Consider the following 288358-nt stretch of genomic DNA (forward strand, 5'->3'; position numbering starts at 1 on the left):
CATATACTTTGCCTACCCCTACCTCTTCTGTATTCCATGTGCTGCTCCCCAACTCCAAGCCCTCTTGAATATTCTTGCCCCTTCTAGCTACTCAGCCATACCCAAATTACTTATATTGGGAGGCAGTGCAGAGCACGAGACTGGGAGCTAGGGCAATCAGAGCAGTCATTGTTCTGAGCCTCAGTTTCCCAATTTAGAAAAATATGGCTGCTAGGTCCCTTACAACTCAAAAAGCTGATTATTCTGTCACCCTTTGAGATCTAATGTAAACCCTACATTCTCCAGCAAGCCATCTCTGATTATCTTGTCAACTCTCATCTTGTCTTCTCTATATTGTCCTTATTGTTGGGCCTACAGATTTAGACAATATTAAAGATGTTAAAAGTCTTGTCTCAAATATAATAAAAGATAGCTGGAGGAAGTAGTCTTCCTTACTCTGTGCCACCCCATCTTTCCTCCCCTCCTCCTGTGCCCAGCTAGGGCTGAATTGAGCTAAATAAGCATTTTAAAAATGGAGGGGGAGGGAATCCCACCAACTAAGGATGCTCTCTTTCTGGGGGACTGACTTAAATGGCTTCCTGAACTCTAGATTAGCAGTTTTCTGAGCAGACTGGTGGAGAGAGCATTGCAAGCAAAAGGAAAAGGGTGAAGTACAAGATAAATGCTTTGGATCAAGAGTTAGTGCATATAATGTGATGGGTAAGAGTATAGGCTTTGGAACCAAAACTTCTTTGGCTTCCAATCCTAGCTTTGCCACTTAAATAGCTTCCATCTCTTGTGCCTCGGTTTCCCTTTTTATAAACTGTTGGGGCTAGTAATAGTACTGACCTCACAGAGGGTTAGCAGTAAAGGAGTTAGTATATATAAAATAATTGGAAGAGTGCCTGAGACATTATAAATATCCAAAAAAGGTAAGCCATTATTATATCTGGATCATGAAGTCAGAGGTCAAGAATTAAGGAAATTGAAGCTGAGTGCACTGGCAGGGGCACAGTCATGAAGGACTTTGCATAATCTGTAAAGGCATTTAGTTTTTATCCACCACTATAAATGCAGAATTAAGAATTGAATGGAAAACTGAAGATCAGATTTGGGTCTAGAAGATCCCTCTAAGGCTTGTGGAAATAGATTGGAGAGAGGTGAGAGTGGAAGCAGAGACAAATGTTACAATGTGAAAATAATCCATGAGGGATATTTGCCAGCTTGGAACAAGGCTTCACATTTTCTCTCAGTGCTAGATGCCTTCAAGTGTTATCTCCAAGCCTGCCCTACGCCGAATATGGAAGGTGGGCCAGGTTCTCACAGAGTGACCACGGTACACCTTCTCTTCCAGCAACCTATCCTGTGTGCCCCCCATAGGTCGGGCCAGCCTCATCACATTTTTTATTTCTGCATGCTAGTCATTAACAAAATGCCTGTTCCTCAATGCCTTCTCAAGCTCTAGCTGCCCTGCCAGGCGACATGCAGCTCCATCTTACAGGGAGCCTCCCTGATTGCTCTGTCGTCCTTTCTTGGAGCTACTTAATCATAATGACCAATGCTTCAGGTAGCCCCCAAATTTATCCCTCAAGTCAGGGCACTTTTGAGAGTGAAGACGAATAGTATTAATAATTACGTAGAGTTGACAGACAAACAGTGAGATAGGCATGGTCACTGTACCCAGTGGTGTGGAGACAGTCGTTCTGTTTCTTCTATTTCCCTTCCACAGCACCGTACTCTCCAGTTTACAAAAAACTTCCCCCTCATTATGTCATTGATCTTAACAGGAGTGTGAGAACTAGGAGGGCAGGAAATATTTCTTTCACCAAAGTGCTTTCCTCAGGTCATCCAATTAGCCATTGGCTAGGGAAGGACAGAACCTTTAGCCCCACTCTGTCGCCTGCTTTAGCCCTTCACTATTTGGGGATTTTATGGGAATTGATTTCATTCATCCCTTCAGGTTGGCAGTGAAAGAAAGGATTGCAGCACAGATCCCCCAGTCCCCAATCTTTCCCCTATCTAAAGCTGAGGTAATGGCAGTAGATTAAGAAAGTTAAATTGAGTAGCTAATAAAGAAACTATCAGACTGTGGCAAAACAGCAATTAATAAATACGATCAACATTCAAGAGATCATTATGAATAGTTATCAGATGGTAGGATTTCAGGTGATTTTTAATTTTTTCCTTATCGTTTTCTGTGTTACCATGTAGTAGTTACATAATTTTATCAGATGCTATTTTCATTTATCTTTTCTTTATAAAGAAAGAAACAACTGAGAGTTCACAGTGAAAGGTCCAATCTCAGTGGAAAAACAAAACAAAACAAAACAAAACAAAGCATAGGCTTTTGAGCTAGACCTGACTTGCTATCTTGACTTTACTCTATGACCTTGAGCAAGTCACATATGCCTCTGAACCTCCGTTTCCTAATTGGTAGAATAGAAAGACCTCACAGGACTGTTGTGAAGATTGCATAGATTCAACAAGCGAAAACCCCAGGTAAGGGCCTGGCTTGTGGCAGGCTCTCAATAAATGTTCATTCTCTTCACAGGGATGTTATTGATGTAGCCTCCCAAGGCTTCTGACAAACCTTGCCACCTCCTCTGCTCACAGTTCTGGAGCCATCAGGGGATGCTGGTGACAGCTGCACCCCTCAGCATGAGGGCGGGGTTGTCCAGAGACTCTGGGTGCCTAACGTGGGGAGGCAGGCAGTCCTGTCAGAATCGCTGGGGGTTAGTCATCCTGTCTTCAGGGTTTCTGACAGGATGTTTTGATAAAATAAATCTATTTTAAGTGACTGTAATGAAATACTAACCAGTTTCTGAAGGGCTTTTAAGATGTTTTTAAGAAGTTTCAGATCAAAGGCCCTGGGAAGGCTGACTTCGTGCATTAAATATTTAGTACTGATTCAGTCACTTGAGAGCTCAGACATTTTGACATTGCAAGAGGGAGAAAGCACATTCCAGCGGGGGCCATATTCACATTAAAGACACAGGTGATGGACTCAGCACCAAGGGGCCTATCTTCTGACTCCTATTGGCTGAAAGGTTGGAGGAGGTGACCTCGAAGGCTGCCCACCTAAGGATTTGGGATCTGATAGAATTATTCATGTTTTATAGGGATTGGGCAAGCAGGACCCTCAGTAAGCCCTGGCAGCAGGGATCTGCCTCCCCAGCTGCTACCACCAGTCTCAGCACCGGTCACTCTGCCAAGTGCCTGATGCCTGCAACGTGCTTTGCAGTCCAGCTGGGAAACACTGTCCTCAAACCCACACGTGGCTCACAGAGTCCTGGCAGGTGAGGCTCAGTGCACAGAAGACACTTGCAGAAGGCCATACTGCAAGTTAGTGGCATATCTGGGGCTGGTGTCAAGAACTCCCGTGTGACAGTTCCAAGGTCTTTCCGATATATGACACTGGCTAGTCAACAACAAATAGCCACATGCAGCTGTACGTAAGAGAAAGAGAAAGAAGCCTAGAACGGAGTGTAAAGTTGTGGTTCTTGATCTGTACCAGGTCATAGCCACCTTTGGAAATCTGGTGGAAATTACAAACCCTCTTCCAGAAAAATGCACACATGTACACGAAAATATCACATTTAGCATCTAGCGTTGGCAGAATTCAAGCATCCCTTTAAACCCACCCTTGAACCTCAGGCTGCAAAACCTCCGTTTAGGGTCATAGTAGATCCAGTCAGCCCAGAGCTTATAACTTTGAGTTTCTTGGATGACTTTTAGAAGAGTGGTATGACACAGTGGGAACATCACTTGGCCTTGGACAAGCCTGAGTTATATCAGTGGTCAGCAGCTATGTAGTATTAGAAATTAGTATTTCTCGGAACCTCAGTTTCCTATTTTTAACACAGGATAACATTACGTCATGGAGCATTGGGAGTTTAAGTGGAATAATGCAGGAAAATCACTTAGAGCCCCTGGCTTACATCAGTCTTTCATGGGATGTGAAGTCCCTACCCATCTTTAACCTACCTTTATCTGCCTCCAGAAAAACCCTAATGGATCTCTCCTGCATCCAGTCATCCACTCTGGCCATCTACCATACAACTAAACTTTAGACTCCAGGAGGGCGCAGACCATATCTATTTTGCTCACAACTACTACCTCTGAGTATAGTGACTGGCATGATAGGTGCTTAATATCATATGGAGTGAATAAATTTAAAGAACAAATGGACGGACCAGATAGATACACAGCAACTTCTAGAGAAGAAGTGGGACAGCAAACAGAAATTGTCCTGGGGAAACCGCAAATAATGTTTTTAGTCACCACAGGCCACAGATGTTTAAGGGTCTCCCAAAAGTAAGGATTGAGGAACTGAGGATTCTGAGAAGACAATGTAGAGGAAGCTTTACTCATTCTTTCACTCTCCTCCACCAATATCATGTACCTTGTTTTTTCCCACATGGCAAGCTGAGGAGCAAACCAGGTAAGTAGAAAACCTGGGATGAAGTTACCAGGTAGGACAGTAGGAAGAAGCAAATCTATTAGCTCCTGCCTGACTCAGCTGCAGCTCTGATTCTGCAGGCAATGACTGCACTCTCCACCTGGAAGATTAGCCGTGCTCAGTTTCTGGACCAGCCCTGACAAGGCAGGGGATACAGAAACAGCTTTAACTTTTCCTCCATGTCGGATCTTGCTGCTATAGGCTAGAACACACACCTGAGGTGTGCCCCAGATCCCTACACACCAATGGAGTCAGAGCTGGCCACATGCCTTTCTTGGAATGCAAGGTCAGTTTCCACCTAACCTGGCAAGCCCCACCTCAGACTCTTACCCTCTCTTCTCCAGGAGACTGGAGCATGCTTCTAGGATCAAGATAGTGGTGATGGACTAAGGAGAGCACAAGCAATGGGTCATCATCCACTTAACTTCAGATACCAGCTACTTGCTTAGAAGTTCTTCTTGGCATGACTGAACCCCTTTAGAAATACCCACGAGTTTGCCAAACACCTGGCTACTGAGTTTCCTGGCTGAACTTAATATGTTCCTCAGGATCCCCTTCTTCCCCATTGCGGTGGCTCTACAATTCACCAGCTCAAAGAAGCCAGAAACCTAGGTGTAGTGCTTGCTTCCTCTCTCTCCCTCACCTATAACGTTCAATTTAGTCACAGGTTCTGTGATTTTAACTCCTAGATAGTTCTGGGATATATCAGCTTCTCTTCGTCTTTTTTACTTTTGTCTTACTTGTTATAAAACTCCCTAATAATGCTCTCTGCCTTCTAATCCATCCTCCACACAGCAGCCCAAGTGCACTTAATTTTACGTAAGTCTGACCTGTCACTTTCTTGCTTAAAATCCTACATTGACAATCTCACCACAACCATAAAGAAAACAAAACAAAGCCCTAGACTCTTCCTTCCATTCTAGTCTCTCTATGTGTCTCCTAGGCCTCTTCACTGTGTTCCTTCAAAACTACCAATGACTGCTTCACTGGCTCCATGGCAGAAGAATAAAAAAATATGAGCTGTCCCAGGTTGGAACAGGCTGCTATTGGAGGTAGTGAACTCCACATGCCTTAAGGGGTGCCTATAGATTCTGGATAGCCACTCCCTGGATATTGTAGAAAAGCTCTGCTCTTGGATGAAAGAGTAGTTCATATGCCACATGAGGGCAAATTCTGTCCTGAAGTGACTTCTAGGTGTTTCAGAATAGCACTTACCTTGGAGACAATAACATGTCATCCTTCTTACCCCCACTACCCTGCTACATTTGTGTGAGGAAGTCCCACTGCAAGGAAAGCTACTTGTCCTGTGAGACCAGCCTGACCCACAGTCAGCACAAGTGGGAAGCTGTGCTGACATTTTTCTCTCTGGTCAATGTAATCAGTGTAGACATTCCAAGTGAATAATTTAGGCCTCCTAAAAATGAACCAACTATAGCCAACATTGTCAAATGTGGTTGTCTACCTTGATCAAAGTAACCAGGTACACACCAAATCTCACTCCCTTCTCCTGTAGACATAGCTTTTTAGGCATTCCTTACTAAGTGTTGAGAAAGAGACAAGGTCTTAAAGATAATAAAAACAAACACTTTGCATTTGTGTACTTCTTTAGAAATGCAATATGCCGTTAAATTACAGTTACCAATTGAGAGACGAATCCGTGCCAGGCAATATGGAAACTGCTTTATAAACCTCATCTTTAAATAACAGGCTTTTGAGACAAATTGCTTAGGTTTAGATGCCAAGTCCTTACTTTACCACTTACTAGTTGTGTGATTTTAAGCAAGTTAATTAATCTCTCTGTACTTCAGTTTCCTAATCTGTAAAATGGACAGAGTAACAGGTCTCAAAAGGTATTGCGAGGGTTATACAAGATATTTACATACCAAGACCTTAGGTTGCACTGCACATGGCACATAAAAGTGCTCAATAAATGTTAGCTTTGGTTTACACTACTCCTGACAAATACCTTGACAACTAAGGGTTATTATTCCCAATGTTCAGATGAAGAAATGGGCAGAGTAATGTGAAATAATTTGCTTAATTTGATAATGAATTAGTGGTGAAACTGAAATACACACAATGATCTGACTCCAAAACCTCTACATTTTCTTTTCCATTTGAGAGAATAGCATACTTATTGTTACTACTGTGACTATTGTTATCACCATCACCATCATTAATACCATTGATAATAATATCCTCACATAGGCATAGCACTTCTGGACTTCAAAGCAAATATAGATACATTTACACAAAATTACCCACCATCAAGCCTATAAGTGACTTCATGGAACCTTAGGTACACTCTCCAACCCAGGACATCTCTGTGGCACCCTTGACATGTGATCATCTGTGCAGGTTGGACCTCAAGAGTTCTGAGGGGAAATATCCAGAAAGGGTTGTTCCTGGGTAGAGCAAGGCTGGACAGGGCAGAGTCCCAATTATATGGGAGGCCCCAGTATTGAGGAAGATCTCAGAGATGGAAACACATCTGTCATTCTTCTTGAACACATTTAAGCTCACAGACTGCAGAGGAAGTTTCCTGGAGGAGGAGGCCTTCCTAGACCTGAGGAAGGATGGTCCTGAAGGAAGGGCAGCCAGATGAGCTTCACCCACTCAGAGATAAGTGCGGAGGAAGAAGAGCCTAAAGCAAAAACTAACACCAAAGAAAAACCACCAAAGAAATCTGGAGAGCTGTTTCATCTTTGCTTGTACCTTCATCTGCTACCTTCTTCCCCAACTCTGTGCCTACAGGTGTAATAGAAAACCTTGAAATAGAAAAGGACATATGGCTTTTTTTTGTGGGGCAAAGATGTGGAGAAGCTTGAAGGACTGAATCAGCATCCCCAAGTAGGCTAAAGGCAGGAAGCCCAGGAGAACAGGGTAGGAACATAATCACGGAGGAGATGGAGGCTGGCTGGGCCATGAGGCAAGCCATGAAAGAGGCAAAATAGAGTCCTAAGGGGCAACTTTGTCCTGAGAAATAACCCCAGAGACTTGAGGATAAAGCCCTCTTCACTGCCATGTGAGCACTTCCATGATCCTATTAGGTCCTCACAGTAACAGTGTTCAGCAAAAGGATCTATGCAGAATAAGAGCATACGTTTTGAAGTCAGACAGACCTGGGTACAAATCCTGGTGCTACCACTTACTAGCTATGTGAGCTCAGGCGAGTAAGTTAACCTGCGCCCTGGTTTTTTCATAGGTAAGGTAATAATAACAGCAACCTATTATTATTCCTGAAGATGAAATGATTACATGAGATAAAAACAGAGCATGACACATGGTGTATGGGGAGAAAATGGTAAATAACATGACTGAAAGGGTTCCTCTTTGATGAAACACAAAGAACATGAAATTCCCAATCAGGAAACCTATGTCATACTCCTAGAGACTACGGATTTCTTCACTTCCTAGACCTCAGCTTCCTTAGCTGGACAAGGCAGGTGTTAGAAGACAAATCTTTAAAGGTCTTTTTAGGTCTAAACTTTCATGACTTCAGCTGCTTATAGTACAGGCATCATGAACAGGAAAAAGAGATGGAAACTCCCAGCTATCTGTCTCTCCCCTGCCCCCGCCCCCCAACTCCTGTAAAATGGCAGCTCAGACAAACAATATCAAGACTGGGTAATATTCTGCTGACCTAGTTACACAAAGTTAGGAAACTTTTAAATATGTATGAATATTATTGAATGGAAAAGAGGAGGCTGATTCAAGTAGCTGCAGTGCATATTAATATCTTATTATTAGCCACATTAATGTAGGTAATATCCTGGAAGCTGCCTTTCCTATGAAATACAATTTGGAGAAAGAATACCTCTATTCTCTTCTCAGGAAATAATTGTCTTTTAATGCCAAACTATGGTAAATAAGCCAGAGAAATCAAATGATATTGGAGGATGAAGTTAAATAATTTAGGAAAAGGGAGTACAACATTTACTAAATTAATCCAGTAGAGAAAAAACATGATGGGATTTTTATGCTCCCTTTTCGGAAAGATATCTCTTTAGGAAGGCAAACAAGGAATTTGAACATTTTCCAGTTTTTCCTTTTAAGAGATATATGAGCTAATATACGTATTCAACAAAAATTTCTTAAGAACTTACTGTGAACCAGCAACTGTACAGCCACAAGAAGAATACAATCCATGTCATAGCAGGCATCAGTACTTTACTTTTTATGGAATTTGTGTGAACTTGAATGTTTACCTGGGAGTGGAAATGCTGGGCCTTAGGGTAATTCTATGCTTAACATTTTGAGGAACTGCCAAATGTTTTCCAGAGCAGCTACGCCATTTTATATTCCCACCAGCAATGCATAAGGGTTTCAGTTTCTCGATATCCTCCCCAACACTTGCTATTTTTTTCTTTTTTAAGTTTATTTATTTTGAGAGAGAGCGAGCACTTGTGTGCAAGTAGGGAAGGGGCAGAGAGAGAGAGGGAGAGAGAATTCCAAGCAGCACGGAGCCCCAATGCAGGGTTTGATCTCACTGTGAGATCATGACCTGAGCTAAAAGCAAGAGTTGGACACTTAACCAACTGACCCACCCCAGCGTCTCTCTTCAACACTTGTTATTGTCTTTCTTTTATTATCCAGAGGTTGGGATGTGATACCTCACTGTGGTTTTCATTTGCATTTCCCTGGTGGTTAATGATCATCATCAAAAAATGAGTATCATTTTTTTTATATTGAGTATCCTTTTATGTGCATATTGGCTACTTGTATATCTTCTTTGGAGAAATGTTTTAGATCCAGTGCCCATTCCTAAATTGTGGGATTTTTTTTTTGTCATTTTACTGAGTTGTAGGTGCTCTTTCTATGTTCTTGATACAAGTTTATTTTCAGATACATGATTTGAAAATATTTTCTACCATTCTGTAGCTTGTCTTTCTGTTTTCTTGATGGTATCATTTGCAGTATAAAAGTTTTTAATTTTGACAAAGTCCAATTTGTCTTTTGCTGCTGGTGCTTTTGGTGTCATATCAAAGGAACCATTGCCTAACTCAAAATCACAAAGATACACTCCTATGTTTTCTCCTCCTCGTCGTCGTCGTCCTCCTCCTCCTCCTCCTCCTCCTTCTTCTTCTTCTTCTCCTCCTCCTCGTCCTTCTTCTCCTCCTCCTCCTCCTCCTCCTCCTCCTCCTCCTCCTCCTTCTTCTTTTACAGAGAGAGAGACTGAGAGAGAGTGTGCATGGGGGATACGGACATAGGGAGAGGGAGAGAGAGAATCTTAAGCAGGCTCCGTGCCCAGCATGGAGCCCAATGCGGGGCTCAGTCTCACAACTGTGAGATTGTTAACTGAGCTGAAATCAAGAGTTGGATGCTTAACTGACTGAACCACCCAGGTGCCCCACTCCTATGTTTTCTTCTAAGAAATTTAGTGTTAGCTTTTAAAGATAAATCCACATTTAAAGAATTTTTTTTCCCAATGAAACAGAATAAGGAAGCAAGAATACTGCAAGGAAGCAGTATTAGAGGAAAAGAAATGGCGGCAGCAGCCTCTCTGGGAGAATGGTGAAACACAGGGAGCACCTGACCCACTTTGTCCCTCCCTCCCTCATGTCTGGTAACAATTCTACAGAGACTAGCAGAGCCCTGAGAGTTTGCTGCAACCTTAGCAATGTTGCTGACTAAAAGATTCTCTGGGAAGTTCAACAGCTTACTCTGGAAAGCAGCCTAGGTTCTAGCCAGGGGCCACCAGTCAAATCCCCCCTGTATTTTCCAGTTCCAACTGCCATGGTGTGGGGTGACTTATAAATAACGCTCTCCTTTCCAGGCCCTGTGCTTTGTCCCTCCCGTGGCTTGTGAACACGTCCCATCATATTATTCCCAAGCCATTGCTGGTTAGCACAGTCACTAAAAATGACACCAAGTGAACTTGAAGGTAAGATTGCACAGTCTAAGTCAGTTCTGAGGCTAAAATCATATTGTAAATTGCTTTAAAATTCTACCTTTTTTGAGACCTTGTTTAAGCCAAATATATACAAGGTCAAAAGTTCTAGCCAGTGATATGGTTTTTTTGTTTTTTTTGCTTTGTTTTGTTTATTAACACTGAAACAGTCTCCTTGAATGCTAATAATAGGATTCTAGGAAAACATCCAGTTCATTTATCAAGTCTTCCTATAGTAGGAGATTTTGTTAGAAAATGGATAATAATGATTTGCAAGTGATTCTATTTTCTTTTCCCAAGAACCTTGAAAAAGTCAGCCCCCATGCCTGCCTTTCTCCCTTTCCAACCACTATCTTTGTGATACTTCTCCTTTTTAGGAATGGCCATGAGATAATGTTAGAACTAGTTGATAGATGAGTTTTATTCCTCCTTCCACCCCTTTTTCCTTTTTGTATATGTGAGGTAATATTTGAGGACTATTAAGTCCTATCTCGGGGGGTCTTAATGGGTGAAAGGAGCTCAAATATTACTCACCTATACAGTTCTTTCTGATTCACCAACATGACTTAGGAGCCTTTTCCATGTTCCTGTAGTTCCTTTCCTACACCCCACCAATAACCTATACCTTGGTTTCTTCTAAACAGATATTACCACTTATGAGTAGTATACTATTGAAAAAGTTACTTAACCTCTATATTCCTCAGTTTCCTCATCTGCAAAATTGGGATAATAGTAGTATCTGCTTCCTAAGATTGTTAAAGGTGATTAAATGATAATGAAGTAGATAGACTAGTATGTGGCATGGAGTAAGTACTCTAAATGTTAGTTGTTCTCATTTTTTTAAAATTAAGTTTATTTATTTTGAGAGAGAGAGGGAGAAAGAGAGAGATAGCAGGGGAGGGGCAGAGAGAGAAGGAGAGAGAGAGAATCCCGAGCAGGCTCTGCACTGTTAGCACAGAGCCTGACATGGGGCTTGAACTCACAAACTGAGAGATCATGACCTGAGCTGAAATCAAGAGTCAGATGCTTAACCAGCTGAGCCACCCAGGAACCCCTATTCTCATTTTTTTTAAGTGACAAATTGTATACTTTAGGGAGCTTAGGGTCTGTTAAGGGAAATCAGTACTGCAAATGCATTCTATCCAAATATTTACAAACAATTCAGAAGGTATTTTCACATCTGTTATCTAATATCTACTAGAAGCATCTTGTCATTACAATAACCTAAAGCTAAATCACAGTGCCTAGTTTTTAGATGAGGCTTAAAGAGGTTATTTGAAATGTCAAAAATATAAGTGGCAGAGCCAAAATAAAAATCCTAATATGGCTCTAGGCCTGATGATCTTCATACTTAAATTACAACCGAATAGGAAGTTTCTCTGGATATATATAATGAAGAGGGGGCACTAATCTGTGAGAAAAGAGAGGTTAAGTAATTGACCTAAGGTTACACAGTTAATGAGTGGCAGGGTCAGGGTTCTAAACTATGTAGCTCACCCTATTGACTTAGGCATCTAATTTTATTCCCACTGCCTTGTAAGTACTTAGTTAATATTTGCAGAAAGACTAGACAAAAAAGCAACCTTTGCAGACAGATCTGGGAATGAGAGGCAGTGAACTTCAGTGGACAATCTAGGTGTCAGAAACTGGGCTTCCAGCTAGTGCTGTTCAACTAACTCACTGGGTGACTCAGGAAAGTAACCTCCCTCTCTGGGCCCTAGTGTTTCCAGCTGCAGAAAGAGAGGAGATAAAAAGAAATAAAAAGTTTTCAAACACTGTTAACAGCTGAATCCTTTTTTCAAACTAAGTCTATGAGGAAGGCCAGTGAAGAGGGCCCGGCATGCATGGTGTATGTGGCAGGGAGGATGAGAGAGGCCTGAACCCTGATTTCATAGAAGTTCCTCTTTCTCCTTGCTCCTCAGTAGCATCTCAAGTACTGCTGAGAGCCTAGATCTCTAATTAGGGATACAGGTAACATGGGTTTAAACCTTAGAACTAGAAGAACCTAAGGTTCTTCTTGGCTTTGAAATTCTGTGAGTCACATAAAATAAATGATCTTGTATCCTAATGTTATATACCTTCTGATTTAACAAAGTGAAAATGTGGCTCCAGAGGAAGTGACAAAGTATGACCACACCAAAAGATACCAAGAAAGAATTTTCGCTGTAATAGCATGCTTCTCCACCTGCCTCCAGTCCTATACATACCCTAAATACAAAAATATTCCCTAAACATATGAACAGAGGAAACTAGATGAAGAATGAGTAATCAAAAGAGTGACAAGTGTTTTAAAGAGGAAACAGTATATTATAGACTCATGTAGCAGAGGATCTCAAACTAGTCTGGGGAACAGTATATTAGGGAAGCATTCCAGGAAGGAGTGGTGTTCAAATTGGATCCTGAAAGCAGAATAGGAAGTAGCAAGGCAAAGGGCCATTGAGAAAGAACATTCCAGGTAGATGGGCCAGTGTGTATACAAGTTAGTGGAAAAAATCCATGGCTGACAGAAAGAACTATAGGGAGGCCAATGTGGGTATAGCAGAGAGCAAAATGGCAGGGAAATGAGACAGGCTGAAAAAGCAGGCAGAGGCTAGATTATGCAGGATCTTACAGATTAAGTTAAGAATTTGTTATTTTATCTTAAACTGCTGAGAGGCCGGGGTGTTCAGTGGGTCATTTTCATGGATACTGAAATTATTCAATATGGTGGTAGCAGGGTAGTGGAAAAGACAAGTATGGACCAAAGCTCTCCATGACTGAGGGAACTGTCCAAGAAGTCAGCAGATGACAGCAATAAAGAATGGCAGTGGGTTTTATAGGCTTAAAACATGTCTTTTTATAAAAGAGAAGGGAAAGAATGGCCTAGAAATAGCAATCTATTAGCACAAAGGATGCCATCTGCCAAGCTAGCTAAGTAGCGTTCAGTGAAGAGTCTACTGTCTTTTGGTCAGGTAGGGACCACAGGACCAGTGAGGCAGTGAGGGGAGCATAAAGTTAGGAGGAAGGCTGGGACTTTCTGGAAGCCACTGTAACACTGACATAGCTAGGTGAGCAGAGTTGAGAGAGAGCCTGGAAGCCTGTTTACCTCACATCTTGTACCCCCTGGCTTAAGAAGTTGTTGTAATTCCCTGAGAGATGCTGATAGTTTGAACTAAGGCACTGGCAGCAGAGATAAGAAAGAGATAGATTCTAAAAATACCGAGTTATAGCTTTGATCATACTTGGTGACAGATAGTATGCAAGGAGTAGAATAAACAGGAGTTAAACAGGACAATTTCCTGGCATGGGCGACTGAAGTGATGGTGATACAATCATTGAACTAGGAAACCCGTATTTGGGGCAGGTGTAGAGTAGTCTGGGTCAATCTTTGCAGCATGAATAAATCAGACATGTGTCTCCTTGTTCTAGCAATGGAGAAGCAAGGGTCATAATTCCCAGCACCTCCTCTCCAGGCCCTCATTCACCCAGGGCTGAGGCTTGGAATGGATGAGCCACCTGCAGCAGTCAGGTCAGTTGGAAAGTCCCTCACCAGATGCTGGGAGGATATATCTGCCTCCAATTAATTGGAGACTCTTTTTGAAGGGAATAGCAAAAACTATGCCAAGAGAGTGGTGCTTGTGAAGTGGCCTGCTGGAAGGGAGCCAAAACTACTAAGCTTGTTTAATTTAGAGTGTCTGATCAGGACAAGGTTTGGTGCAGATGGGGGTCCATAGAACTCTCCTGAGAGGTGGGTAAGGGAATGATAATTGAGATTACTAACTTCCAACAATTACTCAATTTAAAACCCAGCCAAAAAGATGTAATTATTTTTCATACATTTGTTTGGTCATGTTGCCAGCTGCAACTCCATGATGTTTTACTTCAAAGGGGAAGAAAGAACAAAGGGAAAGGAACAGAATGGAAGGGAGCTACATTATTTTGTAGTCACCATGCTGATAAGAACAGTGCTGCCTCTCTCTAGCTTCTTTTACGCAGTACTGTCTTCTGTCCTTGGGCTTTTCTGTCCACAGGGTGATTAGTTCCCTCTAGCAGGTTTCTGAGATTCTAGCTTTTCCTCACAAGTCCACATAAGGACTATTGTAGAAGCTGCAAGGCTCCATATTTTAAATTCTTCTAATCTCCTCATATTTGCCTGCCCTGCTCCTAAACTAAATTGAATTTAATTGAGTTGACTTGGAGGCAGGTAAATTCTTCTTCGTTTAGATGACTTATGCTACTGGAGTTAGCAGCATAGTCAAACTCAGGGACTGATATCAAATTGATATAAAAAATGCCAATCTAGGTATTCCAGAGAAGCCTCTGATAATATGCATGGATCTCTGTCCTCGGTCTCAGGGCTCATCCTGCTAAACACTTGTATACTTGACTTAAATTAATACTTAAAAAGTATATACTTTAAAAATTCTGAGTGAAGACACTAATATTACAGATAAGAGAATCCAAGAATCAAAATAATCACAGCAAGCTAGAATAAAGGGCTAAAACCAATGATAGGACAAGTATAAAGGGTCACTATACTTGTAAAATCTACTATAGGCTAATGTATCCTGGATTGGATCCTGTGACAGAAAAAGAACATTGGTGGAAAAACTGATGAGATCTGAATATAGTTCTATAGTTTAGTTCATAGTAAAGTATCAGTGTTAATTTATTTGTTTTGACAAATGCTTCATGGTTGCATATGATTTTAACAGAGGAAACTGGGTGAAGGGTATGTGGGATCTCTCGATATTATCTAACTTTTTCCCCCATTTCCTTAAGAATAAATGATTATTTAAAAAGTGTGCCATACTGTATAGAAATCAACATTCTCTCCCATAATTCTGTGCATCTTGGACTACAGTCAAGATGTCACTGTTCCCTCCCTACATCTTCAAATTAGCTTTCTCAGGTCACAACAATAAGTCTTCCCAAAGGGGACCTTCTGGAAAAATAAGCTATTTCCTCAACTTATATTTCCCTCTTTTTATAGCATGCACCAGCAATCTATCCAATAAACATATGTTGGGGAGTGAGGAGGGGATCCACTTCAAGCCCACAATTGTTAAAAGTCATAAGATTGGAGAAAAGCACAAGGGGATAGGTCAACATACTGGCAAAAAATCCTGTGGCAGCTTGGAAATAACTCTTCATTTCATTCATGGTGGAAACCCCACTGTCCAGTGCATAGGCATGGTCGAGGAAGGCCAGTGAGTTTCAGAGCCACAAAGAAATTATGTCACATAGGAGGTGAGAGATAAGACCAACAAAAAGTTCTAGAATGCCCTCTTCCTGATAGATGGTTACTGTGGAGTCACAAAGTCCACAGAACAATGACTTGCACAATAGATCTCTGAATGATATATGGAAGGGATATGTGATAAGGGTAGCAGCAGAATGAGCCATCATCTCTCGAGTTGTCTCCTTGATAACTTGGTTAAAGGAGGATGTAACTTCTTTCTGTACATTTTCAGGTCCTACCTCATCAACCTTTTCACACTTCTGGTCATGCTGTAAAACTTTACCATGGACCACAGTTCCAAGGACTCCTGAAAACAGTCTTGGAGTTAAGTCTATGAAAAACCCATGCTTCCTATCGATGCTCACAATGAACTAGGATAACAAAACAGGCCAGGAAGCTGACATACTTGCCACCCCAAAATATTTCATCTTATTCTTGGAGGAAGAGGCTGGTATCCCACCTGGATGAGCACTTTCACGTACATGAGTGGCTGGGACATAATGGTGAGTCCAGGAGCACAGGAGCACTTTACTTGCTGTGTCAGCCATGATGGACCTGTGGACAGTCAACTTTTTTTTTTATAAATCTAAAATTATTTAAAAATAAAAGATTTATTTTTTTTTCAATATATGAAGTTTATTGTCAAATTGGTTTCCATACAACACCCAGTGCTCATCCCAAAAGGTGCCCTCCTCTATACCCATCACCCACCCTCCCCTCCCTCCCACCCCCCATCAACCCTCAGTTTGTTTTCAGTTTTTAAGAGTCTCTTATGCTTTGGCTCTCTCCCACTCTAACGTCTTTTTTTTTTCTTCCCCTCCCCCATGGGTTTCTGTTAAGTTTCTCAGGATCCACATAAGAGTGAAACCATATGGTATCTGTCTTTCTCTGTATGGCTTATTTCACTTAGCATAACACTCTCCAGTTCCATCCATGTTGCTACAAGGGCCATATTTCATTCTTTCTCATTGCCACGTAGTACTCCATTGTGTATATAAACCACAATTTCTTTATCCATTCATCAGTTGATGGACATTTAGGCTGTTTCCATAATTTGGCTATTGTTGAGAGTGCTGCTATAAACATTGGGGTACAAGTGCCCCTATGCATCAGTACTCCTGTATTCCTTGGGTAAATTCCTAGCAGTGCTATTGCTGGGTGATAGGGTAAAAGATTTATTTAAAACATATCAGAGGAATTAAAATAGGCTTATTCATGAACAACAACAAAAATCAACTACAGGGAGGCTTCACTCTAAAAGAAGCTAACGTAAACTCTGGTTACATTTCTAGAGATTTAGCATCCACAGCAAAACAGGAAATAGTCCTATTCTGCTGTAGGAGGCTTATATTGCCTATAAAGTTTTATATTCAGTTCTGATATTTTATAAAGGTAATCAACAACCTATATTATGTCCAGAGAACAACAAAGAAGGAACAAAGTTTAAAAACCATGGAATCTGCAGAAATATAGAATAATGGGGGGAGAGGAGAAAGGAAGGGACTAGTCTGGAAAGGACTCACGATGGGGATGTGGTCACTAGCTTGCTGTCTTTGCAGGCCTGTCCACGGGCTAAAGGAGCAAGTAATGTAGACCCAGAGGGTGGAGCTAGAATCAAGGAGAGAGGCTACAAGGAGATGGCTCTTTCTGGGAATGATGGGACTTTTTTCTCTTTGAAATGGGGCTCAGGCTGCCTCAAGAGATGTGTGAGCAAAGGCTGAAAACTCATATTTCAGGAATATTAAGAGAAGATGTTGGTCTATACAATTTGGGTCCTTGCCCATAGGAGATTCCTAATACATTTGCTAAATTTGAATGTGACCTCTACAGTCTTTATTAACTCGAGAAATTGTGTGAGGTGTTAAGTCAGAGAAACCAGCTTTTCTAGGCATTTCTATGTCATTCTCATTTAAAAAAAAATTTTTAATGTTTGCTTATTTATTTAATGTTTATTTATTTATTATAATTTATTGTCAAATTGGCTTACATACGATACTCATTGCTATTTTTGAGAGAGAGAGAGAAAGAGAGAGAGAGAGAGAGAGAGAGAGAACGAGTGGGGGGGGGGGAGAGAGAGAGAGAGAGAGAGGCATAGAATCCAAATCAGGCTCCAGGCTCTGAGCTGCCAGCACAGAGCCAACATGGGGCTTGAACCCATGGACCATGAGATAATGACCTGAGCTAAAGTCAGACGCTTAACTAACTGAGCCACCCAGGTGCCCCTTGGCATTCTTGGCAGTAATTTTCCTCCAGGTACTTTTGGCTAACAAATATCACTGTCCATGGGGGAAAAAGCCACCGAAAGACAGGCAATAGTTAACCTGACTTCTAGATCAACTGTCACCAGCGAGTGCAGCCTGGAGATGGAAGACTTAAGTGTCACAATGATCATGATCCTTCCTGGATGGTTCCTCACTGCATCAGATAAAGTCCAAATTCTTTAGGTTGGCATTCAAGGAACTCTTGGCCCAGCCTCCACTTACCTCTCCTCCTTTCCCCATTACTATCTTTCTTTTCTTCTTAGGTTGATCCTGTGCTCTTGTCTTTTGGAACCACATAAAACTATCAAGACTCAGTATTGTCTCAACTTCCATACCATATTTTTTTAAGAGAGGGGGGCATGCAGAGAGAGAGAGAGAGAGAGAGAAAATCTCAAGCAGGCTCCACACTAAGCATGGATCAATGTGGAGCTTGATCCCATGACCTGGGATCATGGTCTGAGCTGAAATCAAGAGTTGGAAGCTTGGGGTGCCTGGGTGTCTCTGTTGGTTGGGCATCCAACTTTGGCTCAGGTCACGATCACACGATTTGTGAGTTTGTGAATTCGAGCCCCATGTTAGGCTTTGTGCTGACAGCTCAGAGGCTTGAGCCTGCTTCGGATTCTGTGTCTCCTTCTCTCTCTGCCCCTCCCCAACTTGTGCTCTGTCTCTCTATGTCTCTCAAAAAATAAATGTAAAAAATAAAATAAAAAAAAAAAGAGTTGGAAGCTCAACCAAATGAGCCACCCAGGTGCCCCGTGTGTATCCATATTTCGATTTTCAACTCAAGATGCCTTCTTCATTAGGACTTTGTTTCCTCCCTTGTGCCCCTTCTCTGCCCACTACTTCTATTATATCAAGTCTCTTACCATTATTGCCATTATTAGTTTTTACATCTGTGTTGCCCACTACATTGAGTACTTCTCAGGGATAGGGTGTATTTTGTATTCATCTTTCTGTCTCCAGCACCCAATACAGAGCCTGGCAGGCAGAAGGTACTCATCAGATATTTGTCGTATTGAAGAATGGCTTTGCAAGAACTTAGTAAATGACTATATACGTGAATAGAATATTTCCCTATCCAGAACTGGTTTAGAGTCCATTTTTTGGAGTCTAAAAAGGCTTGGCTTCATGTCCCAACTGCATGATATAGACAAATTACTTCATCTCATTGTGCCTTAGTTTTTAAAAATGCAAATGGAAGGAGATAATACTAATATATCTCAGAGCTTAAATTCTTCTAAGTGAATCCTTCACCCCAAAACTCATCCTCTTTCCTGATTTAATTTATCCAATATTGTCTGTCTCTTCCTAGAATGTGAGCCCCATGAAGGCATGGATTTCTGCCTGTTTTTCACTGCTGTATCCCTAGAGCCTAGACCATGCTGGTTACATGTTAGGTATTCAAAAACAGTACAAATCACATAATAGGAGCATTGTGAGGACTGAGTGACACAATGTATAAGAAGATCATGGCATTGGGCCGACCACATGCTATGCACTCAATAACTACCATTATTATAAAATAAAAGGCAGATTAAGAGGCAACATTATGACAGACTGATGTGTGACTCAGAACATACAATCAGGATATTATAAATGTTTGAACCATAATTTATGTTGGAATTGGAAAAGATGCTTGAAAAATCTGGTCTGACCCAAAGAGGAAGAGTGCTTTTCTCAAAGTCACAGAGCTAGCCAGTGACAGAACCTAGACAATTACTCTCCTATAAATGATTTTCTAGTTATTCCATATAATACAGGATCAGATTCCTTTCTTTGTTAGACACTTCCTTTTGGCAAGTTTTGTTAAGTACAGGAATGGCTCTCTCCATCTAATCCTTTCAACACGCGCACACACACACAGAGTTAGGTGTTCATCTAATTAGTCCAATTATGTATAAAAATAATACCATATTTTACTGTGTCTGATGGTACAAGGTTATATGATTTAAAAACTAATGTTTGTGAATTAAAATCTACTTTTAGCTATGTTGGAAGGAGTGTATTGGTAAACTCTATCTCTGAAAAACAAACATAAAGCTGGACAAAACTGACGCAAACATTTCAGTGTTTTGGAAACTGACCAAAGGCATACAACAATCTCATGTTATGCTTAAAAAACCGCTAAACTTCAGTTAATAAGACGGGGAATCTGTGATGTGCTGTGGTTGCTCTACCTTCCTCCAAGCTTGGTGAAAGCAGGGTTCTGTTAGGGCAGGCCATGCTGTGAGGATTGTCAAAGGGAATCAATTTGGAAGAGAGGGCAGTGCTCACACCTAGCAGCATTTTCTGTAGAAACACTCACCACAGAGGTCGGCAAGTAAGGAGGGCCCGCAGTTCCATAGCTGGGACAAACATATTCCTGGCTGAGACTGGGTGCAAGCCAGAAGGCTCAAGCCAGTCACACACTCCTGAAAAGCCCTGAAGCTGCACAAATGCTCATGGTCAACACGACACAGAAGGGAAAGGAGAAGCCAGAGAAGACATGAAAATTGCCCAGACTTTGACTGTACTCCCCATATCTACATATAGATCCACTGACAGAGGACAGAAGCCTTATGTGCTTAGGGTGGGTAAGCACAAACCTAGCCCAATAATAGCTGACCGCTAAACTACAAAGACACAGGGTTGACTCTTTGAGAATCCAGTCTCATAAATAGGAAAGAAAAAAGAAAAATTGAGCTGAGGCATAAGAGAAAGATACCAAGATAATTCACTGGTAAAGGTTAGTCTTTTCAACAAGCAGTGCTAGAACAATTGGATATCCATATGCAAAAAAATATAAGCTTAAATGCTTACCTCATGCCATACATATAAAAATAATTCAAAATGGATCACAGACTGAGATGTAAGCAAAACCATAAAAATTTTAGAATAAAACATAGGAGAAAATCTTTGTGGTCTTCAGTTGGGCAAACAGTTCTTAGAAAAGAATCCAAAGCATGATCCATAAGAGAAAAAAAATTGATAAATTAGGCCTCAAAATTAATTCTGTTCTTCAAAAGATATGGTTAAGAGAATGAAAAGATAAGGCATAGATTAGAAAGAAATATTTGCAAAGCATGTATCGGACAAAAGACTTGCATTCAGAATAGATAAAGAAATCTCAAAACTCATTATAAGAATACAAATAACTCAAAATTTTTAAGTGGGCAAAATATTGAAACTGACACTTTATTAAAGAAAATACACAAATGGCAAATAAGCTCATGATAAGATAATCAACATAATTAGCTGTTAGGGCAATATAATTTAAAACCACAATGAGATATGCTAAATACCAACTAAAATAACTATAATTAAAAATATAGATAATTCCAAGTGTTAGCAAGAACATGGAGAACCTATAACCCTCTCTCCTACATTGCTGGTAGGAAGGTAAAAAGGCATTACTAACTTGGAACACAGTTTGACAGATTTTCTTCTTTTAATTTGAACATGAACTTACTATATGACCCAATGATTCCATTCTTAGAAATCTACCTGAAACAAAGTGGATCACATGTCCACTCAAAAGTATGCACATGAATGTACATAACATCATTATTCATAATAGCCCCAATATAGAAGCTTTCCAAATGTCCATAAACTAGAGAATAAACAAAACATGGTATATATCATTTTAATAGAATACTATTCAGCACTAAAAATGAATGAACTGCTGATACATGGTACAACACGGCTAAACCTGAAAAATATAATGCTAAAGGAAAGATGCTGGAAGCAAAAGACTACATAATGCATAATTCCATTTATATGAAATGTTCAGAAATGGCAAATTTATAGTGTCAGAGAAGGTCAGTAGTTGCTAGGATTGGGAGTGGAAGTGAGGAATAACAAAGGAACTTTTTGGGATGATGGAAATATTCTAAGACTAGATTGCGGTGATAGTGTAAAACTCTATAAATTTACTAAAAATCATAGAACCGGTCCTTTACAATGGGTGTATTTTATGGTATATAAATTATACCTCAATAAATATGGTCTTAAGATAACAAGAAAAAATAAGATCTTTCCCATGGTATTTTTATCTTAAATGTCAGATTGTGGCATTGATGCATGTTCAAAGGTGAGGTTAGAAGACACCACTAGAGAATAACAAAATAAGACACCATTTCAGATGGCATAATTAGTAGCAATGGTAGCTATGGACATGGTGATTAATCATTCCAGCACTAGAAATACAAAATCTTGCTTCCTGCTTACTCTCCCTAAGATCTGGATGTTGACATGTTTAGCCTTCCAACTTGTAATTATCCTCCCTCCAAATTGGAATAAGGATTAACTAATTATAGTGGTGTCTTCAGACATGAGCCATACCAAACACCCTGGTAATGAAGAACTATCCTGTCTGTAAAAGTATGCCAGAAAGCCTTAAAGTCTTTGGTACCTGCTTTGAGGTCCAACCCATAGAGTTTCTCCAAACTAGTTTAGCCAGCACAGGTACACCCTGCACTTTCACTAACTTTACTTTCTTTAAGATGCTGCTTTGGATAAGGTAATTTCTTTCCTAAAAATCCACTGTATCTCTCAGTTGGTCCAATGCAGAAAGCAGCAGTAGTCCATCAAAATGGCAGGATGTGGTGTTAGAAGTCATGGGTTTAAACCTTGGCCCTGACATGAACTAGCCATATGGCTTTAGCTAAGTAACTTAACCTTTTTAGCCTTATATTATTTACCCCCCAAATTGGGATAATTCTGCCTGCTCCATAAAACTACTATGAAAAATAAGCAAGATGGTATACATAAAGTAACTGACCCAGTATCTGTGTTAAATCTGAATGACAGTATGGCAATTAACTCTTTCTAGAGTTTGGCCCCAATATTCCTATTTATCCTAATCTTATAGTAAGAAGATTCCTTATTCCAATCAAACCAGACTTCTAACCAACTGCCACCATGCAATGACCCTGGCTAAATCTTGCTCTCTGGGCTGCCTCCTCCCCAACTCTGTATTTACTAATCCTACCCATCTTTCAAGAGTCAGCTTAAAGCTCATCTTCTCCATGATGTTTAATCTGACCAATAACTCTCTAGACAACTAGTGAGATCCTTAATTATATATTTTTAAAATTTTATTTCTGTTTGAACATATCCCATTTCCTCAGGTATAGGAGACATTTCTGAAGGATACCAAGGTTTGTTTTATATCCCCCAGTGCCCCTTGCAAGGTCTGAAGTAGGACAAGGTTCTCAACTTATTTTTTTTTCCTGAGGAGTTCCTTAAAGAATAACTTGAAAACACTATTCCAGTCCATCTTTTTCATTTTATAGATGAAAAACTTGTCCCCAGAAAGAGGAAGTAACATTCAAGTTTCACATGAGTAATTCGGTATTAGAGTTGAAAACAGAATTCAGGCTTCCTATGGCAGATACTTCAGGCTGCCCTTCAATATCAGTTCTCCTACACATCTATAGGACTACCAATTTTTAGCTGGAAACATGGTCACCCAGGATAAAGACTTCATGTCTCATCCTTACTTTAGGTAAGTGTGGATATGAGTTGTATGAAATGGGATAGAAGAGAAAGTGCTACATAACTTCATTTTCTCCTTTCTCCCGCTACTTTCTTCATCCTGCTGTCTGAAACACAGATGTGATGGTAAGAATTCCATTCTCGATCCACACTGGATCATGGGATTGAGGGGAATGCCCCAGGGATGGCAGGACAAAAAGCTGAAAAAAAACTGACTCCCTAAGGCTTCCAAGGAACAGACTACAATATCAGCTCTGGATTGCCTATAGGCTTTTATATGGAAGAGAAATAAACTTCTGTTTTGTTTAAAGTGCTGTTATTTTAGATACAGATTTGGATATTAGTTGTTGGCAGCATAACTGATCCTGTTACCCCTCCTATCAACTTTCTAATGCTCTTAGTTCTTCACATTGCCTCTAGACATATATATTAACTCATTCTTTCATTCATTAAATAATTTACTTAATAGCCATTCAGGATGCACTTACATTCTGCCTGGCATAAATCTAAGAGGAGGCTGGAGTGGACACAGGAATGAAATGTACAAATCCTGCCCTTAAAATTAAAAGTCACAAGTATTGAATGAACTCACTGTCTTAACTCATATCACAATTCATAGATTGGCAAACACTCATCTCAGAATTTCTCTGACAGTCTCATATCAATTTCATTGTTCCCAGTAATAAAATGCTGATCAAACTATATGTGCTTAATATCTTGTATTTGCCTCTCTACATCCACTCTTTGCCCTTCTCTATCATTTTCTTTGACGACTGTGGCTTACTTGTATGTACTGCATCAATGGGCTCTCTTGTCCTCTGACTTCTGGTTGGGTTGGTTAATAGGGACCCCTAGCAGGAAATCAGACGGAAGTAAGAGAATGAGTTCTACATATTTAGTTTTCTCAGCTCCCTCCCTGTGGGGTCATCTTAGGCTAACTTTTTCCTTAGCTGAAGGTCACTCACTGTTTCACTCAAGATGGCCCACAACATGACTCTACTATTGGGTTCTGATAACCATTCCTTCCCTTCATAGCCTTTGAGTTCTAGCCCCAGGGAAATGCCCCAGGGAAACCCCGAGGTTTCCCTACACACTGCCCACACCTTGTAAATAGCCCATTAATTAAACCCTGTTCAAATTATCCTAATGTGAGGCTGCCATCTGTTTCCTAGTAGCATGTTGACTGATATACCATGTACCCAATTCTAAGTTCAAAACATATAGGCATTAGATACACATGGCACCCACCAGAAGCACTGTTAGGGAGAGGGTTAGAGTAAAGGGAAGATATTTAGCAAAATCTTAGTGCATAGAGAATCTCAGACCATAAGAACATCATCATGACCACTAGCTTTTGAGATCAGATTTGACTCTCAGGTACCTGAGCCATATGCAAGCCCTCTTTATTTCTCTTTTTTTCTGGGGGGGGGGGGGGATCCTGGACTAGACTCTATGTCTTTTAAACAGTCTAGTCTTGAAAACTTTCAGTTAGAAGTGGGGTTCCCTTCTAGGTGGAACTCACAGTCACTGGGCAGAATCCATATTTCCACCAACATGTATCAGAACCTCCAGTATAGTACTTTCTGCTAATTCCACCAGTATCCTCTCGTAGGAGCTTTAAAGTACTCAGTATGCCTATTTTAGAGGCATAATCCACAATTCTTAAAGAATGAAACATAAAAGCAAATTATCACCTGTTTATTCATTACAAGTAACTGAAGTATCACTGACCACAGAGAACAATGGTAGGCAGAACAATGCACCCCCCTCCCAAAATGTCCAAGTCCTAATCCCAGAAACCTGTGAATATGTCACTTTACAAGACAAAAGGGGCTTTTACAGAGGTGATTAAATATCTTTAGATGGAGACATCATCCTGCATTATCTGGGTGAGCCCAACATAATCACAAGGATCCTTAAAAGTAAAAGAAGGAGGCAGGAGATTCACTGTCTGAGTGATTCAGCATTAGACTCAACCAGCCATTGTTGGCTTTGAAGATGGAAGGGAACTACAAGCTAAGAAATGCAAACAGCCTCTAGAAGCTGGAAAGGGCAGGGAAATAAATTCTCTCCTAGAACCCCCAAAAGGAATGCAGACCTGCTGATACCTCAATTTTAGCCAGAAAGACCAGTTTTGGACTTCTATTGAACGGTAGGATAATAAATTTGTGTTGTTTTAACCCACCAAGTTCGTGGTAATTTGCTACGCCAACAATAGGAAACTAATACAGAATGTAAGACCAAAATCTCCAGACCCAGGGAACTAAACCCAGGGTAAGGAAAGGCTGGGAACTGAGGGATGACAGAGACAAAACACAGTGGGCAGCACAACAAACCGCACGCCAGTTGCTAACCTGCACTGCAGGTAAGTTGCATTCGTTAAAAGACAAATGTATGTTTTATCTCAGAGACTCCCACTCATAAAATGCTTTCATGCCTTTTGTAACACCTAGTAGAAGCTTCCCTCTTTTTTCTCAGAGTTTTTGGGAGTCACTAAAATTTTTGTATTTTGTTAGCATTATCAGCTTCATTCAGAAGGACAAGCATTTGCCTCATATCTTATTCTGTGACTTCCTGTTAGCCACAGAGGCAAAGAATGGCACAATAAAAATAACTATTCATAGAAGTTCCAGAGCATATGCAAAGCATCAATATCTATTATTTGCATTCTATAAAAACCCATTGCTAAGCACTTCTCCCAAGGCTGCCTGTTTCAGACTAGGCCTTACCACGCTCTGACCCAGCTGCTCCCGAAAGAAGTAATCCATGTTTCTCTTTTGCAGGCTGTCAAGGTAATGCTGAAAGCGTGTGTATGTATATGGATAGCAGTAAGCAAATTGGTAAATATCTTCTTCTCGGTCAAAACAAAATGCAAAGGACATCACATAATTCTTCCTATGGTCCGGACACCGGTAGTAGTAAACATTTTTAGGTGGCAGCCTTTGCCTGAAAGATACAAAGAAAAAAAAAATTGGGCATATCAGATAATTCAAGCCTCAAAGGTAATAAACAGGAATAAATGCCCAAGAGAAAAAAACTGTAACATCAAGAAGTCTAGGTGGTGTCTGGGAACAACAACCATACCACCTATGGTCAAAAGGAGTCCAGGATTTGGCAGCACTTTATTCAAATTCCAGCTCTACCCTTTATCAAATGTTTGGACAATGCAAAGGTAAACAAAGATGAATAAGTTTTAATCATTGTTTACTATTATTTGGAGCGCTCATTACATGCCCAGGCAATGAGCTAGATTCTTTTTTTTTTAATGTTTATTTATTTATTTTGAGAGAGAAAGAATGCATGTGTGTAGGGAAGAGGGAGAGGAAGAGACAGAATCCCAAGTAAGTTCCGTACTCTCAGCACAGAGTCCCATGTGGGACTTGATCTCACAAATCATGAGATCATGACCTGAGTCAAAACCAAGAGTTGGGTGCTTAACTAAACTGAGTAACCCAGGCACCCCAGGGAAACTCAGATTCTTGATGTATAATGGTAAATAAGAGAGGCAACATGTTTATCCTCATGCAGTCTATATTCTGGTGGGGAAGCAGTCAATAAAATATTAAAAATAAATACATTAAACAGTTACAGACTCTTAAAGCACCTTGAGGGCAACTAAAGAGTATGATGTAAGGGGCATCTAGGTGGCTCAGTTAGCTGAGCATCCAACTCTTGATTTCACTTCAGGTCATGATCCCAGGGTCATGGGATTGAGCCCCACATTAGGATCTGTGTTGAGCGTGGAGCCTGCTTGGGATTCTCTCTCTCTCACTCTCTCTCTCTGCCCCTCTTCTACCTCCTGGCTTGCTCCTGTTCTCTCTCTCTAAAAAAAAAAAAAAGAAAAAAAAAAAGAAAAAAAAGTGTGATGTTATACTAAAAATAAATAGGGAGGTCTACTTTTCCTAGGGAAGCCAGGTTTTTGTATTGTAAGGCTAATTCAGACCTTTTTTTAAAATAAGCTAATGTGCACTGTAAATATTGAAGGGGGAGGAAAGAATATTCAACATTTCTTTAAATTATTACTATTGTTTTTCTACAGAGCATTACATGACACTAATTTTCCACAGAAGCACTTTGGGAAATACTGCTTCAAATATACTGTGTAAGCAGTTTTGCTAAGTCATCATGCTCATTCTCCAATAAGGAACTCTGAAACATATACATGAGAAAAGGCAAAATGTTCCAGTCATAATTCCCATAACTTTTTTACATTCATCCACATCCATAGGCTCACTGTACCCTATCATGCTGTGTGACATCCAAACTATTCACAGTTTTCCTGCAGTGAATGACTCTTATTACTGTCTCTTAAAAACCCCATTAATCCTACAAAACCCATCCCAAACTATACATTTTCCATGATCATCCACTGACAATTCTGGGCCAGTCCAGCTCCCACATTTCCCAGCAACTCTTGCTTCTTTATTGAAGTCTTATCCACTCAAATCAGTTTGGAAGCTCCTAAAAACACAAGTATATTTCTGGGGGCTACTGGCACATTGGGTAAAGGATGCCAGGCTCATCTGTAGGGGCTTGGCATTCAACTGAAAAGCCATAGGGCCCAGGAGCATGTGAAGGAAAGTGTGAGGAGGGTGTAGGTGATGAGGTTGAGGAAGATAACAATGGTGGTGGCTCCAGGTAGGGCAGCCTGAAGAAAATTGTTAAAAGCACCCAGAGCATTATAACATGCCAGTAGTTTGTTGCAGAATCTTGCTTCTACCTTGGTGTCCTTCTGAAGCTGCCTAAGTAGCTAGGGTGGAAATTAAGGCTGTGGGCTTCCTGTGGAAGAGCAGAGGTTACAAGACACTAATTCTGTACATACAGCAAGCTTCTATTGTTTGCCTGTAGCCCTGGGTCCCATGAACATCAGACATTAAGTGAAATGCAGAGAGGGGAAGAAGATGCAAATTAAGGAAGAAAAAAAGGAAAAGAAAGATTGAGAAAGGAATGAGGGAAGAGAGAAAGGAAGGAATGAACAGAATATGCATAGTATGGGTTGTTTATGGGGCTTATTCAGTACCTGATTTATTGTACTTTATTTTTTTAATGTTTATTTATATGAGAGAGAGAGAGAGAGAGAGAGAGAGAGAGAGAGAGACCATAAGTGTGAATGCGCAAGCAGGGAAGGGGTAGAAAATGAGGGAGAGAATCTGACAGTGCAGAACCTGATGTGGGGCTTGATCTCACGAACTGTGAGATCATGACCTGAACTGAAATCAAGAGTCAGATACTTAACCAACTGAGCCACCCAGTCACCCCATGTACCTGATTTAATTCGCATAAAATCATTTGGTCAAGGTGGGTATTATTCCACTTTGCCAATGTGGTCATGGAGGTTCATAAAAGTTAAGGAGCTCACTCATTACATCAAGTGAGTAAATGATAGAGCTGGGACTCCAATTTGTTTCTGTCTGATTCCAAGTCCAGTACCTAGAACACTCCTCCATAGTCCTTGATAAATTACGAACTTCTGCTATTCCAGATATGAATGTGTGCAAAAGCCAGGAGGCAAGAGAGAAAAAAGCAAATGTTGGAACTGAAAGGAATTCGTCATGGCTGAAGTACAAAGAGTGAGAAGGGAATTCATGAGTAATGTGTCTGAAGAGGAAGGCAGAAGCCAGACTAGAAAGGGACTATATGAACCATGTTAAAGAATTTAAAAATGATCCTGAAGTCACAGGGTACCTTTCAAGTGAGTGAAAGAAGTAAAGTACCATGACTGCCAGTCCAAGGGATCGATGATAGTGGTCAGAAGCACAGAAGGAGAGTAGCTGCACAGGTGTAGAAAACAAGACAGATTTGACTATTTTAGAAAAAAGTGGTTTAAGTGATGGGACATAAGGTCTAACTAATATGGATTAGAACCTGGTAGCACTGAGGAAGGCCGGATGGTAGAGAGACAAGCATAACCAATAAAGGAACAGGGATTTTCATATAAACATCAGTGGTAGTATCAAAGGCTGTCTAGGGATGTGTTTGGGCCCACAACAGAATCCATTTACCTCCTACTCCCAAAGCCACCACAGATAAATATACAGGTAACAATAGTCTTCTTGTAATGTAAATACAACTTTTAAGACAAGTGCTGCCCCCTCCCCCAGGCACTCTTCCTTTCCAGCCAGATTGCTACCCTAAACCTTCCTATATTGAAATTCTGGGGCTACCAGTGATGAGGCAGAAAAATAATGGCCTGGAAGGTGCATGGGGAGTCAAGAGGAAAGTCGTCCTCTCCTGATACTTCTGTCCATGGAGTATAAGTGAATCAACAGTTCCTGAGAGGGAAATGGGGGGAATAATGACCTCCAAGATATCAGGTCTTACTTCATTGTTTTATGTAGCAAATATTTGTTAAGTATCATGTATCAAGCATTGTTTGTTTAAGAGAAGATGTAAAGGAAGCAGTGGACTAAAAGACTGAGAACCCAAGTAAGATTAGTTACCATGAAGCTGAGTTTCAGAGGAAAAAGTGGAAAGTGGAAAGTTCTTGATAGAGAAGGGAACAGTGAAAACCAAGATAAGATCAGTGCAGAGGTGAGGGTATAGAAAGAACAGATGATAGTCTAAATTTGTGATGTGATCGAAACATGCAGAAATGTGAGGCTGATGGACTAACCTAGTTTCAGGGTTCCCAGTTTGCATTCAGGAAGAATGCCAGTTGAAAGTGGCCTTGAGGTCTCTGGTTAGTGACCTGTGACACTAGCTTCAGGCCCTGGCTCACAGATCTGAGAGCAAGGTAAGGGTAAGCATGTCTTCATATGTTAGTGATTCCTACAGTGACAGGCCCCTCAGGTTATGATGCTGATGTTCTCAACTCTTCATTTACTAGTATATCCAATCAGGGTCCATGCTTTAAATTCAATCACCCCAGTTTTCTCCTATTCTAGCCAAGTTTAGCAACTTGACTCTGAGAGCCTGCCATCTCCACCAAATTTGATTGTGTGCTATCAAGAGAATTCGTCTAATGCTTGCAGCTGTCCCAGCTCCTCTCCTGAGTGGGTCGGATGCCTAACCTGATTTGCAGACAGAGTGAAGGTAATGGGCCCTGGGGTAATCATTCAAGGAAGTCAAGATGCTGCTCAGGGCTTAGATTTTCTAGAATCTACTAAGAATACAAATAAAAATCCATTTGAGAAGGGCTCAGTAGGCCAAATTCATGAGGACTTTCAAGTAACACAAAGAGTAGAGGAAAATAAGACTGGGACTAAGTAGGAGGAAACATGTGTCTCTCATTTGTAATGCATTTCTGGTTTTTCTCTTATTTTGCTTATTATGTTTTTACTATGTCGCAGGCACCATGTTGAATGTTGTATATGCATTATCATTTAAACCTCACAATAATCCCATGAGCCAGGGGCTATTAACATCCCCTTTACATAGACAAGAAAATTGAAGCTCAGAGAGGTAAAAAATTCCCTGAAGTGACAGGGTTAGTAATACTCAGGGCTTATATTAGATGCAGACTAATGTGACTTTGAAGTCTGTGCTCATAATTCCTATGGTGCCTTGCTACCCTCCTTTCTCCCTTTGCCATCCAGTCATAGCCCTATTTCTGCTTCCAGAAAAATCTGCTCTCCCAGTACTCTCCTGTTAAAGACTCTTCAAACAACTCCCTATCTTCATATTCTGGCTTGGCCTACAAGGCTCCGTGAGATCTCCCTGTGATCCAGTATCACCAGCCATTTCTTCCTCCTTGAATCCTATGTTTTATTCATACTGAGCTACTTACAACTCCCTAACACAATTTTATGCTATTCCTCCCATACCTTTATGGGATCTCTTTGTATTTGATCTTTCTTTCACTTGGAGTGATTCCCCTGTCATCTTACCTACTTGGTGAACTGCTACTCATAGATGTGCATAAGGTAGACTGTCAATAAAGGCTAAAGTATTTTTTTTAAATGAACTAATTAATTAATGGACAAAAGAATGTATAAATAAATGTCTACCCTTTAACATACTTCCTCTCTGAATCCTTCTCTGACCATTCAGTCTTCATTAATTTATCTCGACTTTGACACATAATAGTAAAATAAGTTTTATAACTTGGTATGTCTGTTAATAATGAACACCAAAAGTAAATGGAGATTTCTTCAAAGAAAGGTAGGCTTCTTGAAGACAGGAAGAGTGTCACCTTTTCCCTCTCTTTCTCACTTTTCACTTTGTCACTTTCCTCTCTATCGTCTCTTCACAGAGAAGTTAACAATACTTGCTCATTTTAAAAAGCTGTGATAAAAGGAAAAGAAGACTCATCTCTGAAGATAAATGGTAGACATCATAGGGAGGTAGATTGTAGCTCGGTATAGAGACTCTTTAATATTCAGCTGAAGGGCAAGTAGAAAGGCCCATGTTATAGGGGAGTGCAAGCATGGGAAGCTTTATGGGATCCCATCAAGTAAGTTCCTATACTTGATGTTAGGTTAGACAAGGCTGCCTTCTGATTCTGTTTAATACAGATAGTGTGAGATATCACTGAAAACAATACAACAATAATGATAATAGCTATTATAATTTCTAATATGTATATATTATTGACCATGTGGTAGGCCATTGTAAATACATTATAATATATTAAGTTCTTTAATCCTCACAACCATCCTCTGAAGTTATTCCTGTCATCCCAATGATATGATGAAAATGAATATGGGGTCAAGAAAGCTTGTTTTTTTTTTTAAGTTTATTTATTTATTTTGAGAGAGACACAGCAGGGGAGGGGCAGAGAGAGGGAGAGGGAGAGAGAGAGAGAGAGAGAGAGAGAGAGGGAGAGAGAGAGAATCCCAAGCAGGCTCTGCCCTGCTAGCATGGAACCCGATGCAGGGCTTCAACTTAAGAACCACAACACCATGACCTGAGCTGAAATCAAGAGTTGGATGCTTAACCAACTGAACCACGCAAGTGCCTCAAGAATTCTTGTTCATAAGAGGAAACTTGTCCACGACTCCCCAGAAGACTTCATAAAGGAAAGAGTCCAACATCTGATCCTGCCAGAGATGCAGAGAGATTCAAGACCTGGAGCGTGTGCTCTCAGGACTCAGAAACTAAAGGCTGATCGAGCTGTTGGAATAAACCATCATCGTGGGTCCATCCTGATGACTAAAGAGGACATCCAAATGTGTGAGGGCACCCTGTAACTCACATCCTCAGATCCAGTCATGCATGAACATGTGAGTGAGCAAAGCATACACATTCACACACATGTTCAGTAAATACTGAACACATTCCAATCATACTATATATACCTCTCTACTATAGCCTCTATCTAATTATATCAATTTGAATATATACCTTTCTCCATCATTACGCTGAGCCTCTCCCAAGGGCGGGGACAATGTATTGTTTACCTCTGGTTCTGCAGGACCTATACAGAGCTTTGCATATAGAGGTTCTCAAAAATGCTTATGAATTGGGTAAATGAATATATTTGTGAGTGAACTTTAAGGGATTAAAAATTAGAATAAATAATTTCAGCCATACCAATCTATGTATAGTGTGCTCTCTCCATGTGAAACTCGGAGTCATGCCCTGAATACATTATGTTCTCAAAAACCTTCATGCCTTTTAAAATGCTGTTCCTTCTCTCTGCAATTGCCTTTCCCCTACTTTTCTACGTAGTACATCCTTATGTAGAGAAGTGAGACCCAGCTCAAATGACATTTCCTCTTTGAAAGCTGTGTCAGCAAATCCATGAATTAATTGCTCTAAATGTTAATTGCAGACACTTGTATATTTCTAATTCATCTCAAAATCCATAGCACTTAGCATAGTGCTTGGCCCTGAAGAGGAGCTCAGAGCATGTTTGTTGAATTAATGAGTGAGTGAATTTATGACTTAATGAATGACTAAAATGGTTCCTTTCCATTTACCATACTCTCTGCCTTCTCTCCCAACTATCAGTCAAATTCCAGTACATCATTTTGGAGGTTACTAGAACACAGAAGAAGAGAAGAAGCCCAGGACCTAATGGAATACACAGGGCTCTCTAAAACAACAGCATTCCTTGCCCTCCTCAATAACCCTGAAAGACAGGAGCCCTAATTTTCTCTTTAATCTAACAGAAGATATGGACATGGACAGATGAGTTCCAATCCCACATTCTTCCTAGACAGTAAACACAATTTTTTTTCTTCATATAAATTCTAAAGGAGATAGGGTGCCTGGGTAGCTCAATTGGTTGAGTGTCTGACTTACGGCTCAGGTCATGATTTCACAGTTCATGGGTTCAAGCACCATGTCGGGCTCTGTGCTGACAGCTCAGAGCTTGGAGCTGCTTCAGATTCTGTGTCTTCCTCTCTCTCTGCCCCTCCCCTGATCACACTCTGTCTCTATCTCTCTCCAAAATAAATAAACACTAAATTTTTTTTTTTTAATTCTAAAGGAGGAATCAAAACAAGGCCACTCAAATATAATATAAACACTTCCTGTATGCCTATAATATGCTACCTGTTTGATGCACACTATTATCTGACTGATAAACACATTTCTTCCCATCACACCAAGGCTGTGCTCACTGAAATTCAGCCAACAATTGCAATTGTAGAAACAGTCTCTTCATTTCCCATCTTTATCAACCCAGGGTAGGGAGAAGCAACCTGGCATCCAGTTTTCCAGGTATTTTTGAAATTAAGGTAAGACTTCATCCCTCTTCCTTTCATAAGGGCAGCCAAATCTCTGGTTTGTCATTCATGTCAACATGTGGCCTTTAGCCTACGTTTAGTTGGAACAACCTAGACTACCACCTGGCTGGAGTCAGTTGGCCTCCTCCTTTTCTTCTCCATTGTCTGGCACAGCCAGGCAGCGGGCATGGATGCCCACATTATAAATCCACCTTCCCTTTCCATAGGCAAACAGGAGCTATCCTATCATCTCCCAAATAATTATAATGGTGCTCCTGTCACCAGCATATCTATTCTTATCTTTCACCACACTTTGTCACAGCTAATCTCTTGATGACTCACAGGGAGGGGGAGAAAGAGAGAGTGAGGGAGTGCTCAGATACAGGCAACACATTTTTACACCCGATGTCTAATCTGATTATCATCTTATCAGAGGCTGATGGGCACTAGTTGTGGGAGGAGAGAGACAGAGCTACATACTGCCAGCTGAGTTTTTGATAACAAAAAAGACACTGCTCGATTCTTGAATTAACCTTTTTGTCCTACAAACTGTATTGTTTATTTTTCATAGTTTATTTTACATGTAGGGTTTTTATTTATTTATTTTTTTATCTGTGCCTTCTGGAGAAGGACACCCACACACTGTGGCAGCAGCTGCTTCTATTAATTCCAAGCCATTAAAAAAATTAAAATTAAACCCAATTACCTCGTCTGGTTTAGAATTGGGGAATAGCTGAGACTGATTATTCCCCCTGGTCATGGACGGCAACAATATTCCTACCTACACGTGGCTGCTGGCAGAATGCTAATACAGCCAGAAATTCCAGGGACAGGCTCTCGACACAAGGAGAGGCTCTAAGTCATGTACTCTATCTTCTCTAATCCAGATTCCCGAGAGGATGCAAGAGGAGGACCCTCGATAAGATATTGGAATAGCTATGGTTCTTGGGAAGGATCCTTCCTCTCTTTGTGCCTCGGAATAAAATGTGGTTACTAAAATGTCCTATATCCCTCTTAGGGTTGTTGTGACTCTTAGGTGAAAAGGACTTTACTTTCAAAACTATCATATCCTGGGCTACAGGATAGTGTATAAGGCAGTATCAGAAATGAGGTAGCAGGCTAGAGCTGGAATGGCTCATCTTTGCACTAAGTTGTGTACTAAAGTTACTTTCTTGCTGCATCCTGGGTAGAATAACAATAAGGGTTCAGGGTGTGAGGTCTGAACTAGACTAGCATCTCCTTGTAATCCCTTTGCATAGAGCCTAGTGTATAGAAGGCACTCACTAAGTACTTTGAATAAATGAATAAATAAGTCAGGCAGGGCTGAGTTTTGACCGAACAGATAGAACTGTGTTCACATCCAACTGTAGATGCCTTTTAGAAATATAGTTAGAGTACAAAAGAAAGAATGTGGACTTGGGCTCTATTCTATTTCCATTACTTCTCAGTCAGGTGGTCTTGGATCTGGGTTTCCACATCTATAATATAAAAATAATATCCACTCATGGATTTGTTTTTTGTTTTTGTTTATTTATTTATCTTGAGAGAGAGAGTGTGAGTGAGCAGGGAAGGGGCAGAGAGAGAGAGAGAGAGGGAGACAGAGAATTTCAAGCAGGCTCCGCACTGACAACACAGAGCCCAATGCAGGGCTTGAACTCATAAACCGTGAGATCATGACATAGGCTGAAACCAAGAGCCTGACACTTAACCAACTGAGTCACTCAGGTGCCCCCATGGATTTGTTTTGAAGATTAGAGATGAGATTTGTACCTGGCATGTAACAGGTGCTCAGTAATGGTAACTGTGATTATCACCATGCTCTGTACCATTAATAGTTGGCATCACACTATGTCTTAGTTCAGAACAATGAACTCCAAGTTCACACTAAGTGTGTTTATGGCATGAAATGGGCAGAATAGGTAGGATAGGGGACAAAGGAATATGTGACAAGGGACAACCCTGTTTTCTCTTCCTGATGATTCCCATGCCCGATATAACCAACACCTCCCTTTTATTTTTTTTAAGTCTTGTTTGTTTGTTTGTTTGTTTAGAGTGAGAGCATGAGCAGGGGAGGGGAATGTGGAATATGTTTAAGAAATAGAGTCTAGGGGCGCCTGGGTGGCGCAGTCGGTTAAGCGTCCGACTTCAGCCAGGTCATGATCTCGCGGTCCGTGGGTTCGAGCCCCGCGTCAGGCTCTGGGCTGATGGCTCGGAGCCTGGAGCCTGTTTCCGATTCTCTGTCTCCCTCTCTCTCTGCCCCTCCTCCGTTCATGCTCTGTCTCTCTCTGTCCCAAAAATAAATAAAAACGTTGAAAAAAATTTTTTTTTAAAATAAAAAAAAGAAATAGAGTCTAAGCAGTCCTTCTTATAGAGAATAGTCTAATAGCTTTTGGCATCATGTGGTATAAATCTAAAATTATTTACTTTAGTTTTTGGTTACTCTTAAAGAAAAAAAAACTTCATAATAAACCCTTAACCAGCAATGAGCTCAAAAATACAAAAGTGGATGCTTCAAAATATTCAGTGATGACTTTTCATTTCTCATGAAATTTAGTAATGGACACGTAACTTGTATGAAATGTTTGTTGGTGTTTACGATCCACTGTAGGGGGTGTATTGATAACATGACCACATAAAAACCAGAAAAACATAAATCTGCTGAAGAAACATCAGCATCTACTTGATTTAACAGTTATTTTAAGAAAACTGATGCCCAAAGACTATAATTTAAGCATGTAAAAGCAGAAGCATAAAAGAAAAATGATTGAAATTATTTTAGAAGAAAAATGTAGTATATATGAAAATTCATACTTCAGAGGGAAGTTAGTATCACTTTATTTAAAGCACATGACTGTTCTCTAAAATAATTTCAATCATTTTTAATTCCAAATTTTCTTGTATATAAAGTGGTAGCCATCAATGTCTTTTCACTATTTGCAGACCTAAAACCAGCATCTTTAGATCAGTGTCATCAGATATTTCAAATAGAAAATAACAATTACAATGTAAATTAATTATTTTCATCTAATTCATGGAATCAAAGTAAAGCTTTTCAAAAATCATTCTGTTGTAGATATCATATGTTTTCACTCTTATGTGGATCCTGAGAAACTTAACAGAAACCCATGGGGGAGGGGAAGGAAAAAAAAAAAAAAGAGGTTAGAGTGGGAGAGAGCCAAAGCATAGGAGACTCTTAAAAACTGAGAACAAACTGAGGGTTGATGGGGGGTGGGAGGGGAGGGAAGGTGATGGGTATTGAAGAGGGCATCTTTTGGGATAAGCACTGGGTGTTGTATGGAAACCAATTTGACAATAAATTTCATATATTACAAAAAATAAAAAAAAATCATTCTGTTGATGGTAAAATACTGTCTTAGTGGTAATGACATTGCTAATTCAGTAAAATAAAAAGTTCAACATTAAAGATAAAGTTACTTATTTTTTGCAACAATATGAATACAAATTTTGGTAAAAGCAAAATACATGTTAAATGAGCAAACATATGGAGTAGAAATTTATTTTTTGAATTGGTTTGTGGTGTCCATATAAATCATACTTGCATCCAAACAAACTTCTATTTTCCACCTTCAAAATAGAAACTATAGTATCTCAAAATTTACACAAAGTAAATGAACAATTTTTTATGAAGCTAATAACAAACCACACAAACATAAAATTTTTGTTTTTTTCAGGAAGGCAGACCATGCTTATTTTCTTTACTGTCTGCCATCAATACGATTTGAGATTTTGAACATTTAATAAGCTGCTTTGTTAATCAACATTGATTTTGGTTTTTGTTGTTGTTGCTAATGAGACCTCTAAATTTTAGTAATGGGGCTCTGAATGAGAACAAAATTTTGGTTGCATTTTCTTCAAAATCAATTGAAAAATTTTAATCAAATATTCAACAATGAAGCACCAAAGTATTTCAGCTTTTAAAGCTTTTATCAAATTGCAATTATTGAAAACAAAGCTTGCAAACAAGAAGACATGACATTTATCTCTACAAAAGCATGGGAGGAACTATACAAATTAAATGATGAAAGCACATTTGGAGTACAAGATTGAATTTTGAAATTCAATGCTTATACTTTGGGATAACTTACTTTAGGAGGAGAATTTTGTGATGAAGCTCCTATTTTTAATTGGATATTTATATAATATGTTGTGCCAGAGTAGAATGAAATTGAGAAGGCCTACAATTTTGCAGCATCTGCATTTGGTGAAAATTTGAAAGAGTCAAGAAGCATCTGATTTGAAAAAAGTTGTTTTATTAAAAAAAATAATCCAAGAAAATTTCTCTGAAGGGAGTAAACAAGAGAGTAGCTACAAAAATATTTGGACTGAAATGTTTATATATTGTAATACTAAAAAGCTTACAACTGAGAATGTCCTCGGGGTTCCTGGGTGGCTTAGTCGGTTAAGTGTCTGCCTTTGGCTCAGGTCATGATCTCGTGGTTCGCGAGTTTGAGCCCTGTGTGTCGGGCTCTGTGTTGACAGCTCAGAGCCTGGAGCCTGCTTTACATTCTGTGTCTCCCTCTCTCTCTGCCTCTTCCCCCGCTCATGCTCTGTCTCTCTCTCTCTCTCTCAAAAATAAATAATAAACCATTAAAAAAAAACTGAGAATGTCTTCTATTTAGAAGAATTTGCTCTAAGTTTACCAGGTACTTCAATACCTATAGAGATAATGCCTTTTATTTAAGTTTATTTTGATCTACAGAGGAGAATTAATTGAATGTGTCAACAATTTCTAACTGCTTAACCATAAAATACAAGTCTGAAGAAGACTGAAAGCAATGTTATCAGAAATAAAACTAATAAAGCCTGACTAGAAAAAATATATTCTTCATAAAAATAACAATGATATAGTACTAGATACACATGTAGCTAAGAAACTCGTTGAAGCATGTGAATGTGTGCTGAAAGCAACTGAATTGATTTAAAGAAAATAAATATGTTTTTCAAAAATATTGCTTTAATGCATATTGATATGTATTTATTTTATTTTATTTTGTTTTTTATTTAGAACAAATTTTGGTTTTGAAAATTGTTTTTTAAGTCCAATGTAGTAAAACAATTGGCAGCTAATACATGAATATTTCCAAAAATATACAAAACTTTATTTTTAGTTTCCTCATTCACTTTCAGTTGGGAAGATAAATCTTTGTGGTCCTATCCATTTGCCAACCTGATTGCTGTTCTTGAACATCTTTTTTTTTTTTTTTTATTTTTTTTTTTTTTTCCAACGTTTATTTATTTTTAAGACAGAGAGAGACAGAGCATGAACGGGGGAGGGGCAGAGAGAGAGGGAGACACAGAATCGGAAACAGGCTCCAGGCTCTGAGCCATCAGCCCAGAGCCTGACGCGGGGCTCGAACTCCCGGACCGCGAGATCGTGACCTGGCTGAAGTCGGACGCTTAACCGACTGCGCCACCCAGGCGCCCCTGTTCTTGAACATCTTAAAGTTACCTAAAATTCAGCCTGATTAAAGTCAATCTCTTGACCTCCTCCACACCCGGACTTCTGAAAATGCTCCCGACTCAGTAAATAGACTGACCATCTCCATCCATTCAACTGAACACGACAAAAGCCTTAGAGGCAATCTTGATGTCTTCCTCTCTTTGTCTTTTTCCTTCCTTTTTTCATTCAACAAATTTTGCCTAAGAGCTTCCCGTGTTGCATTCTTCTAGATGGTGAGAAAGCAGAAGTAAAAAAAGAAATTCCATGCTTTTATGGAACTTAAATTCAAGTGAGAAAGAGATAAACAAATCAATACATGATATAGTGTAAGATAATGATAAGTGTAATGAATACAAATAAAGCAAAGTAACGGATAGTGAGTGATGGAGGGGCTATTTTAGTTAGGATGGTCAGAGAGGTAACCATTTAGTAGAAACTGACTGATATAAGGAAATGATCCATGTACGTGTGTGTGTGTGTGTGTGTGTGTGTGTGTATGTGTGCGTGTATATCCAAGAAAATAGTGGTCCAGAGGGAAAATCAAGCACAAAGGTCCAAGGGCAGGAATAAGTTTGTTATGTCTTTAGAACAGGAAGGTCAGTGTGATGAAACAGGAACAAGTGAGAAGGTGGTTGGTACAAAATTAATTAGGAAGGGAGGGTGGATCCAGACTACAGGGCACTGCAGGCCCTGATTGGAATTTTGTATGAGAAACCACGGTGGGGTAGAGATACTAAGGGTGATGAAATGAGTTGGTTTACATTTTCAAAGGGGCTCTGGAGTAGAAGAGTAGTCTGTGGTGGGCAGGAGGGGGATGACAGCCTGAGGCCAGTTGGATAGCTATTGTAGTGGTCCAGGAAAAAGATAATGATGGCTTTAGTTAGAGTGGAAGCTGTGTAAGAAGTTGCAGGATTTGGAATCTATTTTGAGGGTAAACACTAACAATTTTGAGGATAAACTGAATATGAGATGTGAAAGTAAAAGCAAAGTCAATAGCGACATTAAGGTTTTGACCTGATATCATTTACTGAAATTGTTACATCCTCCATCTCATTAAGGTCTTTAAATTCTGTCTTTAGAAGATATCTCCAAACTCTACTTATCTCTATTTCCATGTTTTTCCTACTTTGCTGAAAAAGTCTCCTAAACTGCCCAGCTTCCTTTTTCTCACTTTTCTCCTCTCCAATCCCCTCTCCACATAGTTTTTTCACAGCTTAATTGGATCATGTCATTTTCCGTATTAAAACTCTTACACAATTTCCAATTATGTTGGAATGGAGATCCAAACTATTTAACATGACTTTCTTACTTCCTCAGATGAACCAAGTTCATAGTCTATCTCAAGACCTTTAAATACTTTTCGCTCTATCTATCCAGTTCTCAACACTAACTCCCTCCTTTTCCTAGTGACATCTACCCTTCATTTTTGTTTTACCTCAGATAATATCTTCCCTATCACCATCTAAATTAAACTCTCCTGTTAGTCTCCCTTGAAGCAACTAGATCCTTTCCCTAAAAGCACTACTTCAATTTAATGATTACATGTGTATTTGTACTTGTTTACTTGCAGTTTACGTTTCCAGTAGGTTGTAGTTTCTATGTGGGTAGGGACAACATCGGTTTTTTTGCTCACCAGTGAATAACCTAGCATCTGACACAGTACCTGACACATAGTAGACCTATAGTAAATTTTATTAATTGAATGGAGTAAATATGTATGGGTGAGGGGATAATGACAGAGAAGGAAGGTAAGAAGGCTGATTGTTGGTGGCCTGCATGGGACAAGGAGTTCTAAACCCACAGTTGGCTACTGGGTTCCCAGCAGAGATAGGTAGGGGTGGGTATTGTCATGGAAGGGCTTCTAACTTGTTCCATTAGTTAGATTTTGCAAGATCTCACACAGTGCCTCTCTCAGAGAAAAGATAAAGACATTAATCATCTAGACAAAGGCCTCCTCTCATTTCCTCTCTCACATAATGTAGTTCCCTGAGTTATTTCTGGATTCTTCAGGTTTCTGCTTCCACAACCATCAGATCAGAGCTTTTAAGCCAGAAGATTCATTGTTATGCAGCACTATCATGTGAGGAGTCACTGTAAGGCCTTCCAGACTGTAAAAGTAGAACTCAGTGTGGTCTACTCAACAGGAGGGCTCTCATCATAGTGGCTTCCCAGTATAGAGTGGTTATAGGCTGTCCCCCCCGTACTCACTGAGTGGGGCACTGCCAGGCTAGGCATGACCAAAGTGGGGGGGGGGGGCTGGGGGCTTAGCATTAGATAAAGAAATATAGAGAAGCAGGACCATCTGGAGTATTTCTGATTCATTACCCAACCCGAAGTCCTAGCACAGGGAGTACCTTTTCACTAAGTAAAATGAACTGAGACCTCAGTAGAAAGTCTAAGGAATAGATCATGAGAGTAGATTCCAGTGGCCTGGAGTCCAAGAAAGCCAGAAAATGTCCTAAATTCCAGGTTGCTACATCCAAGGAGCTTAGTCAAAAAGCAAAGTGAAAAGTTATCTGGTCCCCAAACTAGGTTCCAAGTGTAGGGGGATAGGGCATGAGAGATAGTGATGTTAGAGCCAAGAATGAGTCAGCAACAAAGAAAGTAGATTGCCAAGAGAAAACTGAGAAGGGACAGAGGCATGGATAGCAAGTGACTTCCAGCTTTCCAGGGCAAGAAGTACAATCACAGTCTTGAGTAGATTAAGATGTGATCAGAATCAGTGAAAGGAGGAGAGCAGGATTACTTTCCAGAGATAATATACATACACGGTTTCAAGCCAGGTCACACCAAATTATTCTTTCCTACTATGACAAAGGGAATGAGGAGTAAGATCTACTTTAACAGGAATGAAAGGCTGGCATAAATACATGGGGAAAAGAATGGAAATGTTGAGGAGATATCCCTTAGGAAATTGGTCTCCAGTGGATGAGTAAGCTGGACCAGGCTCTTGCTCCATGTGAAAAGTGGTAATGACTTGATGACCTGTGGATGCATAAGGACTGGCAGGCTGGAAGGTATGGCATTTGAAGGAAGCAAAGCACTGACCAAAAAACAAAGACTGAGATATGACACAACCTTGGGAAGTTCTGATACAGAAAGGGTAATCTTCCATAATGGTGCCAGAAGAATTACCGAGGTTGTAGGACAGCTGCCAAGACCCCAGAAGGACAGATTAAGCAACACACAGCAGGTTATCAGGGTCATAACAAGTGTTAGGTCAGGAATGGGGCCTGACACAGGAATCAGAAGGAAAGGCAAAGATCCATTATCCTGGCTAGGAGGCTGAGTTAGGTTAGGACTTAGTCGTGATTCCAAGAAAAAATTCTGGGAAGGAAGGAACTTTCTGCCAGTGTCTCTTATGACTATGTACAGAATAGGACTGAACCCCTTACATGGCTGGGACTAAGTCTACAGGTGAGCTAAGTTGTAAAACCACAGGAGTCTACTAACAAGTGTCTAACTATGTCTAGCCTACTATGTCTATAATTACTTCTTTGGTCTCATTTCTTCTAGGAACTTTTCTCTCCTTCACCACCAGTTATTCTCTTTCTCTGCCCCTGTGATCCGTGTATTACCCTATGATAACATGCATCAAACTTCATTATAGCTTAACATCATTCTTCCTTATCCCATTAGAGTGAGGCCATGTCTCTATTTGCACATCATGAAGCCCTAATGGCTAACCCAAGTTTGGTACATGTAATCACTACATAAATTTATTGAATCAGTGAGTCAGTGAGTAAGTGAGTAAGTGAATGAGAGAGTATACAAGTCAGGGAGTAGCAAAAGATGAGGTTGAAAAGGCAGATAGGGACCAGATCATATGGTTGGTGCCTTGTAAGCCATGTTGTGGAGTGACCCTAAAAGAAGTGAAGAGCCACTAATGGATTTTAAATATGTTCTCAGTAACTCCCATACTCAAAGGCCATTGGCTTCTAAAGGGGCACTGGCTATGTTTCATTAGATCACTCCCTCACAAATTAACTGGTTAAAATGTTGGCTCATAGGAATCAGCTCTGACATTTTGGTCTTCATCACATGAAAGACAATGTCTAAGTCAACTTCTCAATACTCATCTTCTGCCTGTGAATGGTACAGACTCCTTTCTATACCATTGATCTTCATAGCTAAAAAAATATGTAAAAGAGCTTTCATACTTCAGTAGACTTATTAATCTTAGAAGTTCTGAATTCATGTATTTCACAACCTCCTACTTTTCAGAGTTATTATGTTAATCAAAATAATAAAATAGACTCAATCTTCTGGTAATTGAAATGAGTAAATGAACTTTGTAAGTCCTCTTCCTGAAAGTTAAGAACCAGAAGCATAGGGGGGTGAGGAACTTTTAATTTTCTTCCAACAAGAAATACATAATTGTTCTTTGAAAGATTTTCTTTGTAATCTATCTGGGAGGTCTATAAATTCTTTATACTACACAACTACACACTTTTATAGAAAGATAGGATTTTTAGGCTTATATAGTCCAGTGTCTTCAAAACATTTTTTTTAGTTTCTTTAAAAGTGCTTTTTGAAAAGAAAGTTAGCAGAAAAGCACAACATATAAAAAAACAAGCAAACACAAGGAGCATTCAGATGGCAAGAAATAAGGCAAAGGGGAGTTTCTATTTGATCTGGTTCAATCTTTTCATTTTACAGCTGAAGCTTAGAGAGGTAAGTGACTGGGCCAAAGCCATACTGGCTGAGAACTACTCTTCCAATTATGTTTGTTTTGTTCATTCATCAAACAATTGTTTATCAGGCACAGTTCTTGATGCTGAGGATAAATTAGTGTGTAAAACAAAGTTCACACTTTTATGGGAGATAATAGACAAATACTGTGTGTGTATGTGTGTGTGTGTGTGTGTGTGTGTGTGTGTGTGTGTGTGTAGCAATGATCAGTGAGTGGTATGAAGAAAAAAAAAAGGCAGCATAAAGGAATAGAAAGTGAAGTAGGAGAATCACAAGTTTGTTCTATAGGGCTGTCAAAGAAGGCCTTTCTGATGAAGTCACATCAAAATGAAATGAAGGAGTCAGTCCAGTGAATTTCTGGAGGAAAAGAATTGCAGGCAGAGAACAGCAAGTGCCAGTAATGGCCCCTTGCTGGTCATGCTCCTGCAGGTATTTACCCAAGGGATACCAAAATACTGATTCAAAGGGACACATGCACCCCAATGTTTATACCAGCACTATCAACAATAGCCAAATTATGGGAAGAGCCCAAATATTCACCTACTACTGAATAGATAAATCAGATGTGATTTATATATATACAAAGGAATATTACTCAGCAATCAAAAAGAATTAAATCTTGCTGCTTGCAATAACATGGATGGAGCTAGAGTATATTATGCTAAGCAAAATAAGTCAGTCAGAGAAAGTCAAATATCATATGATTTCACTCATACATGGAATTTGAGAAACAAAACAGATGAACATAGAGGAAGGGAAGAAAAAGTAAGATAAAAACAGAGAGGGAGGCAAACCATAAGAGACTCTTAAATACAGAGAACAAACTAAGGGTTTCTGGAGAGGAGGTGGGTGGAGGGATGGGCTAAATGGGTGATGGGCATTAAGGAGGACACTTCTTGGGATGAACACTGGGTGTTATATGTAAGTGATGAATCACTGGATTCTGCTCCTGAAACCAATACTACACTTATGTTAACTAGTTTGGATTTAAATAAATAAAAAAAAACTAACTACAATTTCAAAAAAGAACATACACATAAAGCTCCGGACATACACTGGTGGTCCACTGTTGGAATCTATCAGAATTATTTACTTAACTTTCTTTGAATGAGGCATTCTTGTCATAGTTGGCATTAGTAAATTTTGGCTGCTCAGCATCTATTTCCTTTCCTTTAAAAAAATTTTTTTAATGTTTATTTATTTATTTTGAGAGAGAGAAAGAGAGCTCATGCAAGTATGGGAGGGGCAGAGAGACAGGGAATCCCAGGCAGGCTCTGCACTGTCAGGGCAGAGATCCACGTGGGGACTGATCTCATGAACCATGAGATCCTGACCTAAGCCAATGTCAAAAGTCCGACATTCAAATGACTGAGCTATCCAGGTGCCCCCATTTTTTTTTAATTTAATGTTTATTCTTGAGAGGGAGAGAGAAAGAGATCTGGAGCAGGGATGGGGCAGAGAGAGAGACAGAGAATCCAAAGCAGGCTTCTGCACTGTCAGTGCAAAGCCCGACATGAGGCTCAAACCCACAAAGTGTGAGATCATGACATGAGCTGAAGTCTGACCATCAACCAACTGAGCCACCTAGGCACCCCCTATTTCCTTGTCTTAACAACAAATTATTTCCTATACTTAAATAACTCCTTCCTCACTGGGTACACTTTGTTGGAGTCAAAAGGAAAGGCCTTGCTGTCCCATAGCTAAAGCACATGACCTTATCTGGACTAATCAGATATGACCTCCATAGAATCTGTATTTTGAATAGAGAAACAACAACAATAATAATAATAATAATAATAATAATAATAAATAATAATAATAAAAGGCTTGGTGTTCCTTTATGTCCTGACCAGACTGCCCCACTCCAAGGCTGCTTTTGTGGCTTCCTTCCCTTGTGTTAAAGGTTTTCGCTTCTTGCTCACTCTAAGTCCATGTCTCTTTCCACCTCCCACTGATTCTGTAAGTCCCTAATATCCTGCAAATGGCATTTCCTTTTGCCCAGAGTTAAACAGAATAGATTTCTATTCTTAGTAAGTAAAGAAACTGTATCTTATACATTTATAAATAACCAATTTAACTTGAGACAATGAAAACGGCACCAACATAAGCCATATTTGCCTTCTAGATAATTAGAATTATGTTGTTGAACAATAATGTTGATAAAGAAATTTTGAATTACATACATAGTCTTTGCCAACTCATTTTCCTCTCTGAAAAGCAATTTCTCCAACTAAAAAAACAAGAAGATTAAATTAAAAACCAAACAAAACAAGATGAAACTAACTGATCCTCTAAGAGTCCTTATTGAATTGACGTTCTAGGATTCCAAAGACTATAAGGTTATGATTCCAAGAATTTCACTGTAATGTTATTAGTTTTATGTCTTCAAAGCTCTAAACAAAGACCAGTAAAAAAAAATTCAGATCATATAATAGTCTCAAATCACACTATAAACAGTTGCCTATTTCAACTCCATGTAAGAGTAGCTCAGACATTCAACTGCTTATTGGGTTGAATAAGAAATAAGAATGTAGTAAGGGAGCTATGGTGTGTCCACTGAAAAATGTCATTTAAGATCACATAGTCAGTGGTAGTTAGGCTTCAATTCCAGAGGCTAACACTTAAGCAGAATACTACCCTACTAAGTAGCAGAGCTAGGTAGGGTGTTCAGGGAAGGAGTCAACAGAGTGGCTTCAGGCTGAATTTTGACAGTGGGATAAAACGGCATTTCATTCAAATGAGAGGAAAGATTTCTTAGACAGAGGGAGTGTATATGCAAAGGACCAGAGATGAGAAAGCACAAGATGTGTTCAAAGGAACTGGACCATGTAGCTGAGGCATAGGTTTTATATAGGAATCATTGAAGAAGTGTCTGATGAGAAGCCTAAATCCAGTTGTAGGGGATGGGATGGGGTTTGAATGTCAGACTAAGGAATATAATCAATTAAATGTATCATACATATGCTCTACTTTCTCCAAGTAATCTTTCCTGCTTTGCATATGTATCCTCTGCCTTGCATATGATGGCCAAAGGAAAGACAAGATCCAGATAATGTTATCAGAGTTCACATAGTAGACTTTGGAGAAGTGTTAGCTAAAATAGAATAAATGGGTAGGTTCCTGTTCCAAGTAGGACTATCAAACAGCAGCCAGCTTCCTATCAAAAGCTTTCACAACTAGACTAATCCTTTTTAAGAGAGTTCTAGGGGGTGTCCTGAGTTAGGTCCGGAATTTGGGGAGGGCATGGGCAAGTGGTGGTTAAGTGTGGAAAGAGGAGGGCTGTGACAATACAGTGGTTAGAAAATCCAGGCCTTTCTCCCTGAGCTGGTCTTCCGTCTTGAAGCATAAAACTGAGAAAGTGTTGTGCAAGCTGACAAGTTATTTCAAAAAGGGTGGGGCGGGGGGAGAACAGAAAAAATAAATCCTGTGAACTGAAGACAAAGGTGATAGGATCAAGAGGTAAATGTAAGGAGAAAGGTCTTAAAGGAAGATTTATTAAAGAGCATGGCTTGCATCAGTCCTAGAGGCAGGAATAATTTGGAAAATAAATTCAGCAATGTTTCCTGTCTTTTTGGGCTGAGACCTTACAAAATGTCATATTTCTCAAAAATGAGTCCCAGTCCACCCCAGGGCTCCCAGCTTGCCCAAGATGGATTCCCAGCACTGCGACTGCATGTTTATAGGAATGAGGGTAATAGAAATGGCAACTTTGCTCTTTCTGGCTTAGTTTTGGTCAGAAATTGCATCTCCATTTACTTGAAAATCAGTTGGAATATAGCTGTAGTGTCCATGTTACTGGAAACAGCAAAGCCTTAGCTGATCAAAAGTGCTTTAGAATGCTGAACAGCCCGCATAGGCAGCCTGCAGAGAAGAGAACTGCAGCCCTGCCTCTGAGGTTAGTATACCCCATCTGGCTATCTCCAATTTCAAAATTTAGTTAATTCTCAATTTCCTAACTCATTCAAAGTAGATCTGTAAAGATAATGCAAAATTCAAGCATACATTCAGTACCTTCTCCATGTAAGCATTTTTCTAAGTACTGGATATTTGAAGATAAACAAGACACAATCCTGTCCCTTCACACCGAGAAATTCGGTTTTGCAAGAGATACAGGCATCATGACCATGATAAGAAGTGTCCTGGGGCGCCTGGGTGGCGCAGTCGGTTAAGCGTCCGACTTCAGCCAGGTCACGATCTCACAGTCCGTGAGTTCGAGCCCCGCGTCAGGCTCTGGGCTGATGGCTCAGAGCCTGGAGCCTGTTTCCGATTCTGTGTCTCCCTCTCTCTCTGCCCCTCCCCCGTTCATGATCTGTCTCTCTCTGTCCCAAAAATAAATAAACGTTGAAAAAAAAAAAAAAAAAAAAAAAAAAAGTGTCCTGAATGCTGTGATAGAGGTGTGTGCAACATGTAATCAGAGCACAGAGAAATTATGTATAATGTAGGGGGTTCATCCAGACCTTTGAGCTGAATCTTGGTGGATGGACGGTTAGGAGCTCACCAAGAGATAAAGGGATGACAAAGGAATTTCTAAGCAAAGATAAAAGCGTGGGAAGATAGAGTCGGATTGTGCACACCATTTAAAGGAACAGATTTTTAAAGTACTATCAGATGTTTTTACATATCTGCTTAAAGACTCCTAGTGCCTTTCCACTGCACAAAAATGTTGGAAAGTCAAACTCATCACCACGATGTCATCTCCACCTGCTTCATCTTTCACTACTGTCTTTCTTTCTTCCTTTGCTCTAGCCCCTCAGGCCTTCTTTCTGTTCTTCAAATACATCAAGCTCAGCCCTATCCCAGGGCCTTTTCATTTGCTCTTCCCTCTCTCTCAAATGCTCTTCCCTCAACTCCTTCTCATCTTTCATATCTCATCCCATCGTCACCCTGACAAGTTTTTCCCAACCACTTAATTTAAATTAGACTAACTGCAGTCACTCTCATCCCCCTTTTTTATTTTCTTTGTAATAAAAAACATCTGAAATTTTGTTTCCTGCCACTAGAGCATAAGCTCCTTGATTACAGATACTCTCTGTCTATATCTATATCTTCAGTGTCCAGAAGTTCCTGGTGCAATAACTGAATTGAATAGATGAATTCAATGGTGATGAGAACCTTGCATTAGTATGCAGGGCACCTAATGAAGGCAGGTAATAGATAATATATAATATTATGTATAGATTATATAATATATAGAGAGATAATATATAATAGATATAAAGGTAGGTGAGACTGGCAGTGGTCATTATAGTAATAATATTCACCAATTAGTGGGCATTTTCTGTGTGCTGGGTTCATGCTAAGCCAATTACCTTATTTAACCCTCACAGTAATTTTGGGCTATAAGAACTATCTGCCTCATCATTTAATGATGAAATATTTGAGAGATAGAGAAGAATTTAGTAATATGTCAGGATCATATTGCTCATGAACACCAGAACCAGAATTTGAACCCAATTTGACTCCCAAATCCACAATTTAACAATTCAGTGAAGAGGGGTGATTAGACTGTAATCTCTCTCAAGCTACCTCAGAATCTTGCCATCTAAGGGGTCTTCTACAAATGCATGCTTGTAAAGGAGTGTATCATTCTGGAAGGGATGTCTTTGATGGCAAATTGTGGAGAAGCGACAAGTCAAACCTAGAGTAGATCTTAAATCTTGCCGTTCAGATAGCCAGAAATTCTCTCTATGCTTAAACTCCATATATACTGACCTTGGACAAACAGCTGGGACAATATATCCACTTTTACATAAAAATCCAGAAAAACTGAAAGCCTATTTGTTTCAGAACAAACACTTGGATAGAAAGGACAAATTCAGCTAATTTCCTGGACCTTTGACCTCATGATGGCTAAAAATGGCATTGTGTATGCGTGTGTGTGTGTGTGTGTGTGTGCGCATGTGTGTGTATGTGTGTAGTTCTAGATCCAAAATAAATCTGAAGTGAATTATAGAAATGTATATAAATAGAAATATAAGTAATAAGCAAAAGAGAAAATGAAGACAAGATATCATAGGCAGGAAAATAAAAGCTTGAAGCAATAATATTACAAACAGGTGCGTACCATAAAGTCCTATGTACTTATTAAAAGCAGGCTTAAAAAAAAAAAAGCAGGCTTTAAATTTGAGCTTCCTAGTAGCCAAAGCAAAAAAGAACTATAACCAGTCATATGATTCTTAGAATTCATAAAATAAAAAACAATCCAGTTGCCTGGGGGAAAAATAAGCCAGTTACTCACAATTTTTCCCGGTTATGAAACCTGACAAATTTTTTTCATGCCTTCCTTCATGTGGTATCCATCTGGTTTATTACCACATTTAGCGTAAATTCATTAAGAAAGTTCATAAGATTATTTTTATGGGGTCCTTTAATGCAGGCCAAGGGCAATACATCAAGGGGAATTCTACAAAGGCAACTCTATAAAGTACAAAGATAATGCAGTCCAGTTATGCAACTCTCATATTATCTGGCATTGTCTAAGGACAGGGGAACTAATGAACTGTGTATCTTCAAGCAGGCTTCAATTAATGCTATTATTGCAACTCGATTTTTATTTAGAATAAGACAGCACAGAATTTGAGGTTCCACTTTGTTTCAAATTCCTGGAATATAAATAGTACACTCTGGTAGTTAAAAGCATAATCTTATTTCCTACAGTCAAGTAAGTGGAGGATAGATCTGATATGCTCTTTTGCAAATTAAGAAATTGTAAAACTGTGTATTGCCTACACGGCCAAAAAGGAACATGTGGATAGGGTCAACATTATCAATGGAAAAATACACCAGATCTCATCTAATGCACTGACAACTGGCATAAAACTGTAGAATTTTCAGTTCTCAATTTTAAATAAGATTATATGTTTTCTCTTTTAATTAGAATAAAATTTTCATTGGAATTGTTGGCCACTGAATTGAGCTGGCCAAGGGCTTCCTTACACATCAAAGAGACAAAATTTGGGGAGTAACTATACATTTACTAGGGAGTGCATTCGACCTAAACTCTAAAATGCCACTTTGAGAAAAGGGAGTCTGGAAAAGTTCCCTGTTCAGTGATTGTGTTTTAATAAATAAAAAGACAGCTGCGATGAAGAGAAAGCAGCATATGGGATAAAAACCCTACAAGTAAATTGTCTCCAGAACGTTGCAGTAATCCCCATGGCATGTGCTTCCTAGAGAATGATGGGACGTTTGTCAACACACGTAGAGCAAACGATAGGAAAAGATTCCCATATATAATTCATCTCTCTATCAAGTTAAATACACAAATACCTCAGTTATGGGTTGGCACAGACTAAATATTTAAAAGCTTCCCACAGTGCTCCAGGTCCTCATTGTTGCCATTCCAGACAACAGGAAACAAGCATTTCCCTCATTCAGAGTCACAGACAGACACCTCTTTTCTCTTGGTCAATAAGCACTATCATTTTACACTGGCTGTTAGTACTCTCCTTGGCCAGAAACAATTACAGAGAGGCTTCAATCTAGAGGGAATACACCCAATTATACTCATAGGTGTGCCTGATTTTTAAATTAAGTATAGGATTCCACTCTTCTCTATTCCTTAAAGAGATTTTTACTATAACATCTATAACATATTATATATATATATATAATATATATAACATACTATAACATCATCTATAACAATGAGTGTGTGTGCGTGTGTGCACGTGCGCATGTGTGTGTGTGTCTCCTCTAAGATAGAAACCACTTGAGAATAGCAGTTATTATTAGTAGTTATTTGTTTTGGTACACTCAACACCTCTCACATAGGGGATGCTTAAAAGCTGAGTACAAATGAATGAATGACTACAAAAAGATTCCCCCCCCATAAAAATACTTGATTTTTGAGTGCTTAACACCATCACTATCACCTCACTAATCCTGTGTTCTATGCTCCTCAACAGACCTGATTTAAATAATCAAAGTTACATCAAGAATACTTCAAACAATATATTCTGTGTTAAGATTTTTACACATAATTTCTCAGTTGAAATCTAATTCTATTTACAAAACTACTTCACATGAACATTTTTTGAATCAGAGTCACTATATAAACCATCTTTTCCACTGCTGTGTTGAGTCCTCCATATAGATTTGAAAAACAAGAGTGAAAATTAGCCAAGCACATGGATGATAGATTCTTACTAAGTCATTATTTAAAAATCATTCATTCGGAGGTGCCTGGGTGGTGCAGTCAGTGCACTTGGGCATCTGCCTCTTGGTCTCTGTTGGGGTCATGACCTCACAGTTCGTGAGTTCCAGCCCCGCACTGGGCTCTGTGCTGATGGTGCGGAGCCTGTTTAGGATTCTGACTCTCCTTCTCTCTGCCCCTCTCCCACTTGTGTGCATGCTCTCATGCTCTCTCTCTCTCGCAAAATAAATAAACTTAAAAAAATTAAAAATCATTCATTCTTTGAGTAACCACTTTTTTTCCAGAGCAATTTGTTTCTTTAAAAGGAAGACTTCAAGACATTAAGATACAATCTATGTAAATAAATGTTAACTAAAAATAATGTCAGCTGTCATTTGCATCATATGAAATATTGTTAAGAGCTGAAGAAAACAATCATTTTGCTTCCAAATTCATTCATTCCCAAAAATGATCAAGATGAGAAAGAAAGGGTGGGGTGCGGCGGGGGGACAGTGAGTTCCTAACACTGATAAACATGATCATTTTAATATTAACAATTAACATTTAGTAAGGGATTATTATGTAACAGGACTGTTATATTCCATTATTATTATATGTCCCCTTTAAGAATGAGAAAATAACTTCGAAGAGTTAAGTAATTTCCCCAAGTTCACGTAGCTGATGAGTGGTGGAACTAGAATCAGAATCCTGATGTGTCTAACTCTAAGCCTGAACACAAAACCCAGATCCAAATAGTCCTGTCTCACCAGGGCCTCACAGAATAGTAGGGCAGAGGAACAGAGTCTGTGAGCTCCTTGAAGGCCAGAATGCATGCTGTCCCTGTTCTATACTCTGATCCAATCCTGTGGCTTTAAAATCCAGTTAGATACTCTTGAATTTATATTTCATGCTCTACTTTCCTCCTGAGCTTTAGACATGAATTTAATTGTCTATAGACATCTTTGCTTGGATGTCTAGTGGACATCTCAAACCTAACATGTCTGAAATAGAATTGTTGATTTTCTTTCTTCAATTGCACTAACCAGTAATTGAGGCCATAAACCTAGCGGTCATGGCTCCTCTCTCTAGCACCTCACATTAAACCATAAGCACATTCTTTTGACACTGAGACATACCTCCTGAAACCAATCACTTTTCAGCACTTCACCTCTGGGACCCCAGCTCTACCAGCCCTCCCTGGACCACTGCACTTACCTCCTTACTAGCATACCTTAAAGCACCATTTTCTATCTTCTGGGCCACTAGCAGCTTCCTTGGCCTGAGGCCCCCCCCCCCCCATCTATCTCCTGGATGACTACAGCAACCTCTTTGATGACTTCCTAATTTCACTCTTGCTCTTTACCCTTCTCTGGCCCCTTTAGTCTACTCTTTAGTGGCAGCCAAGTGATATTTCAAACAAAAATTAGATTCACATCACTTCCTTATTGAAAGCCATCTAGTGGCTTCCCATTAAAAATTTAGGGCAGGGGTGCCTGGGTGGCTCAGTCGGTTAAGAGTCCGACTTCGGCTCAGGTCATGATCTTGCAATCTGTGAGTTCAAGCCCTGCATCGGGCTCTGAGCTGACAGCTCAGAGCCTGAAGCCTACTTCAGATTCTGTGTCTCCCTCTTTCTCTGCCCCTCCCCCACTCATGCTCTGTCTCTCTCTGTGAAAAATAAATAAACATTAAAAAAAATTTAGGGCAAACCTGAAGTCCTTACCACAGTCTACAAATTTCTACATATGGTCCAACTGGCAGGTATTTCTCAGATCTCATTCTTACTATTTACTCAGTTCTGCTCAGTTACACTGGTCTTACTTGTTCTCATCCCTGGGCCTTACTCCATGCTGTTCCTTTTGCTTGGAATGTTTTTCTCTAGAGCTTCATAAGACTCACTCCCTTATTTCATTCAGAGTTTTGTTCAAATACCCCACATTATCTAAAATATTCCTCCTTCTATAACTCCCTATTTCTTCTTCCTGACTTACTTTTCTTTCTGCCACTGATCAGTACCAGAAAGTATACTATATATGTTTTTTTTTTTTTCAAAGCACTGGGTTTTTTTAAGTTTACTTATTTATTTTGAGAGAGAGAGAGAAAGAGAGAATGAGCGAGCAGGGGAGAGGCAGAGAGCAAGAGAGAATCCCAAACAGGCCTAGCACTGTCTGTGCAAAGTCTGATGCGGGGCTTGAACTCCTGAACTGTGAGATCATGACCTGAGCCAAAACCAAGAGGTGGATGCTTAACTGACTGAGCCACCCAGGCACCACCTATTATATTTGATTTGTTGTGTGTCTTGCCCCCTAATATTAAAGTTTCATCAGGGAAAAGACTTCATTTTATTCATGATGTCTCCCTAGGTTTTAGGACAGGGTCTAGTACTCAGTAAGTAATCAACAAATATCTATTGACTATATGCTGTTTCTCCAGGGTCCAATAAAGACTTGACACATAATTTGTGCAAAAACATTTGTGAAAAAAAATGGGCATGAATACCAAAGGGTGGTAGGTGAGTGAGATATGTTTGGAGCCAGCCAGACTCAAGGTTGCAAGGTGAATTCCTACCCACCCCCCAGCTTTATTAAGGTATAACTGACAAACAGATTTTTAATATATTTAAACATACAATGTAATTATTTGATACATTTATCTATTGTGAAAGAACTTGACACATCTACACATCACATATTTACCTTTTTTATTTGATGAGAACACTTACCTTCCATACTGTCTTAGCAAATGTCAATTATGCAACACAGTATTATCAACTAGAGTCACCATATGATATATTTAATCCTCAGATCTTCTTCTTCTTATAACTGAAAGTTTGTACCCTCTTACCAACCTCTCCTTGGCAACCACTTTTCTACTCCCTGTTTTTATGAGTTCATTTTATTTTTAAGATTCCACATATAAGTGATACCATGCAACATTTGTCTTTCTCTGTCTGGCTTATTTCACTTAGCAAGGTCACTCTTAAAGGTCTCTTCAAGGGATGTGTAGAGAGTCCAGGTGAGAATGGGTGAGTAGGCACAGAAGCAGGCTCACTTTGAAAACTTACCCCTTGCAATGTGGATACTTTATTATAGAATCCTACCCAGGTAATTGAATCCCGCCCAGATAATGGTGGAGTTGGTTTTGCACTATGGAGAAGGGATTGAAATCTCCATTCATCTAGATTGGCTTTTGGCTTCGTTTCCAAAATTAGCATTTTTGCCAAGTAGCTCCCAGCCTGGGTTTAAATATCTCTAGTGCCTAAAAACTCACTGTCACATTTACCAAAACTTTGCCTGCTCTATCAATTCCCCCACATCATATATTCTCCTGTGACAAATACAGTGTTAAGCAATACAGAAAAGAAAGGAGAGGAAACCAGTATTTTCAGACCCAATTTATTTAATCCTCCTAACAACCTGGGATATAGAAATTTTTATCCTCAGTTTAAACATAATATGATTAAAGTCTAGAGAGATGATGGGACTTGTTCAAAATTTAGTACTTGAACTGAGACAATGTCAAGATTTTTTGAAAGCAAAGCAAAACGATGCAAACAAACCAAACCAAAACCAAGGTAAACAAGTAAACAAAACACCACTTGGTTAATACCCACACTCAAACTAGCTAATGCATAAGAGAGTTTAAAGCAGGACTATTTTCAAAGGTAGAAACCAGAGTGTAGGAAAATCAGGATGGATACTGTACCCAGAGCCCAGATACCACCTGGAGGCAGAAAGGGGTGGGAGTGGTTACTAGACCCTGGAAGCTGAGGGGCAGAGTGGAGAGGGGCCACTACAGCTACTGTGACAAGGGACATAGCCAGCCATTATGACCCCTCAGGGAAAAAACTAGAGAAATACATACCACAACTTTACATTTCTTCCTCTTCTGTCTTTTGGCAGTATCTTGAATTGTCTGCAACCTAATATAAATCATAGGCCAAGGGAAACTGTTGATGTGATCCATACAGGTGGGCCCGAGGGGTGAGGTGTAAAACATGGTAAAAGGGTGGAGATAAGATCACGAGGGACAAATTGAATATATCCTGCATGCCTACTTAAAGAAGGTTATGGAAAGCTATAAATAAACCTGAATTTGGATTATACTGCTTTGTCTAAATTGCCACATTGTATGTTTTAACCTGCCAGACTCTTGTTTTGTTCACTATAATAAGATTCTCTTTCAATGATTATTATTTTGCAATTACAGCCCACTTTAATGAAAATTATGTGCTTTTTTCATAATAACTTCTCTAAAAATTCCTCTTCGGTACTTTCTGAACATCCCATAGTTCTTTCAAAGCATTTATATATAGCCTTTTTTTAATCGTTTCTCTAAAACAATTAGAATTTCATTATTATATTTGAAATTTTAATATAGTCATTATAATGTCAAAGGAAACTTCTCTGAGACACACTCATATTTTCATATTAATGGAAGTACTGTTATAATGTTAATAGAAAAATGGGTTTAATCAATTATTTAATTCATTCATTAACTACATATTACCTCCAAACTCAAGGGAATGTAAAACAAACAACTCATTTAAAACAACAAAAAGGATTGAGCTTTGGAAACTTCCAAGATATAGTTAGTAACTTTAAATCATTTTTATCTGGAATGACTAATCCAACAGGAGGAGAAAGAGCATACTATGTGAAAAGAACACAGCCCTTTGAGTTAGAGAGACCTGGAGTAAAGTCCCAGCTGTATAGTTGATGAACTGTGTGACTTTGCAATGTGTCTTAAAGACTCTGAGTCTGTTTCTTTGTCTACAAATTGGGTGAAATAATATGTATCTCACAGTTATTTGAGGATTGTGGTAAATAAAATATGAAAAGATTATGAGTCCTTGGCACCTTAAAAATGCTCAGGAAATAGAAGGCATCATCTGTTGATTTTTATTCTTAAATAGGGCTTGTTTCAGATGTCCTTGCTACCTTTCCACTTAAGAATTGCTTTGCCTTCATCTCTCACACCCAGAGCCTGAAATGAGTCTTTGCTTTCTCCCCTCTGGGTCCTGACCTATCATTCTTTATTCCTCAAGACAAAGGCACTTGTCATGCCAAAGGCCCCTACCCTCCAAATGTATTTCTTTGTCTTAGCATAGAAAAGGAAACAAAAGCCAAAAGTTTATTGTTGGTTGGTTGGTTGGTTGTTTTATGCCTCCAATAGAGGAGAAACCACTCCCCAGGTCTAAGGCACTCTAAAACCCAAAGCAGGGGCAGAGGAGTTGGAGATAGGAAACCTGAAACCTTCAATCCATGCTAAGCACAATCTTTTCATAGGGAAGCTGTCAGTAAAGGAGGTTAGATTTAGGGGAAACAGTATTGTCATAAGTAATATCATTATTTCAATTTTAGAAGGTAAGAGACCAGATCAAAGTCAAACCATATTTTTATTGAGAGGAGGACCACAGGGGGCAGGTGTCAATGATGCTAATCTATAAGATGTGCTCAACATAACTGAAAGTATAATAAGATGATGGAACACATTGCATGTAACAGAACTATCTACCCTCTAACTCTTTACCTTAAGACAAAGAATGATGTTCTGAATGTGAAACTCAGTAAATGGGGAGCAAAAGACTTAGGAAGCAAGTCTAAGAATAGGTTTGTTGGGCTAATTTTCTCAGGTTCACTTTGCAGCTTTGGCCATTTCTTTATCCAAAAATTCTGTGAGTTCAGGCTTAGATGGCCTTATTGTCCTTCCTCACTTGAGTTATCTCAGCAAACTTGCCTCTAACTTTCCAATTATTTCCTTGAGCCTCATTTTCCTCATCTTAAAAAAAGGGAACTATGATATTTTAAGGCTATTACAAAGAATAAGAAAACAGATATAGAGCATCTAGACTATTACTTAGGTAATAAATGGTAGTTGTCATTATCAATTCTGTTTGTTGTTTTTCTTTCTGGCATCGTCATCAGATTACCTTGCAATCATCTATTTTCATATCTGTCTTTCCCATTAGACAGTGAACAACTTAAGGGCACGCGGTTCACATCTGTTAACCTCTGCATTATCACCGCTTAGCACAGGGCTTAGCACAGAGAAAACTCTAACATTTGTCAAAAGAATGAAAAAGGAAATGACTCTCTCCTTCTCTGAACACTTCTCTGACTGCCCAAATGCTTCCAGCCACCTGAATGGCACTTGCAGTTTATTCTGCAGATGAGAGTGGTAAAGAAGGCCCTTTGTAAAGCTGACCTTTAGGTTTTGGCTTCACTTGGGCATTTTTTCCTTCTTTTGCTCTTATTTCACAGGCAGAGAGATGGTATGAGACATCAAGGGAAAAGACATCAAATCCTGGAGAGCTTAGATGCAATTTGCACCTCCACAAATTGCCCTGAGGACCTTAAGTCGCAACTAATTATCACCAGTAATTAGAACTGCTTTTCAGAGAGGCAGAAATAGTGTCCTGTAGGGAACACCCCATGTTCCTCAAAGAGAAATTCAGATGGGACAGATGTCACTCCCTTCCCAGCATCCTGGGATGTTGATGAGGGGGCTCCAGTAGGCTTCAGTGACTGACCCAGAGACTTACTGCCTGGACTAACAAGATACTAATGACAAGGACAACACAATGCATCTTGAAAGTGTTCTGAAATTTTAAAAGTGCTTTTACTGCCAACATCTTACTAGATTCTCAGACCAATCCTATGACAGAAATAAGATCCATGCATTTGTTGTACACCTACCATTTGCAATTTATTCTGCTAACCATAGAAAATACATTAGTAAACCACCCCGTAAAATACTTGTCTTTGCAGAATTTGAAGATTTCATGCAAGAAGCAGTAGGCAGTATGTCATTACAGACCAATGTGATCAGTATTATAATAAAAGTATAGGTAATTATGTTAAAAATATATATATATCCCCATGCCATAAAAATGGTTATGTGACCTGGTAACTTGGAGGAGATAGCATTTGATCGTCACAGCAAATGCATGTAGTAATACCTTCAGTGTAAGAATAAGGAAACTGAAGCTTACAAAAGTTTCTTGTGGCTACATGGTAAATAGAGAAGTCAAAATCAAAACCTAAGGCCTTCAACTTCAAATCTCTGGCTTGTTCTAAGAGAGCACCTCTTTTCAATATTGAATCTGCCTCTATAGCTTTTTCACAACTGTTCATCTAGCACATGCTTGAATACCTTTAGTGACAAAATGTTTATCACCTCAGAAGGCATCCCATTTAGCTGTTGGGTAGAACTCATTTTTTAAAATGTTCTTCCTTAGCAGAAATACCAATGAGGAGAATTATTGTGCTTAGAGAGAGGAAAGGGAGGGCATGGGCATAACTGTGGATACAGAAAGTTTGACTTTCCAGATAGTTTTGAGCTAGACAGGAAACAAGAAGTCTGGCTAAAGTGAAAAGTATAGAATAGACTAAGAGTAGATGAGGATGTGGAAAACCAGAATTCTCATACATTGCTCATAGGAGTATCACCTGGTAGTACTGGTAGTATTTATAATGTGAAACATATGTGTGGTAGGCTGCAGAATGTCAGACTCTCCAAGGATGTCCACATCCTAATCCCTGGAAACTATAAATGTTACCTTAGATGGCAAAACAGACTTTGCAGATGTGATTAAATTGGGATCTTGAGAAGGGGAGACCGTTCTGGATTATCTGGGAGCGCCTGATATAATCACAGGGGTTCTTATAAGGGAGAAGGCAATGTAAAGATAGAAGCAAAGAAAGATTTGAAAAATGCTATGCTGCTGGCTTTGATAATGGAGGAAGGAGCCATGAGCCAAAGAAGGCAAGGAATGTAGCTCTAGAAGCTAGAAAAGGCAAGGAGACAGATTTTACACTGGAGTCTCCAGAAGGAACCAGCCCTGTCAACACCTTAATTTTAACCCCATAAGACATTTTGAACTTCTTACTGCCAGAACTGCAAGATAATAAACTTTTATTTCTTTAAGCCATGAAGTTTGTGCTAATTTGTTACAGCAGTGACAGGAAACTAATACAATAAATATATTCAAACGCTGACTAAATCTCTTACATCTCCAATAGAACACATGCATATGTGCACCAAAAGACATATACAATAATATTCTACAATACTACTTGTAATATACACAAATAGAAAGTACCCAAGTGCCGTCAACAGTATAATGGATAAATAAATTGTGGGACTAAGTCAGGATAGTGGTCATCCTTGGGCAATGGAGCACAAAGGGTGCTTCTGAGATGCTGGTAATGTTCTGTTTCCTGATTGGGGGTACTGGTTACATAGGCGTATTCACACTGAAAATTCATCAAGCCATATTATTTACGATATGTGCACTTTGAAGAGTATATATTGTACTTTAATAAAAAGCTTAAAAACAAACCAAAGTTCAACGTGCTGATGCACCTGGATGGACCCTCCGGAGGTCACCCATGAATGTCACAAGGTTAACAGGCATTTGCCTAGGGTCCATTGTTTGAAAATGAGAAAGCCTTTGACTCTAAGCAAAAATTTAACAAGATGTGCTACTTTTAGGCTTCCAGAAATATCTTTCATGCCTGTTATTTAAGAACATCCCTACTATGGACTTCCTGATTCTATGAACATATTATTCCACCTGGTTGAAAAATTCAGCATGCTGTGTGCTGTGATGGAGTTATATGATTGTTTCTGCAAGGACAAGGTAGCTCTGTCATGGTGAAGCAAGATGGGTCTGGGAGACCGAGATGTGGATTTGAATTCTGGCTCTGTCACTGATTTGATAGACTATGACAAGTCACTTCATTCCAAGATCACCTGTAAAATGAATGGCTATAAGATTAACTATAATCTGTAAGAATTAAACGTGATATGTGAATACCTCCAGCTCCTTGCCTGGCACCTACAGAAGTTCAGCATGCACGCATTATATCTGACCAAGGAGGAAGATTTCACCAAGGAATGCATATGGAGGGGAAGAGGTGGAGTTATGTCTAATTATATCTGAGCCCTGGTTGTCTGGACAAGGAAGACACAAGGCTACAGTAAAAAAAAGTCCCAAAGACTGAGCTGGATTAGACCAGGGCTGGAGCTGCCTGAGATGTGAGAATAGATATGGTCCAAGAATGGAAAAATGCCAGAAAAGTAACATCACTTATCATATCTAAAGAGAAAAATTGTGGTGTAGTTACAGCAATAGTTCAGAAAGCAGGGATTCCAAGAGGCATATAAGGAATGGAGCATTGGATAGGTTAAGGTGAAGGTTTCAGGACACAGGCTGTAAACAGATCTCTAGGGCTAGAAGTCCACTAGCTGAATAATATAAGGGTGGCCAGACTTTAAAAGAGCACTGCTGGACTGAAGAAGCTGGGCTTTGAAGGGTTTGAGCAGGAGACTTCCTTAGCTAAATCTTTCCTAGGTGAGGCTAGGGCTTGGGGCACACTGCCTCTCTCCCGTGGATGGCTTTCGGCATTTGCAGATTAAACAAAAGTTCAAAAATCTATTTTGATACCTGGCAATGTGCTACCCAATGGTTTTCTGTTGTGTTCTATGACCTTTCTGCTGTGTGTCTGTTTTGCTATTGATTTTAATTACGGAATATAATTTCCAGCATGAGGACTCAGACAGCTCCCTCCGGCAGGCCAAGCTCTTGCCAGGGCCTCCCAGAGGAAGGCAAATGGAAAGCAGTATGGCTTAAAGCTACGTGCTATTCCTTACAAAGGACACAATGGATTCTTTTCATATAAATGTCACTGCTGTGGTCTGATGCTCTCCGCCATCCCACTAAGCGTGAAGGGAGAATGGATGTGGGAACAGAAATACTGCCCAGCTGCTGGGCTCATTTCAGCTAAGAACAAAGGAACTTGCAAAGCACAGCCTGAAACCACGTATACGATGTGCCTAAACTATGAAGAGGCAGCCAGTTTCCCAGAAGTTTAGGTCTGAACACAATACTAGCGGCTAGGGAGCACGCATGCACGTGTGTGTGCGCACACACACACACACACACACACTTATTTTACCCTCTTGAGCTAAAGTGCATGGTGCAAAACATCATGGAGACTTCAGCTCTAGTCTCAGCTGGGATAGGACATTACACACTTATGGGATCATAAGCAAATCATTCAATGTTTCAGGCCCTCAATTGTCTAACTGCAAAATATGATGATTTGATGCAATAACTGTCTCCTCTCTGCCAGGCATTGTGTGATGTGGCTTCACTTAATAATTAGAATGACTCTACAAGGAAAACATTATTCTCCAAGTTCCTCATTATAGGAAGTGTCCCTTTTATTGCACTTAACATTCCTTATTATAATTCATTTATGTAATGCCTGCCTCTCACTCTAGATTGTGACACCTTCAGGACAAAAGTGTCCCTAGTGTCAGGACCTGCCAGAGTAAAATACACATAAGAAGAATAGAGGTTGATCAAGATTAAAGTCTAGCTGACTGCTAATTTCACTAAAACACAATCCAGGAGGAGAATGTTGTGAAAATGCCTCCTTGTACTTTGGCTTCTTTGATACCAGACCAGCAAGGCTCTCTTTTACTTACACACACACACACACACACACACACACACACAGTCACTCTAGAGTGTGAGTAGGAACAGTGCAGGGTCTTTTGGGCAAAATCAGAACTAAGAGTGTTGGGAAATGGGTGCAGTTTGAGGGGACTTTGTTCATGGACCCAGGAAGCAGAAACTGAAATGGATATTAGCACTCAAGATGTGTAAGGAGTGCCCTTGGGTTCGATGCCTATGGAAGGGCAGGGATGGAAGGGCAGGGATGGAAGGAGGAGTGGATAGAGGGAAAAATGAGTTGTGATGCAAGCCCAAGGGCAGCCTCAGCTCTACCCTTGGGGAGCTATGGAGCTAGAATTGTATTTGAAAGTTGTTCCAAGTTGGGCCTCCATGAATCAGTCATTGGATGTGTGGAACCCCCAGGAAGGGGCATAACCTCAGTGTAGAATGTAGCTTATAGTTAATGGCTATCAGTTGAAAACACTCCTAAGGGATGGGGCAATAAGTCTTCCTTGAATGGGAATATGGTTGGTGCATCATAATGTCCATCACAGATCTAAGGTCACCAAGTTCAAACTGGCAATGGGTCAAGAGGTATATGCTCCAACAAGACTGAAGAGATGGTAGAAAGGGAGAGGAAAGCATATGCTAGGGTAGAAGTCAGGTCAGGCAGCCTGGGGTCCTGGAGGCTGCACAATGGGGCCAGGGATCATATAAGTCACAGTTGACAACAGGCCAAGTCTAGGGAATCAGACAATGTTCTCAGGGTAGGCAGGGTTCATCTGACATAGCAGGCATGGTTTCAAAATCAGCAGCTAGGAGAGCTCCAGGAAATGTGAAGAAGGGATTGGGAAAAGGAAGAAACTACTATTTATTGAGTTCCTACTCTGTGCTAGGCATTCTGTACAGTTTATCTCCGTTCATCTTAGAATTACAAGTTAGGATATTATATTCTTCAAGTTACAGAAGAGGATGCTGAGCCTTAGATTTTAGTAAGATATCTTTTTTAAAAAAGATGTTTACTTATTTATTGAGGGGTGGGGGGGAAGGAGAGCAGGGGAGGAGCAGAGAGAGAAAAGAGAGAGAATTCCAAGCAACCTGATCCAGGGCACAATCCCATGAACTATGAGATCATTACCTGAGCTGAAATCAAGAATTGGATGCTTAACCTACTGAGACACCCAGGCGCCCCTCAGCAAGATGTCTTAATTAGTGAGTGCTAGAGCTGACATTGAAGTCTAAATTGCTGTTTATGAGGAGGGAAAGTGCTGGGACCCAGGGCAGTGAGAGCTTCTGATGTGTATGAGCTTCCCAGTGACCAACTGAAGGAAGACCCAGGAGCCTACAGGTTTTGTGTGACCTTGGGTGAATCATGCATCTATGGGTCTTTTCTAATTTTCAAGTGAAGAGTGAAATGAATGACCTCTAAGATACTTAAATTTTTTTAATGTTTATTTTTGAGAGAGACAGAGCGAGCATGAGTGGAGGAGGCCAGAAAGAGAGGGAGACACAAAATCCAAGCAGGCTTCAGGCTCTGAGCTGTCAGCACAGACTGCACAGAGCCTGACATGGGGCTAGAACTCACAAACCACAAGATCATGACCTGAGCGGAAGTGGGACGCTTAACCGACTGAGCCACCCAAGCGGTCCTAAGATACTTTTAATTCTAAATATATATCAAAATGTGAATCTAACAATACTAGCATATGCTTCCAAATGAGACTATTTTATACAGTAGTCCTTGCCCTTACCTTCAGTTTCACTTTCCATGGTTTTAGTTACCTGCTGTTAACTGCAGAATGGAAGAAGATGATCCTCCTGATGCATGGTCAGAAGGTCAAAAGTGGCCTAATGCTATGTCACAATAGTTACATCATGCACATTACTTCATCACACCACATAGGCATTTCATCATCTCACATCATCACAATTCAGTACCATTCAGGCACACCTCATTTTATTGTGCTTCACTATATGGCACTACACATATGTTTGTTTTATAAATTGAAGGTTTGTGGCAGCCCTGTATCAAGCCAGTCTACTGATGCCATTTTTCCAACAGCGTTTGCTCACTTTGTGTCTCTTAGTCATATTTTGGCAATTCTTGAAATATTTAAAACTTTTAATTATTATTGTTTTTCTTATAATGATCTGTGATCTTTGACGTTACTATTGTAATTGTTTTGGGTTCCATGGACTGTGCCCATAAAAGATAACAAACTTGATAAAATGTGTGTGTTCTGACTAATCCACTGATCAGCTGTACCTCCATATCTCTCTTTCCTCAGGCCTCCCTATTCTCTGAGGCACAACAATATTGAAATTAGGCTCTAAAATTCCCTCTAAGTGTTCAAGTGAGAGGAAGAGTTGCATGTCTGTCACTTTAAATCAAAAGCCAAAGATAAGTATGCTAGGTGACAAAGGCATATCTAAAACCAAGATAGGCCTAAAGCTAGGTCTCTTGCACCAAACAGTTAAGTTGTGAATGCAAAGGAAATATTCTTAAAAAAAATTAAAAGTGCTATTCCAGTAAACATATATATGATAAGAAAATGAAATAGCCTTATTGCTGTTACTGAGAAAGTTTTAGTGGTCTGGATAAAAGATCAAACTGGCCACAACATTCCCTCAAGCCAAAGCCTAATCCAGAGCAAGGCTCTATTTTTCTAATTCTTTTCAAGTCTATGAAGGCTGAGAGAGGTGAGGAAACTGCAGAAGAAAAGTTGGAAGCTAGCAGAGGCTGTTCATGAGGTTTAACATGGAAGTTCAGGGTGAAGCATCCAGTGCTGATATAGAAATTGCAGTAAGTTATCCAGAAGATCTTGCTAAATCATTAATGAAGGTGGCTACACCAAGCAACAGATTTTTAATGTAGACAAAACAGTCTTATACTGGAAGATGCCATCTAGCACTTTCATAGGTGGAGAGGGGAAGTCAATGCCTGGTATCAGTTTCAAAGGACAGGCTGATTCTCTTGTTAGAAGTTAATGCGGCTGGTGACTTTAAGTTGAAGCCAGTGCTTATTTAACATTCTGACAATCCTAGGGCCCTTAAGAATTATGCTAAATCCACTCTTCCTATGCTCTTTAAATGGAACAATAAAGTCTGGATAACAGCATATCTGTTTACAACATGGTTTACTGAATATGCTCACTATTGAGACCTCCTGGCTCAGAAAAAATATTCCTTTCAAAGCATTACTTCTTATTGACAGTGTGTCTAGTCACTCAAGAGCTCTTATGGAGACGTACAACGAGATTAATGTTGTCTCCATGACTGCTAACACAACATCCATTCTGTAGCCCATGGATCAAAGAGAAATTTCAAATTTTGAGTCTTATTATTTAAGACATCCATTTCATGAGGCTTTAGCTGCCATAAGTAGTGATTCCTCTGATGGACCTGGGCAAAAGAAATTGAAAACATGGAAAGAATTCACCATTTTTGATGACATGAAGAACATTCAGGAATTATGGGAAGAGGTCAAAATACCAACATTTGCAGGAGTTTGGAAGACATTGATTTTAACCCTCATGGATGACTTTGAGGGGTTCAAGATTACAGTGGAGGAAGTAACTGCAGATGTGGTGGAAATAGCAAGAGAACTAGAATTAGAAGTGGAGACTGAAGATGTGACTGAGTTACTGCATTCTCACGATGAAATTTGAACAGATGAGCTGTTTCTTATGGATGAGCAAAGAAAGTGGTTTCTTGAGATAAAATCTACTCCTGATGAAGATGCTGTGAAGACTGTTCAAATGACAACAAAAGATTCAGAATATCACATAAATTTATTTGATTAAACAGTGGCTGGGTTTGATATCAACTCCTGTTTTGAAAGAAGTTCTAGTGTAGGTAAAATGTTATCAAACTATATCACACACTACAGAGAAATTGTTCATGAAAGAATCACTCGATGCAGCAAACTTATCTTATTTTAAGAATTTGCCACAACCACCCCAGCCTTCAGCAACCACCATCCTGATCAATCAGCAGCCATCAACATGGAGGCAAGATCCTTCACCAGCAAAAAGACTGTAACTTGCTGAATGCTCACATGATGGTAAGCATTTTTACCAATAAAATATTTTTAAATTAAGGTCTGTTTTTCTTTAGACATGATGCTATTGCACATTTACTAGATGACAGTATAGTGTAAAAATAAGTTTAATGTGCACTGGGACAATAAAAATTCATTTGGCTCACTTTATTGTGAATATTTGCTTTACTGCAGTAGTCCAAAACCCAATCTGTAATATCTCCAAGGTATGCCTATATAATAAGATATTTTGAGAGAGAGACAGAGGGAGAGAGAGACCACATTCAAATAATTTTTATTATAGCATATTGTTATAATTGTTCTATTTTATATTAGTTCTATTTTATATTAAATATTAGTTATTGCTGTTAATCTCTTACTGTGCCTAATTTATACATTAAAATTTATCAGATATGTGGGCACCTGGGGGGCTCAGTTGGTTGAGCATCCAACCTCGGCTCAGGTCATGATCTCAAGGTACGTGGATTTGAGTCCCGCCTCAGGCCCTGTGCTGACAGCTGTAGCCTGAAGCCTGCCTGCTTCGGATTTTGTATGTCCCTCTCTCTCTGCCTCTCCCCTGCTCACACTCTGTCTCTCTTATCTCTCTCTCTCTCTTTCTCAAAACTAAATAAACATTAAAAAAATTTTTTAAAAATTATCAGATGTGGAGTTTGGTGAGTTCTTTATAGATTTTGGATACTAGCCCTTTGTCCGATATGTCATTTGCAAATATCTTTTCCCATTCTGTTGGTTGCTTTTTAGTTTTGTTGATTGTTTCCTTTGCAGTGCAGAAGGTTTTTATCTTCATGAGGTCCCAATAGTTCATTTTTGCTTTTAATTCCCTTGCCTTAGGGGATGTGTCAAGTAAGAAATTGCTGTGACTGAGGTCAGCGAGGTTTTTTCCCTGCTTTCTCCTCTAGTGTTTTGATGGTTTCCTGTCTCACGACCAGGTCCTTTATCCATTTTGAGTTTATTTTTGTGAATGGTGTAAGAAAGTGGTCTAGTTTCATTCTTCTGCATGTTGCTGTCCAGTTCTCCCAGCACCATTTGTTATAGAGACTGTCTTTTTTCCATTGGATATTCTTTCCTGCTTTGTCAAAGATTAGTTGGCCATGCTTTCGTGGGTCCAGTTCTGGAGTCTCTATTCTATTCCATTGGTCTATGTGTCTGTTTTTGTGCCAATACCATGCTGTCTTGATGATTATCACTTTGCAGTAGAGGCTAAAGTCTGAGATTGTGTAATCCAGTGAAGAAATGGGCAGAAGACATGAATAGACACTTCTCTAAAGAAGACATCATATGGCCAATAGGCACATGAAAAGATGCTCAACGTCACTCCTCATAAGGGAAATACAAATCAAAACCACACTGAGTTATCACCTCACGCCAGTCAGAGTGGCTAAAATGAACAAATCAGGAAACTATAGATGCTGGAGAGAATGTGGAGAAACGGGAACCCTCTTGCACTGTTGGTGGGAATGCAAACTGGTGCAGCCGCTCTGGAAAACAGTGTGGAGGTTCCTCAAAAATTAAAAATAGATCTACCCTATCACACTGCTAGGAATTTACCCAAGGGACACAGGAGTGCTGATGCACAGGGGCACTTGTACCCCAATGTTTATAGCAGCACTTTCAATAATAGCCAAATGATGGAAAGAACCTCAATGTCCATCAACTGATGAATGGATAAAGAAATTGTGGTTTATATACACAACGGAATACTACTTGGCAATGAGAAAGAATGAAATATGGCCTTTTGTAGCAATGTGGATGGAACTGGAGAATGTTATGCTAAGTGAAATAAGTCATACAGAGAAAGACAGATACCATGTGTTTTCACTCTTACGTGGATCCTGAGAAACTTAACAGAAGACCATGGGGGAGGGGAAGGGAAAAAAAGTTAGAGAGGGAGGGAGCCAAAACATAAGAGACTCTTAAAAACAGAATAAACTGAGGGTTGATGGGGGGTGGGAGGGAGGGGAAAGTGGGTGATAGGCATTGGGGAGGGCACCTGTTGGGATGAGCAATGGGTGTTGTATGGAAACCAATTTGACAATAATTTCTTATTAAAAAAATTATCAGATATGCATGTATAGGGAAAAACATAATATTTACAGAGTTTGGTACTATATCTATGGTTTCAGGCATCCACTGGGGATCTTGGAATATATCTCCCATGGACAAGGAGCAACTACTATATAGGATAATGACTGAAAGCATGAATTTCAGAGTCTGAGAGACCAGAGTTCAAATCCTAACTCCTGACAATGTGAAAGTTTATGTGTGTATGTCTGTTTGAGGTGAGATATTTTAAAAAAATTTAAAAAAGTATGAGAGAAACGGCTCAAAGGGTGTTCTATTTTCAATTTAGGACTTATAAAACAGATTTCCTCTAGGCTGCCCCTGTAACAACAACTTAGTTCCTGTGGGATATGAACAAGAATTAGGTATTCCCATATTTACCCATGAGAAGACTTAGCAGTTAACTGAGAATGTGGCTGGGAGATTGCTAATGAGAGGTCCTCATGGCAGGGCAAACTATTTGTAAGAGATCATAAGAGACTGTGTCCTCCAGAGAGGACATTAAGGTCCTGATCAACCAAGAGAGAAAGAGAGAGGGACCACAAAGAGCATCAACAATAAGCTTTATAAGCAGATGCTACTATGAGCTGACTGTTTGTGTCCCCCTCAAAATTAATATGCTGAAGCCATAATCCCCAACGTGATAATATTTGGAAGTGGGACATTTGTGAGGAAATTAAGGCATGAGTATAGAGCCCTCATGAATAGCATTAGTGTTCTTATAAGAGGAGACATGAGAAAGATGAACTCTGTCTCCAACATGTGAACACATGGCAAGATAGTAGCCTCCTGAAAAATCAGGAAGGAGGCTCTCACCAAAAACTAAATCAGCTAGCACCTTGATCTTGGGCTTCTAGCCTCCAGGACTGTAAGAGAAAACAAACAAACAAACGTTTTCTGTTTAAGCCACCCAGTCTATGGTACTTGTTATAGCAGCCCAGGTTAACTACAACAGATGACATTAGAAAGGCTGGTACACCTCGGTGGTCTTCTGTCTGTGCAGCAACCCAGACCAGCCATTTCAGAGCCAAGATCAAGGAGAATCTACCTTATGGATCCAAAACACAGCGTCCCTTTTTGCCACAAGATCAGTATTACCAGATATTGCTTTTGAAGGGAGGAGAGCAGAAGGGGAGGGAAGTAGAACCTGAAAGACCAGATAATTTTACCTAAAGAGCAATACATACATAGAGGGGCAGTTTGGTTATGGTATAGGACCAAGTTTACTGATCTGGAATAAAATTTGGTTACTGTTATTTTTTTTTTCAAACTTTCTAGCACATAGAACTCCTGTGGAAGACTAAAGATGTTTTACATAAAGGAAGATACTACAACTTGTCTATGAGCTGTGAATAAAATTTCTGGACCCACTACAATAATATAAAATATTAACATTTGACTCATGTTTTATATTTATATTTTTACAGCATTATTCACTGATGTATCTCTAATGCCAATACAGTTATTAATACATAGTAGGATTTTAGTACGTAGACACACACACTCACCCATGCACGCGCGCACACACACACACACACACACACACACACACACACACACTGGAATATTACTTGGCAATCAAAAAGAATGGAATCCTGCCACTTGCAACCATGTGGATTGAAATAGAATGTATTGAGCTAAGCAAAATAAGTCAGTCAGAGAAAGACAAGTATCATACGATTTCACTCATATGTGGAATTTAAGAAACAAAACAGATGAACATAGGGGAAGGGAAAGAAATATAAGATAGGTAACCCATAGGAGACTCTTAAATATAGAGAACAAACTGAGGTTGCTGGAAAGGAAGTAGGTGGAGGAATGGGTTAAATGGGTGATGGGCATTAAAGAGGGCACTTGTTAGGATGAGCACAGGATGTTATAGGTAAGTGGTATAGGTAACTAAATTCTACTCCTGGAACCATTATTACACTATATGTTAACTGACTTAGATTTAAATTTAGAAAAATATCTAAATTTAAGAGATAAGAGACAGATAAGAGACATATCAACTAAAAAAGAGAGAAAGACATAAAACTAAGTTTCATAACACCATCCCTATGTGGTAATATTACTATAGCACCCATTATATAAATGAAAAAAGAAATCAAGGCTCAGAAATGTTAGTGGAGTTATATAAAACTTGTATATGATTGTATTGGAGCTTGAACCTGAGTTTTCTGACTCAAAGGCTGTTTCTACTGCAACAAGTTTCTATCACTTATTCTTCCCTCATGCCAGCATAAACCCACTACTGAGATGATAAAGGGCATGAAAATATTTTTCTAAGATCCATTGTAGGCTGGGGGTCTTGCCCTCTGACTCATGATTCAGATCCCTATTCTCTTATGAGCACCTATGATTAGCAGTTCTGAGATATTCATGTCTGACTCTACATGCTCAGTTTAAGAACATGCAAACAGCCTCCTGGCACTGACTTCCTGTTTATACAGTAAAGCCAATAACTCTCAGCATTTTCAGCTCCTTTTAGTGCTAACCCAACAGTTTCTGTCCTTGGGGCCCCACACTGAGAACTCAGAAATGTAGTCTACCGCTGGAGGCTTTTGGTTTCTGTCTCCTTGCTTATAGTAATGCTTTTTTACAAACCAGAGAAAGGCTTCTTTTAACCCTGGCCTCTTGGGATGATACATGTATTGTACTGCAAACATTTCCAGATAGGTAAAAAGAGTCCATAAGAATGAAACTATAGTTGGGGCGCTGGGTGGCTCAATCGGTTGAGTGTCTGACTTTGGCTCATGATCTCAAGGTTCATGAGTTCGAGCCCTGCATCAGATTCTGCACTGACAGTGCAGAACCTGCCTGGAATTCTCTATCTCCTTCTCCCTCTCTGTCTCTCACTTGTTCTCTTGCTCTCTCTCCCTCTCTCTCTCTCTCTCAAAATAAATACATAAAGTTGAAAAAATTAAAAAAAAGAAGAATGAAGCTACAGTTGAAAGGTTAGATTTTGAATACCTTACCTACTACAAGAAAAGGCTTGGGAACAGTTCTGAAGGTGAAAATGTAATAAAGACCTCAGAAATCACCTGTGCAGATGGGGAAAGCCACAACCCAAAATGCAGAAAAGACTTACTCAAGGTCATGAATTCTAAAATACACCGACTTGGTCTTTAAAGACCTAATATTCTAACACTTTTCTACTTCCCATCCCCCTACTCCACATTCTCTGTATTCATTTCCTAGCAGAAGGCTCTTAACCTAAAAGATTCCCCACAAATACTTGTGGAATCAATAATTGGCATTTGTTTTACTAAGAAGATTCTACACTTCATTTCAAAGCTCTTAGAAATTTAGGTAGAGTTTAAGCCATCTGCCAATGGTCACCCAACAAAACATGTTATATTTGACTCATGTTCTTCTGACTTCTAATCTTCAGACCCACAGATCTCTACCATTCACCTACCTATGGTGCAAATTCTTTGCAATCTCCCTTCCACTGAAAACAAAACTGTGTTGACTCTATATTACTTATAAGATAAAGTTTGAATTTGGCTTTCAAATACCTCAATAATCTAGTCTCAAACTAATCTAGGCCCTCACTATTTCACTGGTGCATGCTTAATTAACTGGGAATTCCATAATGTGCCATAAACATGCCATGCAATGGCACATCTCTGGGTCATTACTCATCATGATTCCTCCTACCCTCTGCCTTAAGTACCCTCTCCCTCTTCTTCATCTGCTAAATATTTCTTATCCTTCAAGGCTAAAGTCCTAATGCTTCCTGATCTGGAAAGAATTTTCTAAGTCTTCAGGGTACAATTCAGTGTTCACTCTTTTGTCTTCCTATCTCCCTGTGCCTGAATTATGACATTTTAAGTCATATTTAAATTATTTAGTAATCCATCTGAATCCCACTTTTGCCTGTGTCACCCAGAGGGTGGGGTATGATTCATGTTTATAAGAAACAAACATCACCAGGGCACCTGGGTGGCTCAGTCGGTTAAGCCTCTGACTTCAGCTCAGGTCATGATCTTGTAGTTCATGAGTTTGAGCCCCACATCAGGCTCTGTGTTGACAGCTCAGAGCTTGGAGCCCGGTTCAAATTCTGTGTCTCTTTCTCTCTCTTCCCCTCCACCACTCACGTTCTGTCTCTGTGTGTCTCTCTGTCTCTCTCAAAAAAATAAGCATTTAAAATTTTTAAAAAGAAAGAAAGAAATGAATACCACCATACATGAAATGGAGAAGCAGGTAAAATTATTTTATTTCATAGATCAGGAAGATGGAAAAAATCACTAGGGTGTAGAAGATGTTTACTAAAATATCTGTTTTCCTTTCCCCTTCATTTCATAGACACTTACTCCTTGGATCTTTGTCTCCACTTTATAGTCGAAGAAGAGTAGAGGATCATAAAATTTAAGTACCTTGACCAAGAAGTGGCAACACTGAGAATATACCAAGGTCTTCTGAATCCAAGAACAAGAGCTCTGTTTTACTCCTGTTGCCTCCCATGCACTCACCCCAAACCTCCAAACTATAGAAAGAAAGCTCAGTGAAGTCCAAACCTCCTCTCCTATCATAGGTCACTCTAGGTCTGAGTGGACTCCAGAAGGCCCTACAGGGAAAAGAACAGTTTTTATAGTTTTGGAATGACTGAATATTCACCTCTAAATATAGCTAAGATTATTTTTCTTATTGACTGCATAATAAAAGTCACCACAGACTACTCTGTTTCCCAGTTCTTCTTCCCACCCATATAACAATCCCTCCCAGAGCTAGAGGACTATGTCACATATCTTATATAGAAAATGGGCTTTCTGTCAGCAATCTGAATTTTAATCTCCAGCCAAGACCTTCTGTCCCAGACCCCAGTATGAAATACTTTGCTGATGTGGATTTGTTATTTTAAGTGGAATGCATTTTACCAGATGCAAGTCAGACATTACAAATTTATTTATTTATTTTAGTCATTGACATTGAAAGTATGGTAAGTTACATGCACTGTCATTAAGAGTATAATAAGTTAAGAGTATAGTAAGTTAATTGTTTACTTGATGTAAACCGATGCTTCTAGGTGACAAAACAGGAGTAGCATTTGTAAACTTTCTTTGGATGGAGAGACTGCATTGAAAAAGAGCCCAATTGTCCATTGGCTGCTGATTTGATAAAAAGGCTGAATGGAATATTACTCAGCCATCAAAAAGAATGAAATCTTGCCATTTGCAATGACATGGGTGGAGCTAGAATGTATTATGTTAAGTGGAATAAGTCAATCAGAGAAAGACAAATACCGTATGATTTCACTCATATGTAGAATTTAAGAAACAAAACATATGAACATATAGGAGGGGGGAAATAAGAGAGAGGGAAACGAACCATGAGAGACTCTTAAAGACAGAGAACAAACTAAGGGTTGATGGAAGGAAGTGAGCGACAGATGGACTAGATGGGTGATGGGTATTAAGGAGGGAACTTGTTATGATGAGCAGTAGGTATAACTATAGAATTAATGAATCATGATTTCTACTCCTGAAACCAATATTGCACTGTATGTTAACTAACTAGAATTTAAATTAAAAAATTGGGCAAGAATAAAAAAAGAAAAGGAAAAGACTCACAAAATTATGTACCCAAGAATAAGTCCCAAGGACCTGATCAAGCACAACTGAACAACAAGAATTCACAAGGCACAGGGTTTTATAAAACAGCTTGGGAGTTTATAGGGTTATATAAGTTTGGCACTAAAAGAGTTCTTAGAAATCTATCCTCCACCAATTGCAGGTGAGGAAAATTAATTTCAGAGGGAAGAAAGTTTATCTAGGTCACACAATGAGCTGATGGAGTTAGGACTGGAATCCAGATACCCTGGTTCTAACACCATTCTCTTTTCACTATACTTTAGGGGAAAAGATGATAGCACCTTAACATAATGGCAATGAGTACAAGTGTTGGGAGTCAGTGGATCAATGTCTGCATGCTGGCTCTGCCCATCCAGTACCTATGTGACTGGGAAAGCTCTTCAATTTATCTGAATGCTAGTTTCTTCCTCTGTAAAGTGAAGTAATAAGAATACTTGCTTTATAAGAGTACCTAATTCATGAAATTACTGTGAGGATAAAATATGTAAATATATGGGAAACATTGAACACAATGTCTGACACAGTAAGTTCTCAATAAATGTTCGTTTTTGTAATGAAAATTCTGTTGTTGCTACATTCTTTCTCCTTTCCTTTCTTGACTATCTCTAAGGGCAAAATTAGATGTACTAGATATCTGTTCTCTGTGTGGAAAGGACAGCTGAATACAAAAACCTCCTTAAAATGTAAGGGAGAGTCTAATATCACCCTTTAAGTAAGAAGAGGTAAATATAATTTGAAACATATCCCTCATCTAGAGGTTCAGTTTGCGTAGCCACAATGGATTCAAAATACAATTGACCCTTGAAAAACATGGGGGTTAGGGGCACCAACCACCGGGAACATCGAAAATCCACATGTACTTTTTTAAAATTAAGTTTAAAATTTTAATTCCAGTATAGTTAACATACAGTGTTGTGTTAGTTCTGGGTGTACAATATAGTGATTCAACAATTGTATACATTACTCGGTGCTTATCGTGATATGTACTCTCATCCCCTTCACATATTTCCCCCCACCCTCTGGTAACCATCAGTTTTTTTATCTATAGTTAAGAGTCTGTTTTTTTGGTTTCTTTCTCTCTCTCTTGTTTTCTTCACCTTTGTTCGTTTGTTTCTTAAAATTTACATATGAGTGAAATCATATGGTATTTGTCTTTGTCTGAGACTGGCTTATTTCACTTAGCATTACACTCTTTAGATTCATCCATTCTTTTTTTTTTTTTATATGAAATTTATTGACAAATTGGTTTCCATACAACACCCAGTGCTCATCCCAAAAGGTGCCCTCCTCAATACCCATCACCCACCCTCCCCTCCCTCCCACCCCCCATCAACCCTCAGTTTGTTCTCAGTTTTTAACAGTCTCTTATGCTTTGGCTCTCTCCCACTCTAACCTCTTTTTTTTTCATCCATTCTTTTTTAAGGCTGGATGATATATATACATATATATATATGTATATGTATATGTATATACATATATATATGTATATATGTATATATATACATATATATATGTATATATATATACATATATATATATATATGTATATATATATACATATATATATGTATATATGTATATATATATATATATATATATTTACTTATTTATTTATTTATTTCATGTCTTCTTTACCCATCCATCTTCTGATGGACACTTGGGCTGCTTCCATAGTTTGGATATTGTAAATAATGCTGCCATAAACATAGGGGTTTATGTATCCTTCTGAATCAGTGTTTTTGTATTTTTTGGGTAAATACCCAGTAGTGCAATTACTGGATCATATGGTAGTTCTATTTATAACATTTTGAGGAAGCTTCATACTGTTTCTACAGTGGCTGCACCAGTTTGAATTCCTACCAACAGTATACAATGGTCCCTTTTTCTCAACATTCTTGACATTCTTGTTTCTTGTGATTTTTATTTTATTTTATTTTATTTTATTTTATTTTATTTTATTTATTTTATTTTACAGAGAGAGAGAGAGAGAGGGCACAAGCCAGGGAGAGGGGTGGGGGGAGAGAGAGGGAGAAAGGGAGAGAGGGAGAGAGAGAGAGAAAGGGAGAGAGGGAGGGAAGGAGGGAGAGAGAGGGAGACAGAGAGAGAAAACCCCAAGCAGGCTGCACGCTCAGTATAGAGCCCAATGCAGGGCTCAATCCCACCACTCTGGGATCGTGACCTGAGCAGAAATCAAGGCGTTCAACCACCTGAACCATCCAGGCACTTGGATGTTCTTGTGTTTTTGATTTTAGTCATACTTACCAGTGTGAGGTGATATCATATTATTGTTTTAATTTGGATTTCCCTGATGATGAGTGACATTGAGCATCTTTTCATGTGTCTGCTGACATTCTGCATGTATTCTTTGGAGAAATGCCGTTCATTTCTTCTGTCCATTTTTTATTTGGGTTATTTGTTTTTCGGGTGTTGAGTTGTATCAGTTCTTTTTTTTTTATTTTTTTTAAAATTTTTTTTTCAACGTTTTTTATTTATTTTTGGGACAGAGAGAGGCAGAGCATGAACGGGGGAGGGGCAGAGAGAGAGGGAGACACAGAATCGGAAACAGGCTCCAGGCTCTGAGCCATCAGCCCAGAGCCCGATGCGGGGCTCGAACCCACAGACCGGGAGATCGTGACCTGGCTGAAGTCGGACGCTTAACCGACTGCGCCACCCAGGCGCCCCTGTATCAGTTCTTTATATATTTTAGATACTGAGTCTTTACCGGCAATATCATTTGAAAATATTTTCTCCCATTCAGTACAATGCTGCCTTTCAGTTTTGTTGATTACTTCCTTTGCTGTGCAGAAGTTTGGTGTTTTGTTTTTTTTTTTTAATGTAGTCTCAGTAACTTAATTTTGCTTTTATTTCCTTTGCCTCAGGAGGCATTATCTAGAAAAATGTTTTTACAGCTGATGTCAGAGAAATTACTGTCTATGCCCTCTTCTAGTATTTTTATGGTTTCAGGTCTTGCATTTAGGTCTTTAATTCTAAATTTTGAGTTTACTTTTGTGTATGGTGTAAATAAGTGGTCCAGTTTCATTCTTTTGCATGTAGCTGTCCAATTTCCCCAACACCATTTGTTGAAGAGACTGTTTTTTTTTTTTCCCATTGTGTATTCTTTCCTGCTTTGTTGAAGATTAATTGACCATATACTTGTGGGTTTATTTCTGGGTTTTCTATTTTGGTCTATTGATCTATTGTGTCTATTTTTGTGCCAGAACCATAATGTTTTGATTACTAAGGCTTTGTAATATAACTTGAAGTCTGGAATTATGATACTTCCAATTTTGTTTTTCATTTTCAGGATTGCTATGGCTCACATGTAACTTTTGACTCCCCAAAAGCTTAACTACTAATAACCTACATTGACTACCAGCCTTATCATAACTTAGTCAATTAATACATATTTTTATATTACATGTGTTATATACTGTAGTCTTATAGTAAAGCAAGCTACAGAAAAGAAAATATTGTTAAGAAAATCATAAGAAAGAGAAAATACATTTATAGCACTGTATTGTATTTATTAAAATAACCCCCACAAACCTGCACAGTTCAAAACTGTGTTGTTCAAGTACCAATTGTATCTCTTTACTGGTTGCCTTCTTTCAAACCAACTTGGAAAGACTAGAGAACTGTACAACATTCTCTAGATATCCACAGAAATGGGTAATGGGTGTTTCTAAGCTAGTTTCCTCTTGGATGCTCAAGTCTTTATTAAAAGGGTTTTATCTTCCCGCTTAAATCACATGCATAACCTCACAAGTGTTCCTTCCTCCAATCACCAACAGCAATGCCAATGATTCCCAGAACACACATTTTTATTTGTCTTTATATTCTGGCATCCAGGGACCATTTATGAGTACACTTCTAGTGGATACTTTTGCATGAATGAAAGTTTAGTCCTAAGAGATGCAGTGTGGAAGATATTCCTTGGGTGACTACCGAATCCCCAGTGATTTTGCATGCCCTGGAAACCGCTCCAATCCAGTGGTAGGCACATGCTTTTGTCTATTCAAGATGGTCCTGCCCCAGGGATTGGCTCATTGAACTATGACATGTATGGACAATCACTGTCAGTTTCTGGGAAATTTGAAACTGGAAATGGAGAAACAAGATCGGTTTTGTTGACACTGAGTTATATTCATGTTAATATCTAAGTAGTCAATCCATGAATTTTACTGCTGAGATCTCCCAAGTGATGCTTGGGGAATTCCTCCAAAGATTTGTTGTTCAACTTTTCTATAAATTCTATGCAATACCTTCATATCCTTCCAATAACATCATTGGAGGGGAACATCTTGAGAAAGGAACTGTGCTATTTTAGAAAAAAATTATGATACACTACTTGGGGATAGAAAAAGAAATCACAGGTCCTGAGGTTCAACTGGCAAAAAAGAAAACAAAAAGATGGAATTCTTGTAATTTATAAGAGATGAACAGAAATCTAAAGATAGCGTACACAGAGAAAAGGGAAGTGGGAGGAATAGAGCTTCCACTGCGCATAGGTGAGAGCTTTGAACTAATGTCATCTGAATCTCAAACAACAGGATACCACAGGTGATATCTAATTTATACAGCCTATTTGGACAAGTGACCTTGGCAAGTTATTCCTCTTTCTGCTACATCTCTTCAGTCCAGTCAAAGCTAGTACTCAGGGCTCTTGACTCTCAGCCCTGCGTACAGTGAGAAAGTTGGAGCAGATGGTCTTTTACGGTTACTTTTCTGATATCAGAGTTTTAGTATCAGTTTATCAGACCTTTTCAATTTGTTTATTTATTCTTACATCTATTCATTCAACAAATATTTATTGACCATCTATTTTGTGTTGACCATGATTACATATGTCTGAAATATACCAATGAACAAAAACATATTAGAATCCCTACCTTTTCATTCTAGGACACTGGATTTTTAATAACAGGAAGTTTCTGTGTAGTTTAAGCAAGAATGAAAGCAGAAAAACAGAAAAGCAGATAAGGGGAAGGGGAAAGGTAAGGGAACTCTATTTAATGACAGCACAGTGGCTTTTCTGCTGATTGCAAACAAGAAAAGAGAGCCCTATCTAGAGTCTCCTAACCATCAGGGAAACTACTTTCTGCCAGTAGTGCCATACATATGGGGTAGTCCAGCGTGAGCAGAGCTTGCTGGAAGGCCTCATTTCTCCACATTGTCAGGAGAGGACACCCAGGGTTATTGACAAAACAGTGACTATTTCCTAATAGAATGTAGTCAGCAGAGATGGGGATTAGGGTGTAAGTAACATAACACGAATTTTTAAAAATCCTAGATGTGGGCTGCTAGTAGGTGATAGGCCAGACACAGAATAGGAATGAGAGTCTGGCAGAAGCTTGCTGTACTCCTTACCCTAGAGAATTTGTTAAGGTTCTAAACCTGTATCAGATGGGTATGGTAAAGAACACTATACTGGTAGTCAGAAGAAATAACCTGATTCCACTATAAACTCACTGTGTGAACTTGAGTAATTCCCATCTCCTCTCTGGGCTCTTAGTTCCTTATTTGAAAAATGAGAGGATCGGACTGAATATTTTTAAGATTAAATGATCCTTTAGACCAGGGGATTTTCAAACATAACATTATAATTTTTAAACAAAGCCTGTATTTCCAAAAAATCCTTACATAAAGCCCTGCAATCATTTTTTTTAATTTGAGAGAGAGGGGGAGAGAGAGACAGACAGAGAGAGAGAGCGAGAGAGCGAGAGAGAGAGAGAGAGAGAACCCCAAGTAGGCTCCACACTCAGCACAGAGCCCAACACAGGGCTCTATCCCATGGCCCTGGGATCATGACCTGAGCTGAAATCAAGAGTTGGATGCTCAACTAACTGAGCCACCCAGGTGCTGCATAAAGCCCAGTATTCTTGTTTTTTTTTTTTTTTCAATGTATGAAATTTATTGTCAAATTGGTTTCCATACAACACCCAGTGCTCATCCCAAAAGATGCCCTCTTCAATATCCATCACCCACCCTCCCCTCCCTCTCACCCCCCATCAACCCTCAGTTTGTTCTCAGTTTTTAAGAGTCTCTTATGCTTTGTAAAGCCCAGTATTCTTAAGCAATTAAAAGCAGAACTGCTTTAAGAGTAATAGGGGTAGGAAGTAGATAATTCTCTTCCTCCCTTAGCAGAATCACATTTTGCTTCTCTTGATGGGAGGAGGAGAGTCCCTGGTCATTTTGGCTATGCCCCTCCTGTTCTCTGAGGAAACAGTCGCCATGGAAACCCTTGGCCACTTGATAAATCCAGCACTAGAGACCACTGCGCCCCTCATCTGGAAGGCTATCAGGGATTATCCCACCATATCTTATCTATTGATTTCCTTCAGTCACTGTTACAAGTCCAGACCTCTTCCGGCATCTGTCCTCATCTGACCACTTCTCTCCATTTCCTACCTCCTTTAATAAAACATAAGCTCCAGGCTTCTCCTCCCTTCCTTCCTCCCAAACACTATGCTCTGAATAATGAAATAGTAGTAACCATCTCATGGGTAGTTTTATGAATTAAACAAATTAATATATGTTAATACTCAGCACAGTGCTTGCTACATAAATATTACTTAAGTATTTTTTACTATTTTTGTCACTATTTTATTGTTGTTGTTAATATTATTACTTAGGTGCCAATAATACCATGGCTTATACTTTGGTGAATCATTAGCTTCACTTGACTTGCTTTACCCATCAAAAGCCTTAACCTTTGCCTCACTTGTTCCTTCTCACCACACCCACTTTCTATCTTCTTAGTGATTTCCACATTCATACAGATGATCCATTTAACAACATGGCTTTTTACCTCAATGCTGTATCCTCAGCAAACAGAATAATGCTTGGCTCATGGTAAGTCCTTAATAAATACTTTCTGAATGAGTAAAAATTATCTCTGATAATCTTTTCTTTCACTCCACTTCAGCTTCTCTTGCCACCACCACCATGTTTCTCCTTTCTCAAATTATACACAAACACACAGACACACACAGACACACACACACACACACACACACACACACACTACCCTACCTACAATCTCAAATGTCCACATCATGTTCTCCAACTGCAACTTTCAAGATAATTTGAAGCATTTACTTTACAATAATTCTGTGAAGTCTAATTCATTGATCCTTCTACTTCATACTCATCAGCTTCCTTCCTGCTTTCTCTTCCCATCCATGTCTATCCTTATAATTATGTATTTATACATAATCTATAATTATAATTACGTCTCCTTTCAATCTTCTTGTCTCCATCCATCGTTTTCTCATGTGGCAAAACCCATACCCATAACGAACTGTTCTACTTACTTTACACAAGCCCCATATAACTGGAGAAAATCACATATCTAGGTATAAAGACTGCATTTTCTTTATTTATATTTTAATGTTTTATTATCTATTTTTGAGAGAGAGAGAGAGAGAGAGAGAGAGAGAGAGAGAGAGAGAGAGAATGAGTGGGGGAGGGGCAGAGAAGGAGGGAGACACAGAATCCAAAGCAGGCTCCGGGCTCTGAGTTGTCAGCACAGAACCTAATGCGGGGCTCGAACTCACAAACTGTGAGATCATTACCTGAGCCGAAGTCGGACACTTAACTGACTGAGCCCCCCAGGTGCCTTAGGACTGCATTTTAAATTCATGATCTCAGTCCTCAAGTAGCAGTTATCATTGCTCAACAATTCTACAAGTTTATTCTGGAAGTAGGTTTCTCATATTTTCTCTGAAAACAAAACAAAACAACTAGTTTCAAATTTTCTTCCATATCTTGGAAACTCATTCTTTTTCCCTCATCACCATTCTTCAAGGATAATCTTATCTAATGCTTTCCATTTTAGAAACCATCAGATACGAACATTCTCATATTCCCATAGTGAAAATTAGAAACATACCTATGTTTCTTTTGTATAATCCAATTATGATGGATGAAGGTATTCTTCCTAACAAAGTCCCTTAGCATGTCTTTCGGATCTCATTCTGTTCACTTTCTCAAGGACTGCACCCTTTTAGTCATCTCCTGTGTCTCCATCATTAATCCTGCTCCCTCCCCCGATCATTACTATCAGCGAATAACTCTGACTCCATAACTCTACACACCATCCACCATCAGCTAGTGCCTATTTCTCGACTCCTCTTCTTGGCCAAACTTGTGTATGTGCATGCTGCCAGCACCTTTTATTCTTCAATGACTATTCAGTTCATTCTACTTTTGGCTTTCCTCCTGCTTCTGGCCATTTATTTTCTGATTTCTATGTGGGACTCTTCTCTTCTTTCCAGCCTCTAAATATGGAAATTCCTCAGAGTTTGATCCTTCACCATCTTATTCTTTTTTCTCTCCCTTTCCTCTTACGTTTCTTTATCCAAATATAAACATTTAATATAATCCATATGCTAACAATTCTCAAATGTATGTCTCCAGCCCAAATTTCTCTGGATTCCAGCCTTTTATATCCAAAAAGACTACTACATATATTCTCTTGAAGATCTAACAAGTATTTAAAACTTGACATTTTCAGAATAAACATACTTACTCGTCTATCTTCTCATACTGCTCACCTTTCAATATTTCCCAATGCAGACACTGGCAACAATATTCAACCAGGTGCCCAAGCCAGAAACCTGAACTGAATTTTGATTCCTCACTCTCCCACCATTCTTAGATAAAATAAATCTTTTAATAATCTACCTTCAAGTGTATATGTCAAATCCTTTAACTTTTTCATCTCTACTGGTACATACCCTAAGCCAAGCTACTATTATCTCACTTTTGCAATAGCTTTCTTACTTATTTCTTCTGCTCTATAGTTTACTATATTCTATTCTCCACAAAAGCCAAAGAATTAAAAGAAAACACACATCAGTTTGCTTAAATGTTAATCTCCCTTCACCCAAACTTCTGCCCCATTAAAAAGCCTTTAATGTCTTCTTTCCTTTGCATTACGAACAAAATCCAAATGTTCTAATATGGGTTTCAAACTCTGATATTAGCCCTGTCTCCCTACTTTTGTCTTCTGCTACATTTCTTCTTTCAATTCTTTGAATTCAATATCTTTCCCATGAGGTTTTCAACCATTCTCTTCCTTCTCCTTGGCATGATCTTTAGTGCTCTTCACTTCCCTCCTTCTAATCCTTCAAGCTTCACCTCCTCAGAGAGCTCAGTCGGTTAAGTGTCCAATTTTGGTTCAGGTCATGATCCCCCGGTATATGGGTTTGAGTCCCATGTCAGGCTCTGTGCTGACAGCTTGGAACCTGGAGCCTGCTTCGGATTCTGTGTCTCCCTCACTCCCTGCCCCTCCCCCACTTTTACTCTGTCTCTCTCAAAAATAAACAAACATTAAAAAATAATGTTGAAGGAACTCTAAGATGGCAAAGAATATGTTTTGAGAGATATTTAACTAAACTGTAAACTTCTTAAGAATAGAATGATGTGATTTCTCTCTACTTTTTCAGCATTCAGCATAAGCAAAGAGTAGGTTCTTGAGAAGGTTTTGGAACTAAATTAAGATGCATTATAACTTTGTTTCTGACATTTCAAATAATATAATATTTCCTGATTTCACAATCCTAGCAACTGCCTCGCTCTGCCTGTGTTCTGCCAAGTCAAAGTTTTACGGACTCTAAGAGAGGCAACGTGTGTAATGTAGAGGGTCTGGGATTTGAATTGATTGAACCTGCTTGGAATCCCAGCTCTTTCCCCTTAGTAGACAATACCTGGAGTAATTAGTTACTCAAAAGTCTGTTTTCTGGAATATAAAATAGCTATAAAAATATAGTTATTTAGAAGATTAATCAAGATAATACACATGAACTAGTAAGTACATAGTTGGCTAACAATGAATGCTAGCTCCCTTCTTAGCATGTGAGAATAAATCCTATTCGGGCTGGACATGCTTTTGGTGATTATGAAGATAACTTTCCTGATTTTACAGATGGGGACTTGTTCAGAATCAAATGAAATATCAGTATGAAAACTGAAATTAGCATATGTATCCATTGTCTGTAATCTTCTACTGAAAAGATGGTATTATAATTTTCTATGGATGGATTTAGGAAAGAAAAAAGTACTATTGTGTTATAGTGGACCTACTCGAAGATAACTTTGAAACTTATAGATAAGCACATTTTTAAAAGGCAGAAGCCCATATATCAGAGCTATTATCTATTCCAATCTGGGCAACAACTACATATGGATATTTACTGTGCTTGGGCTGAGATGAATGGAACTTTAGATGCAAATCCTCATTGACATGGTTATATTATATATATTTTTAACTTTTTAAATGTTTATTTATTTTTGATAGAGAGAAGGCAAGCAGGGGAGGAGAAGAGAGCGAGGGAGACACAGAATTTGAAGCAGGCTCCAGGCACTGAGCTGTCAGCACAGAGCCCAACGTGGGGCTTGAACCCACAGACTATGACATCATGACCTGAGCCAAAGTCACATGCTAAACTGACTGAGCCACCCAGGAGCACTGAAATGGTTATATTTTTAATCCAAGCAAAGCACACATTACTCAACACAAAGTTCATTGTCAATTCTAAGACACACATTTTCCCTCCATTTAACATCTCTGAAATCCAGATACATCTTATAGTATCATGACTCACTGGCATGCCTGAGTAGATATATCAAAACTTGCTAGTGTGTTGATGACTTGAGAGAAAATTGCAAGATGACAACGGACATTTTGAAGAAAGGCTACATTATCATGTTCTTGAAGACACAGAAGCTGCTACTGTGTGGGAAAATGTGTCTACTGACAACTCTGAGTGGAAAGTAATTCAGAATAGATGGATCCTGAATGTTTTCAAAATACCTTCACACTTTATTTGCATGCTTTTATTATGCACAAGAGAGATCTATGATAAAAATCTCTGTATAAATTTAAAAGAGGTCTTTTAATAAATATAAAATAAAAATTCAATGTAATAAGAAAGTGCTGTGTCAGAGCTTAATCGGCAACATTTTTCTTCCTTAGTATTTTTTTCATAAAGTAATGGTGCATCTTATAGTTGACAGCTTCTTAAATCTGATGAAATGTGGTAAGTCACACCAAATAAAATGCTTCAGGCTATGTAACACTTTCTAATAAAAATATTCAAATCACATTAATCTCATAGTGATAACAATTTAGATTGTAACTCTACTAAAATACTATTAACCCATTTATTGAACACCACATATGGTTAATTATAGCATAGTAGTTAAGATTAAGAACTCTGGAATCCAACCAACCTGAAATTCAATCCTGATTCCCTCATTTACCAACACTGTAATCTTTGATAACTTACTTAAATTCTCTACACCTCAGGTTTTTATTTTTTAATAATGGGAAAAACAATAATACTTATCTTTTAAAGTTTGTTATAAGGATTAAATTAAATTAATTAAAACTATTAGCAGTATGTGACTCCTAGAAATGGTTCAATGTCTATTAACCACTACATTACTATTGCCCACTAATATTATAATAATATACTATTTGATTTTTTTAAAAAATATTTTTAAAGTTTATTTATTTTGAGAAAGAGAGAGAGCACAAACCAGGGATGGTCAGAGAGAAGGAAAGACAGAATAACAAGCAGGCTCTGCACCATCACCACAAAGCCCAATGTGGAACTTAAACTAATGAACTGTCAGATCATGACCTGAGCCGAGATCAAGAGTCAGATGCCACCCAGGCACCCCTATACTATTTGATCTTTACAACACCTATGTGAGAGTATTACTGTCTCCAATTTATAGATGAGAAGTCTGATTCTAACAAACTTTCTGTTGGAAAAGGGTTACACAAACCACTGATTATTTAGAAAACTTGTGGCTAGTAAATTATACTAGTTAGTTAATTGTCAGATATTTCAAGCTTAAGCTCCTTGCCACTCAATGTTTATGAAAAACTCAGTTGAGAGAGAGAAAAAGAATACAGGGAAAATAGCCTACACAGTACATAGTTCACCTGCTCCTTGAGATACTCTAAAATTTATCTTTGGATCAAGCCAAGCAAGGCACAAGAGAACACTATTGGTCTTTTATAGAATTGCTTTTATCAACTTGGCAGATAACAAAGGACTACATTGAGAGATATTATAGAACAGCCCTATGAAACTTTTTCCTTACTGTTAAGGGTGTGTCTGAGAATGTTGTTTATCACATTATAAACTATATTCTTTTTTTTTAAATTTTTTAATGTTTTTATTTAGTTTTGAAGGAGAGAGAGAGAGAGAGAGAGAGAGAGAGACAGAGCATGAGCGGGGGAGAAGCAGAGAGAGAGGGAGACACAGAATTCGAAGCAAGCTCCAGGCTCTAAGCTGTCAGCACAGAGCCTGATGCGGGGCTCGAACCCACAAACTGTGAGATTATGACCTGAGCCACAGCCAGACACTCAACCGACTGAGCCACCCAGGTGCCCCAAAACTATATTCTTTAAATTCACTTATCCTCTTCCCTTCTCCTGGGTCTTAGTGTCAATAAAAGCTGTGTTTTTCTTCAGAAACTGAACTGAGTTTTGTAATCGATACTGTGAGCCTAGTATCTGATCTTGTATTTCTCCTTGTCTTTGTTGCTAGGAAACTCAATGTCAAATTTATTACTTAACCCCAACAAATGTAGGTATTAACTTTACTCCTGGCTTCCTCTTTTCCCTCCACTCATTTTGCCAGAAGGGACAGTATATGAGATGTCTGTCTTTATAATGGGAAAGAGCCTAGTGCCTTCTGGGCACTGAGAGAAGACCATGTAGTTGGATCATTTTTACAAATGCTAGAGATGAAGCTGAAAAGAGAGACATGCCAACTGGAACATGATAAGTTCTGTATTTCTATAATCCATTCCAAATAATTTATGGTAAATGGAATATAATAAAAATATCAGTCAACAAGCAAACATATAAATAAATACTAAACATGTATCTTAATTCTATAGATTTCTTATGGGAAAAAAATGAATTAAATACCTTGTCCCATCTCCAACTCTGGTTTGCAATGAAGCTTCCTCTATAATCAGTAGAACACAGAACAGAAGGGTGGAGGTCAGATGATACTAGGTAGAGAAAGATTTCTAAGAAGAATGGTATGAAGGAATGGAAGAAATGGAATTTCTTTTCTAGCATCTGTCTGGCTGGAGCCCTCCCCAACTACCCACTAGCTGCTGTTGGGGGAATTAACTCCACCCACATGAGCATGGTACCTGTGCCAACTCTGACCATGGCACAGATTTATAAGGAATCTGGAGGCTTTACAATGGCTGCAGGCTGAAAACAGGATTTGGTGTAAAACCAGTTCTGTCACTTACTAGCTGTGGGTCCTTAAGCAAGTCACCCTTCTGGTACTTGTTTCCTCATGTAATGGCATTATCATTCTTACCACACAGAATTGTTAAGACTAACTGTATAGTAAAGGTTATTGCAAAATTTTGAAAGATTTTGGAAATAGTGATGAAGAAACCAGGAGAGCTGACTGTGCCTTCTCTGCCTGAGCTTTAGCTTCTGTGAAATGAGGCAGTTGGATTGAAAGTCCTAGAAAGGGATTGCCTTTCAACTCTGTAGTTTGCAGAATAATTACACAAAAGACAATCTGGATTTAAGAACTAATCAGAGAATGGGTGGGTACCTGCCTGGGCTCAGAGGTATGGTTGCCAGTAGTTTTCTTGAGGACTGTGAGTTAGCCCATAGGAGCACAAGGTTGGTTTGTGGTCAGTAAGTGATTTGGGGATGCTGACATATTTGAAAATGAAGCATTTCACAGTGTGAATGTGTAAGATGCTTTTTACATATCCATAAAAGTCAAAGTTTTCCAAAAGAATAAAAAAAAGAGAAATAAATAAATAATCTGAGCATGTAATCATTCAACAATAACGCATGCCAGAAAATAGTATATTTTGGTAGGTTTTGTTTTTGTGGTTTTTTTTTTGTTTTGTTTTTTTGGTTGTTTTTTTTTTTTTTTTTTTTTTTTTTTTTTTTTTTTTTTTTTTTGGAAAACACAAGAGAAAGGCCTAGTTTGAAGAATTAGGTATCTGAAATAACAGAATATTTGTTTGGCCTTTTTCATACGCAGGCACTTACTATGCATATCACTTAGTCTTCACAATAATGTTGAGAAGTGGGGCTTAATGTCTTCATTTTATAGATGGGGAAATGATACTAAGAATATTTGAATAATTTGCTCATAGTCATACAACCCACAAATAGTGGAAATGAGATATAAAGCACAGATCATTGGCTTCAAACCCCACATATGCTCTCTGGTAAACCAGGCTGCCTCCCAAGGAGAACCAGAGCTGTGCTCATCAAACAGATCAAGTGTATATGGAACATAATTAGTCTGAATATGTAGACAGTCTAAACAGATGAGACATGGTGGCTTCCAAATTGGAATAAAAAGAGAGTACAAAGAGTATAAAAAAGGAAGAAATAAAAATAAAAATAAAAATAGTTGCTTGAACTTTTAGAAATTACAAATTACTTTACTACCCACTAACTCATTTTTTCCTCAAAATTACCTTGTGAAGTGAGTAGTATCATCTCCATTCTCAAATGAGAAAATAGGCTCAGAAAGGGTGGTTGACTTTCTTAAGGTCACCCAGATACTAAGTGAAAGATTGAGAACAAACCTTTCTTAAAAAGCTCCTGTCCTTTTCAGCCTAGACAATGTTAGTCTTAGAGGGATGATTTTTTTCTAGACTGTAAATAGAAAACAGCCCCTCATTTATAGGTAGAAAAAAAAATCAGCCTCCATTTTGAGTTCTGCACCAAATTTAACATGGTGGGTAGGGTAGTGGTTTCCTCACACTAATGAGCAATTCTCAGACACCAACAATGTGTCCTAAAATTCATCTCAGTTTTGAATGCTATCTACCCAGAGATAGTATCAGATTATCCAGTTGGAGGGCTCAGTCCTACAAGAATATGCCTCTCCCCCTCATTTCAGATACCAATTACAAGCCCAGGTTGTCACTCCTGGTTGGGATCCTGACCAACTAGTTATACATAGGGGGTTCCAACCTCCTCCTTGGACTTCATACACCGTCACAAGTTCAGGTGATCACCTATACTTCTGACTGACTGTCTATAAATCAGAAGTTCCTACAATCCCCTCCTTGGGTTTGATTAATTTGCTAAAGTGGCTCACACCACTCAGAGAAACATTTTACTTATGAGATTACTGGTTTATTATTAAAGGATATAAGTCAGGAACAGCCAGATGGAAGAGATGCATAGGACAAAGTATGTAGGAAGGGGCATTGAGCTTCTATGCCCTCTTCAGGAATGCCACTTTCCCTATATCTTCATATGTTCACCAACCTGGAAGCTCTCTGAAACTTGTCCCACTGTATTTAATGGAGGCTTCATCATAGAGCCACACCTGATTAAGTCATTGGCCACTGCCAAATGAATTCAATCTCTAGCCTCTCAACTCTATAATCACATGGTTTGTTCCCTGGACACCAGCAACCATCCTTGAGTTACCTAAGAGCTTTCCAAAAGTTACCTCAACAACACAACAAAGGACATATTTTAGTTCTTACCATAGGAAATTTGAAGGGTTTTAGAAGCTATGACCCAGGAACCATGGACAAAAACTAAACATATATGAGAAATCTCAATATTCCAGCCCCATTTTGTAAATAAGTCTGCTCTCAAGTACTCTGTGGGGACACTGATACTGGAGAAGTCCTGGCTGATAGAAACAGTTGCTATGAGTTTAAAGAGACTCACCTAAGCTTAACCAAACTCTACAACACAAGTCCACAAATCCATAGCACGTACCATTTGTTCCAAAAAAAATAACTGATGTTGCCAAGGTAGGTCTTAATTGCACTGTGAAGAACATAACAAGACTATCACTGCTGGGTAGGATCCCAAACTCCGGTAGTCAAAATCAATATACTGTTCCACTCAGCCTAACATTTACAGAAAGAATGATGTTTAACCAACTTGCCCAGGCTGTTGCTCAGAAAATAAAGAAAATTGACAAGGGCCTCAGGGTCCCACCAATGATCTGCAGACTTCACAGTGCTGTCAAATTTATAATCCCTAATCCTCACAGCAGTCCTGTAACTTAAAACACACATAGGAGATTATTCCAAATATATGGGTGAGAACACAAAGTCATAAACAGAACAGCACTAAACTGAGTGCCTACTATATGGGCAGGTATTTTATTCATATACACTGATTCCTTACAATCATCCTAAGAGCTATTGTGAGTAGGTATGATGATGAAAAAACTCAAGTTTAGGCAAGTATTAACTTTACCATGGTTACATACATAGTAAGTGGTAGGATTAAATAATAGTCCTGGCAGAATCTGCACAGTATAATCAAGATCTGTCTTAGAGGATTGGTAGTAATGTTGTCCAGTCCATCCTTTCTTATTACACCAGGGTGCGTCTCTTGATATACTGTAAAATGACTAGTTCAAGATCATTTACCCATCTGTCTTACCTAACTATACATAGCTCCCTGACTAAAGGGATTTTTTTAATATTATCTTTATATCTCAGAACACAAAAAAGAATTTTGAAGATTGTCAGTGATTATTAACATTTCACAAACTGAATTAAAATTCAGCTTTGGTATAGACTCTGACATCAAAAATTCTGGATTTTGACTACTTTAGCTATGATATATCACATTCAAAGATATATCTAAAAGGACTTGGAGTTATGCTTCCAGCCATATTCCAGTGAAATAACAGGAACTAGATTACCCTACTGCCTTAAACAACAAGAAAACTGAAAAAAAAATTAAAAATTGTTATCAGATATTCATCAATTGGCAATGCTGGACTCTAATGCCTGAAACATAAGAAAAAAGTGAGGTGTGCCTTGTAATCAACTAGGCTTTTGGCTTGAAGGCATATTTTGGACTGTGGAGAAGAGAGGGTATACCAAGCACAACCTAATGGTATTGCTAAATTGAGAAGACAGAGATCAGAGTTCAGAGATTCTGAGGTAATGAGGGATAGTCTTTGAGAAGAAAGAGCTTTGCAGAAAAAGAGCTTCAGAAATTTCCATAGTGTTGCTCTTGAGTCTTCACTCAAGTCTCTTGAGTCTCCAAATGTGTATGTAAAAGTAAAACTCTAAGAGGTCAGGAAATGAGTCACTAGGGAGGGCTGTGACTTGATCAATTTCCACAGATCATAGAGGGGTTAGGAATTATTTAGGTTGCAAGAGTGAATAGTCTTCACTGATACTTTAAGTCATTCAGTAAATACCACAGCAGGTTCAGGTCTTAGGGCTAAGCTACTCCTAGAGTAAAGCCACTCTAGACCTTCCCTAAAGTATCTTAAAAGCAAACTTTCAAAAGGATCAAATTGAACTTTAAGTAATTCAACTTCCAGCCAAAACAAAACCTAAGTCCTTTAAAGAAAGACAACAAAGTACACATGACAATGTTAAATCCACAATACTTAGCAGTAACCAAAAATTAAAGATATATCCAGAAACAGAGAAAAGTAACCAATAATCAGGAGAAAAGTATGTCACTAGAAACAAACCTATAAATTGTAGATATAATGAAGTTAGTATACAAGAAAATTAAAAGAGCAATTATAGTTATGTAAATTAAAGAACAGTTATAATAAGGAGGGAAATGGAAGACATAAAAGAGAATCAAATGAAACTTACAGAGATAAAAAATACAGATCTGAAATGAAAATTCACTGGATAGAATTAGATTAGATACTGCACAGGCAAAGACTAAAACTGGAATATATAACAATAAAAACTATCCAAAATAAAGCACAGAGATAAAAAAATTGAAAAAAGTTTAAGAATCTCAGTGACTGACCTTTGGAACAGTATCAAATGGTCTCATACATGTGCAATTAGAGTCACAGGAAGAGAGAAGAGAGAAAAAAAGGACACAAAAAAATTGCACTTGAAAAAATATTTCCAGGGGCGCCTGGGTGGCTCAGTTGGTTGAGCGTCCGACTTCAGCTCAGGTCATGATCTCACGGTCTGTGAGTTGAGCCCCGCGTCGGGCTCTGTGCTGAATCTCAGAGCCCGGAGCCTGCTTTGGATTCTGTGTCTCCCTCTCTCTCTGCCCCTCCCCTGCTCATGCTCTGTCTCTCTCTGTCTCAAAAATAAATTAAAAAAACATTAAAAAATATTTCCAAATTTGATGAATAATATAAAGCCATAGATCCATGAAGCTCAATAAACATCAAGTAGATTAAACACAAAGTAACTACACCAAGACACATTATAATACAGTTTGAAAACCAGTGATAAGAAGAAAAATCTTAATGGCAGCAAGGTAAGTGAGGAGAGACAAGATCACGTATAGAGAAACAAAGAATGACTGAAAAATTTCATCAAAACTATGCAAGCCAGAAGATAGCTGAAAGGAACTTAGAGTGTTGTAACTGTCACTTTAAAATTACAGCAAAAATATGTTTTAAAATAAAACAACATAAATGAACATTTCACAATATAAGCTCAAACTTTGTTAAAAATTAAAGCAAATGAAAACTTTTTAAACTAAACAAAAGCAGGACTTCTGGGTGGCTCAGTTGGTTAAGAATCCAACTTTGGCTCAGGTCATGATCTCAAGGTATGTGGGTTTGAGCCCCACGTTGGGTTCTGTGCTGACAGCTCAGAGCCTGGAGCCCGCTTCAGATTGTGTGTCTCCCTCTGTGCCTCTCCCCTGCTTGTGCTCTGTCTCTGTCTCTCTCAAAAATAAATAAATATTGAAATAAACCAAAGTTAAGAGAATTTGAATGTTTCAAATAAAAAATTGGATGTTTATTTTTTTAATTTATTTATTTAAATTCAAGGTAGTTAACATACAGTATAGTATTGGTTTCAGGAGTAGAATCCAGTGATTCATCACTTACATATAACACCCAGTGCTCATCCCAATTCGTGCCCTCCTTAATGCCCATCACCCATTTAGCCCATCTACCCCATACCTCCCCTCCAGCAACCTTCAGTTTGTTTTGCATAGTTATGAGTCTCTTATGGTTTGTCTCTCTTTCTCTTTTTATCTTTTCTTCTCCTATGTTCATCTGTTTTGTTTCTTAAATTCCACATGAGTTAAATCATATGATATATGACTTTCTTTGACTGACTTATTGTACTTAGCATGATACACTCCAGTTCTATCCCTGTTGCTATAAATGGCAAGATTTCATTATTTTTGATCACCAAGTAATATTCCATTGTCTACATATACATCACATCTTCTGTATCCATTTATCAGTCAATGGTCATTTGGGCTCTTTACAAAATTTGGTTATTGTTGATAGTGCTGCTATAAATACTGGGGTGCATATGCCCCTTTGAATCAGCATTTTTGTAACCTTTGGAAAAATACCTAGTAGTGCAATTGCTGGGTCATAGAATAGTTCTAGTTTTAATATTTTTGAGGAACCTCCATTCTTTTATCCAGAGTGGCTACACCAGTTTGCATTCCCACCTATAATGCAAAAGGGTTCCTCTTTCTACACATCCTCACAACATCTATTGTTGCCTGAGTTGTTAATTTTAGCCATTCTGACCTGTGTGAGGTGGTATCTCATCATGATTTTGACTTGTATTTCCCTGATGATGAGTGATGTTGAGCATGTTTTCATGTGTCTGTTAGCCATCTGGATGTCTTCTTGGGAAAAGTGTCTATTCATGTCTTCTGTCCATTTCCTCACTGGATTATTTGTTTTTTTGGGTGTTGAGTTTGATAAGTTCTTTATAGATTTGGGGTATTAACCCTTTATCTGATATGTCATTTGCAAATATCTTTTCCCATTTTGTCAGTTGCCTTTTAGTTTTGTTGATTGTTTCCTTCACTGTGAAGAAGCCTTTTATATTGATGAGGTCCCAATAATTCATGTTTGCTTTTATTTCCCTTGCCTCTGAAGACATGTTTAGTAAGAAGTTGCTGTGGCTGAGGTCAAAGAGGTTGCCTACTGTTTTCTCCTCGAGGATTTTGATGGTTCCTGTCACACATTTAGGTCTTTCATCCATGTTGATTTTATTTTTGTGTATGGTGTAAGAAAGTGGTTCAGGTTCATTCTTCTGCATGTCGCTATCCAGTTTTCTCAACACCATTTGCTGAAGAGATTGTCTTTATTCCATTGGATACTCTCTTGGTTTATCAAAGATTATTTGGCCATACATTTGTGGTTCTTTTCTGGGATCTCTATTCTGTTCCACTGATCTACGTGTCTGTTTTTGTGCCAGTACCATACTGTCTTGATGATTACAGCTTTGTAATAAAGTTTTAAAGTCCAGAATTGTGATGCCTCCATCTTTTTCAACATTACTTTGGCTATTCAAGGTCTTTTTTGGTTCCATACAAATTTTAGGATTGTTTGTTCTAGCTCTGTGAAGAATGCCAGTGTTATTTTGATTGGGATTGCATTAAATGTGTAGATTCCTTTGGGTAGTATTGACATTTCACAATATTTGTTTTTCCAATCCATGAGCATGGAATATTTTTCCATTTTTTGGTGTCTGCTTCAATTTCTTTCATCAGCTTTCTATAGTTTTCAGCATTGAGATCTTTTACCACTTTGGTTAGGTTTATTTCTAGATATTTTATGTTTTTTGGTGCAACAGTATATGGGATTGATTCCCTCCTTTCTCCTTCTGCTGCTTCATTATTGGTGTATAGAAATGCAACCTATTTGTGTACATTGATTTTACATCCTGTGACTTTGCTGAATTCATGTAGCAGTTCTAGCAGTTCTTTGGTGGAGTCTTTCAGGTTTTCCAGGAGGAGTATCATGTCATCTGCGAAGAGTGAAAGTCTGACTTCTTCCTTGCCAACTTGGATGCCTTTTATTTCTTTTTATTGTCTGATAGCTGAGGCTAGGAGTCCCAACACTATGTTGAACAACAGTGGTGAGAGTGAACATCCCTGTCGTGTTCCTGACCTTATGGGGAAAGCTCTCAGTTTTTCCCCATTGAGGATGGTATTAGCTGTGGGCTTTTCATATATGGCTTTTATGATGTTGATGTATGTTCCCTCTATCACTATTTTCTTGATGATTTTTATCAAAAAAGATGCTGTATTTTGTCAAATTGGATGTTTAAAACAAAAATAACAGCTATGTATTGTGGGGTTATAATACATGCAAATATAAAATCTGTAACAATAGCAAAATAACAGAAAGAAAAAATATAAGAATATTGTTATAAGGACATTTCAGTACATGCTAACAATTATAATATTATTGGAAGCTTGGTTGTGATAAGTCACAGATATTTATCATAAATGAGAGAGCAACCCCTAAAAAGGTAAAACAAAGAGGTGTGGCTAATAAGTAAACAGTGAATATTGAATAGAATCCTTAAAAATATTCCAATTAATCCATGTGAAATAAGGAAAAGAGGAGGAACTGATACAGAGAACAGATGGAACAAATGGAAAACAAAGAGCAAGATGATCATCTCAAATCCAGAAAAATTCATAAATACATTATATTCAAATGGTCTAATCACTCCATTTAAAAAGAGAGTCAGATTGAATTTAAAAATCAAGGTTAAACTATATTCTGTCTACAAGAAACCCCCTTTAAATATAAAAGTACAAATAGTTCAAAGGAAAAAAAATAAAAAAATATATACATGCAGTCAGTAATCATTAGTAAGTTAAAGAGTTTATTATATTAATATAAAAAAGACTTTAGAAAAAGAGCATTGACATAGAAAAGGGAAATTTCATGATGATCAAGGGATAACCACATCAAGAAGTCAAGAATCATAAAACTATATGCACCTAAAACAGAACTTTTAAATACATAAAGTAAAATCTGACAGAACTGAAAGAAAAATAAATCTATAATTATAGTTGGAAACATCAACAATTCTTTAACACCAATTAATAGAACACTGAAAACTTCAAAACATTGTTGAAATAAATTACAGAAGACTAAAATAAACAAAGATATGTACTATGTGTATTGGAAAATTCAATATTGTTAAGCTATCAACTCTCCTAAAATTTACCTATAGGTTAAATGCAAACCCAATTGATAAACTGACTCTATAATTTATATAGCAATGAAAAAAGAAAGCTGGACGAGCCATAACTATTTTGAAAAAGAAAAACAAGGTCAGAGACCTTAAGCTACCTAGTTTTGAGACTGTGTATAAAACTCAGGTAATCATATTGCTAGAAAGAGTAGGAGGACCGAAGTTCACTTGTACTACAGATATGACTAAATAACACCCAGATCAGTGTAAATAACCCAGAAAACAACCTGAAGACTGGCAGAACAAACTCTCCACAGCTAAATGTAGAGACGAGACCACAATGAAGAGAGTAGGTAGGGTGGAGACATAGTACAGAGCTAAACAGACCTCGGGATGGTCCATAGGAGGGAAGAAATAATGAAAATTAGAGCAGAAATAAATGACACAGAAACTAAAGAGAAGCAAGAGAATAGATAAATTAAACCAGGAGCTAGTTCTTTGAAAAGATCAACAAAATTAGCCAAACTCATAAAAACAGAGAGAGAGAAAGAGAGCACCCAAATTAAGCAAAATCAGAAATGAAAGAAGAGAAATAGCAATCAACATCATAGAAATACGGACTGTAAGAGAATATTATTAAAAAATATATGCCAACCAATTGGAAAACCTAGATTAAATGGATAAATTCCTAGAAACATATAACCTACCAAACTGAATAAGAAAGAAATAAAAAAAATTTAACAGACTGATTACCAGAAAGGAGATTGATTCAGTAATCAAAAAAATAAAATCCCAACAAACAAAAGCCCAAGACACAAAGCCTTCACAGATGAATTCTACCAAACATTTAAAAGAGAGTTAATACCTATTCTTCTCAAACTCTTCCAAAGAAGGAGGAGGAGGAGGAGGAGGAGGAGGAGGAGGAGGAGGAAGGGGAGGAGGGGTGGGGGAAGCAGGAGCAGCAGCAGCAGCAACTTCCAAATTCACTTTGTGGTCAGCGTTACCTTAATACCAACACAAGAGAAAGACACAACAAAAAAAGAGAACAGGCCAAAATCTCTGATGAACATAGATGCAAAACTCCTCAACAAAATACTAGCAAAATGAATTCAACAATATATTAGAAGAATCATTCACCATGATCAAGTAGGATTTATTCCTGGGATGCAAGGTTGGCTGAATATTTGCAAATCAATCAATATGATATATACATCAATAAGTGAAAAGATCAAAATCATATGACCCTTTCAATAGATGCAGAGAAAACATTTGACAAAGTACAACATGCATTCGGAATAAAACCCTCAACAAAGAAGGTTTAGAGGGAACATACCTCAACATAATAAAGGCCATCATCATCAATGGTGGAAAACTGACAACTTTCCCCTAAAGTCAGGAATAAGACAAGGATGTCCAGTCTCACCACTTTTATTCAACATAGTACTGAAAGTCCTAGCCACAGCAATCAGACAATAAAACAAAATAAAAGGCACCCAAATCAGTAAGGAAAAAGTAAACTTTCACTATTTGCAGATCACATGATACTGTATATAGAAAACCAAAAGACTCTACCAAAAAACTACTAGAACTGATAAATGAATTCAGTAAAGTCACAGAATACAAAATCAATGTACAGAAATTTGCTGCATTCCTATACAGTAATAACAAAGCAGTAGAAAGTGAAATTAAAAAACCAACCCTAACAGCATGGAAGTTGTTTGTGTGTCTCACGTCCATGAAATACAGCCAGACCAACACTAAACCATCCTACACACCTAGAAAACTGACTGGAGGATGAACACAACAATTTGCACAACCTGAACCACAGAATTCAGCAGGTATGTGGCGCAGAGAAGTGAACTTGGGGAGTCAGAAGGCACAGGAAAGGAGGTGCTTTTGTGAGCAGAGACAGGATGAAGACTGGGCCAGGTGGGGGGGGAGAATACGGGAAAAGCACCCCTCCCCAAAAGCAGCTGGAGAGAAAGTGGAAAATTGGAAACAGCCGCAGGGACTAAACTAAAAAGGGAGAAAGGAGAAAGGAGAGGGTTTAAATTCCATTAAGACTGTAAACAAGGGGAGTGCAAAGGCTGCAACTCCACAGCTCAATACCTAGTGGTGCTCTGGTGGGAAGGGCAAATCCCAGAAACAGAGTGGTGTCCGGGAGGTTCTTGGGCCACACAGGGAAAAGAGGTTCCACTGCTGGAAGGACATTTGGTAGAGACTGTTGAAGCCACCTGGTTTCAGCAGAACCCGGAAGGCAGCCATATTTGTTGGTGCTGGGGCAAGTTCATTTGAGGGTGAAGCCTGGTGCCAGATGTGTATTATGATTTTCCATAATCCCTGAAACGCTGCTGCTACATTATGTCGCGAACTTTTTCTGGGGCGGACTGGCACCTGGCTGTAGTCTCAGGGCACCGCCAGCAGCAGGTCCAGCAAGTGTTCCTAAGGGCAGCCGACATTCAGCCATTGCTTGGTAAGACCCTCCTGCAGAGGGGTGGAAGGGGTCAAAGCTGCAGTCCTTCAGAAGTAAGGGGCCAGGGAAAACAGATGCATCTGAGACAAAAGTTGGGAGAGAGGTACTGCCTGGGGCCTGGTCACAGAGAGTGAAAAAGCAGGGAGCAGACAAAAGCTGAAGAGAGAGGATGGGTGCACAATTGCTTATCCGGGAGAACAGACTGGGTAGCAGGGTGGCGCCATTTTCACCGCTTCTGCGAATGCGCATACGCACCTACGAGCCCTGCAACAATCCACCCCAGTAGGCTAGCAGCACCATCTAGTGGAGAGTGGAGCCGTTACACTGAGCAGCACCCAACTGGGCCAACTTTGCTCTCAAGAACACAAGTCTCACTGCCGGCTTAGTTTATGGACTATAAAACGCTACACAGACTGACTTCTAGGGGAAAACGAAGTAATTTCAGTCCTGCTTCAATCTGTTAGCAGGTCCATCTATTCAATTTTATTTCCTTTCTTTTTCTCTTTTACACTTCTTTTCATTTTCTTGAATACAGAAAGAGAAAAAATTCATTTTATTTTACATTTTTATTAACAATATTTTTTAGTTTTTATTACTGTATTTTTATTTTTGTGTAAATTTGTTCAAATTCTATTTTACGTCCATCATTTTAGTTTAGTCGACTTCAGTGTATTCACCTTTTCAAATATTCAAATGATTTCCTTTTTTTTTCTTTCTTTTTCTTCTTTTCTCTTTTTCATTTCTTTTCTTCTTCTTGAATGCAGAAACAGAAAAATTTCATTTTTACTTTCAATTTCTATTAAAAATATTCTTTACTTTTTTACTATATTTTTTGCTTTTATGAAAATTTTTTCAAATTCTATTTACTTCCATCGTTTTATTTTAGTCTACTAGTGTATTCATATTTTCAAATTTTCAAACAATTCCTTTTTTCTTTTTTTAATCTTTTGTCTCTTTTTCGTTTCTTTTCTTTTTCTTGAATACAGAAAAAATAAAAGATTCATAGTTATTTTTAATTTTTATTAAAATATTTTTCCTTAATTTTTCTACTTTATTCTTTACTTTTGTGTATATTTTTTCAAATTCCATCTTACTCCCATCATCTCATTTTAGTCTACTTCAGTGTATTCATTTTTGCAAATTCTCAAACGATTTCCTTTTTTTTCTCCCCCCACCTTTTTTTCTCTAATCTGTCAAACCACTTTCAACCACCAGACCAAACACACCTAGAATCTGGCATCATTTATTTTATTTGTGTGTGTGTGTGTTTAAATTTTAATTTTAATATCCTTTTTAGTTTTTTTAATTTCAATTTTTCTACCTCATTAATTCCTTTTCTCCCTTCAAAATGACAAAATGAAGGAATTCACCCCAAAAGAAAGAGCATGAAGAAACGACAGCCAGGGATTTAACCAACACAGACAGAAGCAAGATGTCTGAACCAGAATTTAGAATCATGATAATAAGAATACTAGCTGGAGTCGAGAATAGCTTAGAATCCCTTTCTGCAGCGATAAAAGAGGTAAAAAATAGCCAGAATGAAATTACAAATGCTATAACTGAGCTGCAATCACGGATGGATGCAGCAGCAGCAAGGATGGACGAGGCAGAATAGAGAATCAGCGATATAGAGGACAAACTTAGAATAACAAAGCAGAAAAAAAAGAGGGAGATTAAGGCAAGAGAGCACAATTTAAGAATTAGAGAAATCAGTGACTCATTAAAAAGGAACAACATCAGAATCATAGGGGTCCCAGAGGATGAAGAGAGAGAAACAGGGGTAGAAGGGTTATGTGAGCAAATCATAGTGGAAAACTTTCCTAACCTGGGGACAGACACACACATCAAAATCCAGGAAGCACAGAGGACCCTCATTAGATTCAACAAAAACCGACCATCAACAAGGTCTTTCATAGTCAAAAGACTCAGGCAAGGAGAGAATCATGAAAGCAGCAAGGGAAAAAAAAAGTCCCTAATCTACAAGGGAAGACAGATCACGTTTGCAGCAGACCTATCCACAGAAACTTGGCAGGCCAGAAAGGAGTGGCAGGATATATTCAGTGTGCTGAATCAGAAAAATATGCAGCCAAGAATTCTTTATCCAGTAAGGCTGTCATTCAAAATAGAAGAAGAGATAAAAAGTTTCCCAGACAAACAAAAATTAAAGGAGTTTGTGACCACTAAACCAGCCCTGCAAGAATTTTTCAGGGGGACTCTCTGAAGGGAAAAAAGATGAATACATATATATATACATATACATGTGTGTATGTGTGTGTATATATATATATATATATATATGTAAATAAATATATAAGTAATATATATAAACTATATATATAAATTATATGTGTGTGTAAATTATACATATGTATATATATAAAATATATATGTATATATATAAATTATATATACAAATATCCAAAAGCAACAACGATTAGACAGGATCAGAGAACACCACCAGAAACTCCAACTCTACTAGCATCATAATGGCAATAAATTCATATCTTTCAGTAATCACTCTAAACCTCAATGGACTAAATGCTCCAATCAAAAGACATAGGGTAACAGAATGGATAAGAAAACAAGATCCATCTATATGCTGTTTACAAGAGACCCACTTTAGACCTAAAGACACCTTCAGATTGAAAGTAAGGGGATGGAGAACCATCTATCATGCTAATAGTCAACAAAAGAAAGCCAAAGTAGCCATACTCATATCAGACAATCTAGACTTTAAAGACTGTATCAAGAGATGCAGAAAGCCATTATATCATAACCAAGGGGTCTATCCACCAAGAAGACCTAAGAATTGTAAACATTTATGCACCAAGTGTGAAAACATCCAAATATGTAAATCAATTAATCACAAACAAAGAAACTCATCAATAGTAATACCATAATACTAGAAGGTGTCAAAACCCCACTCACAGCAATAGACAGATCATCTAATCAAAAAAATCAACAAGGAAACAATGGCTTTGAATGACACATTGAACCAGATGGACTTAACAGATATATTCAGAATATTTCATCCTAATGCAGCAGAATATACATTCTTCCAGTGCACACGGAACGTTCTCCAGAATAGACCATATACTGGGACACAAATCAGCCCTAAGTAAGTACAAAAAGATCGAGATCATACTGTGCATATTTTCAGACCACAAATGCTATGAAACTCGAAATCAACCACAAGAAAAAATTTGGAAAGGTAACAAACACTTGGAGACTAAAGAACATCCTACTAAAGAATGAATGGGCTAACCAAGCAGTTAAAGAAGAAATTAAAAAGTATATGGAAGTCAATGAAAATGACAGCACCACAATCCAAAACCTCTGGCACACAGCAAAGGCAGTCATAAGAGGAAAGTATATAGCAATCCAGGCCTTCCTAAAGAAGGAAGAAAGATCTTAGATACACAACTTAACCTTATGCCTTAAGGAGCTGGAAAAAGAACTGCAAATAAATCCAAAACCAGCAGAATACAGGAAATAATAAAGATTAGAGCAGAAATTAATGCTTGGAAACCAAAAGAACAGTAAAAGAGATAATGAAACCAGAAGCTGATTCTTTGAAAGAATTAACAAAATTGATAAACCACTAGTGAGTTTGATCAAAGAGAAAAAGGAAAGGACCCAAATAAATAAAATCAGGAAGGAAAGAGGAGAGATCACAACCAACACAGAAATAAAAATAATAATAAGAGAATATTATGAGCAACTATATGCCAATAAATGGGCAATCTGGAAGAAATGGACAAATTCCTAGAAATATATACACTACCAAAACTGAAACCAGAAGAAATAGAAAACTTGAACAGACCCATAACCAGTAAGGAAATTGAATTAGTAATCAAAAATCTGCCAAAAAACAAGAGTCCAGGCCCAGCTGGCTTTCCAGGGGAATTCTACCAAACATTTAAGGAAGAGTTAACACCTATTCTCTTGAAACTGTTCCAAGAAATAGAAATGGAAGGAGAACTTCCAAACTCTTTCTATGAAGCCAGCATTACCTTCATTCCAAAACCAGACAGAGACACCACTAAAAAGGAGAACTACAGACCAATTTCCCTGATGAACATGGATGCAAACCAAAATCCTCAACAAGATATTAGCCAACCGGATCCAACAATACATTAAAAAAATATTGACCACGACCAGGTGGGATTTATACCTGGGATGCAGGGCTGGTTCAATATCCGCAAAACAATTAACATGATTCATCACATTAACAAAAGAAAGGACAAGAACCATATGATCCTCTCAATAGATGCAGAGAAAGCTTTTGACAAAATACAGCATTATTTCTTGATAAAAACCCTCAAGAAAGTAGGGACGGAAGGATAATACCTCGAGATGATAAAAGCCATATATGAGCGACCCAATGCTAATATCATCTTCAATGGGGAAAAACGGAGAGCTTTCCCCCTAAGGTCAAGAACAAGACAGGGATGTCTACTCTTGCCACTGTTATTCAACATAGTATTGGAAGTCTTAGCCTCTGCAATCAGACAACACAAAGAAATAAAAGGCATCCAAATTGGCCAGGAGGAGGTCAAATTTTCACTCTTCACAGATGACATGACACTCTATATGGAAAACCCAAAAGATTCCACCAAAAAACTGCTATATGTGATTCATGAATTCAGCAAAGTTGCAGGATATAAAATCAATGCACATAAATCAGTTGCATTCCTATACACCAACAATGAAGCAACAGAAAGAGAAATCAAGGAAGTGATCCCATTTACAGTTGCACAAAAAAAACATAAAATACCTAGGAATAAATCTAACCAAAGAGGTGAAAAATCTATACACTGAAAATGATAGAAAGCTTATGAAAGAAATTGAAGAAGACACAAAAAAATGGAAAAAGATTCCATGCTCCTGGATAGGAAGAACAAATATTGTTAAAATGTTGATACTACCCAAAGCAATCTACATATTCAATGCAATCCCTATCAAAATAACACCAGCATTCCTCACAGAGCTAGAACAAACAATCCTAAACTTTGTATGGAACCAGAAAAGACCCCTAATAGCCAAAGCAATCTTGAAAAAGAAAACCAAAGCAGGAGGCATCACAATCCCAGACTTCAAGCTATACTACAAAGCTGTAATCATCAAGGCAGTATGGTACTGGCACAAGAACAGACACTCCGATCAACGGAAGAGAACAGAGAACCCAGAAATGGACCCACAAACATACGGCCAACTAATCTTTGACAAAGCAGGAAAGAATATCCAATGGAATAAAGACAGTCTCTTTAGCAAGTCGTGCTGGAAAAACTGGACAGCGACATGCAGAAGAATGAACCTGGACCACTTTCTTACATCATACACAAAAATAAACTCAAAGTGGATGAAAGACTTAAATGTAAGACAGGAAGCCATCAAAATCCTCGAGGAGAAAGCAGGCAAAAACCTCTTTGATCTTGCCCGCAGCAACTTCTTACTCAACATGTGTCTGGAGGCAACGGAAACAAAAGCAAAAATGAACTACTGGAACCTCCTCAAAATAAAAAGCTTCTGCACAGTGAAGGAAACAATCAGCAAAACTAAAAGGCAGCTGATGGAATGGGAGAATATATTTGCAAACAACATATCAGATAAAGGGTTAGTATCCAGAATCTACAAAGAACTTATCAAACTCAACACCCAAAAACCAAATAATCCAGTGAAGAATTGGGCAAAACATGAATAGACACTTCTCCAAAAAGACATCCAGATGGCCAACTGACACATGAGAAAACGCTCAACATCACTCATCATCAAGGAAATACAAATCAAAACCATGAGATACCACCTGACACCTGTCAGAATGGCTAACATTAACAACTCAGACAACAACAGATATTGGCGAGGATGCAGAAAAAGAGGATCTCTTTTGCATTGTTGGTGCAGTGCAAGCTGGTGCAGACACTCTGGACAACAGTACGGAGGTTACTCATAAAACTAAAAATAGAACAACCCTACACCCAGCAATTGCACTACTAGGCATTTACCACAAGGGATACAGGTGTGCTGTTTCGAAGGGACACATGCACCCCAATGTTTATAGCAGCACTATCAACAATAGCTAAAGTATGGAAAGAGCCCAAATGTCCATCAATGGATGAATGGATAAAGAAGATGTGGTGTGTGTGTGTGTATGCATATATATATATGGAGTATATATATGGAGTATATATATATATATATATATACACAATGGAGTATTACTTGGAAATCAAAAAGAATGAAATCTTGCCATTTGCAACTATGTGGATGGAACTGGAGGGTATTATGCTAAGTGAAATTAGTCAGTAAGAGAAAGATAAAAATCATATGACTTCACTCATAGGAGGACTTTAAGAGACAAAACAGATGAACATAAGGGAAGGGAAACAAAAATAATATAAAAACAAGGAGGGGGACAAAACAGAAGAGACTTATAAATATGGAGAACAAACTGAGGGTTACAGGAGGGGTTGTGGGAGTGGGGGTTGGCTAAATGGGTAAGGGGCACTAAGGAATCTACTCCTGAAATCATTGTTGCACTATATGCTAACTGATTTGAATATAAATTTAAAAAAATAAAAAATAATATTTAAAAAAAGAAAAGAAAAAAACCCAATCCTATTTTAAACTGCACCAAAATAATAAGAATCTAGGAATAAACTTAACCAAGGATTTGGAGGATCTGTACTCTGGAGACTATAAAACACTGATGAAAATAATTCAAGATGACACAAAGAAATGGAAAGGCACTCTAGGCACATGGATTAGAAGAAAAAAAATAGCGTTAAAATGTCTGTACTATCCAAAGTAATCTACATATTTAATGCAATCCCTATCAAAATACCAGCAGCATTTTTCACAGATGTAGAATAAGCAATCTAAAATTTGTATGGAACCACAAAAGACCCTGTATAACCAAAGCAATCTTGGAAAAGAAAAGGAAAGCTGGAGGCATCACATTTCTGGACTTCAAGTTATTTTACAAACCTGTAGTGATCAAAACAGTATGGTACTGGCACAAAAGTAGACACACAGATCAACAGAACAGAATAGAAAACCCAGAAATAAACCCATAATTATATGATCAATTAATCTTTGAAAAAGCAGGAAAGAATATTCAATGGGAAAAAGTCTCTTCAACAAATGGTGTTGGGAAAACTGGACAGCAGTATGCAAAAGAATGGAAGTGGACTACTTTCTAAAGGAATTTTCCCATGGACAGAATTCAAATGTAGACCTTTCCACCCTTCAAGCTACACTTTGTTCACTATATCACTACATGTTGCTGTTTCCATAGTTGAGAGACATTAGAGGATTTGATTTCTGAAAGTAACCAGAGACCAATTTAAAATCTCTGAAAATAATGCACTAGGAAAAATGATGCTGTGAAATCCTTTAAGATTTCTTGCTAGAAAATAACAACTATAGGCTCTTACTAAGAAAATGGCATCAAAATTACAGAATCCTTTCAAGAACCCAGTCTTTAATCGCTAAAGCATTAGACTATTTAATTTGAATTTGGCTGTTGTGATGAATACAATAAATTAACTTGTGAAATTAATCATTTTGTTTTTAATGAAAAAATATAAATACAGAAGCTTTGTTGTGTCTATACATATGGCTGGCAGGGATAATGGTTTATGTTGAAAAATAGTACTCTGCAGGAATTTCTACTGCTGTTTATGTGTAATTCAATTTGTCGTATTTAAATAGAAAATTATGCTAGTCCTTCAGACAATCAGTCCACTACTGAGGTTCAGAGAAGGTTAAAACTGTAGCCCTTTTTACTTAATAAAAATTAAATCAATGATCTAATTGTGTCCCCCCAATAGTTCATGGCAGTAAAGGCAGAAAGAATGCTTTATGAAATAGACCAATTCAATGAAACTGAGTTGACAAATATTTACCGAGTAACTTGATATGCATCCAACAATCTACCAGATGTTTTATATTTACCATCTTATTTTTTCCTAATAAGGTACCCATTTTATAGATCATGATACTAATGATCAAAGGCATTACATAATTTTAGTCAAGGTCACACAACTAATAATTAGCAACATAAGACTTTTAACTGAGATCTACCTGAATCTAAACTCCATCTTATTAACATGACAGTAAGCCATCTCTGATGTTAACTCAGGAGCACTTGATAATAAGAGAATCACAAAGAATCTCAAAGCTTCAGAAAAAGATCATCCAATATCTGGGACATTTACATCAACAACTATAAAATAATTTATGCCATTTTTGGAAAATTTGAAAGTAATAATTACTATAAAAAAGAGATTGTGTTCTAATTCCTACACATGTGAGAGGGGAGTTTGAGGCTGCCTGGAAGGAATGGCATTTGAGCAGAGTCTTGAACCAAAAGAAATATTTGCATATATGAAGAAACGGAGGTAGGGCTTCTGGGCAAAGTGAAGATCTTGCTTAAAAGCATGGAAGCATGAAAGTGAAAAGTTCTGGGACTAGAAAACAATCCAGAGTAGAAACTGCTTAGGTTGTATGGGAGAGAGAGTATGGGAGGAAGAAACTTATACTAACATACCAGAGCCAGATCTTGGAGAGTCTTTAATGCCAGACTAGACTTTTATAATTTTCTCTGCAGAGCAGGTGAACAAAGTCCAAAGGAAGAAATCTGCAGACAGAAACTTTAAGGAGCAGGCAGTGGGAGAAGAACCAGAGACGGAGCCCTTGGAGACAGACTTTGAAAAAGCTACTGGAGAAAAGCGTGTTAAGAGGTATGAAGTGTGCTAAAATTACAGTCAGTGTGCTAAAATTACAGCCTAATTGAAACATCAGTTCTTTCCCATCAACTCCTGCCTCCTTTGCCCTTTTCCTCCACTACCAAAAACTTAACAGGAGTAATCCACATTTACTATTGCTATTTTTTTTTTGATGCTTCTTTATTCCTTAACAACTGCAGTCTGACTTCTTTACTTCTTGTGTAACTGAAATGGCTCTGAAAAACATCACCTACAATCTCCTGATTGCCAGAGACAATGGCTGTGTTCATCCCAACTTGGTCTGCCTGTGGCACTGTTGCCAAATTCCTGTCTCTAACCTAAACCTCCCTTTCTGTCCCCAGATGTATATATCCAACTGCCTCTTTAACATTTCTACTTGATTCTAATAAACACCTCAAATTTAATATGCCCAAACTGTACTTCTGATTTATCTCCACAAATCTACTCCATCTCAGTTGATGGCAACTCCATCCTTCTAGTGTTCACAGCAAAAACTCCTGAAATCATCCTTGACTCTTTTCTATCATTTACTACATATCCAATCCTTTAAGAAACACTATTGGCTTTATTTTTAAAATATACCTGATATAACAATCCACTGCTACTGTTCTGGTTCAAATCACCACCATTTCTTGCCTAGATTGCAGAAATAGCTTCATAACTGGATTCTTTACCTGTAATCCTATAGTCTATGATCGATATAGCAACCAGAGTAATCTGGCAAAAAGGAAAGTTTTCCAAAATACACTCAAGCAAGCTAGACCACAGTGGGTAATTTCCAGGGAGGAAATGGCTATCCACCCTGGATAAGAGGAGGATGGAGCTCAGGCATGGCCATATTTGCTGATTTGCCATTTAGAGAAATGCTGTAATTAAACAGTAATTCATGCAAATCTGACAACCATTTTGGGGTCCAGGAATTATCATTTCCATTTCACAGATGAGCAAACTGAGGCTCAAAGAGATGAAATGGCATCACTCATTCATTCATTCATTCATTCATCCATTCTCCCACTATTTATTAAGAGTCTACTACTATGTGCCAGGCTCTAAAACTTAGCCAGAGCTTCTCACCCTGTCCTGGTAGAGCAGGAATTTAAACCCCAGGCTGCTCACCTTTAAGTCAAAGGAACATTTCCTCTCCATGCAGCTGCTCAGGGGATATCCAATAAGAAACTTTTCCAATTTTTCATGAATGAAAGGCATGTGAGGAAATTACACATATTTACATTTGGACAGCAATTAGAGTACTTTATGTACAATAATTGGCACAAAATAAATGTATCAAGTGAATAGATGGGTAGATGAATGTGAGGGTAACAATGGTATTACTCTTCCCATCTCATGGGACTCTTATAACGGCCAAATGAGACCGTGGTAAAAAGGGTCTTGGCAAGGGACTAGTTTAACATTTTTTTAAATTGTTGTTTCAAATACTATTTATAAATAGGCAATGATGCATCAGGCTGGTTTAGATCCATTTCTTACAGAGCAGAGATATTTGGTTACAAGTTATGACCCTGTCTCTTTTTATTTATTGTCTCCATAATATATAAGCATCTACATTGCATATCCCCACACATGACCAAGCCCATGAACAAAACAGAAGATCAATATCCATTTCTTGAAGAAACTTATGAATTCTAATTTTATAGATTAGAAAAGCTGAAGGTCAGAAGGCTAAGTGAATAGCATAAGGTCACCCAGCTATCAAGTGGCAGAACTAAAATTTGCACTCAGGCCTTCTGATTCTAAGGCTAACACTTCTTATCATATACTACATTTTTGACTAAATGTTTGGTCTCACAAGCTATTCAGATAATAAACAAATACCAGGTAGAACTTTATAATTGATATGACCCTTTCTCATATACTTTCTTTTTGATTCCCACAACAAAACTGTGAGTACAAATTATAGATGAGGAAACCCAGACGTGGAGTGGCCAGATATGTAGAACTGCCTGTTATCACAGAGCTAGCAAATTCACAAGCCAGGTTCTTCTCCACGCTCAACACTTGTGACTCCTCCATCTTCATTTCCATGCCATTCTCCTCTCAAGCTGACCTGTCCCAGGAAAGCTGCATCATCATCTTAAAATGGGGTACCCACAAGTGTACTCATTGCACCAGGACAGGCCAGCACAGAACATGGCTATCCAACTTGTAGAGATTTCCAAAAGGAGATATTCTGTCATCTACAAATGCTGTCAAGGCTCCAGGGACATGATTGGGGAGGAACCAAGCCAGCTGGCAAAATATTTAACAAAACCCAACTGCTGGTGATTCCTAAGTTACAGGAGACAGGGACTTCTTGGATATGCCCATCAACCTGCATGCAGTGTAATCAAAATAGAATCTGCACGTGCTGTTAGGGTGATATGACATGCATCCAGATCTTTTTTCCTCCTTTTCTTTTATTTTTAGGCTTAAAGTTTAGTCTTCTTTCTTTGGCAGTTTTTGGAGCCACGTGACTGGCATAACTCTGGCAAGTGCTATAAATGCAACGGGATTGTGCCTACGGGAAAATTGCCATCATGTAAAACTAGGACTAAATATTTGTACTCTTTCCTGGGGCTTTTAAAGGTGGGTGTCATTTCTGAGAGTTAAAAGACTGCTTTAGCTACTGGGATATAAAAATCAAGGGAAAAACACAGCTTTAATGGAGTTTATATTTAAACACAACAGGAATGCACACTAACATTTACTGGTATTAAAAAAGGGAAGACATTATTAATTTTGCTTTCAGTTATAACATTGGAAAGTACAATGTAAATTGCCTTTATTCTTAAGTATAAACACCATCCTATGGTGAAATTAAATGAATTGCAGACTGAAAAGTAACACATTTAATTCATTCATTCTTTCATTTAATCATTAATTTAACAAATATTTATTCAGCATGAACTCTGAAACCAAAGTCTGGGTATAAATAAGTCATCTGCCATTTAATAGCCCTATGCTATTATTTCTAACCATTATTATTATTATTATTATTATTATTATTATCATCATCATTACCACATACCAGACTTTTCTAGATACTTGGGAGATAAGTAATGAGTCAAGGTCCACAAGCTCTTGTGGAGCTTGAATTTAAGTTGCTTCTGTTTCCTGTTTTGCTGCCAGACCACCAGCTGTCGCTCATGTGGCTGTTAATCTACTTGCTATGGCAGTCTTTGTCTTTTCTAGTTTTCTTCTTATATTTTACTGTGGGCTGTGAAGCCAACCAACAAAGCTAATTAGATATATGTCTAAAGCAAGAATCAACAATTGCCCAATGAGAATCTAAGAATGCTCTGGTAGAACCAAGAGAAGAAGATATGGTGCTTATCCTTGCATGACTTGAGATGACAAGACACAGGTATGTAACATTTTGGTAATAATATGAGAGTTTCTTGAACTCAAAATAGAATGTCCCAGAGCTTGCACCCAGTGTCAAATTTCTGCCTTGTTTTAAGGTGAACTGTTAATTCACTTAAACAAAATTTTAGTAATCTACTATGTACTAGGTCTCCTACCAGATGCTGGGGGTTAAAAAGAATAAAATAACATTGCTATTCTCAAGAAGCTCATGAAAGAAAGATATGTAAACAACTATAGTACAAGTATCACTAGGATAATGCAATAAAAGATGACATTCTAGTAGATGAGACAGAAAATTAATTTGAATAAGAAAAATATATAGATAAGTTTAGATGGTGATAAATAGTGTGAATAAAATGAAATTGATTTAATAGTGATGCTAGTGTTTGGGGTTATGCTACTTTTGATTGGGTAGTCAAGGAAGATCTATGTAAAAGAGATGGCATTTGAACTGAGGAAAAACATCAATAAAGTCACTTGGAGAAGAGGGTAACAGTGCTCTATGTAAAGAGGTTATGCTGGGCATCTTGAGTTTGCTTCTCCAGACCTCTTCTCACCCTTTTCAGTTCTGCTCTTTTCCTCAGAAGGCTGACTTGTATGTTTGAGTTGAACCTTGTGGAATTCTAGATTTTGGCAATTGGTTCAACCTACCAAATAAAAAGGGCTACCTTTCGCTCAAGCTTCCAGGTTGGGTTTAGACAATGGGGACCCCCGGAAAGATATGGGAAAGATAGAGGAAAGAACTGTCTAAATGTTTATTTCCCTGGATCCTTCCTTGTGGAGTCACCTGAAACTAGTTGTGTCCCTCGATTTATATTTCTCAACTCCTGTCAGGTGACCCTCTCAACAGAATCCTCTTATTTTGTGGTCTGATTCCCATTTTTTCCCTTTGCCTCTTCAGGCTTGAGTGGTAACATGCCCCCCTATATTACTAGCCCCAGTTACTGCATTACACCTTGTGTTTTCCCTACATCCTGCCAACACCCTTGTAAATTGTCTCCTTATTAAATTCTCTTCAAATTCCTGCCAGAATCATGGTAGAGGAAAAAAGCTTGGAGTATCTGAGAAGCTGAAGAGGCTGGCATGGCTGGAGCTTAATGAGAAATGGAAAGGGAGAGAAGATGAAGTAGCGAGACAGGCAGAGATTACATTATGCATTATACTTCTATGATAAGGAGTTTGAATGTTACTTTAATTGTAATAAGAAGCCACTAGAAGTAGAGGAAGAAGGAATAGCTAAAATCTGCATTAATTCAAAGTAGGAACTTCAAGAAAGTGCACTTTAATGGTTGGTCATAATACTGGGTGACAGAAAAGAAGTGAAGAACATTTCAGGAGTGAGACTTAGTAGATATAGGAAAGGGACTGGAAGGAAATGAGGGTAGGGATTCAGGAGGAAGTTCCTTTAGGAATCTAACATGATTAATTACAAGAATTGTGCAGATTCTAATGCTTTGAGGTCTATCCAACCCTAGAAAGACTAAATTTTCTGCTGGCTATATACTCAGGGAATTTGGTGTCTTAAAAGTTAAAAAGAGAATAATAAATATTATTTAACTGCATTTTTAAAAAAATTGTAATGTTTACTTATTTTTGAGACAGACAGAGAGAGAGAGAGAGAGAGAGAGAGAGAGAGAGAGAGAGAGAGAACACAAGTGAGGGAGGATCAGAGAGATAGGGAGACACAGAATCTGAAACAGGCTCCAGACTCTGAGCTGTCAGTACAGAGCCCTGTGTAGGGCTCAAATTCACAGACTGAGAGATCGTGACCTGATCCAAAGTCTGATGTTTTCTTCATTTGGCCCAATCTTCCTTTCAAAACAGCCTTATTTAGATATCCCGTGTTCACTAACAGTCACTCATGCTTACAAGTCAAGAAGCAAAACAAAATTGTGCATGGCATTCAAGAATTTCTGGCCAAAATTTTTCAACGATCCCAAACCCGTATCCTCTTTCCTAGCTGGGAAGAGCTCCTCACTCTCAAACACATGCCATATTTATTCCCATCTGCAAACACTTCCTGTTTCCCTTGCCTCACTGTCCACTCTCTCCAAAACTCAATATATAGAGAAGAATGCAGGAGTTGGACTAGTGTGTACTTGGGTTATAATCCTGGCCCTGCCACTCACTAGTTAGTGACTTGGTAAGTTATTGCATCTCTTTGAGCCTTAGTTTCCTCATCTATAAAATGGAATAATAATACTTGTCCTCATGGGGGTACTGGGAGGATGATTTAAGTGTAAGTAAAGAATCTAACATAGCACTTGGCACATAAATGCTCAGTAAACATAATGCATTTCCTTTCTTTTCTCCTATCTCTATACCATAAAATACCATACTAAATAACATCCCGAGAAAGTTATCATTGAACTTTTTACTCCACATGCTAGTTCTGTTGTTTGATATTAAAATGTCTGTTGTGAATATAATTATGCCCAGTATAATAAAAAAGACAATATAATTATTTATAATAACAAAACCTTTTTATAACTCAAAAATTATTTTCATAACCATTTCTTCATCTTCTTCTCAAAATAATTTTATAGGATGGGTAGGTCAGATATTATGCCCATTTTACGGGTGATGAAACAGGCTTGAAGATATTATAAGACTTGAAATTGACCCAATCTACAGGAAATAGAAAAAAAAAGTAGAACCCAGGTTTTCTAGTTCCTTTATTAGGGATCTTTCCACTGCATTTCTAACAGACAAGGATATGCATTAACTGGATAGGTCCCTTCCCTCCTAAGACCTTATGTTGCCTTAAGGACAAGCCATCAAAACAGTCCCTATATCGCTAGCCCACCCCTACCTCCCAGTGCTTACCTAGTCTTATCTCTCACCATTACCATTCCTTAGTTTTAAAAGCAGCCATATTGAATTTTTGTCTTACTGTTCCTGGAATACATAAAACTGTTCCTTCTGAGCACATGCCTTTAGCTGGAATGCCTTTCTTGCTCTTGAATACCCAAGTAACATCTCTTCTTGAATCTTTCAAGACTCAACTACTAAATCTTATTATAGTGAGGAGGACTTTCTTGGTACACTGTCTAAAAGTGGCTCTTGCATCTGCACACTGTACAATGCAATAGTGCCTTGAATTTGGTGCAGTCGTGTCTTTTCTGTATCAACTTTATCTGGGGTAATTATGTTTATCTCTGTCATCACTGTGAGCTTCATGAGGTCACTAGACATGTCAAGCTTTTTAATATTCTCAGTCCCCATACAGGACTTGACATGGAGCAGATGCTTAAAGAATATTTGATAACATTATGGATGAATTAAGTTTCACAGGTCTCTTTAGGCCTGACCCAGAAGCCTTACACACAAAAGGAAAACAGTGACTCAGATCTTCTCAGGGAGGAGTCAGTTCTAACCATCTATATACATTAAGGAATGGGGAGCAAAGTGGAAAAACAGAAACAAAAATACATAAGTCAGCAATTACTGGAATTATTGAACTTTGGGACACAACCCTGAATGTGTCATTTTCTCAGCAGCAACTCTCTCACAATTTTATCTCCATATGCCCTTTGCCAACCCAGATGGAGCTGGTTTTCTAGTGTAAAGTAGCTTAATCCCATTGAAAATGGTTCTGCCTGTGAAAAACCTAGGTCATCCATGGTGAAATGCATTTTAGCAGACCCATATGTAGATTTAAACAGAGACTGGGTCTTATAAAATTCTCTGAGACTTGGTTATGCTATCTGTAAGGTATAGATTATATCTTTTTTTTAGCCTGTCCACCAGGAAGGCTGATAATGACATAAGGCAATGGCATGAAAATGTTCTAAACATTGTCAACTTGCCCTATACTGGAATCCATGCAAAAAAAGACTGGGAAAAAGGTTTCGGCCAATGTGTTGCTGGGTGATGATGACTCTCAGTGGACAGTGGAGCTATTTTAGAACTCTGCAAAAGACAGAGAGTGATAGTCTGAGGGGCTATGTTAGAGGGTTCTCTGAAGGCAGGGGGGCTTTGGATGCCCAGTGAGCCCATTATTAAGGAAGTCTCATGAGGAATTTATATGGGGTTAGGAGTAAGGCTTACTCTTCTGTATTCCAACACCAAAGACAAAAAAATAGACACAATCATTTACAGAAGGATGGAAGGAAAGATGGGAGGCAGGAAAGAATGGAGGAAGACAGGGTACAAAGGAGGGAGAAAGAGAGGGAGGGGAGTCAGTCATTTTAGGTCTGAAGGCTTGCCTTTAAAAGCAACCTGAATCCAGCACTGAGTTTAATGAGAATTAAGCCCTTACCATTTATACCTCATACTCATGCTCAAAAGCCCAGATCACTTCACTGCAATTCCATTCAGTTTACCTCATATACATGCATCTGCTGATTCCTCATACCTATAATGGGCGATAGAGACCCTGATATGAGTGAGACACAGTCCTTAACCTCTAGGACTAAGCTGAGACAAACCTAGAAGTATATAATGACAATTCAATGACATATGCTATGAGAAAGTTCAGGAGAAAGAGGCTCACAAAGCATAGACTGACTAACTCTATCTACAGAGCCTTGGAAGACTTCACAGAAGGGCTAGACCCCTAAGACTTCCTTAGGCTAGGCCCTGAAGGAAGAGTCAGAGCTTTTACAGGCAGAGTGACAGAGAGGCAGAGACAATTCTAGGCTGAGATCACATTGAGAGCAAAGGCAGTTGGGCTGGTGATGGTTACAGAGCCAGACAGAGCCAGACACTTCTCTCTGGGACTTCCCAGAGAGAGAATCTGATGGCTGAACAGAAGATGTGGGAGAAGGGTGGCTGAAACAATGGCAAATATGAGAGTGGGGTTAGTCCAACCTCATCTATGAGTAGGAAGAAATAGTATTCCAGGTAAGGGAAACAATGGCATCAAAGACACAAAGAATCTGGGGATTGGTTGGAGGGATTCTTTTAGAAAGTCATAGGCTGCAAATGGTTGTTTCAGAAAGTCATGAAACTTTCTGAAAAGTTAGAAGGTAAGAGCAGGAAAGAATAACCTTTAAATATCTGAGACATCATCTGGATTTTTTTGTTTGCTTATTTTTATTTGTCTGAGGTCATCCTCTCCCCACCACTCCTGCCACTCCACCCCATGCCTCTCCTATACAAATTATAGATCAAAAATAACACTGCCTGGTTTTGAATCATAACTCTACCATTTATCAGTTCTTTGAACTTGGAAATTTTCCAACTTGTCTTGGCCTCAGTCTCTATACCCACAAATGGGTATAATAATAATATTCATAAGATTATGGTGTGCTTTAGTAATAATAACTTATTTCTATTGAGTATTTACTATGTATCATGCTTTGTTCTTAGCACTTTTTGTGTATTAATTCAGTTTATTCTCTAAACATCTGTTATGCTTTTTGTGTCCCTATTTTATAGATGAAAAAAGTAAAGTACAGAAAAGTTGAGGATTTGGTCTCAGGTCACCCATAAGTAGAAAATTCAGGATTTGAATGCAGGCATTTTGACTGCAGAGCCTATGTTCCTAATCACAGTCAGGGAGATCATCTGTCTACAGTGACTAGTATGGCAAGGGATCACAAAACTACTTGTTTGTTGTCATTCCAGTAGCTCTTTCAATTTAAGTAAATGGATGAGTGTCTGATTAATGAGTGACTGAGTAGATGAATGAATGTTGGTTGAGAAGCACATGGCTGATAGGAGAACCCCACCTCAGATTGCTGGCCAGGAGGGTAAGGAATTGGTAGCTATAAGGTGAGATGGTGGTGGTACATGTCTCACTTCATCAGATATACCTGGTATGTGAGCAACATTCACCCTAAGCCCATGGATAGAGCACTGAGAAATGCCCTAGAGCTCCTCCAGGGAGCACAATGGGGCCTGGGTGGCCACACTAGGCTCCCTAAGTGGTTCTATGATTGAACTCTAGAAGGGAGCCTTTGTCATTCTTCTACCTTGTCCATCATCCTTACAAGCAACTTAAATTAGTGCAGCCAAGGAGCCTAGAACTTCAGAGCAAGGAAAAAGTGGACTGGGGATGGAGGGAATCATAACTGATCAGCTTTAGAAAACTTAGAGCCCTAAAGACAGCACAAAGGTGATTTTTTGGACCTGACAGAGTGGTAGCAAAGGCCTCAATGAGGGAAGGGACATAAGAGATGGAGTAGGAGATGAACTTTTCTGTCCACAAATCTGAGACATTAAATGACTTTCCCCAGGCCATGCAAAAAGAAGTAGAAAGGTAGGATTCAAACCCAGAGCTCTATGACTCAAAAGCCTACACTCTTTCTCTTATACCACACTGCCCTGTGATTACACAGGAGGGGATTCCAAGATGTGTATGTTCAATTTGATGTTTCTGCTAAATGTCAGTTTGAGAAAGAGAACAGGCTAGCAAGTTGCCACTAGACCTCATCCATCCCCAATTCACCATCCTCACCCCCATTTCATACATTATAAAACCTAGAACCAGAGAGAGGCAGTAACCTGACCAAGGTCACACAGTGGCTAGCATCCAGGTCTCTGAATTTCCACAGTTCCTCAGTAGAGAGGAAAAGCTGCTCCTAGCAGGTTTCCCGTGAAAACTGTACTTTCAAGGCCAGCCAGTAGCTTAAAGGTCACCTGTTAGGAGGCTTCACATGCTTGTTTATCTAAAGAAAGGGAGGAAACCTAATTTTAGCCCACCGAGAATGAAATGCTGATGTGCAAATGCAATTAGGGAAAAAAAAAAACCTAGTGGCATACTTGTAAAGACTAAAGAGCCTACAGACTTGAAGGAAGGGTAACTGTGCAGACAAAGAAAAGAAGAGTGACAAAGCACCCTGGCCAGGTTTTAGGCTGAGAGGGAAGGATCTTAGGTCCTGCAGGCCCCCCTGTGCACCACTCTGACTCTGTGTCAAGCAAGGCTATATTTCTGTACTCTCAGAAGTCACTCACAGCTCAAGTTAGAAAAGACAGTATGATGCAATGCAAAGAACCAGAGTTACAAAATTATGTGGGCCTGGTTTTGTGTCATTCATCAGTTGAATGACCTTGGGTAAACCACCTCACTTCTCTGAGCCTTGGTTCCTCATATCTTCAAATGGAGGTAATATCTACCTTGTAGAGTCATAGTAAAATTAAAGGTAGCATATGCATAAAGCACCTAGGAAACATGGTTCCTAGACTATAGCAGGCATTCAATAAACCTTAAACACATCACACATTACTATTGTTACTACTGCCATTATTACTATTATTATCTGTCCCCTGTGAAATGAGGAGCATGTCAGGGGGTGTTTACACAGTGGTTTCCAGGATTTGGCTATTTTCTGTTAAAGGACTATGGCTTTTCTTTCAGAGCAGTGGAAATTGCATATGTTTCTCTGAAGTTAATGCACTCAGCTCCCACTCAACACACAACCTGCCTATTGTGAATATATTTCTGAGGCGGAGGCAGGAGTCATTATATTGGAACTTGTCACTGAACAAGAACTTAAAATTCTGGGCCAGGCTCAGTAATGCCTTCTGACCCTGCTAAGTAGGCCCCTGTCTCTGGTCCTACACTTTGGACTGGTTTTTTTTTTTTTTTTTTTTTTTTTTTGAAAACTGTCTAAGTCCCCCTCCAGTGCCTGGACTGGCTGTGTAGTACAAGCAGAATATCCTGAGTCCAGACTTGGTTATTATGGACCCTCGTCACCAGAAGTGCTTATCTTGAAATTGCCTAAGTTCCTTTTCAGTGCCTGAGATCAACTAGAGATAGTAGTGACACCGGAGAAGGGTACCCCAGTCCCCCTTTATCATCTTCAGGGTCCTCTCTAAACCTTTGCCTCCTGTTCTCACATAGAGACAACCATATGGCCTGAGGAGCTCCAGGACTCATGGCTATGATGTTATTTTATGACCAATGGCTGGGTCCTTGTTGCAGGAAAATGGCTAGAAGAGCAGATCACTTTTTTTTGCTGGTGTGGTATTTCTTTGACAGGATCATGCAAGATTGGGCCATCAGAATGGTGCTACCATGATAATTTGGGGTGACTCTCACTCATGGACATAGGACAAGTCCAGGGCTCTGGGCTAACTGGTGGTCCAGCACTGATTTCTGGGCTTGAATCATGTGTGTGGGCCCAGGCACTGGCTCTTGCTTATCTGTGTTCAAACCACAGTGTTGTCTCTGATATTACAGAAACTTAAGGCAGCATAGGTGGTAGTAAGCATCCTTTGACCCTGTGTCTACTCCTGAATAGCACTGCCAGGATGTTCTCTAGAAGTGACTACACCTATCTCATGCCAATTTTTTCTGGAGTATTTTAAAGTGGTTGCTCTGTAACTCTGACAAATCCTTCTGATTGTCATCAATCAATATGTGAACATTGTGCCTCTCCTAGATCTATCTTAAGGTGTGCCATATGAGAACAATCTTCCATAATGCAAATGGGACTGTTCTCTCTCAGCATATGGGTCCCTTGCCAATTCTCCCTGCTGATGGTGGTGTGTGGAAGACAGTTAAACACACATAACATCAAAAGGGAACACAGTTTCAGGATGCAATGGTTATGGCCTAAAGCTAAAGAGTTCAAGAAAAGACATGGTTGGAAGATATGTTGATTTATGCTTATTCTACACAATCCTGGGTGGCACATTTAAGATGACCAGAATACTACCATTTACATTTGTTTTTCATATTTGGAGTGAGCCCTACATTTGTGTTCAGCATCAACAAAGCATTATAAAAACTCTTGAGAGAGTCATTAGAAACCAGTATTTGTGGGAGATACTGACAAAGATTCTTTCCTTATCCAAATTCTACTCAGGCTTCTCTGAACTATCTTCTCAATTAGGCCCTGACTTTTGGGCTTCCACATGTCTCTGCATTACCCAATTTTAGCCAGAATCCCCTGTCCTAGGTATATGATCACTCTTGATAGCTGTTCGGGTTTTTCAACCTCCATCATCCCCCAGATGATGTCTGATCACCCTAGCCTGCCTTCAGGAAGAATCCTGTTTGATTGGTTTAGCCAGAATCCTCCCTTTACCCTGAAGTTTCCTCTCAGTAACTTATAATTTTTCATCCCATAACTACCCCCTTCCTCACACCTTGGTTATAAATTCTTGCTTTTCCTTACCATATTTGGAGTTGAACCTGATCTCTTCCCTCTGTTACAAAACACCATTGTAGTAGCCTCCCTGAATAAAGTCAGTCTTACTGCTCCTTAACAAATGTCATACATAATTTTTTTAACAACACCATAAATGATGAAGTGCCAGGAATAATGATATAAGCAGCATATTAGGAAACTTTCAAGGCAAGAAGATCTATATTGTTTTAATACAAACATGTTCCAAAAAGCGAAACATCATGAGTAACATCAGCAGTGCTACCTTTTTCTCCAGATAGAAAATACGAAATTAGGCAGGAACCATGCATTTGGCAATAAAGAATATGACAAGGTAGTGGCTGGACACTTCACATGCACGGACTGAACAATAACTAAACACATTTCTTCTCTATTCATTGTTCTAAATCATCTAAATTCACGGAGTTCACATGGGTCCATGAATTTTGTAATATAATTTTTAATCAAATTGTTTGTATATATAGGGGTCCCAAAAGAAAATATTTACCTAGGGCCTTGCACAGCTTTGGAACTGTCTTGGACAGGTTGTTATAAAATACGTCTAGCTAGTGACTTAACTATGGACTCTTGGACCAGAGATATGATCAAAGAAAACATTTGAGGACTACTTGGAGCATTATAGACCCTTCATCTAAAATGGAAGGGTCACTACAGGTTTTACATACAGATATATCATAATCAGTAATAAAAATGATTTATATTTTCTAAGCTCTACTATGCAAAAGAAAAATGCACAGAAAAAAAGACCAAAGGGAAATAGGATAAAATTTTAATAGTTGCCTTGAAGAGGAGATATCAGAGGAGATTTTCCTGATTAATGTGTACTTTTCACTACTTTCCAAATCTGCTGCAATAAACATGTGAGCATGTGCTATTTTCACTTTTATCTTTCAGCTCACTGGACTTCTTGCAACATGTTCTTCTTTCTTCTCCATGTGTAATGTTCCCTTTTTCCTGCAAACTAAATTTCAGCCAACTACTCACCCTCATTTGGCTGATCTTTCAAATCATATCAGAAGTATCACTGTCTCCAAGCATCCTTCTCTGACCCCTCCAGGCTGTATTAAGTACTTTTTTTTTTTTTTAATTTTTTTTTCAACGTTTTTATTTATTTCTGGGACAGAGAGAGACAGAGCATGAACGGGGGAGGGGCAGAGAGAGAGGGAGACACAGAATCGGAAACAGGCTCCAGGCTCCGAGCCATCAGCCCAGAGCCTGACGCGGGGCTCGAACTCACGGACCGTGAGATCGTGACCTGGCTGAAGTCGGACGCTTAACCGACTGCGCCACCCAGGCGCCCCAGTACTTTTCTAAAGAGCTTCCATATTACCCTATAGATTATTATCACTTTACATGTAACTGAAAGTTTGACTGCTTCTTTCTATTCCAATCTTGCACTCCAGCAATGCCTAGCACTGTGTGTGGCAAATAGATTCTCAGAAATATTTGTTCAATGAGCAGATGGATGAAAAGAAAAAAAAATATTTTAAACTCCTTTTTAAAAAAATACATACATAAGATCAAAGCCTAGGAGGCTCAGGGAAGTTTTGTCATTATTTGTTTTAGTTTCCCACTGATTGTTATTTAAAAAAAATTGTTTACCCAGTGCTTCAGTAGGTAAACAGATAATCTGTGGAACTGACTGCCGTCCTCTGAAAGGGACATAGAAAAAAACAGTCTGGTAATTCTTTAGGGCAGTATTGGGTAAGAAAGTTCCTAAGAACATAATTGTATAAGATACTCTGTGAAGAAAGTATGGATGTCTGTAGTCAAAAAACTAAAAAAAAAAAACTAAAAAAAAAAAAAAAAAAAAAAAAAAAGCTATATGCAATGGTCCCCTCTAAAGATTTACAATGTGTATTAGCACATTCCAATCTTGTAAAAAGTCTTGTAAAGAATGTGGCTAATTTGTTTTTAATACAATACTTCTCAAACTTACTTAAATATGACTCTTTTCTTTATATAACACCTATTAACACCTATTTCTCACTTTGGGAAATGTTGGGTTGAAGAGATAAAGCTTCCAAAGGGAGGAATTTCTGGTTCATGGTGAAGGCAAAAAGTAGGAGAAATACAGGAGGGAAAGAGACAACAAGAAAAAAAAAAAACTAATAAATTGTAACATTTATTGAGCACTTACTATGTGGCAGATAGTATGCCAAGTATTTTACATACATTTTGTTTAACTTTTATAATAAGTTTAAGAATTAGGTACTATTATTCCCACTTAATAAAAAGGATTAAAGATCAAAAAGTATGTTGTGGACAACACCATGTCTGTCTGGGTTACTTCAGATTCTCCCTATTTTATTTTATTTTATAGAGAAAGAGGAAGTGGGGGAGGAGAGGAGGGAGGGAGGGAGAGAGAGAGAGAGAGAAAGAGAAAGAGAGAGAGAGAAAGAGAGAATCCCAAGCAATCTCCATGCTCATTGCAGAGTCAATGCAGGGCTTGATCACATGACCCTGGGATTATGGCCTGAGCTGAAATCAATAGTCAACACTCAACTGACTAAGCCAACCAGGTGCCCCCAGATTCTCCCTCTTAACACTAAACTGGCACCACTGGACAACATAAACCCCCTTTCCCCTGGTTGAATAGGTGATGAAATGGGAACATTCCTTTTCTCTACTCCTCTTCCCTTCTCTTCTCATCTTTCCTTTCCTTCTCCTTCCCTTCCCTTCTTTCCTCAAACATTCTCTAAGTGTCCACTCTGTGTTAGCCAAAATGCTGATTGGACCCTAGGATTTCAATGTTGAATCAGAGACAATCTCTCTACTCAAAAAGTTTCATTCTAGCCCATTACGTTTATCAGTTTCCAACCCCTGGGACAGAATAACCAGAGGGTGGGAAGAAAAAATCCCACGGATTGCATCAAGAGCATCAGAAATGCTGCTAAGGTAAGGATGGAAGCCCTACCTAGGGATGCTTCCCACATATGTCTAAGGCTGGATCTTTAGATAAGGAATTTGGCAGCATGGGAGGGGGGGTAGAAAGTCTAATGTACAAATCACCAAATTAATGCTATTTTCATTAACTAGATTTGTTAGTGAGACTTGGGGGGTAAGCACACCTGTCCCCTATTTCAAATATTCCCTGGAGTTCTAGGAGATGAGCAATGTGCTAATCTTGCTAAATTTCAAAAAGCTATCTTGGGAAATGAGTGTAAAATTTCACTCACAGGAGATTACAAAGTAAATATAACACAGGGCAGAAAAAACATGGTCCCTACTTTCAAACCAAAATAATTAAAAATAAAAATAAAGACATCCTGTATTTCCCTAGGTCATAGTGCCAATCACACTGCTGTGTGATTGCCTCCCACTCAGAATGGGGAGGTCCATAAGAAGTAGAAAATTTTCCTCTTTTCTGTGCGCATCCTCAGCCTCTGGCACAGGGCCTGTTATACTATAGATGCCCAATGAACACTTGAAGTAGAACAAATGAAAGGGAAGAAGTGGGGAAGAAGGGGTGGAAGAGACTTGGATGAGACCAGAGACAATGAATATTGTGAAAAGTTCAGGGCTTTGATTCCTGGATGCTCTAGTATAAAATTCAGCTTTTGGAAGACACTCACTGCTTTCTCACAGCTGCCTCATGGTGCTCTCATCACCAAAGAATCTTGGGCTGACCTAGGAAAGCATTTCTTATTTCTCCTGTGGATAAGGAGTCTCAGGCCTGCCATCCTCCTTTTTGGAGACAGTCACTGAAGGAGGAGAGGTGAAGGCAAGGCTCTACTTGAAATTCAACTAGTGCTGCATAAAGAATGATGTACATGAAAAATTGATCACGACACTGCACTCGGGCAAATATTATTAATAATGCAGTATTTAAACACACAATATATCCCTCTTAATGATGAAAAGAAACCCAAGGTCACAGCAAATAAAAGTCATTTCAATGAGACCAAAAGGAAGACGGAGAATTTCTCCATGTGGATCACTCCACAATAGTTTCTTCTCTAGCACCATATAACATGGTGAGTAGCATTTCTATCAAGAGAGGAAGCAGAGCTTTTCTAAATACTGTCAACCCCTAGGCAGTTTTAGAAAAGAGTAGAACCCAGGGCTACCTAACCTCCCTTTTCTCAATCTCCTCATCTGTAAAATGTTAATAATAATACCTAAATAATGGGGTTGTTATAATAATTGGATGATACATGTAATATATCAAATTATATATATAGTATATCTCATAAATTTTAGTTCTCCTTCCTTAATATATCTGGCTGAAACTGAGGTTATATAGAGAGCTAGTAAATGTTCAAAGTCTCAGCAGATATTCTCTCTCTCTCTCTCTCTCTCTCTCTCTCTCTATATATATATATGCATATGTCCTGAGCATAGTCTCCCTGTGGGTCATTAACCTCACCCTAAATATCTACTAGCAATCAAAACCTCAGGCTTCTGGGGGCGCCTGGGTGGCGCAGTCGGTTAAGCGTCCGACTTCAGCCAGGTCACGATCTCGCGGTCCGTGAGTTCGAGCCCCGCATCAGGCTCTGGGCTGATGGCTCGGAGCCTGGAGCCTGTTTCCGATTCTGTGTCTCCCTCTCTCTCTGCCCCTCCCCCGTTCATGCTCTGTCTCTCTCTGTCCCAAAAATAAATAAACGTTGAAAAAAAAAAAAAAAAAAACCTCAGGCTTCTGCAATGGTACCATGACACTAACAAGGAAGTAAGAAGCAGCAAGGGAAAAAACACTGGACCAAGAGCAGGGTTTTTGTCCCATGTCTATTAATAACTCATTTCCTCTTTTTGGGCCTTGGTTTCCCCTTCTACAAAATGAAGTTGCTTCTAAATGATTCCTGCAATCACCGGACCACAACTCTGAATATTCACAATCACGTAGATAAGGCAAATTATTAAAAGCATGGGATTTGGAGTCTTCCGACAGACCTGGATTCCGATGTATCTCCTCTACATTGTTGCAGTAAAATCTTGGTCAAGAAACTTAACCTCTCTAAGCCCCAGATTCCTGAGAGATAAAATGAAACAATAATAGTTCCTAACTCAGAGATTTATTGTGAGCATTAAGTAATCCAAGATAACATTGATAGTGAGGGGAAGATGTGGAAAACAAGCTCATGTCTATTTAATTTCAAAGACCATCCTCTTTTCACTATAATAGTGGAGGAACCCAACATAAACAAATATCTACAAAGCCAGGCAGAGTACAATAGAAGCACAGGCAATCTGCTCATGAATGACAAAGGCAGGAGAGATTAAAGCTGTCTATGGGTAAAAGCAGTAAGTTGTTCCATCACAAAAAGATCTCTGGAGTCAAAGGCTAGGGATTCAAAATACTTAATTTCTCTGGGTCTCAATTTCTTCTCCTGTAAAATATGGACAGTAACACGACCCACTTCATAGAGTTAGGAATATAAATAAGGTGATAATTCTATCTATCTATCTATCTATCTATCTATCTATCTATCTATCTATCATCTCTCTCCCTCCCTCTCTCTCTCTCTCTCTCTCTCTGTCTCTAACATAGTGCCCAGGGCATAATAAAAGCTTAATAAATGACAGTCATTGCTATATGAGTAGGTTTTTCTAATGGCATGAAATTAAATAATATTATTAGAAAAGATCAAAGTATTCTAGAACAACCTTAAACAGCCCATAAGATGCTGCCAACCCTAAAAGAATCAGAAACCCAGAATAGAATTTTTTCCTTTGGCTTTCCAGCTTGTATATCACAAAAGAAAAAGTCCAAAAACCACATGCTTTGGCCTTCAACCAGCCTGTTTTCTCAGAGGTATTATTTACATTTCAGATTTATTATTGTCTTCCAGGGTGTTGACATGAAATAACCTTCCATTCTCTTCTATGTTAAAAGAGTTCAGTGTTTCTTGGTTCAATAAATAATTCAGGGCTATATTAATATTTTAAGAAGAATAAGCAATATATTTTGGACCCTAGAAAAACCATGAGGACTGAAATTAGTTACTTGTAGCTGAAAACTTAATTGAACTAACATATTGATTTTTTTTTTCTCCCAGGTTTTATTGCCCACACAATGAAGAGGAACGCATGCTTCCGTTCCAAATGCTGCATACTTAATTATATCTGCTAGATTTTGTTTTTATAAAAACTCAAAACCAACCAATCATGAACTTAAAATGCTTTTGCCCATCTGATGCAAAACAGAACCACTCCCTTTTCCTTGTAACAATGCACTCTTCTTCACATTTTTTAAAGGATAATGGATGTTACGTTTTCTCACATATCAGATTTCTGAGTTAGCACTTATAACCTGGCTAAAGGAGAAAAGAACTATATTTTTACCTAATATATCCTACATCTTGTGTATGTATGATCTTATTTAATCTTTAAAATGACCCTCTAGTGTAGGTAATGTCTTCTCCTTTTACAAATGAAAAAACTGAGGTTCAAAGAGATTGAGTAAATTGTTCAAGGTCATCCAAAAAGTTCACCCAACCCTAAAGCCCAAGTTCCCTTCTCTATACCAAACTGACTGATAACACTAATAAGGATAATAACAGCTAAGAAATATCGAACATTTATAATGTGCCAGACACTTTTTAAAGATGTTTACATACATTAATTGATTTAAGTATCCCAACAATTCTTCAAGATAGGAGCTATTTTGATCCCATGCTTTATATTAAGTGGTGAAACTAGGATTTGATTCTAGAGTCCAGTCTCTCAACCTTTACACATACCACAATCCTAAAATCTTGGAAAATAGGGAAGCAGGCTTCCATCAGTAGGTGGATGAAATAAGACCACCAAAGGTGATATTCTCAGTTCCACATGGGACATTAAACAGATTTCTTACAAAGATAAGTACCCTGTGCTCGCTTCGGCAGCACATATACTAAAATTGGAACGATACAGAGAAGATTAGCATGGCCCCTGCGCAAGGATGACACGCAAATTCGTGAAGCGTTCCATATTTTTTACTCGACACATCCCCAAAGGCAAGGGAATTAAAAGCAAAAGTGAATTACTGGGACCTTATGAAGATAAAAAGCTTCTGCACAGCAAAGGAAACAACCAACAAAACTAAAAGGCAACCAACGGAATGGGAAAAGATATTTGCAAATGACATATCGGACAAAGGGCTAGTATCTAAAATCTATAAAGAGCTCACCAAACTCCACACCCGAAAAACAAATAACCCAGTGAAGAAATGGGCAGAAAACATGAATAGACACTTCTCTAAAGAAGACATCCAGATGGCCAACAGGCACATGAAAAGATGTTCAGCGTCGCTCCTTATCAGGGAAATACAAATCAAAACCACACTCAGGTATCACCTCACGCCAGTCAGAGTGGCCAAAATGAACAAATCAGGAGACTCTAGATGCTGGAGAGGATGTGGAGAAACGGGAACCCTCTTGCACTGTTGGTGGGAATGCAAATTGGTGCAGCCGCTCTGGAAAGCAGTGTGGAGGTTCCTCAGAAAATTAAAAATAGACCTACCCTATGACCCAGCAATAGGAATTTACCCAAGGGATACAGGAGTACTGATGCATAGGGGCACTTGTACCCCAATGTTCATAGCAGCACTTTCAACAATAGCCAAATTATGGAAAGAGCCTAAATGTCCATCAACTGATGAATGGATAAAGAAATTGTGGTATATATACACAGTGGAATACTACGTGGCAATGAGAAAAAATGAAATATGGCCTTTTGTAGCAACGTGGATGGAACTGGAGAGTGTGATGCTAAGTGAAATAAGCCATACAGAGAAAGACAGATACCATATGGTTTCACTCTTATGTGGATCCTGAGAAACTTAACAGGAACCCATGGGGGAGGGGAAGGAAAAAAAAAAAAAAGAGGTTAGAGTGGGAGAGAGCCAAAGCATAAGAGACTGTTAAAAACTGAGAACAAACTGAGGGTTGATGGGGGGTGGGAGGGAGGGGAGGGTGGGTGATGGGTATTGAGGAGGGCACCTTTTGGGATGAGCACTGGGTGTTGTATGGAAACCAATTTGTCAATAAATTTCATATATATAAAAAAAAATTAAAAATAGAACAACCTTACAACCCAGCAAAAAAAAAAAAAAAAAAAAAAAGATAAGTACCCTTACAGGGAACTCACAGATGATGAATTGCAGTGTTAACGATGTTCATTTCTGGATAAGGTCTGGGATCCTTGCTGCAAGCATGATCTCTTGGGCTGATCTGTCGAAGCTGGCCTTCCCAGAAAAGAGGAGTTGGCCAGAGTCCTCTTTACTATACTGTGGTTGTCGCCTAATTTTTCTCAAATTGTACCCATTCAGGGTATTGTCTCCATAATGTGTCATAGCAATTCTAGGATGAAAGACAATGTTCCCGGAGTCAGCTAAATAAATGGCCAGATGGCAAAGTGCTCTTCATTTGACAAGGTAGATTGCCTCCCAACATGGTAGCTGGATTAAATTTAAAACAAATTGGAAATAAATCTGATTTTTGGTAGAGCTACACACATATAAGCATATCTTCATGCACGTAGGCATTTGCATGTACATGTGTGCGTATGAAACACACACATATGAAATATATGAAACACACACACACACACACACACACACACACACAGTCCCCAGTCTTCTCACAGCCACTGGACACATGTAAGTACATGGCAGACTTGTTGCAGTCTGGATCTGGAAGCATGCCCTTTGCAAGAGAGACAGATCTATCAAGTAATAGACAGGCTGACTTGACTCAAGTGTAAAGGAACTAGGTCAACAGATGTTTGAGCACCTACTAAGTGCCAGGCTCTATGCTGAGTTTCTGACTCTTCTGCTACTTCTGCAGCTTCAACAATCTGAAATCAGTCTTTTGTTTCCACCTTAGTCATAGGCTTCTAGATCCCACATTTCATTTTACTCAACAACACATAAGGGTAACAGCTCCCTATCCTGACATTTGGGTTCATCCTGACTGCAATCATTCCTAGAATACACAACAGACAAGAAATTTCCAACCCCAGATATATTAACACAAAAGATAAGTAAAAGTTCTGAGAAAGAGCTATGGAATGTAAATGTCAATTTTCCTCAAACTTGAGTAACAAAATAGTGTATTACTTATATATTGTTGTGTGACAAATTATTCTAAAACATAGTAGCTTACAAGGACAAACATTCATTATCTCTCACACTTTCTGAGAGTCAGGAATTTGGAAATGGATTAACAAGATTGTTTTAGCTCAGGGTCTCTCATGAAATTTCAGTCAAGCTGCTAGCCTCGGCTACAGTTATCTGAAAATTTGGCTGGTACTGCAGGATCTACTTCCAAACTCATTTGCATGGCTATTGGTTGTGGGCTTTAGCTCCTTGTTACATGGGTCTCTCCACAGAACTTCTCATGATATGGTGGCTGGTTTCACCCATTAGCAAAGAATCAGAGAAAGAGAGAAAGAGACAAAGAGAAAACCCACAGTGTCTTTTATAATCTTATCTCAAAAGTGACATATCATCACTAATGCCATATTTTATTCATCACACATATCAGCTCTGATATAATGTGGGAGGGAACTACACAAGAAGGTAGGTTGAGGCTTATTAGGAGACTTCTTGAAGGCTGGCTACCATAAATAGCAAACAATACAATATAAATCATTAGAGAGTAATTGAAAGATATTCTTCAATATTCAGCCTAAGATCCTTTGAAACACAAAAGAATTAGATTTCATTTAGGTTAACTGGTTGTTGAATGAATTTAGTTCAGGTCAGGGTTAACCACACTTATGATTTCCAAAGTTTCTTGAGACTTTTTTAGATTTGGAAGATCAGCCCCTTAGTGTTCCTGTATGTGAGACAATCAGAGAAATCCAAGCCCCAGTGATTACAATAAGCCAGATTCTGTAGTATTTAGGGAACAATGTTTCCTTTTCAATACCACCGGCATTTGTTGAGTGTCCACTATGTGATGGTACTTGGCATAAACTATTTTTTTGCTGTTACAACCCCTTGTCAATTGTGCTTTTAGATCATGGTTTGCAGATGAGAAAACTGAGGCTCAGATAAAGTGATTTGCGCAGAACATGTTTGATAAAGCAAAGTTTCAAACACAAATCTGAGGACTCCAAGGAGATAAGTTTGTTTGCTTGTTTGTTTTTAAATTCAAGTATAATTAACATACAGTGTTATATTAATTTCAGGTGTAAAATATAATAATTCAACAATTATATACATTTCTCAGTGCTTACCAAAATAAGTATACTCTTAATTCTCTTTATTTCACCTATTCCTCCCCTCCCCTTTGGAAACCATCAGTTTGTCTGGTTTTAAGAGTCTGTTTTTTGTTTGTTTATTTTTTGTCTTTTTTTCTTTGTTCATTTGTTTTGTTCTTATATTCCATATATGAGCGAAATCATATGGTATTTGTCTTTCTCTGACTGACTTATTTCACTTAGCATGAGACCATATAGGTACATCCATGTTGCAATTGTCAACATTTCATTCTTTTTATGGCTAAGCATTATTCCATTGCACATATTTACCACATCATCTTTTCCATTCATCTGTGGATGGGGCACGTGGGTTGCTTCCATATCTTTGTTATTGTAAATAGTGCTGTGACAAATAAACATAGGGATGCATATATCTTTTTGAATTAGTGTTTTCATTTTCTTTGGGTAAATACCCAGTAGTACAATTGCTGGAACATAGAGTAGTCCTATTTCTAATTTTTTTAATGTTTATTTATTTTTGAGAGAGAGAGAGAGAGAGAGAGAGACAGAGTGCAAGCTGAAGAGGGCAGAGAGAGGGAGACACAGAATGTAAAGTAGGCTCCAGGCTCCGAGCTGTCAGCACAGAGCCCGATGCAGGGGTCAAACTCATGAACTGTGAGATCATGACCTGAGTGAAAGTTGGATGCTTAACCGACTGAGCCACCCAGGCACCCCTATTTTTAATTTTTTTTAATTAAAGAATACTTAAATACTGCTTTTAAATACTTTTAAAATTAAAGAATACTTTATACTGCTTTCACAGTGGCTACACCAGTTTGCATCCCCACCAACAGTACAAGAGGGTTCCTTTTTCTCATATCCTTGTCAACACTTGTTATTTCTTGTGTTTTTGATGTTAGCCATTCTGACAAGCATAAAGTCGTATCTCATTGTGGTTTTAATTTGCACTTCCCTGGTGATAAGTGATATTGAGCATATTTTCATGTGTATGTTGTCTGTTTTCATGTAAGTCTTCTTTGGAGAAATATCTACTGAGTCTTCTGCCCATTTTAAAAATCATATTATTTTTCTTTTGGTGTTGAGTTATTCAAGGAGAGGACTTTTTAACAAGTGTTTTTAGATAATTCCATAGCACCTCCATTGAAATGAAGTAAAAATTACTGTTTTTTTTTTTTTTTTTTTTCCCAAATGTGATGGTAAATTGTTAGCCCCCTTTGCTTCAAACTATTCTCTTTGGTCAACATTATATGAAGAGATATGAAGACAAAAAAAAAAAATGAGACCTTTAAGTTAATCACAGTCATGTGAGATGTTTTACATTCCTTCTCTATCCTAGCCTATCACAGCTATTCACAATAAGCATACAAAAATCTACACATTGCGTTGCCCCTCTGCACAACTACAAGAAACATCCTGGTTCCACAATATTAAAATTGATTTGGCTGTTAACTCCACAAAGCCTGAAGCAGCAAATGAGCCAGTTTTAATATGGTGTGATACCCCCTCACTCCCATGTGGCAGCTGATATTCCCATGGAGAAACCAGGCAGCATATTGGCCTTTTTAAGCCAGAGTCTCTTGGAGTGGCATCTCTATTTTCTGATCAGACACCTTAGATCACTGGATCCCTATAAGAACTTCCCTATACTTCTTTTTCCTCATTGTTCCTTGAAGGTGCATTACTAGTTGAACTCTACCACTAAATCATTTATCTTCAACTCTTCCACCAACCTTATCCAAGACACTACCATCTCTCTCCTGGACTACTAAGTGATCTTTTCGCTTCTTGTCATGCACTCTCTGATCTATTATCCACCTAACAACCTAACAACCAGAATTCTCTTTTTATAAATAAATGCAGTCATGTTAACTCCTTGCTTAAAATTCTCCAATGGCTTCCTATTATACTTAGGATAAAATCCAACCCTCCTTATCATGGTCTTAAAGGCTCTGTATGATCTGGATTCTGCCTAACTCTCCAGGTTAATCTCATGCCACTTTTTCTTTTCTTTTTCTTTTCTTTTTTTCTTTCTTTCTTTCTTCACATTATTGACTAGTCTACAGCTATACTGGTTTATTTCAATTATTCAAACATTCTATGCTCTTTCCTATCCCAAGGAAAGTCTTTTGAAAAGCCTTTGAAAAGTCTGTTTCCTCAGCCCATATGTTCTTTTGACTCTTTCTATGACATGACAGGCTCTATCTCATCTTTCAGGTCTTAGATAAAATGTCCTATTCCTCAGAGAGGCATTCTAACCACTTAATCTAGAGGTCTCCTATCTTTCTGTATGTTAGCATCTTGTTTGTCTCCCTCATAGCTCTTATCTTACTCTATATTCACTTATTTACAGAGGCATAGAACATAGTAGTAATAAACACAGAGCCTGAAATCAGAATGCCTAGATTTAATTCTTAGTTCTGCTATTTAACTATGGCCCTGTAGAAGTTATTTACTTCTCTATTGCCGAGTTTCCTCATTAGTCCTAGTACCTGTTTTATAGGGATGTTGTGATGATTACATGTAAAGTGCTTAGAACATTATCTAGCATATAGTAAACATTCAATAATTATTCTCTATGATATATTTTCCCTTCTACGATAATATATATTCCATGAGAGCAGGGACCATTTCTGGTATTGTTCATTATTATATCCTTTGTGTCTGGTACATTGCAGGCAGTCAGTGAATCCTTGCTGAGTATGGGATGAAGTCTGTTTCTAGTATCATCAAGAGATAACGGACTGATTCCATAATTTGGCTATTGTTGAGAGTGCTGCTATAAACATTGGGGTACAAGTGCCCCTATGCATCAGTACTCCTGTATCCCTTGGGTAAATTCCTAGCAGTGCTACTGCTGGGTCATAGGGTAGGTCTATTTTTAATTTTTTGAGGAACCTCCACACTGGAAACCAATTTGACAATAAACTTCATATATTGAAAAAAAAAGAGATAAACGGACTGAAACTTTTATAGGATTTGTCTTTAACTTTTGTTCTTATATGACAATAAGGCATAATAGTTATGAGCATAGTGGGTTCTAGAGTCAAACTCGCTAATTTAGCATCCTGATTTGACCACTGCTCAACTGGCAAGATCATTAGTCTTTCTTGTGCTTCTTAACTTTCCTTGTTTTCAAAAGAAAGGTAAAAATATTACTTACTTCAGAGGGTTATTAAGGTAGGTAATTCAATGAACTAACACATAACAAGTTCACAGAAGAGTTCTTGATATGCAATAAATTCAATATGTTTTAGCTCTTTGATACTCAGTGTTCATAAACCAGCAGCATTGGCATCACCTTGGAGTCTGTTAGAAATGAGGTATCTTGTGTCTCATCATCGAACTATTGAATAAGAATCTATATTTTAATAAGATTTCCCAGGTCGTTTGTATGTGTATTGAAGGTTGGAAAGTGCTGACCTGGCTGAAACCATCATCACTATTACCAACACCTCCAGTCTTTCTAATCAGCATCTCTGGCCCTTGCTCTGCCTGGCCCTTCATGATCAGTAGTCCTTTGGCTGGTCTACTTGACTTTTCAATTCCATATCTTACCCAAGACTCTAGCTCTTAATTTCCCCTTTTAGTTCCCCACACTGCGGTCTACCTCCCAGGAACTGACATACTACACTGCTTCAGCTACAGATTCTAAGAGATTGTTCCCTGACCAGAGTGTTAGTCCCTCCCAGGATCCTGCTTCTTGGGAAAGAATCTCTTGAAAACTACTTACTAATTTTGTGACCTCGAGAAAATTTCAATTTTTTTCCCCTTTGAGGCTTATTTTCTTCTCTGCAAAATGAAGATAAAATTACTTAGCTAGGCAACAAGTCCAGACTTAGCAGCTATTTGACTTTGGATAGTTATTTAAGCTACTCAAACTTCATTTTTCCTCACCTGGGAAATAGGAATAATGGTACACTTCTCAAAGGATTTTGAAGACTGAGATAATATATGTTAAGCACTTAGCATTATAGTCAATACATTGTATGCAATCAATAAATATTGGCTACTATATTAATGAGTATCATAATGTTATTATTATTTACTATTATAACATATCTCATTTTCTGCCCAGCATTTCACAGTCTGTCCCAAAACATTTGCCATGAATTTCTAGAGTTACCTTATAAGGGACATCACATATTTGCATGCATAAATTCCAGAGTATATGTGAGTCACATGACATCATAGGCATACTCAGTAAATGTTTGATGCATGAATAAAAGAACAAATGAATGAATGTTTCATATTTGCAAAGAATCAAGGGTGATATTTACTTGTTCTTGCCTGTGAGAACAAAGATAAATCCCTCAACTTAGTATTCATATTTTCATTCAAATGGGCTTCCTTCAAGTTTATCTTTCATGAATTCCCAGACAGATCTACCATTCCGGCCAAAACAATGTCATAAGGTTATCATTGAATTGTGTACAGCATTTAGACAAAGTTTGGGTCTTGAAATATTTTATGTGTTTGAGTCATGACTCCTTCATTTATTTGTGAGATCTAATGCAGGTCCCTTAACTGGTCTGAATTTTGTTTTTCTCCTTTGTAAAAGAGAAATAATTAGTTCTCAATGTTGTTGTGAGATTTCAGTATAATAATACATATAAAAATTGATAGCACAGCAACTGACATATAATAGGCAGTCAACAACTATGACTGACTTTGTTCTTTTGTTTGATACACCCTTTTGGAAAGCAATTCAGTAATATGTATCAATTCTCAAATTTGTCCTTCTTTCTAGGAATTCCATATGTAGGAATTTTCTTCAGGATATAACACAAAGACAAGTGTTTATGGATAGTTATATTTTATAATATCTGCATTTTCATGTAGCTCCTCAGCAACTAATAGATTGGACCTCTCACAGTAGGCAGTCACTCAGGTAACTCTCTGAATTATTTTAGTGTATGCTTCATCAGGCTAGCTTCTAGAGAAAGCATTCTTTCATACATTCATCCATTTGCTCATTCAACAAATAGTTATTTGAGTACTGATTATATGCAAGGCAAAGTGAAGGAGAATAAGATGAATAAGTTACTTTCACCTCTCACTGAGATTATAATGTGGTAAAATCTATTGAGCCACTAGTCTGATTTTGGCAAACCCTTACTCATTCCTTGGTCACAGTTCCAATGCTGCCTAATCTATAATAGATACCTTGAACTTCCTGTTCATTCTTAATTAACTGGAGAGTGTTATGCTAAGTGAAATAAGTCATACAGAGAAAGACAGATACCATATGTTTTCACTCTTATGTGGATCCTGAGAAACTTAACAGAAGACTATGGGGGAGGGGAAGAAAAAAAAAAGGTTAGAGAGGGAGGGAGCCAAAACATAAGAGACTCTTAAAAACTGAGAACAAACTAAGGGTTGATGGGGGGTGGGAGGAAGGCGGGGTGGGTGATGGGTATTGAGAAGGGCACCTGTTGGGATGAGCACTGGGTGTTGTATGGAAACCAATTTGACAATAAATTTCATATTTTAAAAAAAATGTAGGCTATTTCCAAAAAAAAAAAAAAAAAAAAAAAGAATAAAGCCTTAAAGGAAGCCAGAGGAGGAAGAGCCTACCAGGTTTAAAAATCAGGAAAGGTTTGAAGAGAGGAGCCAAGATGGTGGAACAGCATGGAAGCTTTTTGTGTGTCTCGCGTCCATGAAATACAGCCAGACCAACACTAAACCATTCTACACACCTAGAAAACCAATTGGAAGATTAACACAAAATCTGCACAACCTGAACCACAGAATTCAGCAGGTACGCAACATGAAGAGCTAAACTTGGGGAGCAAGAAGCCCCGAAAGGAACCCCTTTTGCAGGCGGAGAGAGGATGGAGACTGGGGACAGGGGGAGCAAAGGGGAAAAGCACCCTCTCCCCAAAAGCAGCTGGAGAGAAAGTGGAAAATTGGAAACAGCCGCAGGGACTAAACTAAAAAGGGAGAAAGAGGGAGAAAGGAGAAAGGAGAAAGGAGAAAAGAGAGGGTTTAAATTCCATTAAGACTGTAAACAAGGGGACCACAAAGGCTGCAACTCCACAGCTCGATACCTGGCGGTGCTCTGATGGGAAAGGTGAATCCCCAGGAACAGAGTGGGGTCCGGGAGGTTCTTGGGCCACACGGGAAAAAGAGGTTCCACTGCAGGAAGGACATTTGGTAGAGACTGTTGAAGCCAGCTGGTCCCAGCAGACCCCGGAAGGCAGCCACATTCACTGGTGCTGGGGCAAGGTTGTTGAGGGTGAAGCCTGGTGCCAGATGTGTGTTGTGATTTTCCATAATCCCTGAAACACTGCTGCTACACTATGTTGCGAACTTTTTCTGGGGCGGGCTGGCACCTGGCTGCAGTCTCGGGGCACTGGCAGCAGCAGGGTCCAGTGGACGTTCCTGGATGCAGCCATTGCTCCTTCAGCCATTGCTCATTCAGTCATTGCTCAGTGAGACCCTCCCACAGAGGGGCGGAATGGGTCAAAGCCGCAGTCCTTCGGAAGTAAGGGGCCGGGGAAAACAGCCGCATCTGAGACAAAATTTGGGAGGGAGGAACTTCCTGGGGCCTGGTCATGGAGAGTGGAAAAGCAGAGAGTGGAGGAGAGCTGAAGATGGAGGACCAGTGCGCGATTGTTGATCCAGGAGAACAGACTGGGTGGCTGGGTGCCGCCATCTTTCACCACTCCTGCACATGCGTACCTAAGAGCTCGGCAACAATCCACCCCAGTAGGCTAGCAGCGCCATCTAGGGGAGAGTGGAGCTGTTACACAGAGCCCTGCCCAACTGGTCCAACTTCGTTTTCAAGAACAGAAACCTCACCGCCAGTTTAACTTATGGACTATAAAGAGCTACATGAATTGACCTCTAGCGGAAAACGAAGCAATTTCAGTCTTACTTCCATCTGTCAGCAGGTTCATCTATTCAATTTTTTTCTCTCTCTCTTTTTTCTTTTTCTCTTTTACAATTCTTTTCTTTTTCTTGAATACAGAAAGAGAAAAAACTCATTTTTATTTTCAATTTTTATTAATATCTGTCTTTAATTTTTATACTATTTTTTTTACTTTTGTGTAAATTTTTTGAAATTCTACTTTACTTCCATCATCTTATTTTAGTCTCTTCAGTGTACTCACCTTAAAAATTTTCTAGTTTCCTTTCTTTCTTTTTCTCTTTTTCATTTTTTTCTTGAATGAAGAAAGAGAAAAACTTCATTTTTACCTTCAATTTCTTTTAAAAATATTTTACTTAATTTTTATTACTATATTTTTTGCTTTTATGTAAATTTTTCAAATTCTGTCTTACTCCCATCATTTTATTTCAGTCTACTACAGTGTATTCACTTTTTCAAATTTTCAAACAATTTCTTTTTTTGTCTTTTCCTTTTTTTTAATCTTTTTTTCTCTTTTTCATTTCTTTTCTTTTTCTCAAATAGAGAAAACGAAAAAAATTCATATTTTTTCATTTTTAATTTTTATTAAAAATATTATTCTACAAGTGTATTCATTTTTTTCAAATTCTCAAATGATTTCCTTTTTTTTCTCTCCCCTCTCTTTTTTGTTTTGTTTTGTTTTTGTTTGTTTCTCTAATCTGTCAAAACATTTTCTACACCCGTACCAAAACACATCTAGGATCTAGCATCATCTATTCGATTTGTGTGTGTGTGTTTTTAATTTTTAATTTAAAAATTTTTTTAATTTTAATTTTTTTAATTTCAATTTTTCTACCTCATTAATTCTTTTTCTCCCTTCAAAATGACAAAATGAAGGAATTCTCCCCAAAAGAAAGAGCATGAAGAAACGACAGCCAGGGATTTAACCAACACAGACAGAAGCAAGATGTCTGAACCAGAATTCAGAATCATGATAATAAGAATACTAGCTGGAGTCGAGAATAGCTTACAATCCCTTTCTGCAGCGATAAAAGAGGCAAAAAATAGCCAGAATGAAATTAAAAATGCTATAACTGAGCTGCAATCACGGATGGATGCAGGAGTGGCAAGGATGGATAAGGCAGAACAGAGAATCAACAATATAGAGGACAAACTTATACAGAATAACAAAGCAGAAAAAAAAGAGGGAGATTAAGGCAAAAGAGCATGATTTAAGAATTAGAGAAATCAGTGACTCATTAAAAAGGAACAACATCAGAATCATTGGGGTCCCAGAGGAGGAAGTGAGAGAAATAGGGGTAGTAGGGTTATGTGAGCAAATCATAGTGGAAAATTTTTCTAACCTGGGGAAAGACACAGACACCAAAATCCAGGAAGCACAGAGGACCCCCATTAGATTCAACAAAAACCGACCATCAACAAGGCCTATCATAGTCAAATTCACAAAATACTCAGGCAAGGAGAGAATCATGAAAGCAGCAAGGGAAAAAAAAAAGTCCCTAACCTACAAGGTAAGACAGATCACGTTTGCAGCAAACCTATCCACAGAAACTTGGCAGGCCAGAAAGGAGTGGCAGGATATATTCAGTGTGCTGAATCAGAAAAATATGCAGCCAAGAATTCTTTATCCAGTAAGGCTGTCATTCAAAATAGAAGGAGAGATAAAAAGTTTCCCAGACAAACAAAAATTAAAGGAGTTTGTGACCACTAAACCAGCCCTGCAAGAATTTTTCAGGGGGACTCTCTGAGGGGAGAAAAGATGAAAATATATATTTATATATACCAAGTGAATACCAAAAGCAACAACAATTAGACAGGACCAGAGAACACCACCAGAAACTCCAACTTTACAAGCATTATAATGGCAATAAATTCGTATCTCTCAGTACTCACTCTAAATGTCAATGGACTAAATGCTCCAATCAAAAGACATAGGGTAACAGAATGGATAAGAAAACAAGACCCATCTATATGCTGTTTACAGGAGACCCACTTCAGACCTAAAGACACCTACAGATTGAAAATTAGGGGATGGAGAACCATCTATCATGCTAATGATCAACAAAACAAAGCCAGAGTAGCCATACTTATATCAGACAATCTAGACTTTAAATTAAAGACTGTATCAAGAGATGCAGAAAGCCATTATATCATAATCAAGGGGTCTATCCACCAAGAAGACCTAACAATTATAAACATTTATGCACCAAATGTGAGAACACCCAAATATGTAAATCAATTAATCACAAACAAAGAAACTCATCGATAGTAATACCATAATAGTAGGAGAATTCAACACCCCACTTACAGCAGTGGACAGATCATCTAATCAAAAAATAAACAAGAAAACAGTGGTTTTGAATGACACATTGGACCAGATGGACTTAACAGATATATTCAGAATATTTCATCCTAAAGCAGCAGAATATACATTCTTCCAGTTCACATGGAATGTTCTCCAGAACAGACCATATACTGGGACACAAATCAGCCCTAAGTAAGTACAAAAAGATCGAGATCATACTGTGCATATTTTCAGACCACAAATGCTATGAAACTCGAAATCAACCACAAGAAAAAATTTGGAAAGGTAACAAATACTTGGAGACTGAAGAACATCCTACTAAAGAATGAATGGGCTAACCAAGCAGTTAAAGAAGAAATTAAAAAGTATATGGAAGTCAGGAGACTTCCAGCAGAGAAGTCTCTGCAGGAGATTTCCAGAAGAAGACAGGAAATAATAAAGATTAGAGCAGAAATTAATACTATCAAACCCCCAAAAAACAGTAAAACAGATCAATGAAACCAGAAGCTGGTTCTTTGAAAGAATTAACAAAATTGATAAACCACTAGCCAGTTTGATCAAGAAGAAAAAGGAAAGGACCCAAATAAGTAAAATCAAGAATGAAAGAGGAGAAATCACAACCAACACAACAGAAATAAAAACAATAATAAGAGCATATTATGAGCAATTATATGCCATTAAAACGGGCAATCTAGAAGAAATGAACAAATTCCTAGAAACATATACACTACCAAAACTGAAACCAGAAGAAATAGAAAATTTGAACAGACCCATAACCAGTAAGGAAATTGAATTAGCAATCAAAAATCTGCCAAAATCAAGAGTCCAGGGCCAGCTGGCTTTCCAGGGGAATTCTACCAAACATTTAAGGAAGAGTTAACACCTATTCTCTTGAAACTGTTCCAAGAAATAGAAATGGAAGGAGAACTTGCAAACTCTTTCTATGAAGCCATCATTACCTTCATTCCAAAACCAAACAGAGACCCCACTAAAAAGGAGAACTACAGACCAATTTCCCTGATGAACATGGATGCAAACCAAAATCCTCAACTAGGTATTAGCCAACCGGATCCAACAGTACATTAAAAAAATATATTCACCACGACCAAGTGGGATTTATACCTGGGATGCAGGGCTGGTTCAATATCCGCAAAACAATTAACATGATTCATCACGTCAACAAAAGAAAGGACAAGAACCATATGATCCTCTCAATAGATGCAGAGAAAGCTTTTGACAAAATACAGCATTATTTCTTGATAAAAACCCTCAAGAAAGTAGGGACAGAAGGATAATACCTCGAGATGATAAAAGCCATATACAAGCGACCCAATGCTAATATCATCCTCAATGGGGAAAAACGGAGAGCTTTCCCCCTAAGGTCAAGAACAAGACAGGGATGTCTACTCTCGCCACTGTTATTCAACATAGTATTGGAAGTCTTAGCCTCTGCAATCAGACAACACAAAGAAATAAAAGGCATCCAAATTGGCCAGGAGGAGGTCAAATTTTCACTCTTCACAGATGACATGATACTCTACATGGAAAACCCAAAAGATTCCACCAAAAAACTGCTAGAACTGATTCATGAATTCAGCAAAGTTGCAGGATATAAAATCAATGCACAGAAATCGGTTGCATTCCTATACACCAACAATGAAGCAACAGAAAGAGAAATCAAGGAAGTGATCCCATTTACAGTTGCACAAAAAACCATAAAATACCTAGGAATAAATCTAACCAAAGAGGTGGAAAATCTATACACTGAAACAATAGAAAACTTATGAAAGAAATTGAAGAAGACATAAAAAAATGGAAAGATTCCATGCTCCTGGATAGGAAGAACAAATATTGTTAAAATGTCGATACTACCCAAAGCAATCTATATATTCAATGTGATCCCTGTCAAAGTAACACCAGCATTCTTCACAGAGCTAGAACAAACAACCCAATTTGTATGGAACCAGAAAAGACCCTGAATAGATAAAACAATCTTGAAAAAGAAAACCAAAGCAGGAGGCATCACAATCCCAGACTGTAAGCTATACTACAAAGCTGTAATCATCAAGACAGTATGGTACTGGCAAAAGAACACTCAGATCAATGGAAGAGAATAGATAACCCAGAAATGGACCCACAAATGTATGGCCAACTAATCTTTGACAGAGCAGGAAAGAATATCCAATGGAATAAAGACAGTCTCTTCAGCAAGTGGTGCTGGGAAAACTGGATAGCGACATGCAGAAGAATGAAACTGGACCACTTTCTTACACCATACACAAAAAGAAACTCAAAACGGATGAAAGACCTAAATGTAAGACAGGAAGCCATCAAAATCCTCGAGGAGAAAGGCCAGGCAAAAACCTCTTTGATCTTGACCACAGCAATTTCTTACTCAACACGTCTCTGGAGGCAAGGGAAACAAAACCAAAAATGAACTACTGGAACCTCCTCAAAATAAAAAGCTTCTGCACAGTGAAGGAAACCATCAGCAAAACTAAAAGGCAACTGACAGAATGGGAGAAGATATTTGCAAATGATATATCAGATAAAGGGTTAGTATCCAAAATCTACAAAGAACTTATCAAACTCAACACCCAAAAAACAAATAATCTAGTGAAGAAATGGGCAAAAGACATGAATAGACACTTCTCCAAAGAAGACATCCAGACAGCCAACCGACACATGAAAAAAATGCTCAACATCACTCATCATCAGGGAAATACAAATCAAAACCACAATGAGATACCACCTTCACCTGTCAGAATGGCTAACATTAACAACTCAGGCAACAACAGATGTTGGTGAGGATGTGGACAGAGAGGATCTCTTTTGCACTGTTGGTGGGAATGCAAACTGGTGCAGCCACTCTGGAAAACAGTACGGAGGTTTCTCAAAAAACTAAAAATAGAACTACCCTATGACCCAGCAATTGTACTACTAGGCATTTATCCAAGGGATACAAGTGTGCTGTTTCGAAGGGACACATGCACCCCCATGTTTATAGCAGCACTATCAACAATAGCCAAAGTACGGAAAGAGCCCAAATGTCCATCAATGGATGAATGGATAAAGAAGATGTGGTATATATATATACAATGGAGTATTACTTGGCAATCAGAAAGAATGAAATATTGTCATTTGCAACTATGTGGATGGAACTGGAAGGTATTATGCTAAGTGAAATTAGTCAGTCAGAGAAAGACAAAAATCATATGACTTCACTCATAGGAGGACTTGAAGAAACAAAACAGATGAACATAAGGGAAGGGAAACAAAATAATATAAAAACAGGGAGGGGGACAAAACAGAGGAGACTCATAAATATGGAGAACAAACTGAGGGTTGCTGGAGGGGTTGTGGGAGGGGGGATGGGCTAAATGGGTAAGGGGCATTAAGGAATCTACTCCTGAAATCATTGCTTCACTATATACTAATTTGGATGTAAATTTTAAAAAATAAAAAATAAAGTTAAAAAAATAATCAGTGGGTTGGGGCAGTAATTTTCCATTTCTAACAAGTTCCCAGATGTGTCCATTTTGCTGGTTGATAAATCAAACTTTGATTAGCAAGGTTTTGAGATCCTTATTCAAGAGTAGGGCAAAGAGATTGATTAAATTCACGTCTGTTAACAGTCATGTTAAAATAAAAAAATAAATAAAAAGAGGGAAGCTCTATACCAGGCAACTACTAAGCTCTCCAAAGAGTGAATTTTAATAACAAACAACACGGGATTTAAGGCAAGAACATTTTGAAAGGCAAAGATGATCCCTACATAATTCCCTTGATAGCATTAGAATTCTAATGTAGCCACCTCAGAATATACATATATATTTAATTATATTTATATGTAATATATATTTCTATAAACATATTTATATATTTACACTGAATAAAGAAAAAATTCTCACAACATATAGGGATATATTGATGAATCCATCATTATAATAGGAGATTTAACCCCCCCCCCCTTTTTTCCCCAGTAATCAATAAAGCAGACAAAATAAATCCAAAAAAAAAAAATCAGGAAAGGTTTGATGGAGACGACAGCATTTGACATGAGCTTTAAAAAATAAAAAGATAATAAATATATTTTATTTATTTATAAATAAATTTTATATATCTTATATATTATATATTTTATATATTTTATTTATTTATGAATATATTATTTATTTTTATAAATAAAAAGGACATAACAGGATATTCTGGGTCTACAGGCTAGCTTGAACAAAAGTACAGAGCTGGGAAAGTTGGGAGGGGGGAATGGGTTATGTACGTTTAGAAACTAGTATCAAGTCTAGTTTGTGGAGATTTAGGAAATAAGACTGTGAAGGTAGGTTAGAATAATTTTTTGTAGAACCTTAAAAGCTCGCATGAAGGATTTACATTGATTTTTATAGGTCATGTGAGTATCAAGGTACCAAGGGATATATTTTAGGATGATAAAATTACTCAGCAAAATAGTTCTAGCAACATACTGATTGTACCAAAATTTGGGAGAGGTGGAGAGACCAAGTAGGAAGCTAGAAGAAGGGAATTTAGGTCAGAGTAGTGGGGTGAATGTCCTGGATATTCCTAGGGAAACCATCAACTCAGATACCTCAGCTTTGGGGCACCAAGTATTACATGGAAGCACACCTCTCAAGTGTGCTCAGAAGGAATTCATTAAAGCCATTATCACCTGGTGGCCTGAGATAATGATTTTGGTGCTGATGTGATATAAAATGAATGAGGCCCAGGCTCTACTTTCAGAGAGCTTTTTATTCCAACAAGGAGACAATGAGACACACAGACAGCTATAATCTTAGAGTATGATAAGTGACATCAGTGTAGACAAAGTGCTAAGGGAGGTCAGGGTCCAGAGCTCTAGTTCTGATGATGTGCTTTGTAATCTTCTATTCCTAAGACTGCTTTGCCTCTTATTCATGTCCCAGTCTGCCACATCATATAATCTCTGGAATGTCATCCAACTTTCCTGGAATTCTTTTTGTCATTTGCTGTCTACTGATAGGCCATCCAAAACTATGTCTGTTTGCTTCAATTCTGGAATATCATAAATCTTTTATCTCTAGCAACTGTGCCCAACTCACCTTTGGGACTCTCCACAGGTTTCATTTTCCCTGTGCACAGTTGATTATTCAACTAAATGTGATTTTAAAATTTTTGAGCAACTTGAGAGCTTCTCAGCACAAGAAACTTGCTTAGCTCCCCACTGTTTGGGGTCTAGTGCCAGCTCTGGAGCTTTTACTATACCTGCTTCTCCATAAACAATCATTAGTAAGATACTTCAAAATAGCTCCTAGGTAGAACAATATATAATGTATACTATTGAAACATTCCAGCCAATGACATGTACATTAGGTAAGTAATGAACATAAGTGTTAACAGAGTTGAATGAGGGGTAGATCAGTCAATAGGTAGATAATACTTAAGAATTTAGACAGAAGGAAGAATTTCTAGAGCAGAGACATGATGGAAGAAATTGACACGGTGCATGGATAGGACAGTAAAACTTGCCAGATTCAGAAAGAAAGAAATAGCAAAGAAGTATTGGAAGTAGCAAAGAAGAGTATATGAGGAAAGAATCAACTATTCAATGAGGAAGCATAGGGAGACAAACTTTATGGAAGACATTTTTTAGAGGCACATTTTTTTTCAGAGAGACTGAGCATCCTTATAAGTGGCTATGGCTAGAATATAAATGGAGATTGAATGTCAGCTTTGGAGAGTTGTTCCCTCAATTAGGGAACTGGCATTATATTGTGAATTCCCAAATTGAAATATAATTTAATGAATGGTATAATCTTGAGAATATGATAAGAAGAGATGGGGCAAATGATAACAGGGAGGAACAAAGCAGAAAGGGAAAAGGGGAAGGAGGAGTGGTGAAAGAAGGGGATACTGGAAGGAAGGAAATAGAAAAAAAGGTAGGAAAGAGATAAAAGAGGAAGGGAGGGAGAAAAAAAGGAGAGAGAAAGGGAAGGAAGAAAGGGATACATGGTTGAGTCATGTCCAAAAATGATACACTGAGCATAGATCCTTTCAATTCATTATTGTTAGTAATAATAAACTCCTGGGGCCCATCCTGTAAATTTCTGATTACATGACCAACCATGGATAGTATATGGATGCTTTTAGTCATAAGAAATAAAGAAAGGAGGCCCAGATTTAGGTTCTGGACCATTTCAGAAAGAGAAACAACAGTTAGCTAACAAGGCATCCTAACTGACTACATCTTGTGGACTTTAAAAGTGTCAGAGCAATTTGGCCTTTAAAGAACTGCATAAAATATTTTATCACATCTCTGCCTTGGCAACTTTAATAAACTGTAGTGCCTTCAGGGACTCAGACTCCATATAAATTAACTGCCTTCAACTTGGAGTATTAGGGTCTTTATCTTTTGTCAGCTTAATTATGTGTTTAATTTTATTTTTTAACATTTTTTGAAATGACCCACACTAAAAGCAGCCTTGATTGTTTAATTAAATAAATGAATGCTGATATATCTGGCATTATCAAAACTCTAATTTGTTTTGTTAATGTTTTATAGGGAGCCCAGAGCTCTATGGTGGTACTCAGACAAGTCGGGTACTTGAAAGTCTATCTGCTTATCTTTCCAGAGTAATTTAATGGTTTAACTTGGTTATGCAGCTATCTTAATACTAACCTATAGCCAATTCTAGCAGATCTCCAGTATGCTACTAGGTATTTATCTAATTTCTCTGAAGAAACCTTTGCATGGTATAGGTTACAGACCTGAAAGATGTGAAGTGGTACATTCAAAATAAGTTGAACTCCCAAAGTGTTTAAGTCCACAGGCAAGACATCAATCAGTCCATAGACCCCAGTCCTCTTTATATTCTATACAAGTCCTATCAAACCATTACTCTCACTTCCAAAGAGGTCAACCTAATGCAGTTTCCAATCTGGCCTTTCATAGTTCTTTTCAGCTTTTAGGAATGGTCCCCTACTTCATAATCACAGGGAAGCAGGAGTCCTAAACCTTTGCTATACTCAGAATCTTGAATGACCTCTTTCACTGACTTGCTAACTATTCTGCTTCGTGACTCACTGATAATCCTCGTGGCTTTTGACCTTATAACTCTTTTTTTTCCCACTTTGGACCAAGTTTCATTTCTTTTCAGAAGCACATTAACAGACCTTCCAGGAAGGCTTGGCATTCAAAAAGCTCTGAACACCCACACCCCATGTGTATACAATGGCTCCTTGTAGAGGTTCTGAATGTTTCTCAGCCAATCTTTTCCATACACAATTGTCAAATAGTTTTCCAAAAAGGAGCTTTGATGATGTTCTTCCTGCCTAAAGTCATTCACTGATTTCACACTGTCACCAACCTAAAGTATAAGTTCCTTATCAAGATGCTCAAGACCTTTCAAAGTTTAGCTCCAGATCAATATGTTGGACTTATCAGCCTCTAGCTCCTACTAATATACCTGCATGACATAAAATGGACCTCTCATTCTTCCTGGATTGTATTTTATGCTTTCCTTTTTCATATTTGCTCACACTTTCTTCACATTCTTGACCATTATTATTTCCAGTTTTCTATCTAACAAAAAACATGTACCCTTTTCTAGGAAGCTCATCATAATGTCCACAATTTTATTCTAGCTACCACATGATGGAGGGTGTCAACTAACCTGTACTGGATCAATGATATCATCACCATATCATTACTCCCAGAGGGATGGCCTCATGAATAGACAGACTGGAAAATTATCTAGGTCTTGGTTTTGAGAGATGTCTCACTGTTCTTTCCCAGAGAAGGGATATTTACTTAGGCAGAGGCCTAGAAGATAAGAGGGGCTATGGAAAGAACATAGCAGGCCAAGGAAACATTATATACAAAGATGGTAAATAAATCACTGCATTCTAGGAATTTCCAGTGTTCTATGTTGTGATGCTGCTGAGATAGAGAACATAAGGGGATAAAATGTGTTCTAGGGAATATGGGTATATAGAATTAAATTAATGATAATCTACACTTTGTGAGACACTGTTATCTGTGCATGGCCTTATTTTACTCTGCTTATTTATCTTTAAAATAAATTTTAGATTTTTACCATTATAACCAGGGTTGCTGTGATCAATCTTGCATCCTGGTACATACTTTAAAAGTTTGTTTTGGATATTTACATTGAAGTAGAATTGCTGGGTATTAGGGTATGTTCAGTGTTTATAAGATAATGCCAAATTGCTATAATCTGGGAGATAGCAATTAGAGATACAATTCAGATGAAAATATGCAACCAAGTTACTCACCTCCCCAGATTTTCTCAGCCATGTTTATTACTTGATGCTACTCATGGCTATATATGAAGATCACTTAGCATCAACCACAGTCCTGGAATTTGCAGAGGAGGGTTTTATTTTCATTGGAGTGAGACTTATTGAGCTCATTCACCACTTTTATCATGGTGGTGATGTTCTGGTACTCTACCTACTCACCCCGGTAGGCCCGTGGCAGTTGCAGCACTAGATTTTCATGTTATAGGAATAACCCAACAGAACCTGGCCTCATATATTGCAGCATGCAACTTTTGCCTCCTACAGCCAGGGCTTCCCTGTTGTTGCTGAGGTACGAGGCACTATGGGACCTGCTTGGTACCCACACACTCATACTGGGCTCATATACCCAGGCCCATTAGACTGTAGGTGGGCCAGCATGGGGTACTGCTGGCTTGCATATCATCCACTTCCTTAGTGAGTCATTCTGTACCCTGTGACTCACTCTGCAGATGCATCTGCTGCTGCTGTCTTGAAATTTGTTCCCCCAGCAGCCACTGGGGGCTATGTCTCACAACCTGAAGTATGGAGGAAGTGATGCTCAGTAGGGCACATTTTCACTAAGGGGAGAGGAGAGAGAATAAGCAACCACATATGTTTGTTGCAAAGCTGTGGCCAGCCAGAAATGGCATTGCTCATTTATTCTACCTCTTTCTCTATATTACTTCCCTTTTGCTCTCATTCTTGGTCCTGATGCTGCCTCCCTCCTAAATTAAAAGGCAGTGTTAGCATATAAGTTTTTGCCTTGGGGAAGTCAGGTGGTGTACTGCACTAGTGAAACCACATGAGAAAAAGTACTGAAGCAGTGGCCAGTGTCACATTTGTAGAGAGAAAGAAACTCAGCCCAGTCACAGCAGAACATAAACCTAATTCAGAGATTGCCTGGCCAGCCAAATAGCTGGTTATATCCTGCCCCATGGCCCCCTTGATCCATATAGCAACCAAATTATCCCTTGCTAAACTGATTATACCCGTCTTTTTCCATCCCCTATAGGGTCTCATATTTCTCTATCGCACTTTTCACAGTTTCAGTTCCAACCCATATCATTCTTGCCATGGAACCATATACTTTTTTTTTCTTGAAGTGAGATTCATATAACTAAATTAACCATTTTAAAGTGATCAATTCAGTATATTTACAATGTTTTGCAACCACTACTTCTATCTAATTCCAAGACATTTCATCACCCCAAAAGGAAATCTCATACCCATTAAGAAATCACCTGGTCACACACTTTGTTTTTATTAATATATTTCTTCTTCTTTATCCACAACATCCATCTAATAAACTCAGGAAAACATATGTCTATCTATATACTCCAAAATCCTTGTTTGATAAGTAAACATATGTGTGCATGTGTATGTGTGTGTATGTGTCTGTGTGTGTAAATCACTGCTAGTAAGTTTACCAAATAAAATGGGAATCTTCTAAAGTAAGATCAATCAGAGACCAGGATTCAACTAAATTACACGTATATTTATGAAGCATCCACTATGTATAAGGATAAAGGAGGATGGGGGTTTAAGTTCACATTTACTGAGTGATTCCATGCTAGTGACCATGTGCATTACTACTTTGGCCATTGAGTCCTTACACTAAACTTATAAGATAACAGCTTTTCCTCGGGAAGCTGGGTAGCTCAGTCTGTTAAGCGTCTGACTCTTGATTTCAGGTCAGGTCATGATCTTGCAGTTCATGAGTTCAAACCCTACACCAGGCTCTGTGCTAACAATGCAGAGTCTGCTTGGGATTCTCTCTCTCTCTCTCTCTCTCTCTCTCTCTCCCTCTCTCTGTCTGTCTCTCTCTCTCACTGCCCCTCCTCCACTCTCTCTCTCTCTCTCACAAACAAACAAACAAACAAACAAACAAACAAACAAACAAACGGCTTTTCCTGTTCTGCATATGAGAAAACTAAGGCTTGAAGAGGTTAGGTGGTATATTCAGATGACCAGAACCAAATTTGCAAAGACAAATGCCAACCCCTTTCCACTCAACTAACCTGTCTCAAAATTGTTAATATTAAACCTTAAGCAGTTAATTCTTTAACAGCAGTTATCTATTGCTACATAACAAATTATTCCAAAACTTAGCATATTAAAACAGCAATCATTTATTTGCTCACAATTGTGTCCATAGCAATTAGGGCTGGACTCTGCTGGGGAGTTCTGCTAGTCTCACAAGGATCCCTTAAGTACTTGCAGTCATCTAATGGCCAACTAGGGCTTATCTAAGATGGTCTCATGCACGTATCTGGCAGTTGTTGTGATTGTTATCTGAAGTGATATCTCAGTTCTCCTTCATGTGGTCTCTCATTCTCTAGCAGATTAGATGACTTCTTCACACAATGACAGGAACATTCTAATAGTGCCAAAGCAGAATGGCAAGGGCCTTTAGTGCCTAGCTTCAGGAATCACAGAGTTTCTTCTGCTTATTCTAGTGGTCAAAGCAAGTCATAAGGCCAATTGAGACTGAAAGGATGAAGAAATAGACTCTACCTCTTGACTGAAAGACTGTCATTATCACAGTGCAAAGGCGCATGAACTCAGGGCGCTGTGTTTCACTGGAGGCCATTCTTGTAACAATCATACAAAATCTGAAATGCATGCTTCCTCACTGATTACTTTTCTGTTTTTGTAAAGTCCCAGACCCCTTCAAGTGTTCTTTGAAGAGCAGGAACTAGGTTATCTTTGGAATTACTGTTCTGGTGCCTACAGTGGGTGGCCCTGGTAAAGGGTCTGAATATTGATTCCATTTGTGTGGGTTACACACCACCTAGAGTCATCAGCATACTCCAGTATAAGACTTGATCACAGCCCATATTTCAAGTGATTTTGGGATCCAACCAAAACACTCCAGTTCTAAATGAGTTTAGAGTGGAAACAGATGAACATTTTAAAAAGATTTTTTTTTCTTCAAGAATATGTCTAGAAATAAACTCTGGAAATAAGTGATGTGGGAGAAGAACTCACATATGTTTCTAACTATTAGAAGTGCACGAGCTACAATATAATAGTCATTCCACTGACCATCATCCTTCCTCAGCTAACTTGCTCCTTCCTTACATACCGATTCGGTAAGTAAGGTCAATGGCTGTGATCACAGCTGGCTCTATGTCCTTGAAGTATCTGTTTTTTCAGCACCTCTGTATCTTCCAGGGAGATGGCCATCTTTCCTCTGTGCCCATCCCCAAATCTGCAAGATGTATATGCTATATTACTCATGCATTATCCTATGGCAGCCATGAGAATGTACCTTACAAACCTGCAACTACAGGGAAACATAATTGACCCAGGACTCTAGCTGCTGTACTCTAAAAACTATTGTTTCATTTGTTCCAAAGCCACACTTTTCACAGGTTGCTGCTGACCAAAGACCCAATGTCTGAGCATGACAGGAATATACTAAGGCAAACTCATTCTTGGAAGACATGAGACTCCTCTGACAGGTGACTATGGCTCAAGGACCCCAGTGACCTTGCTGAACTTTTCAACCAAACTTCCCTCCCTCTTTTGATTGGAGTCAGACTCATGGTGCAATCTGAATGGCTACCAAGCCTCTTTGTCTCTTTTCACATTTTCTCTCATAGGCATTTGCCCTAATAGAACTCTAACATTTTCAATCCTTTCTTGGCATCTGCTTATCAGGAAACTCTAACTAATACATTGCTCTGCCACTTGAACTCTTTAAGGTTTTAGGATATGTGGTATACATCTCCACATTCTTACTTCATAGTATACTCTTAATATATAGTTAATACTTAATGGAAATCTTCTGAGTGATAAATTCCAAACTGTGTTACAAAAATAACAACTGTTTGTTGACATCCTATGGGGCCAGATACTGGGCTAAATGGTATACAAAAACTAATGTATTAGTCCTCACAACAATAAACTCTATTATTTCTATATTAGAGATAAGTAAACTGAGGTATAGAGATGGTAAGGAATTTGTACAAATCATATAGCTGGTAAGTAGTACAGCAGGGGCTAGAACTGAAGATGTCAGATTCTAGAGAACATATCTTAGTAAGTAAAATATATTTCTTCCCTATGTTCCAGCCACTATGATAGAGGATGAATAAAACATATAGAGACAACCAAGAAATAGTTCCAAATTTCCAGATCCAGATGAAAAGACAGAGGGACACTTTGTTCATTCATTAATACACTGAGCATCAACTATCTTCCAGGAACCACATCAAGTCTTGGGGATTCAGACTGTGGATAAGGCATTGACCCTGTCTTCAAGAAAGGTATAATCTAGGAGGAGGACAGACACATGGGCATATAATACCCTTCACTGTGGTAAATTCTAGGCAGAAGAAGTATGGCATGAGAATCAGATGTGTACCTTGTGAAAACTGAGAGGGAAGAGGGAGGAGGGCATGGGGCAAGGAAGGTTTCCCTGAGAAGATGATACCAGATCAGAACTCTTATGAACAGGTAACATTCTACAGGGAAGGGAGAAAGAATGACTAATTAATTGAGGGAAAAGATGCCTAGGAATTTGCTATTTTGACCAGGACTTGAAAAATAGGAAGAATTTTAATAAGGGAGATATTGTGAAAGGATATTGTGAACAGAGACAAGCAAAATCTCTGCAAGATGTGGAGGTAGGTCCTTATATACTGTGTTCCCTGAATAATAAGTGTAAGTGAAGTATAGGGTACAGGGAAGAAGTTAATTGAAGGTAGTATCTGAAAAACATCTAAATTCATTGTGGAAGTTTTGCAAATCAATGTGAGCATCTTGAATGTTATTGCAGCACCAAGGAGTGATGGAGTTCAAGTAGGATAGAAGCATCATGAGATTTGGACAGAATAGTCTGATAAACTACCCCAAGGGCCTATAAGATATGAAGAGTAAAAATAAATCTTAAGACAGAAAGAGAAAGGAGAACAACCTTTTATTCAATGCCTATTATGTCCATTGTTTAAAGGTAGGTATTTGTTTATGTTTGATCATTTAATCCAAAAAAATAAGATTGTGAAGTGGATACTAATGCCTTTACTTTACTGGTTAGAAAGAAGCTCAGAGAGGTTAACTTACCAAACCAAACAGTAAGATAGAAAGTAGTAGAGCTAGAATTTGAACCAGGTCTATAAACTCCCAAGTTTGTGCTCTTAGCCTATACTCTATTGTCTCTAATCCTGAGAAGGAATTTGTAATTGTATATTTATTCTGCCGGTCACTAAACAAGTCAACAAATATTAATCTACTATTTGCCAGGCACTGTTCTAGCTGCTATGAATATAGAGTGGACCATACAGGCAAATCCCAACTTTGGAACAGACGTCATAGTGGAGAGAGACTGACATTATACTGTATGTTAGGAGGTCCTGAGTGCTTTATTGAATAAAGCAGGGTAAGAGGATAAAGATTGAGGATTTGAAGGCTATAATTTATATTGTGTGGTTAGGAAAGGTAGCATTTGAACAGATTTCAAAGAAGTGGTAAATTTCTCAGAGTTTCTAGGCAGAGGAGAGTATAAGTGTCTTCAGTGAAGCAAAGCAAGTGAGGTGGAGGGTGTTAAGAGATGAGGTCAGTGGGGACGCAGGGTATTAGAGCATGCAGGGCTTTGTAGCCTACAGTGAAGACTAGAAATTTTATTCTGAGATGGAAAGGCATTAGAACATTTGAGCAGAGGAATAACAAGATCTGATTTGCCATGTGAAGAACAGAGTGTGAGTGGAAGCAAGGAAACCAGCTAGAAGACAATTGAGTAGTTTAAGTATCCAGTTGATTAAGAAAATACTGTTTTTCTCTACCTTCACAATTAATCCCACATCTGACCACATCTCAGCTATTCACATATATATATATTTCCATATATATATGATATATATAATATATATTCTCCAGCTTGTCACATATATATAATATATGATATATATAATATATCATATATGATATATATAATATATGATATATATAATATATAATATAAATATATATTTATGATATCATATATATATATACACATATATATATGTGTATATATATATATGATAGTTTACAGATGGTATTTCAAGCCACAGGACTGGATGAAATCACTTACAGAGTGAATGTAGATAGAGAAACTTCAACACTTACATGTTGAGAAGGAAAGGAAGATATACAAAAAAGGAGTGGTCAAGAGGTAAAGAGGAAACCAGAAGCGTGAAGAGTTTCAAGTCAAGCAAAGTGCTTATGAAGGAGAGAATATATGAGGATCCCAATTTCTTCACATCCTTTCCAACACCAGTTAAAATCTTTTGGTTTTTTGATAACAGCCATCATAACAGGTATAAGGTGGGATCTTAGTATAATTTTGATTTGCATATTCCTGATAATCAAAGATTTTGAGCATCCTTTCATATATCTGTTGGCCATTTGTAAGTCTTCTTTAGAGAAATGTAAAATGGTGTGGCAGCTATGGAAAACAGTTTGGGGGTTCCTCAAAATATTAAAAATAAAACTATCATATAATACAGCCATCCCACTTCTGAATATATATCTGAAAGAATTGAAAGCAGAATCTTGAAGAGATTTCCACACTCCTAAGTTCACTGAGGCATTATTCACGATAACCAAGATATAAAAACAACCCAAGTATCCATCAACAGATGAACAGATAAAACAATATTGCATATACATATAAGAGTATTACTCAGCTTAAAAAAGAAGGAAACCCTACCACTTGCAACAACTTGGATGAATCTAGAGACATTATGCTAGGTCAAATACATTAGTCAAAGAAGAACAAATACTCTATGATTTAATTCATGAAGTATTAAATAGTCAAACTCATAGAAACAAACACAGTCGTGACTTTCAGGGGCTGGAGGGTGGGGGAATCAGAGGGTTCAATGGGTAAAAAGTTTCAGTCATGCTAAATAGGTTACAGAGATCTGTTGTATAACATAATGCCCATAGTTAATAATGCAGTATTGTGCACCTCAAATTTGTTAAGAGGGTAGAGCTCATGTTAAAGCTTCTTACCACAAACCAGCCAACCAACCAACCAAACAAACAAGTAAAAACAAAGATGCAAGGAAACTTTGGGAAATGTTGGCTATGTTTATCATCTTGATGTGGTGATAGTATCATGTTTGCATATGCCCAATCTCATCAAATTGTATATATTAAGTATCTTTGTATATCAATAATAACTCAATAAAACTGTTTTTTTTACAAAGAGGAAAAAAAGGAGGGAGTAGTCGCCTTCTGTTTGAAATCTAACCAAATGGTCTGGTGGCATGGAAGTAACTGGTGATCCAGACAAGAATAATTTCAGTGGAATTATGGGGAAAAAAGACCTTAAAGCTGGCTTAAGAAAGAGTGAGAAAAAGAGAAAGAAAATACAGCCTAACTTTCCAAAGATTTTCTATATCAGAGGCCACATAATTGGGGCAGCAGCTGAAGGAGAATAGGGTATGAGGTTTTTGTTTTTGTTTTTTTGTTAATTGGAATATTGCATCATATTTGCAGATGGGAATAACCCATCAAGGACTGGAAATCAAGTATGGAAAACTGAGAAGGAAATTTTAAAACATTCTTTTACAGGTGTGGAGACTTGAAATTCAGGGCAAAATCGGTCTTAGGAACACAAAGAGTTCCTAAGTTATGAAAAGAAGGATGGAAAAATTGCAATACATTGAAAGATCTGCTCATTGGAGGGTAGAAGGATATTCTTGAAGGATTTCTTCTATTTCTAATGAGGAAACATTATTAGTAATTATTGGTATGTAAGCTCCTTTACCCTAATTTCATGCTTAATACTCATAGACTCTTTCTGAGTATCCATCTCCCTCCTCCTTGGGGCCATTTTTTATTAATAAATTTGGAAAAATGAAATGAGATTGTTTATGAATGGCCAATAAAGAGTATGCATTCCACGCTACCCCTCTATGTTGTTCCACTTTTAGGAGAATACTGTTTCTGGGAAGGAGGTAGGTCTGCGGGTTTTCAGGGCTACCTTTGACTGAGTGAGTAATTTAAATAGAAATAAAAAATCATAGTTTGAGTTTTTCTCCAGATATATTAATCTGCTTGTATAAAATTGGAAAAATTTATTCTTATATAGTTGGATCTCACCAGAGTTGGGGCTGTTCCAGGAAGTAGGACAGATGAAAAGAGGACAAGATAGTTTAAAGTGTATACAGAGGAATGATTATAAAGATAAAACATGAACTCTAAGCTGATAAGGAAGAAAACAAAAATACAAGGAGGTGAGAACACTGAAAAGCTATTAGGGACAATGATTTGAGTTTCTAATGGGGGTCACAGAATTATAAACATGGGGGTTTCAAAGGGATGAACTGAAAAGATAAGTGATGATACAGGTATTTTTTCATATTTTTTCATCTCTCAAAAGGGAAATGTAATGGCATCTTAGACTAAATAAACATGTAATAATTGATAATGTATAGGGTATGATGATGACTAGAGTTTCTGAAGAGGTGAATATGAAAGGACTGAGATGCCAGGGCATGGGAATATTAAATGCTGAAATCATCAAGAATGATAATACGAGTGGTGATAAGAACACAGGAAAAAAGGTATTCTCTAAAATGCTTTCTAGCTCTCATATGCTATAGTTTTCTAACTAAAACCAGTATAGAAAAACCTTACTTGATTGCTATATACAGTGAGACTAAAAGATATCCAAAAACAGAACAAGGTCCACAGAGAATCACGTTAACTGAAAAGTCAGTAGGCTATCCTGACTTCCAAATCAGGGTCGAAGACCTTCAATCATGGATCTGTTAAGATACCAAATAAATGACTACTTGGAAAGTGCTTTGAACCACCTAAAAGAAAGAGATGCTACCAGAGTACATACTGTGGTGATGAGCGACAAGTCATGGATGCTATGCATAGTTTTATTCCTGATCTAAATCACTTAGACAAGAGTCAAGTCATTAATTCTTCTTGATCATTCTTCCTGCCTGTACAATTATGTACACAATCATCCTAGGAGGGCATAGTGTTATTAAGGGTAAAACAAGATCATAGACTTGGTTTTCCATACTCTCTAGGCACATAGTAGGTATTCATTCCATAAATGTTTGATGATGATGATGGGAATGCAACAGCCACATTCTCTATGTAGACAGCATTAGGATGAGTCTCAAGTTGTGGTAAGGTAGGTGAAAAGAAGTGAAATCTCCACAAATAAAACTTAGTAAGGAACCTAGACATATACATATATTTCTATAGACATGGATTCAAGCTCTCTCTCTCTCTCTTCCAGAAACACATGCATGAATCTGCATACTTAGTCATAGGCACCAGTATCCACACCACATCACAGAAAGGAAAAGTACATGTCGAGTACTTCAGTCCCATTCATATAGATATCCTGTGAAAAGACAATCCCTCAAGTTATAAAATAGCATATGAATTCCTTTTGCTTATACAATCACCAAAGCAAATTGAAATAATGATTTGCCTTTTCATTTGGCTTGATGACAGGAGATAATACACAGCTGATAGAGCACATGGATCTGGTGTAATCTGCTTCTAATGACAGTCATTTCTCAATATAAATTAATAAACTGTTATACTAATGCTTACTTTAATCTCCTATAAGAATTGTAGCTAACATAAGTTTGCATTTCAGGGCCTAATAATACTCCTAGGTACTATCAAAGAGAGTCTCTTAATCTTCTAGAGATCCCTCTTCTCTCTCTTTCTCTTTTATAAACATAGATACATACGTACATACATACACACACACAGGCCTAAGCTATTCCTACAGTAAAGTTACTCAAAACCTTCCTTAGTGTCTTAAAAACTGAGGATCAAACTGAGGGGCGCCTGGGTAGCTCAGTCGGTTGAGTGTCTGATTCTTGATTTTGGCTCAGGTCATGATCTCACAGTGGTGGGATCAAGCCCCACGTCACACTCTGTACTGGGTGTGGAGCATACTTAGGATTCTCTCCCTCTCCCTCCCTTTACCCTTCACCTCTTGCATGCACTCTATCTCAAAAAAAAAAAAGAAAGAAAACAAAAAACAAAGGGTACGTGAGCCCCAATGTGTATAGTAGCATTATCTACAATAGCCAAACTTTGGAAACAGCCCAAGTGTCCACTGATAGATGAATGTATAAAGAAGATGTGACACACACACACACACACACACACACACACACACACACACACTGGAATATTACTCAGCCATGAAAAAGAATGAAATCTTGCCATTTGCAATGACATGGATGCAGCTAGAGACTTGTTATGCAAAAATAATTCAGTCAGAAAAAAAGAAATACTATATGACTTCACTTATATGTAAAATTTAACAAAATAACATGCATAAGGGGCAAAAAGAGAGAGAAGCTCTTAACAGACTCTTAATAATAGAGAACATGGGGTGCCTGGGTGGCTCAGTTGGTTAAGCGTCCAGCTTTAGCTCAGGTCATGATCTCGTGGTTCATGAGTTTGAGCCCCACATCGGCCTCTGTGCTGACAGCTCAGAGCCTGGAGCCTGCTTCAGATTCTGTGTCTCCCTCTCTCTCTGCACCTCCCCTGCTCATGCTCAGTCAGTGTCTCTCCCTCTCTCTTTCTCTATCTCTCCCCCTCCCTCCCTCCCTCTCAAAAATAAATAAAAACATTTAAAAAATTTTTTAAAAATGATAGAGAACAAACTGATGGTTACCAGAGGGGAGGTAGGTGTAGGTGCGGGAATGGGTTAAATAGGTGATGGGGACTAATGACTGCATTTGCTGTGATGAGCACTAGGTGTTGTATGCAAGTGCTGAATCACTATATTGTATACCTGAAACTAATATTACACTGTATGTTAACTAACTGCAATTTAAATAAAAACCTAAAAAAAGGATTAAAGACATAAATGTGAAACTGAAATCATAAAAATCTTAGAGGAGAGCACAGGCAGTAATTTCTCTGACATTGGCTCCAGCAACAGTTTTCAAAATATGTCTCCCAAGGCAAGGGAAATAAAAGCAAAAATAAACCATTGGGACTACATCAAAATAAAAAGCTTCTGCACAGCAAAGCTAAAAGGGAACCTACTGAATGGGAGAATATATTTGCAAATGACAGATTCAATAAAGAGTTAGTGTCCAAAATACATAAAGAACTTATATAACTCAACACCCCAAAAATGAATAATCTGATTAAATATGGGTAGAAGACATTAACAAACATTTCACCAAAGAAGACATGCAGATGGCCAACGGACACGTGAAAAGATGCTCAACATCACTCATCATCAAGGAAATACAAATCAAAACCACAATGAGCTAATACCTCACACTTGTCAAAATGGCTAAAATTAAAAACAAGAAACAACAAGTGTTGGCAAGGATGTGGAGAAAAAGGAACCATTGTGCACTGTTGGTAGGAATGCAAACTGGTACAGCCACTGTGGAAAAGAGTATGGAGGTTCCTCCAAAAGTTAAAAGCAGAACCACTCTATGCTTCAGTAACTGCATTACTGAGTATTTGCCCCCAAAATACAAAAACACTTATTCAAAGGGATACACGCACCCCTATGTATATGGCAGCATTATTTACAATACCCAAACTATGGAAACAGCCCAAGTGTCCATCAATAGATGACTGGATAAAGAAGACACGCTGTTGTGTATACATATGGTATATTATTCAGTCATAAAATAAAAAAGAAAGGGGTGCCTATGTGGCTCAGTCAGTTAAGTGTCTGACTTTGGCTCAGGTCATGATCCCATGGTTTGTGAGTTCAAGCCCTGTGTCAGGCTCTGTGCTGACAGCTCAAATCCTGAAACCTGTTTCAGGAGCCTGCTTCAGCCCTCTCTCACTGCCCCTGCTTTCTCTCTCTCTCTCTCCTCTCTCTCTCTCTCAAAAATAAATAAAACTTTAAAAAATTGTATAAAAATGAAATCTTGCCATTTGCAATGACATGGATAGAGCTAGAGAGTAAAGTGGTAAGTGAAATAAGTCAGTCAGAGAAAGACAAATACCGTATGATTTCACTCATGTGGAATTTAAGAAACAAAACAAATGAGCATAGGAAAAATAAAAGAGACAAACCAAGAAACAGACTCTTAACTACAAAGAACAAACTGATGGTTATCAGAGAGGAAGGGGAGAGAGGAAGGATGGGTCAAATAGGTGATGGGGATTAAGGAGTGCAATTACCATGATAAGCACGATATGTGCTCATCATGTATAGATCTGTATAGAGTAATGTATAGAATTGTGGAATCACTATATTGTACAACCCAAAACCAAAGTAACACTTTGTGTTAACTATACTGGAATTAAAATTTTAAAAAAACTTACAAAAAAAACCCTAGTCTATCTTTCACGGGTCACTCCCATCCAAAAAATCTGGTTTCAAGATCCTGTTTAGACTCTATCTTATGAAGACCACATGGTACAGCAGAGAGAGTGCTAGAATATCCAAACTCCTGAATTCTACTTATTACTCTACCACTGAACGTGATGTAAGTCAAGGCTTTTTGTCTCATAATCTAGTATAGAAACTCAATGTGTACAATAATGTTTTTAAGGTGTGGTATGATGGGATATACTTTGTTGCGTTGACACAGCTGAGGGTTTAGCTAAGTTTGTCTGGTCTTGGTCAGTCAGACCATGATGGTTTTACCATCCAGCCACTCTTATGTGCTCTTTTAAACAGTCAGATCATCCCAACAAGTGCCCTCCTTAATGCCCATCACCCATTTTAAGGAGGGCACTTTTTAGGACGAGCCCTGGGTGTTATATGCTAGTGATGAGTCACTAGGTTCTACTGCTGAAACCAACTACACTGTATGTTAACTAACTTGACTTTAAATAAATAAATATCAGTCCAGTGTCAAAAAAAAGAAACAGTCAGATCATAATCATGACCACAAAAGAGCAATGTGATGTGAAAAACACTTTGTCAGTCATTAAAGAACTTATAGCCATATATCAGATGATCCTCCACAAATCAGTGGGGCTAACAGGACTGATGGGACCATGATCATCTTACAAATGAGGAAACTGAGGCTTATAATAAGAGAAAAACTTTTCAGTCAGGTTGAAATAGTAATCCTGAGTCTCATATGGTCAGTTTCTTTTGATTCCTTATAGTGCCTGGCATGATACTCTGTGCTTGGCAGAATTGAGCACCATGTCTTCTTGTCTGGCTCTGCTATTTTACAGAGGTCTATTAGGACCAGGCCATTGATTTCATCATCCCCCAAAGGGGAAATCAAATGGCCAGGGCCAGTTTCTTATTGAGGAGTGGGGAGGTAATAGCATCTGCCACTTTCTTATTGAGAACTGGGGATGTAATAACATCTGCTACTTGGAAAGACAGTCTGAGATTTGCCAGGGAAATTCAGGTATCACTGAGATGGTGGGAACTCAGGAAACAAGATAGGAATTAATGTCAACTGGAAGGCAATTTTTCCTGAAACAATAAATCTCCTTTCCAGAACTCTGGCCCCAGAGCAGGCTTGCGTTGGGTTTCACATGGAAAGCCGCAAACTGAATGTGACAGTTAGAAGGCTCTCATACATAAAAATTATGAATGAAATTTTGATATATAAGAGGCTGAATGACAGAGTCTAGAAAATGCCAGTGCATTTAGCAGGGTAGAGAGCAGGGAGAGCAAGTTGGACATATTGGGCTGGAATACGGACCTTTTCACTCACTGGCTTTGTGACTCTCAGAAAGTTGCTTCACAACCATAAACTATTGTTTACTCATCAATATCATGCAATGATTAATTAGAATTAATATATTTTTTAAATTTTTTAATGTTTATTTATTTTTGAGAGAGAGAGTGTGAGTGGGGGAGGGACAGAGAGGGAGACACAGAATCCAAAGCAAGCTCCAGGCTCTGAGCTGTCAGCACAGAGCCCAATGCGGGGCTTGAACCGAGGAACTGTGAGATCATGACCCGAGCTGAATTCCAACGCTTAACCAACTGAGCCACCCAGGTGCCTGTAGAATTAATATTTTCCGTAAAAATGTAAAGCCTGGAAGAAATGTCATGCATGTTTTGGTTAAATTTGGTACTAATTAAGGGTCCCTGAAGTAATAGAGTACCCTACATATTTTTAAGTTGTAATTCAACCAGTCATTTCTTTTTTTTTTTTTTTTAATTTTTTTTCAACGTTTTTATTTATTTTTTGGGACAGAGAGAGACAGAGCATGAACGGGGGAGGGGCAGAGAGAGAGGGAGACACAGAATCGGAAACAGGCTCCAGGCTCTGAGCCATCAGCCCAGAGCCTGACGCGGGGCTCGAACCCACGGACCGCGAGATCGTGACCTGGCTGAAGTCGGACGCCCAACCGACTGCGCCACCCAGGCGCCCCTCAACCAGTCATTTCTAATGAGAAGTCCTCCCTGATCCTGCAAGGTAGAATTCAAGATTCCTACTGCTCCTTGCACAGAATTCTAGTCTTGTACTTAGCCACTCTATAATTACCAAATTATGACAATTCTGTGTCTGTTTCATTCACCACTGTCCTCCCAAACCCTGGCACATAGTAGGTACTCTGTAAATGTTAAGTAATAAATTAACAATGTCTCTCCTAATAAACCACAAGCTTTCCAAGAGGAGGGGATAAGTCTCATTCTAGTATTTAATCTTTATGAGAAAAGGGACTTTGCCTCTTTTCTGCCTATTGTTCACTGCTAAAACAGCAGTAACCAGAATAGTTACTGAGATTGAATAAACTGAGTCTGTATCTCCAGTATCCATTCCAGGACCCCAAAAAAGAATGAATGCTCAGTGAATGTTTGTGGAATAAATGAATAAAGAAAGAAAGCATTCTTCTTGAATTGGCCCTGTCACTAAATTAAGTAAAGCTCCATCTGTTTAGGATAACTGGAGAATAGTCATTAATTAGTAGGTAAATCTTGGTAAGAGATGTTATCAGAGCTGCATAATTCTATCCAGATGAAGTCAAATTTTGCATGTTAGAGCTAGAAGGATCTTCAAAGACTAGCCAGTCATCTCATGCTGGCTCAATTCCTTTATATTCTTTTCTCAAACTTGAGGGCTTTTAGTTTTGTTTCCATAATGCTAAGAGCATTGGGAAGCCATTAAAGTATTTTAAGCAGCCTTACATTTTTCAAAGATCAGTAACAAGGTTACTGCAGTAGCCCAGTGAGAAATAATGGTAACTTAAACTGTGGGTGGCAGTGTAGATAATGAAGAGCACACATATTCAAGAGATATTTCGGAGGCAAAATAAACAAATAATGGTGATGAATTATATATGGGGGTAACAGAAAGAAGTGGTTAGGAATGCCAGAGACATTTCTCTATTTTTGTCTCCTGACTGAAACTACTTTTAAAACAGTAGCCCTATTTAATTTGTTTTGGTACTGTCGGTGCCTCACATTGAGCCTGGAACATACTAGATACTTGGAGAAAATTTGCTGAAAGAATGAACAAATCATTACCTAGCAGGCAGAGAGGAGAGCGAACAATATTGGGAGATCAATACCAGCAAGGAGAGGCCATTGAGCCTATAAATACTAAACTGGAGTTTATGGGAAGGGCTGGCAGGAATAAGGCAGTTTTTGATAGGCTATCAGAAGAAGAGCTAAGGCCTAGCGAAACAGCCAGAATTGGGGTATAAGGCAGTATCTCTGTCTTAGGAAAGGGACAGATGAAGTAGTTATGAGTTACGATGGAAGCCAATAAAGCAGTTATGACTTAAGGCTCTGGGCCAGTCTGCATGGGTTCTAACCTTGATTCTGCCTTTTCAAGCTATATGACCTTCTCTGGGCAGTTACTTAACACCTTTAAATTTCAGTTTCCTTATGTGTAAGTGAGGATAATAACAGTACCAATCTCATATGGTTGTTATTAGAATTAAATGATATAAGGCACTTATCAAAGACTATCAAAATGTCCTAACCCTCAGTAAAGATTACCTATCAACCAATAAATAAGGTCCAGACAAGAAGGAAAAATGACAATAATAAAAAACAATTGTCATTTATTTAATACCTGTTTTCAACAACCATTTCAAAGATGAAAGACTGAGACTCAGAGAGGTTAATAAACTTACAGGTAGGAGGTAAAAAAATCAAAACTAGGTCTGTCTGAAATTCAAGGTTCATGCTATACTGTTAAATATACTGATTTATTTGAATTGGGGTTCCTTTTAGCCCCTGACCAACCATGGGCTTGATATATCCAGTGCTAAAGATACTGACCCAAAAGATAGGGATAAGATTTCCCAGGTCAAAGTACTGAGGCTTGGCAAGGGGAGTTCTATCAAGGAGCCAGATAGAACCTGGTTCCCTACACAGAGGCACCCTACATCCACACAGTCCATGAACCAACAGCAGCGTGAGCCACATACATGGGGCATGCACTCCATAATTCATTCTGGAAAATGGATAATTATAGGAGGTTGTCAGATTCAATAGGCAAATGCTGCAGAAATAAAAACAACAAATTATGTGAGAGCTGATATTTGTTCAGGCAGACATCTGTCTTCTGTTAGAGGATTTAGGGATGTTTTTCAACACAAGTTTTAAAATATGGCTTGGAAAAACCTCTCCTCAGCATGGTCTGCAGGGTAGAGCCAAATTCCTGCTTTCACTGGGTCTTCTCACATTGACAGAGGGCAGATCCGCACAGCTATTAGACAGAGAGGATCAAGAGGCATATTTAGGCTGATAGCCCTTCCTTCCAGACAAACCAAGCTGTCCTTCTCCTCAGAATGCACTTTCCACTCCTGTAAGACCATGATCCACACCACCTCCACTTGTGCCCAACTCATTCCAACCTCCACAGCTTTGCACACTCTGTTCCTAAGAATGTCCTCCTCCTTCATTCTTGCCTCTCCAAACTCTTTAAACTCCAAGATTCTTCAGAAAACCTTCCTCAAATGCTCTATCCCACACTGCTCCCCAGCCCACCCCCCAACCTGAGATCCAACAAATACATGGCATCTGAGCTGTGTGATCTAGAACTTGATTACCTATCACCACTTTGGAGTAAGAGAAAAGAACAGTACATTCCATCACAGGAATGGATCCTCAACCACTTCCTGCTATTCTCTGGTTATGGGTACTTGCATAAGGCATAAATATCTCTCTGAGCCTCAGTTACCTCCTCTGCAAAATGAAAATACTCATGCTACTCAGAGGGCTATTGCATAGGTTAAATGAGATAATGCATTTAAAGCAGCACTCAAGATACACTTTTCAGGTTGAGTCTGCTGTGCATGTGGCCATCTACTGACTTCATCTATGTGTGTCTTACACATACCTGGGAGCAGGAATTATGCTCCTTTCCTCCCTTGCTCAGAATAACAATCTGCCTAGTTGCATTCTCTCTTTTTTTTTCTTTGTATTTCCACATGCAAGGTAAGCCAATCAGAAGCTTGAGACCACTGAGGGCCCTGAGTCAGTGCCATAATGAATTTGGTCTTGCCTGTTTTGTTCAATGGGATTTCTAAGGAGGCAAGGGAGAGAACTGCACAAAAGATAAGGAATAACAGAAGACATGATCCTCTAGGGGATCCACAAATTTAAATCAAAAAGTAGGCTGAGGTAGCAAGATCTAGGCAGTGGTTCTTTTTTTTTTTTTTAACATTTATTTATTTTTGAGACAGAGAGAGACAGAGCATGAACGGGGGAGGGGCAGAGAGAGAGGGAGACACAGAGTCGGAAGCAGGCTCCAGGCTCTGAGCCATCAGCCCAGAGCCCGAAGCGGAGCTCAAACTCATGGACTGCGAGATCGAGATCGTGACCTGAGCTGAAGTCAAACGCTTAACCGACTGAGCCACCCAGGTACCCCTAGGCAGTGGTTCTTAATATCAGGTGACTCCCAGAGGCTGGGGCATAAGGCTACCTATCCCAAATAGCTACATCAAACAGGGATGAGACTATGAGAATAGTCCAAAAACCTTCAACAGATTAGACCAATTCATAAGGAATTACTGGAATCCTAGTAAGTGAGACAGGGGCAAAAGGCTAGGTGAACAATGACCGTACTCAGAAATGAATCCTGAAAACCAGCAGGAAATGATACTAGATTGCAGAGCTCCAGGTAGAGTGAATCCTTTCTCTTCAAGGTTCCCTTTGTACTTTGTTTCTACCATAAAATTATAAACTAAAAATCCTACCACTGACAGGCTAGGTACCTTGTACTTACCACAGCATAAATGCTTGAGCCAGGTACCCCTGCTCTGCCACTTGATAACAATCTGGTCTTGTTCAGTCACTTAACTTGTTTGGATGTCAATTTCCTCATCTGTTTAATGGGGCTAATAATAGGCCTTGCCTTGGTTATTTGAATTGACATTGGAAGCTTGACAGGAAATTGTAGATGTGAAAGTGATAGTAAACTGTGAAGCATTAGAAAGATTATTTTTATTTACGATATCTCATCTTTCAAAGGAAGCTATAAATCCCAGCAGGTACAAGCTGTTCTTTATTCATCATTTGATCCTTATATCCTAGGGGCATAATGAGGGTACCATTATTAACTGAGCCGCCCTTATGTCCAGCACTATGCTAGGCACTTTACATGCTCATAATTTTATTTGATTTCCCTTTTTCTCTCTAGACCTGGCTGCCTCCTAAGAAATAACAGACACTCAGTAAATATTTCTGGAATGAAATGCTACAGTTCCACTTCTCACACTTTTGGGTTTGAATGATACAGTTAGAGAATAAAAGTGGTATGATATGAACATAATTCTGCTAATGAGTGACAAAATGGCAGTAACCATAAAGGAGGCAGGGGGTACTGATTTTCTTTCTAAACATAATCTCATCATCTGTTCTACTTAAAAACATTAAATTCCTGATCTTAAGTCTGATCAAATGTAGAGGGTGATTCTCTTGCCTCAGGAAGCCTCCTGGCCGCAAGGTGATGTTTTACTAATATCCATGTTCAATCCTAAGGATTACATATAAATTTAGAAATCCATCTGTATGTCAGAGGGGATTTGGGAGAGACTATACTTTGCTTACCATATGTGTATATGTAAAACTGACCTCTGTTTGTAATTGCATACAAATTAGAGAATCAGAAAAGGTTCTGCTTCCTTTTAGCTCTATTTGAGAGTCTTTGATGTTGACTTCACTGGCCTGGCCATTTTAAATTCCTCCTCCATGTCAGCACATAGTCACAGCTACAGCAGCCAATTGGTCTCTTCACTGCCCATAAGTATGCCATGCACATGCTGAGAACTCCTAACTGGACTGTCTACTTCTATTTGGCCTCTCACAATCCATTCTCCTTATAGTCGCAAATGTGTATTTCTAATAGTCAAAAACAGTCATGTTCCCCTCTCCCTTTCCATAGCTCCCCATCATCTATGGAATAAAAGCTAAACTCCTCAGTACTTTAAGTTGTCCTTCCTCTTTCCTACCCCTTTCCCATATTCACAATATATACATGCCTACCTATACAAGAGTCACATGTCCCACTTTTATTTACAAACTTAAACAGTTTTCTAAACTTTACTTGGTTTTTCTCATCTTCAGACTTTATGTAACTGGTAAATACACTGTTCCTTTCCATGCCTAGATAGTTCCTGTGCTTCTGCAAGAGTTAGCTCAAACACTGTCATCCCAAGGAAGTGACCTGACCTCTTGTTCTGTAATCCCAACCCACCTCCTCCAGGGCTGAGTTACTCCTCCTCCTCAGTAACTCTAAGAGCCCCATTACCCTATCATGGCATTTCCCACTCCATTTGGTAGACCCTTGGTTTTTGACAGGTCTGACATGCACAAAATCCCAAGATTAAAAATATAGACTACCTAGCTGAACTCCATTACAGACAGAGAAAGTGAGATCTAGGTGCGCCTGGATGTTTCAGTCAGTTAAGTGTCCAACTTTGGCTCAGGTCATGATTGCATGTTTTGGGAGTTCAAGCTCCATATTGGGCTCTGTGCTGACAGCTCAGAGCCTGGGCCTGCTTCAGATTCTCTGTCTCCCTCTCTTTCTGTCCCTCCCCTGCACGTGTGCTCTCTCTCTCTCTTTCAAAAATAAATATTTTTTAAAAATTAAAAATAAAGTGAGATCCGGTAAGGTGAAGTGCCTTGCTCAAAGTCTGGGACTGAAACCCAAAACTTTTGATTCTTAGCAATTACTCCAAATACCAAAAACAAAGAAAATAATAAAATAAACTAATAAGTACAAAATTTCACTCATTCTTTCACACACACTGCCCCCCTGATACACTTCTCTTAATCATTTGCTCGTGTCACTGTTCTACAGAAGGAGACTGAGTTTCTCAGAGTCCAAGGTCCCCAAGCTAAGTGAGGGCAGAGTTGGGATTCCACAGACATCTCTTGTCTCCAAGTACAGTCAGTGCTCCTCCACTCAGCACACGTGTCCTCACTCAAACCACTCAAGATTGTTCTAACTAATGGAGGAAGAATAATGCAAGAAATCGAGTTCCACCAAATATAATCTACATGGGCAAAATGATTCTGTACTCAGTATACTGACTATGTGTCACTAAGTGGAGAGCTGAACAGAAATGAGGAAAAGTAGCATCAGTAGATGAGATCTGTGTTTGCAAAAGCACTATCACCCCTGTTCCCACAGATATGTATGCAAATGTGATGACATAGAGGTTGCTGGAAACCATGATGCTAATTAGAGCAAAGATGTCTCTTCCTAGACAAAGTCAGATGTCATTTGTGTCCTCTAAGAATGACTTTTGACCTTCTATGATAGGTTTCTGTAAAAGCTTCATTTAAATGTCAGTATTTCAATAAAATTACCTCACATTTGTGCAGTATAGAGAATAAGAACATAGGTTTTTGCAAAGTCAGACAGAAGAGGCTCTGACACTTTCCGCTTGCCACTTACTAAATGTGTGGCCTTAGCTTCTGTAAGCCTTAGTGTCCTCAGTTAAAAGATGAAGATAATGTCTTTTAAAACTGTCATGTGATTGAAATGTGATGTTGGAGATAAAGTACCTGGCACAGGACACAATACATGATGGATCTCTTCCCTTTATTTTCTTCTGCTAATTACAATGTTCCTCCCAGGGTTTTCATATGTATTTAATCCTCACAAGAATCCTGTAAGTCAAACAGGACAGATACTGTTTTCCCATTTTACTGAATCTCAGGAACTGTATACGATTTGCCTAGAGGCCTCCAGTTAATAATTACGTGAACTGGCAACTAAACCCAGATTTTCCTAGTTCACACTGAGTTCCATTTATTCATTCAACAAATATTCACATACAGGCTCTGTGGATATGAGCCTGTAGGCCACTGAGTAAGACAGACCAAATCTCTGTCCCTGTAGAAATTCCTTTTGACGTAACAGACTCTACAAAAAAGGGCATAGGAAATAGCCACAGAAGGCAGAGATGCCTTGCCACAGACACTACAGGCAAGCCAGCTACAAGCGAAGCATCACAGCTCTTGTGTTAGTCCCCTGGTTGCTAAAGAGGAATCCCTAAAAGTCTGGCTGGAGGTAGCACCACTTGTCCAAAGTTAATGATATGTCAAAAGGCCAGTTACATGTCACAATACAGCAAACCCTCATTCCCCTTCACCACCCTTGGAACAGGCTATGATGTTACTTTAGAAATGTTTCAATGTGTCTATAGAGCTATTTTAGCATTCTCTTAGTTATACCAATCAACACTTCAAAACAAGAGAAACTTGGACATATGTTCTTCCTGATCATGCCTCACATTGAACTAAAACAGTCTTAACACATTAAAAACACGAAGGAAGTTCTTGCTACTTCCCCCTCACACCTCCCTGCCTCATGACCCAGTTTAGGGACTGATTTTACTTGGCTTATGCAATGCCCTGCCTAGTTCCCTGCCCTCCCATCTCTTCCCTCCCTAAAACTTGGGTTTCTTGACTCAATTTTATTCTTGCAAGTATTTAAGGATCCTTCCTGCAGCAGTTCAGGAATATCAGTATCAAATCAGTTGCATCTGGCTCTAAGTCTCAACTCCAGGCAATGCCAAGTGACTAGTCAATTAAAAATGAGCTGTGGCCCCTCTAGCCCTATTTCCTGGCACTTTCTCTGTGATATCACAAGCTTTCCCCATGCATTCCTGCCTCCACTCAGGGCCTCAGCTTTCCCCTCCATTCCTGGCCTTCGAACTAGAGTGCCCCTTTGCTCCATACCCATGGCCTGTCACAATCTGGACACAAGTAGCCCTTCTAGTCTTTTATTTATTTTTTAATGTTTATTTTCGGAGAGAGATACAGAGAGTGAGCAGGGGAGGGGCAGAGAGAAAGAGAGAGAGAGACACACACACAGAATCCAAAATAGGCTCCAGGCTCCAAGCTGTCAGCACAGAGCCCAACGCAGGGCTCGAACCCACAAACCACGGGATCATAGCCTGAGCCAAAGTTGGATGCTTAACCAACTGAGTCACCCCAGTAGCCCTTCTCGTCTTATTCCCTCCTCCATTCTTCATAAAAGCCTTGGCATTAGCCAAGGTGATGAGCCAATGTTCCCTAACACCCTCTGCCCCTGTCGCTCTGCAATACATACTTATTTCTTCATACCTACATTTATACTTCCCTCTACCTGGAATAATTGCATCTAGCCTTTGTCTTCAGAACTCTTAATACATTCATTCTTCAAGGCTAAACTAAAATAAGCACACTGTACAAACAAAGCAGAAAAACTGCCCAATGTGGTCAAAAGAATATAAGCTTTTAGTAATGTAATCATTCCTGCCCCTAGTCTGGAAAACTCAGCGAACATTTCTAAGCCTTGGCTACCTCATCTGTAAAATGATCATAATAATACCAATCCCACATAGATAATAATAGCAAGTCTGGCACAAGGCAGGTGCTCAGTAAATGACAGCTATAATAATTATAAGAGGGTATGTACACAAACAACTGTCAAAGAACTTAGAATATGATTCAATTTTCCTGAAGGAAGAAAACTGGCATCTACTTGTCAAGTTATAGAAGTCTCCTGGTAGAGTAAAGCATTTGAATTTGGCTTTGAAAAATTGTTAGAATATCAATATATAAAGACAATAGAAAAGCATTCAAGGAAGAAATAATGGCATAAGTAAAAGCGTGCAAATGAGAAAACATGGTGAATAATTGGATGACCAAATCGCACATACTGAAGCAGGAGGAGAGGAAGAATAGTCAAGCTGTATTACTAAGAATGATTTTTCTGGAGACTCAAACTATGTCATGTATATGGACAAATGACTTAAGTGAATCTTTACATAAATTTTAACATCATCAGAAAACTTGGAAAACATACAAACACTTCTCTGGCATGAGTCCACGAGAAGGTTTCAGTGAGAACAATTTGGCTTTTGCCAGCATTCATGAAAGGTGTGAATAAGATTCAGAACTTTTAGTAGAAAGGGAATACTCAAAACACCTTTTTTATTTTTTTCTTTTCTTTTCTCTCTCTCTCTTTCTTTCTTTCTTTCTTTCTTTCTTTCTTTCCTTTCTTTTCTTCTTTCTTTCTTTCTTTTCTTCTTTTCTTTCTTCTCTTTCTTTCTTTCTTTCTTCTTTCTTTCTTTCTTTCTTTTTTTATTGTTGTTGTTAAGACACAGCAGCCTTTTTGGGCTTTATTAGAAAATTCTCGTGCCAGCTGTCTCTTTTCTCTGACTCACATTCACACAATATGCCTCTCTCTTGTTTCTCGTCAGCACTGCACTCAGATACTAATGAGTTTTCGGGAATAGAAAACCCAGTGGAATATTAAAATTGGAAAGAGGAGCTCATTGAGTTAATTTCGCCGAAGTGCATCACAACATACTGCAATGTTTTAAGAATGAATATTCAAATAGGAATTCAGTCATGGGAAAATTAATTAAGGAAAATGTTATTGCTAATATTGCCTTTTATGCATATACATATACAGAGACACACAACCATTTATTGGCTCCAGTGTTAACAATAATAAAAGTTAAACATTTATGAAAGTCAAACATTCAAGACCTCTTGCTCAGTTGGTGTTAAAATTTTTTAAATTAAAAAAATTAACTATAATTCCAGAAAGCTGTTTCTAAAAGGCAAATTCCATCATGATACTCCTTTTCTTAAAAGTCTTTAATAAATCCAAAACATCCTTCAGAACAAAGTAAAAATCTTCAGGGCCACAGTATGGCTTCACTGTGTGGCTTACACCTGTTTCATCTCATTTAATCTATTTATATTCTTTCAAATATGTTGTGTTCTTACAAATCTCCCCATCCTTGCACACATTGTTAATTCTGTGTGTAATATTCTTTGACCATTTTCAGATGCAGTTCAGTGTCACTTTCTCCTCTCTCTGCTAAAGAAAAGGGCCCTCCTGGGTGTCCCCATATCACACTGGACTCAGTGCTAGTTAACAGTAACACTGTTCTTCTACAAAATGCTAAAGACCATGCCAAGCAATTGCATATTTTATTGTCATAGTCTGTTTACTTGGCTGCTCATCTACTAGACAATACATTTAGTGATTAAACAAATATTCAGCACTAGGATTCAATGGTGAATAAAAATACAATCCCAGACTTCAGACAGGTTATAGTCTAATTATACAGATAATCATTAAAGTTCCTTTGAATAATAAGCTCTACTTCCTAACACCTGAATATTTTGTGAATGGACAAGTAAAAAAGTGGATGAGTATGGTATTCTATAATATGGAATTTGAGCAGAGCAGCACATTGATCATGGGAAACATGAAATTAAAAAACAATCTGATGTATCAGTAAGAAAACGGGATTTTGAACCAAAATATTGATATTTGAATCACAGTCTCTGGACTTACTAAATGTGTGACTTTGAACAAGCCTCTTAACCTCTTTGAGTTTTAACTAATTAATAAAATACTAACACCTGTTGCCTTTTAAAGTTCCAAGCTTTCATGACTGTCTTCAAACCCAAGGAAAAGCATCACAAAAAACACATTCCCAGGGAAATAGCTTTTAGAGACAAATCTAATCAATTGGCAGTTGCTTTTTGAAGCATTATGTTGAGAAGGATTCTGATAATGAGTCTAGATTCATTTCTTCTTAGGAAGAAACACTAAGATCATAAACACTTAGCAATGTCTGCCCGTAAGGGCACAGGGCAGTGGTTATGTATATAGCCAAGTATTTGCTACCCCATAGGTAGTGGGTATACATAGAAAGCTCTTAATGAGATGAATGATATAATCTGGACACAGTATGGGATGGAATGGGGTGGAATGGAATGGAACAGAACAGAGAGTAGAACCACAGACTGGCTAACTGACCATCAGAGGGAATCTACCTTTTCACACAGCTCTCTTAAGCTACTTAAAGTAATCTGCCTTCTCCTATAGTTGTCTAGGAATGTTATATTTTTCTTGTAGACTATGAATGCCTTGTTCTTGACCCCTAGGATAGAACTGGTAATGTTTATTGGATGAATAAGTGAATGAATAAATGAATGAAAGAGTGAATACATATATAGCTCTTTTGCTTTCTCTGTATGATCTTGGAAAGATCCTCAATGTAATATATCAAACTACAGTTTGATTCAAGAGTTTATAGAGCACCTCCATTAGCTATTGATCCTTACCACAATCCAGAGAGGTGGACAATGGTATGACTATTTTAAACATGAGGAAGCTGAGCCTCCAAGATTAATTGGCTTCTTGTTGTTTGTTGTTATTTTTTTTAATTTATATTTTATTCTTTTTTATGAGGCTTCTTTTGCATTTATCTATTTGTTCATCAGTTTCCTTATAAGTGAAAAAAGCAGAACGTAAATATTGATTTGCTTACCTCACTGGTTTGTAGTAAGGTTCAAACCACTGTAAACTAAAGAGTACTGTTTGCATATAAGGCGGGATCTTGATAATACTTTGCTTGTTGGGAACGTTGTATTTTTTAGCTTATTTCATTCTCACAAAAACCTAAAAAGGTGGGTCTTGATATCCAAATTTTATCGATGAGGAAACTAAGTCTCAAGCCCAAGGTCCCTGAACTATCAAGGAGTAAAACTACTATGTGTCTCTAAAACCCATACTGTTTCTTCTAAAACATATGACCTTTCCTTTAGCAGGACACTTCTACAATAATGCATTCTTTGTTTTTATTTTCCTCCAAAGACTAAAGATACTAGCTGTGGCACATGACATGTGACAACACAATTTGCTTTAAGAGAGACAGGTTGCTAGCATGAATGAGGTTCTTCACAGAACTGCACAAACCTGGAGGGGAGGAATGGCCAGAGGCAACTGGGCATGTATACCAGGGATCAGGAAGGTAGGTTCTTCTGGACCAATATGGCTGGGGCTGGGCCTGCCCTAGGATCTGAGGTTGCACAGAGTTTCTAAAATAAGGAGGGTATACAAGAGCCCTGTGAAATGCCACCTATTGAAATGCAGGTCTTACAAAATAATCCATGGCTCCCTTGTCTCCTCAGGGCCTGCAACTCTGGGCTTTGTTCCTGGGCCCACAGATGAGCCTTTTATTCTATCATCTATACTGGAAAATTATGGTTCCCTGAGGGGAAAAGTCTTGAGTCTGAGCTTGACTTTTTATCAATCATGTTAATTTAGAAATAAGCTATTGCTTTGACTTTGCATTCATCAGAGTCAAGGGTGGATTGTGTTCCTTTGGTCCCCTTTGTCCTTAATTAACAGTCATTGAATACCCATATTAATTAGTGGGGCCGAGAGATATTTTGCCTTCACCATAGTGGATAATTAAAAGTCCCATTAATAAAATAGCTGCATTCATAATTTCTATAAATATATTATGAAATAATAAACATGATTATAGGGTAGCTACTATTCCTCTCCTAGTCTCCCTTCACTGTTGTCTATTTCTAAAATCTTAGAATTGAATAGGGAAAGACAAACTAGCAAAGGTTGCAAGTGGTAACCTTGGATCTGATCACTTAGGGTGTGTAATTAACAGGATAAATCAGACAAAGACTTCTTGACAAGAGAGGAAGAGATTCACCTGAACTAGAAATGCGATATGGTCTTATAAACCTGGAAGTCCAGGCTCTTTGGATTTTAATTTCAAGTAAAAGTACAAGCTTAATTCTTAATTGGACTGTAAATACCTATCCTGAGTTTTATTGGATGCTCTGACATTTTTGGCTCAACTCAATGTAGCAAATATTGTTAAGTATACAAAGTGTATTGAGCACAGTGCATGAGAGATACAGAGATTGATTAGAAAAGGTGTCTCCTCTCAAAGAGTTTGCTATCTAGTGGAATGGAAAGTCTTTTAAAAAACCAAGATGCAGGGATGCCTGGGTGGCCCAGTCGGTTAAGTATGAGACTTTGGTTCAGGTCATGGTCTCACTGTTGGTGGGTTCGAGCCCCGAGTTGGGCTCTGTGCTGACAGCTTGGAGCCTGGAGCCTGCTTGGGATTCTGTGTTTCCTTCTCTCTCTGCCCCTCCTCCACTCACCCGGTCTCTCTACCTCTCAAAAATAAATAAACATAAAGCAAAAAAAAAATTTTAAAAACCCAAGATACAATGAGGATCCTACTTGTTAATAGAAGGAACAAGTCTCTACTTATAAAACATTCTCTAAATCAATGTCCCACTCCCTAATAGACTAGGCTGGGCTTTTCTTTTAGATACTCCCACAACACCCCTGCACTTCTCCAATCATATCATTTACCACATGATTCTAGTTTAATCCATAATGAAGGAAAGCTACATTATAACAGCATCTAAGTTTTTTTCTTTGTTTAGTATTCTCAATGCTGGCATATCATAGGCACTTAAATATCTATTGAATGAGTAAATGAAAGGGCATTTTAACATTAGCCAACCATCCTAATGATTATAACTATATACAGAACTAAAGCTCTAGAGGTCACAACAATTTTTCACAAAGATTCTCTTATTTAATATTCACAACAGCCCTTGTTCTACTTATTGAAAAAAAGAGAGACAGAGAGATGCAAAAATGATAATTTGGGAAGGTGACGGCACCACCCAGAGTGGGTGACTCAAAACCTACTGGTCTTCCCACTATAACATGCCTCTGTTCTGTTCCCTACCTAAAGTTCATCCTCTGTTCAAGGGTTTACCTGGGCTCCAACCACAAAAGATCCTTCTTCTCAGAATCCTATATGAAGTTCAACACTCAGAGAGTTCGTATTTCCCAGGTTGACATGTGCTCCTTTTTTGTCTCTGTTGGATTTGAATCCTCAAACTCTCTCCTGCTGCTGCTTGAAGACAGCTTTCTGATTCTGTCCTTACTCCCCAGCATCCTTTTGCACTTATAGGACCCCTAGTAGCCTTCATGATCACTCAATATAAAGTTTCTCAAGCATTCTGGATCAGTTACTCCTCCAGGCTTCAAGTCTTATATTGCCTTGTCTTCCTCACAGGTGTAACATATTACCTTTCATTTGCAATGTCCTACCTGCAAAATCCCTCCTTGTTGAAATTCTATCCTCTCAGGACTCTACACTGCAGTCTCCCTTTCTTCACCTTTCATTTGCATTTTATCCCCCAGCAGAAGGGTTTCTACCACTGAAATTGTTCTCATTGATTTTCCCTGATAGCCTAGTTCAAGGGTTCTTCAAATGTCCTTGTTCTATTTTATTTCTCTGCATCATTCCAAATGGTGGTTGCCTGGGATCTGACCTGGGGATGGCAGAGAGGAGTGGTGTGGAGAGAGGGAAAAATTCCCTGTCTCAGTTGTGATCATGGTTTCAGGGGTGTACACTATGTCCAAATAACCTGTCAAAATTTCTCACTTTAAATATGTGCAATTTATTGTATAACAATTGTACCTCAATAGAGATGTCTTCAAAAGGTTTTTTTATGCCGTTTTTTTCTTTCTTTTTTTTTTTCCTAAAAACTCAGTTGGCAAAGTAGTCTCTCCTGTTTTTCTTTCTACTTATCTGACCATTTTTAAGTTTCCTGTTCTACACGGGGATGAATCCAGTTCTAGGCTTTTGGCTTGGGCTGTTTGCCTTTTACTATCATAAGAGATTGAGCCTGTCAACCTGTCTCTGAGGTGGAATCCAAACAACTAGTCAGAGAGGTGCCTGCACACCAAAGATATGCTTGCACACCAACCTGCACAATGTACTTGGTATAGGTTTATAAAATTAACACTGCTTAAGTGCACATGAAAGAAAGCCAGTGTGTCACCCTCAATGTCATTAACATCATATTTGTCTTCCACCTCTGCATCCTTCTTTACTTTATCATGGTCATTAACATCATCACTACATTTATTAAGTACTTAATATATGCCAGGACCTATGCTAAACATCTAGCGTGTCATTTAATCCTCACAACTACTAAAGGTGCTATTGTTATGCCCATTCTGCAGATGAGGAAATGAATTCACAGACAAATTATACAACTTACAAGAGCTAATACTGACAGAATCCAGAGATGAGCCATAGTTATTTAACTTCAAAGATCTTTTCATCACAACACGGTATTATACTTTTGTCTCTATGCTTTGCTTCTCCATAGAAAGTATCTGAAGATCCCAAACTAAGAGAACCTATGAAAATAGAGGGGAGGTGGGAAACATCTCTCCAGCTGCTAAAAAGCCTCAGGATTACTGAAAGGGGCATCAAAAAGCACTTTATTTGGCTTTCCCCTTAATACAGAATACCCCTGTTTAGAATCTGTGCCTTTATTTTTAGTGACAGGAAGCTCATGCCACCTGTCGAAACAGCCTTCATTGCTGCACAGTTCCCATTTTTGTCCCATATGAAATCAGAATCTACTTCCTATATTTCTACCCACGAGTCTAGTTCTGTTGACACCTGGTCTCCTGGCACCTTGACAGGCTTTTAGAATTCTTAAGTCTCCCCTAAAACTTATCTCTAGACTAACTAGTCCTGTCCTCCTTGGTTAACATTTAACCATAACTTGAAGACAGCTTAAGGAGAGAAGTGCCCTCTTTCCTTCAGAATCTGTACTAAACACTACCTCATTCAGTATTCCAGTCAGGTAATTAGTCTTTGCCTTGGTCCTAGTCCCTACCCTTTTTTTTTTTTTGTCATGAACATTTATCTCTCTGCCTGCTGTCCTGGCCCCTTCTTAGAGTTGCATCCCTGTCCCATAGCCACAATATGAGGGCAGGTGTGGCTCCTTGATGCCAGAGGGCAAAAGTGGATAGTCTCTGATAAAGCTCTAAGACAGCAGATGTCCTAGAAGATTTCAGAAGAGATATCTGGCCATCTCTGCAGCTCCTATGTATTCAGGATTCTTTTACTCTGGTCAAAGGCACTGAAACAAAGTGGAAAGAGTGCTGCCCTATATCCCCCCAGCCTTCTTCCTTGGCCTTGTTCACTACTTAATTTCTGCGGGTACAGTCTTCTCAGGGCCCCATTCTCCTCCTCTCCACATCACCCAACTCCCATCCCCATCCCCTGCCCCAAGCTCATTTCAAGCATAGTCCCTTAGACAACAGGGCTCTACATTAAATATGTCTGACAGACCCACCATCTCCATTCTCATCTCCACCATCTCTTTCGAACATTTACTTCCTCTTCATTCCCTGCTGGATCTGGAAGCACACTGGACCAGCTATACTTCTTGGTCCTGCTTCTCATGTTAACTTTATGCTCACTCCTTCTCCTAAACTTGGCCTTCAAATCCTGCCACACACAATGAATTAAGGAATTCATTATACTTCCTTGCTGGGCTATATTCTAACAAAATATTAATAGTGCCTTACATATTAGTATAATATATAACCAAGGAATTTGCAAGTCCAAAAGGTTGAAGTGATTTGTCCAAGGTTACATAGTTTAAAAGTGACATTGTTGGGATTTGAACTTTTGACGGATCAAAAAAGCTTTAAGATATTTTACTATCCTGGTTATGTTCCCTTTTGTCAAAGTCCTTTTAATGTCCCATGCTCAGACCTGAATAAACCTTAACTAATTTTTTGGAATGTATATGACTTTACTGAAGTGCAGAAACATCTGTGCCAAACAAATAAGAAATTAATTCCTCAATTTTATTCAAAATGCAATGACATTTCATGCCAGGTCTTTAAAAAATAAAATCAAAATGGAATTTAAGAGGCCATTATGCTTCCTCATGAAGGAAATTCATTTAAAAATTTAGGTATAAAGTTGAATCTAACTTTAGAACCCTGTTTAATTAAGTAATCTTTCATACCTTCTATTGAGGATTTGCTCTCCCTCCTGCCTTCCCTAAAGGATTGAATAGACTTGGTAAATTTAATTTTGATAAGTTTCCTGAAAATTTCCTGTATTCCCAGTTGGAAGGAGGATACAGGATGGAGGGGATAGAGGTGGGAGGTGTGCAAAATCCCATGTTATTAAAACCAGTGAGTGGGGGAGGGGCGCCTGGGTGGCTCAGTCGGTTAAACGTCCGACTTTGGCTCAGGTCCTGATCTTACAGTTCATGAGTTCGTGCCCCATATCAGGCTCTGTGCCAACAGCTCAGAGCCTGGAACCTGCCTTGGATTCTGTGTCTCCCTCTCTCTCTCTGCCCCTCCCCCACTCGAACTCTGTCTCTCTCTCAAAAATAAACAATAAAAAAAACCACAATGAGTGGGGAAAAGATACAGTGAGTGAGTATTCACTCTAGTGACAATAAAGGGAAGAGTACAGTGGTAACTTAATTCTTCCCAGAAATGCTATCCATAAAGGGATCTCTCAATATTAAAAGTCAATGGATTGAGTAGATTGCTAATCTACAACTACATTTGTGTAGATGGAACATAGTGTGAATGAGAGTTGCCTTTAAAAAAATCCATTGCTAAAATATAAAACGCATCTGAGATGTTCAACAGCAATATAACAATATAGATGGAATCAAAAAAGTCATTAATTCATTGTTCTAAACGCATTATAAAACTATATGCCCACTGTTGGTGCAAGTGCAAACTGGTACAGCCACTGTAGAAGACAGTACGGAGTTTCCTCAAAAAGCTAAAAATAGAACTATCCTATGATACAGTATGCATACATATATATAATATTATGATAAATACATATACACAGTGGAATATTATTCAGTCGTAAGAAAGAATGTAAGTTTTCCATTTGCAATGACATGGATGGAGCTAGAGAGTATAAAGCTAAGTGAAAAAAGTCAGTCAGAAAAAAAAAAACCATAATATTTCACTTATATCTGGAATTTAAGAAACAAAACAAGTGAGCAAGGGAAAAAGAGAGAAACAGCCAGTTAGCCAGACAAAACAAGAAGTAGACTCTTAACTGTAGAGAACAAACTGAGTTACCAGAGGGGAGGTAGGGAAGGGGATGGGTTAAACATGTTATGGGATGAAGGAGTGTACCTGTGGTGATTTGCACTGGGTAATGTATGGAATTGCTGAATCACTGTATTGTACACCTGAAACTAATATAACACTGCAAGTTAACTATACTGGAATTAAAATTTTAAAGTTAAAAAAAAACTATATGCCCATATGGGATCTCAAAGGACTCCAAACAGTCAAAACAATATTGAGAAAGAACGACAGAGCTGGAGGCCTCACAGTTCCTGATTTCAAAACACATAATAAAGCCAGATTAATCAAAACAGAATGGTACTCGCATAAAAACAGATCATAGACCAAAGGAATAGAATAGAGAGCCCAGACATAAACCCTCAGGTATATAGTTAAATATTCTTTCACAAAGGTGGCAAGTCCACCTCTCATGCTAAGAGGATAGTCTCTACAGCGAATGATGCTGGGAAGAGGATAGTCTCTACAGCAAATGATGCTAGACATCCACATGCCAAAGAATGAAGATGGACTCTTATCTTACACCATATGCAAAAATTAACTTAAAATAGATTAAAGATCTAAACATAAGGCATGCAACTATAAAAGTCCTAGAAGAAAACATAGGGAAAAAGCCTCCTGACTTTGGAATTACCAATTATTTCTTGGAAAGACACCAAAAGCACAAGCCAAGAAAGCAAAAATAGACAATGAGGCTATATCAACTACATCCTACTTCTCCACATAGGAAAAGAAACAATGAACATAGTGAAAAGGCAACCTGTGGAATAAACAAAAAATTGTAAAAAAATATATCAATAAGGGATTAATATCCAGAATATATAAAGAACTCCTACAACTCAATAACAAAATAAAGTGAAAAATAAATAACCCAATTTAAAAAATGGGGCAAAGGACTTGAATAAACACTTCTCCAAAGAAGACATAAAAATGGCCAACAAGCATATGAAAAGATGTTCAACATCACTAATCATGAGAGAAATGCAAAGCAAAACCACCAAGAGATATCACCTCACATATATTAGATGAACACTATCAAACACACACACACACACACACACACACACACACACACACACAGAAGGTAACAAGTGTTGCTAAGAATGTGGAGATATTGAAACCCTTGCACACGGTTGATGGGATTGTAAAATCATGCAGCTGCTATAAAAAGCAGTATGGATTTTCCTCAAAAAATTAAAAATAGACTACCATATGATCCAACAATTTTACTTTGGTATATATCCAAAATAAATTAAAACAGGATCTTGAAGATCGATTTGCATATCCAGGTTTAGTGTAGCAGATTTCACAATAGCCAAGATATGTAAGCAATCTAAATGTCTATCAGTGGATGAACGGATAAAGAAAATGTGGTATATACATACAATGGAATATTATTCAACTTGAAACAAGAAGGAAATCCTGACATATGCTACAAATGGATGTGCCTTGAGGACATTATGCTAAGTAAAATAAGTCAAACATAAAAGAATGAATGCTGCATCATTCTACTTATATGAGGTATCTAAAGTAATCAAACTTACAGAAAAAGAAAGTAAAAGTGTGGTTGTCAGGGCCTGGGGGAGAGGGGTGGGAAAACAATGGGTAAAGAGTTTGAGTCGTGCAAGATGAAAAAGATACAGAGATCTATTGTACAATAGTGTGCATATAGTTAACAAAACTACTATACACTTATAAGCTGCTAAGAGGGTAAATTTAGGTACTCTTTACAGTAGTTGAAAAAACTATAGTGTCAGTTATGATGCTCAGCACTGGGTGTACAACTATAAACAAAGTGAGTTGAAAGATCATGGCGGGACAGCAAGGTAGGCAGGGGCATGGGGTGGAAAACAGTAGCAGGTGGGCATGTAGATGACATTTCAAATAGAACAACTTGAACAAAGCTACTAGGTAGGAGATAGCATAGTATATTGAGCTTACTGTATACAGTTTACTATTGGTGGAGAGTAAGAAAAAGAACCAAATCTTGGAGGGGTGTGTAGACTTTGTTAAGGATATATAGTCCTTATTACATAGATAGTTAGAAACCATTGATCTATTTTAAGTAGGGAAGTGTCATACTCAGATTTATGTTTTAGAGAAATTATATAGGAAACAGATGTGAGGAGGACATGGCTTAAAGCAGTGAAACCAGTTTGGAGAATGTTTCAACATCTAGATGAGAGATAATAAGAGATCTGGTCTAACGGAAGTATGATTAAATAGGATGAGGTAGATTAAAAAACACTTAGAAGACTAATTTGGCAGACTTGATAATTCAGATGTGAATTTAAAAGGGAAGTTAACGGTACATTTTTTTAAGTTTAACTGGGTGGACAGTAGTGAAAATACCAGACAGAGAACACTGAAAGAGGAAGAACAGATATGAGATACAGTTATTGAGTTGTGTTTGGACACGTTGAAGGTAAGGTGCAATAGACACATTAATGTTAATGTCTGACAGAAATTTGGAGAAGAGTAGTTAGAAGAAAATATATTCTAGATAAAACTACATATAAATAGTATGTGAAATGATGGGAGATAATAAAATTTAAGGACAAGGGTAGAGTAAAAAGAACAGTAAGTCAAGAACAAAAACTTAAGGAACATCTACATATAAGATGAAGACAGAAGAAGAGGATTTACAAAAGAAAGCACTGATGAAGTGACAGAGGTGTAGGAGAAAAGCCATAAGAGTGTATTGGCATGAAGTAAAACAATAAAAAATGTTGACAGAGAAATAACAAAAAGTGTCCAATTCTAAAGTTTTTACAAGAGCTGGAAAAAAATGTCCCATATAGTTGGTAACTTGGCAATTAAGAGGTCTCTGGCAAACTAGCAAAAGCACATTCAGTATAGAGAGAGGAATGACAGTCATAATTCACGGGACTGAAACTAATCAAAGATGAGCCAAGATCCACATACGTTTTCAGTGATTTCCAAAAGATGAGAGCTAGGAGAAATGTGACACCAAGGAAGGGACATATTTTAAGATTTAGGGTTGACTTTTTCAAATATAGCATGATCTTTTTTCACTAATAATTATCATTGTACACACTCTCCCAAGTTCATTTGCCCCAATTCCCCTGCCATAGTAAATCTCTATACTGCTATCAAACCCTTTAGGTGTTTGGGTCAGAATACAAGGCTGAAAATCTCGGATAAATCAAATACCTATTTTTTTTTTTTTTTTTTTTACCACAGACTTCTTCGAAATGCTGATATTTACACTCAAAATTTTAGATAAAATTTCAGGAGATTCAAGAACTTTGTGAAACAGAATCTTCCCTCATATACTGTCAAGACCCTCTTTTCTAGATAATGTTGTCCCAGGATAATGCAAAGGATAGTAACAGTTATTATGAAAGTATGCTAACGATAAGCACTTACATTTTATACTTCATAATGTAAAACACACTTTCACATTTTTTCTCTTATTTGATCCTCCCTAAAATCCACATTTTATAGATAAGGACAATTACATTACTCACTTATATCTAGTGACAGACACAAAATGTGATTCCAGGTCCCTTGACTCCAAATCTCCTGCCCAAACACTTGGGAGCATGCCACAGTGTTTGTTGAGCTGTGAGTGCTATTCAGATATGGGCACTCATCACCACTGGAACTCCCATCCTACAGCTTTTCTGATGGTACCATAGACTCAGAGAGGCAAAATGATTGCCTCAAACAGCTAATGAGTGACAGAGCTTTTGTCTACTGATGCTTTATTAATCATTTTTTTTTTCTTCCTTCTGGGCACAACTACTCAGAGAGAAGTAGTGGATTATTGACCCTGTCTGGGCTGGTTCTTCCATGCTCTGAGCATCATGATTTTGGGATATAAACCATAGGCCAGATCAACTCTATCTTTCTTTTTTTTTTTTTTTTTTTTTTTATATATGAAATTTATTGACAAATTGGTTTCCATTCAACACCCAGTGCTCATCCCAAAAGGTGCCCTACTCAATACCCATCACCCACCCTCCCCTCCCTCCCACCCCCCATCAACCCTCAGTTTGTTCTCAGTTTTTAACAGTCTCTTATGCTTTGGCTCTCTCCCACTCTAACGTCTTTTTTTTTTTTTCCCTTCCCCTCCCCCATGGGTTCCTGTTAAGTTTCTCAGGATCCACATAAGAGTGAAACCATATGGTATCTGTCTTTCTCTGTATGGCTTATTTCACTTAGCATCACACTCTCCAGTTCCATCCACGTTGCTACAAAAGGCCATATTTCATTTTTTCTCATTGCCACGTAATATTCCATTGTGTATATAAACCACAATTTCTTTATCCATTCATCAGTTGATGGACATTTAGGCTCTTTCCATAATTTGGCTATTGTTGAGAGTGCTGCTATGAACATTGGGGTACAAGTGCCCCTATGCATCAGTACTCCTGTATCCCTTGGGTAAATTCCTAGCAGTGCTATTGCTGGGTCATAGGGTAGGTCTATTTTTAATTTTCTGAGGAACCTCCACACTGCTTTCCAGAGCGGCTGCACCAATTTGCATTCCCACCAACAGTGCAAGAGGGTTCCCGTTTCTCCACATCCTCTCCAGCATCTAGAGTCTCCTGATTTGTTCATTTTGGCCACTCTGACTGGCGTGAGGTGATACCTGAGTGTGGTTTTGATTTGTATTTCCCTGATAAGGAGCGACGCTGAACATCTTTTCATGTGCCTGTTGGCCATCTGGATGTCTTCTTTAGAGAAGTGTCTATTCATGTTTTCTGCCCATTTCTTCACTGGGTTATTTGTTTTTCGGGTGTGGAGTTTGGTGAGCTCTTTATAGATTTTAGATACTAGCCCTTTGTCCGATATGTCATTTGCAAATATCTTTTCCCATTCCGTTGGTTGCCTTTTAGTTTTGTTGGTTGTTTCCTTTGCTGTGCAGAAGCTTTTTATCTTCATAAGGTCCCAGTAATTCACTTTTGCTTTTAATTCCCTTGCCTTTGGGGATGTGTTGAGGAAGAGATTGCTACGGCTGAGGTCAGAGAGGTCTTTTCCTGCTTTCTCCTCTAAGGTTTTGATGGTTTCCTGTCTCACATTTAGGTCCTTTATCCATTTTGAGTTTATTTTTGTAAATGGTGTGAGAAAGTGGTCTAGTTTCAACCTTCTGCATGTTGCTGTCCAGTTCTCCCAGCACCATTTGTTAAAGAGGCTGTCTTTTTTCCATTGGATGTTCTTTCCTGCTTTGTCAAAGATGAGTTGGCCATACGTTTGTGGGTCTAGTTCTGGGGTTTCTATTCTATTCCATTGGTCTGTGTGTCTGTTTTTGTGCCAATACCATGCTGTCTTGATGATGACAGCTTTGTAGTAGAGGCTAAAGTCTGGGATTGTGATGCCTCCTGCTTTGGTCTTCTTCTTCAAAATTCCTTTGGCTATTCGGGGCCTTTTGTGGTTCCATATGAATTTAGGATTGCTTGTTCTAGTTTCGAGAAGAATGCTGGTGCAATTTTGATTGGGATTGCATTGAATGTGTAGATAGCTTTGGGTAGTATTGACATTTTGACAATATTTATTTTTCCAATCCATGAGCAGGGAATGTCTTTCCATTTCTTTAAATCTTCTTCAATTACCTTCATAAGCTTTCTATAGTTTTCAGCATACAGATCCTTTACATCTTTGGTTAGATTTATTCCTAGGTATTTTATGCTTCTTGGTGCAATTGTGAATGGGATCAGTTTCTTTATTTGTCTTTCTGTTGCTTCATTGTTAGTGTATAAGAATGCAACTGATTTCTGTACATTGATTTTGTATCCTGCAACTTTGCTGAATTCATGTATCAGTTCTAGCAGACTTTTGGTGGAGTCTATCGGATTTTCCATGTATAATATCATGTCATCTGCAAAAAGCGAAAGCTTGACTTCATCTTTGCCAATTTTGATGCCTTTGATTTCCTTTTGTTGTCTGGTTGCTGATGCTAGAACTTCCAGCACTATGTTAAACAACAACGGTGAGAGTGGGCATCCCTGTCGTGTTCCTGATCTCAGGGAAAAAGCTCTCAGTTTTTCCCCGTTGAGGATGATGTGAGCTGTGGGCTTTTCATAAATGGCTTTTATGATCTTTAAGTATGTTCCTTCTATCCCGACTTTCTCAAGGGTTTTTATTAAGAAAGGGTGCTGGATTTTGTCAAAGGCCTTTTCTGCATCGATTGACAGGATCATATGGTTCTTCTCTTTTTTTTTGTTAATGTGATGTATCACGTTGATTGATTTGCGAATGTTGAACCAGCCCTGCATCCCAGGAATGAATCCCACTTGATCATGGTGAATAATTCTTTTTATATGCTGTTGAATTCGATTTGCTAGTATCTTATTGAGAATTTTTGCATCCATATTCATCAGGGATATTGGCCTGTAGTTCTCTTTTTTTACTGGGTCTCTGTCTGGTTTAGGAATCAAAGTAATACTGGCTTCATAGAATGAGTCTGGAAGTTTTCCTTCCCTTTCTATTTCTTGGAATAGCTTGAGAAGGATAGGTATTATCTCTGCTTTAAACGTCTGGTAGAACTCCCCTGGGAAACCATCTGGTCCTGGACTCTTATTTGTTGGGAGATTTTTGATAACCGATTCAATTTCTTCGCTGGTTATGGGTCTGTTCAAGCTTTCTATTTCCTCCTGATTGAGTTTTGGAAGAGTGTGGGTGTTCAGGAATTTGTCCATTTCTTCCAGGTTGTCCAATTTGTTGGCATATAATTTTTCATAGTATTCCCTGATAATTGTTTGTATCTCTGAGGGATTGGTTGTAATCATTCCATTTTCATTCATGATTTTATCTATTTGGGTCATCTCCCTTTTCTTATTGAGAAGCCTGGCTAGAGGTTTGTCAATTTTGTTTATTTTTTCAAAAAACCAACTCTTGGTTTCGTTGATCTGCTCTACAGTTTTTTTAGATTCTATATTGTTTATTTCTGCTCTGATCTTTATTATTTCTCTTCTTCTGCTGGGTTTGGGGTGTCTTTGCTGTTCTGCTTCTATTTCCTTTAGGTGTGCTGTTAGATTTTGTATTTGGGATTTTTCTTGTTTCTGGAGATAGGCCTGGATTGCAATGTATTTTCCTCTCAGGACTGCCTTCGCTGCGTCCCAAAGCGTTTGGATTGTTGTATTTTCATTTTCGTTTGTTTCCATATATTTTTTTATTTCTTCTCTAATTGCCTGGTTGACCCACTCATTCGTTAGTAGGGTGTTCTTTAACCTCCATGCTTTTGGAGGTTTTCCAGACTTTTTCCTGTGGTTGATTTCAAGCTTCATAGCATTGTGGTCTGAAAGTATGCATGGTATGATTTCAATTCTTGTAAACTTATGAAGGGCTGTTTTGTGACCCAGTATATGATCTATCTTGGAGAATGTTCCATGTGCACTCGAGAAGAAAGTATATTCTGTTGCTTTGGGATGCAGAGTTCTAAATATATCTGTCAAGTCCATCTGATCCAGTGTCTCATTCAGGGCCCTTGTTTCTTTATTGACCGTGTGTCTAGATGATCTATCCATTTCTGTAAGTGGGGTGTTAAAGTCCCCAGCAATTACCACATTCTTATCAATAAGGTTGCTTCTGTTTATGAGTAATTGTTTTATATATTTGGGGGCTCCGGTATTCGGCGCATAGACATTTATAATTGTTAGCTCTTCCTGATGGATAGACCCTGTAACTATTATGTAATGTCCTTCTTCATCTCTTGTTACAGCCTTTAATTTAAAGTCTAGTTTGTCTGATATAAGTATGGCTACTCCAGCTTTCTTTTGGCTTCCAGTAGCATGATAAATAGTTCTCCATCCCCTCACTTTCAATCTAAAGGTGTCCTCAGGTCTAAAATGAGTCTCTTGTAGACAGCAAATAGATGGGTCTTGTTTTTTTATCCATTCTGATACCCTATGTCTTTTGGTTGGTGCATTTAATCCATTTACATTCAGTGTTATTATAGAAAGATACGGGTTTAGAGTCATTGTGATGTCTGTATGTTTTATGCTTGTAGTGATGTCTCTGGTACTTTGTCTCACAGGGTCCCCCTTAGGATCTCTTGTAGGGCTGGTTTAGTGGTGACAAATTCCTTCAGTTTTTGTTTGTTTGGGAAGACCTTTATCTCTCCTTCTATTCTAAATGACAGACTTGCTGGATAAAGGATTCTCGGCTGCATATTTTTGCTGTCTAGCACCCTGAAAATCTCGTGCCAATTCTTTCTGGCCTGCCAAGTTTCAAAAGAGAGATCAGTCACGAGTCTTATAGGTCTCCCTTTATATGTGAGGGCACGTTTACCCCTTGCTGCTTTCAGAATTTTCTCTTTATCCTTGTATTTTGCCAGTTTCACTATGATATGGCGTGCAGAAGATCGATTCAAGTTACGTCTGAAGGGAGTTCTCTGTGCCTCTTGGATTTCAATGCCTTTTTCCTTCCCCAGTTCAGGGAAGTTCTCAGCTATTATTTCTTCAAGTACCCCTTCAGCACCTTTCCCTCTCTCTTCCTCCTCTGGGATACCAATTATGCGTATATTATTTCTTTTTAGTGTATCACTTAGTTCTCTAATTTTCCCCTCATACTCCTGGATTTTTTTATCTCTCTTTTCTCAGCTTCCTCTTTTTCCATAACTTTATCTTCTAGTTCACCTATTCTCTCCTCTGCCTCTTCCATCCGAGCCGTGGTGGTTTGCATTTTGTTTTGCATTTCCTTTAAAGCGTTTTTCAGCTCCTCGTGACTGTTCCTTAGTCCCTTGATCTCTGTAGCAAGAGATTCTCTGCTGTCCTGTATGCTGTTTTCCAGCCCAGCGATTAATTTTATGACTATTATTCTAAATTCACTTTCTGTTATATTATTTAAATCCTTTTTGATCAGCTCATTAGCTGTTGTTATTTCCTGGAGATTCTTCTGAGGGGAATTCTTCCGCTTGGTCATTTTGGATAGTCCCTGGTGTGGTGAGGACCTGCAGGGCACTTCCCCTGTGCTGTGGTGTATAACTGGAGTTGGTGGGCGGGGCCGCAGTCAGTCCTGATGTCTGCCCCCAGCCCACCGCTGGGGCCACAGTCAGACTGGTGTGTGCCTTCTCTTCCCCTCTCCTAGGGGCGGGATTCACTGTGGGGTGGCGTGGCCCGTCTGGGCTACTTGCACACTGCCAGGCTTGTGATGTTGGGGATCTGGCGTATTAGCTGGGGTGGGAAGGCAAGGTGCACGGCGGCCGGGGGGGCAGGCTTAGCTCGCTTCTCCTTAGGTGATCCACTTCAGGAGGGGCCCTGTGGCAGCTGGAGGGAGTCAGATCCGCTGCCGGAGGTTTGGCTCCGCAGAAGCACAGAGTTGGGTGTTTGCGCTGAGCGAGCAATTTCCCTGGCCGGAACCGGTTCCCTTTGGGATTTTGGCTGGGGGATGGGCGGGGGAGATGGCGCTGGCGAGCGCCTTTGTTCCCCGCCAAACTGAGCTCTGTCGTCCGGGGGCTCCGCAGCTCACCCTCCCTTTGTCCTCCGGCCTTCCCGCTTTCCGAGCAGAGCTGTTAACTTATGACCTCCCAGACGCTAAGTTGCGCTTGCTGTCGGAACACAGTCCGTCAGGCCCCTCCGCTTTTGCCAGCCAGACTCGGGGGCTCTGCTTGGCTGACGAGCCGCCCCTCCGCCCCGGCTCCCTCCCGCCAGTCCGTGGAGCGCGCACCGCCTCGCCGCCCTTCCTACCCTCTTCCGTGGGCCTCTCGTCTGCACTTGGGTCTGGTGACTCTGTTCTGCTAATCCTCTGGCGGTTTTCTGGGTTATTTAGGCAGGTGTAGGTGGAATCTAAGTGATCAGCAGGACGCGCGGTGAGCCCAGCGTCCTCCTACGCCGCCATCTTCCCAGAATCCTCAACTCTATCTTTCTTATGCCTGTTATCTCTTCATAGAACTAGGGCTTTGATTGAATAGCCTCCTGAAAATTCATTTCTTCTTGCTTCCCCACGTGGCTTTAATTTATTGTCACAGTGACTCTTTAGAAGTTCCTTATTTCCTCTTTCAAGGACACAGAAGAAGAAAGCATAGAATTTTTCCTTCGTAAATAAGGCTGTTCCTTTTATTCATTGTTCCCTGTGTCCATTAAACAACCTCCATCCATCTATATTTAGTTGTTATTGATTCTCACTTAACTGTCTTGTTCCTCCCAGCCTCTGGAAAGCACTTCAACTCTGTAGAAACTGAATGTACTACTTCCTCTGATCTCAAGCCACAGGCATGTGCAGTGTAAACACTCTATCTTTCCCCTGCCCCTAGGGTCAGTCTCAATAGAAGAGTGGGGTAGGGGTTGAGGTAGGATTTTTATGTAAGAGGGTATTGGACTGGGAGTCAAGAGACCCTGACAAAAGCCCCAATTCCAGCTTGTCCTAAGTGCTATAATCTTGTGGGCTTAGATTCCTTATCTGAAAAACAAAAGGATTTGTATTAGATAATCCTAAAAGTCCTTTAATGCTTCCTTTCACAAATTACATTTTATGTTGCACATGTATCTATTGGATAATATTAATACAATGTAAAATTATAAAGTATTGGGAAATTATCTTTTTTAACATTTGTTTATTTTGCGAGAAAGAGAGAGAACACATGCACATACAAGCTGGTGGGGGGGGAGAAGAAGAGAGAGAAAGAGGAAGAGGGAGAGAGAGAGAGAGAGAGAGAGAGAGAGAGAGAGAGAATCCCAAGCAGGATCTGCTGTGGTGTCAGCACAGAGTTGGCGCAAGGCTTGATCCTATGCACCATGAGATCATGACCTGAGTGGAAATCAAGAGCCAGACACTCAGCCAACTGAGCCACCCAGGCACCCTGGAAAAGTTTCTTAGAAATGGAAAATCTCTTCATTGATATACTCATTGCTCTGATGATGCAATGACTGAATACCTGGATCTCCACAAACCTCCAAGTCCTTGTACCTTCACATCAGGAAAGATGTGTTCTCTCCCAATCCTTGCTCTGATTTAGCTACAAAGCAAAGCTACCAGAAAAATAAAGTTAATGAGGAGGCCATTTCAGCCTTAAACATGGGGAATTAGAAGGAAGATTTAGGGAGTAAGTTTTGGCATTAGCCAAAAGAAGCAGAAAAGAGGCACAGTTCAGAGAAGTATTCAAATTACTTTAGAACCTGAGTTGAGAGAAGTAGTCAAGGAATGGTTGAAAACCATTGGACAGAGGGACTCCTGCATGTTTTTTGGGACAAGGATAAAGTTCTAGAGTTAATAATCAGCTTTTCTGTTCCTGAGACAAAAGTAAATGCATTGAATTCTAGCAAGTGGTTCTGAGATTTAGGAAACCTCTTATCACTGGGATGTCTCTGTGAGAGGGAATAACCTTAGGAACAAAAGATCTATTAAAATTACTATCACTGTTATTATTATTACTTCTCCTATTGCCTACTTTTCCTAACTGTTCTTTTCTTCATGTCTATTTTTTATCTCTGCAATTAAGGCTTTGACCCTTCCCAAACACAACCCCCTTCCCTGAAACTTCCCTTGTACATATTCTTTTACTGCATTAATAGAAATATCTAGAGTGTCTAGAATGAAAAAAATGAAGGTTCTGCTCCACCCTTCCCCCAGGGAGTAGGCTTTAGGACTTTGGCTTCCATTCCCATACCGTAAGCATGTCCACGACAAAAAGTCCAGCAGAGATGATGAGGATGGGGATGGATACATTTCCAATAATTCTGGAAAGAGTAGAAAGAAATAGAAAAATAATAACCCCCAAAGGAGAACTAGGATCAATGGGCGAAATTTTTGAGTATCAGACTTTTGCTGGAAAGGAAAGGGAGGAAGCAGGAGCCAGGTAGGTGGAATAGGAAGTGGGGGAACAAACTTATTTGAAGGATTGTTCCCTTCCTCTTCCTCCCCAGTCCATGGAGAATTGATGACCTGAAGACTAATGCGCTATTCCTTAGAGAAAAGAAAATTCTGGCATGGATCCTGCAGGTATTATTATCCGAGGAGGCCCAATTCAGCAAAGAAGACTAGGAATTGTCTCGAAACTTTGAGTAGGGGTGAGGTGTAATACAGGCTTGGGTGATGACCTTGTCATTGGAACATTCTAGCTGGACCCAGTTAGAGTGAGCTCTATGAGTGTCAGTATCCAAATTCTCTTACCCCATGCTATATAACCAATTATTTAGCAAAACTGATTAAATAGAAAGACAGAGTTGGAAAGGCAGCTCAAAAAGCAGAATGATGCTCCTTTGAGAGAAATCAAAAGCCAGGATGGTTTTCCATTAAGTTCATGCACCCCTGCCAAACAAGAGCCAGAAAACATACAAAAGAAACCTCTTTACACATACACTCACCATTCACCGAGTCTCTTCTTGCCCTTTCCTAGTCTTGACTCTCTTGGCAAATGACTTGGCTATGTATGCTCTTGATATTTTCCTTCACTTTCTTCTCCAACTCTTATTTCTCTTCCTAGTACTATTATAACTAATAATAACAACAGCTATAATTTTTAGTTAATCTAGTTTGCTCCATGGCTTCTTCTGAGTAAATATATAGATAGACAGGATCTAGATCTAGATCTAGATATATAGATATGTATATATAGATACAGATATGTAGATATAGATGATATAGATATAGATATAATGTATTCACCCAGTTTACTTTTTAGATTCTCTTATGCCAATGAGTTGATTTTGGTGTTAACTCTTTTTTGCAGAGGAGGAAACTTAGGCTAGAAGAAATTTTGTACTTTGTGCAAAATCATGCAAGTAGAAAGTGGTGGAGCCAGGTTTCAAGAGAGATCATCTCTCTGACTTGAAAGCCCATGCTTTTCCCCCTAAGCTATAATGTCTCACTAGTAATTTATTTCTTCTCAATAATAATTCTGATGATTTTGGTTCTCCTTGTCAGTATTACCTCTTCAGTCTACCTTGACTGACTCCTGAAGTCCTATCCTATCAGCTTTGCTCCACTACCATCACCCCTACCCCTACTCCCACCTCCACAACCATCTTCTCTGCAGGCAGTTCCCAGACAATAAGAACTGAAGACCTGAATATTCGAGGAATTCAAAGCAGAGTTTTAGGACCAAATTGCTCCTTTTGTGGACACATGATGCCTGTCTCAGAAGATGCATGCTTGGCTGCTGCCTAAAATGGGGGGGGGGGTCCCCAGAATTTGACATCATTCTTATCTGAACACAGTGCCTTTTTCCCACAGGGCTGCTGGTTTTATGAGTAATGAGCAGACTTAAACTATAAAAATAAAATTAATTCAAGTCATTATTCCAAAGAAACCCAGAACAGGGTCATGCCTGATTTGGCATCTAAGGAGATAAATTTATTCGTGATATGTCAGAACTCAGCTCTTGTTGGACTCACACATGTACGCAGGCACGCACATTCACAAATACAACCTCCCAACCCTGAAGCTATTTTCCAAGAAAACCAGATGAAGAGAATCTTCATAATCAGAAGCCAAGAGTGAGTCAGTGTCGGGTAGAACAACTGAGTAGATAGTCCTAGTGGGAGGAATGCCAGGACATGTGAAAAACAAAAGCAGTGAGTTCAACCATGGGAACCTTGGAAAGTTGCCTGGGACCTTGGAAACCATTTAATCCAGCTCTATTAACACATATATTCCAGTAAGCTAAAATGTTCCATTAGTTTAATATTTGAAACAACTCAAACAAATAATTATAAAATTAACTTTAGATATTTCTGACCTGGTTAAGAAATGAAACATATATCATCTTAATTTTAGATCATATCAGATAAATGAGTTTGAAATGAAATGTAGGTCATGTTTTTAAGTCAAGGAGCAAAGGAACAGATGAAACAGTAACTTTCTATCTGTGCAGATTTAATTTTCTTCTTGAACTATATTTTGGTTAAAGAAAATATTTCTACTCCCAATAATAGTCATTCTCTGCTGAACTTCTGTCAATGTGAAGTTTACAATTAAAAGCCAAGATGTGGATATCCCAGTGGGGCAAGTGTGGATGGAGCAGGGTCTTCTTCCTCATTCTCAGCACTATTTCTATCGATACAGAAAAATGTATTTAATAATGGAAGTATTAATAAAGGATGTTATATTAATGGAACAGCAAAGCCTAGGCTAGTCTGGTAATGAGTAATTTGAGAGGTAATATTACTGACAGTGCCAGGCATGATCAGGGAAGGGCAGGTTGCCCACTGAGGACTGTGAGGTGAGAACTGGTTAGATATGAAGCAGAAGTGGTCAGCTGGGAACAGTTAATGAAGACCTTGACTTCCATGTCTACAAACAGGAAATTTAATTCTCCAGGTGAAGAAAAAACATTGGCGTGTTTTTGGAAAGGGATCAACATGATATGATTTGTGTTTTTGGTAACTCATACTAGCAGTAAATGGAGAATAGATTTGAAGGCGATTAACTGAAGGTAAGGAAATCAATCAGAAGGCTGGTGTAATAATCCATGCAAGAAGATAAACTTCATGAGAGTACTTAATATTCCCAATGTATCACTGCTATATGTATTCTCAGGACCTAAAGCAAAGGATGTGCCCATTAAATAGTTGTTAAGCAAAAAACGACCTACACTTATGTCCAAGAGGGAAGTGAAAGAGAAAGATAGGTTAGGGGGTCAGATTTGTGGCAGACCACACTTATCCATAGGTTTCCAGACAACTTTTTTTTTTCCAGATCATTATCCAGAATGTGCCAGCTAGCTGCCTAGATTAAGCTACTTTTTATTAAGTATTTACCATGCCCAGATCCCCAGGCTTAGCATCATTGTGTACACATGATTTCATTTAATCTCTTTGAAAAAAAGCAGGAATTAGATATTGTTATCTCTAATTTATGTGTGGACAAAATGAAGTATCTGCCTCAGGTCATGTAGCTACTACCAGGATCTGATTGCAAGACTGATTCTAAAGCCTGTGACTTTTCCACTATTCTCAGAGGAGCATGTGTCACTTGCCTTATTAAACAGGGGGTTTTATGTATCCCATTTCCATACACATTCCAAAAGAAGCGTCTAATTCACAGCTTCCACAAACAACAGCAGCACATTTTGAAAATTTGTGCAAATGTGTTTTTAATAAACTGCCTCAAAATTTTCTGTATGCCTTAATAAGCTTTTGTATCCTCAGGAGGTCTTATTAGATAAAGATAAGATGTTTTAGAAAGTCCCCCACCCCTAACTACTTGAAGATGCATTAATCATTTTAAATCTCCCCCAAAATCATGGGCAAAAAGTCATATTGGGCAAAGAAAGTCCCCCACCCTTAACTACTTGAAGATGCATTAATCATTTTAAATCTCCCCCAAAATCATGGGCAAAAAGACAGTGGCTTAATGAATATAAATGCTACCCATTCCCTCACGAAATACCTTTGGATGAACTTCCACAAATACTGAACATGAAGTGGACCCAGAAAATCCTGTAAACAAATAATAGATTCTGCCTAGCCCTGCTGCAAGTTCTATCTGGTTATAATTCTACCCTTTCTTTTGCTCCAGCTTTCTCTTGCTAAAGTTATTTGAAAGTGTATTGCTTTTCCATCCTGAAAATGCTATTTTACACTCCTTTGTTTCTAATAGGGCCCTGGAAAGAGCAACATAATATATTTTTTCCTTCCAGATGTTTCCCTTTCCTCTTTAGAAAATGAATTTTCCACCTATCATTTCAAAGTACCCTGTCAAATGGTATCCTGCTTATGGCCCAAGTGCATCCCCAGCACAAAGGCAAAGATGTCTCTTAGGGAGGAAAACAACAATATTCTATCTAAGCCATGTAATTGCTTTTAAAATGTGCATTGTTTTTATTAGTAGCCCTTTTACTGCTGTCATAGGATGATCATACTCTTTTTGAAATGTCTCTTTTATTTTCCATTTTTTTCTTGGGAAAATATTTCAATTATAGAAATACTCAGTTGAGTTAGACAGTTCTCATTGATTCACAACCAACCCACCATTTCCAAATTTTGGGGAGCTGACAGAATGAATAGACTGAAATTTACTTTTGTCAAAAGCCAAAAAAAGTAAAAAGGCTATGAGGGAGATTAACTAGTTGTGCCTATAAGATCACAGCTCTGTGCTTATTTTATCTGTAAAATAGGGATAATAATGGTCATATTTCAAGGTTTTTGTGAAAATTAAATATATGTGAAAATGTCTAGCATAGTTCTTGGGTCACTAGAAAAATTCAACAACTAGTAATAATAGTAATAGTAATAGTTGTTATTGCTGCTATTTCAAGAAAAACACTAAAACTTTTATTCTTTATTTATCAAACATTTACTGATCATAGATGACACAGTCCCCCATGAAAGAAGCTGTCAGTGTAGTGAGAGAATTAGACAAAAAGTTGACCACTATGTGATGTAATAACTCTTATAATAGAAGTATCTAAGGACTGTTCTATGAAGATAATGTAGCAATCTAAAGGCCTTATGTTTATATAGCATTTTACAATTTTCATAGATATTTTCTCACAACAACTGTTTGAAGTAGGTTTGAACTACCCAGTTTTAAAGATAATCATCATCAACTTCACCCTGGAAGCTACCATTTGCTACGTGACTCCTGTGCCTGCCCTGGGCTAGGAACTATACATGTATTATGTCACTCAGTCATCACTGGAAACCTGCAAAGTACCTACTTTGATTCCCCATTTTACATATAACAAAACTAAAATTCAACAAGTTTTCTTGACTTCCCTTAGTCACACAACTAGTAAGTGATATAGTCCAAACATGGACATAAATTTGTCTGTTTCCAAGTCATTGTCTTTTCTCCATATTTGAGTAATAGATACAAAGTAGCTCAGAGAAAATTACATTGGGGATCAAGAAGAGGAAACATTTCTCTCAATATTATCTAATATATCCATTTTGAATAAATAATCCAAAAGAAAGGGTGACAACTAACACCCTGAACAAGCTCTATACTAAATGTAGAAGTCACCCTTCTAGATTTGTCCCATTAGTTGGCATTCAACAAAGCTGGGGCATATTAAGAGTTTCACAAACAAAGGGCCTTTGGAGAGGGTATTATTATACCACATCAGATAACCTATGGTTGAATTTTAACATTGACATTGACAATTCTGATATTCAGTCTTTCAGAAACTATATTGGCCATCCAGAATAGAGAATAAAAAACTTGATGGCTGCCAACTAAAACCAAATGTTTAAACAAGCTTCTAACTCTTAGACAACAACGTTAAAAGTGTTAAGAAAACCCTAAATTATGCAGTAGTCCTCCCTTCACCAGGGTGGGGGGGGGTATGAGAGACACTTTCCAAAACCCCCAGTGGATGCCATTCTAAAATGTATCTTGGAAACTCAAGCACCCTGGAACTTTGAGTGAATTAAGGAGTTTTAGATCTGGACAGATAAGTGTCTATACCTCCTTAGAAAGCCACTCTATCTTCTGCAATCCACAGAGCTCTCTAGCTCTGCATCTTAAGGTGTTCTCTCCAGATCAGACACAAAAGGCCCTGATCATCTGATGCAGCCAACCATAAGAGATAGGTCCTATATCCCAAACCTAGGTGTTACCCCTCAAGAGCTTAGTTGTCATTTACTTTGTACACCAAGACTTTTTAATCAAGATTATAAATTCAATCCAGTTTAACAATTATATATTAAGATCCTAGGTTTTCCTAAAAGCACAGAAATAAATAAGGCTCTATGTTCATAATTGAAGACTACTTGGGGACATAAGCATCATATAGTGAAATTATGGTGATAGGGGTATGTCAAGGGTGATTGCCCCATGGCAGGACTCATCATTTGTTTGGTAAAGAACCTGGGTGATACTGGCCAGTGGAGAGTGGGAGGGGACAAAGAACAGGAAGAAAAGAGATAAGGGAACAACCTAGTTACCTGCTTATCATCCAGTGCACAATGCCAAGGTGGGGCCAGTGTGACTGAGGCAGACTTTTGGCCCATGGACCTAATGTGGCAAGCAAGTGGCATGGATATGGGATCTGAGTAACAGGTAAGGCTAAAATCAAGCTGGCAGTAAAGATTCTGGGAGACCAGTTCGTTGAGGAAAATGCAGAGAGATTTTGCCTCTCTAGAAGATGGGATTGACTTGAGGTTGGTATAAGAACTCCAGTCAAACAAGTTGGGATTCAGACTGAAGCACTAATCTTACCCAGTTCTGTGGGAAATTAGAGTTCTGGATAATGAAATAGAGGCAGAAGTCCAATTGCTTGGGTAGATAAAGGCTCTCCATGACCAGGAAAATTGCTATGGTTCCCCACATATCCTCATGCCCAGACACATTGAGGACTGTATTTATATCAGCAAGATTAATTTCATACACCATTTTTTCCTGTTTGGAAAAAGATTAGAATAGGATCTTGACATGAAAGCCTTGAAACTGAATGGGTAGAGAAGGGATAAAGGCGATATGAAATATGTTTGTTGTTGAAACACTTTTGAAGGCTGGGAAAAAGCAATTCACAGCCTCTTTCCTATCAAGACAAAGAGGAGTCATTTTTATAACTGTAACAATAGAAATTTGAGAAAGCAAAGAACTCACTCCACTTTTTTCCACCTGAACTTCCCTAATCTTCTACTTACAGGTAGATTCATGATTTTTTTTTCTCTTAGGAGAGCCACAAGAAACCTGTCAGAAATATTCCAGCATATGCAAATCCTAACTAGACAGACAAAAATACTCTTTGTTCTGTTCCTCATGTGCTCTGTGGGAGTTTTACCTTGTTTGCATGATTGATCAGTTTGCATGTTACTTTTCAAAATCACTTTTCAAATGGAGACATGAAGTAGAAAGCAAGAGGAGGACTATCAAGGCCTGGGCTGAGTGAAATGGTACCCAATCCAGGATAAGGTTTCTAATCAGCTTATGAATATTTCTCCTGCACAAATCAGATGGTCACTATTGGGGCAGTGTCTGCAGCCTCCCTTATATGGGCAATGGGAGAACAAATTTCCCAAAGATACACTGTAAAGTGAACAGGCTCTCTGTTTCTTCTAATGTCTAAATACATAAGATATGTATATACTGCCAAGGCAATGCAAGCCAGCATCCCTAAACTTTCTCAAGATTCATTTGCCTTTGTTACCACGAGTTCATGATGTTTCCAGCCCTTCCCACTGTGCAGTTTCTGCACCCTTTCCCAGGAGCTCTCTCCATATCTAATGTCAAGAAAGAACTTCCATAACTCTTCAGAAGGGTCCCCCTCTTTGCCCAACTCCAGACACAATGTGCTTCTTGTATGTAAACCACAGGAAAAATAATCCACTGCCATGAAGCACTGTTCTCAGGATCACTTGCCACAAAATATTACTTTTGGGGGGGTTTTATGTCCTCGTCTTAATCTTCACCTCCACTGTCTTTGTCCAAGCTTCACAATCTCTTACCTATATTACTGAAGTAGTTGTATAACTTGCCTTTCTGTGGCCATTATCTCCTCCTTTTCTGCTTCCCCAACCTCTTCCTCCCTTCACCCCAAGCTTCTTATTCCTTATTCTGTTGATAGTGATTCCAAAGTACAAATATGAAAATGTAACTTGCTTTATTAAAAAACCATGAGCATACTTAATCAAATGCTAATGAGAGGAGAAAAGGAAAATAAGAACATTTTTGAGCACCTGCAATTTGTCAGACTCTGTGCTAGATGTTGTTATATACATTACTGCTCCTTATTCTCACAAAACTTCAACATAATGTAGTGTCAGCTCTCTTTTATTCTGAGGAAACTAAGGTTCAGGGAGCTTATATAATGTATCCAAGGTCGTATGACTAATAGATTCAGTACACAGCATCTGAGGTCTGCAGGCATTTATTGACTTCACTTTCCCAGTATCAGTTCTAGATTCTAGAGATGTATAGATGCAACAAGATATTTGACTATCTCAGACTCTGAGAAGTCCACAATGGAGGAGACACTCAAACTAATAGTAAATTATAATACAATATGGAAAGCGCAATGCTGAGTGACAAAATCAGAGTTTGAACTCAAGTCTCTCCTAGTTAGGCCATGGTTGCCAATTTTTGAAAAGATGGGAGACTTTCAAATGTTGAAACTTTCAAATGTTAAAACTTTCCTTAAACTTTCACATGATAGTATTTGTATTTTTACTCAGGAACTATGCAATAACAAAAAGTTACAATTAATTCAGTGAAGTTTTCAAATGAATTTGCATTTTATTAATAACAAAAGCAACAATGTCTATTTGAATCCACATCTTTCTGAGAGATACTATTATCTCAGTTAATGTACTGACAGTGACTGCACGGCAGCATCTGAATTTAGGATCCCCTTGCAAAAACCTTCATAGCTACTACCCAAAGCAATCTACAAATTCAATGCAATCCCTATCAAAATAACACCAGCATTCTTCACAGAGCTAGAACAAACAATCCTAAAACTTGTATGGAACTAGAAAAGCCCCTGAATAGCCAAAGCAATCTTGAAAAAGAAAACCAAAGCAGGAGGCATCACAATCCCAGACTTCAAGCTATACTACAAAGCTGTAATCATCAAGACAGTATGGTACTGGCACAAAAACAGACACTCAGGTCAATGGAATAGAATAGAGAACCCAGAAATGGACCCACAAACATATGGCCAACTAATCTTTGACAAAGCAGGAAAGAATACCCAATGGAATAAAGACAGTCTCTTCAGCAAGTGGTCCTGGGAAAACTGGATAGCGACATGCAGAAGAATGAACCTGGACCATTTTCTTACACCATACACAAAAATAAACTCAAAACGGATGAAAGACCTCAATGTAAGACAGGAAGCCATCAAAATCCTCGAGGAGAAAGCAGGCAAAAACCTCTTTGATCTTGCCCGCAGCAACTTCTTACTCAACGCATCTCCGGAGGCAAGGGCAACAAAAGCAAAAATGAACTACTGGGACCTCATCAAAATAAAAAGCTGCTGCACAGCGAAGGAAACAATCAGCAAAACTAAAAGACAACGGATGGAATGGGAGAAGACCATATATCATATAAACCATATATCAGATAAAGGGTTAGTATCCAAAATCTATAAAGAACTTATCAAACTCAACACCCAAAAAACAAATAATCCAGTAAAGAATTGGGCATGTCTTTCATGAATAAACACTTCTCCAAAGAAGACATCCAGATAGCCAACTGACACATGAAAAATGCTCAACATCACTCATCATCAGGGAAATACAAATCAAAATGACAATGAGATACCACTTTAGACTGGTCAGAATGGCTAACAACTCAGATGATAACAGATGTTGGTGAGGATGCAGAGAAAGAGGATCTCTTTTGCATTGTTGGTGGGAATGAAAGCTGGGTGCAGTCCCTCTGGTAAACAGTATGGAGGTTTTTCAAAAAACTGAAAATAGAACTACCGTACGACCCAGCAATTGCACTAGTAGGCATTTATCCAAGGGATACAGGTGTGCTGTTTCGAAGGGACACATGCACCCCAAAGTTTATAGCAGCACTATCAACAATAGCCAAAGTATGGAAAGAGCCCAAATGTCCATCGATGGATGAATGGATAAAGAAGATGTGGTATGTGTGTGTGTGTGTGTGTGTGTGTGTGTGTGTATACATATATATATGTACACACACATGTATATATATATATACATATATATATATACACACACACACACACACACACAATGGAATATTACTTGGCAATCAAAAAGAATGAAATCTTGCCATTTGCAACTATATGGATGGAACTGGGGGGTATTATACTAAGCAAAATTAGTCAGAGAAAGAGAAATATCATATGACTTCACTCAAATGAGGACTTTAAGACACAGAACAGATGAACATAAGGGAAGGGAAATAAAAATAATATAAAAACAGGGAGGGGGACAAAACATAAGGACTCTTAAATATGGAGAACAAACAGAGGGTTACTGGAGGGGTTGTGGGGGGGGGATGGGCTACATGGGTAAGGGGCATTAAGGAATCTACTCCTGAAATCGTTGTTGCACTATACGCAAACTAATTTGGATGTAAATTAAAAAAAATAAATTAAAACAAAACAAAACAAAACAAAACAAAACACCTTCATAGCTACCCCTGAGACCTTAGCAAATTCACTAAGAATGAATGCCAGCTTTGTAACCTCCTCTGACATAATACCCTTCCTCACAGGGCTCTGCACTGTTGACAACTAGAGAACCAGGATGAATAATACTTGTGTGGAGGTCAAATAAGCACATGCCTTTGCCAGACTCTGGACAGTGATGGGAAGTCTTTGGCCCCTCCTCTAACCCACCTAGATATCCAAGCATGGGAAATGAAGAAGTAGGAAGGTAGGGAACTACGATGTCTTAGTGTCTGCTCTGTGCTAGTCAAATAATTTATCATCTAAAAGTTACATTGAGTCTGGTGTTTAAAGCCTTTCTGCAGAATCTTGCCTTCCCACTTTTAGCCTGAGTGCCTGCCTTTCCCTTCCTTCACCCATTTACCTTCTCTTCTATTTTCCTCAAACATACTTTGCTCTTTTACCTCCCATTGCCTTTGCTAAAGCTATTATTTTGCCTGGAAAATACATGACTAGCTCTTATTTTTTATCCTGCTAAAGTCTCTCATGCTTTAAGATCTAACTCCTCTCCGAAGCTATCACCAATCTATACAGGAAACTGTTCTCTCTTTCCTCTATGCCACACTTAATTTTCCTTTCATTTATATCATTGAGCACATTATGTCATATACATTTGTTTATAGATGTGTCTTTTATCACTGGCCCATGCTCTTTTTGGGGCTGGGACTACCTCTTAGTTCTCTTAAATCCCCAGTATATAGTATTGTACCTGGAGCATTATATGCATCCGATAAAAGGTGAATAAATGAATGAATGAATTAATGAATGCATGTTTAATAATCTTTAGTTGCATGTGTAATCATTGATGTTATTTTCTGCTTCATTCTGTCTGTCCTGTCATTTGTCACTTTCTAATCCACTCATCTGTTGAGTTGATTATAAAAGCCTAGGATTTAAGTGTTGGAAGAGACCTTAAAGACCATCTAATCTGATCTTCCTAGTAAGGCAAAAATCCCCTTTCTGTGATTAGGAGTCATTTGTTCTCTGATAGGATATGTTTAGTGATAGAGAGTTCACTGCAATTCAATCATTTTTAAATGATTTAATTATTAACAATGTCAAACTATACCATTCTATCATTTCTCTTCCAGTGAGACTATTCCTGCCCTCTTAAAATGTACTATTTACATGTATTTTCTCCTTCAAATTACATCCTTTCAGCTACCTAATAAAAGACTGAGAAATTAAGGAGTCGCTTGTGCAAGCCATTCTGGGACCTCAGAAACTCTTACAGGTTTCTGAGATCGAAGCTGATAGTTGTAGAGATAGCTGGCAGGGGTAGGCAGGTTCAGTGAGCAAGAGACTGGCAAATGCAGGCTGAACCCTTGAAGGCACCAGGAATCCAGGTGGTGGAGGGAACATAGGTGGCACTCTAAGCTAAAAGCAGGGGAGGCAACATAGGCAAAAATATGGTGTTCACAGTAGCAGTCCAGCAATATGGAAAGATAAAGTGCGAAATGGGTCCGAGAGTGACAAGTGTGAGGCTAGGCAAGTCGTCAGAAAGCTGAGTATTAGAGAGATGAAGTGAGCTGCTCAAAGTCACATAGCCAAGATCTTCCTAATTCAAGTCACCCTTGCTTGTCAAATAGTCTTTATACTGTCTCACAACATCTTCTCAGCTCACTCCTAGTACCAGCCACAAAGTGATGATTCAAAATGACTTATTAGATTGAGTTCTGTTTCCTCACTGAACCTTCACATTATGGTGGCTCCCTCCATTAGCCCCCCTGGCTGGATTCCTAAAACAGATTTGTACCACAAGAGCACTCAGGTCCTAGCTTCCAAGTCAGAGGCCCACCCAGCATTCCTGCACAACTCCCTTTTCTACGATGCACAGGATTATCACCCACCATGGGTCAACACATTCTTCTTTAAACATACTGGTTAATCAGGGGCATCTGGGTGACTCAGTCGATTAAGTGTCCGACTTCATCTTAGGTCATGATCTCACAATTCATGGGTTCAAGCCCTGTGCTGACAGTCAGAGCCTGGAGCCTACTTCGGATTCTGTGTCTCCCTCTCTCTCTGCCCGCCTCCCCACCCCCCAACACACACACTTTATCTCTCCCTCTTTCAAAAATAAATAAACATTTAAAAAAAGTTTAAAAAATATTTTGGCTAATTAGTCTTAATGGATCTGAAAACATTTTCAAGGATGATTTTCCATATCTCTTTTCCTTTTTTTCATTTTTTAATTTTTTTAAGTGTTTATTTTTGAGAGACAGAGCGTGAGTGGAGGAGGGGCAGAGAGAGGGGAAGACACAGAATCCCAAGTAGGCTTCAGACTCTGAGTTGTCAGCACAGAGCTGGATGCAGGGCTCAAACCCACAAACTGTGGGATCATGACCTGAGCTGAAGTCAGACGTTTAACTGACTGAACCACCCAGGAGCCCTTATATCTCTTTTCTAATCAGCTTTGTGTTTACTTCAGAAAAGCTCATTTCCATTGTTGTAAATTACTGGTAGATACCTCATTTCCCTAATTTTATAATACATATATAAATCTCAGACTGTTCTCCTGAAAAAGATACAACAAAAATAAAGGTAGAACAGGTCTATTGACAAAACTTCCTCCATGAAATGAATTCCAATCGACTTTTCCAGTTTCACTTCTTGCCACTGTCCCTAAGAGCACCCCCTGGGTGCTCAATTCTCTATTCCATCTTGAAAGCCTTAGAATGGCTAAAGTTTCTCCTAAATTATCCTTTTGTCAAGGTTGGTGAGTTGAGATGGTAGTGTCTTTGCCAAGGTCATGCAGAAAATTAGCATTGGGAAAGAGGTTAGAACCTCTGGATTTTGCCATGGCTTTACCTTGAGGCATGATACTCACGAGAACTTCTGTGAAAATGGTGGGGAAAAATATATAGTATATGATGCAATATATTTAAGGTAATGCGTGCCCCGTGTGAGACTTAACCTGCACCAAAGATTTCTACATTTGTTAATGTAGGCAAAAGATTCAATACAAACATAAAATAAAACCTTCCACCCCAAGGCAATGCCCAGAGTCCCTGAATAAATGAAATAATTACTGCTCCCAGCAGAGCCAGTAGAAGTGACTGCACTGAAAAAGCAGTTAATTTCTGGGCAATGTGTTTAACTCACTCTCTGTTGATCACTTTCTTGGGGGCCATTCAATCAGCAGGAAAGCTTGGCTGTCAGAGATTCCAGAAGTGCTCCTTTGACACATACTGAGCAAGATATTTGTATTGTTTTCTATCAGCCAGTCTAACAACATTGCCTCACTTTTCTTTGAAATCCAATGTAATAAATATTTATGTGTGTTTAGGTAAGGAAAAAAGGACTCTTACCTCTTATGTCATAAACTAAGAGTAGTTTCAAAACATTTTAGTTGTATGTATGTATGTATGTATGCATGTATATATGTATGTATGTATGTGTGTATTCTTTTTCAGACAGGCAGAAGGAACTTTAACTAGATCAGCATGAAGCAAGGCTGGGTAATAAATATCTGGCCCATATATAGCTATTAAAGCTCACTGATCCTCTTTTAAGTTAAGCTGCAGTAAGGTCACCTTGATTGCAATATCTCAGACACATTGTCAAATAGCTATAAGCTTTGATCTCCATGTCCTGAACCCATTGTTCTTGGGACTGAAATGAACTGGAACTTAGAAACCAAAATAAATCTCTCAAAAATTGAATGATGCTTCCTTGCTCCCTCTTGTCTTTGCTGGTCAGTCTTGCCTGTGTGAAATTGTTTCCCTATTTCTCCAGTCCTTATTCATCATTGTATAGTGGAGTGAGCATGGACCTTGTCATCATGCTAGGTTTGAATCCTGGCTATGCTACTTGCCACCTACCTTGCTTGGAGTGAGCTATTTAATCTTTTTAAGATTCAAGTTTTCTTTCTGTAAAAAAGAAGAATACCTATCTCTGAGGATTACAGAGAAGATTACATTTGAAAACATCTATTACAGAGCTTAACACACTTCTTAGCATGTAGAATGTACTCAATAAATATTACTTTTCTTATTCCACCATATTGCCTACCATAACATCCAGTAGGTCTTCTCAGAATAGAGTCAAGTATCTTCAGCAAATATGGCACCCCCCCCACCCTAAAAACCTCCTTAACTCCTACTCTGCGATTCTCCTCCGAGATGACTGTCTTTTGGAGCATAGATAATAGATGTAATCTCCCAGATCCCCCAATTCCAAGCTATGTGAATTTAGACAAATCAGTTAACTTTTCAGAGACTCTGTTTCTCCATCTTTAAATAGGAATGTTACCTGTACCATACGTTTGTTATGCTGTGAAGATTAAATGAAAGGAAACCATGTTGTGGCAAAACTGATCCATCACAAACTGCAACTTAAAAAAAATTTTTTTTAATGTTTATTTACTTCTGAGACAGAGAGAGACAGAGCATGAGTTGGGGAGGGGCAAAGAGAGAGGGAGACACAGAATCTGAAGCAGGCTCCAGGCTCAGAGCTGCCAGCATAGAGCCCGATGCAGGGCTTGAACTCACAAACCGTGAGATCATGACCTGAGCAGAAGTCAGTTGCTCAACTGATTGAGCCACCCACGCGCCCCACAAACTGCAACTTTTAAAATTAATTGCTAAGAATGCATTATGGTTGCTTTGTCTGCACAGTCTAAGCTATAATCTAAGGGGCAGAAACAAACAAAGCAACACAAAACACCTGTTCTCTGGCCTCCAGAAGCTCACAAAGATAATATATTCAGTAAATTAAATGCTACGGTATATTTGGGGAAGGGTCTGGAAATGCATTTAGAGATCTCTGACTACAGTGCATTGACTAATAAAAGAGTTTCATTATGCTATAAACCATAAAAGATAACCATCCTGGCATCATAAAAAGACTTTTGTTTCAAAACAAAAATAGCAATTAGATATAAGCATTTTAACTGGGCATAAAGGTCACATCCAATTCTCTGCAATGATGGGATCTCCTCTTCAACACCCTATACAGATGACAGAGTGCTCTATGCTTTCAGAGGCACCCAAATCCTCATTAAATGCTTCTGACTTCTGGAAAGTACAAGCTCACTGGGAATTACAAGGTAGCACTCTATATTTCACTCACTTAGGTGGCTTCTTCATCTAAAAGACAGATCTTTAAAAGGGAAGATTAAATTTCTACAAAAGGTAAAATTAAAATGCAGAATTTGGAAAAAGAAAACTATGTATTCGTTTTCTTGCATAATATTCCCTATGTTGGGTAGCATTTTATCATTTGCAATACACATTTTTATTTAATATCTTCTTTACAATCCTCTGGGAAACCATATGAAGAAAGTATCTTCATCATTTAAAAATCTTTTTTCACATTTTACCTATTTTTGAAATGGAATTATGTCTTACAATCAGCATAGTACTTCCTTTCTTTCCTGTAAACTTGAAAAATCAATACAATTCTTATTGAACTGTTTTATAATACATGCATCTTAATATGAAAATACATTTTTAGAGATACTGGAATCTAAGACCCAGATTAAATATTTAACCCAATGATCCAGAGCAAGTGAATGAAAGGATCAGAACTCAAATTCCTAAATCTTGAGTTCTGGGTAACTTGCTTTTTCACCATCGAGCTCTGATCCAGGACTACTCTTCCTAAGGGAAACTCAGAAACGAATCCCTGCCCAACAAGTCATGTAATTGGACAAAGCACTCTGTCAACCACAAATATTGTTTGACCTATTAGCCAGTAATAGAGTCTAAAATTTGCCATCTTTGGCTTTGCCTTTGAGTTATATAAGCAATCCTTGATATAACACCCACATTACGTATGTCTACATGTGAATACTACAATCTTATGACTCACCTAATTTCATAAAGGATTTGAGATGACCTAAGGAAATATAGACCAAAAAATTGCAAAATAAAAGAATACAATATAAAAATCAAGATTAGGAAAACAGGTCAAAGGTAGAGGAAGGGCGAAGTGGAGCACAGCTGGATAAAACATAAGTGCCCACACAGAAAAAGATATTGTTAAGTCATGAACTTGGTTTTTGTACCTTCTGCAGCCAGAGCAAAAATGAAGACTCACATATTCTGTGTATAAAACTCACCTTACCTCATCTAAGCAAGAAAAATATGTTCTCCCAAAAGGTCATGTGGGGCTTTATAAGGAGAAATAGATAGATAACATACATGGCCAGTGATCTTGGAACAAATACACTAGCATTTTTTGTAAGGTTGTTTTTTGTAGGGTCCCTAAATGAAACATTAAAACAGTGAAAGCCCAATGTATAGCAAACAAAATAGTTCAAAACAATCTGGTCTAAGTACATGATTTCCTGAAGGTAAATCTTGATTCGGTAATAATTCCTACAATTTACAGAGAAATTATGGACTTAACATTTTCCAAATAACCATTTCAAAGTATCATTTAACAAATAACTTATTTTGTTAGTAACAGAGTCCAGGGTACAGTTTCTGACAAGGAGTTAGATTATAGACATTTTATTTTCTTGTCTGAGGGAAAATCCATATCCTCAAACAACTGTAGCCCAGATCTGCAGACACTGAAAAGCCTAAAAGGTCTCACCTATCAGTGGATATCCCATATATATGTCGATAATCTTTAAAAAGCGAGGGCAAAAGCAGGATCTAGAAGTCACATTTGTCCACTAATGGCCTTTAATATATTGGGTATTTGTTTTTGAGCTTAACCAGTTCAGATTTGGGCCTTGAGAACCTAGGACACAGAAAAATAAATTTTGGTAAAAAGAAGAGTCTAAAAAGGTCTTACTATTAGAGTCTTAAAGTTTGAGGGTAAGAGGGTTAGATACCTGGAAATACTAAGAGTGTGAGATAAAGTGAAACACTAAAGAAGAGGAGAGTATACCATAAAGTATACTCAGTGGTATAATGGAAGGAAGACACCCTGTGGGTGCAAATAACAGTAATGGTTTCGTCCTGCTGCTCAGTTGGATGTTCTAAGACTTCCCATACAGGGATATGCATGTGAAAACTTTTGTCAAGTGTAAAAGTTTATATAGGGCAGCCATTCTTTAATTTTCACTCCTTCTCAACTGTTTTGTTTGTTTCTTTCTTGCTCTATTTTGCCTTTGAAATGACTTCTTATAGCACTGACTACATAGTTTGAAGTCCTAATACAAAATGAAAATGTGGGCCCCTTGTTCAGAAATTATTAAGAATTTCAAAAGGACAAGAACAGAATCTTAAACCAAGCATGGGACCCTTCCAAGGGCAGGGCCCTGTGACTGCGTGGGTTGCATACCCATGAAGCTATCCCTGGATTCCTGCTATCCCTTGGATCTAAGTAGTCATTCATTGAAAACTCCTGAGTTAGGCCATTAGCACTCCTTAATTATTAGGGGAAATATTATTATGCAGTTTTATAACAGTTATTAACCAGGCCTTCCCATTCTTCCTCTTTCCCTTTGAATTGTGCCCATCGATTCTGATAGCAATGTGTACTAATGATTAATTATAGAGAGTAAGCATGGTAGTGAGGATGAGAATGATGATACTTTAAAAAGCTCTGGCCAAAGAACGCCTGGGTGGCTCAGTCAGTTGAGCGTGTGACTTTGGCTCAGGTCATGATCTCACCATTCGTGAGTTCAAGCCCTCGCATCAGGCTCTGTGCTGACAGCTCAGAGTCTGGAGCCTGTTTCAGATTCTGTGTCTTCCTCTCTCTCAGCCCCTCCCCTGCTCATGCTCTGTCTCTCTTTCTCTCTCTAAAGTAAATAAACATGAAAAAAAAAAAAAAAAAGCTCTGGTCAGAGCCAGAGCACTAGATTTGTAGCCCATTGTAGGAGATGGGCTCAAGATAGGCCCAAAGAAGACCACTGCGGTGTGGACAGTAAGAATGCCACAAAAATTTATTTTGTTTACATGATTTGGCAAGAACTTCTTGATATTCTAGAATTTTAGGCTTAAAATGAGAATTAGTGTTTCCTGGAACTAACTGAAAAACTAGCTAGGAACTATATCAGGGAAACCCATAAAAAAACCTGACAAATCAGAAAATTCTATCTTGAGTTTTATCAAATTCTCAACTCTGCCATTTCATTAGTCTAGTTACTTTATGGTTTTTCTCTACCTCCAATATAGGAGGTAAATCATTAAATCATTCTGTGGCCCTAGGTTTCATTTAACTTTTATGAATCTCAGTTTTCATATCTGTAAAATGGGAATACTATATGATATACTACCTAAGGCAAATTGTGAAGATCAAATATGCTTTGTACACAGTACATCCAGAAAATATTATAAAAGTGACATAAATCTGTATCATTGACATTTCCTTGTGAAGTCTAGGCCCTCTTCTTTCTCATTTGGAAGTCTATTTTAAAAAGATAGCTATGCATCCATTCAAGGGACTTCAGCCATCAGTTAGCAAGCACAAGAAAATTGGGAGAAACAGAAGAGTGGAGAAGGAACTTAAAAGTTCACACCTCTGGCCTAATAACACCAAGTTCCACATGGCCCTGGAATTTAACACTACGAAAAATCTGTTTCTCTCTTCTGTGCAATCAAACTGACAAAGGGCAGGCTTTGTGGCAAGCCTTGTACTGGACACTGGAGGTACAAGGATGAATATCTCTGTATGAGTCTCTACTGTGGGCGCTTAAGGTCCAAAAGGGGCTCACTTAGCAGAGGAATAAGAGGAAGAGGTCAGGTTGGAATGCGGCAGTATAAAATTATATCATTTAATCTTTTAATCAAGTGCCTTTGTGATAGATCCAGCATCCATAGAGCATGTGAGTGTGTGTGTGTGTTCCCATGTACAAATGTGTACTTGCATGCGTGCCTATACCTGTATGCAAAATCTCTAAGAGAAAACAAAAGTTATGAAAAGAAAGCAAATAGTCAGATGATGCCAAAACTGTTAATTACAGAAAAATAAGGAGGGCCTAGGACTCATTTTGACTCCCTTCATTCACCCATTTATCTGCTTAACTGACCAGAATTTGCTGGGCACCAGTTATGTGCAAGCTACTGGGTGTCAGGAGGCATACAAAGATGAAAAATTAGGCATGAATCACACCTTCATTATAGGGATCATTTTAAGTTTCTTTTTTTGCCTACTACACTATAACTACCTCAAAATCAAAGACTCTGCTTATTCCACATTTTGCGATAGAAAATGTCTGTGAACTGAACTGCTAATGAAGAAATGGAAACTTTCTTCTTCTCAATGTCCTGTTTAATATCCCAGTCTTAAAAAGGGGAAGGGCCACACTGCAAAGATATAGGCTATTTAGTTTGCCTCACTGATCACAAGAATGAAATATTAAATAACTAGATAAAGAAGACAGAGAGGAAGATTAATCATGGATTTCCACTAGTCCCAAGCTGGGGCTGCTTCAGGCTAACCCCACACACCTTAACAAGGACACGATGTCCTGGTAGGGTGAAATTAGAGAAGCTGCCAAATTGGCTTTGGTATATCATACTCATGTTGGCACAGCTCACAAAGTTTGGTTAATTAGGATTTTATTTTTAGTAGGCAAATTCTGGTGTGAGAGTCATCTATGATATATAAGCAAACTAGATTCCTATGGATCATAAAGCCCAGACAAATGTTCCATCTCCTCGGGGCTACAGGGCTAGTGGCCACCAAGAATCATATTTGACTTTCCTACCCAGCTTGACACCAGCCAATCCAGAGCCAGTGGTATCTGAGAGATAGTGATGCAAGGTTCATTGCAAAAAGATCAATCACTTTGACTGGAGTCATAGGAAATGAGCATTTACTGAGTACTTCTTAAGTGCTAGGTATATATTGAGTTAGGATTATATTTTTCCAGTTTCCAAGATAACCTTAATTGCAATGTAGAGACGAGAAAATTGCTCAGAAAGATTAAGCAACTTATCTATCATAGCTGGAAAGTAGCAAAGTCCATACTTTTTCCTTTTCAGAACCTTCAGACAAGAGTAGGAAAAAGAGATCTGTTAGTGCCATGCATTTTCAATACATTCACATTTCCAGCCTTAAAACCCAGTGAGAGCAGATGCAAAAAAACACCCAAATCCTGAGAAATCAGAGTGTGCTTAATATTAACTTGAATAAACGTTTATGATAATGAAAGGATTAAGGTGCATAAAGATATTAATATTTAGGAAAATTAGACGAAATTGCTTTTATCTGTTGCAAACTCTGTTGAATATTTAATAATCTGCTCTATAATTATGCCTGTTGGAGCTGCCTACAAGGCAGGAGGAGTCTCTTCTCCACATTATACTACATCTCTGTAGGTGGCTTACACCATCACCCATATCTTAGTAATAACAAATCTTCATATCCATCCTGGATTACTCTCCCGAACTCCAGACTTAATGTCCAACTGCCAGCTGGACTCTTCTACCTGGATGTCCTGTAGACTCTTGTGCAAAAATGGACACATTACTGCTTTCCTTCACGCCTGCTTCTCTTCCAGCATTACTTATCCTATTACGTGTCTCTGGGAATAACACTGTCTCCTATTTTATCCTCCTAAACAAACACCCAACCATCTTCCCAAATATAGCTCTCTTACTAAGACCCTCCTTAAGTTCAAATTTCTATCTTTGAAATGTATATATGCCTTTATAGTATATATCAAATTTTGCCATTCTATATTTGTTTTTGTGATTTTTATTTGTTTTTGTGATTATTCAAATAATATTGTCTCCCTGTTAGACTATAAATTTCTTAGTAACAGGAGCAGTATCTTTTTTTCTCACCATCTTATCCCCCACACCAATATTAGTGCTTGACACGTAGTAGGAATTCAATAAATACATGTAGAAAGGATGAATAAATCTATCTCCAACTTGCCACCCTTGCTGCCACACTCCTGGTTCACTTGTTTATCATTTATCACCTGGATTAGAGCAACAGTCTCCTAAATGGCTTCTAATTGGCCCATAGAAAAAGTCATCTTCTATTTTGCCAAAATGGACATTCTCAGGTGTATATCTAATCACTGATAACCTTTCTTTTTTCCCAAGTGAGATCTGATTCAACTAAACAGCTTATATGTTGGTATAGCCTTGCCTTATAATGGAAACAACCCTATACCATGAAGTAAGAAATCTGAGGTCTAATATCTGATAGAGACATCTATCTATCTTGATATACAGATGATCTCCTATGCTTATTTAGCATATTCTGAAACTTTTAAAGTCACAAACTCTCATAAGAATCAGTTGAAAGATATGGTTTACATAGAAACATGCACAAAATTTGCATTTAATATCATTATATTCCTTGATAGGAAGCTGAGTTCTGATCCCATGGTAAGACCCTGCCTTAGCTGTATGACCCTGAACAAGCACCTAACATTCGTTGCTGCAGTGACTTCTCCAACCCACAGCCAAGGATGTCTTTACTATGCTAGTGGCAGGATCCTGGAGCTCATGATATCTTGAAAGCCTCCTCTCTTCAGCAATCTATGTTATAGATTGACTGCTTCCTGTTTCTTCTTCACATCCTACTACTCTAACACTCAAGAAGAACATGAGATCCCAAATTCAAAGTGATCTCTCTCTCCTATAATTTTCATAGCATCTTCTCGTGTGTTTTTTCATACTTTATTAACTTACATTAGGACAGAGGGACATGTATCAGTCCTGACTCCCTTTACAGCCTACAAATTTCATAACCATAAGGGAAATGTCTTATTAATTTTCATTGTTATAAAACTCCCAACACAGAGGAGACATTCATTAAATATTTAGTGAAATCATACAATAAATATTTAGTGAACATCTATTGTGTGCCAGGCACTGCTCCAGGTAATTGGAATACAAAATAAACGAAGCAAAGATCCCTACATTTGTAAAATTTACATCCTATCAGAAGAAGACAGTCAACAAATAAAAAACATAATTCTAAAATGTATATTATGGGGGCACCTGGATGGCTCTGTCAGTTAAGCATCCGACTCTTGATTTTGGCTCAGGTCATGATGTCATGGTTCATTAGTTCAAGCCCTGCATCAGGCTCTGTGCTGACAGTGCAGAGCCTGCTTAGGATTCTTTCTCTCCCTTTCTCTCTGCCCCTCCCCACTACTCTCTGTCTCTCATGCTCTCTCTCAAAAATAAATAAATAAACATTAAAAAATAAATTATGTAAGTCTTCTAAAATATGATAAAGGACTATGGACAACAACTACAAAGTAGAGGCAGGGTAAGAGGGATCACGAGTGCTAGATGGGGGCACGTTGAAGTTTTAAAGAGGATGACCAGGGTAAATGCCACTGAAATCTGAGCATAGACTTGAAGGAGGTGAGAGAGTGGCTGTATGGATATCTGAAGTAGAAGCTTTCTAGGCAAAAAGAACAGCCAGTGCAAAAGCCGTAAGTCAAAAGTACGTCTACATGGTCAATAAAGAAACAAGGGCCCTGAATGATACATTGGATCAGATGGACTTGACAGATATATTTAGAACTCTGTATCCCAAAGCAACAGAATATACTTTCTTCTCGAGTGCACATGGAACATTCTCCAAGATAGATCACATACTGGGTCACAAAACAGCCCTTCATAAGTTTACAAGAATCGAAATCATACCATGCATACTTTCAGACCACAATGCTATGAAGCTTGAAATCAACCACAGGAAAAAGTTGGGAAAACCTCCAAAAGCATGGAGGTTAAAGAACACCCTACTAAAGAATGAATGGGTCAACCAGGCAATTAGAGGAGAAATTTAAAAATATATGGAAACAAATGAAAATGAAAATACAACAATCCGAACGCTTTGGGATGCAGCCAAGGCAGTCCTGAGAGGAAAATACACTGCAATCCAGGCCTATCTTAAGAAACAAGAAAAATCCCAAATACAAAATCTAACAGCACACCTAAAGGAAATAGAAGCAGAACAGCAAAGGCAGCCTAAACCCAGCAGAAGAAGAGAAATAATAAAGATCAGAGCAGAAATAAACAATATAGAATCTAAAAAAACTGTAGAGCAGATCAACGAAACCAAGAGTTGTTTTTTTGAAAAAATAAACACAATTGATAAACCTCTAGCCAGGCTTCTCAAAAAGAAAAGGGAAATGACCCAAATAGATAAAATCATGAATGAAAATGGAATTATTACAACCAATCCCTCAGAAATACAAGCAATTATCAGGGAATACCATGAAAAATTATATGCCAACAAACTGGACAACCTGGAAGAAATGGACAAATTCCTAAACACCCACACACTTCCAAAACTCAATCAGGAGGAAATAGAAAGCTTGAACGGACCCATAACCAGCGAAGAAATTGAATCAGTCATCAAAAATCTCCCAAGAAATAAGAGTCCAGGACCAGATGGCTTCCCAGGGGAGTTCTACCAGACGTTTAAAGCGGAGATAATACCTATCCTTCTCAAGCTGTTCCAAAAAAGGGAAAGGAAAGGAAAACTTCCAGACTCATTCTATGAAGCCAGTATTACTTTGATTCCTAAACCAGACAGAGACCCAGTAAAAAAAGAGAACTACAGGCCAACATCCCTGATGAATATAGATGCAAAAATTCTCAATAAGATACTAGCAAATCGAATTCAACAGCATATAAAAAGAATTATTCACCATGATCAAGTGGGATTCATTCCTGGGCTGCAGGGCTGGTTCAACATTCACAAATCAATCAATGTGATACATCACATTAATAAAAAAAAAGAGAAGAACCACATGATCCTGTCAATCGATGCAGAAAAGGCCTTTGACAAAATTCAGCAACGTTTCTTAATAAAAACGCTTGAGAAAGTCGGGATAGAAGGAACATACTTAAAGATCATAAAAGCCATTTATGAAAAGTCCACAGCTAACATCATCCTCAATGGGGAAAAACAGAGCTTTTTCCCTGAGATCAGGAACATGACAGGGATGTCCACTCTCACTGCTGTTGTTTAACATAGTGTTGGAAGTGCTAGCATCAACAATCAGACAACAAAAGGAAATCAAAGGCATCAAAATTGGCAAAGATGAAATCAAGCTTTCACTTTTTGCAGATGACATGATATTATACATGGAAAATCTGATAGACTCCACCAGAAGTCTGCTAGAACTGATACATGAATTTAGCAAAGTTGCAGGATACAAAATCAATGTACAGAAATCAGTTGCATTCTTATACACTAATAATGAAGCAACAGAAAGACAAATAAAGAAACTGATCCCATTCACAATTGCACCAAGAAGCATAAACTACCTAGGGATAAATCTAACCAAAGATGTACAAGATCTGTATGCTGAAAACTATAGAAAGCTTATGAAGGTAATTGAAGAAGATATAAAGAAATGGAAAAACATTCCATGCTCATGGATTGGAAGAATAAATATTATCAAAATGTCAATACTACCCAAAGCTATCTACACATTCAATGCAATCCCAGTCAAAATTGCACCAGCATTCTTCTCGAAACTAGAATAAGCAATCCTAAAATTCATATGGAACCACAAAAGGCCCTAAATAGCCAAAGTAATTTTGAAGAAGAAGACCAAAGCAGGAGGCATCACAATCCCAGACTTTAGCCTCTACTACAAAGCTGTAATCATCAAGACAGCATGGTATTGGCACAAAAACAGACACATAGACCAATGGAATAGAATAGAGACTCCAGGATTGGACCCACAAGAGTATGGCCAACTCATCTTTGACAAAGCAGGAAAGAATATCCAATGGAAAAAAGACAGTCTCTTTAACAAATGGTGCTGGGAGAACTGGACAGCAACATGCAGAAGGTTGAAACTAGACTACTTTCTCACACCATTCACAAAAACAAACTCAAAATGGATAAAGGACCTGAATGTGAGACAGGAAACCATCAAAACCCTAGAGGAGAAAGCAGGAAAAGACCTCTCTGACCTCAGCCGCAGCAATTTCTTACTTGACACATCCCCAAAGGCAAGGGAATTAAAAGCAAAAATGAACTACTGGGACCTTATGAAGATAAAAAGCTTCTGCACAGCAAAGGAAACAACCAAACAACCAAACTAAAAGGCAACCAACGGAATGGGAAAAGATATTTGCAAATGACATATCCAACAAAGGGCTAGTATCCAAAATCTATAAAGAGCTCACCAAACTCCACACCCAAAAAACAAATAACCCAGTGAAGAAATGGGCAGAAAACATGAATAGACACTTCTCTAAAGAAGACATCCGGATGGCCAACAGGCACATGAAAAGATGCTCAATGTCGCTCCTCATCAGGGAAAAACAAATCAAAACCACACTCAGATATCACCTCACGCCAGTCAGAGTGGCCAAAATGAACAAATCAGGAGACTATAGACGCTGGCGAGGATGTGGAGAAACAGGAACCCTCTTGCACTGTTGGTGGGAATGCAAATTGGTGCAGCCACTCTGGAAAACAGTGTGGAGGTTCCTCAAAAAATTAAAAATGGACCTACTCTATGACCCAGCAATAGCACTGCTAGGAATTTACCCAAGGGATACAGGAGTACTGATGCGTAGGGGCACTTGTACCCCAATGTTTATAGCAGCACTCTCAACAATAGCCAAATTATTCAAAGAGCCTAAATGTCCATCAACTGATGAATGGATAAAGAAATTGTGGTTTATATACACAATGGAGTACTACGTGGCAATGAGAAAGAATGAAATATGGCCCTTTGTAGCAACATGGATGGAACTGGAGAGTGTTATGCTAAGTGAAATAAGAGAAAGACAGATACCGTATGTTTTCACTCTTAAGTGGATCCTGAGAAACTTAACAGAAACCCATGGGGGAGGGGAAGGAAAAAAAAAAAAAGAAGTTAGAGTGGGAGAGAGCCAAAGCATAAGAGACTCTTAAAAACTGAGAACAAACTGAGGGTTGATGGGGGGTGGGTGATGGGTATTGAGGACGGCGCCTTTTGGGATGAGCACTGGGTGTTGTATGGAAACCAATTTGACAATAAACTTCATATATTGAAAAAAAAATTTAAAAATAAAAAAAAAGATGAGAAAAAATAAAAATAAATAAATAAATAAATAAATAAATAAATAAATAAATAGGAGAAGTAATGTGGAAAGAGGAAGGGCCTTCAGTTAAAACAACACTGGCTTACATACTTGCTCAACCAGTATTCAACTATAGGCAGGCTATATTTTCAGACTCAGCCATTATTCTGTGCTGTGTCTTGAAAATTGAGTCCATCCCCCCACCATGCCAAAAACGAAGGAAGTAGGAGAGGAACTTCTGGGTGCATTTTGAATTGTTGATGGAATTTGATAGTTTGTCAGATTTTCTCCATTTGACTCAAAAGTCACAGGGCACATAGTAAACATTTACTCATTCATTCACACACACACACACACACACACACACACACACACACACAAAGTATGTCTGGCATGTCCGAGGAATAGCAGGGGGAGACCAGTGCAGCTGGATCACTGTGAGCAAGGGATAAACAGTAAGAAATGAAACAGTAAGAAAAGAAACAGAGAGGTGTGACATGATCTGACTTGTGTTTTGAAAAGACTGCTCCAGTGGCTTTGTAGAGAATCAGCTATAGGGGGTACCAGGGCAAAAGCAGAAAGTCAGTAGGAGGTCACTGCGCTAATTCAGAAAAAAGATAGTGGTGGCTCAGACCAATTCAACAACATTCACAGGCCATCTACTGTGTTTCTGGCACAGAAAGAAGACAATATAGTTTCTACCGTAAGAAGCTCACAGTCAACAATCTGTTCCTAACCTAATTCTCCAGCCTTATTACCTTCCACAGGACTCCAGCTCTGCTCATCTTTCCCATTCTCAGCACACAGTATTCCCGCCAGCCCAAATTGCTCATTTCCCAAACATAGCATACTCTCCCATGCCTTTGCACTACCCTTCCTTTTGCCCAGACACCCATTTACAAAGCTCACTAAACTAACAAATTTCAACTTCTTTAACACTCTACTCAAATGTCCCCTTTTCAGGAAAGTTTTCCCTAACAGCTGATACAGAATTGGTCACCCTCCTTTTAATTTCCCTAGCATCCTGTGTATATCACTTATCTAGATATATAATAGATTTTTATTAGGCTGTAAATTATAGGTATTGTGACTTATTCAATGACTCCAGTATCTAGTCAAAATCTTTGCCTTCATTATCTTTTCACTAAACACAGAGAAGAAGTTAGAAAGGGAGAACAGAAAAGAGTAGGAGAGAGGAAGAAAAGAAATAGCACAAGCCACTTTCAAAAGGTTGCCAACCTGGTCTAGAAAAACCATTTGCACATGGTTCTTTTTAAAGAGACAACTGGGAGCAAACAGAGTAAGAACCACTCAGGTTGCAGGCACATTTCTCAGCAAGTGTTCTTTTCTAGAAATAGTCTTAGCAACTGGGGTGGATGGCATGGTCAGTGGGAGTCAGCCATCTATAAAATTCCACTAATCAGAACAAGCATCTGAATTCCTTGATTAAATTCACAAAAGGACTTGTCAGTATTTGGGTCCTGACCTTTGGAGACTGCTTGAGTTGTAGCAGGGATACAAATGTGCTTAGCAGGACCAAGTGAACCACCAGCTGTGGGAGGTGACTCAGCACTGCCTGTGGCTGGCACTCACAGCACTAGGCCAGAGAGGACTAGGGCCGTGAATAGGCTGAGAGGCTCTGGAAAACTAGCCAGTCCTGGCCATGGCAAAGGGTAAAATCTAAGCTAAAAGGGAATAGGTAGAGAAAGGGGATGCCAGTCGTACACTGTGACTCACCCACCTTCTCTCACATAATCCTAATAATTTCATGAAAAGTTGGGCATAATCATCCTTTATAGATGTAGAAATTGAGGCATAGAGGCATTAAGCTATTTGTCCAGAGCCACATAGATAAAGCCTGTGTTTACACCTGCAACTTTCTTCAGACCCGTTTCAGTCACAGGACTAAAGTTACTGCGCTATCTGTTCAGCTTAGGAGTCTGGCTCTGGCCCGAGGACTCCTAGTCCTCCCCTAGTCCTCGGGGAGACCCGAGTTCCAGACATGGTTCTGTCCAGCTTGCTACATGTGTCTAGGAAAATAATTTCTCCTCCTTGAGCCTTATTTTTATCACTGTTCGCTGAGAGTTAGGACGAGGTGATCTTAAAGGTCTCTTCAAACTCTGCAATTCTATGATTTCTATCTAGTAAGGATTTTAAAGATGCTACTTTCTTCTCTCCTTCCCCCACTCCCCAACCATCCCTCTACACACACCCACATGCCCTCTTGAGAAGCAGTGTTTAAAGAGTCTTTTTATACTATCCAGTTTAAAAAGAGAAGTTTGACAAAGGGTAGAGTCTCTAGGGACTTTATCACTGTTGATTCACTCAGAACCACATACCTCCCCCCGCATTTAATGTCTCATCTTTGTTTTTGTCAGGAAAACCTGCCTTCCACCCAGCAAAAGAGAGCTGCCTTTATCTTCCAAGATTAACTCTTTTAAAGACTCTATCTTGGGGTTTCAGTTGCGTTAAGGAATTCTATTCAGCATGTAATTGGAGGAAATATAATGGAAATATTGAAATAAAAATAATATTCTCCCTAATATATTCATTTTAATTGTTCCTTTTCTTCTTACCAGAGTGAGTGGGCGGTAATCCCTTCTATTTCAGTTATACCTTCTTTAAATGTCTAGGGTTTTATAATGTGCTATTTTGTGAGTAGAGACGATTTTCCCTTTTTTCCCCCCTAACTCCTTTATGTTAAACTACATCTGGGTTCAAGTTAAATCATTTTATTGTTTCTGATATACTTGATCATAAGCCAAACAGTAAGTATTCTGCTTATATCAAATAAAGACTTCTGGGATGTGTTCTTATATCAAATAAAGACTTCTGGGATGTGTTGAAAATACAGACCTGACCACAAAAGCAAACTTTCATGGAAAAGCATTAAGTTCTAGAGATGATATAGGATTTTTATGAAAAAAGAGAGAATTCAATCAATAATTCTTATAGCTACAATATTTTGAGGGGTCACAAAGATTTAATTCTCACAACAACATTGTAAGATGTATATTAGTAGATCCATTTTATGTCTGAGGAAGCAGAGGCTCAGAAAATTACATAAATTGCTTAATCACCTAACAAAGTAAGTGGCACAAACTGATTTGTAGAAGTTGATTCAAGAGAGAGGAATCAAGAAGCAAAGGGGCATTGCGGGGGCAAGAGCTGGTCTTTTAAAATCCTCCATGATAGGGGTGCCTGGGTGGCTCAGTCGGTTGAGCGTCGGACTTCAGCTCAGGTCACGATCTCGCGGTCCGTGAGTTCGAGCCCCGCGTCAGGCTCTGGGCTGATGGCTCAGAGCCTGGAGCCTGCTTCCGATTCTGTGTCACCCTCTCTCTCTGCCCCTCCCCCGTTCATGCTCTGTCTCTCTCTGCCTCAAAAATAAATAAATGTTAAAAAAAATTTTTTTTTTAAAATAAAATAAAATCCTCCATGATAATTAAGTTTAATAACCACTTTAAGAGACAATTGGCAGCCTTAATTCTAAGGCTGGACCCCATTCCAGACCACTTTGCCTGGCAGCTCCTGGAAGGCACAGGAGATACTGTCTTTCCCAAAGCTTGGAAATCCGGGGGCCACCAACACATTTGCATTGTTGGTGGCTGCCAGGCCACAGGATTGGATGCAGGCTGCTACCAGAGAAAATCTGTCTCGGGACAGCAGAAATCTTACACTGGGAGGGGTGGAAAATACAGTGCCTCAACAGTTTCACCAGTCCTGACTCTGATGCAAAAGAGGTACACATGTGCAGTTACACACTCACATACACACACACATACTACATGGGAAAACAAAATAGGAGAAATAAAAAGAGATAGGATTTCATACATTGCATACAATGGTGGGAATGTAAAATGATATAGAGACTTTGGGACAGTCTGGCAGTTTCTTAAAAATCTAAACAGAGCTACCATAAAACATAGTAATTCCACTCAAGTTATATATCCTAGATAAATGAAAAGATTTGTTTACACAAAAAGGTTGTATACAAATAATCATAGCAGTATTAATCGTAATACAAAAATTTCCAAAACATGGAAATAACCTGAATGTTCATCATCCAATAAATGACTAAATAAAATATAATATATATCCAAATAATGGAATGCTATTCAGCTATAAAGAATATTCAGTACTAATACATGCTATAATATGGATGAACCTTGAAAACATTACACTAAATGAGTCACAAAAACCACACATTGTATAATTATATTTATATGAAATGTTCATAATATAGAGATGAAGAGTACATTAGTGGTTGCCTAGGGCTGGGAGTTGGAGAAAGAAGAGTGGCAGCTAATGGGTACAGGTTTTTATTTGGGGGAATGATGAAATATTCTAAAATTGATCACAGTGATGGTTACACAACTCAAAATATACTAAAGATCATTGAATTGTACAGTTTAAATAAGTAAACTGTATGGCATGAGAATTCTATTTTAATAAGTCTGCTATTAAAATAAAATGACCAGATTCAGATCTAGCTGACACAATATTATAAATCCTAATTTGAGGATCTGCCCAACATTAATAATCTGAGCAACCTTGGTCTCAAGAAGAATATGACCTACAAAAAGAGGCCTATAGGAAGTCTGAGGGACTATTGTAATAATTTTTGTTTTGTTAATTATAAAAATTTAATAAAATAAAATAATAAAATAATAAATCAATTATATTCGTTTTTAAACATTTGGAAAATAACAAATGGAAACTAAAAAAAGAAAGAAAACACTCAAAATATCCAGATAAACCACTATGAATATTTTAGTACATAGATGTACATACATAAAATACTCTTTTGCAACATGATTTTCAATGATTTTATCTTATGATATGACAAATATATTTAACTAATCTCTGCTGATGAGTAGCTAGATAATTTACAATTTCTTTCAATTATAATAAACACTGCCATGAACATCCTTAAAAACAAATCTTTGGATATATCTCTATTTTTTTTGTAATAATGAGTATGAATCCCCAAATTCAGTAGAGCAGCAGCTAAGTGTCAGCTCATATTTTAACTTCATTAATCACAGAGAAAAAAAAATGGCCCTGGAAATCCATGGTCTTTCTTCCTGATCCAATCACTTAATTATCCTAAAAGGTAAACACATGGCCCCAAATAAATCCAATCTGATGTAATTGCAATTTTTGTCAGTTAACATTAACTGAAAGGAAATTCAAGATATTTATTCATAACCAAAAAAGATTAGTAGAGGCCCAAAGAAGTAAGCCAGGCCATGAATATCAATAACAACAACCGAGGCTCAGAGGACCAAGAAAATTGATCACATATGTAAAAACTGGCAGATCTAGACTCAAACTGAGGGTGTATGATTTCAAAGTCATACAGGCCTCACTAGACCTCACTGCATCACACTGCCCTCAAGGAATCTTTAATTTTTGGTGTCAGGCAAAATATGTGCAAATAAACATAATTTAGGTAGAGGAAAATGAGTGCCACAAAAATGATGGAAACACAAATATTTTCTTTATAAAATCAGAGAAGTCTTAATGTATGTGATATGCACAATTAAGGATTAATTCATTCAATAATTTAATAAATATTTGAGTACCTATTTGGGGCAGTACAGCTGACTGCCAGCTAACTAGCAAAATCCATGCTCTCTACTTATTCCTGCACACAGAGTTAGACATTTTATACTTAGATGAGGCCATTAAATTATGATTTAGTCAGTGGAATTTGACTGAAAGTAATATGAGCTGTTTTTAGGACTGCTAATTGGAAGCTGCCACATCGACTTTTCTAATCTTTCCTCATCCAGCTAGCTGGAATGGAAATGATGCCCAGGTAACCCTAGAAGCTAAGCATTGAACCCTTAAATACAAAGAAGAAACTGAGGGTTGATGAGGGTGAGGGATTGGGGGGGGGGGATGGGTGATGGGCATTGAGGAAGGCACTTATTGGGATGAGCACTGGGTATTGTATGTAAGTGAAGAATCATGGGAATCTATTCCCAAAGCCAAGACTACACTGTATACAGTGTATGTTAGATACCTTGGCAAAAAAAGAAAAAAAAAAAAAAAGAAAAAAGAAAGATAACAGTCAGCTTGGGTCCCTGAATAACTATACGGTTAAAAGATGCCCTGCCTATTTGTTCAAGATGAAGAAAATGGATTGTACTTGCTCAATCCATTAGATATTCTATGGTCGATCTAATACAAAAGTTGGCCTACCCTAATATATATAGACACTGTGACATAATAAACTTGTCATGCCTTCAAGCAGCTTATAATTTTATAGGGGAAGGAAGTGAAATACATATGAATATATGACACAGTATCTAGTAGGAGGAAACTCTGGGAGTATAGGAGTGCTTAATCTCATCTTAGTGATTCCAGTGATAGAAGTTTTCCCCCAAAGAAATGCATCTAAGTTGAGCCCTAGTGCATATGTGGGAATGAATTATCTAGGAAAAGTAGGAGGAAAGGAAAAAAGGAAGTATATGCCAGGCCCAGAAAGAACATGTACAAAGTGTGAAGTATTAAAAACAAATTGATATGGGGGCGCCTGGGTGGCGCAGTCGGTTAAGCGTCCGACTTCAGCCAGGTCACGATCTCGCGGTCCGTGAGTTCGAGCCCCGCGTCGGGCTCTGGGCTGATGGCTCAGAGCCTGGAGCCTGTTTCCGATTCTGTGTCTCCCTCTCTCTCTGCCCCTCCCCCGTTCATGCTCTGTCTCTCTCTGTCCCAAAAATAAATAAAAAACGTTGAAAAAAAAATTAAAAAAAAAAACAAAAAACAAATTGATATGAAGGATTTCTACAAGTAGAGAAAGGGGTGAGACATTCTTAGTGGAAGGAAAAAATGCAATGTATAGGAGAGTGGACCATATTCCTTTGGAGTACATGAAAAGTGCAAGATGGCTAGTACATGGCAGGAGCTCAGAAGATGACATGGTTGAGTCATTCTTTTTTTAAATAAAAAAAATTAACATTCATTTATTTTTGAGAGACTGAGAGAGACAGAGCGCTGGTGGGGGAGGGGCAGAGACAGAGAGGGGGACACGAATCTGAAGCAGGCTCCAGGCTCTGAGCTTCAGCACAGAGCCCAATGAGGAGCTCAAACCCATGACCACGAGATCATGACCTGAGCCGAAGTCAGACGTTTAACAGTAAACTGTACTGGAAATAGTCCATTTGCCCCTCTGTGACCACTTTCCACCCTTTTCCCTGCCCAAGATGGCTGACCCCTATGCATTACATCAACCATATCTGTGTATCTGGCTTATGTTTAGGTCTTCCAATGCAAGAGATCAGAGGCAGGAAGGAGGGAGAGGTTAGAGTATTTATGTACTGGGATCCTTTCCTGAGAAGTTATCTAAGGTTGGCTGTGTCTCTTGCTAGAAGGTCAACTACTGTCAAAGCAGCCTACTCTACACAACTCTCTCTTCCCAAGTTCCAATAACCTTTCTTTTCTCTAAGGGTGGTCACAGTCTTATATTAATTACTAGCCCCAGGTTCTTGTACATCATTTCTGGTTCTACACGCCATCCATCCCTAATATAATGGCTCTTTATAAATAAACTTTCCTCAGATCATTCCTATTTTGGGTGTACCATCTCTTTCCCTTTGAGACCCTGAAAGAGATATAGTCCTGTGAATACAGGAATCTACATGTTCCGATTCATTTCTTCAGGCTTTCACACATTCAAGAGGTGCTGATGTCAATTTGAGATATAAACATTACCTCCCCAGATGTAGCAGATGTCAGTCCTAGCTGCTTGTTGCATTTCTCAGTACCCTCTGGCAAATCTCCCTTGGGATCTTTAGGAGGTCTAATTCCCTGAGGCCTGGGTTATGAGTCCTGAAAAAGAGACCCTCTATGATGAGAGAGTTGAGAGATCTTTAGTTTTATTCACAGAGATTTCCTCCATGTGTTCTTTCATAGTGTAAGTTTATAGTAAGTTTTATAAGAAACTTACCTGAATTTCTGACCTAAGGCCATATAAAGGCCTTATCCAATTTCCATGATATAAATGCATGATGATTTCAAGCTACTAATGATTTAAAAATCAACTTACAAAATTGCTGAAAGGTTAATAATCAGCTACTGCAAGCTAATAAGTACAGCTCTAGCAAGCCACCTCCACAGGGACTGATATGGTTGTATGTCAATCTGTCTCATCTAAGAATTTTTTGACTTCTGGACACAACCTATCTTTCCAAATACCTTTCATTCTCCCACTCCCAATGTCTCTACTGATATCAATAATGCCCTAGAAGGTCAGAAGGATAGAGTACACTATATCTGTTTTATTTATTTTTAAGTATTTATTTATTTATTTATTTATTTATTTTGAGAGAGAGAGAGAGCGAGAGAGTGAGTGCATGTGCTGGGGAAGGGGCAGAGAGAAAAGAGAGAGAGAATCCCAAGCAGGCTCCATGCTGTCAGCATGGAGCCAGATATAGGGCTTGATCTCACAAACTGTGGGATCATGACCCGAGCCAAAATCAAGAGTCAGACACTTAATCAACTGAGCCACTTAGGTGCCCTATCTACTGTATTATGAATGATGAGGGAAAATGATGTTATCCACCTGAAGTTACATTACAAGTAATTTTTAACATCACTTAAATTATTATTTTGTTTTTATTTAATTTATTTTTTTAATTAAATGTTTATTTACTTTGAGAGAGAGCAAGAGAGCTGAGGAGGGTCAGAGAGAGAAATTCCCAAGCAGACCCTCCATTGTCAGCACAGAGCCCAGTGTGGGACTCAAACTCACAAACTGTGAGATCATGACCTGAGCCAAGATCAAGAGTCGGACATTAACTGACTGAGCTACCCACATGCCCCTATTTTATTTTTAATAAATATTGTCTTTTCACAAGTATAAAATTATAGAATTTTAAAAGTATTTTTAAAACCCTAAAGAAATAAAAATCTACCATAATCCTACCATCCAAAGACACCAGTTAAAAGTATTGTATGTGTGTGTATTTAATATATGAGTAGGTTTCCTACTATTATAATAATTATATACAGTATTCCACCCTACTTTTGCTTTATACAAGATCAGCATTTTTCTGAATTATTACAAATGACTGAAAGACATTTTTAATGTCTATATAATATTGCATCAAGTTGCTCACTATAATTTACTAATATTGGGTTTGCATATTTAGGCTGATTTGACTTGCTGTTATTATCAACCACACTATAATGAACACCTTTGTACACACATATTTTTCAATATTATGTATATTTTCTGATTGTTTAAATCTCAAAACAGTATTGACAGGGCTAGGACTCAGATTTTTAGATTCCTATTCCTGATCTCTTTCTACTACATTTTCCAACTCTTAAACTACTAAACTACATGGACATTTAAATATAATGCCATTTAAAGTTTCCATGTAAATGTTCAGGTTTTCTTAGGCAAAAGGAATCACTTTGAAATTTAACCTAAATGCAAACATAGCCCTCAATTATTATCTTGTAAGAAAATGTTCAAGGGTAATTGGTAATAACATTAAAATTAATGATAAAACTAGAGTATTAGTGTATTAAGCCAATTTGCTTTTGTGGCCTTTGGTTTTATCTCCCCGATGTTAACACACAGTCATTTCTCTGTTCTGTCCTTAGAGTTGCCTCCCTGAGTCTTCATTTCTGTAGAAATGGACTTCAAGCTGTATTACAAAGCTATAATCATCAAGACAGTATGGTACTGGCACAAAAACAGACACTCAGATCAATGGAACAGAATAGAGAACCCAGACATGGACCCACAAATGTATGACCAACTAATCTTTGACAAAGCAGGAAGGAATATCCAATGGAAAAAAGATAGCTTCTGCAACAAATGCTATTGGGAAAACTGGACAGCAACATGCAGAAGAATGAACCTGGACCACTTTCTTAAACCACACACAAAAAAATTCAAAGTGGATGAAAGACCTAAATGTGATACAGGAGACCATCAAAATCCTAGAGGAGAACAGCCTCTTTGACACTGGCCATAACAACTACTTACTAGACATGTCTCTGGAGGCAAGGGAAACAAAAGCAAAAATGAAGTATTAGGACTTCATCAAGATAAAGGCTTATACATCCAGGTGGCAAACAGACACAAGAAAAGATACTCAACACCACTCATCATCAAGGAAATTCAAATCAAAAGCACAATGAGTTATCACTTCACACCATTCAAAATGGCTAGAATCAGGGAGCCTAGGGTGGCTCAGTCAGTTAAACAACTGACTCTTGATTTCAGCTCAGGTCATGGTCTCAGGGTCATGGGATTGACCCTGCATTGGGCTCCATGCTGGGTGTGAGCCTGCTTAAGACTCTCTCCCTCTCTTTTTCCCTCCCCTGCTTGCACACAATCTCTCCCCTGCCAAAAAAAAAAAAAAAAAAAAAGGAAAAGAAAAAAAAAAACCAAAAGCTAAAATCAAAAACTCAAGAAACAACAAATATTGGCAGGGATGTGGAGAAATAGTCCTCATGGACTGTTGGTTGGAATGCAAACTGGTGCTGCCACTGTGGAAAACAGTTTGGAGGTTCCTAAAAAAGCTAAAAAATAAAACTACTCTATGATTCAGTAATCACACTACTGGGTATTTACTCAAAAAATACAAAAACACTGATTCAAAGAGATGCACGCACCCCTATGTTTATGGCAGCATTATTTACAATAGCCAAACTCAGAAGCAGTACAAGTGTCCATGGACACATGAATAGATAAACAAAATGTGGTATATATACAATGGAATTTTATTAAGCCATAAAAAGGAATGAAATCTTGCCATTTGCAACAACATGGATAGAGATAGAGAGTATAATAATACTATGTGAAATAAGTTCAAAGAAAGACAAGTATCATATGATTTCACTCGTATGTGGAATTTAAGAAACAAATGAGCAATGGAAAAAGAGAGATACATCAAGAAACTGAATCTTTATGATAGAGAATAATCTCATGGTTACAAGAGGGGAGGTAGATGTGGGGATGGGTGGAATAGGTGATGGAGATTTAAGAGTACATTTATCATGATGAAAAAATTAGAATAGGATAGGATAGGATAGGATAGGATAGGATAGGATGAAATAAAATAAGAAACAGTATGGCTACAGGTCTCATAGATTTGGGACAGCTTCTTGACTCTTCCTCTGACTAGTTATGTGATCCTTTATGTGCCTTATTTTCTTCACCTGGAAGTGATAATCTCTGACTTTCACTGTCTCCTAGAGCTATTATGAGGATATCATGATGCAAAATCATTTTCTAACAAATAAAGTGTTTTGCACACTGTTTCATGTTATGACCAAAGAGTTAGACAGACTGGGTTCAATAATAATTCTTGCAGAACAGTGGAGTCTTTAGACAAATACTTCTCTGTACTTTAGTTTCTTCTGTGCAAAATGAGGGCTTTGGGCTAGGTGATCACCGAGACTACTTCCTTCTGAGATGTTGGCACCACATGTCACAAACACAAGGTTTCCTCACTCATGTCCTGGCCTGTGTGATTAGAGAGAAATCATGCAGCACATTAGCACAGTGAGTGCATTATTTGAGGTTAATTAACGGTAGCCACTATTTGTGCTATACAAAAGCCGGAGGTAAGATCTGAATTCATGTTTGATCACAAAGCCAATGTTTTTTTTTTTTTTTTTTCCTGCACCATGTTGTTACATTTCAGCCCCTTTACCTGGAGTAAAAGGAAAAGGAGGTAGTATGGCAGCAGAGAAGAAAGTGATGGGTCTGCCAGTCAGTCCCATGAGGACTCTGCACTTAACTTGCTGTAAGAGGCTCTGCTCTGCACTTACTTGCTGTATGATCTTGAGTGAGTCACTTATCCTCCTCACGACAAACACGACAGAGCTAAGTTAAATTCTCCACTCCAAAGCTTAAGCTATTAACCAGTACTATACTATAACAGGAAAAAGGATTAAGATTAAAATGAGCAACTCTACATTCAAATATAAGCTCTGTCATTTTCTAACTCTCCTAAACTATCTAGGCAAGTTACTTCATCACCCTGAGCCTTGGTATCATATGCTCATCTGTAAAATTGGGAAAGTGACAGATACCCTTCCCAAGGTTCCAAGAGAATCAAAGCACCTAGTACAATGTCTGAAAGCTGTTTATGGCAGAAAGATATACAGTAAACTTGAATTAAATTGAACTGGACTCCCTAAAAGGAGACTGGAATCGTAATATTTTAGTCCAGTTTGAATATGGAGAGATCTTGGAAGTCACCACCTTTAGGTTCATTAACCAGCAAATTATCTGCCCCTCACTCATTTCCTCATTTGTCTCACCATCCCATGACTGGGATTGTATCATATATCCTTTCTTTTTTTTATTGTTAAAAATGTTTATTTATTTTTGAGAGAGAAAGAGAGAGAGACAGGGTGTGAGCAGAGGAAAGGCAGAGAGACATAGGGACGGAATCCGAAGTAGACTCCAGGCTTTGAGAAGTCAGCATGACCCGGCCAGAAGTTGGATGCTTAACTGACTGAGCCACCCAGGCACCCTGCATGAATCCTTTCTTTCTCTCTTCCTTTCTGTGCTCCCTTCCATTTGAGTTCTGAGGTTAAACAATTATAATAACTACAGTGCTTTCCCAGCATGCCCTCTAATTTGACTGGGAATGCTGACAGCGATAGGGATGGTCCGCCCTCCCTCCCAGTGCAGGAATCCCCCCCACTGTCTCCCTGACAGATGGCCATCCTCCTTCTACTGAGGCAGCTCTCGAACTCAGCACACACTGAGAGCCCCCCTGTTGCTGCACTGGTCTTATTGGTAGGATGCACTTTATAAAACTAAAGGAAATGGTTAGAAATTGTTACCAAGCTCAGAGTTTTCAACTTTTATTTGAAGGCAATGCGTCAGCAGTGAGGAAAGTGATAGGTAGACAAGTCATTCCCAAGTGGGCTCCGGGCTCTGCTATGCATTTACTTGCTGTATGATTTGTGACAAGTCATATATCTTCTTGCAGTTTCTATTTCCCCATCTGAAACAGCGTGGATAATAATCTGTATTTTATATAGAGTGGTGAGGAATATCAGTATATCTGTTTTTTAAAATAAAATTTGATTCAGATAACTGAGAAGTGAAACAGACAAAAGCACATTTGCTCTGGTGGAAATTAGAGAGAATGGCCTGCATTTTCAGTGAATTTTCTCCTTGCCCTATGCAAGAACTCTTCAGGCAGCACAGAGTGAAAATCACCTAGATTGGACAACTTTGCTGTACTCTGTGTGAAGAAATGGTGGCACACAGAGGTTAAAGGACTTACTCCTGATTCATTCCATGAGCTTCTAGAAGACCCAGAGATGGAATACAGACTCAAGTGTATGTTACTCCTACCCCACTGCCTTATTTCTAGTTCTACATTTCCTCAGGTCACATGATTCATTCTGGAATATGTTTTTTAGAGTTTTTCCTTTTGTTACACATTCAAAAAGACCCTCCCCATGTTTTTCTCATACCCCTCATTCAATCTTTAGGAAGCTTCAGATCCTTCTGCACTTGTTGACATTCTTCAAAATATTCTTATACTTTGGGGGCTTTTTTTGTAAAAGGAGTGGGGTAAGTAATACGGGTTTTACTTTTTGTTTTGAGATAATTATAGATTCTCATGGATTTCCAAAAATAGTACAGAGAAGTCTTGTGTACCCTTCACCCAGTTTCCTTCAAAGGCTGCATCTTTCCTAACTATAGTTGTGAATAATGAATAACAATTTCAAAACCAGGAAATTTACATTGGTACAACATGTGTGTATAGTTCTACACCATTTTATCACATATAATCACCACCACAATCAAGATACAGAACTATTTCATTACCACAAAGAGTTCTCAGATGCTACCGCTTTATGGTCACACCGACCCCACTCTCCCTTACCATTCTGTGACATTACACACACATAACTTATCACAGTCTATTGGTGATGACATATACCAAGCTGATTGAAGTGCAAAAACTACTTCCTTTTAAGTCCCTTTACCTTACTACGTATAATATTATGTTAAATATTTCCTCCACATACATTGTGCATCAGTATTATAATTATTGCTTAAACATCAAACATAATTTAGAATACACAGAGCTAAAGGAGTTTATTGTATTACCTATATTTTTACTCTTTGTGTTGTCTTTTTCCTTTCTGACATTCCATGAGTCCTTCTGCTATCATTTTTGTTTCAAGAACTTCCTTTTCCCATTCTTTTAGGGGAAGTCTTCTGTTGAATACTCTTAGTTTTTCCTTCACCCAAATGTCTAGATTTCTTGAAGAATGTTTTTTTGCTGGATATTGGATTCTGAGTTTACAGTTCTTTTCTTTCAACATTGAAGAATACTGTGCCACTTCCCTTTGGTCTCTATAATCTTGGATGTCATCTGTTGTGTTCAAAATTTCCCCTTATGAGGTAAGGTGTTACTTTCTCTCACTGCTTTCAAACTTCTTTCTTGCCTTAGTTTGATTATGATGTTTCTTGGCATGGATTTCCCTCATTTTTTTTTTTTTTTTTTTTTTTTGTTTTGGGTTCATTCACTCTCTTGAATCTATAGGTTTATGTCTTTTGCCAAATTTGAGGAGATTTCAGCTATTTTAAACACTTTTTTCACCACTCCTCAAATTCTAGTGACATGAATGTCACGCTATTGGTCCCATAGGTCCCCGAGGTTTTGTTCATTTTTCTTTATAGTCAATTTTTTGTCTATTGTTTAGATCTAGTAACTTCTACTGTTCTATCCTCAAGTTCACTTATCCTATCCTCTGTCCCTGCACTCTCCTATTGATCCTTCTTCGAGTGTGTGGCAGAAGTCCAGACTTACGTGGTCTGACATCATGTAGAAGAGGAAAGGATTCATTACTGACTAGGAGGAATGAAATACCCAGTTCCCTACTTTTTTCTGACACCACCTGGTGGAAGGTTGGAACAAAGACGGAAGTCTAGGTTCCTCACCCCTCCTTTGTTGGTGAGGGTGGAAATGGACAGTTTTTTACCATGGTGTTCAGCTAGAGTGGGCAATTATTGTCTCAAAGTTTTCTGTCCTACTAGGCTGACCACCCCCTCCCCCTTTTATGTCTTTTGTTCAGCAAGAACAGGGTTTGGGGAAGATTTGTTTTTCACCTATGACCACTGGCATTTCCGGGTTAGGTTTCTGGCTTCTCAAGCAACCATTCTAGTATATGAAGCATAAATGAAACCCAGGGAACTCACCAATATAGCATTTCTCAGGTCCTGAGAGACTTAGCCAGTCTTCCCTCTTCTCTCCACCTTTCAGGTCTTTTATGTTTGTTACGTAAATAAGGTATATGCTTTTAGCTATACTTAGTGGGAGAAATAGGGAAGAGTGCATCTACTCCATCCTTTCCCAGAATGTTTGTAATGTCTTTTCTTTTTAATGCATTTATATTTGTTTTTTTAGAAACTCAGTTTTGACACTATACTAATGCCAATATTCTTAAGACACAAGTTCAAATGAGAACAAAAAAGAACAAAATGGACATCTTACAGCTTCTAAACTAGTTTTTTTTTTTTATTCAATGACAATCCTTAATGCTGTCCAGATTGCAGTAAAGCTGATAGAGACAGACCAAGAGTAGCATTTTAAATTGGTGGAACATATTTTGAGAGCATGCATAGCAGAAGCTTATAGTAATTAATCTTGTACTCTCTCCCTTAGGAGAATCTCTCTGATTCTAAAAAAATAATTTGACAAATCTACCTATTATAATATTATCTACTTTAGAAAAAATATATTAAAAAACTAAATGCTCACCAAAAGAGATATAATAGAGTAAATTGTGAAAAGGAACACAATATAAATGGGTATATATTTTTTATATTAGATTGCTGCTACATGAAAATGTGCTCATGGAAACAAAAACTAAAAAAGAATATGTAAAATTAAAAACAATTGTTAGATTTAGCAGAGGGATAATGTATTAATTCATTTATTTAACAGATATTTATTGAGTATGTACAATATACCAAGCACAGTTCAAGGTGCTAAGGATACATAAGTAAACAAAAAAAAAAAATGACAAAAATCCTTATTCTCATGATGCTTACTTTCTAATAGATATAGAGACAGCTAACAAAATAAATAATACATTATAGCTTGATAGATGGTAATAAGTGCTATACAGAAAAATAAAGCAGGAGGATTAGGTATATGGGGGGCCAGGGGATTATAATTTAATTTTAAATGTATGACTTACTTGTTTTGAAAAATATTAATCCATGCATTTACAATTTTTCAAACAAAATAGTATTTTTGTAACAATAGAGTAAAGCCCCATTATTTCAGAAAATATATCTTTAATTTCAAAATTTTAGTTTCTTTTTTCATAATATCAAGGATAAAGATTATCATTACATTAAGAATAATACAGAGTGTGGGGCACCTGGGTGGCTTAGTTGGTTAAGCATCTGACCTTGGCTCAGGCCATGATCTCCTGGTTCATGAGTTGAGCCCTGCATCGGGCTTTGTGCTGACAGCTCAGAGCCTGGAGCTTGCTTCGGATTCTGTGTCTCCCTCTCTCTCTGCCCCTCCCCTGCTCATGCTCTGTCTCTGTCTCTCCCTCAAAAATAAATAAACATTAACAAAATTAAAAAAAAAAGAATAATATAGAGCTATTGCTACTTGTACATAGCTATCACTATACTTAATTCAAAAGAATATGTATTATAACTGCCCGTTTACTTGCTGTCTGTCTGAGGGCTTGTATCTCTTTCCTGAATTTTCTTTTTTTTTTTTTTAATTTTTTTTTTTTTCAACGTTTATTTATTTTTGGGACAGAGAGAGACAGAGCATGAACGGGGGAGGGGCAGAGAGAGAGGGAGACACAGAATCGGAAGCAGGCTCCAGGCTCTGAGCCATCAGCCCAGAGCCTGACGTGGGGCTCGAACTCATGGACCGCGAGATCGTGACCTGGCTGAAGTCGGACGCTTAACCGACTGCGCCACCCAGGCGCCCCATCTTTCCTGAATTTTCATAGCCAAACATTTTAAAGAAGTTTATCTCACTCATTATCTCAGACAGCTGGCTTGAACTCCTGCCACATCAGTAAAATGGCACTCAACAAAACCCCTAATAACCTCCACATTGCTACAAGCATTGGACATTTTAATACTTAAATTATCTTTGACCTTCAGTAGCAGTTGGCATTGTTAGTCACTTCCTCTTTTTTACAAAAGCCCTCTCCTCTTTATTACATGACACCATACTATCTTGGTTTTCTTCCCACCCCTCTGGTCAGTTCGTCTTATCCTCCTTGGTGAGCTTCTCATCCTCTACCTGACTTTTAAATTGAAGGATTTCTCAGAGGCCTGTCCTAATCTTCCCTCTTTAGTCCATGTGACCTCCCTCAGACATCACATCTGCCCCCACCATTCTGGTTATCATCTACAGGCTGATGACTCCTGAATTTCCATCTCAAGATTCCTCTCTTGAATCTCTCACCAATATATCCTACTGCCTACTTGACATATCTATTTGAATATCTCTCAGAAACTTCTAGCTGAATGTTTCTAAAGCCAAGCTAACCATCTCCTTTTTCCAACCAAATCTGCCAAAGCTGTCTTTCCTCCTATAACCTTTGTCTTCCATAAACGGCACCACCACCGCTTCTGTTGCACATGCCAGAAAACCCAGGAGTCATCTAAAACTCCTGCCTCTCTTTAATCTCCACATCTAGTCAATCAAAAGGTTAAACTGATTCAGTCTTCTGTTAACCCTCAAATCCCTCCACTTGTTTTCATTGTTACCGTTATCAGTCTAATCAATCATCAGCTGTAGCCTAAGGTATTACAAAAAACCTCCAAACAACTGTCTTCCTAAGATATTTTCTATTAAGCAATAAGACTGAACTTTCCAAAATGCCATTCTGGTCATGTCGTGCTCCTGCTTAATTTCTTTAAGTGCCTTCAGAATCAAGTCCAGTTCTTCACCTTGGCTTACAAAGCTCACCTCAGTCTCACTCCTACATACCACTCTAGTCATCTTCTCTTTAGAATTTAAGGTTCCAGGGGTGCCTGGATGGCTCAGTCGTTAAGTGTCTGACTTCAATTCAGGTCACGATTTCGCAGTCTGTGGGTTCAAGCCCTGCGTCAGGCTCTGTGCTGATAGTTCAGAACATGGAGCCTGCTTCATATTCTGTGTCTCCCTCTCTCTCTGCCCCTCCCCTGCTCATGCTCTCTCTCAAGAATAAATAAACATTTTTTTAAAAATTAAAAAAAGAATTTCATGTTCCAATCATGTTGGCCTTTGCTCATCAAAGAGGTAATATTCTTTCTCATCACTTGGCCTTCAAACACATTCTATTTCTTCACACATATCTCTGCCTACTATGATCTTACTGCTTTTGTCTTAGTTCTCAGCATAATACACCTAAGGAAGGTCTCTTATCCCTGGAGCAGCTTAAGTCTTAAATGCTGAATAGTTTCCACAGCATGCTTAATTCCCCCTGTTATAACAGTTATCACACTTTACTGTAGTTATATGTTTCATGTCTAGCCCAGCAGACTATGAGCTCTATCAGAACAGGAATTATATCTCTCCCCACTATTTTGTTCTGATGCCAAGCATAAGTCTTGGTTCATTGTAACTATTCAGTAAGGATTTATTGACAGGGAGAGGAGGGAGGGAAAAAAGAAAAGGAGGGAGGGAGAGAAGGCATAATGCTTACTCAATTAGTCTTGAGTGAGTCAGGAAAAAAGAAAAGGAATGGGCAGGGAATTAATTGAGTTAATAAGCTATTTGAGACTTTTTAAAGACGTTTTCACATATGTTTCTTATAAAAACCTCAAGAAAGCTATTTTGCATTTTATAGTAAGGAAACTGAAGCTTATAAAAGAGTTGTTATAGCTCATCATGTTATATCTTCAATCTGGAAATCCATTTCCTTAATTTTGTTCACGTCCCATTTCCTTGAGATCTAGGTGAAGTACCAAGTGCATGCAAAGCTTCTTCTTTACTCTCCATAGCCCTAATCATGTAGTTTTCTTCCTCTTCTCTAGTCCCACATCATATTTTACATAATTCCCTAATGTTTATTGGCACAATGCTCCTTATACTGTACTTATTTCTGTTTGTGTTCCATTTAAATTTTTAGAAAATAAAATCTTAAAGAAATAATCCAGATCACATTATTCATATTATCAGATTCATATGATCACCCCAGAACCTAGTAGAAAGTTAGATGTTCAATAAAATTGTGTTAAATGGAAGCCACCTCTAAGGTTTAGTCTAATCTTCTCAATCTACTATAACGGACAAGTCAACCAGAAAAGTTATTCCAGATCTACCAAAGGTCACACAGCAGTATGTAACTCTCTGCTTATTTGCGTCTCCTTTTCCCACCTTCTCCATGCAGAGAATATGGGAGGAACAGTAAACTTGGAGTCCTGGGGTCTCTGGCTAATGCCACCACTTACTGCTTGTGTAAATATCCTAGGCTTAGTTTCTGCTTAGGTAAGAATACAGATTTTGGCTGTCTTTTAATGCCAGTTCCCTGCAGTGGCTATCAAAAAGCAATCTCAGCCTTGGACAATATTAAAACATATTAATGCATTGTGGTTGCAGAAACTTGAGCTAACAACTAACACTTCTTAAAAAGTCTAATATGGAAACAAAATTAGAGTGAACTAAAATAGGCAGAAAAACTGCAAAAAAAACCTTCTCCATTTTGTTGCTAGGTATTCTCACTTTATCTCCTCAAGGCCGAATAGCCTTGAGTGGCCATATATTTGCACAATGGCTTTTTAGTTGCTTCTTTTGCTCATCTTCTTTCTACAACTAATTGATTTCCAGACCTGTACTAAGGCCTGAAGGCATCTTTACTTGACATCAGTTATGACCCCTATAACAGAAATGAAGAAGAATGTTATATTTCACCTAGAAAAGTACCTTTTCCTAATCTGCTATATATTTCATCCAGGAAAATTAGAATTTTCAATACTTTTTATGAAGTAAGAGTTTTTTTCAAAGCCTGGTTGAAATATTAAAGGACGTGAAGCCCGCAGGTAAGAAAGTATCAGAAACGTGTCCTTTTGTTTGGTTGCCTTGGTTTTGGGAAAACTGGAATTAGGAAAACACTAGAGGAGCTATTCTAATACTGGGATCTATAATGTATTTGTCAGTCTTAAGCCAGGCTGTTGTCTAGAATCCTAAATTGTGATGCACTCCACAGGGCCAATAAAATCTAATATTAAGAGAGCCAGTCATGTACACTTTTTGTGTTGACCTAAAAACATTTAGAATAATGACTATTGCAAGACAGGTTCTGGTACAGGTAACTGACACAAGAAACAGAATAAAATCCTAGGCAGAAAGCACCAAAGGGCAGAATGAATCCTTGGAGCAAACCAGTAGCAAAGAGAGAAACAATTATGGCAGGTAAAGATCAGTTAATAAAATTCTAAAAAGAAAGTTCTCTTTGAGAACAGATCTCTTCTGTCATATTCATACTGTATCCCCAACATCTAAGATAGTACATGGCACATTAAGATAATCAATAAAATCCTACTAAGTAAACAAATATCTCAGTCTGGATCGAAGAAAGGGAGCTATGAAAGAAGTGAGTAGCTTTGCATCCAAAGTCTGGGGATAGCAAAGTAAAAAAGACAAGAAATGAGGCATATCAACAACCTGATTTGCTCTGGTACTTAGTGCCTTACTGGGCTGATGAACTACAATAAACTCAATTCTGAACATTTAAACTCTTTCAGACTATTAGAGAAGCCCAATGACTGGATAATGGCTGCTTCTGAGAGCCTGCCAATATTGGATAAGAGCACTAACTTAATCCTCAGGTATTATAATATAAATGCAAGGGCTCATTAATATTTCAAAATCTTGTCAAGAGCCCTGACAGAGAGGCCCCAAATGATAATCCATATGAAACAAAACAAAACAAAACAAAATGATTAAGGCTTAAGGATTTTAAAAGCATGAAAAAAGAGAAGACTCCAGCATTGAACAGTTGGGGAAAAAGGATAGTGATTACCGTTGCTGGGTAAGATCCTAACACAGAGCCTAATAAAAGAAGTACAATGTTATTTTGAGGGTTCTCATGAGCAGATCAACAGTGATGTCCTTTTGTTAGCAAGGTTTGAAGTACACATCTACACATATACCTATTAGCAGAGAGACATGCTATATTATTATCCACTGGGCTGAATTCAGAAACTCAAAACAAAGGCTTATCCCTTGCCCAGATCCCATTGTCAAAGGAGATCCAGGAACAGGAGTATAGTTGACTTGATGCAGCAAAGCAAAAAACAGGCCCAGGAAGATATTTTTATCTTTTAATAAACAGTTTTCATTATCATTGAATGCCTACACTTTCATAAACCTGAGCTTCATAGCCCAGCATTTATAGAAAATTGCCAAGTATCGTTTGTAGATAAAAGCACAATTCAATATTTATGAATTGCTAGTTTTCTATAAATATAGACATTTGGAGATGATCTCCTCACTAGTCATTAAAATTTGAACAGGGATCAAAGCTAGAATAATATTAACAATTCCTCACATTTGTATAGTGTTTTACATAATACTATTAATAATAGATGACATTTATTGAGCACTTAGCAAGTGCCAGGCACTTTACATGTAAATTCTCATAACAAATTCAGTTTAGTTCAACAAGCATTCAATTAATACCTACTGTGTGATAGATGAATAACACTGGTTTCTGTCTTTAAAAACTCTCATCTTGTTGCATTCAATCAATGTTTGTTGAAAGAATAAATGAATGGATGAATGAAAAATTAATTGGTTTGAATGGTAGTGTGAGGTAATAAAAAATGACATAGGCTCCTCCTTTAACTATCTATGGTCTTGAGAAAGTACTTAACCTCTCGTAGCCTCTATTTTTTCATCTGTAATATGTGAATATTTAAGCTCTCCCTTGTAAAACTGTTATGACAATAGTGACAGCAAATGCTCTCAGTAAGTGAGAGCAGTTATCATCATCATCACTGCCATAATTATTACTATTACTAAGCAAGCTTATCAAACTCTCTTCACCCTTCTATAGCATGGGACAAATATAACTTTAACATCCACAAAGCACATAGCATCTATACAAAAACACCACAAACACCAAGCAAAGAAAGGGAAATCTACTAAATTGTAGTTCCCAGTGCTCTGCTGGTACAACATCTGTGTTCAGGCTAGGAAACAAAACAAAACAACATAGCATCAACTTTAATTATGTTTCCAAAGATACTATGATAAAAGACCAACAAGACAGGAAGTTCACCAAGTAACAGACTGTACCTTCCTTCATAATAGAATGCTGGTCACTCCATATATGGAACTATGTTCCCTATTCCAACATTCTCAAAGAATTGTACCTAGAGCCCAGACAATGGCCATCAAGAAACTCATCTTACTCCTGTCAATGCCAGTGAGACTAAGCACTGGCCATCCAGCATGTAAACTTTGAGATCTGGACAAATTCTCCAACCATAAGTGGGTCCCATTCTGTGGGTCACTTACCATTTGGGTCTGCTAGTAGATTTCACCATAGGGGCCATTCCATCTCTATAAAGACTTTTGGTTTTACTGAAGTTAACAATGTTGAAGATGACTCTCTGAAAGAAAGGGAAAAGTTTATCAGAAGACTATGCTATCCAAGTTCCTTTTCCTGCTAATTAGGAATGGAAACAATAAGCAGGGTTAAAGGAAGCCATATGGACTATTTGCCACCAGTATAGTGAGAATAAATGGTGCCCACAGAAATACAATGTGTTTGTGCCAGTTTAGTGTAATAGTCAAGAGCACAGACTCTGTAACCTGGAAGCCTGAGTTTTAATCCCACTCTACCACTCTCAAACTGTGTGACTTTGCCAAGCTACTAAACCTTTCTATACCTCGGTTTCCTCATTGGAAAATGGAGATAATAATAGTACCTAGGATTTAAGTTAATATATGCACAGTGTTTGGAACCATTCTTTGTACATAATTAATGCTACATAAGTTTTAGCTATTATTATTAACTGTGCCTCTCTCCAGCATGACCTAGAATTTACATGGAAATGAACAACAGTATTGTTAGAGTAACAGTAGTACATTTGAAGTTCAACCAAACTAAAGATAATAATTGAGTGCAAAACTGATGTTAAAAAATTCTGCAACTGCTCAGCACCCCTTTTCCTAGACCTGGAGACTATATGTCCTCTTTTGCGCCACCTTTTGTTATCCTCTGCTGGGGCAAGTTGTACTGAGCTCAACCCTAATCTCAGCAACAACTCATAGAAGCATTGGTACTTCCCCTCTCTGGTCCTCAACTTTAAAATGGGAGAGTGGAGTGTTCTAGATGAGTAAAGTCTTTCCAGAAGGATAGTCTAGTTAAAAGAGATTAGCTTTTGTTTTAGTAGTCAACTTCACTATAGGTGAAGAAGAGAGATGAGGAAAGATAAGGGAATTGGGGTTAAAAGACACTTTGTGGCTCCTGAAATAGTCCAAAAAAAAAAAAAAAAAAGAGGATGGGGACCAGAGCAAGGGCAACCAGAAGAGTTGGAAAAAAAGGAAAATTTTCAAAAGGTTACAATATGCTGGGTTTTCTATCCATAGGCAATTAAAGAGAGGGGAGCATCAAAATTTACATATTATCTCACTTAGCAAACATTTATTGTGTGAGGTATTATATAAAATTAAGTCCAGGAATTTTGTTCATTTTTATAAATTTTTAAATATTGTTCTATAACTATACAAAATATTAACATATCCATTTTACATATGTGGAAGCTGAGCTCAGAGAGGCTAATTAACTTGTCCAAAGTCATGCAATTAACAGAAGACTTGATATTTGAATCCAGGGAATAAAAAGATAAGTAAAATGTCCATTATCTCTACCCTTGAATTACTCACTAAGGTTCCAAAATTCTATAATTCTAACCAAGTCTATTTTCTAAAGTAAGGGCAGGAATAAATATAATGGTAATTTTTTAAGGCTTTAACATTTTTTCTTCTTAAAAGAGAAAATCAAAGCTATTTTCTCAGGTCTCATATTTGGGACTACCATGAAATGCTTTCTTCTATGAAATAAACTCTTAGGAATAACATGTTTTCCTTTCTCCTCAGAGACCTACCTACTGACCCCATCACCAGGCATTTCAGTTGCAGACCTCTCTTCTGTCATTAAATTAAGTCATCAAGAATGTCTAAGGCTGTTCAATTATTAATAACATGGACCTGCCTGTTGTCAGTCCAATTACTTCTCCCAGCGTCTTGGCCACTGTCTGATTTAAGAAAATCAATATCAAGGGGACAAATTGCCTTTGAATCTCACAGGGCTTATTCCCCCCTTTCTCTTCTGAGATTTTCCAAGTGTCAGATCCATTTCCGGTGAACCTGGAAGTTACACTGCACTTTCAGGATCTAGATTAATACTAAATGCAATGAAAATCCAATACATAAATAATGTTCGTATGTGAAGCTGGAATAAAGAAATGAGAAAGCAAAATATCTGTTGATCATTAATATCCTACTAAGTTCCAGTAAAATTTCCTAGGTGTTTTAAATATGCTATATTATTTAAATATTCCATCCATAAACAAAAGCTGTCTATTTTAGCCCAGTTTTAGATGTGAAGTAATTGAAGCTAATAAAGGACAATAAAGACTATACTTCCTCTATGACATCCCATGCAAAAAGAACACCATTCTCCTCTCAAGCTTTTTTTAAATGTTTTCTAGTCTATTTAGCAAGGCAACATGTGGCTATGAGAATCAAAGGTATTTGGAAGTAGGCAGTGCAGGAAATCTTGGCTTTCCATATTTTACACTTCAGTATCTACTATTTACCCCAATGCATCACAAGAAATGGCATCCATAAGGTAATGGTAACGACAATTATAATAATAGCTAACAATTTCTGAGTACCTTCTATGTACCAAATTATGAGTTCAGCACTCACTCACACTATTTCAATATGTTCCATATTAGAATCGCCTCATTGTATGTTAGAATCATTTGGATAGCTTTTAAAAACTACTGACTCTTGGGTCTCAACACCAATCACAATCTCTGATATCTGATGTATTATTTCATTTGTTTTGAGGATAATGAACTTTTTGAGACAGGGACTATTTATTTTCCTTTATTTATGGGTGAGGCAAGTAATACTGAGTGTAAGTAAATTAAAATCACATAAATAATAAGTAGTAGAGCCAGAATTTGAAGCAAGTCTATTGACTCAAAAGTAATAAGATCATGGACATTCCAGACAGATGCATCTGAACTGAAACCCAGCTCTCCACTAGTTCTGTGAGTTTGGGCAAAATAATTTTATATTGATTATTTATATCTGAAATTGGGATGATAATAGCACCCTAATAAAGTTTTATAAGAATCTGTGAGATTATATATAAATCACCCAGCACATTATACCTAGCTCATAAAAGGTACTCAATATTTATTAAGCCTTCCTCCTTATATTCAATAAAATAGGATCTTTTAGTTCATTAACAACTTCTTCCTTCTTTTCTTCATTTCTTTTTCTTTCTTCTTTAATTTTTTTTAAACATTTATTTATTTTTGAGAGACAGAGAGAGACAGAGCATGAGCAGGGAAGGGGCAGAGAGAGAGGGAGACACAGAATCCTAAGCAGGCTCCAGGCTCTGAGCTGTCAGCACAGAGCCTGATGCGGGGCTGGAACTCACAAACTGCAAGCAGAAACGCACATGACCTGAGCTGAAGTCTGACACTTAACTGACTGAGCCACCCAGGTGCCCCTCTTTTTCTTTCTTCTTTAGATTTAAATTTTTAATCCAGGATTCTTGTTTTAGCAATATGGTGCTTGAGATAAGAGCTTTGTAAATAGTGACCTGCAGCACACTGTTAGACTCAGACTGGATTATAGCTCTCAAGCAGCCATATGTTTGAGGCCTAGAGCTCTGTCCATTCTGACCAAGGGGTTCATGGTGTTATAGAAGAGTACAAGCTTTATTCTAGGTGTAAGCCATCGAGAGGTCCAATGTAGCTGGGTGTGTAGTGAAGAGACTGCGTGCTGTCTAGGCAGTGGATCTGATTCTCTGACTTTGCAAATATCTGATAATTTTGTCCAATCATGAGTAAATTTCCCATTTAAGGTTGTCCAAGGTAGCGCCAGGGACTATTCTAAATAGGCACGTGCATTCTGAAAATTAGTGGGTCATCACAATTTTAAAACAACATTTATTAAAAGTTTGCTTAGATTTGAAAGTCATTTGATTTTCACATGAAATTTCAACATCGCAATTATAAGTGGAAGGAAAGGGAGAGTTGTTCAATGACTTAAATATAATTTCACATAGTTTAAATATTTGAACAGTTTTAAATTTTTTATTACTTTATTGTGTGAACACTTTCTCATTGATGGTGACTATTAAGATTTTGAAGACATTGTCACTGAAAAGTCTAGATTACAAATTGCATATATCCATTTCAGAAATAAAAACCTCACATAAAAATGATATGTTCACAGACACAAACTGATAAGTTTCAATTAAAAATTTGAAGATTTAAAAAATAAATTTAGCATTTGATTTCCACTTTAGATTTAAAATGGAGGCATTTCATTCCAAACATCCTGGCTCATGCAGATTTAAATTCTCATTTGCTGTCCTTGCATGGATGTTAAATATAAGTTCCTAGATACCAAGACCAATAAAACCTGCTTTCTGCATGTTCTCAAATATTCCTGTGGTTTCTAGAAATTTGCAGAAGGTTATCTATGGCAGTATTCTCCAAAATTTTTCATGCCTAGGCACAAATAGAAAATAATATTAAGGCAGATGGAAAAAATGATATTGTGCAGAATGTTAGGGTACCTGGGGAACATTTGGTTGGAACATTTGGTTGGAAAACCATATGAAGTTTGGTGAAAAAAATAAACACACTGTGTTGAGAACATTCTTTACATAAAGAGCCTCTAATGAAAAAAAAAAAGAAAAAGAAAAAGAAAGAAAGAAACAAACAAACAAATCCAGAGTCCAGAAAAATACACAGGTGCAGAAAGGTTATTGGTCTCGGTATCTAGAAACTTACATTTTAACATCCATGCAAGGGTAGCAAATGAGAACTTAAATCTGCATAAGCCAGGATGTTTGGAATGAGATGTCTCCATAACACTACTACTCTCAAAATGATTTAGTATTCATAGAACTATGGTCTAGAAAGAAATCATTCACAGTGAGAGATGACAAAGAAGTATGCCTATCTATTTCTGGGTTTGGGGTAGAAACAAATAATTAAAAAGAAAATAGGCCAGAACATATTTGGGTTCAGGTTTGAATTTATACTATAGCTTCAACTTAAGAACCCAGGTCAAGAACTTAAAATAAATTTAGTTACACACAAATAGTCCTACAGAACCTAGTGAAAACAATGAAAAGTTATTTTGAATGCACACATTTCAACCCAGGAACATAGGATTTCCATAAATAAAGTCCTGTGGAGGTTAACATTTCACAGAAATTTATAAAACACATAAGGAAACAATCCACACTAAAAGTAAGAATCAGCTAGAAAAATAGATAAATGAATTTGGCCACAAAGAATTTCAAGTTATAAAATTATCTGGTCAACTATAAAGAAAGTATTTTTGTAATGACTAAAAAATTAAAATAATGTTTCAAACACATGAAAACAGAACAAAATAAATAAAAAAATTTAAAGACCAGAAATATTTTCTAAAAAATTAAACAGAGCTTCTAGAAATATATTTTTTTTACACTAATTGAACTTAAATTCAGTAGATAGGTTAGAATGCAGAATAGATGACATTTCCAAAACTCAACACTGTATATTCAGACGATAAAAAGTATGACAAAGGGATACAGAGGAAAAAATAAAAATCTGCATTAGATATGAATTTTAGAAAGAAGCTAAAGGAAACTAGCATTTTCTCAAAAGAAAATGCTACTCACATTTCAAGAATAACAACTCAGTCCAAAGCAGGATTAAAAAAATCTAGATATAGACACATCCCAGTGAAACTGCAGAATACCAACAATAAAGGGCATTTTTTCAGAGCAAACCAGAGAAAACATAAATTACCCACAAAGACACAAGAAATTAGATTTAAACAGACTTAACATCAGCAACATGAGAGACCTGAAAATAACATACGATCGATCACCCAAGAATGAAGGCAAAATAAATTTTCAGACAAAGCCTAAGAAGTATAGGAATTTCAGACCCTCAGTGAAGGAGCTACTTACTGAAGGATGAACTTCAAAGAAAGAAACTGAACACCAAATGTAAGAGTGGCAAGAAACAAAAGTGAGCAGAGAAACAGGTAAATCTAAATAAGAATTGACTACATAAAAATATTATTATGAAATAATAATTTTGAGGGGTGCTAATAAGTTTGCATAAAAACACTGGTTAACAATAACAGATGTGTTTGGGGCTGGGTTGAAGTGGAGGGAGGCAAAATCAGAGTTAAACTATGATAATGACTTTGTATGGTTCCAAAGGAGGACAGGGATGCTAATTAACTTAAGACATTATAACAAATAAGCATGGGGCAGTTCAAGAGCAATCACTATAATTACAGAAACAGGAGTTATAAATTCCAAATGAGTAACAGGAAAAAGAGAATAAAGAAAACATGGCAAATATAATAGAAAGTTTGACAGGATAGAGGATAAAAAGCAAGGAAAAAACGTTGTATATGGGAAGATCAAATAAGATAGTAAAAATAATTCCAAATATCAGTAATCAAAATATTGGAAATTGAATGATTAACATGTTTAAAAAATTTCCCAAACTGATTAAGAAAAAAAAAATCCACATTTACCATCTTTCCCAGGGAATGACTAAAATGTAAAGATATTTATTTACACAGTAATTTAAAGGTAATTTAAATGTAAAAGGATATGCTCTTAAGGCTGAATAATATTCCATTGCATGTATATACCACATTTTCTTTATCTGGTTATCTATTGGACATTGTGTTGCTTCCACGTCTTCAATATTGTGAATGATACTATGAATGTGGGTGTTTATTTTTAAAGTTAGTTGTATTTAACAAGTCACAAAGTTCTTGAAAATCTGACAATTAGCCATTGAGACCTGGCACTGGCTGACTTCAGCATATTACTATCTGGAACCAATGAATGGGGGAGCACACAAACCTTCCCTGCAGGATTTTAAAACTGAGAAACTATGGGATGATCCAAAGCAAGACTCAGAACTAAGATGGTGCCATAGTGGGAGGCCCCTAGGCTTGCCTTGTCCTGGGAACACAGCTAGAGAAATGTCAGATCATTCTGAATACTCAGGAAATTGACCTAAGGACTGATAGAACAAACTGCACTACTAGAGGGAAAGAAGAGGCCACTTCAAGGAAAGTAGAAAGTGTGGAGACATGGTTTGGGGGAGAAATGGATTACAGATGCTGCAGGGGGAAGGGAGCCCTCATTGTGGAGAAAGGTGAGATGGACTGGAGCAAACAGTGGTAAGCAAAAGGAGAACACTTCCCCAAAGCCATTGGCTGGGAAGATGAGAGGGGCTGAATTTCATGAGTTTTTGCAACCAGTGGGGATCAAAGACTGGCATTTCAGAGGTCCCCAGGCTTGGTTACGATAGAGACCTGAGGATACTGCACTACTCCTGGAGCAGAGGAAAGCAAACAACCCAGGGACAGACTGCTTGATCTGAGGATTGCCTAAGTGGCATGGGGAGAGACTGTTCATTCTCTTTGGAGCACATCTGTGAGAGATGAAATTGCCTCTGGGGACAAAAGAATCAGCGAGCACCATTTCCTTTTCCTGACCCACAGTGTAAACCAACTTCAGTGAACAGCACAGTGCCAACCCTGGCTGCCTAAACTGCCTACACCAAGTCTTGTCCCGCTGCACTCCACTGGTACTGCATTTCTAGGGAAAATGTGCCTAAACAGTGGGCCCTATTGACCAACAGAGTGAGGCCCTCCCCCCGCAGGCACCATGTCTGCTAACCTGGAGTTCTAAAGAGCTTCAATTCTAGTGGAAATAACATCAGGTCTCTTTTAGCAAGCCGACCAGAGCACACCTAGTTAAAACTCACCACACTCTAGTCAAGGTCCAAACATTCCCCACTATAGACAAGGAGAAATTCTGTAGAGAACTGACCTGAAGGATAAACAGCCACAACACAGCAGCAGAGTGCACATCAGGGAGACCCTTACCACAGACATAAAAGAGCTAAAAAAAAATCAGGCCAAAGTGAAAAATGCAATATTTGAGATTTGAAATCAACTGCTGGAATGACCACAGGAAGGGAAGAAGCAGAGGAACAAATAAGTGATACAGAAAATAGAATAATGAAAAACAATGAAGGTGAACAAAAGAGGGAAAGAAAAATCTTGGATCATGAAAGTAGACTTAGGGAACTCAGTGACTCCATCAAGCATGATAATATTTGTATCATAGGAGAACCAGAAGAAGAAGAGACAGAAAAGGGGGCAGAAGGTTTATTCAAAAAAAATTGCACCAGAAATATTCTCTTACCTGGGGAAGGAAACAGACTTCCAAACCCAGGAGGCACAGAGAACTCCCATCAAAATCAATAAAGGCATGCCAACACCAACACATTGTAGTTAAATTTGTAAAACATAAATATAAAGAAAAAAATCCTAAAAGCAGCAAGACAAAGGAAGTCCCTAACTTAGATGGGAAGACCAGTAAGGTTAGCATCAGATTTCTACATAGAAATTTGGCAAGTCAGGAGGGAGTGGCATGATATATTCAATGTGCTGAAAGGGAAAAATCTGCAGCCAAGAATACTCTATCTAGCAAGGTTATCATTCAGGATACAAAGAGAGATAAAGAGTTTCTCAGACAAAAAATAAAAAATAAAAACAGACAAACAAAAAACCTAAAGGAGTTCATGACCACTAAACCAGCCTTGCAAGAAATATTAAAGGGGATTCTTTGAGTGGAAAAGAAAAACCAAAAGTAACAAAGGTTACAAAGGAAAAGAGAAAATTTCCAGAAACAACGACAAAACATGTAATAAAACAGCACTAAATACATGTCTATTAATAACCACTCTAAAAGTAAATGAAGTAAATGCTCCAATCAAAAGACATAGGGTGCTCTTTAAACTCCAAGTCCTACTAAAGAATGAATGGGTTAAACAAGAAATTAAAGATGAAATAAAGAAGTACATGGAAGCCAATGAAAATGAAAACACAACAGTCCAAAACCTCTGCAATGCAGCAAAGGCAGTCATAAGAGGGAAGTATATAGCAATCTAGGCCTTCCTAAAGAAGGAAGACATGTCTCAAATACATAACCTAACCTTACACCTATAGGAGCCAGAAAAACAACAACAACAACAACAACAACAACAACAACAACAACACAAAACAAAACAGCAAATAAAGCCCAAAACCAGCAGAATAAGGGAAATAATAAAGATGAGAGCAGAAATCAATCATATATCTATATTGGTATCAATGTTGATATCGATATAGATATACAGTAGAACAGATCAATGAAACCAGGAGTGGTTCTTTGAAAGAATTAACAAAATTGATACCCCCCTAGCCAGATTGTTAAAAAGAAAACAGAAAGGACCCAAATAAATAAAATCACGAATGAAAGAGAAGATATCATAACCAACACCACAGAAATACAATTATTAGAGAATATTATGAGCAATTATATGCCAACAAATTGGGCAATCTGGAAGAAGTGGACAAATTCCTAGAAACATAAACTACCAAAACTGAACCAGAAAGAAATAGAAAATTTGATCAGACCCATAACCAGTAAAGAAATTAAATCAGTAATCAAAAATCTCCTAACAAAGAAGAGTCCAAGGCTGGATGGCTTTCCAGGGGAATTCTACCAAACATTTAAAAAAGAGCTAATACCGATTATTTTGAAGCTGTTCCAAAAAATAGAAATGGAAGGAAATCTTCTAAACTCATTCTATGATGCCAGCATTACCTTGATTCTTAAACCAAAGACCTAACTAAAAAGGAGGACTATAGACCAATTTCCCTAATAAACATGGATGCAAAAATTCTCAACAAGATACTGCAAACCGAATCCAACAAAACATTAAAAGAATTATTCATCATGATCAAGTGGGATTTATTCCTGGGATGCAGGGCTGGTTCAATATCCACAAATCAATCAATGTGATACATCACATTAATAAAAGAAAGGATAAGAACCACATGATCCTGCCAATAGATGCAGAAAAAGCACAATTGACAAAATACAACATCCTTTCCTGATAAAAACCCTTGAGAAAGTAGGGATAAATGGAACATACCTCAAGATCAGAAAGGCCATATACAAAAGACCCACAGCTAATATCATCCTCAATGGGGAAAAACTGATAGCTTTCCCCCTACGGTCAGGAACATGACAAGGATGTCCACTCTCACCTCTCACCACTATTGTTTAACATAGTGTTGGAAGTCCTAGCCTCATCAATCAGACAACAAAAAGGGAAAAAAAGGCACCCAAATCACCAAGGAAGAAGTCAAACTTCACTCTTCACAGATGACATGATACTTTATGTGGAAAACCCAAAAGACTCCAACCAAAAAACTGCTAGAACTGGTACACAAATTCAATAAAGTCGCACGATATAAAATCAAAGTACAGAAATCAGTTTCATTTGTGCATGCAGCACAAATAATGATGATGCAGCAGAAAGAGAAAACAAGGAATCGATCCCATTTACAACTACACTGAAAACCATACAGTACCTAAGAACAAACCTAACCAAAGAGGTAAAAGATCTAACCAAAGAGATAAAACACCGATGAAAGAACTTGAAGAAGACACAAGGAAATGAAAAAAAGTTCCATGTTCATGGATTAGAGGAACAAATATTATTAAAATGTCTGTACCACCCAAAGCCATCTTCACATTTAATGTAATTCCTATCAAAATAATACCAGCATTTTTCACAGAGCTACATGAAAAAAATTCTAAAATTATATGGGACCACAAATGACCCTGAATAGCTAACACAATCTTGAAAAAGAAAAGCAAAGCTGGAGGCATCACAATTCTGGGCTTCAAGTTATAATACCAAAGCTGTAGTCGTCAAGACAATGTAGTACCACCACAAAAAGAGACACATATAAATGGAAGAGAATAGAAAACTCAGAAATAGGTCCACAAGTATATGGTTAACTCTACTTTGACAAAGCAGGAAAGAATACCCAAGGGAGAAAAGATTGCCTCTTCAACAAATGGTGTTGGGAAAACTGGATGATGACATGAAGAAGAATGAAACTGGACCACATTCTTATACCATACACAAAAATAAATTTAACATGGATTGAAGACCTAATGTGAGAAAGGAAACCATCAAAATCCTAGAGAAGAACACAGGCAACAACCTCTTTGACATTGGCCATTGCAATTTCTTATTAGATAAGTTCCAGAGGCAAGGGAAAAAAAAGCAAAAATAAACTTTTGGGACTTCACCAAGATGAAGAGCTTCTGCACAGTGAAGGAAACAACAAAACTTAAAGGCAACCAACAGAATGGAAGAAGATATTTGAAAATGACATATCTGATAAATCCCTCTTTGGGTTAGTATCCAAAATCTACAAAGAACCTATCAAACTCAACACCCAAAAAACAATAATCCAATTAAGAAATGAGCAGAAGTCAAGACTTTTCCAAAGAAGACATCCAGATGGCTAATAGACACTTATGAAAAGATGCTCAACATCAATCATCAGTAAAATACAAATCAAAACCATGATGAGATACCACCTCACACCTGTCAGGATGACTAAAATTAACAACACAAGAAACAACAGGTGTTGGCAAAGATGTGGAGAAAGAAAACCTCTTGCACTGTTGGTGGGAATGTAAATTAGCGCAGCTACTCTGGAGAAGAGTATGGACGTTCCTCAAAAAGTTAAAAATAGTACTATCCTATGACCCAGCAATTGAACTACCCGAATTTATCCAAAAGATACAAAAATACAGATTTGAAGGGTACATCTACCCTGATGTTTATAGCAGCATAATCAGAAATAGCCAAGCTATGGAAAGAGCCCAAATGACCATTGACTGATGAATGGATAAAGATGTGGTATATATATACAATGGAGTAATACTCAGCCATCAAAAAGAATGGAATCTTACCATTGGCAGTGATGTGGATGGAGCTACAGTGAAGTAGCTAAGTGAAATAAGTCAGTCAGAGAAAGACAAAAACCATATGATTTCACTCATATATGGAATTTAAGAAACAAAACAAATGGACATATGGGAAGGGGAAAAAAAGAGGGAAACAAACCATAAGAGATTCTTAAAGAACAAACTTAGAGCTGATGAGGTAGTTGGGTGAGGGGTGGGCTAGATGGATAATGGGTATTAAGTAGGGCACTTGTTATCATGAACACTGGGTGTTGTATGTAAGTGATGAATTACTGAATTCTACTCCTGAAACCAATACTACTCTGTGTGTTAACTAAGTAGAATTTATTTATTTATTTATTTATTTATTTATTTATTTATTTATTTATTTTAATATGAAATTTTGTTGTCAAATTGGTTTCCATACAACACCCAGTGCTCATCCCAACAGGTGCCCTCCTCAATACCCATCACCCACCCTCCCCTCCCTCCCACCCCCAATCAACCCTCCGATTGTTCTCAGAATTTAAATAAAAATGTGAAAGGAAAAAAAAAGAAAAAATCAATTCTTTCTCTCTCTTTCTCTCTACACACACACACACACACACACACACACACATGCAATAAACAATGAGAAAATAAAATGTAAATGTGGTAACAATTATAGTATCGAAAATATCAAATACTAAAATAAATGTAACAGAAAGCATAAGACCTCTACACAGAAAACTATAAAGCATTATTGGGACAAATTAGAGAAGATTAAATAAGTAGAGGAAAGATCACAATAAAAAATTAAAGATTCATTATTAGAGGCAATGTAATTCACTAAAATCCCAGCAGAGTTGTGTGTGTGCATGCACATGTGCACGTGTGTGTGTGTGTGTCTTGGTGTCTGTGTATGTGTATGTGTGTAAAAAAATTGATAAGCTGATAATAAAACTTATATGCAGAGGGAAAGAAAAGGGCAAAAAAAAAGCAAAGAAAGTCTTATCAGATGACAAGACTTACTATAAAGTTATGGTAATTAAAAAAATATGACTTCTATTTTTATAGATCTATAGAAAAAGACCAGTGAAACATAACAGAGAGCCTAGAAACTGACTGTATGTGTGTATGTGTATGTGTGTATATATATATATGTGTGTATATATATATATATGTGTGTGTATATATACATATGTGTGTGTGTATATATATATATATATGTATATATCAGAGATGATATCACTGATCAGAATGAAAAGTTGAACTAACAATGAATGGTGCTGGATCAATGGGTCACTCATAATGGAAAACACATCACGTTAGTTCCCTGCCTCATACCAAACACAAAAATAAATTTCAAATGGATTAAGGAATAAAATGTGCAAGGTAAAACACAGGAGATTATTTTATGGACTAAGAATATATATAAAGACTTTTTAAGCAAAGCACTAGGCACATAAGCCATCAAGGAAAACACAGATATATCTGACTGCTTTACAAAAAGGTTGTATCAAAATATACCATAAACATATGGAACCAGAAAAGACCCCAACAGCCAAAGCTATCTTGAAAAAGAAAACCAAAGCATGAGGCATCACAATCCTGGACTTCAAGCTGTATAACAAAGCTGTAATCATCAAGAAAGTATGGTACTGGCACAAAAACAGACACTCAGATCAATGGAACAGAATAGAGAACCCAGAAAAAGACCCACAAACGTATGGCCAACTAATCTTCAACAAAGCAGGAAAGAATATCCAATGGAATAAAGACAGTCTCTTTAGCAAGTAGTGCTGGACAGTGGCATGCAGAAGAATGAACCTGGATCACTTTCTTACCCCATACACAAAAATACACTCAAAAATGGATGAAAGACCTAAATGTAATACAGGAAGCCATCAAAATCCTAGAGGAGAAAGCAGGCAAAAACCTCTTTGATCTTAACCGCAGCAACTTCTTATTCAACATGTCTCCAGAGGCAAAGGAAACAAAAGCAAAAATGAACTATTGGGACCTCATAAAAATAAAAAGCTTCTGTACAGCAAAGGAAACAATCAGCAAAACTAAAAGGCAACCGATGGAATGGGAGAAGATATTTTCAAACAACATATCAGATAAGGGTTAGTACCCCAAATCTATAAAGAACTTAATGAAACTCAACACCCAAAAAACGAATAATCCAGTGAAGAAATGGGTAAAAGACAGAAATAGACACTTCTCCAAAGAATACATCCAGATGGCCAACTGACACATGAAAAAATGCTCAACATCACTCATCATCAGGGAAATACAAATCAAAACCACAATGAGATACCACCTCACACCTGTCAGAATGGCTAACATTTACAACTCAGGCAATAACAGATGTTGGTGAGGATGTGGAGAAAGAGGATCTCTTTTGCACTGCTGGTGGGAATGCAAATTGGTGCAGCTACTTTGGAAAACAGTATGGAGTTTCCTCAAAAAATTAAAAATAGAACTACCCTAAGACCCAGCAATTGCACTACTAGGTATTTATCCAAGGGATACAGGTGTGCTGTTTCGAAGGGACACATGCACCCCAATGTTTATAGCAGCACTATCACCAATAGCCAAAGTATGGAAAGAGCCCAAATGTCCATTGATTGATAAATGGATAAAGAAGATGTGGTACATATATACAATGGAGTATTACTCAGCAATCAAAAAGAATGAAATCTTGCCATTTGCATGGAACTAGAGTGTATTATGCTAGTGAAATTAGTGTATAACTAGTGCTAGTGTAATACTGTAGAACTATTATGTTAGTTCTATGTGCATAGAACTAGAGGGTATTATGCTAACTGAAATTAGTCAGTCAGAGAAAGACAAATATCATATGACTTCACTCATATGAGGATTTTAGGACACAAAACAGATGAACACAAGGGAAAGGAAGCAAAAATAAAATAAAAACAGGGAGGGGGAAAAAACATAAGAGACTCTTAAATATGGAGAATAAACAGAGGGTTACTGGAGGGGTTGTGGGAGGGCAGATGGGCTAAATGGGTAAGGGCCATTAAGGAATCTACTCCTGAAATCATTGTTGCACTTTAGCTAACTAACTTGGATGTAAATTAAAAAAAATAATAATAAAAAAATTAAAATTAAAATATATATATACCATAAACAAAAAAAGAAACCAATTATAATGGAAAATGATTAATATACCAACCTGTAAAGAATTTCTATAAATCAAAATATGAAAGAACAACAATCCAATAGAAAATGGGCCCAGGATATAATCAGACAAGATACAGAAGAAGACATGAGAGGTCTATAAATATATGAAAAAATTATAAACCCAGTGGTAATCAAGGAAATAAAATGAACAAAATAATTAAATACATTTTTTAATCATCAGATTAGCAAATTTAGTAAATCTAAAAATACCAAGTATTGGTAATTATGTATGAAATAGTGATTTTTGAGCATTGCTGGGTGAGCATGTAAAATACAATAGCCTCTTTAGAGAAGAACTTGATAAAAAGTAAAGAAAGATGCTTATTACATATGATTCAGTAATTCTACTTCTGAGTATTCCCCTAAAACAAATTTTGCACATTGCATAAAGAGATACAAAGATGTTCATCGTAGCGCTGTTCATTTATAATAGCAAAACAAGCTTGTTTATAATAGGAAAACAAGCAAAACCCCTTAAGTCAGAATTAGAATGGATAAATAGTCGTTCATTAATATAATAGATTATTGTTCAGCTTTTAAAATGAATGAACTAGGGGTGCCTGGGTGGCTCAGCTGGTTAAGAATCCAACTCTTGGTTTCAGCTCAGGCCATGATCTCATGGTTTGTGGGTTTGAGCCCACACTGCCAGTGTGGAGCCGCTTGGTATTCTCTCTCTGCCCTATCCCCATTAGTGCACATGTGCGTGTGCGTGCGCGTGTGTGTGTGCTCTCTCTCTCTCTCTCTCAAAATAAATAAACCTTAAAAATAAAAAAATATGAATGAACTAGAGTGAAATTTCTCAACACAAATAACACTGTTCAATGTCAAAGGGCAAAATTATAACACAAAATAAAAGTATATTTTAATGTAGTATTTTATTTTATCAAATAAAAGTACAAAATCATACATGGGAATGATATCCCTTAATGTCAGGCCTGTTGCTGCTTCTGGGAGAAAGGAAGAGGAAAGGAAAGAGGTGTTTAGCTGTATCTATAATGTTATATTTATCAAAATCAATAGAAGAAACAAAATCTTAAAAAATATCTACTTAAATCTTAATGGAGGATCCTCCATTATAATATAATATAATTATAATAATTATATAATATATAAATGGTTAACAAGTTCTTCTGTCATCTTACTGAATAAGTTGTCCCTTCCTTTTTAATTTCAAATGCTACTTTTTTCCATATAATCAACTTTTACGTGCTTGGATTTTTATGTCTGGACTTGCATTTCTGTTTCACTGAGTTGCACGTTTATTCTAGTGACAGCTAGCCATGTTTTCCTAATTGCAGTTTAGGATATGTTTCAACTTATATTAGGGTGAACCTCTGGTTAATGTCTCCTTTTATTAATTTTTATAGCTTCACACCCAGTGAACTTTTTGGTTTTAATTGCTTATTTTCTGTCACAATTCATTTTGGTTCATGCTTTAAAATTTTTTAAATGTTGTTATATTTAACAATTCTGTGAATTTTTCTTATACTTTTCCTTCTTTTGTTAGTCATTTGCAAATTATTTTTCCTAGTCTTTTGTTGTTTTTAAATGTATTTATTTTGAGAGGAGAGAGAGAGAGACAGAGAGAGACAGAGGAGAGAGGAGAGAGAGAGAGAAGGAGAAGGGTAGAGAGGGAAGGAGAGACAGAGAATCCCAAACAGGCTCCACACCTTCAGCATGGATCCCAAAGTAGGGCTTGAACTCACAAACCATGAGATCATGACCCGAGTTGAAGTCAGACACTTAACCAAATGAGCCACCCAAGCACCCCTATCCTAGTTTTATTTTACTAATGGTTATATTGAAAATAAAAATAATAAATTGGAATCTTAAGTTAGGCATAAGTAGTTTTCATATGAGCAATGTCAGTAACTCTTTTGAGACAACCACTTGGTATTCTGATAATATCAAGAGATATATAATACAATGAGAGAAAGCTGCTTGGAGTCTTTCTGGTTACGTGTTCCAGCCTATGTGCTACAATGTAGCCAGGTTATTGTGACTTGGGCTGAATTGCACAGGAGTTTAGGGTGAATTTGCCAAGGTGTCCCAACATATCAAATGTTATATAGGTAATATGGCACTGAGTTGGGAATAAAATATAGGTCTCTGTTTTTCCAAGCAATCAGCTACTTTCTTTCACAATCCCTATTTTATGTTGCCTGTTCTGAGCCCAATCTGATTCCCAGAATTGTGGAACAAAATGTTGGATTTCCATACCTACCAGTCCCTGTGTAATTTTGACCATGTTTTATGATCTTTCTGAGCCTTGTTTTGCTCATCTGCAAAGAGGAAAATCATACCTATCTGGTAGAGTTGTTGTTAGGATTATATATAATTGCCAACACAATATGATTGGGAAACAGTAAAAGACCACATACATGTGTATATGTATACATACATGTTTATATATATATATGCATATGTAACATACATGTATATACATATACATGTATATGTGTGTGGATGTATTAAATTAGGACTCCTGCCCATGAAGAATCTATAGGTTATCACCCAAGATCCTGAAAGAATGCCAGGAAATCCTGGACCTGATACATCAAAAGCATGGAGTCTGACATGTAAATAATCACTAGGTGAAAAATGAATCCTTATCTATTATAAGCTGATGTTGAGGAGTCGCCAATAAAGTTTGTTAATCAGCTGCACCTGTGTTTTGTTAACTGGAAATTGTCAAAAAATTTCACACAAATATTGCAGTCTGATAGAGATAATAAAGAAATTGCTTACTGGTTGCACATTAAAAAATTCTTCCTCCTCACTGTAAGCTTGTGAGAAGGCAGCCAAAAGACGTAGAAGTGGAATGGAGCAAAATATTCTCATCAAGGGAAGTTTAGCATATCAAACAAAGGCATTAGCAACATGACAGAAGAAAAATAAGATCTTTCAGGGAGACTTTTTCTTCTCTCCATAATTCAGAATAAATATCCAACAATACATAGACAAAAAATACCTCTCTTTTCCTTAATCTGACAGCACTGCCTACAGAGAATTTTCTTCTCAATTTCATTCATTCATTCATTGATTCATTCATTCATTCAAGAAATATTTAATTGTGTCATTTCATAAAGTTATATGACTCTTAATCTTCTGTGTGCTGGGATTACAGGAATAAATAAAACTGGGCACTTTGCTCTTTAGGAACTGCCTACTGAGGGAAATTAACTGTAACACACACACATGAATAAAATGCTGAGGTGGTGTCTATAACCAGCTTAGTGGAAATGAAGCTGAATCTTACTGATGCGTAAAGACTGGCTAAGCAGGAGGAAAGCATGGAAGACATTCCAGAGTCAGAGGAAACAATGAGAACAAAGACTGTGTTTTGTGGAATTATAAAACTCTTTCCTGTGGCTGCAAAAAATTCTGGGGTGGTTTGGGTAAGAGATGAGATTGTGGAATTCAAAAGGCTGCAGGGCATATAAAGTGATTTAACTTTATGAAAGCAATATGAAGGTGTATACACACATTTGGTTTATTAAAGAACTACTTGACAGGCACAGGAAAAAAGCCACAGGTTTTGAAATTCTCAAACAGGAATGGAGAGGTTTCTAAACTTAGGCAAAGCAAAAACTCCCTTTTTGTTCATTCAGTACCTCTCTTGAACGGACTTACCAATGCTACCCACTTCTGGTCTCTATTATGTTGTACTCTACTTGTTTGTATGGGAATGACTTCAATCTTGGGTTACCTATTTAATGTTGGCACAATCTTTCCTTGATATTTAATTGTCTACTTCTTACAAATGTGGTTTGACTGTAAAAATTTTCACAATCAGTCTTTCCACCCTGTATCCATAGTCTCTGTACTATAATTTTGCCACTTTTCCATCCAAAAGGTGAGCCTCTTAAATCTAGATTGACCTTGTAAATGGCTTTGGCCAATAGGAATTGGTGGAAGTGATAATACACCAGTTTTGAGCTAAGACCTCAAGAAGTCTCTTGTAATTCCATGTTCTCTCTTGAAAATCCTACCACAGGGCGCCTGGGTGGCCGCAGTCGGTTGAGCGTCCGACTTCAGCCAGGTCACGATCTCGCCGCTCCGCGGGGTTCGAGCCCCGCGTCAGGCTCTGGCTGATGGCTCAGAGCCTGGAGCCTGCTTCCGATTCTGTGTTTCCCTCTCTCTCTGCCCCTCCCCCGTTCAGCTCTGTCTCTCTCTGTCCCAAATAAATAAACATTGAAAAAAAAAAAAAAAAAAAAAAAAAAAAAGAAATCCTACCACCAACAGTTCATCAAGTCCAGGGGTAGGTTTACAGAGGATGAGAGATCACATGAAAGAGACCATTTGTTCCGCTGAAGTCATCTTAGACGGGCCTATAGCCAGCTGACCTAGAAACATATGAGAGAACCCAAGCAAACTCAGCAGATTATCTACTAGAACCAGAGCTGACCACCAATACTGAAGAACCACCCAGCTGTCCCATGGACTCTTGAATAGTAATAAATGCTTATTATTTTAAACCACTGAATTTTGGGTGCTTTGTAATTTAGGGATAAAAGCAGCCAAATGATGCACTATGTAATGTTTCAGTGACCAAAACTATGGGAGGGCGCCTGGGACACTCAGTAGGTTAAGTATCAGACTTTGGCTCAAGTCATGATCTCATGGCTCATGAGCTCGAGCCCCGCTTTGGGTGAGCACGAGCCCCACTTTGGATGAGTCCTGCTTATCTCTCTCTCTCTCTCTCTCTCTCTCCCTGATCCTAGCTCACTTGTCCCCCCCAGTCTTTTTAAACAAACAAACAAACAAACAAAAAACAAACCAACAGTGCAGGAAAAAAAAACAAGAAAAAAAAAGAAAGCTAAATAAAGGAAATAAATCACTTATATGTGGAATATAAAGAAACCCAACTCATAGGAGCCGTTGACTAGAATAGTGTTTACTAGGGGCTGGGATATGGGGGAAAGGGGAGATGTTGGCCAAAGTACAAAGTTTTAGCTATAAGAATAATAAGTTCTGGGGATCTAATGAACAGCATGGTGATTGTAGTTCATAATACTATATTATATATTTTAAAGTTGCTAAGATAGTAGATCTTAAATGTCCTCACCACAAAAAGAAATGGTAATTATATGATGTGATAGAGGTATTAGCTAAACTACAGTGATGATCATTTTGCAATATATAGTATATTGAAGCAACAATTGTATATCTTAATATAAGCAGTTATACAGTGAAACCTTGGATTGTGAGTAACTTGTTCTGCAAGTGTTCCACAAGATGAGCAATATTTCTAATAAATTTTAACTTGAGAAATGAGCAATGTCTTGAAATACAAGTTGTATGTAATATTGAACATCACATGATCACAACTAAGTCAATGGTTCTTGAAAGACGCTTTGATATACAAGTGCTTTGGATTACAAGCATGTTTCTGGAATGAATTATGCTTGCAAACCAAGGTTTTACTGCATGTCATTTATATCTCAGTAAAGCTGAAAAAAAGTTTTAAGAAAGGAATGAAAATAGAAATAAAAAAGTGAAATCAAAAGTCATTTACTTCATATTGTAGTTCATAGTCACACTATTTTGTATTAAACTTATTTTTCTTTATTATCTATAATATTTTTATGTAAGTCTATTCTTCCTTAAATATTAAGTCTACTATATTTTTGGTCAATTTTCTCTAGATTTTTACTCTCCAACTTTAAGTAGTGGAGAAAAGATCAGTTCCTGCACTTGAGAATTTTACAAATTGTCTGGGTTCATGGGAGGTGGAACATGGATATGTTCTATGGCAATACTAATATCTCTCTCCTATCTGTAAAATGAGAAGATCACAGTGCTGACAAGTGGTAAAACCAATAAAATCAGGTTTATTTGACTGAAAAGCTGGGGTTTATATAGTAATCCATACTGGTCCATCTTCTCAGTTCTGGACAATATGGGCTAAACAAAGAAGTAGCAAGCTCCTCTCCTTCCATTTAGAATCATGTTGGAAATTAAAAGGCAATACAAGAAAGATCCATGCTTTCAATTTGCCTCTGAAGACAATTTTTTATAAAAATCTTTTTGATTGATAAAGTAGTCAAGTAGTAAAGTAGTAATGCTAACAGAGAGAGAGAGAGAGAGAGAGAGAGAGGAAGCAGCAAGAAACTTCCTTTTCCCAAAGCACCTGGAAATTATGGGATGACTGTTCTACAGCATAGCTTTATGGTACTGCTTTCCAAGGCAGAGACCAAGCCACTTACTGATATCAGATCAGGCGCTTGAATTTGTTTGCCAGCAGGAGGAAAGGTTGTACTAAGCAAAGCAAATTCCCTCATCTAGTTCTCCTGAAGCCAAGGACAACTGCTTATGAGTTACTAATAAAATAGAGGTCTAGGCTCAGTCTCCAGCCAATTTCAGGACCATAGCCAGGCCTATGTTTCATTTTAAGGTTGGTGTCAGGGCTAGAACCAAGATAAGGGTTTTCAGCCTGAAGCCAGGGTTAAGATTCAGTCCATTTGAGGAAGGAATCAGTGAATCTCCATAATTAAGGGATATTAAATAAGCAGATCAAAATATTTTATAATTTGTAACATGAAATAAACATGTTTTAAAAAGTTGATTCAACAGGTGTGCTGTTTCGAAGGGACATATGCACCCCAATGTTTATAGCAGCACTATCAACAACAGCCAAAGTATGGAAAGAGCCCAAATGTCCATTGATGGATGAATGGATAAAGATGTGGTATTATATATATATATATATATATATATATATACACACACACACATACACACAATGAAGTATTACGGCAATCAAAAAGAATGAAATCTTGCCATTTGCAACTATGTGCATGGAATTGGAGGGTATTATGCTAAGCAAAATTAGAGAAAGACATATATCATATGACTTAACTCATATGAGGACTTTAAGAGACAAAACAGATGAACATAAGGGAAGGGAAACAAAAATAAAAACAAGGAGGGGGACAAAACATAAGAGACACTTAAATATGGAGAACAAACAGAGGGTTACTGGAGGGGTTGTGGGAGGGGGGATGGGCTAAATGGGTAAGAGGCATTAAGGAATCTACTCCTGAAATCATTTTTGCACTATATGCTAACTAATTTGGATGTAAATTTAAAAAAATTAAATAAAACAAAAGTTGATTCAACATTATCCTAATTATATTGATACCATTACCTTGCTGTAAATCTGACACATTTTTCATCACTCATGCAAGGTTCAGGCTGAGTTTTTACAAACTTCAAATTATTACAGTCCACATCATGGAGCTTCAGCTTATAGCAGTTTTGGAAACCTTAGAATTTGAAGAGATCAATTTTAAATGGAAAAAGTGGGAGTATCTTGTGGATTGCAAACAGCAGATAAAATGTTTCTTATTAAAGGCTGCTCTCTCCAATGAATTTCAGAGAACGCTAAGATCTCTCCTTTGTTTAAAGATAATCACATTTTTCTCGGAGTGGTTCACTAGGGCTTTACCTTGGGCATGAATTTTTCATGACTGATTGATTGAAAAGACAATGCCAACAGAGAATAATACAAGCATAGAGACCTGTCTTACAAGGTAGAGTTAAATTACTCCAAGGGTTAGAATGACAAACCCATGTGCTGCCTTCGACTTGGCAAGTAAATTGACAATTACAATTCTGTTGAAAAATGAGAAAAATCAATTAGGAAAAGGTTGATTTCTACCAAAAAGTAGTGTTTACTTTATTGAACATGATTCAATGGATTTTGGAAACAAACAAAGAAAGCCCTGTGAGAGAATTTCCATTTTTGGGGGGTGAAAGGAGGAGCTGGAATGGGAAGCAGGTTGGCCTGAGAGAAAGCAGACCTGTCTTCTCTTCCTGCCTTATGTCACTTACTTGTTATTTAACCTTAGGAGGATTAATTCCTATTATCTCTGATCCTATATTTACCCATTGCTAAAATAGAGATAACTGACTAAAGTCCAGAGTCATGGACTGAGGAGTTTGGACAAAGTAAGACAGTTAAGTGAGGTCAAGGGCAAGAAAGGGAAATTCTAGATTTTATACATATCTGATCAATTAATTCCTTTACTTTTTCAAGAAACATTCACTGGACTCTGCCCATGTGCCTCAAACTATGTTATGTGTTGGGGATATTCAGACAAACAAGTAACACACAGGTAAATAAATAAATATATAGTGCAATATGAGCTAGTTAAAAGAAGGGTCAGGGGATAGAGTGTAAGATAGTTTATGGTCTGTTTGACTTAAAATTATTATTATATACACTTGTTGAATACCTATTAAATTCCAAAGAAATGACTGGGCACTTTTGTATTGTATACTATTTCAAACACTTAGAAAAATCTTACAGGTAAATCTTATTTTCATTTTACAGCTTAGGAAAGTAATATGGAGAAAAAGAGATTGAGAAACTGTGTATTTGGTCATCTTTCAGAGATGGGATGGACTCTCCCACCCAAATTTGTTTAGGACACTGAGAATGATGATGCCAACATGCATGAAAATTATATAAAAGGTTTATTACTCACAGAATGAGGATTTCTGCAAGGGCAGAATAGTCTCCCAAAATGGTATGAAATTAGCTTGAGATAACAGGAAAGGAGGCGTTCTTGAAGTTTTATGGTGGTTAGGGGCTGGGGCAGGTTGAGGATCCTCAAGTACACAACAAGGGCTTGTGTGGTTTGAACTTTCTGCCAGTGTTAAGGATGGTCCACCTGTGTCCTTATCAGTTTGCCCAGATGTGGGGCAGAAGGGAAAGTGGGGGAGGGAGGCTTGAAAGATGTTAGCAGTCAAATGTCAAAAATAAAGTCAGATTCTTTAATATACTTCCTAAAGATGATATATCTTATGAGTGGAGACCGGATGAATGGAACCCACGTCTGGTTTTGTCTAACTTCAAATTCTATGATTTTTTTAATATTTTACATTATTATAATTTAAATAAAAATATTCTGTCATTTCTATTCAATGGGCCTAGGGATATGTATCAAAAAAAGAAATATGTACTATGCAGAAGACTCTAGGGAGATGATAAGATGGTATGTGTCTAACTGACTCTACTATATAAAACACCTTTAAATGCTTTTTAGAGAGCATTTGCTGAATCTAGTGAATATGAGCTTGGCAAAATAAAGACTGCCTTTCAGGGCTGCCAAGGCAGTTGGGAATTAAAGAAATCATAGAAAAGTGAGATCAAAATTCTGTATGTAATTCACTTCCAGTCATTTGCAAAATTTTAAGCTGCTCATAACTAGGGTGAGATGCTAATAAACCAATCAAAAAACAGCATCAAGGAGGTTGAAATGCTAAGTGAAGATTTTAACAGTCTCAAAGTACTGCAGAAAAACAGTTTGGAGTTCAGGGTCCACAAGATGGAAAATCTTAGTAAATATTCCACATATTTGAGATACCAGAAGGACTATGCTCTTGGAGTAAGGGCAAGACAAACATACCTGAATTTAAATATTTGAAATTCAGCATTGACTAGATACAGGTAATCTTTCCAAAATCTATCTGCCTGTCAGAAGAACACTGAATCCTTTCAGAAGAAAATAATATCAATAAAATCATCAAAATTTAAAAATACAATATCCTGCATCAACCGAATTTACTAGACATATCAAGAAACAGAAATAAATGAGGGTGAGAGAAAGAAAGAGAGAAGAGGAAGAGAGAGGAGAAGGAAGGAAGGAAGGAAGGAAGGAAGGAAGGAAGGAAGGAAGGAAGGAAGGAGGGAGGGAGGGAAAGGAAAGAAGGAAGAAAGAAAGAAAGAAGGAAAAAAAAGAAAGGAAAACAGAAGAAAAGAAAAAAGGAAAAGAAGAAAGAAGAAAGAAAGAAAGGAGAGAGAGAAAGAGGAAGGAAGGGAGGAAGGAAGGGGAAGAGAAAAAGGAAGATAGGAAAGAAGGAAGGAAGAAACTTGACCCACTGATTATAGTAATCATCCCCTTATTCATAGGGAATATGTTCCAAGACTTCTAGTGGATGTCTGAAGCCACTGTTAGCACTAAACTCTATATATACTATGTTTTTTTTATACATACATATCTATGATAAAGTTTAATTTATAAAGTGGGCACAGTAAGAGATTAACAACAATAACTTTTAACAAAATAGAACAATTAAAACAATATACTATAATAAAAGATATGTGAGTGTGGTCTCTCTCTCTCTCTCTCTCTCTCAAAATATCTTGTACTACAGTCACCCTTCCTGTGATGATGTGAGATAAAAACATATCTATGTGATGAGATGAAGTTAAATGAATAACATAGGTATTGTGATGTAATATTTGTCTACTATTAACCTTCTGACATTATGTCAGGAGCATCATCTGCTTCCAGACTGCAATGTGATTGACCATGGGTAACTGAAAACATGGAAAGCAAACCTGCAGATAAGGGGGGGGGAGGGGTGTATTACTATATCTAAATATCTCAAGTATCAACAGAGACTTTAAAATAGTAAACAACTAACATTTTTGAGAAAATAGAGACAATAAAGAAAAAAATTACCAGAGAACTGGAATGTAGATAAATACTCAAGTGGAAATCCAGAAATTAAAAAAAATTAATAACTGAAATTAAGAACCTTATAGATGGGTTTTAATAACACACTAGACCCAGAAGAAGAAAGGAACAGTGAAATGGAAGATTAATCAGGAGAAAATATCCACTCAAAGCAGTGAAAGAAGAAGAGATGGAAACTACAAAAAGAGGATAAGACTCATATAAGGTATGGTAAAAAGAACTAGATCTGTGTCACGGGTATCCCAGAAAAATATGAGAGAAAATGAACAAAAGCAATATTTGAAGAAATACTAACCAAGAATTTGCCCAAACTTACAAAAGACATTAAGCCATGGGTTCAAGAGGTTCTATGCACCCCAATAGGATACATACAAAGAAAGCTAGACATAGGCACATCATAGTACAGCTGTTAGAAACCAAAGACAAAGAGAAATATTATAAGAATATGGAAAAAGATGACATATAACTTAAAAGGTCCAACAATAAAATTTAGAGTTGATGTCCCAATAAAAACAGAAACTGAAGACAGTGGAAAGGCATCTTTCAAGTGTTGAATGAAAAAATGAAACTGACAATTACACTTCTGTACTCAAAGATATCCTTCAAAAATTAAGTTAAACACATTTCAGGAAGAAAAAAACATTCACTGTCTGAAGATCTAGACTATAAGAAATAACAATGGGAGCTTTTTCATGCAAAAGAAAAATGATCCTAGAAGGAAACATATTGATGTAGGAAGAAATGAAGAGTACTAACATAAGGGATAAATATGTGGATAAATCTACATATTAAGTGTTTAAATACACCACTCACATGTGTATGCATAAATATATATTACTATCCATATGAATACAATACACAACATATATACACATATACACTGTATATACAAGAACATATCCATGTGAATACAATACACAATATATATACACATACACATATACAACTGTATATACAAGAATATATATATATGTATATGTGTACTTATATAATATATGTGCTTAAAATATATGAAAAGTAATAGCAAAAGGGGGGGAATAGAGTTAAAATATTATGCAAAACCTGTATTACCCAGAAAGTGGTAGAAGTATTCATTTAAATTATAATGTAATTTCTACTATTAAAAGACTAATAAATAGATAAAATAAGCTAATAGGATAAAAATTAATAATAAAAGATACAAACCCATTTGTAAGATAAGTAAGTCCAGGGGATATATTTATAGCATTGTGGCTATGGTTAACAATACTGTATTGTGTATCTGGAAATTTCTAAGAGAGTAAGTCTTAAAAGTTCCCATCACACACTCACACCACACCACACACACACACAAACAGACACAAATTTGTAATTCTGTATGGTGATGGGTGTTAACTAATGTTATTGTGGTAACAATTTCATAATATATCATATATCATATCATTACATTGTACACCTGAAGCTAATACAATGGTATATGCTGATTATATCTCAATTAAAAAAAAAAGAAAAAAGGTAGGATAGATGTATAATCTAAACAGAAGCTAAAGACGATTGAGGAGATGGTAAAAGAACATTTAATACTGAGCTACAGAAACAATTCAAATGAGGCTACTGAGAAAAGTTGTAGTAGGGCTGTAAGGCATTTTGAATAAGAATAAAAATTAGAATGAGAATAAGAATAATAAAAACATTTGATTGATTTCAGATCAGGTCATGATCTCACTGTTCATGGGATTGAGCCTTGTATGGGGCTCTCGGGCTCTGCACTGTGTGTGGAGCCTGCTTGAGATTCTCTCTCTCCCTCTGCCTCTCCCTCTGTCTCTCTCTCTGTCTCTCCCCCGCTTGCTCATGCTCTCTTTCTCTCTCAAAATAAATAAACTTAAAAAAATAGAAAACAAAAATTTTACATTACTTACAAGAAACTATTTTAAATATAAGAATACAGAAATGTTGAAAGTGAAAAGTTTACAAAGTACTAAACAAAAAAAAGTGATATAGCTATATTAATATCAAATAGACTAGACTTTAGGATAAGAAATACGAGAGATAAAGAGACCCATTTAACATTTATAAAAAGGGCAATTAAAGAAGTTGGTATACATAGCAATCCTAAAATTAAATTCACCTAAAATCATAGTCTCACAATACATATACAAAAATTACAGAAGTAAAAGGAGAATTAAATCCACAATCATAGTTAGAAATGTAACTTATCATTCAGTAACTAATAAAATAAACAGACAAAAGTATCAATAAGGATATAGAAAATATGAAAATCTTCATTAACAAACTAGATATAATTGATGTTTATAAAACATAACATCCACCAACTGTGAAATACATTATTTATTCTAGTGTATGTGGAACATTTATCAAAATAGACCACATGCTACATCATAAGCAAGTTTCAAAAAACTGAAAAGGACTGTAATCATCCAGAGTATATTTCCTGATCACAATGGGATTAAGCAAGAAATCAGTAAAAGGAAGACAACCACAAAATCTCCAAATATTTGGAAAATAACCAATGTACAAAAAAACCCCATCATAATGAAAATAAAATATTTTCAACTTCAGTACTCTCATCCACTGGTGAGACAGTCACTCTAGAACACTGATAGTATCTAATAAAAGTGAAACTACAAATGTTCTGGAAGTTAGAAATCCTACTTTTAATTACATACCTGACATAATTACATGTATAAGTGCATTAGAGAACATGTGCAAGAATGTGTAGAGCACCACATTGAGCATGGAGCCTACCTAAAATAAATAAATATCAATCAATCAATCAATCAGATAAGAAAAATCTAGCATATACAAACTATACTATCTAGTAGTAAAAATTATTATATGCCAAACATGCACAATTCTCAGAAACACAATATTGAACATAAGAAAGGAGAGAAGGCAGACATAAAATAAATTCTTCTGTTATGCTTATATTTATATGAAGTTTAAATACTGCAAGACTAAGCTATAGTGTTTGAGGCCAGGATGGAAAAAGTACTGATTTGAAGGGAAGAGAGGCACAAGTAGTAACAACATATGTGTGATCTCCTGTACAAGTTCATTGAGCTTTATACTCACAATTTATACATTTTTTGTACATATATATAACTTATTAAATAAGTGAAACCATTTGTACTAAGTGAATAATAATAACAATACAACAGTTTAAAACATGTGATGTGGCTAAAGTAGTGCTTAGGGGGAAATTTGTAGCCTTAAAAATGAATATATAGGGGCGCCTGGGTGGCGCGGTCGGTTAAGCGTCCGACTTCAGCCAGGTCACGATCTCACGGTCCGTGAGTTCGAGCCCCGCGTAGGGCTCTGGGCTGACGGCTCGGAGCCTGGAGCCTGTTTCCGATTCTGTGTCTCCCTCTCTCTCTGCCCCTCCCCCGTTCATGCTCTGTCTCTCTCTGTCTCAAAAATAAATACACGTTAAAAAAAATATTAAAAAAAAAATGAATATATAAGGATAGAATAAAGGTTTAAATCAAGGATCTAGGCTTATCTCATGAAGCTAAAGAATTAAAAACAAAGCAAAAAAGTACAATGCAAAGTAAGTTGAAAGGGTACAGTAGACAGAAGAACAAAAATGAGTCAAACAGAAAATTAACTGTGTAGAAAAAATCCAACAAAGCCAAAGTTTTTAAAGCTCAGACTATAGCTCTGTTTAGATTGGCTGATATTGGCTAGGGTCACCTCCCAGACTTCTGGGTGGATTTAGTTTGCCATGTATTTCCTCAATCTGGGACCAGCACCTACCTGAGGATAAGTTCTCATTGTAAATGACAGAAGAGACCAAACAAAACCACTCAAATATTAAGCCTCTGCTTCCATCACATATTCTAATATTCCATTGGTTAAATCAAGTCATATGTCTAAGCCCAGCATGAATAGTCAGAGAAATATACTCTGCTTACTCTACAAGGGAGAACTGCAATGCAGCATGGTTTATAACTCTACTGGGAATGGGGAGAAAAGATTTGAGGGGAAAAAAAAAACCAAGTATACCAAAGTGCTTATTTATTTAAAATTAAATCCATAATTAAAACACATTCCTTTAAAGATAATTCTAGGCCTAGATAGCTTCACTAGTGAATTCACTTAATCATTTAGGGACTCACACAAAATCTTTCAGAGACTGTTGAGAGGGAACTCTCTCCAATCATTTATGAGGCTAGCATAACCTGATACCAAAACCTTTAAGGAAATTACAAGAAAGAAGCTAATAGGCCAATCTCTTTCAGGAACATAGACACAGAAGCACTAAACCAAACATTATCACATCAAATCACATTGGTTGTGGTATAGCAGAATATTATACATTGATGAGAAAGAATATGTGATTGCTACATAAAATAATATGGACAACATATTGTTGAATGAAAATATACATATTAAAAAGGGCATATACAGTATGATTCCATTTATAGGAAGTTATAGAACAAGCAAACTAATCTAATTTGATAGGACTATCTATTACATTTGGGGGTACTGACTGAAAGGAGGCATTATGAAGCAAGTCTTCTGGCTAACTGGCAGTGTTCTATTTTTTGACCGGGGGAGTGGTACCTTGATTGTTATTTATTTGTAAAAATTCATTGAACTATATACTTGAGATTGGAGTCTTCAATTAAAAGAAGTTTCCAAAAATTTTCTCACTAATATTTATAACTCCCTGAAGAGATTCTGAATAAATAGTTGTTAATATCGCTTCTAGCTCTAAAATTTGCGACTCTACTGCCAACTTCTGCTAATTGATTAGGACCTTTACTGTCTCCTTAACAACAGATAAACACTAAAAACAGCACTAAAAGATTTATATAATATAGAATACATCTAAAAATAGTAATAAGCTTAAGTGAGAAAAACATGTGAATGACCATAAATTATTTCGAATGGTTGGCAGTTTTCTTGAAAATCTCTGTTGTGAGAGGTAAGCCAGTACTTTAATTAGGACGATAGCATATTTTTATACCAGGGGCCAATACAAAACAAACTGAAATATTACAAAGCCAAATTGGTAGGCAAAAATATGATATTTCAGGTCTGAAAAAAAGAAATCTAAATGTCAAATTATGTAACTGAATGTTTTACCCTCGACAGTTTCAAAGCAATAGAAATGCCAACAGCAGAGTTCCTGAAATTTCGAGACATACAATTTATGACATAGCAGAGAAAAGCACAGAATTGAGAGTGTGAAAAACTGTGTACTAGTTCTGGCTATGTCGCTTATTAGTTGCATGATTTTGAGAAAATAATTTAAAGTTTCTCAGTTTTATCCCCTTGTGTATAAAACTGAAATTAATAATATGTACCTCCTGGTATTACGAGGAGACTACAGTACATTTGTAATCTACCAATTATTATTGCTATTTATTTGCCCAGATTGTTTTTGAAGTACTTATCTATAGTTTGATTTTTCAAGGCTCTTGTCCCAACAACCTATTCAGAAACTTCCAAAATCCACACGGATCCCCCTGAGCAAATGGAAATGTATGCAAGTGTTACATTCTAAGCTTATACTTATGGAATTCATCACAGGAGATAAACTGAGGTACTTCTCTTCCTAAAACAGACCAATTCTCCCTAAAGAAAGTATTTCCTCTGAATTTTTCCTTAGAGAAAAGTAAGGGACTACTACAAGATCAGACCAATACAACGTCAGCTAACATCTTGCCAAAATGATTCCCTCGGCCAACTGTGGCATGTCTACAAGAGTTCCACAATTTTCAGTTTGTGTTTTCGCATATCTATATGGTTTTGAATCCCAAGTCACTAAGTCGATCTCTTCAATCTAATCCCTAGCTTCTCCAGACTAGGCTCTCTATTTCTGCCAGATCTGGCTCACCAACAGCCCCAAACATAGCTCTAGAATGCCTTTCCTCCTGTCAGCCTGGTTCACTCCTACTCATGTTCCGAGTCTCAGCTGAGGTGTCATTTCCTCCAAGAAGCTTTATTTAACCCTCAAGCTCACAGAGGTACCTCATCTGTACTCTCTCTGCAGCCTGCATGTCTTTCACAGCAATCACGATGCTATATTGTTGAATGTTTATTGTCTGTATCCCTCTTCCCCCAAAATGGAAAATTCTTAAGAATAACCTTTTTATTCTTTGTATCCTAGCATTCAGTAGGTTCCACTTGCATCTTCATGCTAAACAAGTGAATAAGTGAATGAATGCATAAGTAAATCCATGAATAAGTAAAATAATGAAATGTATGATTCTCATTTGTTCCAGCCTCCATGTCTTTGTTCTAACGACTTAGGTCTCCCTGATTTACTCCCTTCTGCCTACTCAAATATATATCATTCAGTTACTGCTGGAGGTTGCACTCACTAAAGTATAAGCATTGATAAGATAACAAAAAATAAGATGTACTCCCTACCCTCAAGGGCCTTACAGTACATTAGGGAAGAGGTAGATGTAAATAACTGTCTACAATGCACTGGCAGAGTGAAGCAATGGAGTCTGAAATCATAAGAGAGGACCAATCCTAGCCTGGTATATCAGAGATATCTTTGCAAAGAAGGCACTTTCTGAACTATGACTTTAAGGATAGAAGAGGTTTCCAGGTAAAGGTTAAGGATTGGGGATGATGCAAAACATTTCAGACAGAAAAACATATGGGCATGGGAATAGAGATGTAAAATGGCAGAGTGTAGGGAAGGATCCTAGAATCAAACTAAACAGTAAAGTTATGTAAGTGTTTAGGACTGCACTCTGGTCAATAAAAAAACATGAGACTGGAGCCCAGGCTTCCCAATTCTAGGTCCAGACTACTTTCATTACCCCTGAAATATTAATGTTAGATTGCATATGACTAACTTCTAACTTCTATGACTTTCCAATGGAAAATGCCCAAGTGTGGCACTTCGTCTCTTTAGATGGTGGGTTTCACCCCTCAGAACTCCTTTCTCAGTAGTTGTGGCAGATCTCAAGTAAGTTTTAGCAGTTCACTCAATGGCTCAAAGGCTGTCATATAGAAAGACATATATAGTTTGCTGAAATCCTGTGAAATCTTTAATCTTCCATAGCAATTTGGAGTCCTAGTAATAACTCAATGAAGCAATGTAAACAAAGCCCAAATATCACTCAATGATGAATTTTTCTGACAACATGTCTTTGTCTAAAGAATGACAACTTGGAGTTGCTGAAAGGAACCTGAGTAATTGTGCATTCTCAAGACAGATGATTTGTCAACCAAGATCCTCAAAAATGTTTCAATTATCCCAATTTTGCCCAAATATCTGAAAAAAATACAACCTACCTACCGTAATACACAGTAGCTAATGCCTACAAAGTTTTAGGCATTCTGCACTCATCAGCATTCTTCCTAACAACTATGTAAATATCAGTATCTCTATTATATAGTTGAGGAAACAGAGAAACATTAGGTCACATTTCTGAGGTTGCAAAGCTTGTGGAGATGGAGTCAAGATTCAAATTTGAATCTAATTCTAAAGCCAGTCATATTTTGGTAACTCTAATTGTGCAGTTAAGCAGGTCCCCCCCACCCCCCTCAGCCCCCATCTCTTCTCACATCAAATTTAATGACCATGGTTGTGGAACCATGGAGAAAGTCCCAAAGAGTCACAGTACCTGAGTTATTTAACCACTGCTTTTCTGTGTGACCTCATTCCCATTGATAGGGATATGTCTAAATGATTTCTAAGGCTTTTAATAGTTTTGACAGTCTGTAACTCTGTGAGATTTTAAAATATTCTTGTATAACAACTTCCCCATGAAAAGGTCATGGCCCTGTGAGTTGCCTGTAGTGGGCAGATAGGAGGATAAAACCCTTAGAGAAATTGAATTGAATTCTCTAGGCTTATCAAAGTGGAAAAATAGGCACCTAGCTGCCAAAAAGTGAAGGAGTAAGTCCTTGGGAAATGAACTTAGTTAAGGCAGAGATTCTTGTGCATCAACACTGTCAGCAGCAACCTCAGTCAATGTCACAAATGCAGGGAAAACTCCAGAAAAATATATTGTTAGCTTTGCTGAAAATGATAGACCCTTTCAACTAAGTGGTACATTACACTCCACATTAGATCTGGTCTTTGGGCCAGAAGACCCAATATCTTACCCTAGTTATCCAAGCTGGTCAGCATTTTTAATGGTTCCTTCCCTGCCTATGTACAAGTCCAAAGGCACTCCATAAAAATTCAAGGCAGTTCATCTTTTCAACTCAGTTTCTCTAGACTCTGGCTCTCACCCTCTTCTTTTCCTATTTTTGCTTGATCCCTAGTTTCTGTTCCATTGTCTCACATCTGAACAAGAGAAGCTTGCTTTATTCACTTAGTTTAAAACATTTTACTGAGTTAATATTATATCCCAAAGACAAATTCCTTGAAGTCAGTGATAGCTAGGATAAGATCTGAAAAATTAGTAGAATGCATCAAACAAAGAAACATAAAACTGGGGGCGGGAAACTAGGGGTGGTGAGGGGCCAGGGAGGAGGAGAGAGTTTCAAACAAGTAGAAAAGTCTGGGTAAATGATACAGGTTAAAGAAGAAATGATCAGGAAATTAAAAAACAGTGCACTATGGCTCAGATGGCAGAATATGCTGAGGAAGTTATAAGAGTTGAAACTTAAAAGGTAAGCACAGGATGACAGTGGCTGTGGAACAGAGAATCCTGATTCTGCCATCTAGTAGCTATGTGACCAATCTCAGTTTCTTTATCTGTAAGATGGAGATAACAACTCCTCCTTCCTGTAGCACTTAGTTTCCAGCATTTAGTAGGTGCTTAAACATTCACTGAATCTGAATCCTGGAATGGAAAGGAAGGGTGAAACTGAAAAAGCATGAGACAGTGGGATTGGACAGTTTCCCTATGGGTTGTGCAGGAATAAGAAAAAGTGGATTTTTGGAGTTGTTTAGGTTTTCTAGTCTGGTATCCAATGAGATGACAGGGCCAGGTTAGGTTCAAGTACTTAGTCCTGTGCTTGTTACAATTTCCCAAAATTCAGGGCATAGAACCACCCCAGCAGTTTCCTCAATCATGCTGTGAGTTCTGCATGGAGCCCTAAGAACGTTGTCAGCCATGAGATTCTCTCCCCTCCAATGCAAACACACATGGCACAGGCATATGATTCCCATCTGGATCCACCCCCGACTTCCGGCCAGGAGGCTGCTGTGTAGGCAGGACCGTCTGCCTTTGAATTTGCCAGTCTAACCTAGTACCCTGAGCCAGCCCTCTCCAAGCAGTAAAATACAGACTTGGCAAAATTCACACTTCCATAAATTCCTTTCAAGGGCTTATCTATCTCTATCTCTTTCTTACTTTGTCAGAATAGATTGACCTGGGCTGGAGATAAGTTTGCTCAGACTAAACAAATAGGTTTCTGTTTCTGGAAGAAAACAGGCAGCTTTTCCTTTAATCCAAGGAACAGATGCTGGCCCAGGAGGAGAATGGGCTGAAAGTCCCACCCATCACCCTAAGGCCATTAGGGCCAGGAATTGTTATTCAAAGAATCAGACACCCCCTTCTCCCCTCAGGTTCCCTGATAGCACCAGTGCCTGGCCACTGCAGAGTTATTACCATCATCATCTCTGCTGGATTCTATGCCCCAGTCAAATTGGCAGCATTCCTTCTATTTGCAAACAGATTGCAAAATAAGAACCCCAGGAAGGATGCAAGCTGGCCAAGCTCCAAGGAACCTTCAGCAGCCGTCATGCTAAATCAGGACTGCATCCTACTCCCTGAACAGCAGCAGGTGCTGGCACTGCTTCCTAGTGGCCTTGGGTCACTAAGGTCCCTGGCCTCTCCTCCCTCCTTCTTCCTGACTGGAATAATCATCCTGGGAAAAGGTAGAGGACAGAACCTCCTGGGAAATTATAATCAAGAATCTACCACTGAGATCCAAACTATTCATGTTTCCTGACATGGGGGCTTTATCTCCATGAAGACTGGCCAGGAACATAGGACCAATGGAAAATTTCTTTGACTCATTTTCCTCCAAAGTTCTAAATTTTTAATTTCCTCTCTGTCATTCATGGTCCTCTACAATCTTGCCATTTGTTTGTATATCCAGCCTTCTCTCCTGAACTGATCCTTCTTCTCCTGCCCATAACCCTTCATTCAGTCCCTTGTTCATTTATCATCAAATAGGACCAAAGGATAAAACAATAACAATGGCCACTGCTATTTAAGTGTTTATTGTGTGACAGACTCAGTGACAAGTGTTTTACGAGTATTTTCTAGTTTAATCCAAAAAATAAAAATAAAACCCAAGAAGTAGGCTCTATTATATCTTCATCTCACATTTGAAGAAACTGCAGCTCAGAGATTATAAGTACCATACCTAAGAAAACAGAATTAGTATGTGATATGTCTGGATTGAAATACCATTATTGCTTGAAACAATTTTCTAAACTAGGTCTTACTGTTCCCATTTTACAGATGAGAGAACATGTCCAGAAATTTAGTAACATGCCCATGGTCATATAGCTTGTGGCACACTGGAACTCAAAATAGGACCTATTTGATTTCAAAGCCCTTGCTCTTAACCATTACTACTCATCTACAAAATAGATTAAATTACAGGAAGAAAGAAACCCATCTCAATGACTCAAGTAAGACAGTGTCAATGAAAACACATTGTAAATAGTAAGGCAACATTTGAAGTTAGTTATAATTGATGTTACTTACTTCATATGATAAACATGTATTTTATTCATTTATTTTAGTAGATACCTTGCTTTTTCTTCCTTTCCAAACTGTAAATATTTGTTCCCCTTTCATCTTTTCACATTAGCTAGGATTTCAAGTATGTAAAATGTGGAATAGGAATGGGAAAGGGACATCTTTGCCTTGTTACCTGATCTTTGGGGAAAACATCCAATTTTCCCACTACAAAGTATGATTTTAGCTACAGGATTTTGTAGATATTCTTTATCAAGTTGAGGGAATTCCCCATTTAGTCCTAGTTTACTGACTTTATTTTAAAATCATGAATGGGTGTTGAATTTTGTCAAGTATTTTATTTTCTTTAGCCTATTGATGTGGTAGATTATATTAATTTTCAAATATTGAACCAATTTTGCATTCCTAAAATACCACTTGGCTGCAGTATATAATTCTTTTTATACATTGTTGGATTCAATTTGCTAGCATGTTATTCAACATTTTTGTTTCTATGCTCACAATAGATACTGGTTTATAGTTTTCCTTTTTTGTAATGCTTTTACCTGGTTTTGGCGACAATTTTATTTTATCATATAGTGAAGGTAAATATTATTTTTCTAACCCTCTTTTAGCAATTTGTGGACTTCCTTAGAAGTCAAAGTTTGGGAGTCAAGTTCCAGATCTAGCCTGTAGTTGCAGATGTAGCAAAGGGCAAGAGCAGGGATTTTGGAGTCACAGAAACCTAAATTTGATTCCCAGTTTTGCCATTACTCTGTGGCCTGAGTCAGTATTTAACTTCAGCAGACTTCTGTGTTCTTTAATTGGGAAAATGAGAAACAATAATTTCTTCCTTGCAATGTTGAAAATGTAAACAAACAAACAAAACAAAGGCTAGATATATAGTAATAAAACATAATAAGATATGGACATTTCTGTGCCATTATTTTTAAATATAATTTGAGGAGCAGCTGGGTGGCTCAGTTGGTTGGGCGTCTGACTTCAGCTCAGTCATGATCTCACAATCTGTAAGTACAAGCCCCACGTCAGGCTCTGTGCTGACAGCTCAAAGCCTGGAGCCTGCTTCCGATTCTGTGTCTCCCTCTCTTTCTGTCCCTCCCTGTTCGCACTCTTGTCTCTCTCTCCTCTCAACAATAAATAAACAAAAATTTAAAAAATCTTTTAATCTAATTTGATAACAAAACTGGAGATGAGTTGGTATGGTTTTTTATAGCCCCTCCCTGAAGAGAAGGCCCACAGGCCTCCATTAATAGCCTCAGCATAATACCAGGGCCACGATTTTTTCCACAAGACAATTATGACCTTGTAGCATCCCTTCTGAAACCCTTTGAACAACTTCCTATTGTCTTCAGAACAAATTCAAAGTTCTTTAACACAGCAATTGGTGCCCTATATGATCATCCCTGCCCATCTCTTAAGACGTATCTCTGCCATTTGTGTGCTCCAATTCAGCCATGGAAATGATGGCTAGCTCACTGTGCTGTTCTACATACACTGCTAAAAATGCCTTCTTGGAACTCTCTATGCCTGGGTAATTATTTTTGAATGCTCACAATTCAACCTATTATCCCTCTCCTCCTGGGAGCTCCTTGAGAACAAGGACCATGTCTTAGTCATTTGTGGTACAAAATAGGTGCTCAGATAATGTTTACTAATTATTAACAAAAGAAAGGTCCATAGATGTATCAATACCCATTGTAAAGTGGACATTCACTAATCAATATCCCTCAACTCACAGAATTATTTCTATTAGGAGCTCTCCTAATTACTCCTGGCTATGGAACAATTAGACTTTGCTGATTTCCTCTCCAGAGGAAAAGCAGACAGTCACCTCACTGAAAGGTGAACCTTCCTCTTTTCTTCCACCCCTTTCCCCCTTTCTTTGTAGAGCAAGCCAATGAAAGAGTAGTAATTAAGAGAAAATCTACACTATAATTATGGTATCATTTAACATTGTATTGGCATCTGTAAAGAAAGAACTCTGGAAATTGATGAACAATGATGTTTTTTCCTATCTTTCAAATGCACTTTTTTATTTTACTTTAAAAATATCATCACTTTTGACACATGTCTTAACAGTTTTTAAATATCTAGATTTTCTATTTTGGGGGTAATTCTTACAAAATAAGTGGTATTAAACTGCTAGAGTTAGAAGGAAACTTAGAGACAATTAGCTTAACTCCCTTATTTTATTTTTTTTTTAAATTTTTTTTTTCCAATGTTTATTTTATTTTGGGACAGAGAGGACAGAGCATGAACGGGGGAGGGGCAGAGAGAGAGGGAGACACAGAATCGGAAACAGGCTCCAGGCTCTGAGCCGTCAGCACAGAGCCCGACGGGGCTCGAACTCACGGACCGCGAGATCGTGACCTGGCTGAAGTCGGACGCTTAACCGACTGCGCCACCCAGGCGCCCCAACTCCCTTATTTTATATTAGTGGAATTGAGGTAATGGGGAGATGTGACTTATCTAATGTCACACAGAGTTAGGGGAAAGAGTGTCAGTGAAGAGAATACACATACAGGCTTCAGAAGATCTTGGGCCTCATGGCCTCTCTGAGGGTCAGTTCTCCCTCTATAAAGCTGTTAATAATACCTATATATTGTAAGGATTAAGGGAGTTCACCATTCAAGTGACCTAACACCAACTAATTTAACTCTATAATGATAGTTATTTTTATTACAATTTATGGTAAATAAGGACTAAAACTTTTCTGCTATACAACATAGTCTTTTTCGGTAAACACAACATTTCTACCAAAGAGGATAGTAGCCAAATCCAAATGGGAAGAGAGCAACAGAAAAAGAGAGAGAAGGAAAGGGGCAGGCACGGGGTGATGGAGAGAAGGGAAGGAAAGAAGTAAAGGAGATTTCAGCTTAAAGATTTATATTTGACACAAGTCTATTGTATTGCTCAAACTAAGATTCCATACAGATGAATACTCATGGACTCCATCCGGTCTGAGCTACTTAGCTAGAAAACCTGTGGGAATTTATCACTTGAGGAATCTTTAAGATGGTAGCTGAAGGAGACAGGCAGCTACAGGGGAGCAATCCATAGGTTACCTGGTTATAGATGGTTTCCAATGCCCAACTCTGCCTAAAATATAGGTAGGTGGATGGGGCTTAGAAAATAAGCAGAAGCCACAAAGGAAAGTCATCTGGATCACACTCTGAACCACTTTATTTTATCTAATAGCCTACAAGTGCTAGGTAGGATGAAGGATATTTAAGTTTAGCCACCTGTCCAAAATAACTCCAGAATAACTGTTGTTCTCCTCAATGAACCTCACTTTCAATATCTGAAGAATATGGGCACTGAAAAATCAGTAGGGTTATTGTGAAAATGAAAATTAAAATAAGTAGTGTATATAACAGGACTTTTCATGTTATATAAATCAAATTACAAATGTTACACATAATTATTACTGAAAAAATTGTTTTTCAGGATTTTTGTTCAATAATGGACTCCAATGTTTTATTAAGTTGAACTAAATTTACTAATAGCACTGACATTGACTGAGCACCTTCTATGTGCCAACACTACTCTAAGCACTTTATAGAAAGTAACTAATTTAACCCTTACACAATGCTATAAAATAGGTACTGTTATTGTCATTTTTTTTCAGATTAGGAAACTGAGGCCAGAGAGATTAAATAACCAAAAGTTATTTTTATTAGAGCCAATACATGAACCCAAGATGTCTGGATCTAATCTCAACTTATACAATAAACTATACTTAATGAAATTATTTAATTATGATTTCTAGAATTACATTGGCACCTATTTGAAGCTTCTCTTTGATTCAATAAATTGACATGTGTAATGAGTTATGTATACATTATAGGAAATGTACTGCTTCTTAAAAAGCTAATCATTATGATGTCATTAAAGGAGATAAGAAGAATATAATCAACATCTACTTTATTACGTAGTTGATATTTTCATTACTGGTCTCAGAAACTAACAAAGTTCATTATTTTTATGGCACAACATTGAGTTAGGTTTAGAATTCATCTTTCTGGTCCCTACTACCCAGGTCAGTAAAAGTCCTTTCTATCCCTCTTGCTATAGACTCAAAATTTCTGCCTGCCCTCCAATTCATATGTCAAAATTCTTTTTTTAAGTTTATTATTTATTTTTATAGAGATATAGAGAGCAAGCAGGGGAGGGGCAGAGTGAGAGGGAGACAGAATACCAAGCAGGCTCTGAGCTGTCAGTGCAGAGCCCAATGTGGGGCTTGAACTCGAGAACTGTGAGATCATGACCTAAGCCAAAATCAAGAGTCAGATGCTTAACTGAAGAAGCTACTCAGGCACCCTTCATATGTTGAAATTCTAACCCTCAGGTAATGGAATTAGGATGTGGGGTCTTGGGGGGGGTGGTGATGAAGGATTAGTGACCTTAAAAAAGAGACCCAAGATGGGGCTCCTGGGTGGCTCAGTCGGTTAAGCTTCTGACTTTGGCTCAGGTCACGATCTCACTATTTGTGAGTTCGAGTCCCGCATCGGGCTCTGTGCTGACAGCTTAGAGTTTGGAGCCTGCTTTGGATTCTGTGTCTCCCTTTCTCTCTGCCCGCTCCCCCCCCCCCCTCAAAAATAAATGAACATTAAAAATATTTTTTTAAAAAAGAGACACCCAAGGAATTTCCCCTGCCCCATTCTGCCAAATGATGTTACAAGTGAGGACACAGCCATCTATGAGGAAGCAGGTCTTACCAGACACCTTATCTGCTGGAGCCTTGATTTTGGACTTCCTGACCTCCAGAACTCTAAGAAATACATTCCTATTGTTTATAAGCTACCCAGGTTATGGTATTTTCTTACAGCTGCCCAAAAGAACTAAGAAGTAAAACTGATACCAAGAATGGGATGTTGCTATAATAAATACCTAAAATTGTAGAAGTGGTTTTATAACTGGGTACTGGGTAGAGGCTGGAAGTTTTGAAGTGCACAGTAGAAAAAGCCTGCACTGCTGTGAACAGACTGATAAAGGCTCAGAGGAAAGAGAAGAGCTGTAGTGAAAGCCTCAGTCTCCTTAGAGAATATATAAGTGGTTGGGAACAGAATATTGGTAGAAATATAGACAGTAAAGCCATTCTGATGAGGTCTCAGACAGAAATGCAAATATGTTACTGAAAACTGGAGGGAGGCTGATCCTTGTTATAAAGTGGTAAAGAACTTTACTGAATCATGTCCATGTCCTATTGTTTTGTGGAAGACAGAATTTGTAAACAACGAAATTTGTGTTGAAAGGGTAGCTTGGTTCCTCCTGACCATTTATCGTAAAATGTATGTAGAGAAATGACTTAAAAATGGAATTGTTAATCAAAAGGAAACAGACCTCAAAAATTTGGAAAATTCTCAACCTATCCATTTTGAAAGGAATGGAAAACTTGCTCAGGAAAGAACACAAGAGTGTGCCAAATTTGATTAGGAGATTAGTATGGATCAGCCATTTAAACAGATGCCAGGAGCTGTTGTCCAAAACAATGGAAGAATGACTCCAAAGGCATTTTGGAGATCACTGGCACTGTCCTTTCCAACACAAGCTCATAGTGCAAGGACTTACTTTCAAAGAAGGGGCCACTACTGTCCCTGTGTCACATCAAGCTTCATGTAACAGGTTCCACTTCCCACATTCCAATGCCACTCTTCTTGGCTGCCCCCAGATACAATTCCAGCAGGCCCTGGTGCAGCAGTGAGTTACACCCAGCAAAGCACAAGGATCGTGGCTCCTTCCACCTAGATTTTTTTAATATAAATATTTATTCATTTTAGAGAGAGTGTGTGTGAGCAAGAAGTGGCAGAAAAGGGGACAGAGGATCTGAAGTGGGCTCTGCCCTGACAGCAGTGATCCTGATACAGGGCTTAAACTCACAAACTGTGAGACCATGACCTGATCTGAAGTTGGACACTCAACTAACTGAGCTGCCTAGGTGCCCCTACCTTCACCTAGATTTTGAAGGAAGGAGCCACCTTGAGAGGGCTGCAGCAGGGGCAAGGCTACCACGGAGAACCTCCAATAGGGCATAGGCTAGAGGAGGAGTAGAGAATGAGATGCCCTGAAAACCCCAAACTGGTAGAAACACCAGCACATGATTCCAGCTGGGAGAGCAGGAGCCATGCAATTTCATGCTATGAGAGCTGCAGCTTGGGCTGTACCCAGCAAAGTCATGGAGGCAGGGCCACCCAAAGCCATGGGAACAGAGCCACCAGAGCCTTGGTGACCCAAACCTTGCTTCAGTGCGTCCAGAAAGCAGGAACTCTTCCCCAGGGGGTCTGGGGCAAGAGCCTTGAATCAGAGATTATTTTTCAGCCGTAAACTTTTGGATTTTCTGGGGACATGTTACCCCTTTCCTCTTACCTATTTTTCCCTTTTGGAATGAGAATGTCCGTCTTACACCTGTCCCACCATTGTATTTTTAGAAGCATATAACTTGTTTGATTTACAATTCCACAGCTGGAAGGGAATTTGCCTCAGGGTGAATTTTACCTTGAGTCGTAACATGCCTGATTTAGATGATATTTAGATAAGACTTTGGACTCAGACTTTTAAGCTGAAGTTGGAGTGAGTTAAGACTTCTGGGGCTATTAAGATGGAATGAATGTATTTTGCATGTGAAAAGGACATGAAAGGGGGGATAGGGACAGAATTGTATAGACTGAATGTTTGCCTTCTCCCCAATTCCCACAAAACTCGTATGTTGAAATCCTAACCCTTGAAGCGATGGAATTGGGAGGCAGGGCCTTTGGGAGGTTATGAGGTCCTGAGAGCTCTAACCATAGGATTAGTTGCCCTTATAAAAGAGGTCAGAAAGGTCTTTTGCTCCCTTCTGCCAGGTGAGGTTATAATGAGAAGATGGCCATCTGTGTGGAAGTGGGCCCTGTCCAGACACCAACTCTGTTGGAGCCTTCATCTTAGACTTCTGGCCTGCAGAGCTGTGAGAAATACATTTCCATTGTTCTAAGCTACCCAGTCTGTGCTATTTTGTTATACCAGCACTAATGGAGTAAGTCACCTTTCATGTGAATGTTGATTTACATAGCAGGCTTTTAAAAAGCAAGGAAGGGATCTGTTCAGTTACTGAGCGAGAAAGATCCCATAATGAAAGCTTAGGAATTGTTGGCTTGTAAAGATCAGAAACCCACTCAAGCTCCTCTCAGAAAAGTGGGGTTTATCTTAAAAATGTTAATCAGCACTTCCCTGCACCTCAAATGGACTTCATGGTTATTGGAAAACAGCAGGTAGTTTCTCTCTCTCTCTCCTTTTTTGTGGGGGCGGGGGGGGGATATTTCACTTAAAAAAATTGTTTTTGACAAAGGTTTAGGAGCAATTATTTGTTTATTTTCCGCTGTAGTTACTTTATTTTTGGAGGAAGCAAGGAGAAATGGTGAACACAGCACTCCCCTTCATTTAATACAAGACAGCCTCCAGTCTCTTGTTTCTGATATGTGTTCACTTCATTCTTGTCCTCTTCATTAGACTTTTCTACTCAACTACTTCCATGTGGATATCATATCCTTTACAAAGTTGGCCTTAGGCCCAAATCAATCAGACTTTCTAGCTGTTTTTTATAGTCAACCAACAAATTCCCTAATTTCCAGAAAAAGAAAATGAGACTGGTTTTAGCTTGGATCACATAACTAATGCTAATCTATTTGGGGTTGAGATCACATGGTGCATAGGGTTGTTTCTTCTAGGTTGTGACAAGTTCTTCTTGAAGGGTATGTGGGGATAGAGAAATGATAGGTCAAATACAGTATTATTCATCTGAAAATTTATTTCCTCTGTTCCTACTGTTTATTTCCTATTGTTTAATTCCTCTTTCAGTTTGAATTTTCTTGAGAATATGTGTCTGATCTTACCAAGACTGATTATCCTATGGGGATACTATGGCAAATTTCATCATCATAATCCTTTACAGTTTGTCCCACTTTTCAGATGAGAAAGTAGAGGCTAGTGAAGTTTACATCACTTACATAAGGGTAAAATGAATTCAGATTCTGTGTCTCTCCACTACATGTGCCTCAAACGTAGCTACATTCTCTTTGAATATCTTCCAAGAGTAACTTTAGAGTGTGCAAATATTCAGTACCAGATGAGGCTGGGAAGGAAGAATTTCTCTGGAAAGAGATTCTTATGTACTCTTGAACCAGGTCATCTTGTAATGTGTTCTCTTATGACAAATGAAAATTTCCATATATGGCAAGTTTGTCCGTTTTCCAAAGGCTCATCCAGAAAATACAGTCTCTGTACTAATCACTCCTACCCAACACCTTGACCCTCAACAAGGAAATACAGCTGTAGTCTATTTGATAAACTTTAAAATCATCTGATGAGGTAAAAGAATGTAATTTTTGCAGAGAAACAGACCTGGATCAGAATTCTGGCTTCAACATATATAATCTGTTTGGCCTCTACTTCCTCATTTGCAAAATAAAAGCAATGAATGATCCCAACATAATAGGGTTAAATGTGAAGACAAAAGGTACTACAAGTATAATGCCTGGAACCACAAATCCTATAAATTCTTTTATGTTACCCAAATTTATTATTCTGTGAGTGTCTACTACTTAGTGCTAGCCCAGTAGACTAACAATGTGCTAGGCTCCCGATGTGCACTGTTATCATGTTTTGAGATGCACACCTGCCTCTCTAGCCAACCATTCTGTTTGCAGGTGATAGATTTTACCTTCATTCCTCCTGGGGACTCTCAGGTAGGTCAAGAAGACGAAATAAAGAAAGACCTCCCCAGTCTGATGAGAATCATCATCTGTGCTCCTATACTTGCATGAGGACACATATACAACTACCATTACTTTTAATTTTACTATGCTTAAGTCATTTAAAGGGATGAAAATAATGTAGCTAAATGTTCTATTGATTAGACACAAATATATATGTCAAATATTATGACATGTATTGGGGAATATATTTTGGGAACAGCAAGTGATGCAAAAAGGCTGAAGTTTAGTCTAGAATAGGCAAGAGTCTGAGAAAATACAAAGGGATATTAACTGTATTGAGCACTCTGTACTAGACTATGTGATACACTGTATACAGTTTGTCTTATTTGAACATAGAGATAGCACGTAGGTTATACATCTCAGATACATATGAGAATAAGTGATCATTTTAAGGGCTGAGTACATAGGAGTTGGCATTAGTAGTCTGATAGCAATCAATTCAATCTGATCACAATTGCAAATTAAATGGGAAGGAATACTATGATGACTAGGTGTAGCAGGAAAAAAAAGGCTGGAAATAAGTTCTGGTCTAGGTTCAACTTTCTGTGTGACCTTTGACAGGTTACTTCGTTTGCAAAAATTAACTTAATTGCTATGGTAAACTTTTCCACTGTTGATGACAATGCCTGTTATGTTGTTCAGAATTTCTTATGTGTATGTACCTCTGAAGGTTGTAAACTTCCTTGTGCATAAAAACCACCTGAGGAGGGGCGCCTGGGTGGCTCAGTCGGTTAAGCATCCGACTTCAGCTCAGGTCATGATCTCACAGTCCATGAGTTCAAGCCCTGCATGGGACTCTGTGCTGACAGCTCAGAGCCTGGAGCCTGCTTTGGATTCTGTGTCTCCCTCTCTCTCTCTGCCCCTCCCCTGCTCATGCTCTGTCTCTCTCTATCTCAAAAATAAATAAAAACATTAAAAAAATTTTTAAAAACCACCTGAGGAGCTTGTAAAAAATGCAGACTCCTATGTGTATCCCAAGGACAAAATATGCTGATACAGTGCATCTGAAGTGGAGCAGGAATCTATATTAGACAAGCACCTTTGAACATTCTGATATTGATTATCCATAGACTGTGATTTTGCAAGAATTACCTAATTCAATACATTCCCTTTTCTGCCTTGGCTACCAGGAAGCACAGTTCAGTTTTACATTCACTTTTCCTTTCATTTCTTACCTCTGGTCATCTTATCCTTGTTTCAATGGTCCTATTGTATCATTATGGGTTTTTTTTTAGTATTGTTTTTTCATTGTTTTTAATGCAAATATTTTGCATTCTTCCCAGGAGTGGTAAATATAAATAATAAAGAAATAAAACCACATGGTCATAAACATTTTGGAACATAAAAGTTGTATGTATAAGATAATCCCTATGCGACTATCAAATTTGGAATTGTATTATTCTATAATGCTAACAAATGCACTATCACAATCAATTTTAAATATTAAGGACCTATTCATACCATGTACTATGTCAGTGAACAAAACAGACTTATAAAATTGAGTGCTATAAAAAAGTAGAGAAGGTCACAGAAAATGAGTGTGGTGTAAGGGGCAGGGGGGATAGAAAAGTTTCCTTTATTAAACAGAGAGATCAAAGAAGTTTTCCCTTGAAAGTTGGTTTACAGCAAATATTTAAATGAGGGAATGGAGTTAGCCAATCATATATCTGAGGAAAGAGTATTCCACACAGAAGGAACAGATCCATAGGAGGATCCCAGAATATTCAAGGAAAGGTAAATGGTCAATGTATCAGGAACAGGATGAGGGACAAAGTAGCAAGACATGAGATCACAGAGGATACAGGGGGCCAGATTAAGTAGTTTGTTATAAATTATTTTAAGATCCTCTTATTCTTTTTTTTTTTAATTTTTTTTTCAACGTTTATTTATTTTTGGGACAGAGAGAGACAGAGCATAAACGGGGGAGGGGCAGAGAGAGAGGGAGACACAGAATCGGAAACAGGCTCCAGGCTCTGAGCCATCAGCCCAGAGCCCGACGCGGGGCTCGAACTCACGGACCGCGAGATCGTGACTGGCTTGAAGTCGGACGCTTAACCGACTGCGCCACCCAGGCGCCCCTAAGATCCTCTTATTCTAAGTGAAGTGGGAAATATTGGAGAGTTTTGAGCATAGTCTTGGCTACTGTTTGGCAATAGACCAAAATGAGGCAAAAGTAGAAGCAGAATGACCCATTATGAGGCTATTGTAGTAATCCAAGTGAGAGATGATAGTGGTTCAGACTAGAGCAGCATTGGTGGAAAAGCCAATTGGATTTTCTAAATGATTAGATGTGGCAGGTAAGAATTTAAGAGATATAGGGCTTCTACTCAGACATTGGTCTAACTGATGAGAAAATCCTGTCTAAATTATGGTCATGATCAATGGAATTCAATATAAGCCTCTCTTTAATTGGTTACATAAAATAAACTTTGAAAAATAAGCTGGGTTTTATTAAGGAAGAGTGATTCTGATCCTATAGCATTCACTTAAGCCAATAGGGTATCCTGTAACACACATGACTCTATGACTATCACAGAATTTCTGGCCTCAATGGAAGAAGCACAGGTTGGTCAGTTGGCTCATATTTATATATCACTTCTACGTCTATTCTAAACACCTCAAAAAAACAAAAAACATAAAAAAAACAAAAAAGTACTTCTGTAGTACATATTATTATTATTCCCTATATTATGAATAAGGAAACTGATGCTCAGAGAGGTTTAAAAAATATGTCCAAGCTCACATAGTGAATATATTGGGGAATTGGAGTTCAAACCCAGCAGCCAGGCTCCAAGATCTCACTCATTAACTGCTATAGTATATAATTTCTATAAACTTCCCCAAGCCTCAATTTTTCATATGAAAGTTGGGATAATAATAGTATTACTTTATAAGATTTTTGTGAGCACAAGAAGAATGATTATTTAGTCCTTACATTAATAGTAAATAGCTATCAGCATTATAACAATGTTATTGTTGATTTAAAAAGTTATGACCATTATTTTTGTCAGGTCCTCAGAAGGTTATTCCCACTCTACCTATTAGTAAATGGAGCTCAATGATGATTATATGATTTTCTTAGTCATAGAAGTGAGGGACAGGATTTTATTTCAGATCTCATGTTTCTAAGGTCTTTTAAAATTCTTTTTCATTGCCTCAGTAGATGAAGGATACGAGATGTGGAGGGGCACTGAATGATGCTTACAGTTCACAGAAACACTACTTAAAAGCCTATATAAAAACCTGTAATATAAAGGGAATCTACAAAAGAATAAATAGCTTCCCATATATCAGCAAAACCCAGTTCCAAAATATAATAAAAAATATCTAATGTTCACTAGCAATAAAATAGAAACTACCTCCAAATATACTTAACAAAAAATAAAGAACTTGCATAAATAAAGTTACCCAAGCTCTACTAGGATAGAAAAGATGAAACATACCATGTCTTATATGGAAAGTATTATTAATATTATATGTCAACTCTGCTTAAATTATTCTAGGATTTAACACAACTTCAATGAAAACACCAAAGATAATTTTAGAATATGACAGAGTAATTCCAAAATCATCTTTCAAAACACATTAAACATTAAAAAATAC

General features: G+C 38.1%; 1 protein-coding gene, 1 non-coding gene and 1 pseudogene across 2 annotated transcripts; 1 reads left to right on the forward strand and 2 right to left on the reverse strand.

The window, feature by feature from the left end:
- Window positions 1–15201: 15201 nt before the first annotated feature.
- Window positions 15202–16097, reverse strand: LOC115520744 (annotated as a pseudogene).
- A 9770-nt stretch (window positions 16098–25867) lies between these two features.
- On the reverse strand, window positions 25868–240185 carry LOC116738257 (cytosolic carboxypeptidase 6-like). The gene is made up of 2 exons (XM_032594298.1): window positions 240094–240185; window positions 25868–26231 (listed from the first exon to the last, which is right to left on the reverse strand). Exons 1-2 carry the CDS (start codon window positions 240129–240131, stop codon window positions 25955–25957), a joined length of 315 nt encoding a protein of 104 aa, XP_032450189.1. The 5' UTR covers window positions 240132–240185; the 3' UTR covers window positions 25868–25954.
- LOC115522496 lies at window positions 126752–126858 on the forward strand. Its single transcript, XR_003971402.1, has one exon. It is a non-coding gene; the product is annotated as a U6 spliceosomal RNA (small nuclear RNA).
- Window positions 240186–288358: the final 48173 nt, after the last annotated feature.

The sequence above is a fragment of the Lynx canadensis genome, chromosome C1 (assembly GCF_007474595.2).
Source record: "Lynx canadensis isolate LIC74 chromosome C1, mLynCan4.pri.v2, whole genome shotgun sequence".
NCBI classification, from domain to species: domain Eukaryota; kingdom Metazoa; phylum Chordata; class Mammalia; order Carnivora; family Felidae; genus Lynx; species Lynx canadensis.

Excerpts from the sequence above, each read along its gene's own strand:
- LOC116738257 (XM_032594298.1), bottom strand. The coding sequence starts at position 240,131 with ATGGCCCCTATGGTGAAATCTACTAGCAGACCCAAATG. Across the intron at positions 26,232-240,093 it reads TCTACTAGCAGACCCAAATG|GCAAAGGCTGCCACCTAAAA; the intron begins GTAAGTGACCCA and ends TGTATCTTTCAG.